Source organism: Somniosus microcephalus, chromosome 1, assembly GCF_052327205.1.
Source record: "Somniosus microcephalus isolate GS21.2 chromosome 1, FLI_Smic_1.0, whole genome shotgun sequence".
Taxonomy (NCBI): domain Eukaryota; kingdom Metazoa; phylum Chordata; class Chondrichthyes; order Squaliformes; family Somniosidae; genus Somniosus; species Somniosus microcephalus.
In genome coordinates, this window is record NC_140987.1 from 94,244,879 (window position 1) to 94,499,928 (window position 255,050).

The 255,050-nt window shown below is 44.7% G+C and overlaps 2 protein-coding genes across 5 annotated transcripts; one reads left to right on the forward strand and one right to left on the reverse strand.

Moving 5' to 3' along the window:
- Nucleotides 1–46,315: 46,315 nt before the first annotated feature.
- plaa (phospholipase A2-activating protein) lies at nucleotides 46,316–89,986 on the reverse strand. Of its 2 annotated transcripts, XM_085984147.1 has the most exons (15): nucleotides 89,852–89,985; nucleotides 88,982–89,169; nucleotides 83,003–83,196; nucleotides 80,304–80,404; nucleotides 80,091–80,211; nucleotides 76,246–76,413; nucleotides 73,233–73,368; nucleotides 69,727–69,896; nucleotides 66,402–66,559; nucleotides 65,247–65,466; nucleotides 59,911–59,979; nucleotides 54,593–54,664; nucleotides 53,877–53,993; nucleotides 51,431–51,598; nucleotides 46,316–47,073 (listed from the first exon to the last, which is right to left on the reverse strand). In XM_085984147.1, exons 2-15 carry the CDS (start codon nucleotides 89,122–89,124, stop codon nucleotides 46,505–46,507), a joined length of 2,406 nt encoding a protein of 801 aa, XP_085840273.1. In that variant the 5' UTR covers nucleotides 89,125–89,169; nucleotides 89,852–89,985; the 3' UTR covers nucleotides 46,316–46,504. The 2 variants fall into 2 exon arrangements, with proteins under 2 accessions (XP_085840273.1, XP_085840276.1); XM_085984150.1 differs by lacking the exon at nucleotides 59,911–59,979 and having other exon boundaries at nucleotides 89,852–89,986.
- Nucleotides 89,256–211,353, forward strand: LOC147124236 (spermatogenesis-associated protein 6-like). Of its 3 annotated transcripts, none has more exons than XM_085984167.1 (15): nucleotides 89,256–89,400; nucleotides 89,483–89,698; nucleotides 90,795–90,859; nucleotides 101,145–101,282; nucleotides 120,008–120,059; nucleotides 122,215–122,256; nucleotides 146,098–146,222; nucleotides 147,973–148,065; nucleotides 149,972–150,220; nucleotides 167,365–167,476; nucleotides 184,063–184,094; nucleotides 201,216–201,376; nucleotides 203,839–203,938; nucleotides 205,315–205,384; nucleotides 210,519–211,353. In XM_085984167.1, exons 3-14 carry the CDS (start codon nucleotides 90,812–90,814, stop codon nucleotides 205,348–205,350), a joined length of 1,188 nt encoding a protein of 395 aa, XP_085840293.1. In that variant the 5' UTR covers nucleotides 89,256–89,400; nucleotides 89,483–89,698; nucleotides 90,795–90,811; the 3' UTR covers nucleotides 205,351–205,384; nucleotides 210,519–211,353. The 3 variants fall into 3 exon arrangements, with proteins under 3 accessions (XP_085840293.1, XP_085840285.1, XP_085840289.1); XM_085984159.1 differs by having other exon boundaries at nucleotides 89,257–89,400; nucleotides 211,215–211,353; XM_085984163.1 differs by having other exon boundaries at nucleotides 89,257–89,400; nucleotides 89,483–89,590; nucleotides 211,215–211,353.
- The last annotated feature ends 43,697 nt before the right edge of the window (nucleotides 211,354–255,050 follow it).

Genomic DNA, 255,050 nt, shown 5'->3' on the forward strand with positions numbered 1-255,050 from the left:
GCTAGTATTGCCAACTCTGGTTGGAAATATTTCTGGAGGTTTCATGACATGTCTTAACTCCAACCACCCTGTAATGTTATCTTAATAACGTAATTACGAGTCTCACAAGCAGTTGTAGAGGAATGCCATTTATTCAGTCCTGACTGTGTCCTCAGTACAGTATCTGAAGCATGGCCAAGATGGCGTTGGATCCCGCCCCCGGCTTCTGCCATCAACCAGCTGTCAATCAAACCCCACTGTCTTTACGACAGCTACGGTTATCCGTACATCTTCCCCCTTCAATGAAGACATAACACAACAACAACATAACATAACATATAGAACACTTGTTAACATCATACAGAACCAGTCAGTGTAACTACACCGTTGAACTAATTGCAGGTAGGTATAAACCTTACCCACACCCAGGAGTCCATTAACTGTTTACAGTCTTATCAATCCCTGTCTACAGGTCAAGTTTAACTACAGGCTTTCTGGTGCGCTGTGACCTGCGTGGCTGAACGGGTGTTTGCTGAACCACCCCAGTTGTATCCCTTAAGTTCATGTCTGTACCACACAGGACCCTTGTCACATTATCACTATTGTTTCCTTCGTCACTTTGTGGCATTTCCCTCATCTTGTCTCTTTGTGGCATTTCCCTCATCTCGTCATCCTCTCTGTCCTCCTGAGGCTGAAAGGTCTCTGTGGTTTTCAGTAGGTGCCTCCTGTTTCTGCGAAACACATTGCCGTTCTCTGTCATGACACTGTATGACCTGGGGGCGACCTGTTGTAGAACTGTGGCTCTTGTAGGCCATGATTCAGGCCCTTCAATGCAAACTATATCCTTCTCCAGTAGAGGCACTAGTGTAGTGGCTGTGTGGTCATGAAGTGTTTTTTGTTTCTGTTGTAGTTTCCGAGCCTTGCCTGCCCACACCACATCTCTGTGGTCAGGTGTGACATAACTGGGAAGTCGTGTACGGATTTTCTGACCCAGTAAGAGCTCAGCTGGAGACTTGCCACTTGCTAGCGGGCCCGCCCTGTACGACATCAGGGCCAGATATGGGTCAGTGTTGCTGTGTGCTGCTTTCTTTAATAGTCTTTTCACAATCTGTACCCCCTTCTCCGCTTTTCCATTAGCCTGAGGATAGAGCGGACTGGAGGTTACATGATTAAACACATACTCTGAAGCAAATGACTGAAACTCATGACTGGCATAGGGAAGGCCATTATCAGAGACCAGGGTTAGAGGGATGCCCTGCCTGGCAAAGATTGACTTCAGGTGAGTTATCACAGCTCTTGATGTGGTACTGGACAAGAGAGCCATCTCCGGATAATTGGAGTAATAATCAATAACTAACAAATAGTCTCTTCCTTCATAGTGAAATATATCAGTTCTGACCTTTTCCCAAGGTTGTGATGGGAGCCCTGTGGTAATGAGGGGCTCTTTTGTTTGCTTGTAGTGATACTCCTGACATGTAGCACACTTGCTGATCAACTGGTCAATATCAGAGTTCATGTTTGGCCAGTAGCGTGCCTCACGTGCTCTCCTTTTTGACTTTTTTGCACCCAGGTGCCCTTCATGTATCCTGTTGAGCATTTCTTGTCACATAGAGGTGGGCACTACTATCCTGTCACATTTAAGCAGTAGTCCATTGACCACAGAGAGCTCAGACTGCATGTGATAATATTGTTTACATGACCCTTTCTTCCAGCCCTCTTGAAGATTTCTCATTACTTTACTCAGGATTGGGTCCTTTGATGTCTCTGTAACTATCACTGATAGTTGTTCCTGTGTGGCGGGCAATGCTGCGTAGACCATATCCACATGAAGAGCCACATCCTCTTCTGATTCACTGTTTTGTGTGGCGTAAGGCGCAGCCCTGGATAGTGTGTCCGCAATGAACATTTGTGTCCCTGGCACATATGTTAGCTCAAAATCGTAATGTTGAAGTCTCATCATTAGGCGTTGTATCCGTGGTGACATGTCACACAGATTCTTCTTTGCGATCCCTAGCAGTGGCTTATGGTCCATTTCTAGGATAACCTTGGGAAGACCATAGATGTAGGTATGAAATTTTTCACACCCAAATGCCAAGCCAAGGCACTCCTTCTCGATTTGCGCGTACCGGCACTCTGTAGCCGTCATGGAGCGTGACGCATACGTCACTGGTCGCCATTCTCCTTCATCTTCCTGTAGAAGGACAGCCCCAAATCCATTCTTAGAGGCATCTGTGGACACTTTTGTCCCCCTTTTAGGGCAGAAGAACTTCAGTAGGGGTTCACTTGTTAGAATGTGTAGCAGCCCCTTCCATTCTCTCTCATGTTCATGTCCCCATTGGAACTCTGTCTCTTGGTGCAGCAGTTTTCTCAGATGAACAGTTTTCACTGCTAGATTTGGAATGAATTTTCCTAGGTAGTTAACCATGCCAAGGGCCCACTGAACCCCTTTCTTGTCATTTGGTTTCTCCATGTCATGTATAGCCTTTACCTTTGACTTGTCTGGCTGAATCCCCTCTGAAGAGATCTTGTCTCCGAGGAATGTGATTTCATTAACACTGAACTGACATTTGTCTTTATTTAGTTTGAGTCCATACTGCTGTATTCTCTGAAGTGTTTTCTCCAGTCTGGTGTCGTGCTCCCCCTGAGTGGAGCCCCATACTACCAGATCATCCACGTACACCCGCACTCCCTCCAGGCCCTTGATGATTTGCTCCATTGCTCTGTGAAAGATTTCTGGGGCAGAGCTAATACCAAAGGGCAGACGCTGGTAGGAGTATCGACCAAACGGGGTGTTAAAAGTGCACAGCTTAGCACTTTCTTCATCAAGTTTCAACTGCCAGAAACCATGCGAGGCGTCCATCTTGGAGAAGACTTTTGCTTCTGTCATTTCGCTGACTATTTCCTCTCTCTTTGGAATTTGGTAATGCTCTCTTTTGATATTGGCGTTAAGGTCCTTGGGATCCATGCAGACACGCAATTTATCAGTTTTCTTTGAATTGACGCAGACCATGGAATTTACCCAGTCAGTTGGTTCCTCAATCGTCTTTATGACAGCTAGTCCCTCCATGCGGTCTAGCTCTTTCCTCAGTTTTTCACGGAGAGCCACTGGAACTCTCCTGGGTGCGTGAATCACAGGTTGTGCATCCTTTCTCAGTTTGATGGAGTATGTAAAGGGCAGTGCTCCGAAACCCTGAAAGACATCTGCATATTTGTGTGCTATAGTCTCATGAGTCAGATTTGTACTCTCTTGGGGGGGCACTCTGCACACAGTTCATTGATAGTATAGATTCGTTTTACCAAGCCCAAATCCACACAGGCCTTATCTCCCAACAGTCACTCATGTCCTTCAGGCACTATAACAAAGGTCAAATGGTGAATGTGATTTGTTACCTTAACATTCAGCCTACACGTTCCTTTTGTTTCAATGCTTTGTCCATTGTATGCCTTCAAAGACACTGTCTTGTTCAGTATTTTAGGTCGCACTTTGAGATTCCGTGCATCACTCCAACTTATGAGGTTTGCCTTAGCACCTGTATCTAGATTAAAGGGAACAATGGTGCCATTTACCAGCAAGGGAGCTATCCAAACTTCAGTCTTTAGTCCTACAGAGTGCACTTCATTAGCATTTTGCCCTGTTTTGACTCATTTTGCACCATTCCAACAAACAAAGTCTCTGCTCCTGTCTCTTCAGTCTCAATAGCATGCACTGTCTTTTTACCTTCAGTTTTCTCTTCCAAAAAACACATCTTGGCAAAGTGATTCCTGCCTTTACATTTTGCACAGTTCTTCCCATAAGCAGGACACTGTCTGGCTATGTGTTTATTACCGCACCGTCTGCATTCGTAAGTCGTCATCGTCTTGAACTCCATGGGCCCTCTTGTGTCCCTTTTGTGTACCACATCCACCGGCAGGTTTTTCAGCCCCAGGGCGCTCCCTTCTGCTGTGCTGCTCCCTTCGAAAGTTTTCGTGTGCATGGCTGAGAGTTCACTAGCATGACATATTTTCACTGCTGCATCCAAATTTAGGTCATTGTCTCTAAGCATTCTCTCCCTCACCTTCTTGTTGAGTATTCCAAAAATGACTTGATCACATATCATCGATTCCTTCAGGTCCCTAAAGTTGCATGTTTACGCTTTTATTTTCAAGTCCATCAAAAAAAATCAAAGGATTCTCCTTGCTTTAGCACGCGGGAGCGAAACACGAATCTCTCATACGTTTCATTCTTTTTTGGAGTGCAGTATTCGGCGAACCGTTCTATCACCTTGTCCAGATCATTTTTAACATCTTCGGCTGCAAACGTAAATGTATTAAACAGCTCGATTACCTGCGAGCCAGCCACTGTTAGCAACAAAGCTACTTTACTTGTTCCAGAGCAAGTCGAAGCGTCAATCACTGTGAGGTAGAGAAGAAAGCGTTGCTTGAAGACACGCCAATTTTCATCCACATTTCCTTCTAGTTGCAGGCTAGCCGGCGGTTTTATTCCTTCCATTGTTGTAGTATGTCCTTATCGTGAGTTCTATAAATCCTGGTACCATGTAATGTTATCTTAATACCTAATTACGAGACTCACAAGCAGTTGTAGAGGAGTGCCATTTATTCAGTCCTGACTCTGTGTCCTCAGTACAGTATCTAAAGCATGGCCAAGATGGCGTCGGATCCCACCCCCGGATATGACATCAGCCATCAACCAGCTGTCAATCAAACCCCGCTGTCTTTATGACAGCTACGGTTATCCGTACACACCCCTCCTCCACACTCCTGCCATTGGTCGTCAAGCGGGTCCATACCCTCTGTACACCGCCTTAGAATCATACAATGGTTACAGCACAGAAGTAGGCCATTCAGTCCGTTGAGCCCATGCTGGCTCTCTGCAAGACCACTTCAGCTAGTCCCACTTCCCTGCTCTCTCCCCATAGCCCTGCAAATTTTTTCCTTCAGGTACTTATCCAATTCCCTTTTGAAAGCCACAATTGAGTCTGCCACCACCAGTCTTTCAGGCATTTCATTCCAGATCTTAACCACTCGCTGCATAAAAGAGTTTTTCCTCATGTCACCTTTGGTTCTTTTACCAATCACCTTAAACCTGTGTCCTCTGGTTCTCGACCCTTCTGCCAATGGGAACAGTTTCTGTCTACTCTGTCTAGACCCCTCATGATTTTGAATACCTCTATCAAATCTCCTCTCAACTTTCTCTGCTCTAAGGAGAACAACGCCAGCTTCTCTAGTCTACCATCATAACTGAAACCCCTCATCCCTGGAATCATTCTCCTAAATCTTTTCTGCACCCTCTCTAAGGCCTTCACATCCTTCCTAAAAGGCGGTGCCCAGAATTGGATGCACAACTCCACTTGAGGCCGAAGCAGTGTTTTATAAAGGTTCATAATAACTTCCTTGCTTTTGTACTCTTATGTCTCTATTTATGAATCCCAGTATCCCATATGCTTTTTTAACTGCTTTCTCAACCTGCCCTGCCACCTTCAACGATTTGTGCATATATACCCCCACGTCTCTCTGTTCATGCACCTTTTAGGATTGTACCCTTTAGTTTATATTGTCTCCCCTCATTCTGCCTACCAAAATGTATCACTTTGCACTTTTCTGCGTAAAATTTCATCTGCCACATGTCCGCTCATTTCACCAGCCTGTTTATGTCCTCTTGAAGTCTATCACTATCCTCCTCACTGTTCACTATACTTCCAAGTTTTGTGTCATCTGCAAATTTTGAAATTGTGCCCTGTACTCCCAAGTCCAAGTCATTAATATACATCAAGAAAAGCAACGGTCCTAGTACCGACTCCTGGGGAACATCACTGTATACCTTCTTCCAGTCTGAAAAATAACGGTTCACAATTACTTTCTGTTTCCTGTCACTTAGCCAATTTTGTATCCCTGCTGCCACTGTCCCTTTTATTCCATGGGCTTTAACTTTGCTGGCAAGCCTATTATGTGGCACGTTATCAAACACCTTTTGGAAGTCCATATAAACCACATCAACTGCATTGCCCTCATCAACCCTCTCATGTAACCTCATCAAAAATCTCAATCAAGTTAGTTAAACACGATTTGCCTTTAACAAATCCATGCTGGCTTTCCCTAATTAATGCACACTTGTCCAAGTGACTGTTAACTTTGTCCCTGATTATCGTTTCTAAAAGCTTCCCCACTACAGAGGTTAAACTGACTGGCCTGTGGTTGCTGGATTTATCCTTACACCCTTTTTTGAACAAGGGTGTAACATTTGCAATTCTCCAGTCCTCTGGCACCACCCCCGGTAGGAGGATTGGAAGATTATGGCCAGTCCCTCCGTGATTTCCTCCTTAACCTCCCTCAGCATCCGAGGATGCATCCCATCCTGTCCTGGTGACTTATCAACTTTAAGTACAGCCAGCCTTTCTAGTACCTCCTCTTAATCAATTTTTATCTCATCCAGTATATCCACGACCTCCCCTTTCACTATGTCTATGGCAGCATCTTCTTCCTTGATAAAGACAGATGCAAAGTACTCATTTAGTACCTCAGCTATGCCCTCTGCCTCCATGCATAGGTCTCCTTTTTGGTCCCTAATCGGACCCACCTTTCTTCTTACTACCCGTTTATTATGTATATATGCCTATAGAAGACTTTTCAATTCCCTGTTATGTTAGCTGCCAATCTATTAAGAACATAAGAAATAGGAGCAGGAGTAGGCCAATCGGCCCCTCGAGCCTGCTCCGCCATTCAATAAGATCATGGCTGATCTGATCCTAACCGCCAATCTACTATCACAGAACCATCTCCTGAATCTAACAGAATTAGACACACGAAATAGCAGCAGGATCAGGCTACACGGCCCCTGGGCCCGCTCCGCTACCCACAGGGCCATGTCCGATCCGAAACTGGACTCATGCCCAAATTCCTGCCCGCTCCCCGTAACCCTTAATTCCCTTTACATCTAGGAAACTGTCTATTTCTGTTTTAAATTTATGTAATGATGTAGCTTCTACAGCTTTTTCGGGCAGCATATTCCATGGACCTACCACCCTCTGAGTGAAGTAGTTCCTCCTCATCTCAGTTTTGAAAGAGCAGCCCCTTATTCTAAGGCTATGCCCCCTAGTTCTAGTTTCACCCATCATCGGGAACATCCTCCCCGCATCCAGCCGATCCAACCCCTTCACAATCTTATATGTTTCAATAAGATCGCCTCTCATTCTTCTGAACTCCAATGAGTAGAGTCCCAATCTACTCAACCTCTCCTCATATGTCCATCCCCTCATCCCCGGGATTAACCGAGTGAACCTTCTTTGTACTGACTCGAGAGCAAGTGTGTCTTTTCTTAAGTATGGACACCAAAACTGTATGCAGTATTCCAGGTGTGGTTTCACCAATACCTTGTACAACTGAAGCAATACCTCCCTATTTTTATATTCTATCCCCCTAGCAATGAAAGCCAACATTCCATTGGCCTTCTTAATCACTTGCTGCACCTGCATACTAACCTTTTGAGTTTCGTGCACCAGGACCCCCAGATCCCTTTGTACTTCAGTACTTTCCAGTTTCTTGCCATTAAGATAATAACTTGCTCTACGATTTTTCCTGCCAAAGTGCATAACCTCACACTTTCCAGTATTGTATTCCATCTGCCAAATCTCTGCCCACTTACTTAGCCTGTCTATGTCCCTTTGCAGGTTTTTTATGTCCTCCTCACTCACTACTTTCCGTCCCATCTTTGTATCATCTGCAAACTTTGATATGTTACACTCGGTCCCCTCCTCCAAATCATTAATATAGATTGTAAAGAGTTGGGGACCCAGCGGAACACCACTAGTTACTGATTGCCAGTCTGAGAATGAACCATTTATCCCAACTCTCTGCCTTCTGTTAGATAGCCAATCCTCTATCCATGTCAGAATATTACCCCCAATCCCGTGATTTTTTATCTTAAGCAATAATCTTTTGTGTGGCACCTTGTCAAATGCCTTTTGGAAGTCTAAATACACTACGTCCACTGGTTCCCCTTTATCCACCCTATATGTTACTTCCTCAAAGAACTCCAGCAAATTTGTCAAACATGACTTCCCCTTCATAAAACCATGCTGACTTTGTCCTATTAAATTATGATTATCCAAATGTCCTGTTACTGTCTCCTTAATAATGGACTCCAAAATTTTACCTACCACAGATGTTAGGCTAACCGGTCTATAGTTTCCAGCCTTCTGTCTACTGCCCTTTTTAAATAAGGGTGTTACATTAGCAGTTTTCCAGTCTGCCGGGACCTTTGCCAAGTCCAGGGAGTTTTGGAAAATTATTACCAATGCATCCACAATCCCTACCGCCACTTCCCTCAAGACCCTAGGATGTAAGCCATCAGGTCCAGGTGATTTATCCACCTTGAGTCCCATTATTTTACCGAGTACCACTTCCTTAGTGATTTTGATCGTGTTTAGCTCCTCCCCCCCTATAGCCCCCTGTTTGTCCAGTGTTGGGATATTCTTAGTGTCCTCTACTGTAAAGACTGATACAAAATATTCATTCAGTGTTTTTGCCATCTCCATATTTCCCACCATTAATTTCCCGGTCCCATCCTCTAAGGGACCAACATTAACTTTAGCCACCCTTTTTCTTTTTATATAACTATAAAAACTCTTACTATCTGTTTTTATATTTTTTGCTAATTTACTTTCATAATGTATCTTCCCTTTCTTAATCAATCTTTTTGTTATTTTTTGCTGTCTTTTAAAGTTTTCCCAATCCTCTATCCTCCCACTAGATTTGGCTACCTTATATGCCCTCTGATATTGTCTCTTTGCCCCTCTTATTTTCTTTTTCACTTTCCCTCTGAACTTTCTATATTCAGCCGGATTCACACTTGTATTTTCAACTTGATATCTTTTTCTGCTTCATCTTACTCTCTATCTCTTTTGTCATCCAGGGAGCTATGGCTTTAGTCATACCTTTCCCGCTCATGAGAGTGTACCTTGACTGTACCCAAAAGATATTTCCTCTTTAAGGGCAGCCCATTGTTCGATTACAGTTTTGCCTGCCAATCTTTGATTTCAATTTACTCGGGCCAGATCTGTTCACAACCCAATGAAGTATTTTTACTCTAGATTGCTCCCTGTCCTTTTCCATAGCTAATCTAAACCTTATGATACTATGATCACTGTTCCCTAAATGTTCTCCTACTGACACTTGCTCCACTTGACCCAACTCATTCCCCAGAACCAGATCCAGCAATGTCTCCTTGTTGGGCTGGAAACATACTGATCAAGAAAGTTCTCCTGAACACACTTCAGAAATTCTTTCCCCTCTCTGCTCTTTACACTATTACTATCCCACTCTATATTAGGATAATTGACATCCCCCATTATTACTACTCTATAGTTCTTGCACCTCTCTGTAATTTCCCTGCAAATTTGCTCCTCTATATCTTTCCCTCTCGTTGGTGGCCTATAGAATACACCTCATAGTGTAATGGCACCTCGATTATTTCTTAACTCTAACCAAATAGATTCTGTCCTTGACCCCTCCAGGACATCCTCTCTCTGCAGCACTGTAACATTTTCCTTGACCAATACTGCCACCACACCTCCTGTCTTTCCTTCCCTATCTTTCCTGAACACCCTATATCCAGGAATATTTAAAACCCAATCCTGCCTTTATTTGAGCCAGGTCTCCGTTATTGCCACAACATCATATTCCCATGTGGCTATTTGCACCTGCAGCTCACCAACCTTATTTACCATGATTCGTGTGTTTACACACCTGCACTGTAAACCTGTCTTAGACCTTATTATTGTATTCTCTCTTAGTCTGACCCCAACTAATACCTTACTATTTCTTACTCTAGTGCTATCTATCTCTCCCCATCCTTTGTGCACCTTGCTTCTCCTTTCTAATTCTACATCCCGGTGCCCATTCAGTGGGGAAAGAGTTAAACTGACATCGCTGGCAGTTTCACTGAATGGTGTAATAAAGACAATAATCTAATAGGCCTGATAGCAAAATACTGCAGATGTTGGAAATCCAAAATAACAACAGAAAATGCTGGAAAAACTCAGCAGGTCAGGCAACATCCGTGGAGAGAAATTTGAGTTGACATTTCGGGTTGGACCCTTCTTCAAAACTGGAAAGAAAAGAAACTAGATCGGAGGCAGGGCTGCGATCGGACTAAAGAATAAAAGAAACAAAAGAAGTAAAAGAGATTAGAAGCTAGACGAGATGGTAATAGGCTGGGATTAGGTGTAAAGTGTACTGGCAGGGCAAAAGATAGCTGCCAGGTGTGAGAGAGAAACAAAAGGAAAGGGGGGGGGGGGAAAAGGAGTGGAACAATTACAAGAGAAAATGAAATGGGGGCCGAGCTTATGATCTGAAATTGTTGAACTCGATATTGAGTCCGGAAGGCTGCAGACTGCCTAATCGGAAGATGAGGTGCTGTTCCTCGAGTTTACGTTGAGCTTCCGTGGAACAGTACAAGAGGCCAAGGACAGTGAGGTCCGAGTGGGAATGGAGCGGTGAATTAAAATGACAGGCGACCGGAAGCTCAGGGTCACCCTTACGGACTGAACGGAGGTGTTCCGCAAAGCGGTCACCCAATCTGCGTTTGGTCTCCCCAATGTAGAGGAGACCGCATCGTGAGCAGCGAATACAGTATACTAGATTGCGAGAAGTACAAGTAAATCGCTGTTTCACCTGGAAGGGGTGTTTGGGGCCCTGGACAGTGGGAAGGGGGGAGGTATAGGGGCAGGTGTTACATCTCCTCCGCTTGCACGGGAAGGTGCCAGGTGAAGAGGAAGGGCTGTTTGGGGTGATAGAGGAGTGGACTAGGGTGTCTCGGAGGGAGCGGTCCCTGCGGAATGCTAAAAGGGGAGGGGAGGGGAAGATACATTTGGTGGTGGGATCACTTTGGAGGTAGCGGAAATGCCGGAGGATGATCCGTTGAATGTGGAGGCTGGTGGGGTGAAAGGTGAGGACAAGGGGAACCCTATCGTGGTTCCGGGAGGGAGGGGCAGGGGTGAAGGCAGAAGTACGGGAGATAGAACTGACACGGTCGAGGGCAGTGTCAACCACAGTAGAGGGGAATCCTCGGTTGCGGAAAAAGGAAGACATGTCTGAAGCACTGGTGTGGAAGGTGGCGTCGTCGGAGCAGATACAGCGGAGGCGGAGAAACTGGGAGAATGGAATAGAGTCCTTACAGGAAGCGGGGTGGGAGGAAGTGTAGTCCAGGTAGCTGTGGGAGTCAGTGGGCTTGTAGTAAATATTGGTCGATAACCTATCCCCAGAGATGGAGACGGAGAAGTCGAGGAAGGGAAGGGAAGAGTCCGAGATGGACCATGTGAAGGTGAGGGAAGGGTGGAAATTGGAGGCAAAGTGAATGAAATTGTCAAGTTCGGGGCGAGAGCAGGAAACGACACCGATACAGTCATCAATGTATCGGAAAAAGAGGTGAGTGAGGGGACCCGAGTAGGACTGGAACAAAGATTGTTCCACATAGCCCATGAAAAGGCAGGCATAGCTAGGACCCATGCGGGTACCCATGGCAACACCTTTGATTTGGAGGAAATGAGTGGAGTTAAAGGAGAAGTTGTTCAATGTGAGAACAAGTTCAGCCAGGCGGAGGAGGGTCGTGGTGGATGGGGACTGGTCGGGCCTCTGTTCAAGGAAGAAGCGGAGCGCCCTCAGACCATCCGGGTGGGGGATGGAGGTGTAGAGGGATTGTACGTCCATGGTGAAAAGGAAGCGGTTGGGGCCAGGAAACCGCTGCTCACGATGCGGTCTCCTCTACATTGGGGAGACCAAACGCAGATTGGGTGACCGCTTTGCGGAACACCTCCGTTCAGTCCGTAAGGGTGACCCCGAGCTTCCGGTCGCCTGTCATTTTAATTCACCGCTCCATTCCCACTCGGACCTCACCGTCCTTGGCCTCTTGTATTGTTCCACGGAAGCTCAACGTAAACTCGAGGAACAGCACCTCATCTTCCGATTAGGCAGTCTGCAGCCTTCCGGACTCAATATCGAGTTCAACAATTTCAGATCATAAGCTCGGCCCCCATTTCATTTTCTCTTGTAATTGTTCCACTCCTTTCCCCCCCCCCCTTTCCTTTTGTTTCTCTCTCACACCTGGCAGCTATCTTTTGCCCTGCCAGTACACTTTACACCTAATCCCAGCCTATTACCATCTCGTCTAGCTTCTAATCTCTTTTACTTCTTTTGTTTCTTTTATTCTTTTGTCCGATCGCAGCCCTGCCTCCGATCTAGTTTCTTTTCTTTCCAGTTTTGAAGAAGGGTCCAACCCGAAACGTCAACTCAAATTTCTCTCCACGGATGTTGCCTGACCTGCTGAGTTTTTCCAGCATTTTCTGTTGTTAATCTAATAGGCCTTTTGCAGTAGTAAGCTTTTTCTAAGTTGCTGAACTGGCAGTTGAGATAACCTAGCCGGATATGGAACCATAAGAGGCCTAAGAGGATGTAAGTTCTGTTCTGGCAGGAAAGTGAAACAATGAGTTGGAAGTAAAGAGATCTAGAGAGGCAGGAAAGGAGGACAATGAGTCAGAAGTACAATGTTGATGAGACCCCATTTGGCATAAACAAAGGTAATAGGTGCAACAACAGCTTGTGGTATAACGGACATATACTTTTCCAGTAATAAAGGTGGTACTTTAATGTAACGCGGCATAGGCAACCAATCAGTGAAGATGCATGTGGGCCAAGGTCCAATCAGGTGGCAGGAATGAATTTTGAATGAGCTGGACATGTGTATTGTAATGTATAAAAATGTAGTGTTTGCTGTACCAATTTGGAAAAGTCTGGCTAAGACAGAGCAGACTGTTTCCCCACCGGTGCAATAAAGACAATTTGACTATCGATCTAAAACCTTGTGTCGAGTGTTGGTTTAAAATACTCCACAACAATTGGCGTCACAAACAGGATTCACATGGACAGGAGGCACGGGCGAGTGAAGCTGAGCCAAAAACGTGAGTACTTTTAATTACCACGTACAGTTAGGGCAAGGCAACACCGTCTCGTGTCCACTGCCCCCTTTGGAATCAAAGAACTAAAAGGTTTGAATCGATAAGTCAAGCGGTCTTGGGGATAGGGTGAAACGCGCGGCATTATATGCGTGGTATGAGTTGCAAGTAGTACGTTAACTTTGGAGTAAAAGTCTAAAGCATACCTTTGACGACTCGAGTTGCAAGTAGTGCAGAAAGTTTAATCATACCTCTGACAACTCCAGTTGCAAGTAGTGCTAAGCATACCTCTGGCAACAAATTACCTGAACAAAATTGTTGCAAGTATGATCTCACTCTGCGAGAGTAAAGCAAGGGAGATACCTCTTACATCTGAGGTTGCAAGTACCATCTCACTTTGCGAGAGTAAAGCAAGGGAGGTACCTCTGACAACTGCGGTTGCAAGTACCGTCTCACTCTGTGAGAGTAAAGTAAGGGACGTACAGCTGACAACAATTAACCATGGGAAGTGAAAAACTCGAGTGGGGACCGGTGGGGTCTCTGACACGCTAGTTAGCGGACAAAAATAAAAGATTAATTGACAAAATGGTTAAAAACGATTGGCAACCGAACGACCCACCGGTAAAACAAAGAGAATGGTGGGCTAAAGAACCAAAATTAAAGGAAGCAAAGGCCATCATTTTAGTGGCTCGCGCATATTCTGAGTTGAGTAGACGTACTCGAATTTGGACCAAAAACGGGTGCCATAATTGTACCCGAGTACCAGTAATTTAAGAAAGGGAATAAGGAAAAAAATAAAGTTTTATCAACACAGATGCTATCAGTTTCTGTCCAAAGTAAGTAAAATACCTTAGTGAAAGGAATCTTAAAAGGAAAGCTGGAATCTCAGTTTGTGTGAAAGTGTGTGTTAAAAGTGTGGAAGTTTTCTGTCTTTGAAAGAAAATATCTGTTGTGTTTGTTTTAGCTCCACCCATTCTTTTGTACAGAGAGCTAAACATAGAAACATAGAAGATAGGAGCAGGCCATTCGGCCCCTCGAGCCTGCTCCGCCATTCAATGAGATCATGGCTGATCATCCAAATTCAGTACCCTGTTCCTGCCTTCTCTCCATATCCCTTGATCCCTTTAGCCTTAAGAAATATATCCAACTCCTTCTTGAATATATTTAATGAATTGGCCTCTACGGCCTTCTGTGGTAGAGAATTCCACAGGTTCACCACTCTCTGGGTGAAGAAATTCCTCATCTCTGTCCTAAATGGCTTACCCCTTATCCTTAGACTGTGACCCCTGGTTCTGGACTCCCTGACCATCGGGAACATCCTTCCCGCATTTAGTCTGTCTAGTCCCGTTAGAACTTTATAAGTTTCAATGCGATCCCCTCTCATTCTCCTAAACTCCAGCGAGTATAAGCCCAATCGACCCAATCTCTCCTCATATGTCATTCCTGCCATCCCAGGTATCAGCCTGGTGAATCTTCGTTGCACTCCCTCCATGGCAAGAACATCCTTCCTCAGATAAGGCGACAAAAACTGCACACAATACTCAAGATGTGGTCTCACCAAGGCCCTGTACAACTGCAGCAAGACATCCTTGTTCCTGTATTCAAACCCTCTTGCTACGAAGGCCAACATACCATTTGCCTTCTTAACCGCCTGCTGCATCTGCATGCTTTCCTTCAGCGACTGGTGCACAAGGACACCCAGGTCTCGTTGCACTTCCCCTTCTCCCAATCTATTGCCATTCAGATAATAATCTGCCTTCCTGTTTTTGACACCAAAGTGGATAACCTCGCATTTATCCACGTTATATTGCATCTGCCATGCTTCTGCCCAATCACCCAACCTGTCCAAATCATACTGGAATTTCTCGGCATCCTCCTCACAGCACACACGCCCACCCAGCTTTGTGTTGTCTGCAAACTTGGAGATATTACATCTAGTTCCCTTGTCCAGATCATTAATATATATTGTGAATAGCTGGGGTCCAAGGACCGATCCCTGCAGTACCCCACTAGTCACTGCCTGCCACTTGGAAAAAGAGCCGTTTATTCCAACTCTTTGCTTTCTGTCTGCCAACCAGTTCTCTATACAAGTCAATACCTTGCCCCCAATCCCATGTGCCTTAACTTTATACGCTAATCTCTTATGCAGGACCTTATCGAACGCCTTTTGAAAGTCCAAATAAACCACATCCACTGGTTCTCCCTTATCTATTTTACCAGTTACATCCTCAAAAAATTCCAGTAGATTAGTCAAGCACGATTTACCCTTTGTAAATCCATGTTGACTTTGTCCGATCCTGTCACTGCTATTACATCTTTTATAATAGACTCTAGCATTTTCCCCACTACCGATGTCAGGCTTACCGGTCTGTAATTCCCCATTTTCTCTCTACCACCTTTTTTGAATAGTGGGGTAACATTAGCTACCCTCCAATCCATGGGTACTGTTCCAGAGTCTATCGAATTTTGGAAGATGACCAGCAATGCATCTACTATTTCTGGGGCCACTTCCTTAAGTACCCTAGGATGTAGATTATCAGGCCCTGGGGATTTATCGGCCTTCAATCCAGTCAATTTTCCTAACACCAATTCCCTACAAATACTGATTTCCTTCAGTTCCTCCCTTTCATTAGACCCTATGTTCCCTGACATCTCTGGGAGGTTATTTGTGTCCTCCTTTGTGAAGACAGAACCAAAATATGTATTTAATTGGTCTGCCATTTCTTTGTTCCCCATTATAAATTCCCCTGATTCTGACTGCAAGGGACCTACGCTGTTTAACCCTTTGAAGACTTGTCTTGAATGATGGAGAAGCGTTTGTTGTTTTAAGTTTGCTAATTGTTTTACAAAAGATAAGCATCAGCCTTGAAGTCACAGTTGCCCAGAAGAAAATGAAGCTATGGTTTCTTTCTTTTTCAAGTGATACTGGTTAGTTAAAAAAAATGATCTGGATTGGATTGGAGTTATGAGGTTAATTAACCTATTAAAACCAGACTTTTATTGTGACCACGGTGAAATTCTGGTTGGTGTAAATTTGTGTAGACCACATTGAATAAGATATTTAATGATCTGAAACCAGACTTTAAAATATTTACAGTCTTGGATACAGTGAACAGGTTCTGGTCCATACCATTGGCGGAGGAATCACAAGGGAAATTCGCCTTTACTGTTGGGGATAGACAGTATACATGGACCAGGGTCCCGCAGGGGTTCCACAATAGTCCAAATATATTCCACCGTGTACTGAGTCAAGCCTTAGATGAGTTAGACCCATCAAAGTACCAGAGCGCCCTACTCCAATATGTTGATGACATAATGATTGCATCAGGGGATGCCAAAGGATACATGGGAGCATTACTAGCCACCCTCCAGACACTTAAGAAAGCTGGCTTTAAATTAAACCCAAAAAGGCACAGGTTGGACTGCCCAAAGTAAAGTATCTAGAGCACAAAATTAGCCAGGGGTATAAGGCACTCCCGCAGGAACAAAAGGCAGCCATAAAAGACATGCCAAGGCCAGTGACCGTCCGGGGAGTGAGGAAAGTGTTGGGACTATTTAACTACTGCAGGAATTTTATATCAGACTTTGCAGAGAAAGCAGAGCCAATTCAACGATTAGTTAAAGGGGGGAGACCCACCACTGATAAGATAGAATGGGAATCGGAGCAGGACGAGGCTTATGCAAAATTAAAAGCAGCCCTGGCATCCGCACCTGCACTAGGATTGCCAAATATCGTCAAACCATACAATATATACTATAGTATAGACAGGAACTTTCATAACACTGTAGTCACCCAAGAGTACGGGGGAGATATGAGGCCAATTGCCTATTACTCCACCCAACAAACCCCCGTGGCTAAAGAAATGGCGAGATGTGTGGCGGTGCTCTACCCGGCAAGTGGCAGGAGGTTCTCGCCACAATTCTTCCACACCATGTGGAGGGAGATGGAGCAGCATGTCTCGGGTAGCACGGTGGTCCCCAGGGCCCACACACGGTGCAGGAAGAAATTTAACAACCTCACTCGGGTGGTCAGGGTGAGTGAATGCTTCTACAAATGTTACATACCACCATCTGTACCACAATCTTCTCACACTGCCCAAAGCACCACACCCCCAGCACTCTCACACCGACAATCTCTACCTACCAACATTCACACCCACATCTCACACAATGACAGCTATTCAACTATGGCAGGCACAAAGGTCATTCGTTATTAGAATTCATGTTATAGAGTCGTAGGCCTAGATTTTCAGTATAGACAGTTTTGGGGCGCTAACCTTAGCGCCCGCCCGAAGTTAGCGCCCGCCCCAAAGTAGCGCCCCGTTGCCGGAAATTCAGTGGCTTCGCCCTAAGAGGTTGGTGGAGCGCTAAAAGAGGCGTTCCACTACTATCTTTAGGCGCTAAGCCGGCGGTGCAGAGCGCAACACCCGAGCTCGGGCGCAGCGCACGGCAGACACTCTGGTGCCAGTGAGCTCTTAAAGGGGAAGGGTGCATGTGTTTTTTTTCAAAGGCAGAGTCTGGGGGGGAAGAACAGCAGGAGGAGGAGGAGGAGGAGGAGGAGGAGGAGGAGGAGGAGGAGGCCGGAAACATAAATACACCATTCACTAACACACTGGTTCCTTCCATTCTAGTGCAGGAGGAGGGCCCTTTAATTTGCGCTCCCCAGGGTGTGTTGCGTTCCATTTTACAAACGCACTGGACGCCAGCCGCACAATCGGGCGGTCCGACTGAAGTTTGTATTCGGGGCGGCCAAAGGGCGTTGCACGAGGATGTGACGTCATGTTCTGCGCGCGCATCCGGACGGCCGCTAAACTTTGCGCCGGCGCTAACGGGCAACTTAATTTGGGGCGGGGCGCAAACTGCGCTGCGCCCGGGCGCTACACGCATAGCGCCCGAAAATCACTTCTCTTAAGGCGCTAACTGCTGGCGCAAGCAACTGAAAATCTAGCCCCACGAGTTATACAGCACGGATAGAGGCCCTTCGGCCCATCGTGTCCGCACCGGCCATCAAGCCCTGTCTGATCTAATCCCATATTCCAGCATTTGGTCCGTAGCCTTGTATGCTATGGCATTTCAAGTGCTCATCCAAATGCTTCTTAAATGTTGTGAGGGTTCCTGCCTCCACAACCCTTTCAGGCAGTGAGTTCCAGACTCCAACCACCCTCTGGGTGAAAAGTTCTTCCTCAAATCCCCTCTAAACCTCCCGCCCTTTACCTTGAATCTATGCCCCCTAGTTATTGACCCCTCTACTAAGGGAAAAAGCTCCTCAGCATCCATCCTATCTATGCCCCTCATAATTTTGTACACCTCAATCATGTCCCCCCTCAGCCTCCTCTGCTCCAAGGAAAACAAACCCAATCTGCCCAGTCTCTCTTCATAGCTGAAGCGCTCCAGCCCCGGTAACATCCTGGTGAACCTCCTCTGCACCCTCTCCAACGCGATCACATCCTTCCTGTAGTGTGGCGACCAGAACTGCACACAGTATTCCAGCTGTGGCCTAACCAGTGTTTTATACAGTTCCATCATAACCTCCTTGCTCTTATATTCAATGCCTCGGCTAATGAAGGCAAGTATCCCATATGCCTTTTTTACCACCTTATCCACCTGTTCCGCCGCCTTCAGGGATCTGTGTACTTGCACACCCAGGTCCCTCTGACCCTCCGTCTTGCCTAGGGTCTTACCATTCATTGTGTATTCCCTTGCCTTGTTAGTCCCCCCAAAGTGCATCACATCGCACTTTTCCGGGTTAAATTCCATTTGCCACTGTTCCGCCCATCTGACCAACCCATCTATATCGTCCTGCAGACTGAGGCTACCCTCCTCGCTATTTACCACCCAACCAATTTTTGTATCATCCGCGAACTTACTGATCATACCTTTTACATTCATATCCAAGTCATTAATGTAGACCACAAACAGCAAGGGACCCAGCACCGATCCCTGTGGTACCCCACTGGCCACAGGCTTCCAGTCACAAAAACAACCTTCGACCATCACCCTCTGCCTTCTGTCACTAAGCCAGTTTTCTATCCAATGTGCCAAGGCACCCTGGATTCCATGGGCTCTTACCTTCTTGATCAGTCTCCTGTGCGGGACTTTATCGAAGGCCTTACTGAAATCCATATATACCACATCCACAGCGTTACCCTCATCCACACACCTAGTCACCCGCTCAAAAAATTCAATCAAATTAGTCAGACATGATCTTCCCTTGACAAAGCCATGTTGACTATCCCTGATTAATCCTTGCCTCTCCAAGTGGAGACAAATTTTGTCCCTCAGAATTTTTTCCAATAATTTTCCTACCACTGATGTTAGGCTCACTGGCCTGTAGTTCCCCGGTTTTTCCCTACTTCCCTTCTTGAATAATGGTACTACATTAGCGGTTTTCCAGTCCTCTGGCACATCCCCTGTGGCCAGAGAGGTCCTGAATATATGTGTTAGAGCCCCCGCAATCTCTTCCTTTGCCTCACACAGCAGCCTGGGATACATTTCATCCGGGCCTGGGGATTTATCCATTTTTAGGCCAGCTAAAACCGCCAATACCTCCTCCCTCTCGATGTGAATATGTTCGAGCATATCACAGTCCCCCCGCCCTATTTCTATGTCTACATCGTCATTCTCCATAGTGAAAACAGATGCAAAAAATTCATTTAGAACCCCTCCTACATCTTCCGGCTCCACACACAGATTGCCACTTTTGTCCCTAATGGGCCCTATTTTTTCCCTAGTTATCCTCTTACCCTTAATATACTTATAAAACATCTTAGGATTTTCCTTTATTTTGCTCGCTAGTGTTATTTCATGGCCCCTCCTTGATCTCCTAATTTCTTTTTTAAGTATCCCCCTGCACTTTTTGTACTCCTCTAGGGCTTCCTCCATCTTTAGCCTTTTGTACCTGCCAAAAGCCCTCCTTTTTTTCCTAATCCATTCTCGTATATCCCCTGACATCCAAGGTTCCCTGTGGTTTTTGGAACCACCCTTGACCTTTACGGGAACATGTTGCCATTGTATGATCCCAATCTCCCTTCTGAAAGCCTCCCATTGCTCTGATGCGGATTTTCCTACAAGTAGCTGATCCCAGTCCATTTTGGCCAGATCCTGCCTTATCCTATTAAAATCGGCCTTCCCCCAATTTAGAACCTTTATTTCCGGCCCATCCCTGTCCTTTTCCATGACCACCTTAAATCTTACCATATTATGGTCACTGTCACCAAAGCGCTCACCTACTAGCACTTTTTCCACTTGGCCGGCCACATTCCCTAGAATTAGGTCCAGTACCGCCCCCTCTCTTGTAGGACTTTCTACATGCTGGCTCAAAAAGCTCTCCTGGATGCACTTTAAGAATTCTACACCCTCTGAGCCTTTCACACTCTGACTATCCCAGTTAATATTGGGGAAGTTGAAATCCCCCATTATTATTACCCTATTATTTGCACATTATATGTGAGATATGTTTCTAGATAAATTTATTAATGGTCTTTGGAATATTTTGTGGTCTCTCTCATTTCACCTTTGCGCCCAGGAGGATGCTGTGATACGCCATGAGCCAGGGATTGTATGATGGGGATGTGGTGAGCTACGGGGATCTGGGGTTTCATTCATGTGAATCGGAATCTGATGAGCCGATCACGGACAACCCATCCAGAAGGCCGATTATCTCGCTGCCTCCTCCCTCGCTCCTGTTCCTTCTCCTCCTCGACCTCTTCCTCATCCCCCTCCGGAGGTGGTCCCACAATCCCTGCTGGCAAGGACTGTGCCCTCATGATGGCCAAGTTGTGGAGCATGCAGCAGACCACCCCAAAAAGGGACACCCCCTCTGGCAAGTACTGGAGGGCTTCTCCCGAGAGGTCAAGGCAGTGGAACCATTGCTTCAATAAGCCGATGTTCTGCTCAATGATGTTCCTGGTGGCAGAATGGCTCTCATTATATGAGTGCTGGGCATGAGAGTTGGGGTTGCGGAGGGGAGTCATGAGCCAGGTGGAGAGCAGATAGCCCTTGTCTCCGACCAGTCAGCTGTGAGCTTGATGTGGTGGCTGGAAGAGTGCTGGCACACCAGTCTGGCACAGGATGAAAACATCATGGCTGCTGCCAGCTTAGTGGGCATTGACATTAAGGATTTGCTGTGTGTGGTCGCACACCAACTGCACATTGATAGCCTTTGTGGTTATGGAAGATCTCGGGATTGTTATTGTTAAGTCTGTGTGTTCCAGTTGTATTAAGATTAATTACTGACACAGACTACAAGAATAAAGTTTCAACAGGTCTTTACTAGTTGGAGGTCAGGACTATACTAAATACAATATCACTACACAGTACTTATATACCGGTGGTCACCACCGGTATTACGTATACAGCAGCCAGAGAAAGTAGTACATCTCTTAAGGTGGAACAGGTTACATACACCACAATCCTCCCTTTTTAGCTTAACAGTCATATCCCCATTTAACATAACATCATAACATATATACATATATAACTTCAGGTATAAACAGTTCAAAGGTTCAGTCTCTCAGGAGGCCTTCTGATTCGGTTTGGATAACGCCTTTCAGTGGTCTCTGATTCTTGTTGCTGAGGTGACTCTTCTTGTTGGTTTCCTATGTATTGGACGTCATCTTCAGGTACAGTCCCTGCCGAGGTAGATGCTTCAGGTTCATTAACGTCTTCCACAGTTGTCTCTGTCGCAACCATGGGTTCGACCCTTGCTCTTGATTCTACCAGTTGATCCGCATGACGCCTTATCACATTGTTACCAGTATCTACTGTGTACATCAGAGGTCCTTGTCTGGCCCGAATTGTTCCGGACTGCCATTTTTCGTTTCCATAGCCCCTTGCCAACACTGGTTGTCCTACGTCGAAACTTCGAGTGGACTTGTTATTAATATGCCGGAACTGTTTGTTTTCCACTTCCCTCCGCACATTTGGTTTTAACAAGTCCAACCTGGACCGCAACCTCCTGTTATAAAACATCATGGCAGGACTTTGGTTAGTCACTGCATGAGCGGCGTTTCGATATGCCATTAGGAAATTGTCCACCTTGTGTTGTAACGGAATCTGATCATCGTTCATGGCCTTTATTGCCTTTTTGAATGTTTGGACAAATCTCTCGGCCAACCCGTTTGTCGCCGGATGATATGGGGCAGAGGTATAATGTTTCACCCCATTCTTCTTTAAGAAGTTTTGGAATTCTTCCGACACGAACTGTGGTCCGTTGTCCGAACATATCTGTTCTGGCAATCCGTTCCTTGCGAATATTGTTCTTAACACCGCAATTGTCTTTTCTGAAGTAGTGGTATTCATCTTGATCACTTCTGGCCATTTGGAATGTGCGTCCACCGCAATTAGGAACATGGAGTCCATGAATGGACCAGCAAAGTCAATATGTATGCGTTGCCATGGGGCTGAAGGCCATTCCCATGGGTGTAGCGATGCGATCGGAGGTGCATTTTGCACTTTTTGGCACCCAGCGCAGCTTTTTGTCAACTCCTCTATCTGTTGGTCAATGCCCGACCACCATACATAAGCCCTCGCAAGACTTTTCATCTTAACTCCCCCTAGATGACCTTCATGCAGTTCCTTTAGAACTCTTTCCCGTAACTTGGGAGGAATAATCACTCTTGTCCCGTACATCAAAGTACCATGGCAGACGGACAGCTGGTCTCGCCTTGCCGAGAATGCCAGTAACAGAGGATCACCATGTGTTGGCCATCCCTTCACTGTCACCTCGTAAACTCGGGACAGTGTCGGGTCGTTCCTGGTTTCTCTTTCAATACTTGCATTGGTGACTGGTAAACACTCGATGATGGTCGAATGAAATAACTCAACAGGGTCAACTTTCGTCGTCTGTTCCGCTTCAGGTAGTGGCAGGCGCGACAGCCCATCAGCATTGCCATGCTGCTTTGTACCTTTGAATTCTATTTGATATTGATGTGCCCCTAGGAAAAGGGACCATCTCTGGAGTCGCTGTGCTGTCATCACCGAAACACCCTTCTTAGGGTTAAAAATGGATACCAACGGCTGATGGTCTGTCAGAAGTGTGAATTTTTGGCCCTGCAGGTAATGATTAAACTTCTTCACTCCCCATACAAGGCTGAGAGCCTCCCTATTGATCTGCGCATAGTTGCGCTCAGCGGAGGTCAATGATCTGGATGCAAACGCGACTGGCCTTTCCGTGCCATTTGGCAACTTGTGTGAGAGTACTGCCCCAATACCATATGGAGAAGCATCACAAGCCAACCGAATAGGCAGTGTCGGGTTGAAGTGAGCCAACACTTCCTCTGAGGTGATCAATTCTTTGCTTTTGCGAAATGCCTTCTTACAGTTTTCGCTCCATTCCCATGGTACCCCTTTCTGTAAAAGAGCGTTCAGCGGGTGCAGTACCGTGGATAGATTCGGTAGAAACTTATGGTAATAGTTAATCAATCCCAGAAACGACCTCAACTGAGAGACATTATCCGGAGCGGGAGTCTTTACAACTGCCTCTATCTTGTCAGGAGACTTATGAAGCCCCTCCCGGTCAATGACATGACCACAGTACGAGATCCGCTTCTGAAAGAACTCACATTTCTGCCGATTAACTCTAAGTCCATACTCTTTCAGTCTGTTGAGCACCAGTTCCAAGTTTGCGAGGTGTTCTTCATCACCATCACCTGTAATCAGAATATCGTCCAGGTAACATTGTGTGCCTGGAATTCCCTGTAATACCTGCTCCATGGCCCTCTGCCAAATTGCCGGAGCCGATGCCACTCCAAAAACCAGCCTATTATACCGGTACAAACCTCTATGCGTGTTGATTGTGAGGTACTGGCGTGACTCTTCTTCAACCTCCATCTGCAAGTACGCCTGCGCCAGGTCTATCTTGGTGAAGTGTTTCCCGCCAGACAACGAAGCAAAAATATCCTCAATCCGCGGAAACGGATACTGCACCGTGTGAAGCACCGGATTAACGGTGATCTTGAAATCTCCACAGATGCGAACCTTCCCTGGTTCTCCTGGCTTGTTGCTCGAAGGACGTTTCATAACGGGAACAATGGGCATAGCCCACTCACTCCAATCTACCTTAGACAGTACACCTGAACGTTCTAGCGCTTTCAGTTCCGCTTCTACAGTAGGTCGTATTACATAGGGTACCGGTCTGGCTTTGAAAAATTTTGGTTGTGCATGTTCATCAATCTTGATGTTTGCCGTAATTCCTTTCAGTGTTCCCAGTCCTTGCTGGAACACCTCTTTAGCATCATCCAATATTTTGGACAATCGTTTAGGTTTGACATCTGTTTCCCCGGAATCTACTGTTAGTGCTTTTAAGGAGTGCCAGTCCATATTCATTTTCCTAATCCACTCCCGTCCCAGTAGTGGTGGACCTCCTTCAGGTAGCACATATAAGTCCATTACTTGGCTTTCATCGCCCTTGTGGACCACTTTTACCTCTATCTTTCCGATGGGGTACACTCTTTGCCCCGTGTATGTTTTCAATATAATCTCTGTATCCCGTAGGGGAATATGTTGGAATAACCTTTTGTAATCTTTCTTATTCATGACCGTCAATGCCGATCCAGTGTCCAATTCCATCTTTACTTGGACTCCTGCTATCTGAAGAGTGACCCAAATTGTCTGGAGATCTGCATCCTTACCAACGTTGTGTACTCTTAAGCTACCCAGTTCATTACTGCTAGCGTCTGAATCTGACTTCTGTTCGTTCGAACTGGTCTTTGTCACATTGTGCACCTTTATGTATTTTCCTTGCGGTGACTTTTTGTTGCTGGTCTTCTTTCCTGACCGGCATACTTTAGCTATGTGGCCAAGCCTGCCACACGTTCTGCATTCTTGGTTTTTAAACCAACACTGGTTCTGATCGTGTGTTGTCTTTCCACAACGATAACATTTTACAGTACTCAAACCCAATTTATTTGTACTGAGTTCCGGTGACCGTAGCTGCATTACTGTCGTGCCTCTCGCTGCGGCTTCGTGTGCTGCTGCCATAGTGACCGCTTTCTCAAGCGTCAGCTCATTCTCCTCGAGCAGTCGCTTTTGTGTATCTTCTTTTAATGATCCACACACAAATTTATCTCTTAGCGCGTCTGTTAGTCCCGTTCCAAACTGACAGTACTTTGCTAGCTTACGCAATTCCATTAAATATTCAGCATTGCTTTCATCCTTCAGCTGCCTTCTGCTGTAAAATTTAAATCGTTCCGCTAGCATCAGCGGCGTGGGGTTTAGATGATTTTTCAGGACAGTAACAATCTCCTCGAACGTCTTATCCGCCGGTTCATCTGGTGATAAAAGGTGTTTCAATTGCCCGTATGTCTTCGCACCCATTAAGTTTAATAAAGTTAGTGCTTTCTCTGCATCTGGGATTTTATTTGCTTTACAATAATTTTGTATGCGTTCTACATACATGGTCCAATCTTCGATGTCGCTATCAAAGGTATTAATGTTCCCATGTTTAGGCATTGTTGCAATTTATTTTATTATTTTTTTTATTTTATTTTTTTTATCCCAAGATGGCGGCTTCCCGCTGTTGTCATCGTCCTCCGCCTACAAAATGGCGGTTTTCCCGCGCTTGGCGGTCTTCACCCACTGGCTGCAATGGCGTTTGGCGTGCCGCTGCTGCTCCCCTTTCCCAGCGGTTAGTAACTCCCCCAACGCTGTCTCCGCTTCACCGCGGCTCCCTCGGGCATTCGCGCTTCCCCGATGTCGTGCCTCGCAGCCCTTCTTGCAGCCCGGTTATTAGCACCGGCTGCGTTCGCCTTCACCGCGGCTCTCGCGCCTTCACCGCGGCTCTCGCGCCTTCACCGCGGCTCTCGCGCCTTCAGTCGCCCCAGACGCTGCGCCTTTTTGGCCCGAAAGCGGCCCGGCCCTTATCGCCAGCCGCGATCGATGTCCCTGCGCTGCGCCTTTCGGCCGAAATGTGGCCCGGCCCTTATCTCCGGTCGCGATCGATCTCAGCGCCCTTATTCCTCCATCTTCCTCCCCCCGTCTGTACAGCCAACGCGGCCGACTTTCTGCTCGCGTTGCTGACCGGCTTACCCACCACCGAGGTAGAAAGAAGATAGCTGACTGCCGCTGATGGAGGCTTCGAGTTCAGGATGTCTTCTGCACTCCGGGTTCTCGATGCCTGCTGCGCGATGTGTCTTCCAGCAGGGTGATGAGGGTGGATGCCTCTCTTCGACGCCCATTCTGTGGACGAAGCCGCCGTGGATATAAACTGCCGCAGGGTAAGAATCGGACTCGTCGCCACTGTTAAGTCTGTGTGTTCCAGTTGTATTAAGATTAATTACTGACACAGACTACAAGAATAAAGTTTCAACAGGTCTTTACTAGTTGGAGGTCAGAACTATACTAAATACAATATCACTACACAGTACTTATATACCGGTGGTCACCACCGGTATTACGTATACAGCAGCCAGAGAAAGTAGTACATCTCTTAAGGTGGAACAGGTTACATACACCACAGTTATGCGGTGCCCGTAAAGCCACGTGGGTGCAGTCGATGGCACCCTGCACCATGGGGAAACCTGCTATCCTGGCAAAGCCACATGGACGCTCGTCCTGCTTGTCTCTGGTGATTGGGAAGCCAATGTAGCCCCTTCTCCTGCTGTAGAGAGCTTCAGTTGCCTCTCGCATACAGCAATGGATGGCGCACTGTGAGATGTTAGCTGTGTCTCCTGTTGCAGACTGTGTAACGTCCGTGTGTAATTGAGACACGGACTGCAGGAGTTGGTTATAACAGGTGTTTACTGAATGGAGACAAAACTGGAACTACTATACAAAGTTACTACACAGGCTTATATACAGGGGTGGTCACTACTGGTACTGCAGTATACAGGGGCTGCAGAATATAGTTCCTTCTTCAAGGTACATACACTACAATTCCTCCCCTTTTAGCTAAACAGTACATAACATTCGATTAATAATTAAATAACATATTTACAATTACAGTTGCTATATACATTAGCTGAAGTTAATCAATTATAAATTCAGTCTTTGAGGAGGCTTCCTGATTCTGTCTGGATAACGCCTCTTTGGGGTATCAGGTTCTTCTAGCAAAGTTGATTCGGGATCAACATCGTTGTTTGGTTCGTCTGCTTCCAATATCACCGATTCTGAGGTAGATGCAATTGGTACTTCGGTTTCATCACCAGGTGTATAGGATCATGGTGTAGATTTAACGTTTTCCAGTGACTCTAGAATCTGGTCAGCATGGCATCTTACAATGCTCTCTCCAACGTCCACGGTATACATTAGAGGTCCTTGCCGTGTGCAGATCGTTCCTGGCTGCCATTTCTCTGTGCGGTAGTCCCGGGCCAAAACTGGTTGACCTATCTTGAAACTCCTGGTTGGCCTTTCATTCATATTCTGAAACTGCCTGTTCTCCACATCTCTTCTGATGTTTGGCTTAACCAAATCCAAGTGGCATCTTAGTCTTCGATTGAAGATCATGGCTGGAGTTTGGTTGGTAACCGCATGTGTCGCATTCCGGTAGGCAAACAAGAAGTTATCCACCTTGTGTTGTAAGGGTATGTCTTCATTACACATTGCCTTGATAGCCTTCTTGAATGTTTGAACGAACCTCTCAGCCAATCCATTGGTGGCTGGATGATATGGGGCGGATGTGTAATGCTTAACACCATTGTTCTTTAAGAACCTCCGGAACTCTTTAGACACAAACTGTGGTCCATTGTCGGAGCAAATCTGTTCAGGCAGCCCATTTCTGGCGAATATGGTTCGTAAGTCTGTGATAGTTTTTTCTGTGGTGGTTGAGGACATTTTTATTTTCTGTGGTGGTTGAGGACATTTTTATTACCTCTGGCCACTTTGAATGTGCATCCACCGCAATTAAAAACATCGAGTCCATAAATGGACCAGCAAAATCAATGTGTACCCTTTGCCATGGAGATGAGGGCCACTCCCATGGATGTAAAGGGGCTTGTGGTGGGGCGTTTTGGACCTTCTGGCATCCTGTACAGCTCTTGGTCATCTCTTCGATTTCTCTATCGATTCCCGGCCACCACACAAACGCTCTGGCTAAGTTCTTCATTTTTACCCCTCCCAGATGACCCTCATGAAGCTCATTGAAGGATAGAGTGCTCAATTTGGGTGGAATTACTACTCTGGATCCACACATCAAGGTTCCTCGGCACACTGACAGCTGTTCTCTTCTCGGCGAGAATGCTGGCAACAGTGGTTCGCCATGTGCTGGCCATCCCTTCACCATTAAATCATAGACCCTGGAGAGTGTCGTGTCATTTTGTGTTTCCTTTTCTATGTTTGCATTCGTCACAGGTAGACATTCGACGATGGTCGAGTGGAATATCTCCACAGGATCCACTGCAGGTGCTTCTTCCACCGTCGGCAACGGTAGGCGCGACAATCCATCAGCATTCCCATGCTGTTTAGTTCCTTTGTACTCGATATCATATTGGTGTGCCCCTAGGAAAAGGGACCACCTCTGTAGCCGTTGTGCTGTCATTATCGGGACGCCCTTCTTAGGGTTGAAAATGGAGACAAGAGGTTGATGATCAGTTAGTAGAATAAATTTCTGTCCGTGCAGGCAGTGATTGAACTTTTTCACCACCCACACCAGGCTGAGGGCCTCTCTGTCAACCTGGGCGTAGTTACGCTCGGCTGCAGTTAACGAGCGTGACGCAAAAGCTATCGGCCTCTCTGAACCATCAAGGGATTTATGTGATAGTACCGCTCCAATGCCGTAGGGAGACGCATCACACGCCAGTCTTATCGGTAGTGATGGGTTGTAGTGAGCCAATACTTCTCTTGAAGTGATCAGGCCTTTACACTTCTGAAAGGCCCGCTTACATTCATCGCTCCATTTCCATGCTACTCCAGTTTGTAGCAGGGCGTTCAGTGGGTGCAGAATTGTGGACAAATTCAGCAAAACTTATGGTAGTAATTCACCAATCTGAGGAATGACCTCAGTTGCGACACATTTTCAGGCGCTGGAGCCTTAACTACTGCTTCAATTTTATCAGGGGACTTATGTAACCCCTCTTCATCAATCACGTGGCCACAATACGATATTTGTTTCTTAAAAAACTCGCACTTGGGGCAATTGGCTCGTAGCCCATGTTCTCTTAGTCTCGTGAGCACCTGCTCTAGGTTGGCAAGGTGTTCACTGTCATCTTCACCTGTCACTAGGATGTCGTCCAAGTAACTCTGAGTCCCCGGAATCCCTTGCAGGACTTGTTCCATCGCTCTTTGCCATATAGCCGGAGCTGATGCAACTCCGAATACCAGTCGATTATACTGGTAAAGACCTTTGTGAGTGTTTATCGTGAGATATTTCCTAGAGGATTCTTCAACCTCCATCTGCAAATATGCTTGCGCTAGGTCAATTTTTGTAAAACGTTTCCCTCCAGATAGTGAGGTGAAAATATCTTCTATCCTCGGAAGAGGATACTGTACTGTGTGAAGGACTGGGTTCACAGTCACCTTGAAGTCCCCACAGATGCGAACCTTCCTTGGCTCCTCAGACTTGTTTAACGTTTTCTTCATGACAGGAACGATGGGTGTCGCCCACTCGCTCCAGTCTACCTTAGTTAACACGCCTGCATTCTCCAGATTCTCCAGCTCTGCCTCGACGGCTGGGCGAATTGCATACGGTATCGGTCTTGCTTTGACAAACTTGGGAATTGCATTCCCTTCTATTTTTATCGAGGCGGTTACGCCTTTAAGAGTTCCCAGTTCTTGTTGAAATACCTCTTTAGCGTTAGCCAAGATTTTTGACAATCGTCCAGGTGTGAAGTCGTCATCCTTTTTACCAGCCACCGTCAGTGCCTGAATGGAGTGCCAGTCTAAACTTATCTTTCTGATCCATTCACATCCCAATAACGGTGGTCCACCATCTTGCAGTATGTACAGATACAATTTCTGTATTTCCTTGCCGTTGTATTCGACAGGCACCCTTATTTTCCCTCTGGGGTATACTTTCTGCCCCGTATATCTCTTCAAGACAATGGATGTGTCTTTCAAGGGTATGTGTGAGAATAGCCGCTCGTAGTCTCGTCGATTCATGACGGTCAGGGCTGATCCTGTATCCAATTCCATTTTGACCTGGGACCCTGCTATCGTGAGGGTGACCCAAATGGTTCGGTGATCCTCTTTTGAGATTACGTTGTGTAGTTTGAGACAGCTTAGTCTCTTGTTCCCGGATTCACTATCACTCTTCTGGTCTTCGGAACTACTGTCCGTCATCTTTTGTACTTCCCTGTACTTTTCCTTAGTAGTCTTTTTGTTGTCGTTAGTCTTCTTCCCGGACCTGCAAACTCGTGCAATGTGTCCCATCTTTCCGCATTGCCTGCATGTTTTGTCCTTGGACCAGCAGTCCTTCTGGTCATGGGTTGTTCTGCCGCAGCGATAACATTTTTCAAATCCCCGTGTCATTTCATGGGTGCCGTATTCCTGTGGCTTTTGCTGTATTTCCGCAGCTCCCCTTGCTGCTGCTTCGTACGATACTGCCACGCTGAAAGCCTTATCTAGCATCAGCTCTTTCTCTGAGAGTAACCTCTTCTGGGTTCCTTCACTCAGGAGTCCACAGACAAATTTGTCCCGTAGGGTATCTGCCAGTCCTGCTCCGAACTGGCAGTGCTTTGATAGCTTGCGTAGTTCCATAAGGTAATCAGCATTGCTCTCATCTTTATGCTGATTTCTCTTGTGGAATTTAAATCTTTCTGCTATCAGCAGCGGTGTAGGATTTAGGTGTTCCTGTAGGATATCAACAATTTCGTTAAAACTCTTCTCCATCGGTTTGACTGGAGTGATCAGGTGCCGCAATAGGCCGTACATTCTTGCGCCCATTAAGTTTAGTAGTGCCGATGCCTTTTTCTCATCGGCTACTTCATTTGCCTTGCAATATACTTCGACTCTTTCCACATTCGTGGTCCAGTCTTCTATTTCATTATCGAAGGCAGTGATATTGCCAGTCTTCAGCATCTTGGAGATCTAAGATGGCGCCTCCCGCGCTTTGCCTTCTTCCCCGATTGAACAAAATGGTGCCTCCCGCGCTTTGCCTTCTTCCCCGATTGAACAAAATGGTGCCTCCCGCGCTTTGCCTTCTTCCCCGCTGGATTAAGATGGCGCCTCCCGCGCTTTCTATCTTTCCCGCTGCTGCTAGCGCTGTTGCTGGCGTTTTTATGCCTTGATGGCGATGCCCTATGGTCTTCGCGCACTTCCCCCCCATGCTGCTGCCAACGCCGCTCTCCGCGGTCCCCGTGGCAAACTGCAGCTCCTCGCGGCTTTCTGCACTTCTAATTTCTTTTATTTTAATTACTGTTCCCGTCGTCAGAGCAGACCCTATGGGACACTTTCCTCCCTCTTCTCGGGTCTGTACGCTGCCCGGCTTCGTAGCACCGGCCACGCCCTGTGTGCTCCACCCTCTCTCTCCTCTTCCCGCCAACGCTGCTCGGCCCCGTTGAAAAGCCACCCGATCGAGCTCTAGCCCGCCGCAGCCCAGGAAGGATCAGTGTACTACCTGCCACCAGCCAGATTAGCTGGAACACCATAGACTGGAGAACCAAGCCCAGCTCTCGACAGCCTCTCCTGCAAATCTTCGAATTCGATGAATCAGAGGGCGGTTGCCCACGGTCGACGCCCGTTTCTTCTGTTTGTTTTTTTTTTCTTTTTGAATTTCTTCCTTCTGGCCTCGACCGCTAACAACTTCGCTTCAGGGATGGATCCCCGTGAGGTGGTGCAGAACTGTAGGTAAGTTCGGATCTGTTCGTCGCCAGTGTAACGTCCGTGTGTAATTGAGACACGGACTGCAGGAGTTGGTTATAACAGGTGTTTACTGAATGGAGACAAAACTGGAACTACTATACAAAGTTACTACACAGGCTTATATACAGGGGTGGTCACTACTGGTACTGCAGTATACAGGGGCTGCAGAATATAGTTCCTTCTTCAAGGTACATACACTACAGACTGGAAGGATCCGCTGGTGAAGAAATTGAGGGCCAGTGACCTTGACTGCCACTGGGAGAGCTGTGGTCACCCTGGTCTGAGGCTAGAGGTCTGGTTGCAGAAGGTGGCAGATTTCTGTGACCACCTCCTTGGTGAAGCGAAGACTTCTAATACACTGCTCCTCGCTTAATTGAAGGTAGGAGCAGTGCCCCCAGAATACCTCGGAGGGCAAGGCCTCCTGGTGAGAGCCCTGCTGGTCCTCCTCCTCCCTCTGCACATGTTCCTGTATGTCTCGCTGCCTACGCTTCCTCCGCCATAGATCCTGGAGGGTGAGGTGGCATGCCAGTACAGCCCCCATTAATGTTACCACGTGCAGCAGTTTGAATCTTTGAAGAATAAATGTAACTACTTTTTAGTTGCCAGAAGACTCCCGATACAAAAGAACCTTGAAATTACTGAATGAAACTGTTGCAGTGGGTGAAACTAACAAAAAAAACACTGAAACTGCACTAACCGGACAGCTGCGAGTGATTACTGATGATCCCTTTAAATAATGTCCCTGGAGCCGGCTCCCTGGTGCTGCATGCTAGCTCTCCCCATCAGTCTTTACTCCAGGTGGTGAGGTAAGTGGCGAGAATCAATTTTGCAAATCGGGTGGTCAGTGAGCGTTCCACACTCACTGACGTCAAGATCTACCTTGTGTTAATGTTCGTAGTGATACCTCTAACTGGCGGCGCTCTGGGGGTGTGGTGCGGATTTGGTGTGCAGCGCTGGATTTGCCTTGCCCTGGCAATACTAGTCTTGCACTCCATTAGCGCCATCTACTGGCGCTAACGGGAGGTGCTAAGGGGGCAAATTTTTCCCCCTAAGAGTCTCGCCTACCTTTAACTAAGAGAGCGAGAGAAACAGCTGGAGATAAAGTCTTTATTCACACGATTATTTAGTTATATTAATTAGTTTATCTAGTTAAGTTAGAGAATAAAATGCTAATACTTACCCACCAATCACCTCCCTGCTGTCCTGTGACATCACTCCTTGATTTTGCTGTTCTTTTGTTTCTTTAATTGTTTCAAGCTTTTCACTAAATTAAGTATATAAGAAACTAAAGTATTCTACACAGATAGTTGTACTTTTTCTTCAACAGTGAGCTGCTGATAGTGGTGATGAAAGGTCATCGACCTGAAATATTAACCTTTTTCCTTTCTCCACAGATACTGCCTGACCTGCTGAGTATTTCCAGCATTTTATACCAAGGAATACTCTGTTGGCTTCTAATAGGCAGTTTGAGGTGCTGTTAAGTTCATACCATTTTAGAACAATTAGAATGTAGAGCTAGACCTAGAATACTCAATAAATCTGTATTCAGGGATTACACCACAAGCTGTGTTGATCTTGTCATAAATCTACTTAAACTTTGTCAATGACTAATCAGAAGTTTTCTTTTCAATTTTAGCCTGAGAAAACTCATAAAGCAAAATAAATCTGGCAAAACAAAGCAAGCTTCTAGTTTGATTAAGCTCATTTCTAGTATTAGGCTCACATTACAATTAGACAAAAAATAGACTTTTAAGTAAACCATTGGATGCTCCCACCCCACCCCCCCCACGGCCCCAAGCCACTGCTGTAAAAAAGGAATATTTTGACAATTCATGAAGTGATTAAAAAAAAATTATTCTGGATCAATGAAGAGCAGAAGGCAATGTTTGAGTCTTAAAGCACAGCTGTGTAAACAGACACAAATGACTTAAGTTTTTGCTATTGTTCTCCAGAGGTTTATTGAAGTTTTCATGAAAGCCTGGTGCTGCAATATTGGAGAGGCCCAGAAATTGCGGTCGACGGGGCAGCTAAGGAGTAGACTGTTGACCTCTGAAAGAAATCTGCACTTACCTGGTGCGAAAACTTGCGTTGTTTCGCTGCAGAGTCGAGCACAGCGTAGTGGCTCACGGATCCCGGGGTGCACCATGTGCATAAGCGTACCTGGGATCATGTGTGGCGGTGCTCCAATCAGGAAACAGAAATCTCCCATGCCCATTCATGATTTTTTTTAGTCGCACTCACCCCAGTTATATTAATTAATAAATCAGCCTCTCATTCACCCCAGTTATATTAATAACTAAATCAGTCTCCCATTCTTGGTAGGTTGTTTTCACCCTTTGCCTATTTGTCTCTGCAAGTTGTGTTGGGATCAGGGGATAGTTAGGTGGATATAGATATTTTATTTGAAGATTTTTTATCATGATGAGTGTATATTTCAAGCTGCTGCATATACCCCTCCCCTTACGCTGTGCAAACAGGCTCCTGTGCCTGTTTGCACCAGCTGTAAAATTTTCCTGCATAGTTGCTGGGCAGCTGGTTGACAATTAGCCCAACTCTGTGCCAGCAATAAGGATTTTGACAGATCGCAAGTTCGGGATTTAGTGCATTAGCAATCCCTAACTTGCGGTCAATTTCAAAGGCGGTATGACGCTGTACTCTAATAGTATGCCTTTATACTGACCGCAAATTCTGCCCCAATATGGTTGTAATTTGTCTTTGCACAGGTAAACTGCAAGCCTGGGTCTTAAAAAATAGTTGAGTTTGCTTTAACATGAAATTAACTGTGCCTCACTGGGCTGAACCACTAGACAAAATGGCCAATTGCTAATGGGTCTCAGTATAGCAAAGTAAAAATATGCTTACTGTACCTCACAGGTACTGTCAGATGATAGCTGCAGAGTTCGGCAAAAGCTTTCTGTCTACGTGAATGAAGTACAGAAAGATGAAATATGTTCACTGGTTCATTGAGCCATTCACATTTCCATTCTTCCTAGTTAACTATTTAATCTGCTGACCTGGGTTAACTTTTTTTTATCCTACTGGTATCAGTCACAAGTTAGAGAGGGAAAAATGTTTAAGGATGAGTATTTTTCTTCAAAGTACTGCCCCATTGTATTTGATATAAATATATGAATATTCATAAACTTAAAAAAAGTACAGTAATATTCTTATCTACAGAGACCTGTCTGTTGTGACCTCCTCTCTACTAAGCTGCTCCAGTAATATCACAAATGGGGAGGTTCTAGAGCAGCTCCATTGGAAGCAATGGAGACCCCAATGCCGGACGAGCCTGAGAACTAATCTGGAGTAACCGGATTCTAGGAAATCACACCATGTCAGGCACGCTACATATAAAAAATACTCTTCCCTTTCTTTCCCCAAGACTTCACGTGCCCTTTAAATAAATTGTGTGTGTATAACATTAAATGAAAGCGCATTTTAATAAGAATTGATTTATACTGGTTTAAGATAGCCTCAATATTTTGAGGCTGTCTTAAACCAGTATAAATCAATTCTTATTAAAATGCGCTTCCGACTTACTCCACGTGGATTCCAACTAAACTTCCACCCTTCGTGCTTCGGATCCACCCAGGATTACAAATATCTCCAAGATATTCATCGTTCCTCGAACTACTGCTCTCGCCGCATCCTGAGATCCACGCTCAACGCCATGCGGCGCCACATGAACACACTCGACTTCTCTCTTCAGCAACACTGGCGCACTCTATCTCAAAGCTGTCCGGGTCCACAGTTCCATTTCATCCTTCGACTCATCCGACGCTTCAACAAAAAACTTTTCTTCTTCCTTTCCGATGTCAAGGATCGCAAGCTTCATCAACTGTTGGACACCAACGTTCCTCCGGAACCTTCTTCCCCTTCACTTTCCTCTGACCCCCCTTCTCCCAATCCCACCCCCTGCCGCGTTTTCACTATCCCCTCTGACCTTCCACTCTCTGACCCTGAACGATCAGTCCTCAGCAAAGGCCTGAGCTTCATCCCCTTACGCCCCCACCTCAATGAATTTCGAGCTCGGCACGATGTTGAGCTCTTTTTCCGCCGCCTTCGTCTCCGTGCCCACTTCATTGGCCAGGAGTCTTCCCCCCGCACAACTGACCCTTTCTCCCGCTTGCAGAATTCCCGTTCTACCTGGACCCCTCCCCCTGGCCTCTTACCCTCTCTAGATCTTTTCATCGCTAACTGCCGCCGTGACATCGGCCGTCTCCATTTCTCTGCTCCCCTCACTCACTCCAACCTACCTCCCTCTGAACTTGCAGCACTCCATTCTCTTAGATCCAACCCTGACATTGTCATTAAACCCGCTGACAAGGGTGGTGCTGTTGTTGTTTGGCGTACTGACCTCTACCTAGCGGAAGCTGAACGCCAACTCTCCGACACCTCCTCCTACCTCCACCTGGACCATGACCCCACTACCGAACACCAAACCACCGTTTCCAAGACTGTCACTGACCTCATCTCCTCTGGAGATCTTCCCCCCGCTGCCACCAACCTCATAGTTCCCCAACCCCGCACAGCCCGCTTCTACCTCCTTCCCAAGATCCACAAACAGGACTGCCCTGGTAGACCCATCGTTTCAGCCTGTTCTTGCCCTACAGAACTTATCTCTTCCTATCTTGACTCTATCTTTTCTCCCCTTGTCCAGTCTCTTCCCACCTACATCCACGACTCTTCGGACGCCCTCCGCCACTTTAACAGTTTCCAGTTTCCTGGCCCCAACCGCTTCCTTTTCACCATGGACGTACAATCCCTCTACACCTCCATCCCCCACCCGGATGGCCTGAGGGCGCTCCGCTTCTTCCTTGAACAGAGGCCCGACCAGTCCCCATCCACCACGACCCTCCTCCGCCTGGCTGAACTTGTTCACACATTGAACAACTTCTCCTTTAACTCCACTCATTTCCTCCAAATCAAAGGTGTTGCCATGGGTACCCGCATGGGTCCTAGCTATGCCTGCCTTTTCGTGGGCTATGTGGAACAATCTTTGTTCCAGTCCTACTCGGGTCCCCTCCCTCACCTCTTTTTCCGATACATTGATGACTGTATCGGTGCCGTTTCCTGCTCTCGCCCCGAACTTGACAATTTCATTCACTTTACCTCCAATTTCCACCCTTCCCTCACCTTCACATGGTCCATCTCGGACTCTTCCCTTCCCTTCCTCGACTTCTCCGTCTCCATCTCTGGGGATAGGTTATCGACCAATATTTACTACAAGCCCACTGACTCCCACAGCTACCTGGACTACACTTCCTCCCACCCCGCTTCCTGTAAGGACTCTATTCCATTCTCCCAGTTTCTCCGCCTCCGCCGTATCTGCTCCGACGACGCCACCTTCCACACCAGTGCTTCAGACATGTCTTCCTTTTTCCGCAACCGAGGATTCCCCTCTACTGTGGTTGACACTGCCCTCGACCGTGTCAGTTCTATCTCCCGTACTTCTGCCCTCACCCCTGCCCCTCCCTCCCGGAACCACGATAGGGTTCCCCTTGTCCTCACCTTTCACCCCACCAGCCTCCACATTCAACGGATCATCCTCCGGCATTTCCGCTACCTCCAAAGTGATCCCACCACCAAACGTATCTTCCCCTCCCCTCCCCTTTCAGCATTCCGCAGGGACCGCTCCCTCCGAGACACCCTAGTCCACTCCTCTATCACCCCAAACAGCCCTTCCTCTTCGCCTGGCACCTTCCCGTGCAAGCGGAGGAGATGTAACACCTGCCCCTATACCTCCCCCCTTCCCACTGTCCAGGGCCCCAAACACCCCTTCCAGGTGAAACAGTGATTTACTTGTACTTCTCGCAATCTAGTATACTGTATTCGCTGCTCACGATGCGGTCTCCTCTACATTGGGGAGACCAAACGCAGATTGGGTGACCGCTTTGCGGAACATCTCCGTTCAGTCCGTAAGGGTGACCCCGAGCTTCCGGTCGCCTGTCATTTTAATTCACCGCTCCATTCCCACTCGGACCTCACCGTCCTTGGCCTCTTGTATTGTTCCACGGAAGCTCAACGTAAACTCGAGGAACAGCACCTCATCTTCCGATTAGGCAGTCTGCAGCCTTCCGGACTCAATATCGAGTTCAACAATTTCAGATCATAAGCTCGGCCCCCATTTCATTTTCTCTTGTAATTGTTCCACTCCTTTCCCCCCCCCCTTCCTTTTGTTTCTCTCTCACACCTGGCAGCTATCTTTTGCCCTGCCAGTACACTTTACACCTAATCCCAGCCTATTACTATCTCGTCTAGCTTCTAATCTCTTTTACTTCTTTTGTTTCTTTTATTCTTTTGTCCGATCGCAGCCCTGCCTCCGATCTACTTTCTTTTCTTTCCAGTTTTGAAGAAGGGTCCAACCCGAAACGTCAACTCAAATTTCTCTCCACAGATGTTGCCTGACCTGCTGAGTTTTTCCAGCATTTTCTGTTGTTACTTCAATATTTTGATATATTTGTACTTCTGTAGAATGTCCAATATCTAACTTCCTGATTTCGGGGATAAAACCGCAGTCCCACTCCACAGACAACAACGACAACAACTAGCATTTGTATAGCGCCTCTAACATGGTAAAACGTTCGAAGGCGCTACACAGGAGTGCTTTCAAACAAAATTTGGCACCGAGACACATGAGGTGATATTAGGGTAGAAAGCTTGTTCAAAGAAGTAGGTCTTAAGGAGCATCTTAAAAGGAGGAAAGAGAGGTAGAGAGCAATGATTACCATAACCTCTCATGACCCCTCCATTGTCTCTAAATTGTCAGACTGCTTGTCCAACATCCAGTACTGGATGAGCAGAAATTTCCTCCAACTAAATATTGGGAAGAACAAAGCCATTGTCTTCGGGCCTCGCCACAAACTCTGTTCCCTAGCCACCGACTCCATCCCTCTCCTTGGCAACTGTCTGAGGCTGAACCAGACTATTGGCAACCTTGGTGTCGTACTTGACCCTGAAGTGAGCTTCCGACCATATATCCGCTCCATTGCCAAAACCGCCTATTTTCACATCTGTATCACCACCCGACTCGGCCTCTGCCTCTGCTCACCTGCTGCTGAAACCCTCATCTATGCCTTTGCTACATCTAGACTTGATTATTCCAACGCACTCCTGGCCGGCCTCCCATCTTCCACCCTTCGTAAACTTGAGCTCATCCAAAATTTTGCTGCCCGTGTCCTAACTCACACCAAGTCCCATGCACCCATCACCCCTGTGCTTGCTGACCTACATTGGCTCCCGGTTAAGCCACGCCTCCATTTTAAAATTCTCATCCTTGTTTGCAAATCCTTCCATGGCCTCGCCCCTCCCCATCTCTGTAACCTCCTCCAGCCCTACAACCCTCAGGTATCTGCGCTTCTCCAATTCTGGCCTCTTGTGCATCCCCAATTTTAATCGCTCCACCATTGGTGGCTGTGCCTTCAGCTGCCAAGGCCCTAAGCTCTGGAATTCCCTCGCTAAACCTCTCTACCAATGTGGTCTTTAATTTTTTTTTGGGTGTGCGGCCCCTTTTAATGGGGCTGCGTGGCTCATTCAAAATACTGCACATGCGCGGTTTTTCCCATTTAAAAGTCAGTGAGCCGGCTGAACGGGAGCTCCAGAGCTTAAAAGGAACATTGGTGGTGAGGTAGAGCTAGGTGTTGTCAGCATACAAGTGGAAACTGACACTGTGTTTTCCAATTATGTCGCCGAGGGGCATCTTGTTGCTAAGAAATAGGAGGGGGTCTTGGGGGACACCGGAGGTAACTGGGTAGGATTGCGCTCACGGCAGTGGGAAGAGAAGCCATTGCAGGTGATTCTTTGGCTACGACTGGATAAATAAGAATGGAACCAGGCGAGTGCAGTCTCACCCAGCTCGACGACGTTGGAGAAGGATGGCGTGGTCAACAATATCAAAGGCTGCAGACAGGTCTAGAAGGACGAGGGATAGTTTACCACCGTCAGTCACATAGGATGTCATTTGTGACTTTGATAAGAGCCGTTTCAGTACTGTGGCCAGGGTGGAAACCTGATTGGAGGAATTCAAACATCAAATTCTGGGAAAGATGGGCAGGATTTGGGAAGCGACAGCATGTTGAAGGATTTTGGAGAGGAAAAGGAGGTTGGAGATGTGGCGGTAGTTTGCCAGGACAGAGGTGTCAAGGGTTGGTTTTTTGAGAGGGGTGATGATGGCTATCTTGAAGGAGAGGGGGACAGTATCTGAGGAGAGATAGCCATTAACAATATCAGCTAACATGGTGGCCAGGAAGGGAAGTTGGGTGGTCAGCAGTTTAGTGGGAATAGGGTCGCGGGAGCAGGAGGTGGGTCTCATGGACAAGATGAGCTCAGAGAGGGCATGAGGGGAGAGAGGAGAGAAACTAGAGAAAGATGTGAGGTCAGGGAGAAACCTCAGAGGAAGTTTGGCCTGGTGGGCTAAGGGAAGTGGCAGAGGCAGCTGAATGGATGGTCTGAATCTTAGTGACAAAGTTCATCAGCTCCTCGTACTTGTTGTTGGAGGTGAGGGTGGAGGAGACAGTGGAGAGGGGTTTAAGAAGATGGTTCGCAGTAGAGAAAAGATGGAGATTATCTTTGTATTCCAGGATGATCCTAGAATAGTGAGCAGTTTTGGCAGATGAGAGCAGGACCCAATAGTGCTTTATGCGGTCCAGTCAGGTCTGGCGGTGAATGGCTAAACCAGTTGTCTGCCATATACGTTCAAGTCTGTGTCCGTTAGATGCAAGGGAGTGGAGACAATGGCCGTACAGGGTGAGAGACCATTAAACATCAGGGTCCCTTTGTATGACCTCACACCCAAGATTAAATTCAATTTGGTACCTATCTTCACATCAAGACTAGTATTCTACTGTGTGCAAGACCAAAATTTGCAACTCTATTATCTACCAAACAGAAGGGGGGCTTGGGGGGTGAAAAAGGTGCAGGGTGAATGTTCCCTCCATTATGGAAGATTTAATGGCAGATGGTAGCGGTTCCATAGTGTAACAACATGTGCAGATGTTATACACAGAAGGAATTGAATTGGGCAACAAAAATTGTTGCAACATACTAGAGAAGACCTGAATCCTGTCAATAATCCTCCCCAAATGTCTGTGGAATAAAAGAGCAATTTAGTTTGGTAATTATTCAACGACCAGTAAAAGGAATTACAAACATACGAACAATGACGAACAGGTAAAGACCCTTATGTACCACAATATATACTCTCCACCCCAACCGAGAGCATGTGATCTCCTGGGAGAGGCGAAAAACCTGATAAAAAACAGGCCTATTTTGTGGGGGGGGGGGGGGAGAAACTGGACCCATCCAGGTTACACTGCTCTGAATTCATTGCCTACCTTCTGTAGGATGTGATCTCCACCCCAGCTCGAAACAGGTCCAGCTCTTGCTTGAAGGAATTCAGCAAATCATCACCCACCACACGAAACGCAGCCTGTTCCACAGGTCCACTATTCTCTGGGAAAAGAACTACCTCCTCACATCCAACCTAGATCTGGCCTTATTTAAACAACTTAAATTTGTGACCCCTGGTCCTCCCTAACCTATTTAATTGGAACAAACTGTCAACTGGAACACAATCTATTCCCTTATTTATCTTAATAAATCTCAATTCGATCCACCCTAAATCTACACTTCTCTAAAGTGTAGAGTCCCAAATCCTTTAGCCTATCTTGATAACTAAGATGCGTTAAACTAGGTATTAGTCTAGTGGCCTTCCACTGCACCCTTTCCAAAGCCTCCATATCATCCACCATAGAAACATAGAAGATAGGAGCAGGAGTAGGCCATTTGGCCTCTCGAGCCTGCTCAGCCATTCAACGCGATCATGGCTGATCATCCAAACTCAGTACCCTGTTCCTGTTTTCTCCCCATATCCCTTGATCCCTTTAGCCTTAAGAAATATATCAAACTCCTTCTTGAATATAATGAATTGGCCTCTACTGCTTTCTGTAGTAGAGAATTCCACAGGTTCACCACTCTCTGGGTGAAGAAATTCCTCCTCATTTCTGTCGTAAATGGCTTATCCCTTATCCTTAGACTGTGACCCCCTGGTTCTGGACTCCCTGACCATCGGGAGCATCCTTTCTGCATCTAGTCTATCCAGTCCTGTCAGAATTTTATAAGTTTCAATAAGATCCCCTCTCATTCTTCTAAACTCCAGCAAGTATAAGCCCAATCGACCCAATTTCTCCTCATACATCATTCCTACCATCCCAGGTATCAGCCTGGTGAATCTTCGCTGAACTCCTTCCATGGCAAGAACATCCTTCCTCAGATAAGGCGACAAAAACTGCACACAATACTCGAGATGTGGTCTTACCAAGGCCCTGTACAACTGTAGCAAGACATCCTTGTTCCTGTACTCAAACCCTCTCGCTATGAAGGCCAACATACCATTTGCCTTCTTAACCACCTGGTGCACCTGCATGCTTACTTTCAGCGACTGGTGCACAAGGACACCCAGGTCTCGTTGCACTTCCTTCTCCCAATCTATTGCCATTCAGATAATAATCTGCCTTCCTGTTTTTGACACCAAAGTGGATAACCTCGCATTTATCCACATTATATTGCATCTGCTATGCTTTTGCCCAATCACCCAACCTGTCCAAATCATCCTGGAGTTTCTCGGCATCCTTCTCATAGCACACACGCCCACCCAGCTTTGTGTCGTCTGCAAACTTGGAGATATTACATCTAGTTCCCTTGTCTAGATCATTAACATATATTGTGAATAGCTGGGGTCCAAAGACCGATCCCTGCAGTACCCCACTAGTCACTGCCTGCCACTTGGAAAAAGACCAGTTTATTCCAACTCTTTGCTTTCTGTCTGCCAGCCAGTTCTCTATCCAAGTCAATACCTTGCCCCCAATCCCATGTGCCTTAACTTTACACGCTAATCTCTTATGCGGGACCTTATCGAAAGCCTTTTGAAAGTCCAAATATACCACATCCACTGGTTCTCCCTTATCTATTTTACCAGTTACATCCTCAAAAAATTCCAGATTAGTCAAGCACGATTTACCTTTTGTAAATCCATGTTGACTTTGTCCGATCCTGTCACTGTTTTCCAAGTGCTCTGCCATTACATCTTTTATAATTTTCCCCACTACCGATGTCAGGCTTACCCATCTGTAATTCCCCGTTTTCTCTCTACCACCTTTTTTTGAATAGTGGGGTAACATTAGCTACCCTCCAATCCATGGGTACTGTTCCAGATTCCATCAAATGTTGGAAGATGATCAGCAATGCATCTACTATTTCTAGGGCCACTTCCTTAAGTACCCTAGGATGTAGATTATCAGGCCCTGGGGATTTATCGGCCTTCAATCCAGTCAATTTCCCTAACACCATTTCCCTACAAATACTGATTTCTTTCAGTTCCTCCCTTTCATCAGACCCTATGTTCCCTGACATCTCTGGGAGGTTATTTCTGTCCTCCTTTGTGAAGACAGAACCAAAATATGTATTTAATTGGTCTGCCATTTCTTTGTTCCCCATTATAAATTCCCCTGATTCTGACTGCAAGGGACCTACGCTTGACTTCACCAATCTTTTTCTCTTTACATATCTATAAAAGCTTTGAGTCAGTTTTTATGTTCCCTGCAAGCTTACTCTCATTCTATTTTCCCCTTCTTAATTAATCCCTTTGTCCTCCTTTGTTGAATCCTAAACTGCTCCCAATCCTCGGGTTTACTGCTTTTTCTGGACATTTTATATGTCCTCTCCTTGGATCTTATGTTATCCCTAATTTCCCGTTAGCCACGGTTGAGTCACCTTTTTTGTTTTATTTTTATGCCAAACTGGGTTGAACAAATTCTGTAGTTCATCCATGCGGTCTTTGAATGTTTGCCATTGCCTATCCACTACCAACCCTTTGAGTAACATTCCCCAATCAATCCTACCTAACTCGTGCCTCATACCATCGTAGTTTCCTTTATTTGAATTCAGGACCCTAGTCTCCGAGTCAACTACTTCACACTCCATCTTAATGAAGAATTCGATCATATTATGATCGCTCCGACCCAAGGGGCCTCGTACAACAAGATTGCTAATTAATCCTTTCTCATTACATAATACCCAGTCTAAGGTGGCCTGATCTCTAGTTGGTTCCTCAACATATTGGTCCAGGAAACCATCCCGTAAACACTCCAGGAATTCCTCCTCCACAGTACTGTTACTAATTTGGTTAGCCCAATCTGTATGTAGATTAAAGTCACCCATGATAACTGCTGTGCCCTTATTGCACGCATCTCTAATTTCCTGTTTAATGCCATCCCCAACCTCAGCATTACTGTTTGTGGGTCTGTATACAACTCCCACCAACGTTTACTGCCCCATGGTATTTCAGTTCTACCCATACAGATTCCACTTCATCAGAGCTAATATCCATGTGAGGAGACCATAACTGGACACAATATTCCAAGTGAGGTCTGATCAAGGTCTTGTACAAGGACAAAAATAGTATGCCTCGTCTTGTACTGAATTGTCTGATGGATAAACCCCCAACACCATATTTGCTCTAGCTATCGCTTCATGGCATTGTTTATTCACCTATTTTCATGCACTAGAATGCCCAAATCTCTATCTCCACCTTCTTTAATGCTTTTCCCTGAAGGGTGTATGAATGTTGCCCACATACATAACACTGCACTTATCCAAGTTATACACCGTTTGCCAGTGATGAGCTCAATCTCCCAACACATTAAGATCTGCCTGAAGCAGATGAGCATCATCTACAGTCCTAACATTCGCACAGATCTTAGTATATCTGCAAATTTGCACATCATGCCCGCAACACCCACATCCATATCATTAATAAAAATAAAGAACAGCAGTCCCAACGCCGATCCCTGTGGGACACCACTGGTGACTGGTCTCCAAACAGATCCAAGTCCATTTGTAACTACCTTTTGCCTATGTCCTGCCAGCCAGTTCTCAATCCAGCTCAATTTATTACCACTAATACCACAGGCTTCAATCTTATAGAGAAGCCTCTTGTGCGGTACCTTATTGAAAAATTTTGGAAGTCCAAGTAGACAATGGCCCAGAAATTCGGGTCTCCACGGGTGAGTACGCGCTGGGTACTCACCCGTAGGCCCAACGAAAGTGCCGGTTTCGTGCATGCACTGCGCATGCACGGGAAACCGGAACTTTCATTCCCTTAAAGGAAGGGGTTCAGAGGTCGAACGCGTACACCGGAGAGGCAGCGCATGTGCCTGGAACTTACGTTTTTTTTCCAGGTTTCTCTGGGAGGGTAAGTCTCCAGCAGTTACACTTTTAAAAAGCAGGCGCAAGGCCTGCTTTTAACAAGGTAAGTGGTGAATTCATTAAAATTAAAACATTTTTTCCCCCACAGGTTTAAATACTTTAAAGAAAGGTAAGTTTATTTTTAGCCCCGTTAGAAAATGTAATTAATTTTTTCAAAAATTTAAATTGTTTAGAATAGTTATTTATGTAATTTAGTTATTTTAAAAATGTGATTTAAAAAAAAATTATTTCAAGTTTTAGTTATGTTTTGGGGCTTATAATATTTATAGTTTTGACAGCTCTTCCTGTCAATTTTATAATGGGCATTTCCCTGCTACCATTCGCTCTCCATGGCCCACGTGATCCCAGGGGACGCTTCGAACTAACTGCGCCCCTGGGATACGCAAGCACTGCGCGCCGGCAGTTGGAGGAGGCCCAGGGTCGGAATCCCACGCGGGCCCACAGTACAACGGCCAGCACGCTAGGTAAGCACAGGTCGGAGGCTTGCACCCGTGGGAAGCCTCCGACCCGAATTTCTGGGCCATTAATGTCTATTGAGTTTCCCTCATCCACCAACTTAGTAACTTCTTCAAAAAATACAATTAGATTTGACCTTTTTATGAAGCCATGTAGGGCGTCCCCAATATGTCCCTCTCTATCCAAGCATTTATAGATTGGATCCCTGATGATTCCATCAAGCATCTTACTTTTTACTGATGTCAAACTAATGGGCCATTAGTTACCCAGGCCCATCTTGTCACCTTTTTTAAAGATGGGGACTACATTAGCCTCTTTCCAGTCTATGGAAACCATTCCAGAGTGCAGTGAGCCATTAAAAATACAGGCTAGGGGCTCGCACAGCACATGTCCCATCTCCCTGGGGCCCCTCGAGTGGATATCATCTGGCCCAGGTGCTCTATCTATTTTCAAGTTCTTAATTATTTCTAAAACAATATGTTAATATTACTAGTTTTGTTAGTAATGCTATTAAATTCTATTGGTTGAGCATCATCTTCAAGAGTGAAGACCGATGCAAAGCACTCATTTAATATTTCTGTTATACCCAGTGGGTCCTTTTTAAACCTGTCCTTGAACATCCTTCAATGGCCCAATACAGTCATTGACAGTTCTCTGCCTCTTTACATAACTAAACAAGCTTTTCCCATTGCTTCCACAAATGTCTAGGATCCTTTTTTCCATTAGACTTTAAGCTGACCTAATAGCAGCCTTTGTTCTTTAGTTGAGTATTGAGTGTCTTTAATTTATAGAAACATTTCTGCTTACATCTTATTTGTCTTTGTGGTGAGGGAATTTTGAATGTTATAAGTACAGTTTCACAAATAAAATGAAAGGTCAACTGTCTTAATTTACTGGAATCATCACAGAAGTACAGCGAGTAAAACATTCAAACAATCACATATTTTTGCAAATCATTTATTCTTAATATTTTATTTATATGTTGCAATTTTCTTCTGCAACAGTTTCATCACGAGAATCAAACACTTCAGAATTTCTTCCTACCATACATCTCATTTGTCAGTTTACGGAACAATGTAATCAAAATTGATACCACTTAGCCGTAACACATGAAAATCTACAATTGGCATTTAGAGCACCTTCAGAACAAATCTACAGCAGTCACCAACTTTAGCTGGATCTGAAACAGAAGAATACTTTCGGATCTGTGAATCAACTCCCAACGATTGAGCCAGTTGTAAGGCATTAGGATCATTACTTACAATTGTCCCGAGAGCCACCAAAAGTCTGAAAATAGCTTCATAATCTTGGAGGACTTCTATGGCTGCACTTATAATGGATAAACAATTTGCTTTACCTTCAATATCATTTCCTGCATGCAGATTTACTGCATAGTTTAATATCAAAGTGGACAGTGCTATGTGAACGTTCTTGTTGCTAGTTGATCTCATTTCAATTGCTTGGGAAAGTACTGCCTCCCTCAAGGACATCATGAGCTTTGAACCATATGATTGGCTAGCAAAACAGTTGCAGACTGTTCGGAGGATAAGCATTTGATTTGCTGGTTTTCCCTGCAGGTTGATTTTGTTTAAGAGGTAGTTGCTGAACTGTGTGCTATAGTTTTCACTGCAGAAGTGCTCATTTACTGCTGGGTGTCTGATAGCTAGACGAAAAATATCCAGCACAGGAAACACAATATCTAGATCAAGGAAAATAATTAACAAGTTAAATTTATATATCACTGACTATTGCACAATGATAAAATATTGAAAGCACAAAGCTAACAGAGTATCTGAATGGTTGCATACATTTAAGTTTAAAAAAAAAGTTGGTAACATTTTATAAAACCTTAAATGTCTGAATAGTGATTACTGGACTATTGCAAAACTTGTCATTTTAAAGAAGTAGTTATATTCATCAAAAGCAAATCAAATCTATATCCTAGCAAGTTGTTTCTGCTCATCCCCTCACCCCCCCCCCCCACACACATACAAAAATACATTAAAAAACCTCAACTCTCAGCTTGATAATGCCAAATTTTGCCACAACAAATCACTTTTGAGAATCTCAATACACTATCAAGTCCAGAAATAACAAGTGCTATGTGGTCATTTAATGATATTTTCACCAGAGTACACAACAGCTTCTCAGATAGTAAGTAGAATATACCCTTGATTTTGTCAATGAAGCAAAATGGAATTGTGCTGGCCCTGGCAGCTCAGGTAGCTGGCCATATCAAAGCTTATGAAGAGAATAGCCCCCCCCTACCCGAATTTGAACATGCTGACATGAAAAGCTTGCCCAGAGAGCGCAGCCTGTACCACAATTGACTGTGGTATGCAAAATCCAGCAAGGCAGCACTCTTGAGGTGCAGTTTGCCATTAAATGCTAACTTGTGATGGCAGAAAAATGGGCTACTTGTTCACAATGGCACAGCGGCAGTACGTGGGTAACACTGCTCCCTTTAATAGTGAAAATATGATGGTCTTACTGCAGGTGTACCAAAGGAGGGTGACTCTATTTGGGGCTAAAGGCCATTCTTCAATAAAAGCACAGGTACCAACTACACAGAGGGAGGTCATTGACAATCACCCAAGTTCCTCGTATCTGCCTGCAAACAAGGAAGATTTTTGCTAGTATCAGGAGCAATGCAAAGGCAAGCTTGTTCTTCACTTTTGTACACATTTCTTGTCCAGCCCCATCAACCATGATACAAACCTAAGTAAGGAATTCTTACACCCTCTGGGAGATACCGTCTGAAACATTTGCTGTCTAGTTCACATGTGGAGAGAGGTACCAGGGAGGAGTTAACCTCAGAAAGCATGGAGAAAATAATTAGCGAGGAGGAAAAAAGGGTTCCATACTAGATCTCATGACTGTGAGCAAGCCTCTACCCAAAGTGTTCTCTTCACCCATTAAAAACTGGGCACACGAGGTATCCCAGGACCTGACCTGCTCAATTAGACCTCTTAAAATGGGCAGTGGTTTCTGCTGGAGTTAACTTTTTTGCGTTTTTAATCATCTTGTGCTGTATTTTGCACAACATATTTGGTTTTGCTGGGTTGCCCATATTCTGCTTTGTTTGCCAATACTTTGGATTGCTGCTGGTTTTGAAATCATTCCACACAGAGGCAAGTCTAGATATTTGAATGGGCAATTGAGGTGAGGAAGAGAAGTTCGTGAGGGGCCAACAAATGTAAGTTTTAGAAGACCTGTAAATGTGAAGTGAACACTTTGGGTAGAGGCTTGCGCAGAGTCAGAGATTGAGTATGGACCTTATTCTAGGTATATTGACATATTAAAATAAGGCTGCACACACTGGCAGCAGAACCTCATCTTTTGGCTCCAAACTGCCCACCAGAAAATAGAATGCCCCACAAATTGGATGCAAGAGGTTAAGTGTCTCATTTTATGACCCAAATCACTGCTCACTGATAGCCCTGATTTTATGAGCCCCTTTCATAAACAATTTTTGTAAATTATTTTTGTTATTAGAACAGTGGCAGAATTCAAGACATTAAAAAGTCCAAAAGTTGTCAGAAAAAAAAGGAAGACCTGCAAATGTGATTGTAGACGGAGAAATCCTGTACTTACCAAATGCTTGGTCTTTCTTTGCAATGCACTTTATCCCACCTTGCTCATTTTTTTCCCCGTCCTTCCCGAGGTTAACTCCTCCCTGGTACCTCTGGTACCTCACCCAAGCAACTATTCACATGTGAACTCGACAGCAAATGTCAAGACTATTCAACCACAGGGGCATCACAACTGAATCTGATCCTTAACAACAACAACTTGTATTTATATAGCACCTTTAACATAGTAAAAACATCCCAAGGCGCTGCACAGGAGTATTTTCAGACAAAGAATTTGACACCGAGCCACATAAGGATAAATTAGGGCAGGTGACCAAAAGCTTGGTCAAAGAGGTAGGTTTTAAGGAGTGCCTTAAAGGAGGAGAGGCAGAGAGATTTAGGCACCCTCGCCCAGTGTACACATGTAGTTATAGTAAGCAACCAGGAGCAGAAACCCTAGCTAATTTCACTGAATATAAATGTCACTGGATACATGAGCTGAGCTATGAAAAGTGCAAAGATTTTGCTGCTCTAACAAATCTCTCAGAAATAGTTTATGACTCTGCTAATAAGATAAAGTGGAGAAAATTTACAGCAGCACTTGCATTTAAATACCATTTTAAATCCAGTCCTCAGTAAGAGTACTCTCTTCCCTACTTTATACTAATTAAATCCTGCAAAGGCCAGTTAATACAAACTGACGAGCAAAACTAACAAACCCACCATCATGTCATTAAAGAAAACAAAATTTGCTTCTTTCAGTCACAGAACATGTTGGTACTGACAAGAGAAAAATCAAATCAAAGCCCTGTATACTAAAATCATGAATTACATATTTCTGCTGTACATAAGGGGCTGTAATTTGAGGCCCCTACAGGTGCATACAAGGTGCGCACGCGCCCGTAGGGGCCGCGCAAGTTCTGGGTTTAGGCATGCGCTAAAACCCGGAACTTTAGCCATCCCCGGGAAAAGGGCCTCCGCGGGCAGAGGGTTGGGCTATTTGCCCAACATCTGCTCAGCGAATGTCGGTGAAATTCTTACGCCTGGTAAAAGCAGGCGTAAGGCCTGCTTTTACCAGTGTAAGAGTTTAAAAAAAATAAATATTTTTTCATTCATTTAAACACATGTATAATAAGGTAAGGTTATTTTTAGCCCCTTTAAAAAAAATTATATTTATTTTTCAAAAAATTAAATTGTTTTAAATCTTTAATTATGAAATTCGGGTCCCCACGGGTGAGTACGCGCTGGGTACTCACCCGTAGGCCCAACGAAAGTGCCGGTTTTGTGCATGCACTGCGCATGCGCGGGAAACTGGAACTTCCGTTCCCGTAAAGGAAGGGGTTCAGAGGTCGAACGCGTACACCGGAGAGGCAGCGCATGCGCCTGGAACTTGCGTTTTTTTTCCAGGTTCCTCCGGGAGGGTAAGTCTCCAGGAGTTACACTTTTAAAAAGCAGGCGCAAGGCCTGCTTTTAACAAGGTAAGTGGTGAATTAATTAAAATTAACACATTTTTTCCCCACAGGTTTATTATTTTTAAATACTTTAAAAGAAAGGCAAGTTTATTTTTAGCCCTGTTAGAAAATGTAATTAATTTTTTCAAAAATTGAAATTGTTTAAAATAGTTATTTTATGTAATTTATAGTTATTTTAAAAATGTGATTAAAAAAATGTATTTGAAATTTTAGTTGTTTTGGGGCTTATAGTATTTATAGTTTTGACAGCTCTTCTTGTCAATTTTATGAATGGGCATTTCCCTGCTACCATTGGCTCTCCATGGCCCACGTGATCCCAGGGGACGCTTCGAACTAACTGCGCCCCTGGGATACGCAAGCACTGCGTGCCGGCTGTTGGAGGCAGCCCAGGATCGGAATCCCACGTGGGCCCACAGCACAACGGCCGGCGCGCTAGGTATGTGCAGGTCGGAGGCTTGCACCCGCGGGAAGCCTCCGACCCGAATTTCTGGGCCAATTAACTTTAAATATGTAATTTAATTTTTTTTTTTAATTTGTAATGTTAAATGTATTTTTTAGGTCATCCCCATTCATGCTTATGGAGGTTCCATACATACGGGATCTCCATAAGCATGAATGGGGATTCCCTTCTTTCATTGGTTGGGCCAGCCCACGTGATCTCAAGGCGCTTGCGAACTGCATGCGCCCCTAGGATACGTTGGTCTCTGCGCAGGCTTACATGTAGAGGCCCAGGAGCGCAAGTCTCCGTGGAACCCGAGGCAGAAGATAAGTTCATAAATTTTTTGTTGGTCGGAGGCCTCTGACCACAAATTCAGCCCCAAGATGTTTTACTCTAGGCATCCTCAGTTGCAATATTGCCAAAATTTTAAACGATAATTGATTATGAACATCTATTCTAGAGATTTAGATTTTCCTTTTTACTTCTGGTTGCTCACAATGATCACGAGTTTCAAAAACACCTCTGGACAATTTTAAAAATGAATAAAGTCAATTTGTGTAATCATTTACCCACCTTCAGGCCACTGAGCAGCTTTCCATAAAATCTCCAATTGCTGTGCTGTTGGAGTTTCTAGTACAGAAGGACTAGATACAATAGAAAGAAACTTCTCAAGCATTTGCAGGTCATCTTCAGATAGCTTTTGTTCAGCAGATGTGCTCCCATTCAGTTCCTTTAGCTTCCCTGTAATACAAATTGTTTCTTTCTTTCAAAAACAATCATGTTTGCAAAAGTACCTTGGAAAATTTATTCTCAAAGTGTGGTAACATGAAAAACACTCCTCATTGATGTAATTTATACCTACACTTTCATAATGAGGAGGTGATATGCGCTTAGAGGCGCAGGGTAAGGCTAGAATACTCAATGAGTACTTTGTATCGATGTTTACTAAGGAGGTGGATGCTGACAAAATATCAGTAGAAGTGGAAAAGGTAGAAGCAATGGAAGGGGTGAAAATTGATGGACAGGATGTACTAGAAAGTGGATAAGTCGCCTGGTCCAGATGGCTTGCATCCCAGGTTGCTAAGGGAATTGGGGGAGGAGATAGCAGAAGGGCTTGTCATAATTTTCCAATCTTCCCTAGATGCGGGGGAGGTTCCTGAGGATTGGAAAGTGGTAAATATGACACCATTGTTCAAGAAAGGGTGCAAGGACAATCCTAGTAACTACAGGCCGGTCAGTTTAACATCAGTGGTGGGTAAAGGTTTAGAAAAAATAATCAAGGAAAAAATTAACAGGTACTTGGAGAGGTTTAAGCTAATTGAGAGCCAACACAGGTTTGTAAAAGGCAGATCGTGTTTGGCTAATCTAATTGAATTTTTTGAAGTAACAGGGAGGATTGATGAAGGGATTACAATGGATGTTGTCTACATGGATTTTAGGAAGGCGTTTGACAAAGCACCACATAGAAGGCTGGTTAAAGAAATTGAGGTTCATGGAATAGGTGGGTCAGTGGCAGCTTGGATAAGGAATTGGCTTAAGGACAGAAAACAGCAAGTTGAGGTAAATGGCTGTTTTTCAGACTGGAGGATGGTAGACAGTGGAGTTCCCCAAGGGTCAATGCTGGGGCCACTATACAGGAAACTTTGGTTTATCCGGAGGTTGTATGTCCGGAAACCTCGATCCACCAGCAGAAATCAGGAGCCGTTTTGTTAGGTTTTTTTTTCTTCTCGTGGCTTTTTTTTCCCCCAACAGTCAGGCTCTGCAAAGTCTCTCTGAAGCTGTTGCTAAGCTACAGAGACGCTTCCAAGGTACGGGCCGACTGTTTGGAAGCTGTTGCTAAGCAAGTGTTTGTTGCCAGATACGGAGCTGAAAACCTCCGTATGCTTCAGCATTAGCGCTGGTCTGTCCGGCAGTTTCGATAGATCGGCAACAGCTTGGTCCCGTCGGTGCCGGATATCACAAAGTTTCCTGTATATATAAATAAATAAATAAATACATAAAATAAATGACCGACCTGGATATCGGAATACAGGGTTAAATTTCTAAATTTGCCGATGACACCAAACTTGGTGAGGATGATACCAATCGACTGCAACAGGACATAGAAAGGCTAGCAGAATGGGCAGATGGAATTGAATACAGAAAAGTGTGAGGTGATGCATTTTGGCAGAAGGAACCGGGAGAGGCAATATACACTTAATGGCACAGTTTTAAAGAGTGTGCAGGGACAGAGGGACCTGGGAGTTAATGTGCGTAGGTCCCTGAACATGACAGGACATATTGAGAGAGTGGTTAGCAAAGCATATAGGATCTTGGGCTTCATAAATAGAGGTATTGAGTACAAAAGTAGAGGTTATGCTGAACCTTTATAAAGCGCTGGTTAGGCCACAACTGGAGTATTGTGTCCAGTTCTGGTCACCACAGTTTAAGAAGGATGTGAAAGCACTTGAGGGTGCAGAGATTTACCAGAATGGTTCCGGGGATGGGGGATCTTAGCTACAAGGACAGGTTGGAGAAGCTGGATTTGTTTTCATTAGAGCAAAGGAGATTGAGGGGTGATTTGATAGAGGTGTACAAGATTATGACGGGTTTGGATAGGCTAGACGGGGAAAGGCTGTTCCCACTAGTTGATGGTACAAGGACGAGGAGACACAGATTTCAGGTTTTGGCCAAGAGATACAGGGGGGATGTGAGTAAAAACTTTTTTTATGCAGTGAGTGGCGAGGACCTGGAACTCGCTGACGACGGAAGTGGTGGAAGCGGAGACACTCAATGTTTTCAAGAGGAGACTGGATAGGCACTTGAGGGAAATAAACTTGCAGGGCTACGGGGATAGAGCAGGGGAATGGGACTGACTGGATTGCTCTACAGAGAACCGGCACGGACTCGATGGGCCAAATGTCTTCCTTCAGTGCCGTTATGACTATGAGTAAAAAACTGATGAAAGCAAAACTGTATCTGCTGAAAAATTGAAAAAGCGACAGTTTTGTTTCTATAAAGACAGATTAATGACACTTACCTATTATCTGGGTAATATTTGCCTGGTCAAATGTGACCGGGTCTTTTTTGGGAAAGTAAGGGTTACTGATGAGTGTAGTGGGTGCATGTCCATCAGCAGAAACATAGGCATTTCCTCCTGTGAACAATAACAAGACACTATAATGTAAAAGTAGTGTTCATATTTTAAGAAAATTGTTGATTTACTCAATATGGGATACTATAGGCACTTTGGTCTCAAAATAACCCACACACCAGGTGAGTCCAAGCCTTTTAGTCTTCCTGGGCCGCTTAGGTGCGTACCATCGGCTACATATTAATAATCTCATTAATTTCCATCCATCTCAAACTACTAATACTAACAGATCTCAGATTTCTAATTTAGGGTTTATCCATCAATGAAGCCAAGAATAGTCCTTGCCAAACTTCCATATCTCCAAAATTCAAAGACACACCAGCGGGTAAGATATAGAAATGCAAATAAAATGTATTTGCCTTGGCTGGATTGCCAGGCCACATGCGGCCCAATGAATCCCTTTTCTCTGTAATTAAAATAGTTCTTGGGATGTATAAACTAGATCAGATGCAGCAGCAATTTCTTTAGGAAAAAAATTAACTAAGTTTTATGGCAAGTCGTTTACAATACAGTAGTCCCTGAATTGTGGAGGAAATGCAGCATTAAAGAACAGGAAACATATTGATCTAAAAAAAAAACTCTCTTTATTTCTCAAACTTCACCTGTAAAGGGATCACCTCCTGCAGAAGGAGCCAGGTTAGATGGTACAGTGCCAGGTACATAGCGACCAGAGCCTACAATAACAATGAACAGACTTCTCAACGTCAGAATGCATTAAAAAAGTTTACATAACCTTAAAAGCACATTACATACTCAGTTGTATTATATCAATAAAGGCTCCGCCCCAAATTTAAAGTTTATTTTTTGCATGGAAAAATCCTTCACATATTTACTAAGGAATACTGTATATCTATATTTCAATAAGCCTTACCAATAGTGCAAGAATCTTCCAAATTTATCCAGTTTGCTGCTCTGCAGATCAGAAATCAAGCACTATAAAAAGGTGCAATGTGAAAACTGCAAGCTGAAACCGGTACATCAATTCCAACTCTCCCTCACTCAGATTAGTTACCTCAAAATGGCCTGAAAAGCAGATGAGGATGGGAGTGCAAATTCCCCAAAATATCTAAGATTATGACCATTAGGAAGCCATAAGAGAATTAGAGAGCCACTCCAGGATCAAGCCATTAAAGTTGGGAGCATTACCAAGAGCTCAAGGATTGATTGGCGGGGCAGACAAAGGTCCTCATCAAAATTTGAGTTGAACAAGACCCCCCTTTCTCATTATGAGAACATAGGAACAGGAGTATGCCATTCACCCCCTCGAGCCTATTCCACTATTCAATTAGATCATGGCTGATTTGTACCTCAACTCCATATCTCTCGATACCCTTATCTAATAAAATATCTATCGATCTTAGTCTTGAAAATTTCAATTGACCCAGCATCAACAGCCTTTTGTGTCAGCTGTGGCTCAGTTGGTAGCATCCTTGCCTCTGAGCCAGAAGGTTGTGGGTTCAAGTCCCACTCCAGAGACTTGAGCACAAAAATTTAGGCTGACACTCTAGTACAGTACTGAGGGAGTGCTGCACTGTTGGAGGTGCCATCTTTCAGATGAGACGTTAAACAGAGTCTGCTTTCAGTTGAATGGAAAAGATCCATGGCACTATTTTGAAGTAGAGCAGGGGAGTTATTCCCAGTGTCCTGGCCAATATTTATCCCTCAATCAACATCACAAACAGATTAGCTGACCTTTCTTGAGACCTGAAACATTAACTCCGTTTCTCTCTCCACAGATGCTGCCCGACCTGCTAAGTATTTCCAGCATTTTCTGTTTTTATTTCAGATTTGCAGCATCTGCAGTATTTTGCATATGTAATTTTAGGACTTATAATAAATTCTTTACACAAGGTGCAATAGTTATTAACTAATATTTATATAGAAAAATACCCGTGTTGTGTTAGCGGTTCCGCAAAATTTTTATAACATGGGAGGGGGGGGGGCCTCAGAAGCAAAAAGGTTGAGAACCTCAGTCTCACAATTAAGAAAATATTCTGATTTGTCTTTCTGAAGAGAAAAGTCAAGGCTGCAAGAACAGAGTAGTGAGTTGGGTAAAATTAAGTAGATTGTGCCAGGAAGGAACAGAGGGCTAGAAATTTGCCTCCTTTGCGCCTCCAGGGGTGCGATAACGGGGCGCTACCAGCTTTGCGACCAGGTGCGGCGAGAATACCGAAGCCCGCAGAATTCCTGTCGAGGTTTGCGGCGGTGGTAACCCTTACACCACGATCTCCTGCGCCCGGAGATTGTGATGGCATCGTGCTGCGCATCGCCATGGTAAGGCCCTGGACCCGAAATTTGGTTCTGCCCCTACAGCATCACCGGGCGACAACACAGACAGCTGCAGGAGGCGTTGTCAGGGAAGCCGGCTGCTTGGGGAGCGGTATTTAAAGGTGATGATGGTTGCGTGAAAAAAAAATCTTCGTAATGCCGTATGTCCATTTTTCAGCATTTTCTTCAGCCACGATCGATCAGCCCTGCACTCTGCTAGAGTGCTTGGGGCTGATCGTGACGGATCGCGGCTGCCACCAGCTACGAGGGACCTCGTTTCAATGCAGAGCCTGCAGTGATGGCCGTTCCCTTTATGGGAGGGAAGGAGCCTCCATCCCCGGCAGCGCTGCACCGTTACCGCCCCTCTTGCCAGCTTTAGTGCTCCATGAGAAGTGGTAGCGCTTGATTTAGCGCTCCACTTCCCTCTTGGAGCGCTACAACTGAATTTAGCGGGAGCCTATCATTAGTGCCTGGCGCTAATTTTTCAGCTTTCGAAGTTTTAGTGCCCCAAACTGGGCTATAATGAATTTCTCCAAGAGTTTAACAATGGTAATAGGGCATTTGCGAATAAGGCCACATCAGGAAAAAAAAAGTAAAAAGTTCAAATTAAAGGCACGATGCACAAAGCATTCATAAGATAGATGAATTAACAGCAGAGAGAGATAAACGGGTTTGATCTAGTCGCCATTACTAAGACGTAGTTGCAGGGTGACCAAGGTTGGGAACTAAATATCCCCAGAGTACTTGACTTTTAGAAAAGATAGGCAAAATGGAAAAGGAGGTGGGGTAGCCCTGATAATAAAGGATGAGATAAAGGCAGTAATGAGAAAGGATCTTGGCCCAGAAAAATCAGGATGTAGAATTAGTATGGGTGGAGCGAAGAAATAACAAAGGGCAGAAAACACTGGTAGGAGTAGTTTATAGGCCCCCTAACAGTAATCATAGTGTTGGACAGAGTATAAATCAGGAAATTAGAGGAGCATGTAAGAAGGGTAATGCAATAATCGTGGGGAACCGGGCAAACCAATTGGCAAAAGTAGCTTGGAGGACAAGTTTATGGAATCCATTCAAGACAGTTTTCTAGAACAATATGTCCAGGAACCAACTAGGGAACAGGCTATTTTAGATCTAGTATTGTGTAATGAGACAGGGTTAATTAGTAATCTTGTAGTAAAGGATCCTCTGGGGAAGGAGGATCATAATATGACAGAATTTCATATCAAGTTTGAGACTGATGTGATAAAAGTCTGAAACTAGGGTCTTAAATTTTAACAAAGCCAATTACGGAGATATGAGGAGCGAGTTGGCTAAGGTAGATTGGGAAATTAGATTAAAAGATTGTGCTTATTAAATTGTGCGAAACCAAGGGTCTAATGACAGTGAGGAACTTATGTAATTATTAATAAAGAAAAATTACTGGAGAAATTAATGGGACTAAAAGCTGGCAAATCCCCTAGATCTGATGGCGTACATCCTAGGGGTTTAAAAGAGGCGGTTGCAGAGATAATGAATGCATTGGTTTTGAGCTTCCATAATTCCCTAGATTCTAGAATGGCCCCCATGGATTGGAAGGTAGCAAATGTAACCCTGCTGTTCAAAAAAGGAAGGAGAGAGAAAACAAGGAACTACAGACCAGTTAGCCTGACATCAGTAGTAGCGAAAATGCTAGAAACTCTTATTAAGGATGTGGTAACAAGACACTTGGAAAAATCACACTATAATCACATGGTTTTATAGAACGGAAATCGTGTTTGACAAATCCATTAGATTTTTTTGAGGGTGTAACTAGCAGGGTAGATAAGGGGGAAACCAGTGGATGTAGTATAGTTGGAATTTCAGAAAGCATTTGCAAAGGTGCCACGCGAGGTTGTTACAAGATTAGGGTTCATGGGATTGGGGGTAATATATTAGCATGGATCGAGGATTGCTTAACTGACCGTTAACTAATATTAATTACTTTAAGATCCTCATTGTCATTAGACCCTTTGTTTCGCACAATTTTAACGAAAACAGAGAAATAAATGGGTCACTTTCGGGATGGTACTGTGTAACTAGTGGGGTGCCGCACAGATCAGTGCCTGGGCCTCAGCTATTTACAATCTATATCAATGACTTAGATAAGGGAACCAAGTGTAATATATCCAAGTTTGCTGATGGTACAAAGCTAAGTGGGAAAGTAAGCTGTGAGGAGGATGCAAAGAGGCTGCAAAGGGATACAGACCAGTTAAGTGATTGGGCAAGAAGGTGGCAGATGGAGTATAATGTGGGAAGTGTGAAATTACCCACTTTGGTAGGAAGACTGGAAAAGCAGAATATTTTTCTAAAAGGCGAGAGACTAGTAAATGTTGGTATTCAGTGGGATTTGGGTGTCCCTGTACATGAATCACAGGAAGTTAACATGCAAGTACAGCAAGCAATTAAGGCGGCAAATGGTATGTTATACTGTACTCCAACTCCCTTGCAATAAAGTCTAAGAGTAAGGTAGTATTACTGCAATTATATTGGGCTTTGGTGAGGCCACACCTGGAGTACTGTGTACAGTTTTGATCTCTTTACCCAAGGAAGGATATACTTGCCTTAGAGGTGTAAAGAAGGTTCTCTAGATTGATTCCTGGAACGATAAGGCTGTCCTATGAGGAGAGATCGAGTCGAATGGGCCTATATTCTCTGGAGTTTAGAAGAACAAGAAGTGCTCTCATTGAAACCTGTAAAATTCTTACAGGGCTTGACAGGGTAGATGCTGAGAGGTTGTTTTCCCTGGCTGGAGAGTCTAGAACTAGGGGTCACAGTCTCAGGATAAGGGGTCAGCCATTTAGGACTAAGATAAGGAGAAATTTCTTCACTCAGATGTTTGTGAATCTTTGGAATTCTCTATCCCAGTGGGTTGTGGATGCCCAGTTGATGAGCATATTCAAGTCAGGGATTGATAGATTTTTGGTCACTAAGGGAATCAAGGAATATGGGGTTAGGGCAGGAAAAAGGAGTTGGTGGTGAAGTTGAGCCATGATCTAATTTAATTGTACAGCAGGCTTGAGCGACCTTATGACCGCCTGTTCCTATTATGTTCTCAGATCCAAAATGGATGACCTTGCACTCCCCCACAATGAACTCCATCTGCCATAGTGCAACAGCAATGCAAGCCCTTCCAACTCAACCATTAACTATGGCCTAGCAATTCCTCGGTAGCTAGAACCAACACAGCAACATTCTCCACCAGTTCCAAAATTAGAACTCATCTGTAGTTTAAAAAACCCCACAGAAGCAGCACCTTCCTGAAACGAAAACAAAGTTTTGCATGCAAAAGACCATCACCAGGGTGTGCCCAACTAAAGCACAAGTGCTGTGCTTTCTGGAGAAGAACTTTTATACAGTGCAAGAATGGAAAATTGTAGGTAATATAGTTCAAAACAGACTGCTCTTCAAGGTCTGCCCTTTCTTAATTGAGCTTACTCATGTATATGGAGGATGAAATGAAACAAAAGTCAGATTGAAGCTTCATAAACACACTGATTTTTGGGAATCTGTTAGGTCATCTCTCAATGGATATAGTTTAAGCACTTTTTAAAAATGTTTATCGAAACACTTTAATTGTACCATAAATTTGCTATCTGGTTAATTTTAAAAAGACTCTTTCCCCAAAGAGAAACATTACCTGTAAATGGATCGACTCCACTTGTGCCCCCAGGGCCCAATACAGTCCCTGGTATATAACGACCTGAACCTGCAAAGTATCAAATATGTTTGATTTAAAAAAAAAGAGAACTCTGTTTTGACCAAGATTGGCTGGGAGAGAAGAATGGGTTTTGGGCAGAAATTTGAGTTTGATTTAAGTTTCATTACATTAAAATGAGCATGGCTTTTTTCCAAGTCATAAAATCTGCCAATAATTATAAGGTAGATTCAGTCTACTTCAGCAGTCCACTAGCATGAATCCCAAACCAGTTGAAATCTAGTCTAAAACCTTGCCACCAACAAAGTGTAAAAAATTAATGTTATATTTATGACAATCAGAATACCAGGGTTGTACAAAGTATTTTTCCATGACAAAATATTATAGGACAGAGGTTTCCAATATATACCCCATATGAACTTCAGTTACATGGAAAGACTAGAAAAGCTGGGGTTGTCCTCCTTAAAGCAGAGAAGGTTAAGAGGATATTTAATAGGTGTTCAAAATCATAAAGGGTTTTGATCGAGTAAATAAGGAGAAACTGTTTCCAGTGGAATATTCAGGCCGAGACGTAGTTGTGGAGAAGCTGTAATTATTTTCCACAGACAGCCCTTGTACAGGAAACTGTGTGTTATCCGGAGGCTAACTGTCCGGAATGCTCGAGCCACCGGCAAAAATCAGGAGCCGTTTTCGTTAGGTTTTTTTTCTTCTCATTGCTTTTTTCTTCTTCTCATTGCTTTTTTCCTCAACAGTCAAGCTCTGCAAGGTCTGCTGAAGCTGTTGCTAAGCTACAGAGATGCTTGGACTGTTTAGAAGCTGTGGGTTTGTTGACAGATACAGAGCTCAAAAGCTTCCGTATCTTTCAACATTAGCGCTGGAGTGTCCGGCAGTTTTGAGGGAACGGCAACAGCTCGGTCCCGTCGGTGCCGGATAGCACAAAGTTTCCTGTATTCTGTGGGTCCTAACTTCAACTGATACTGAAGATTATTGATTTAACCCCCTGAAAATGCGTCTGAACCAGAGAACACAGATTTAAGGTAATTGGCAAAAGAATCAGAGGCAAGAGGAGAAAATTTTACACGCAGTGAGTTGTCATGATTAGAAATGCACTGCCTGAAAGGGTGGTAGAAACAGATTCAATAATAACTTTCAAAAAAGGGAATTGGATAAAAACCTGAACAGGAAAAAATTCCAGGGCTATGGGGAAAGGGCAGGGGAGTGGGACTAATTGGATAGCTCTTTCAAAGTACCGGCACAGGCATGATGGGCCAAATGGCCTCCTTCTGTATCATTCTATGATTCTAGAAGCCCTGGTTATCCAGACTATAAAGTCATACTGTTATTTCTGGCATGTCACCCTCCTTAAAGCATTGATGCTTATCGGTTTCTCTCCATTTCTGTAACCAAATCCACGCCATTGTTGTAGCAACACGTTACCTAAATCCAATCCATGACCCCACTCCTAAACTGCTGCACTCACTACAATTCACCCTACCATCAATATTCAATTACAATTTTTAATTTAACTTCTAATTTCTGTGACTTCTAAGCTTACAGTTGATCACCCAACAATAACTTTAAAAAATGAGTAAAAATTACATAGAATCAGAATAGTACAGCACAGGAGACCAAATTTTCTTATCTATGCGGATAAGTACTTCAAGTTGTGTAATTTTATCTAGTAATTAAAAATCTAAGAAACCAAAAGTGGCAGGGCATATTTTTAAAGGCCATTTCTGTTGTTAAGCCACAGCTCCTGGATTCACTCTCTCTACAGCAGAGGTGGTCAGTTGGTAGCAACTTCCAACATGAATCTCAAGATGGTGGTTGTGAAACGTGATGCTAGTTTTTCCAATAATCTTCAGTATCAGTTGAAGTTAGGACCCACAGAATACAAGGGCTGTCTGTGGCAAATAATTACAGCTTCTCTGCAACTAAAGCTCAGCCTGAATATTCCAACATGCTGCACCATGCAATGCTGGGACATAAGGGTGTGGCTATATCTCTCAGTGAAGTCCTGATTTTCATTACATAACTGTGGACAGTGGTGTTCCCTTGTTTTCTCTTTTTGGAGAGAAGGGGAGAGTTCTGAATCTTTGATATGGAAATATTCCACAGGCAAAACCCCCAGAGGCTCCTGAAGTAAGTTTGCCTGGAGCCATAGATGAAGGAAGGCCATAAGTGAACCATGGGGCATTTCATGAATATGATGATAAAATGAGGGCTTTCTATAACATTTTTATATGATTCTAGATAAATATGGTAGTGATTTAAAAATTGGTTTTAGTTAGCAATTTCTCTGGTCAGAACTCATTGTTTTGTTAGCAAGGGGTAGTTAATAAACATAACAGGCTATACAATCAAATTTTGGCAATGAGAGATGCCAATCTTGGATGAATCTTCTTTGTCTTAACACCACTGTTCAGAAATTTAGAAAAATGTTGCTTGAGCATTATGACTGGCTGTTTGAAACATTAACATGATGAATAGATCTGCAATTAGACTAATTCAATTACTTTGAATAATTAAACATTAAAGCAAGAGGTTTGCAGGAAGACCCCTTTCCACACAAGGTGAGAGATGTGTTATTCTCTCAAGTTGCTTATATACGTTAAAGGCATGGTCACAACTTGAAAGGGTCTCATGCAATGTTCCCCCTAATTTTTTTTAGGTGCACGGCCCCTTTAAGGGGCAGTGTGGACCATTCATAGTTTCGCACATTTGTGAAACAACTTTGGAAAAGCTGGTCCCAGGCTGCGCGGGACTGGCAGAGAGCAGTGTGGCTGCGCAGCTTAGTCCCATGGTATAATGTTGGTCCCATGGTATAACAATATAGCTCTGATTACTTAGCTTTTGTTTGCTCTGCAGATCTGAATTTGTAGATTTGAAATTTGCATCTTTTGCCTATAATGTCATATCATGAAAGCCTAAATAAGGCTGTTTCATCCAAAAATCCAGATGCTCAAACGGTGTAATTCAGAAAAGGGTATTTTAACCCTTGTGGACCGTTTCCATCTTTGTGTTTTCAGTAGTTTGCTGTGTCTTACAGCATTTATGTATTATTCTACCTGTAAATAAATCTACTGGCACTCGCTGTTATTACCCCTTTGAAACTGACCTCAACTTCAGAATTTAGCACACGTGCATCCTAATGCAGAAATCCTGAACTTGCAGTCAGTCATTCACTGCTCCGGCACTGGCTGCGCTGTGCACGCCCCCATCGCCGGCAATCAGTGAAAATGACAAAAACTTGGGCTTTTCCGCAGTAATATCGCTGTTAAATACCCCATTAAAAGTTAGACCTTGTTGGATTAGGTGTAACTGGGGCTTTAACATTGTATTGACTGCTAAGCAAATATTATGGCCTTGAAAAACACATTTTCATTTTGTGGAGTGTCAAATTTCTCCAATTACAATTTTTAAGAAACTTAAAAAAAAATTATATATTTTAAATGTTTGTTCATATTTATTTCAGCTTTACCTTTTCCACATGTGAGAGCCCCAATTATTGTTAAGCTCTCTATCACATTTTTAAAAAGTCAGAATAAAAGGAGCTTCTTCACTTCCTGGTTTCCCGTCTGAGAATTCTGCATTGTGATTGGCTGCTTAGACAGCTTGTTGACATCACAGCAGCTCACACTGTGGAATTCCCACACTACACTGATCGCAACTGCATGTCGAAAAGCCAAACTTCTCGCCACAGCGATGACAGCATTTTTGTGGGAAGCTTTCTTCAGGGCCAGCAGCGAATGCCTTTGCTTTGCTGCTGACTGCAAATTACAGGCCAGTACTTTTAGTCTTTGCATACTCATTTGCAAATAGCAAGATCATTTCCACCTTTAGAAAGGAGTAAGGACTACATGGTGGGCATCCCATGTGACAGTCAGTCCTTGATATCACAATAATAGGGTATTTGTTAATCCTGGAAATGCTATCCCAGATGTGGTATGTAACAGGGGCACAGCTATACAGGGGAGTCAATCAAAAGTGTTGGAAGAAATGCTGAACTGTAGAAAAAATATCACTGGCCTATGCAGTCACAAAAAAGCAACACAGCTAGAAATGCAGTAATGACAGGGACTCAATAGTTAAGAGGCTGACCATCTTTTGCAGCCCAGAAAATGAAATGAAATTAAGCAATTAGGAAACGAGTTTAGGAGCAGAACTTCATAGATGGTAATCTCAGGATTACTTCCCCAGCCAAGCACTAGAATAGGGAAGGACAGGAACATTATGAAAAAGTTTGCATGGCTAAACACAGAGTCAGAAAGAGGGATTCTACTTTATTGGGCAATGACACCAGTGCTAGGAGCTATGCCGTAAGAATGGGCTACATCTGAACAAGGGGGCTGTTAACAGACTGACCAATCTTCTAAATTCATCTTGCAGGACTTCAGGCCTTTCTTTACTTACATCAGTGGCTCCCACATGGACCACAGTAACTGGTTGTTCTCCCTCCCCTTGTACAACCTTTTCCAGTCTAGCACGTGGGAGGCAACAAAGACGGTCAGTCTGGACTGCAAAATAGGTTAAATAGGGAAGTGACGGTATTTAAACTAGGAAGGAGGGTTGGATAAGAAAGTAAAACCAATCAGGATCAGCTAATAGTTAAGGAAAATATAAATGTGGATAATATTTATGCAGAAAACAATTTAACAAGAGGGAAATAAAATCAAATGGACTAGCCACAACAATTGAAAAATTGGCACTAGTTCCCCCATTAGAACATAATGGGGTAATATGATAAAAGTGAATTATGAAAGAATTGGACAGGGTAGATAGAAGCAGACTGTTTCTAGTAGTTGCGGGGGGGGGGGGGGGGTGGTGGAGGTTACAGATACAAGATTAAATGTAAGAGATCAAGAGAAACTTCTCTGCACAGTTGAAGGCTGTGAAATTCACTTCCAGAGTTAGTGGTGGAAGTAAAAACTATTAACCTTCAAAACTAGATTGGATAGGTGAAGGAAAAGGGGATGAAGGGATAAAAGAGGGTAGGTAATGGTGATTAGGGCCATTTGCTCGCATGGAGGGTAAATGCTGTCACGGATTGGTTGGGCTGAATGGCCTGTTTCTGTGCAGTAAATTATATGCATTTCTATTTATTATTGCAGCATATATCTGGTTGAAACCAGATAATATCTTTGAAAAGGGCTTGGTACCAGAATATTGATTCAACTCTTTACTACGAGCTGTTTGAACATTATTGTTATTACTCTCAAGTTGTAAGAGTACAATACCTCAGAATAATATATGTATTCATTACATATTAAAAAACTATGAGATACAAACCACATTTTCAGTACATTAACCTCACTGACCTGTGAAAGGGTCTGAAAACCCTGTGCCTGTTGATCCTAGTGTATGTCCTTTTGTATTCTCAATAATAAAATTCGCAACCTGATCTAGGAACATTGGGTTCAGGTCATTCTTTTGTAAGAAGTTGTGGGCAACAAGCCATGGATCATCAGTGATATTGTAAGGCAGTTTCATTGAAGGTCCGCTCTCATTAATATCAATAGTAAATACATAATCAAACTCCTAAAAAATAATGAGAACAAGAAAACAGATTCTCAAACTCAGTATTTAACTTTTTTGTAAGTCTGAACTTAGCTTCAAACTGTAATTCAACTGCACATTCACAGATGGTGTGACAAAAAGAGATAAAGTCAAAACCAACTGCCCAGTTTGGTAGAGAACACACAAGATGACACATTTCATAGGATATTACAATAACTTTCCATTTGGTAAAAATTGAGTGGGCCTATTAAATATTAATTGTAATACAATATATTGGGATTTCCCACCGTGTTAATTGTGTGTGGAATAGGTTGGGCTGGTGAAATCAGGCAACTAGTCATGGGAATGCGCATCGGTGTGGATATGGAAAGTGCAATTGGAAGCAGGATAGGCTAAGGAACAGAGTGACTGGGTGGGAGGCCATGCCAGGCAGCAGGTTTTTATGGAAGTGCACAAGGAGTTGGTAGGCTTTCTCGTAATAAGCTCTTTTTAAATAGGTTTCTTATTTGGCTATATATACTGAAGGTGAAGTTGGCTTGGAACCCATGGCTGCTTTCTATTTTTGCAATCCGATTGGTTGCTGCTGTCACGTCACCAGAATAAAATATGGTTAGCAGAGAGCAATCGTGAATGCTCCAGGAACTAGTTGAATAGAGATGGCAGCAACCCATATGCATGACATTTTGATTTCAATTTACTTAGGGAAACATATTTTGATATCCTTTACAACACAAGTGAAACTACGCAACCGTTCATTTGTAAAATATTCATAGGAGTGGAATTTATATTATAGCCAATATACACACTAGAGAACAGTATCCTTTTTAGATAGAAGAACTAAATTAAATTTTCAAAACTGTAACAGATGTCATCCAATTTTCTATTTTGTGGAAACAAAGGTAAAAATACAAATAGTGCCTATGTAGATTACATTTTTTTCTCATTCTGAAACATACTTTGCCTTCATAAAGAACTTTGCCTGAGCTCTTCTGGGTTCCTCCCGATGAACCCACCACATCACCAATCTTTATCCATCGCCCATCAACAACACTCCACTGATAAGCCTGAACACCATCTCCAATTCTGATCAGCCGTGTTTGACCTTCCCTTGTGCCTGAAAAATCAGAAAAAAAACTAATAGTTCAAATATTGAACTAAAACATGACCTAGTACTTGGCTTAATATAATGGCACTAGATTGATCAGAAAACACAAGACAATTTTACAATAAGTTTGTGTTCAATCTCTGGCTTTGGGAACTAGAAGAGCAAGTCAACCAGAGATGTATCCCAGGCTGCTGTGTGAGGCAAGGGAGGAGATTGCAGGGGCTCTGACACAAATTTTCAGATCCTCTTTGGCCACAGGGGAGGTGCCAGAGGACTGGAGGATAGCTAACATAGTACCATTATTCAAGAAGGGTAGTAGGGATAAACCAGGGAATTACAGGCCAGTGAGTCTAACATCAGTGGTAGGGAAATTCTTGGAAAAAATTCTGAGGGACAGAATTAGTCTCCACTTGGAGAGGCAAGGATTAATCAAGGATAGTCAGCATGACTGTCAGGGGCAGATCATGTCTAACCAATTTGATTGAATTTTTCAAGGGGGTGACTAGGTGTGTGGATGAGGGTAGTGCAGTTGATGTAGTCTACATGGACTTCAGTAAGGCTTTTGACAAAGTCCCACATGGGAGACTGGTCAAGAAGGTAAGAGCCCATGGGATCCAGGGCAATTTGGCACATTGGATCCAAAATTGGCTTAGTGGCAGGAAGCAGAGGGTGATGGTCGAAGGTTGTTTTTGTGACTGGAAGCCGGTGTCCAGTGATGTACCGCAGGGATCAGTGCTGGGTCCTTTGCTGTTTGTAGTGTACATTAATGATTTAGATAGTAGGAGGTAGTTCACAGATGACATGAAAATTGGTGGAGTGGTAAATAGCGAGGAGGGAAGCCTCAGGCTACAGGACGATACAGACGGGTTGGTCAGAACAGTGGCAAATGGAATTTAACCCTGAAAAGTGAGGGGTGATGCATTTTGGGAGGACTAACAAGGCAAGGGTATACACAATGAATAGTAGGATCCTAGGGAGGACAGAGGATCAGAGGGACCTCGGTGTGCATGTACATAGATCCCTGAAGGTAGCAGGACAGGTAGATAAGGTGATTAAAAAGGCATATGGGATACTTATATTCTATGCCTTGGCTAATGGAGGCAAGAGCAGGGAGGTTATGATGGAGCTGTACAAAACGCTAGTTAGGCCACAGCTGGAATACTGTGTGCAGTTCTGGTTGCCACACTATAGGAAGGATGTGATTGCATTGGTGAGGTTGCAGAGGAGATTCACCAGGATGTTACCTGGGCTGGAGTGCTTCAGCTATGAAGAGAGACTGGACAGGCTGGGGTTGTTTTCCTTAGAGCAGAGAAGGCTGAGGGGGGACCTGATTGAGGTGTACAAAATTATGAGGGGCATAGATACAGTAGATAGAAAGGAACTTTTCCCCTTAGTAGAGGAGTCAATAACCAGGGGGCATAGTTTCAAGGTAAGAGGCAGGAGGTTTAGAGGGGATTTAAGGAAAAACTTTTTCACCCAGAGGGTGGTTGGAATCTGGAACTCACTGCCTGAAAGGGTGGTAGAGGCAGGAACCCTCAACATTCAAGAAGCATTTAGATGAGCACTTGAAGCGCCATAGCATACAAGGCTATGGACCAAGTGCTGGAAAATGGGATTAGAATAGACAGGGCTTGATGGCCGGCGCGGACACGATGGGCCTCTTTCTGTGCTGTATAAATCTATGACTAATATCCAGGCTCTAGGCAAAAGGTTAAGGCAATGTGAGGAAAACTTCTTGCAGTCATTTCTAACATCAAGAAACTAATTTTATGGGCTAGTTTTCAAAATATCATTTACAGTATATGCATTTTTATATCATCGTTGCTATCCCCAGCTATGTACACTAGATTTAGTGAAGAAGAACAGTTTGAAGAAATTATTTAAAGGATTTATTCATTAGAAGAGGAGGAGGGATTGCATAAAGCAGGTTTGTATTCTGTGGAATATAGAAGATTAGGGGATGATTTAATTAATGTTTTTACGATTTTGATAGGAATTGATATGGTAAATAGAAACATTTTCCATTGGTTAGGGAATCTAGAACAAGGGGTCTGTCAGGAGAGATTTAGGAAACACTTCCACATGCAAAGGGTGGTACAAGTGTGGAACTCTCTCCCACAAAAAGCAGTCGATGCTAACTCAATTAATCATTTTAAATCGGAGATCGATAGAGTTTACTAGCCAAGGATATCAAAAGATATAAATACAAGTTGTTGTTGATATGGAGCCAAGGCAGCTGGATGGAGTTAGGATACAGATCAGCCATGATTTCATTGAATAACAAAACAGGCTTGAGGGGCTGAATGGCTTACTCCTGTTCCTGTCAGTTTTATGGTACGTGTTGGTTTGTGAACAGTAGCTTTGGGAGAAAAAAATTGAAAGATTTTCATTGTTCATTTATTCTGCTTATTACTTGAGGATTACTTATTCCTCAGTGACTAAATGTGATTTTTTTTTTGAAAAAGGTATCTGAACAAATTACAATGTTTTACCTTACTGATGTGGAATATCTCGGATCATTTTCAGGTGCGACACTATAGATACATGCTAGACGCAAGACTTGTAAAAGGTACAGCTACCCTCCGTATAAAATGACAAATCTCCAAGTAAATCAATGCTATCACCTGATCATGTGATTACCCAACATACCCACCGACATTAAGGAAACATTTCTTATATTCTGCAGCATTCTAATTGCTATCAATACTGCACAACTCTATATAATTAGTTACATTGAAACTAACACTATGCATGTGTGTGTGCACGTGCTGCCACTTTATGAGGAGATTGTAAATTAAAAGGTATTTTGGCACATTTTTTGCTATTAAGTCATTCGCTGGTAATTAAGAGAGAGATAAATTCTCAGATAAAAAGAAAAAAAATGCAAATGTTGCAAATCAAACAGAAAATGCTAGAAATACGCAGATCAGTCAACATCTGTAAAAGGACAGGTTATAACATTTCCAGGTGTGTAACCTTTCATTAGAATGGGATAAACTCTCTGTTTCACCTCACAATATCCCAAATAGAAAAACTACTTGCATTTGACATAAACCAAGTGATAACCTTCACATTTTGTAAACAGCAATTTGGAGCGCTGCTAAATTTATACTTCAGCTCAGTATAAAACAGTTCTTAACTGACTGACTGTGTTAAAGAGGAATGACATCACATACCAGGCTCATCAAGATGCTCTCTTCCTGGAAGTTCATTGATATTTATATCTCCTAAATCTCCAGTCTTGGGGTCAATGGTTGTATTGGACAACTCGTTCTCAAAAGTTTGGATTTCCTCTGCAGTGGCTGTCCGCTCTTCAGCCTCTGTAAACACTCTTATTACACCATCACTGCAGCATAAGAAATTGCATCAGCATACCAAAGCAACACAAATAATCTGAATGCAAAAACCTGCATTTATATAGCAACTTTAACGTAGTACAGGAAACTTTCTGGTATCCGGCACCGACGGGACCGAGCTGGTGCCGTTAGATCAAGACTGCCATAGAAACCAGCGCTAATGTTAAAACATACGGAGCTCAGAGCTCCGTGTGAAGCAACAAACCCTGTTGCTTAGCAACAGATTCAAAACAGTCGGCGCAGCTTGCAAGCGTCTAGCTGAAGCTGTTGCTTAGCTACAGAGATGCTTGCAGAGCCAGGACTGGAGAAAAGAAAAAAAATGATCTGAACCGACTCCTGAATTTTGCCAGTAGATAGAGCTTTCCGGACATTTAACCTCCGGATAAACAAAAGTTTCCTGTAAAACGATGCACGGCACTTCACAGGAGCATTACCATACAAAATATGACAGAGCTACAAAAGGAGGTATTAGGACAGGTGACCAAAAGCTTGGTCAAAGAGATAGGTTTTAAGGAGGGTCTTAAAGGAGGAGAGAGAGGTAAAGAGGTGGAGAGGTTTAAGGATGGGATTCCAGTGTTTAAGGCCTAGGCAGCTGAAGGCATGGCTGCCAATGGTGGGAGCGAATGGAATCAGGAATGTGCGAGACCAGAATTTGAGGAGCCCAGTTATTTCCGAGGGTTGTAGGGCTGGAGGCGGTTAGAGAGGTAGGGAGGGGCGAGGCCATGGAGGGATTTGCAAACAAGGGTGAGAATTTTTTTTAAACTGAGACGTTGCTTAATCGGGAGCCAATGTAGGTCAGCGAGCACAGGGGTGATGGGTGAATGGGACTTGGTGCGAGTCAGGATACAGACAGCGGAGTTCATCCAAATTAACTCATCCAAACTCTGCTTGAAAGCATGTTAGGTAGAATTAGATAGCTCGTAAATTTTCCCAGATTTTGCAATCATTACACTTATAAAAGTTATTCGCACACAAATCTAATTGCTTAGTATTAGCAGTTTGCCTACAAAATGTAAATTGTCACCGTAAAATTTCAGTTAAATCATTCTTTTTGCGCTGATCAATTATAATTTTTCACAAAGCCGAGATTAAAAAAAACATTTCCTTTGAGCATGCAAAAGAAAACTGATTAATCACATGATCAGGTGATGTAATTGATATCTAATTTTTTGGTGAAGGAACACATTCATATAGTGTAACAGGTCAAGGAACTTCTGCTTTCCAAATATTTCAGTGATTATCTGTTTGCTATAACAAACAAGCAGCTCCGGTACTGCAATTTCTATCCAGTTTGGTTTAAAATTTTATGTTCAATATAATCTGCCGCTTTCTGATTTTAAAAGTTGATAATTTTTATAATTTCAGGGTGAAAGTCTATGATCATACACAATCAGATGTGTAAAATTTACAAGACATTACAGCAGGTGCAAGCCAATTACACTTAGCTTTGAGGATCTGATCTGTTTACATGAATTTCAGGGCTTTCCTCAACAGTAATTATTTTGAGAAAGTGTTCCTGACAAAAGCAGAAATTTCAGTCTTCTTCAGATTAGGAATATTTCTACTGTATATGGTATTTTTCTAAGGGACTTAAAATTGACAGTATATAACTGAAATAAAAATTGGCTCCTGATACCTGTAGCTGTGGGGGAAACTTGGGAATATTCAATATATTAAACTGTCTTAATTCATCCACATTTTCATAGAGAGATTAACCGTTTACATGTAAATTAGTCAGGATGCAGATTTGTGGTTCCTTAAAGGACAATGGGTATTCAATCTAAATTCCAATGGCTGTCCAACAGACACTGGGATACTTTTGATTATAGCTGCCCAGCAGAGGACACTTTTGGATGAAAGATAGTTAATGTCTCAAAATCAACACTTGTAACATGAAAGACTCTTTTGGCATAAAAACATTCCAATACACGCTTAACATTAGTTTAGTATACAAGCTCAGAGTTCAACTTCTGAAACAGGTCCTTGGACTCCATGGGTTAACTTAGGAATTGTGCTGCCTTCGTGCAAACTTTGCACCAAAACATTCTTCCCTCCAAAAGTCTTAAAGATAATGGGAACATGTCGGAAATACATTAGGAAGAAGATATTTTAAACTACTCACCGAATGATTTTATCTATTGTTTACTAAGCATTTGCAGTCATCAGTAATTTGTTGGGCCTTACTGCTTCCGTAGAATTATCTTACTTGTAAATAAATCTATTAGTTTTAGTCTGAACGTAATGGACTGCATTACCAGCATTAATCGCCTTCCAAAGTAGACAGGAGGGTGTGGTGGACATCCCACATCGTTTCTGGTGCATTACACCATAGATGAAGTGTAATTGTGATTCCTGCGGCATGCTATCCAATTCACTGCATGCATAAGATTCAGATTTTTGTTATTAGGACACTTGGTTTTCACTTATGGGAATGGCCTTTTTGCTGTAAACACAAGCTACAAGTGTTTGGAGAAAGTCCAATTCAGAACCAGTCACATCACAAGAAAGTGGTGTCCTGGACAGTATGGAAATGTGAAAGGTGCAAGCAGATCAGAAAATACCATACATTGGAAAAAAAACGATAGGGAATACAAAGAGGGTTAGGTCAAAAAACAGGTGTGAAGGATCAGAAAAGGTTTAACTTCCATGCTCTTGTTTCAGTTTAATCAACTATTTTGGACAGGTTTGTTACATGCTCGGAAATGTATCAGACTAGACAAATAGGGCCAAGTGTTTTAGTTAGTACTGGTTGAGATGCACCTCGTCTCAGCTAGGGAGTAAAAAGGCTCTTGTATGCATAAATCCATCACTTAATGGTAGTAGGCTCAGAATAAGTACAGAATATAAAAATATAATAATCTATATTGTAGTGGGGTGAAATCATAAATTCCTACGTTTGTTGTTCAATGTGGTACAAACACAACTGCAGTCTTTAAAGGGTTGAAATGGTTTTGGTTTAATTATCTGCTCAAGAACTTTCAGCAACAAATAATGTTCAGTTCAGCTTGGCTCATCTGCAACCATCTGAATATTCCAATATATTCAGCAAGAGATATAAAGCTGACATTTTCAACTCTGCAGCTTTGTTGTCTGAGGGTAGTGAAGTCTTAAAGCTCTGTTCACAATGGAAACCAGCAGAATAAGGACGGTGACTAGAGAAAGGGAGCGGGGCTGAAGAAAGAAGGTAGGTTCTAGGGCCCCAAAAGCACGAGCAGGGCAATTTGGAAGGATAATTTCAATGTTCCATTGAACAGAGCTTTGAAGAACTGAGTTTTATTGTACACTTATTATAAAAATGAGACTTTATAGCTGTACAGCAAAGTTACCTTGAACCCACAACAATATCACCATTATCCAGTACACAGCAGGACCAGATAGACTGAGCTGGAAGCCTGATGGTTTGAGTACATTCTCCATCCTTCCAAATTCTTATGGATCGATCCTCCCCTGTAGTAACAAAATCTGAAGGAAAAAGAGACCAATGCACAATCAAAATCAGAGAAAAGTATACCTAATAAACAAATATCAAAAGATTGTTGTCATTGCCCGAAGATCTAGAGAACATATTTTAAGCAGAATGTTTTCTACTTCATAATACAGGAAACTTTGGTTTATCCGGAGGTTGTATGTCCGGAAACCTCGATCTAACGGCAGCAATCAGCAGCCGTTTTGGTTAGGTTTTTTTTCTTCTCCTAGCATTTTTTAAAATTTTTTTTTATAAATAGTCAGGCTCTGGAAAGCGTCTCTGTAGCTTAGCAACAGCTTCAGAGACACTTCCAAGGTACGGGCCGAGTGTTTACAAGCTGTTGCTAAGCAACAGTGTTTGTTGTCAGATACAGAGATGAAAACCTCCATATCCTTCAACATTAGCGCTGGTCTATCCGAAGTTTTGATAGATCGGCAGCAGCTCGGTCCCGTCGATGCCGGATATCGCGAAGTTTCCTGTAAATGAAAATGACAAACCAATATAATACTTAATTTTGGTCTCGAAAATTCCACATTTTAGCTAGTCTGGTGTGGAATTAATTCCCAGTTTTGGCAAAATAAAAACAAGGCATTCCCAGTGCAGTTCATATTTATTTAACCCTCTGCTTTGTTTCAATGGTTCTCTGCCACACTGACTAGCTTTGTGAAAGAAAGAAAATCCTCTATTTTCTTTGAGTATTTAAAAGAAATACTCCAAACTAAGTATTACTAGGCTAACCGTAGATAGTCTTGCATATAGTGTACACCTACACACACTTCCTGTGACACATCTTGCACTCTTAATGATAGGCAACTTTATTCTAACCTAGACAAATTTATTCTACCTCATCTGACTGGGTCATTCTTCCGCTATGAGACAATCTACCCAAGTGATTGACTCCTAATCTTGACTTCCATTTTTTGTAATAGCTACAGCAGATCATTTTTCAATTTTTAAACAATGAGTCTTACAATTAGGATAATTTACAATTTCTGTCTCCTCTTATTGATGCAAAACAATCTTAAAATGCTGTCTGTTTTAGTTCCCCTACTACAAGAACACTAGTTCCAAACAGTCTCCAACTTGCTAATTGATCTGCAAATGAAAAAAACCCAGGTTCTCATCTGTAAGCTGATCGGCAAGTGAAGTTACCCTTCACATCAAGAATGCAGGGAAATTTCACATTGTATCCTTAAAATGAGACACACCTACATTTTATTTATTTTATACATGGTATAATGTTCTTGCAGTTATAAAGCAGTGCATAGACTTACTGTCAGCAGAGCATCCATATATATTGTACACACAATGGGGGTTATTTTAACTTTTATCATCGGGCAAAAGACAGGCAATAGCAAATCAGCAGTCTGTTTTGCAACTCGACCAAGATCCCAGAACTACCTCCGTTAAGTCAGTGTCCCATGTAATACAACTACAAATAGCTCCTCTCTTCTTGAACATCTTTGGATTGTGAGCAACACTACATAAGATATGCTCATAATATATGATTAAAGGTTTTATATATAGCATGCATTTCCTATTTTTACAGAACGGTCACATCACGCTCTCTCAATCATGCCTGGGTATTAGCTTAAAATTGATGAGGCTTAAATTTCTCTTATACTTCCATTGTACTTATCTTTCCACCCTTCCAGCTCCCAAGATTTGAGTCAATATAGGCAGCAGTATAATGCTATGTACCACGGTGCCACCCTTTTGACATTGCTTTGCTGCTCCAGTGACACTTAGTGGTCAGTGGCCTACCACTACAGCATATTGACATAGGTTTTACCCATTTTAATCAGGAACATAAAAAACACAACACAAAAAATGTGATACAGAAAGTAAGGTTATAATCTGGACAGGAAGTGCGTGTCATATACAAGACTTAGTTATAGATGCATTCAGTAAATGACAATTCCTATCAAACTAATTTGACAGATAACATCTGAAGAGAATATATTTCATACACTGTAGTTAATGATCAATTTGCTTTAACTAAAATTAAATATGCTCTTTTTAGATCTCTTGCTCAACCCTCATACACTATTCCCAAGTTAAGCTGCTTCTAAGAATTGGGTCACCCTGTACCTAAACCCCAGCTCACTCCTCACATCTGCAATATACCTATCATAAAGCCATATCCCATCTCAAATGTTATCATTTTATGCAGAAATTGATTGGATCATGAGAATAGAAACATTTTTAATTTTTATATCACAAACATAATAGTCTACTGCTAGTTTAAAGTTTATTTTTGTGCCAAAAAATGGTAGCATCCTGTATTTGGAATTAAACTACTTCAAGGTAATAGGACTTGACTGTTATGTAGTGTGTGTGCATTAATTTAATCCTGGATTGTGAGGAACTCAAACATTAAATATGCACTATTGTAACAGAATTTTACACAGTCAATATTCAAATAGGTTATTTACATTTAAAATAACCCACAAATAAATAGCATTCCTGGCTCTTTGGCAGCAGGATCTACTATCTGAAATTATTTGCTTGAACGCTTTTCCTGATGACATAAGCACTGCTTTATATTCAAGAGTCTGTCTCTCTGAAAGTACTGTCGCTTACATAATTGAACAGATCCAAGATAGATCCAAAAGTACATATTTGTATCAGAAAAATAGAAGCATTTTGCTAGTCTGAAGGTTACTTCTGAACTTTTAGGCTCTTAGAATAGGTAGCCCAAAGGACAAGAATCTTAACACAAATTCAACTGGTGAGGCTGAGCATTTAGTTGTCAGCAACTTAAATATATATTCCACGCGTGCAAATTCTTACAGTCTGACCAGTTAAATTTAAATGCATCAAATCTATCATAAATGAGGGCAGCTGTAGAGTTACTTTAAAAAAAAACTTACCTTCTCCATTTGGGAAGACTGATAAGCAGTAGATATAATTTGTATGTCCATAATAAATCTGCAAACACTGCCCAGTGATTTGCCATCGGCGAATAGTGGCATCATTACTGCAAGACAGGAACTCTAATTCATTCAAAATGGCCAGTCCTCTAACACAGTCGTTATGACCTAAAAAAGGTCAAAGTTAATATAAAAAACATAACTGAGAAATTTTTTTACATCAATTCTCACTGGAAAGCCATTTTTTTTTAAAAATTTTTTTTTAAAGAAACATACTTTGCTCTTTATCTGAACAGGAAGACAAAGTCAAAATAAAAAACCAATTATCACCCTGAATGAGTTTAGCAAGAGTGGGTTTAGCATGCAAGAATCACACAGAATGTACAGCACAGAAACAGCCATTCAGCCCAACCAGGCATTTATGTTCCACTTGAGCCTCCTCCCATCCTTCCTCATCTAACTATCAGCATAAACCTCTATTCCCTTCTCCCTCATGCACTTATCTAGCTTCCCCTTAAATGCATCTATACTATTCTCAACTATTCCCTGTGGTAGCGAGTTCCACATTCTCACTACTCTCTGGGTAAAGAAGATTCTTCTGAACTCCCTATTTGATTTCTTGGTGACTATCTTATATTGATGGCCTCTAGTTTTGCTCTTCCCCACAAGTGGAAACACTCGCTTTGTGTCTACTCTATCAAAACCTTTCATAATTTTAAAGATCTCTATTAGGTCACCCCTCAGCCTTCTCTTTTTAAAGGGAAAAGAGACCCAGCCCGTTCATCCTTTCCCGACAGGTATAATCTCAGTTCTGGTATCATCCTTGTAAATCTTTTTTGCACTTTCTCCATGCCTCGATATCCTTTTTATAATATGGCAACCAGAACTGTACACAGTATTCGAAGTGTGGTCTAACCGAGGTTCGGTACAAGTTTAGCATAACTTCTCTACTTTTCAATTCTATCCCTCTAGAAATAAACCCTAGTGTTTGGTTTGCTTTTGTTATGGCCTATTGACCTGTTAGTCACATTTAGTAAATTCTCTGATCTATGAACTATGCTAACCTATAATTCATCATACTGTCTAATTTGGATTCATTTTGTTCTGTCGTCCAGTTGGAACATCAACTGTTATTTGACATTTGTCTCTGATTTAATACTGAATTTCACATAAATGTAAATATTCCTTAAAAAAAAACCAAATCCAGTGTTAACAGAAAGAGACTGGTTAAATTAAAGTTGCATGTCTACTTAGGGACACAGTTAGTCATAGAGTAATACAGCACGGATAGAGGCCCTTCGGCCCATCGTGTCCATGCCGGCCATCAAGCCCTGTCTAATCTAATCCCATATTCCAGCATTTGGCCCGTAGCCTTGTATGCTATGGCATTTCAAATGCTCATCCAAATGCTTCTTAAATGTTGTGAGGGTTTCTGCCTCCACAACCCTTTCAGGCAGTGAGTTCCAGACTCCAACCACCCTCTGGGTGAAAAAGTTCTTTCTCAAATCCCCTCTAAACCTCCCGCCCTTTACCTTGAATCTATGCCCCCTAGTTATTGACCCCTCTACTAAGGGGAAAAGCTCCTCAGCATCCATCCTATCTATGCCCCTCACAATTTTGTACACCTCAATCATGTCCCCCCTCAGCCTCCTCTGCTCCAAGGAAAACAAACCCAATCTGCCCAGTCTCTCTTCATAGCTGAAGCGCTCCAGCCCTGGTAACATCCTGGTGAACCTCCTCTGCACCCTCTCTAACGCGATCACATCTTTCCTGTAGTGTGGCGACCAGAACTGCACACAGTATTCCAGCTGTGGCCTAACCAGTGTTTTATACAGCTCCATCATAACCTCCTTGCTCTTATATTCAATGCCTCGGCTAATGAAGGCAAGTATCCCATATGCCTTTTTTACCACCTTATCCACCTGTTCCGCCGCCTTCAGGGATCTGTGTACCTGCACACCCAGATCCCTCTGACCCTCCGTCTTGCCTAGGGTCTTTCCCTTCATTGTGTATTCCCTTGCCTTGTTAGACCCCCCAAAGTGCATCACCTCGCACTTTTCCGGGTTAAATTCCATTTGCCACTGTTCCGCCCATCTGACCAACCCATCTATATCGTTCTGCAGACTGAGGCTACCCTCCTCGCTATTTACCACCCTACCAATTTTAGTATCATCCGCGAATTTACTGATCATGCCCTTTACATTCATATCCAAGTCATTAATGTAGACCACAAACAGCAAGGGACCCAGCACCGATCCCTGTGGTACCCCACTGGCCACAGGTTTCCAGTCACAAAAACAACCTTCGACCATCACCCTCTGCCTTCTGCCACTAAGCCAGTTTTGTATCCAATGTGCCAAGGCACCCTGGATTCCATGGGCTCTTACCTTCTTGACCAGTCTCCTGTGCGGGACTTTATCGAAGGCCTTACTGAAATCCATGTATACCACATCCACTGCGTTACCCTCATCCACACACCTAGTCACCCCCTCAAAAAATTCAATCAAATTAGTCAGACATGATCTTCCCTTGACAAAGCCATGTTGACTATCCCTGATTAATCCTTGCCTCTCCAAGTGGAGACAAATTTTGTCCCTCAGGATTTTTTCCAGTAATTTTCCTACCACTGATGTTAGGCTCACTGGCCTGTAGTTCCCCGGTTTTTCCCTACTACCCTTCTTGAATAATGGTACTACATTAGCGGTTCTCCAGTCCTCTGGCACATCCCCTGTGGCCAGAGAGGTCCTGAATATATGTGTTAGAGCCCCCGCAATCTCCTCCTTTGCCTCACACAGCAGCCTGGGGTACATTTCATCCGGGCCTGGGGATTTATCCATTTTTAGGCCAGCTAAAACCGCCAATACCTCCTCCCTCTCGATGTTAATATGTTCGAGCATATCACAGTCCCCCCGCTCTATTTCTATGTCTACATCGTCCTTCTCCATAGTGAAAACAGATGCAAAAAATTCATTTAGAACCCCTCCTACATCTTCCGGCTCCACACACAGATTGCCACTTTTGTCCCTAATGGGCCCTATTTTTTCCCTAGTTATCCTTTTACCCTTAATATACTTATAAAACATCTTCGGATTTTCCTTTATTTTGTTCGCCAGTGTTATTTCATGGCCCCTCCTTGATCTCCTAATTTCTTTTTTAAGTATCCCCCTGCACTTTTTGTACTCCTCTAGGGCTTCCTCCGTCTTTAGCCTTTTGTATCTACCAAAAGCCCTCCTTTTTTTCCTAATCCATTCCCGTATATCCCCTGACATCCACGGTTCCCTGTGGTTTTTGGAACCACTCTTGACATTTATGGGAACATGTTGCCCTTGTATGATCTCAATCTCCCTTCTGAAAGCCTCCCATTGCTCCGATGCGGATTTTCCTACAGAAACATTGTTTTGCCAGGTTGTATTGGGGACTGCAGTACCCCCACTATTATCATGTCTGAGATCAGTTAACTTAGTAGAGAACCTATGAATTCCTTGTTTGTATGGCCCAAAATTACAGTACATTTATTCTATGTTCCTCCATATTTTTGTTAAAAAGAAAAAAAGGATCCAAGTCTCTGATTTACAGAAAGGCAACTATTATAAGATTGAGTTGAAGATCGAGGGTTTTCTTGCTGACATGATACGTTACTATTCCGAGACTAACAGTGCCATAATGAAGCCTAATTTTTTTTTTTTTTTTTTTTTTTAAGCAGAGACAAGTTATTTTAAAGATGGATAGTCTTTTTTTCATGACTTTAGAAGAATTCAGAGACAATGAGTGAAATTCACTTTCTTTGAACAGTAAACATGCACAGAACTATCAATTGCAACTGTCCAAAGAAAATACAGACATACCTGTAAAAGTATGCTCACATCGGCCAGCTTTCCACATCTTAATTGTTTTGTCAGCTGATCCAGTCAGCATGAAGCCTTGTTCAGGTAGTATCTTTACTGCCCATACTGCTGCCGTATGACCCTAAAAGCAAAATATACTTCAAGTAATATTACAGCAAGAGAGAAATAATATATAGTTTTCTTTAAAAAAAAAGGATGGGAAATAAGGTATACCTGTAAAGTCATCAAACATTTCTCATTTAGCCAGACTTTAGAGGTTGTATCCCAAGATCCACTGAGTAATGTACCGAATTTTCCAGCTGACAGACTGCAGACTAGAAAAGAAACAAATGCATGAAACACTGTATAGTGTGGAACCTGGATTAAAAAAAAAATCAGGAAAGTTGAGAGACAAGTGGGACTTTGGACTTGAACCACCTGTACATAATTGAGGATTTTAAATTGATTTTGCACTCTAGATCCAGCTGTAAGTTGCTACTTGGATGTCCTGTATCTGGTAGAATTCACTATCCATGCAGTTCCGATATTTAGCCACAAGTCAGTTCATTGCAGGTCAGAAAGAAAGCAGTGGAAACAGAATCCTAACATTTGTTTTCCAGAAAATATCTCATTTTTAAAATGGAAAAACTCTTACCAGCATTTGCTGTGAAACTGATTAAATAATCTAAATAAAACAATCAGGATCTAAAAACAAACCGTCAGATGAAGTTTAGGGGAACTTTTGATTCCCTACCAAGTCTCAGCTTGGCTCAGTGGTACCACTCCATCGGACTCTCAAGATTGTGGGTTCAAGTACTACTCCAAGACTTGAGCGCATAACGTAGGCTGTCACTTCAGTGAAGTACTGAGACAGCGCTACATTATCGGAGGTACTATCTTTTGGATTCAACGTTACATTGTGGTTCCATCTTCCTGTTCAGGTGGATATAAAAGATCCCATGACAATCTTTTGATGAAAAGCAGGGACATTGCTATGCGCAAATTGGCTGTCATCTAAGTGTACATAACAGTGACTACGTTTCAAAAATTAATTCGCTGTGAAGCGCTTTGGGATGTTCTGTAGATGTGAAAGTCAAAGTCTTCTCTCAATTTCCATTATCATCCCTCCATTATGGTGTATAATCAAGGTTCAACTGTATAAATTGCTAAGTGTATATAAAATTAAACAAAATGATACAGTATATTAAGTCTGTGCCACTTAAATCGAATCTTACGCTTCTGCTCACTCACCATACCCTTGAAGTTCCTCTATTTTTCAAGCAACTATCCAATTTCCTTTTAAAAGCATTTATTAGAAAAATGCGCTTTGACAACAGTTTGTGGTACAGAATCCCCATTCCAATTAACCTCTAAGAATTTGTTTCTAACCCACCCCCTCCAATCTTAAATCTGGTCTCTCATTAACATCTTGCTAACCAGTGGAAACAACCCATCGCTATTGACCTCACTGTAACTCTTTATAATCTTGATGATCTCTATAAAGTCACCCCCTTAATACTCCGCGCTAGAGAAAAAAATCTCTAACTTCTCAAGTCTACCTTGATAACTGTAAAACCACATCCCTGGTAACATTCTAATAAATTTCAACTGCACCTTTTCCATTACTTTTACATCCTTCTTATATTGGGGTGCCCAAAAATGCACAAAATACTCTAACTGTGGCCTAAAAATAGTCTTGTACAAGCTCACCATTACCTCTTTTTTTTGCATTCCAAGTCTCTGGATATAAAACCAACTTGCAATTTGTTAGAACCCCTCCCCCAGTTTACTGCTAATCTTGTACCTTTAAACACATTTCCTGGATTAATCCATTTTACTATATAAATAAATTTCTTCCCCCTCCCAAGCAATCCCTTACATTTGTAGAGCATTTATTTCTCAACAAGTGCTAAGAGTACACTTTCAGGATACAACTGAATTCTAACTGTATTGTGGTCAAGTTCCTGAAATCCAAACTGTCCATCTTTTTAAATTGACTTCTGTCCCTTGAAACTCCACTATAATAATCACTTTGGAATCAATTTTACATGGCTCTACGAAACATGTAGTTTCTTATAGACTCAAATTTAATACAAATGTTAAATGTTTCCTGTACAGGAGAAATTTTAAAAGCAGATTTCACTGCATCAGACTAGCACAATAGATCAGAGATAGAAGCAGCTACCCCATAGCTCAGAAGGAGCATTGCTCAAAGTAGTACTGAGTCATACGGACAAGGAAGGTCTCTGACAACTGGGACATGGTAGAAGCAGCATAAATGACTTCAGTACCCAAAACTAGAGAACCTAGGGGTGAAGAAGAAAAAAAAAGTCAGCCAGGGCTCCTGCTCCTGTTATCCATAGCCCCTGCCAGAAATTATGCGCGTGAACACAAAGCAAAAACAGGATACGATGTTAATCGCCATAGTTGAACAGCCTGCCAAAGTTCACTATTTACGCTTACAATGAATGACCACTGGGATAAGGTACTGGAACGGTGCCAGTGCTCATAGAAACATATATAAGAACCTTCTGGAAATAAGGGAATGAATCAGCTGAAAATTGAAAATCTATATAGATGCCGTAATCATCCACAATTCTAGAATCTCTCTTTACTAGTTAAGAAGCAACTAACCTGCCAAAGCAAGTATGCTTTCAATCTGCAGTCTTGTAATGCCTGTAAATGTTCTAGTTTGTACTGCTGTTGAACTTTATCACAAGCCCACAATGAAATTTCAAAAAATTCAATACATCAAAATCATATTCCATTGATCTACAAACTTTTCTATCATTAAGGCATCTCCAATTTGAACCATGAAACTATGACAGGTCAATTCTTTACCAGTAAAGTTTCTGCTATGTATTTTAAAGGATCATTGCAAGTAAGCATTATTCAAAATATGAAACCAAACATATACAAGGGTGACCTCTTACCTGTATTTTTATGTCCCTTTAGAATGTACAGTGGCGCTGGGCTATCCAATGTGAACACACAAATGTTATGATCGTTGCCTCCTGTTACAATCAGTCCACGAGGGTAAGTGTCATTGGGTACTATGATGCACACACAGGACACAAAATTGGAATGTCCATTCATACAGTGCATCTCTGTAAAACCCCTGTTTGGACTGAAATAGAAACAATCCAGTTACTTTTCTCACGAGAATGCATGAGATAATGCCTCAAACTGTAAAACATTATAAGTAGTTTTTCACCAAACAGAGCCTTCCAAAATGTTTTAATTGAATTCACTATGTATGTTAAGGTACTGCTAGTCTAGACAGTCATTCTCAAAGCAAGGTCATAGTATTAGTTGAATAAATAAATCCACATACACTTCATAATATGATTAATACTCTAAGTACCAAGAGACAGCTACAGTCCCTACAATGTGCAACTGGTTCCTTTTATGGTCATTGAAATGTGATGTATATCATCACTAGGCTATACAGAGGATAGGCAAAATCAGTGAACATAGAATTCCATGTTAGATCATATACTGGGTACCATTCCTCTAGAAACAGGGAAGCAGATTCTGTTGATTTGAAAATGCAATGACCAATAAGGATTACACAAAAATAGCAGCGTGAGAAATGATTTCATACCCTGAAGGTTGCCTGGCTGATTTTCCCCTCTCTAGCTTGAAGGTGATAAAGTTAACTGTAGTTCCTCACCTGTCATCTAGCTAAGACTAGCAAATTCAGACCAGATCAAGCATTGAATCTGGGATTTTCTGGTCTATATAGCTACTTTGCTGCGAGTAAAGTTCTATGCATTCATGCATCTGCTTGAATCTCTGTACAACCCCATATCTATTTTACTGTCCACATTATCCTAAAATCTATGTATAAAATCCCATATAATCTTTCATTACAATGCGGTAGAAAATTGGCCTATAAATTTCCAAGATCATGCCTTTATTTCATATTAATCATTACAGCATTAACTTAAATCCTATATTTCCTCAATGAGGTTTCAAGCGTATTTTTTTTTTTTTTTTTTTAAAACAAATCTCATCTAATGTGTTCTGTTCCAATTGTCAATACCTTACTTTGCCCAAGTATATCATTTCCCCACTGGTTGTTTCTGAAGTTTATTGTACGCTTCAACAAAATGCAATAGATTTACAATCTAATTTAGGCAAAAGATTAAATTTTTTGCAACCCAAATCCTCATTTTTAAGATACATAACTGCATTCTACAAAATGGTCTTTTTATTCAACATACAGGAAACTTTGGTTTATCCAGAGGTTGTATGTCCGGAAACCTCGATCTACCGGCAGAAATCAGGAGCCGTTTTGTTAGGTTTTTCTTCTTCTCGTGGCTTTGTTTTCAACAGTCGGGCTCTGGAAAGTCTCTCTGAAGCTGTTGCTAAGCTACAGAGATGCTTCCAAGGTACGGGCTGACTGTTTACAAGCTGTTGCTAAGCAAGTGTGTTTGTTGTCAGATACGGAGATGAAAACCTCCGTATGCTTCAACATTAACTTTGTATGTCCGGCAGTTTTGATAGATCGGCAACAGCTCGGTCCCGGATATAACAAAGTTTCCTGTAGTCAAATACAACTGAAGGTCACCATTTTAACTGCTCAAAGTTTTAAATTAATACATAGGTTGTCCGATGCCCGCGGCCCAGGCTCCCAGCGCTCGCCCCTCCCGGGGGCTCGGGATTCCGGATGGACTCGCCCGCCTTCCTCACTGAGCGGCGGACTGTGACCGAGGAGCCCGACACCCAGCAGCCGGCCGGAGCGCGGTGAGTGGCGGGGGCCAGGACCCAGGGGGAGTGGGCGGCTGTAATGTCAGACCCCAAGGACACCCGCTCAGGCCGTGGCCTGAGGGCCAGAGGTTCGGCCCCTGCAACAAGCACTGGTCCCCAGCTTGGCTGGGCTCACAGCGAACCCCGGCTTCAGGGACCGGAGCTCGGGGTTTGGGGTTAGTCTTTAGGGTTTAAGTTTATGAGTTAAACTAGCTTTAGGTTTAAGGGTAATGAGGGGTTTGGATTTACAGATTAAGGTTTAGGATTAGTGGTTCTAATGGCCGCTGTCACGGATGTGTCCTTTGGTTATCACTCTAATAATACCTATAATCCCAGCACTTGATGCATTCTGAGCCTGAATAAGCTCTGGAATTCCCTCTACACCTCCTCTAAATCTCTCCCATCTCTTTGACCTAATTTCTCCTTCCATGGCTCGGTGTCAAATTTTGTTTGATTTCGCTCCTGTGAAGTGCCTTGGGAACGTTTTACTATGTTCAAGGTGGGTGCTAACATTGCCCGTTTCCACCCTGGCCTCAGCTCAGAACATAACAGGAGCTGGAGTAGGCCATTTGGCCCCTCGAGCCTGGTCCGCCATTCAACAAGATCATGGCTGATTTTCTACCTCAACAAGTGGCAAGTTGGATCCAAAATTGGCTCAGAGGCAGAAAGTAAAGGGTAATGGTCGAAGGGTGTTTTTGTGACTGGATGGCTGTTTCCAGTGGGGTTCCGCAGGGCTCACTGCTGGGTCCCTTGCTTTTTGTGGTATACATCAATGATTTGGACTTGAATGTAGTAAGTATGGTTAAGAAGTTTGCAGATGATACAAAAATTGGCCGTGTGGTTGATAATGAAGAAGACAGCTGCAGACTGCAGGAAGATATCAATGGACTGGTCAGGTGGACAGAACAGTGGCAAATGGAATTCAATCTGGAGAAGTGTGAGGTAATGCATTTGGGGAGGGCTAACAAGGCAAAGGAATACACAATAAATGGTAGGACACTGAGAAGTGCCAAAGATCAGAGGGACCTTGGAGTGCATGTCCACAGATCCCTGAAGGTAGCAGAACAGGTAGATAAGGTGGTTAAGAAGGTATATGGGAAACTTGCCTTCATTAGCTGAGGCATAGAACATAAGAGCAGGGAGGCTATGTTTGAACTGAATAAAGCACTAGTTAGGCTGCAGCTAGAGTACTGTGTGAAGTTCTGGTCACCACATTACAGGAAGGATGTGATTGCACTAGAGAGGGTGCAGAGGCGATTTATGAGGATGTTGCCTGGGCTGGGGGATTTTAGCTATGAGGAAAGATTGGATAGGCTGGGGTTGTTTTCTTTGGAACAGAGGAGGATGAGGGGCAACCTAATTGAGGTGTATAAAATTATGAGGGGCCTAGATAGAGTGGATAGGAAGGACATATTTCCTTTAGCAGAAGGGAGCATAGATTTAAAGTAATTGGTCGGAAGTTTAGAGGAGGTTTGAGGAGAATTTTTTTTCCACCCAGAGGGTGGTCGGGGTCTGGAACTGACAGCCTGAAAGGGTGGTAGAGGCAGAGACCCTCATCACATTTAAAAAGTACTTGGATATGCACTTGAAGTGCCGTAACCTACAAGGCTACAGACCAAGTGCTGGAAAGTGGGATTAGGGTGGGTAGCTCTGTCAGCTGGCATGGACAAGATGGGCCAAATGGCCTCCTTTTGTGCTGTAAATTTCTATGATTCTACATCTGAAGATTTATTCTTCATAACCCGCTAAGACGATACATGACAGTTAACTAACTATGGTATGTTAGAGGCTTTTAAGACAGTGTTCTGTTTTGAACAGACCAATGACAGGTGGTATTAAGGACGTCAACAATCAGCACTTGTATCACTTTTTAGAGAGGGAATCACAAAAAACTTTAGGGAAGGCAAGGGAAAGACAATCCAGATTCATACATAAGTACGACAACAACAAAAATCAAGAGTTGTGAGGTCAGGCAAAATAATACAATGAATCTTCCACGGTCAAGTAAAGTTCCAGTGATCCAGTAGACAGTGCGCTCTGGTATCTAGGTCCCTGGGCATGTACCAAAAATCAACACATGGGCCAGCAATCAAAAATCCTAGCTACCTACGCCAAGCATTTGAGTTGTGGAGGCAAGTTTACCATAGCCCATGAACAGACCCATCCTGAGGGAGGGGGTCAGTAAGAGGAATGTGTTACAAAATTTTGAAACCCATTCTCCTCAAGCAATACAACTACAACCTTTCACTGCCTGTGAAAACAGACTCCTCCTCATTGCAAATCAGGTATATGGCAGAGTTCTCAGAAATGATGCAAATACTCATTAGATTGCATAATAAACATAGAAACATAGAAGATAGGAGCAGGAGTAGGCCATTCGGCCCTTCGAGCCTGCTCCGCCATTCAACGAGATCATGGCTGATCATCCAAACCCTAGCAGCCGGTCCCTACACTGACAGCCATCCTACCCAAGCCCTATCCCTGTAACCCCGTAACCCCACGTATTTAATCCCCCCTAACACTAAGGGCCAATTTTTATCATGGCCAATCAACCTAACCCGCACATCTTTGGACTGTGGGAGGAAACCGGAGCACCCGGAGAAAACCCACGCAAACACGGGGAGAATGTGCAAACTCCACACAGACAGTCACCCGAGGCCGGATTTGAACCCGGGTCCCTGGCGCTGTGAGGCAACAGTGCTAACCACTATGCCACCGTGCAACATATCATGCAACATCCTCCACTTCAAATGCTCAATGGAGCTGAAAAAAACACTTGAACACAAGGCCACCAGGCACTTGTCCTCAGCAGGTAATAGAACTTCCTAGATTGGCAAATCAGAAGATGGAAGAAAGGAATCAGAATAATTGCAGCACTAGACTGCATAAGAAAGCCCTCTACACACTGGGGAGTTACATGGAGGGCATTTCAGAAGCATGTAGTTCAAAGGATGACTGAGGAAAGAACGAGGCAGTTAGGAATACATTTGGACAAACAGACATAGTCTTCTCAAAGTACTGCACAAAAAGCAAATCTAATGTTATCAAGTGAGTCAGCAGTAGGATGGATGGACCAAAGAGATAATCAAGGGCCTAATGCCTTCAGCAGCATTCAATTTGACATATCAATACTCAACATAACCCATTTCAATTGTGTCTTGTCAGAGATTTTAAAAATAAATAAATACTGGAAATCTGAATACAGAAAATGCTGTTTTGGGTGAAGATGAATGTCTATCTGAAAATGTCAATCTTTTCTCTTCCACATTTTGACAGATGTGCTGCATTTTACTAGCACCATTTTTATTTCCTGCATCCAAATATCTAGGTAGGATTCAACAGCTACAATAATGAAAGAAACAGGCTAAGTGCAGCATTTGTAAGGAGCAACCTTCTTTGGAAACTCATCAATGCTAAAGGTTTCACAGAACTGCAGTGTGTAAATATGCAATGATGTCCAACAATACAATCTTTTTCAAAATCTCTTTATAGCCTTGAATTGTTTGACATCATTTCATATGTAAAAACTGTAACCCAAGGATCTTGATGTCTTTTTTAAAATAAAAGCACCAAACCTGAATAGCACCTGGTCAGGAAAGCAAATCTGCCAATGTGCGTTTATCCTGGTCTACATTTTCAAGCAGGGGTCGTGATTAGCAACAGGAATCCTTGCTATTTTTTCTCCCCCAGAAAGTACTCAAGCCAATTACAGCTCAGCAAGCATCTACCTTAACATAAACTTGGGATCAAACTAGACCCAAATGAATCATCGTAGTGGGTGGGGATGTTCATTTCCTGAGAACTTTTTCTGCTAAATTTCTGTCCAGGGTTCACATTTATGATCAAAACTAAAATTAAGGCTCCTAAAATGTAGCCGATCACTTTAAACCATAGTAATTATAAGAGAAAGGGCCCCAATTTAGAGTTTGCTTTTAAAACGTAATAAATCTACATACAATACACACGAAGACAGGAAGCTGCCCACTTCTATAGAAAGGCGTGAAATAGCACCCGAATATTAAATATGTAGGTTCATAAATCAATTAATTAAACCCCCACCCCTCCTTTCCCCTCGGCTGATTCTGGTGAAGTTGTCAAGTCATCAGAGGCGCCACTCTCAATGGCGGGGCCCAACCCCGAGTTCTTGACATGTCTTTTACCTGCTGGGCACCCACACTCGCGAAGTACGGTCTCTGGACACCGACACGAATGCTCCTACGGGAAATAAGGTAGCCGCCAGCCCCCTGACGTCCATTTCGTGGCCGGCTAACGAGCAGCTGAGCCTGAAGCCGGATGACGCCATGTCGGCCTCCCTGACTCTGCGGCCCGGGAGCCACGCCACTGCATTCTGGGAGAGGGAAACCCACACATTTAAAAAAATATATCTTATAAAATATACAACTCGAGTGAAAACCGTAAATTATTTGTACGCGTATATATTAAAAAAATTAAAAACATATATGCGTTAACCATTATTAACGTGCCGTGGATAGGTCAGAGGTGCGTCGCCATGGTAACCGGCATCAAAGGATGATGATTGCAATTACCAGGGCCGCACAAAGATCGTCATTTCATTCCGGTTAGAAAATAAATTAACGGGAGTTTTTTTAATCGGTTAAGGGAGAAATAAAACAAAAAGTTAATTTGTCTTGTGTCGGCAGGTTGAAAGAAACACTTCGACAACAAACTGACTCTGTCCGCTGGCGGAGGGAGAGAGTGAGACGGAAACGGGAACTGGGCGTCTTCAGACCCCACAACGACATCTAGAGGTGCGGATGAGCGAGAAGAGCGACTGGTCCCCGCAATTAAGTGAGACAGGTTAACAACAGGAGCCAGTGAGTGAGTGAGAGCGAGCAGAGCCGAGCCAGGGAAGCGAGGTCAGTGCTAGGCTGGCATTCACAAAACAAAATACACGAGAGTCCCACGCATCTCTCACATGCTCATTAAATGCATACATGCAACTTTGTTCCTGGATGAATAACTACCAACTGAACTGGTGTCAGCCGTGGCTCAGTTGGTAGCACCCTCACCTCTGAGTCAGAAGGTTGTGGGTTCAGTAGTCCCACTCCAGAGACTTGAGCACAAAAATCTAGGCTGACACTCCAGTGCAGTGCTGAGGGAGTATTGCACTGTGAGGTGCCATCTTTCAGGTGAGACGTTAAACCGATGCCCCGTCTGCTCTCTCGGGTGGACGTAAAAGATCACATGGCACTATTTTGAAGAAGAACAGGGGAGTTATCCTTGGTGTCCTGGCCAATATGTATTCCTCAATCAACAGAACAGAAACAGAATATCTGGTCATTATCACATTGCTGTTTGTGGGAGCTTGCTGTTGGCTGCCGTGTTTCCAATATTACAACAGTGACTACACTTCAAAAAAGTACTTAATTGGTTGTAAAGAGCTTTGGGATCTCCGGTGGTTGTGAAAGGCACTATATAAATGCAAGTCTTTATTTTCTTTAATCAAATAAATTGGTTTATGATATTCAAGTTTTTTAAAATATTCCTGATGGCTGAGCTACACATTCCTCTTTCTGTTGGAGCTCGCTGGATCGTGCAAGATTAGATTATCTGTGTTCATTTTCATAATCACACTCCCACGGGAGAGGTTATTTTTATGCATACATTATACATCCCCCAAATTAACTCTGTTTCTGCTGATTTTATTACACTAGTTTTTTATGAGATGGTAGTAATCTGGTAACAATATGAGAACCCTTGCCAGACGGTACATGCAGAGTCGTTTTTTAAAAACAGTTATTATTTTCACGGTTTGTTGAGCTGTGTTTCATTTTCTTCATGTTTAGACTGTATCAGGTGTGACTCACTCACTAAATCACCAAGGAAACGTGACGCTCCCCAGAGCGGTGGCGAGTGCAACAAGCATTAGTTATAACTTAGCAAGTAACGACTTTATTTTCATATCAATGGAGTATAATTTAAATTGTTTTTTTCTCCTTTTATTTCATCCAGACCGGTAAATCTGTAAAATGCCTCCGAAACTTCTCAAATGCGTCATTCAACTTGAAATCCACGCGGTAAGATAGTTAAGCATTTTGTCAAATCTTGTACCCTTGACTCAATACCTATTTAACATATTACAGCTGGACCGTAAATATATATTCTAGTGGACGATCTCTCCATTGCGTGCAACGTTTAATTATTAGCATGCACCAAAACAAGCCAGTATTAATGAACTGTGTACAACTGTGGACTCGATCCGTCGAAATGACACACTGTTGCAGTATCGCTAAGCGTCCGGACATCGGAAACAGTGATTATCCCGAAATTCCCTTTTTAACAAAACAAAATAGGAGGATGTCTGTTTTTCCTCCGTAATCTGTGTTTATGCGACAGTTTTTTATATACACCTTTTATAACTATAATTTTCCCTTCTGTGCATGTTTGTCTTGCGTTCCTACTTTACAATAATATTCATGCCTTACTTTTACGTTTTTCTTTAAGTCTTCCAGAAGTCCCCTAAGTGGAGTAGACAATATCGGTGCTGTCAGTGATGTAGTACCACACGTGGCAACTTATTTTATTGCAAGCTTGTGAAATTTGCATGTTTTCATCAAGTTCATGAAAAATACTAAGTTTGCAACAAAATAAAATCAATGTAAGATGTAACCCAATTTAAAAAAAAAAAAGACCAATATATTCTAAAAATGCGTTCGAGTAAATTCACTGTTTATGATGGTCGATTATGGCCGTGTAACAAGCAAAATGCACAGAGGCAGTTTTATAGTTTACGATCCAGTACAATTTTGTTGATTTATAACAAACAAAGATCGAGTCCCGAGTTACATGTACACTATGAAAACAATACGATCATTCTGAGCCAAGCATGATCCAAATCCAAAAGGTGGACCTACATAGTCAAGCTTATATATAGTAACTGTCATACCCATTCCCAAGTTCTAACTATTTATAAATATATCTAATGTTTGTATCCTTTATCTTAACTACAATACCACTACACATGTAGAAAGATGCCTTACCCGTGTGTGCGGTGCCCCAGGTAGTATCCATCTTGCACACGTGCAACAGTCTTTTCGTATCCCTTGCACACAATTCCTTCGTTTCTTTAGTAAAGGAATAGAAACATAGAAACATAGAAGATAGGAGCAGGAGTAGGCCATTCGGCCCCTCGAGCCTGTTCTGCCATTTAATGAGATGGCTGATCATCCAAATTCAGTACCCTGTCCCTGCTTTCTCCCCATATCCCATGATTCCTTTAGCCTTAAGAAATATATCTAACTCCTTCTTGAATATATTTAATGAATTGGCCTCAACTGCCTTGTGTGGTAGAGAATTCCACAGGTTCACCACTCTCTGGCTGAAAAATTCCTCCTCATCTCAGTCCTAAATGCCCTACCCTTTATCCTTAGACTGTGACCCCTGGTTCTGGACTCCCCCGCCGTCGGGAACATCCTTCCTGCATCTAGTCTGTCGAGTCCTGTTAGAATTTTATAAGTTTCAATGAGATCCCCTCATTCTTCTAAACTCTAGCGAGTATAAGCCTAATCGACCCAATCTCTCCTCATACGTCATTCCTGCCATCCCAGGTATCAGTCTGGTGAATCTTCGCTGAACTCTCTCCATGGCAAGAACATCCTTCCTCAGATAAGGTGACCAAAACTGCACACAATACTCAAGGTGTGGTCTCATCAAGGCCCTGTACAACTGCAGCAAGACATCCTTGCTCCTGTACTCGAATCCTCTCGCTATGAAGGCCAACATACCATTTGCCTTCTTAACCGCCTGCTGCACCTGCATGCTTACCTTCAGCGACTGGTGCACAAGGACACCCAGGTCTCATTGCACTTCCCCGTTTCCCAATCTATTGCCGTTCAGATAATAACCTGTCTTCCTATTTTTGCCACCGAAGTGGATAACCTCGCATTTATCCACATTATACTGCATTTGCCATGCATCTGCCCAATCACCCAACCTGTCCAAGTCATACTGGAGTTTCTCTGCATCCTCCTCACAGCACACATGCCCACCCAGCTTTGTGTCGTCTGCAAACTTGGAGATATTACATCTAGTTCCCTCGTCTAGATCATTTATATATATTGTGAATAGCTGGGGTCCTAGCACCGATCCCTGCGGTACACCACTAGTCACTGCCTGCCACTCGGAAATAGACCCGTTTATTCCAACTCTTTGCTTCCTGTCTGCCAACCAGTTCTCTATCCAACACAGTACCTTACCTCCAATCCCGTGTGCTTTAACTTTGCACGCTAATCTCGGAACATAAAAGCAACTGAACGCTGGTCAGTGAGCAGGGTAAATCGTTTTCCGGCCAGGTAGTGCCTCCAATGACGCACAGCCTCCACGATAGCCTGGGCCTCCTTCTCGACCGCGGAGTGTCTGGTCTCTGGGCCCTGGAGGGTTCGTGAGAAGAATGCCACAGGTCTCCCCGCCTGATTAAGGGTGGCGGCCAGAGCGAAGTCGGACGCATCGCTTTCCACCTGGAAGGGGATGGATTCGTCCACTGCGTGCATGGTGGCTTTGGCAATGTCTTCCTTGATACGGTGGAAGGCTAAGCGGGCCTCTGCCGTCACGGGAAAAGAGGTGGACTTGATCAGCGGACGGGCTTTGTCTGCATAGTAGGGGACCCACTGAGCGTAGTAGGAAAAAAACCCTAGGCACCTCTTCAGAGCTTTTAGGCAGTGGGGCAGTGGGAGTTCCATAAGGGGACGCATCCGGTCCGGGTCGGGACCGATGACCCCGTGTTCCACAACACAGCCAAGGATGGCGAGGCGGTCTGTGCGGAATATGCACTTCTCCTTGTTATATGTCAGGTTCAGGAGTTGGGCGGTGCGGAGGAATTTCTCGAGGTTTGCGTCATGGTCCTGCAAGTCATGGCCGCAGATGGTCACATTATCTAGGTAAGGGAAAGTGGCCTGCAGCTCGTTTTGATCGACCATCCGGTCCATCTCCCTTTGGAAGACGGAGACCCCGTTAGTAACGCCGAAGGGAACCCTAAGGAAGTGATAGAGGCGGCCGTTTGCCTCAAAAGCAGTATACTGGCGGTCTTCGGAGCTGGTGGTACGCTGATTTCAGGTCAATGGTCGAAAAGACGCGGTACTGCGCGATCTGGTTGACCATGTCAGCTATGCGGGGGAGTGGGTAGGCGTCCAGCAGGGTGTAGCGGTTTATTGTTTGGCTGTAGTCGATGACCAGGCGTTGTTTCTCGCCGGTCTTAACGACTACAACCTGGGCTCGCCAGGGGCTGGAGCTGCCCTCAATAATCCCCTCCTTCAGGAGCCGTTCCACTTCGGTTTTGATGAAAACCCTGTCCCCGGCACTGTATCGCCTGCTCTTTGTGGCGATGGGCTTACAATCGGGGGTGAGGTTAGCAAACAGTGGGGGGGGTGGGACTCTGAGTGTGGAGAGGTTGCATCTGGTGCGCGGTGGGCAATTTGGAGGCTGCTGGCTGCGGACTGCGAGTGGGGGGAGGGGGCCACCGTACGCCATCGTAACGCTTTTGAGGTGGCACTGGAAATCCAACCCCAGTAGAACGGCAGCGCAGAGGTCGGGCAGGACCAGGAGTTTAAAATTATTGAACACAGTCCCGTCTACTACTAGTGTCACCACGCAGTAGCCGCCAATGTCTGCTGACTGGGACTCGGAGGCCATAGAAATCCGCTGGTGCGCAGGCAGGACTGGGAGAGAGCAACGCCGCACCGTGTCGGGGTGGATGAAGCTCTCTGTGCTCCCGGAGTCAAAAAGGCAGTTTATTGCATGGCCGTTTACCTTAACGTCCATTTTGGACCGAGCTAGCTGGTGCGGTCTCGTTTGGTCCAGCGTCACAGAGGCCAGCGTAGGGGTCGGTGTGTCGCTGCGAGTATCAGATGGGGGGGGGTTGGCGATCTGCTGCGTCCCGGCTGGTGTCCAAGATGGCGGCGTTATGATTCCCATGTGGCTGGAGTCGTCCAAGATGGCTGCTGCTGCGGTGGTTCGCACATGGCTGGGGAGGCCCAAGATGGCGGCCCGCACGGCCCACACGCGGCGCTGCTGGCGTTCGGGGTGGCTTTGGCCTTGCAGACGCTGGCGTAGTGTCCCTTTTTCCCGCAGCCCGAGCAGGTCGCATTCTTCGCCGGGCAGCGTGCTCTGGGGTGTTTGGCCTGGCCACAGAAGTAGCATTTCTGGCCTTGGAATACTGCTGTCTGGCTTTGGGACACTGCTGCGGTAGTTGGGCCGTTGTTGGGCTGTGGCTGGGGTGGCACGGTGCTATGGGGCTGTCCTACCGTGTCCCAGGTTGTCGTTCCCCGCGGCGTCCACGGTGCAGAGGAGATGGCATCCATGCCCCGGAAGGCTGCGTCCAGCGTTAGTGCGATGTCGGAGGCTTTGTCGAGGGTGAGGTCACTCTGCTCCAGCAGTCGCTGTCGGGTGTAGTTGGACCTGTGGCCCGCTACGAAGGCATCCCGGATCAGTTCCTCCGTGTACTTAGTGGGCGTTACCGCCTTACACCCACAGGCCCGGCCAAGCACGGACAGTGATTGGAGGTATTCCTCAGTCGATTCCCCAGGTTGTTGCTTGCGACTCCCCAGAAGGTGCCTAGCGTATACTTCGTTCACAGGGCGTGTGTGCTGGGTCTTGAGGAGCTGGAGGGCGGCTGTGTACGAGGTCGCGTCCTGGATGACTGGGTACACTCGGTGGTTCACCTTGGAGAACAGGACAGACAGTTTGTCCGCATCCGTTTCGACTGCAGTGGAGGCAGTCAGGAATGTCTCGAAGCACGTGAGCCAGTGAGCAAACTTGGTGGAAGCGTCCGCTTCCTGACTGTCCAGGTCCAGGCATGCTGGTGTGAGGATCTTCTCCATTATAAAAAATTTAGTTAATAAAATTGATGCGCCATCAATTACTCAAAAGACTGAGGTTGAGCGAGTAACAATCAGGCTTTTATTAACTAAAGAATGAAGGTCTTGTCTTGAGTGGTCGACCCGTCCAGAATACTAAGGGACTGGGAGGTAGTCACTTATATACCTGGAATAGTGGGAGGAGTCAGCCGAGGCATGTCCAGACCTGTACCTAGTGGAATACACATACAGACACAGACAGGTTATAACAGTGGTTTACCACAGACCCGTTTATTCCAACTCTTTGCTTCCTGTCTGCCAACCAGTTCTCTATCCAACACAGTACCTTACCTCCAATCCCGTGTGCTTTAACTTTGCACGCTAATCTCTTATGCGGGACCTTATCAAAAGCCTTCTGAAAGTCCAAATACACCACATCCACTGGTTCTCCCTTATCTATTCTACCAGTTACATCCTCAAAAAATTCCAGTAGATTAGTCAAGCATGATTTACCTTTTGTAAATCCATGTTGACTTTGTCCAATCCTGTCACTGTTTTCCAAGTGCTCTGCTATTACATCTTTTATAATGGACTCTAGCATTTTCCCCACTACCGATGTCAGACTTACCGGTCTATAATTCCCTCTACCACCTTTTTCTCTCTACCATCTTTTTTGAATAGTGGGGTAACATTAGCTATCCTCCAATCCATGGGAACTGTTCCAGAGTCTATAGAATTTTGGAAGATGACCAGCAATGCATCTACTATTTCTAGGGCCACTTCCTTAAGTACCGTAGGATGTAGATTATCAGGCCCTGGGGATTTATCGGACTTCAATCCCGTCAATTTCCCTAACACTATTTCCCTACAAATACTGATTTCATTCAATTCCTCCCTCTCATTAGACCCTATGTTCCCCGACATCTCTGGGAGGTTATTTGTGTCCTCCTTTGTGAAGACAGAACCAAAATATGTATTTAATTGGTCTACCATTTCTTTGTTCCCCATTATAAATTCCCCTGATTCTGACTGCAAGGGACCTACGCTTGACTTCACCAATCTTTTTCTCTTCACATACCTATAGAAGCTTTTACAGTCAGTTTTTATGTCCCCTGAAAGCTTACTCTCATACTCTATTTTCCCCCTCTTAATTAATCCCTTTGTCCTCCTTTGCTGAATCCTAAACTGCTCCCAATCCTCAGGTTTGCTGCTTTTTGTGGCCAAATTATATGTCCGCTCCTTGGATCTTATGCTATCCCTAATTTCCCTTGTTAGCCACGGTTGAGTCACCTTTTTTGTTTTATTTTTATGCCAAACAGGGATGAACAAATTCTGTAATTCATCCATGCGATCTTTAAATGTTTGCCATTGCCTAACTACCGTCAACCCTTTAAGTAATGTTGCCCAATCCATCCCACCCAACTCGTGCCTCATACCATCGTAGTTTCCTTTATTTAAATTCAGGACCCTAGTCTCTGAGTCAACTACTTCATTCTCCATTTTAATGAAGAATTCTGTCATACTTTGATCGCTCCTCCCCAAGGGGCCTCACACAACAAGATTGCTAATTAATCCTTTCTCATTACATAATACCCATTCTAAGATGGCCTGATCTCTAGTTGGTTCCTCGACATATTGGTCTAGGAAACCATCACGTATACACTCTAGGAATTCCTCCTCCACAGTATTGTTACTAATTTGGTTAGCCCAATCTATATGTAGATTAAAGTCACCCATGATAACTGCTGTGCCCTTATTGCACGCGTCTCTAATTTCCCATTTAATGCCATGCCCAACCTCAGCATTACTGTTTGGGGGTCTGTATACAACTCCCACTAACGTTTTCTGCCCCTTGGTATTTCTCAGCTCTGCCCGTACAGATTCCACATCATCAGAGCTAATATCCTTCCTTACTATTGTGTTAATCTCCTCTTTAACCAGCAATGCTACCCCACCTCCTTTTCCTTTTTTCCTGTCCTTCCTGAATATTGAATATCCCTGGATGTTGAATTCCCAGACTTGGTCATCCTGGAGCCATGTCTTCGTAATCCCAATTATATCATATCCGTTTACATCTATTTGCGCAGCTAATTCATCCACCTTATTACGAATGCTCCTCGCATTAAGACCCAAAGCCTTCAGGCTTGATTTTTTAACACTCTTAGTCCTTTTAGAATTATTATTTACTGTGGTCCTGTTTGATTTACACCCTTGATTTCTCTGCCTTCCACTTTTGCATTTCTCCTACCTGTCTTTTGTTTCTATCCTTGCTTCCCTTTCCTCTGTCTCCCTGCACAGTTTCCCAACCCCCTGCCATTTTAGTTTAAACCCTCCCCAACAGCACTAGCAAACACTCCCCCTAGGACATCAGTTCTGGTCCAGCCCAGGTGCAAACCGTCCAATTTGTACTGGTCCCACCTCCCCCAGAACTGGTTCCAATGTCCCAGGAATTTGAATCCCTCCCCCTTGCACCATTCCTCTAGCCACGTATTCATCTGAAATATCCTTCTGTTTCTACTCTGACTAGCACGTGGCACTGGTAGCAATCCTGAGATTACTACCTTTTGAGGTCCTATTTTTTTATTTCCCTCCTAACTCCCTATATTCAGCTTTTAGGACCACATCCTGTTTTTTACCTATATCGTTGGTACCTATATGCACCACGACAACTGGCTGTTCACCCTCCCCCTCCAGAATGCCCTGCAGCCGCTCTGAGACATCCTTGACCCTTGCACCAGGGAAGCAACATACCATCCTGGAGTCTCGTTTGCGGCCGCAGAAACACCTAACTGTTCCCCTTACAATAGAATCCCCTATCACTATAGCTCTCCCGAATCATGACCCTTCAGCTGTCTGATATAAATAATCAAATAATCTTCTAATCAGCTACATCATAATTCCACAAGTATTTCTGTTTTTCAAAGGATATAATGGCAATTACTCAACTTCCCCTTAAATCTTTAGAAAGATAGAATTGGTGCTCATAGTCATCCAACCAAATATGATTTAGGTAATATTACAAAGTAGCACTTGCTCCCCTTAAATCGTCCAATTACTATTCCAGAACTGTGAGGTTAATTTCAATAAAAATTCGACCAACTGATCAGTTATCCAAATATATATATCAAACAGTTACAGTATCTTATTAACAGGTTGATGCTATTTAACATTATATTTGTACTCTATGGGGCAGCTTTATTTGAAAATAGATGAGGAAACTGATTTTATGAGGAGAGGCTAGTCTAGCCTTTTCAATTGTTTCCTTTACCTCTTCAGTCAAATCCGAATGTTTTATAACCCAGCAATCCTGAATAGATTTTGCCAGGGCGTTTTAAGGCTCGGGCCTACTGAGCCCGATTTGGGGGGCGCGGGGAGGTGGTTGTGCAGGGGTTGCAGAGAGGTCCTGACTGTTCCTGGTCCCAAAGCCTCAAGTTCTCAATCCGGCTCTGAGTTTTGCACACTATGGTCATTTATTTGCTTTAAGAAAAAAACAATTAAGAAATGTATTTAATTGCTTCCTTTTGTGGATTACATGTACCCACATTGCACTGCAGCATTTCTAGTAAACTTTCCAGAGAATATAGGTTGTAATTAGAAATGTAATAAGTTGCTAATCAATCTCTCACAGCATTGCACATGGGAAAACAAAACATGTTCATCTCTATCTGTTGTTGTAACTATCTCTCTGCTTGTTTCCACTCCCATTCTTTCCTTCTCTCTATCTTCCATACTCTTTCCTTTCTTTCACTTTTACTCTGTATGCCTCCCATTGATTTTTTGTTCTCTTCTGTGATGTTTTTAATCTTCAAGGTACTCTGGAAATCACACAGATACAGATTTCTACATGTCTTGATATAATTTTACTGTTTCTTTTCTTTTTTGGTTAATGGTATAGAATTCTAATACAGGTATGTTGGAAATGGCCAAGTTGTCATTCCTTTTGGAATATATATGAAATTAAACTTAAGTGTTTTTTCTAGGTCATTTACTTGTCCAGTATTGAAGTGAATAAATGTTTAAAGTACTGTGTTGCCAGTTGATTCTCTGTAATTATATTACTCTAATCAGGCAGAATTTATGAGATGTAATTCAGTGATGCAACCTACAGCTGTTGAAAACTAGGTAAAGACTTAATGTTCATTTTCTGAGAATCACTGCATCACTTACTGTTGGACATTAGCGCTGCAGAAACCAGTAATGTGCAGCGTTCAATTAGTCCGAGTCTGGAGGCTGAGCTTGAAGCAGCATTCCAGACTTGCTGACCTTGGAAAATGTGAAGAGTAGTACTGTAGACAGGAAAGGGACTCTTGGAGTAAGGGTTGGAGCAGTTTAGGCAGTGCATAATGGGGGAACTTTGGGATCACTAACTGGATGGATAGCAAGGAGAAAGTGCGAAGTGGAAAACCACAGGAGGGAGCAAGCAGGAGAGCATAGAATCAACATTGGAGGATGGAGATTGATGGAGTCATAGGCATTCATTTGTGTTTAGTTTTTTATTCATGCATATGTTTTCTTTATGTTGCGTCAGTACTTGGTTGGGTGAGCTCTGGATTACAGGGTGTGGGTGAGCTTGCTCCTGCTGGCCCTACAAAAAGACGTTTTTTTTTTTTACATACTTTTGAGGGCCTTCACATGGATGCTAGGTTAGGGTTGTCAACTCTGGTTGGGCATTTTTCTGGAGGGTTGATCACATGACATTTGCTCACAAACAGTTAACCACGTGACATCTGATCATGTGATACCTGATCACATGACGCTTGCCCGAAGTTTGAAAATATTTTTGCATTTATCTTATAAAGGCTGGGCCCCCTGCAATTGAGAGTCTTTGCTCACACTGTTATGTTAGCAGCTGTTGCGTGAGAAGTTCTGAGAACTGCGAGGCTGCCTGTGACCAGGAGCTGAAAGTACACCTCCACTTTTGTCCCACGTTGCCCGCAACAGTGCCCGGAAGATTCGTCTTCCATTCCAGGAACCAATCCAGAATTGAGCAATAAAGGCAGTATATCACTTCCCATGCGTTATCTGCTCAACCTACCTGCACAGCATTTGTGGATTCTAAACAATGGAAGAAAGGCTTTCAAGACCAGAAGAGGCAGCTGCACAAGGCAAGGACAGCTGACAGGAAGAAGGACTGGACTCACATTTGCAATACTACACTGTTTGTGGGCCCTCATTTGGTGGCAGACCTTAGTAACATTCAATCAGAATGATGGGCAGGAGTCAAGTGAGTCACTGAGAGCCACACATCAGTCAGAATTGACTACAACAATATCCAATATAAAAAGGATGTGAAAAGGGTAATAAATCCTGGGCCATCCTTAGCGAGCTCCCAGAATTAGTAGCATCATGACGCATGGCAATACGTTTATACATTCACAAAAATTTTTAATATATGTAGATAGATTTTCAGTATTCTTCATAAATTGACATGAAAAAGACAGTTTTAAAAATAAAATAATGGTAGCTTTTATATACTAATTGAGCTGTTACTGTGCTTTTTTCCCTCATTAAGGTAACATGTCCGGGTGTGATTTTACCAAGGAAAGAAAATGTCTACATCTGCATTAGTATGCTTGGTCAGTACTGGAAGACAGAGTATGTTATGCCAGTATTCCCGCTTCTTATTCATGAAAGACTGCAATTTGAAAAGGTGAGTACAAGTAACATTTGTTATTGTTGATGTTCTTCAAGTATTTTATCTACATGAATTGAAATTTATGGTGTACATTGTATTTAATGTATTTTATTGTACACAAGAAGTCAAGACCAAATGCAGTATTCAGGTTAAGCAGGGTTAGAGAATAAGGGGACAGTTGGACCAAGGCAGGAGAAGGGGTAGATGTGAATGGGGGAGGAGGGAATGGAAGTGTGCAAAAAAGGAGGGGACATGGAGGGGGAGAAGGATAGGGGAGGTGAAGGGGGAGACGGAAAGAGGAGATGAAGGGGGAAAGATGGAGCGGGTCGGAGAGGGATGTGGAGAGGCAGGAAGAGAAGATGGCATAGAGGAGGGAAGGCAAGAAAGGGAAGAAATTGAGGCAGGAATGCGGCAAGAGATGGGCAGGGAAAGCGCAAAGGGAAAAAGGAGGAGGAGAAAGGAACAGGAGGGAAGAGGGCAGAAGAAAGAGAGGATGTTGGGGATGGCACAGGGACATAGAAATAGTAACAGGCTGTCTCAGCAAGTCGTCATGGCAGATGGGAGACTACACTGAGGCGGGGGGTTAATTCTTTACAGCAGGGGGGCATGTAATGGAAATTTTCAGTGGTTGCGATGTTCAGTGGTGAGAGGAGATACTGGGAGCAGTGTAGTCTCAGTGGAGATGGGGAGTTGGTCTGTTGGGGTGGTGGTGGGGGGGTGGCCGGTGTCTCCGGTGTTAAACAGGCCTGCTAGGATCTCTGTTTAGTGGCGGAGGCGTGAAGACTGAAGTGAACGGGAGAAAGTGCACATACGCAATTGTTTTCCAATGGTTTTTATGCTAATTTGGTGGCATTTAATGCTGTTTATTTGACTGTGATAGAAATGGAACTTTGGTTAGTCTTCCCTTGATTTTTATGCCTTGTGCTTCATTGTTCTTGGTGTGACGTTCAAATGCTTGATCAGTTTGTGAGTGAAGTTTTAAAATGTTCCAACTGTTACCTTTCTTTTTACTGCCCAGTACTGTACTTCCATTTCTGTCAGCCATCCTTATTCATTGACTGCCGTTGAGAACAGTCCTTGTAGTTAAATTCAGCTTTCTATCACAATAATCGTTTCTGGCAGCTGTTTTACTTTCACTTCTAATGACTCCTTATATGCAAATAGATTCTGGTTGATAGGTGGGCGTACTTCAAACTTACGAGATATGCTTTTTAAGTTTGTTTTAATAGTATGTATTGGCAACTGCTTCCTGATCATCTTGCTATTTAAAACTTTGTTCTTTATCCTCATACATATCTTGAGCGTCCAGGACCTGAACAGGATATATTGGGATTTCTGGGGAAGAGTAAGGGACTGTCACCTAATGTTAGATGCTCATAGAATGGTTACAGCACGGAAGAAGGCCATTCGGCTCGTCGAGCCCGTGCCGACTCTCCATTAGTCCCACTCCCCTGCCCTTTCCCCGTAGTCCTGCAATTTATTTTCCTTCAGATACTTATCCAACTCCATTTTGAAAGATAAAATTGAGTCTGCCTCCACCACCCTTTCAGGCAGTGCATTCCAGATCTTAACCACTCACTGCGTAAAAAAAGCTTTTTCTTACATTGCCTTTGGTTCGCCTTTGGTTCTTTTGCCAATCACCTTAAATCTGTGTCCTCTGGTTCTCGACCCTCCTGCCAATGGGAACAGTTTCTCTCTATCCACTCTGTCCAGACCCCTCATGATTTTGAACACCTCTATCAAATTCACAATCTTCTCTGCTCCCAAGGAGAACAACCCCAACTTCTCCAGACTATCAACGTAACTGAAGTCCCTCATTCCTGGAATCATTCTCGTAAATCTTTTTTGCACCCTCTCTAAGTCCTTCACATCCTTCTTAAAGTGTTGTGCCCAGAATTGGACACAATACTCCAGTTGGGGCCGAACCAGTGTTTTATACAGGTTCATCATAATTTCCACACTTTTGTACTCTTATACCTCTATTTATGAAGCCCAGGATCCCGTAAGCCTTTTTAACTGCTTTCTCAACCTGCCCTGTCACCGTCAATGATTTGTACACACATACCCCCAGGTCGCTCTGTTCGTGCACCCCCTTCAGGATTGTACCATTTAGTTTATATATCCTCTCCTCATTCTACCAAAATGTATCACTTCACACTTTTCTGCATTAAATTTCATCTGCCACATGTCTGCCCATTTCACCAGCCTGTCTATGTCTTCTTGAAGTCTATCACTCTCCTCCTCACTGTTCACTATACTTCCAAGTTTTGTGTCATCTGCAAATTTTGAAATTGTGCCCTGTACACCCATGTCCAAGTCATTAATATATATCAAGAAAAGCTGTGGCCCTAGAACCGACCCCTGGGGAACATCACTGTGTACCTTCCTTCAGTCCTAAAAACAACCGTTCACCACTACTCTCTATTTCCTGTCACTTAGCCAATTTCATATCCAGGCTGCCACTGTCCCTTTTATTCCATGGGCTTCAATTTTGCTGGCAAGTTTATTATTTGGCAATTTGTCGAATGCCTCAACCGCATTACCCTCAACAACCCTCTCTGTTACCTCATCAAAAAACTCAATCAAGTTGGTTAAACACGTTTTGCCTTTAACAAATCCGTGCTGGCTTTCCTTAATTAATTCACACCTATCCAAGTGACTGTTGATTTTGTCCCTGATTACTGTTTCTAAATGCTTCCCCACTACCGAGGTTAAACTGACTGGCCTGTAGTTGCTGGGTTTATTTTTACACCCTTTTTTGAACACCTCCGGCACCACCCCCATATCTATGGAGGATTGGAATATTATGGCCAGTACCTCCGCGATTTCCGCCCTTAATTCCCTCAGCATCCTAGGATGCATCCCATCCACTCCTGGTGATTTATCTACTTTAAGTACAGTCAGCCTTTCTAATACCCCTTCTTTATCAATTTTATACTATCAAGTGTCTCCACTACCTCCTCCTTTACTATGTCTATGGCAGCATCCTCTTCCTGGGTGAAGACAGATGCAAAGTACTCATTTAGTACCTCAGCCATACCCTCTGCCTCCATGCCTAGGTCTCCTTTTTGGTCCCTAATTGGCCCCACCCCTCCTCTTACTACCCGTTTACTATTTATATGCATTATATGCTGCCCCATTATACTGAATTAGTCACGTAACATTACAATCACATCGCCACCAACAGAAGCAGTATATTTGGAATCTCGAGACCACTCACCATTTTTAATACATAATAGACATATGGATTATTATAGGACTTTAGTTTCAAGCTATTGATCTGAAGGTCTTGGTTGCACACTAAAGAACATCTCTATAAAACCATATTTTACCATGTCATTCTTGTCTCATTTTACTATGCTATGCTTATTGTTTAAGTGCTTTAATGTGCTTAATACTGTAAATACAAGATAAATGTAGGAGAGAGGTCATCAGGTCTATCTTAATTCATCCATCTGGGGACAAAACATACAGTCTCCTATTAAGTCATCTAACTGTATGCCAAATGAATTGCTTGCATTACCCTACGTGGAAGATCATTCCAAGTGTTTATCACTCATTGCATGAAAAACTTTTTTCTGACATCAGTCTGTACACGTCCTTTTATCAGTATTAGCCTATGCTTTTGATATGCCATCAATGACTCAAAGACAAGGATTCAACTGAAGGCTTTTAATCACTAAGAACATAGCAGCATTGCAGGTCTTCCCACATCGGGTTCGTCTGGTAGTGAATGACTCATACAGCTCCTGAGACCTTTATATGGCAAAAGACAGGGGCGTAGCCAATACACACAATAGGAACAAAAGGGTGCGGTTCACACAATACAAGCAGGTAAAATACAAGCAGGTCTGATGAAGGCATATTTCATCACATTCACCCCTTCTACAGATTTAGTCTGTCCGGGGGTGTGATAGTCCTTCCTGAACGTCGCAACAGTACCTCGGGTTCCGACCGGGAGTCCGTGGTGCCCTCCTGGGCATACCCATGTGCTGGGGGTGTTGCAGGTACTTCTGGGGGTGGTGAGGATACCTCTGGGGATGGTGGAGGTTCTTCTGGGGGTGCTGGTGATGGGTCGTCGTCGTCGCTTCCTGCCGAGGCGAGGTCCTTTATGGACACGGTGTCTTCACGCCCGTCGGCGTGCTTGACGTACGCGTACTGTGGGTTTGCATGGAGTAGGTGTACTGCCTCCACGAGGGGATCCGTTTTGTGGCCCCTCACATGCTTCCGTAACAGGACTGTCCCTGGGGTGGAGAGCCACGAGGGTAGGGATACTCCTGAGGTTGATTTGCGGGGAAAAACAAACATCTTCTCGTGGGGAGTGGCGTTAGTAGCAGTACACAGTAGCGACCTTATCGAGTGGAGTACGTCTGAGAGGACCTCCTGCCAGCGGGAGGTGGGGAGGCCTTTAGACCTTAGTGCTAAGGTGACCGCCTTCCACACTGTCGCGTTCTCCCTCTCCACTTGCCCATTACTCCGGGGGTTATAACTAGTGGTCCGACTCGTGGCTATCCCCTTCGACAGCAGGTATTGGCGCAGTTCATCGCTCATGAACGACGCCCCCCTGTCAGTGTGGATGTAGTTAGGCATGCCGAACGTGCAAAACAGGTTGCCGAGGCACTTGATGACCGTGGCACTGGTCATATCTGGGCAGGGGTAGGCGAATGGGAAGTGGGAGTACTCGTCCACAATGTTGAGAAAGTACACATTGCGGTCGGTGGAGGGGAGTGGTCCCTTGAAATCTAAGCTCAGGCGCTCGAATGGCCGTGTAGCTTTGATCAGGTGGGCTCGGTCGGGCCTGAAAAAACGGGGCTTGCATTCCGCACAGGTGCGGCAGTCCCTGGTCATAGACCGGACCTCCTCCATGGAATAGGGCAGGTTACGGGATTTTATAAAGTGGAATAGCCAGGTGACCCCCGGGTGGCAGAGGCCATTGTGGAGGCCCTGTAGCCTGTCCCCCTGGATGCTGGCACACATCCCTCGTGATAGGGCGTCGGGGGATTCGTTGAGGGCCCCCGGCCTATATATTATGTCGTACTCAAACGTGGAGAGTTCGATCCGCCACCTGAGAATTTTGTCGTTCTTGATCTTCCCCCTCTGTTTGTTGTTAAACATGAAGGCTACCGACCGCTGGTCGGTAAGCAGGGTGAAGCGTTTGCCGGCTAGGTAGTGCCTCCAGTGCCGCACTGCCTCCACTATGGCCTGGGCCTCCTTCTCTACCGAGGAGTGCCTGATCTCGGGCCCTTGGAGGGTTCTTGAGAAAAAGGCTACGGGCCGCCCATCCTGGTTGAGGGTGGCTGCTAAAGCGAAGTCGGACGCATCGCTTTCGACCTGGAAAGGGATGTTTTCGGCCACTGCCCGCAGCGCGGCCTTCTCAATGTCGTGTTTAATGCTGTTGAAGGCGGCGTGGGCCTCGGCTGTGAGCGGGAAGGACGTTGATTTCAGGAGGGGACGGGCCTTGTCGGAATAATTGGGGACCCATTGGGCGTAATAGGAGAAGAACCCCAGGCACCTTTTCAGGGCCTTGGGAGTGTTTGGTAGGGGTAGCTCCCGTAGGGGGCGCAATCGGTCGGGGTCCGGACCGATTTCCCCGTTTTCCACCATGCAGCCCAGGATACAGAGGCGCGTGGTGCTAAAGACACACTTATCCTCGTAGGTGAGATTGAGTCTGAGGGCGGTTTTCAAAAATCTCGCGAGGTTCGAGTCGTGGTCTTGCTGGTTGTGGCCGCAGATGGTGACATTGTCTAGGTATGGGTAGGTGGCTGTTAACTGGTTCTCATCGACCATGCGGTCCATCTCCCGCTGGAAGACCGAGACCCCGTTCGTTACCCCAAAGGGGACTCTGAGGAAGTGGTAGAGACGTCCGTTCGCCTCGAAGGCGGTGTATGGACGGTCCTCCGGTCTAATGGGGAGCTGGTGGTATGCCGATTTTAGGTCGATGGTGGAAAACACCCGGTATTGCGTGATTTGGTTAACCATATCCGCTATGCGGGGCAGAGGGTAGGCGTCTAGCTGGGTGTATAGATTAACCGTCTGGCTATAATCTATCACCATCCGCTTCTTTTCGCTACCCTTAACTACTACTACCTGGGCGTGCCACGGGCTGGTACTGCATTCGATGATACCCTCCCGCTTGAGTCTTTCTACTTCCGACGCAATGAACCGTCTATCCTCCCAGCTGCACCGCCTACTCTTGGTCGCTATGGGTCGACAGTTGGGTGCGAGGTTGGCGAACAGAGAGGGCGGCTTGACCTTCAGGGTAGCCAGACCGCACACTGAGGGGCGGCTGGGACCCACCGTAGGTAAGCGTGATACTTTGGTGGTGGCACTGGAAGTCCAGACCCAAGATCACGCTCACACACAGATCTGGCATTATCAATAGTTTAAAATCTCTGTAATCATTGCCTTTTACCACAACATAACCGCGCAGAAACCTGTAATTTTTGAGGTATGAGTATTATCGGCCATGGCGATTTTGCCCTGTGTGGGGACTATCGTTCGAGAAAGTCGTTTTACCAGGCTAGGATGAATAAAGCTTTCGGTGCTCCAGCAGTCAATCAAGCATTTAACCTTGTTCCCGTTTACCTCTATGTCCATCATTGATTTAGACAACGGATGTGGCCTGGATTGATCCACTGTGATCGAGGCCACTAGTGGGTCCTGGAGGTCCGTGTAGTCGGGGCAAGATGGTGGACTCCATGAGGGTGGACAAGATGGCTTCCAAGATGGCCGCTCCCACGGCGCGCACGCGGCGGTGGTGGAGTTGGAGGCGGGGTTCCCTCTGCAGACTTTGCTGAAATGTCCTTTCTTCCCGCATTTAAAACAGGTGGTGCCCTTCGCTGGGCACAGATGCCTGGAGTGTTTGTCCTGACCGCAGAAGTAGCATTTCGGGCCCCGATGCATCGCGGCAGTAGTGGGGCTCCTGGGTGGAGGCTGGGGCTCCGATGGTGCTGGGCTGGCCTGAGACCTGGGAGGTGAAGATGGCTTCCAAGATGGCGGCCCCCACAAGGCGGAGTGGGCCGCGTGGCCTGGGGAACAGGATTCAGAGTTCCTCTGGGCCATATCCAGCAATCGCGCTATATCTATAGCCTGTTTTAAGTCCAGTCCCTCCTTTTCAAACAGTTTCTGCCGAATATAATTTGAACTGAGGCCCGCAATAAGGGAGTCTCAAATCAGCTCCTCCGTGTACACGATGGCAGACACGGCCTTACAGTTACAGTCTCTGCCCAGTACTTTTAGGTTTAGTATGAAGTCCTCTAGTGACTCACCATGCCGCTGCGTGCGAGTAGTCAGAAGATGCCTGGCGTACACCACATTTATTGGCCGCGCGTAGTGGGCCTTCAGGATGGTGCAGGCATCCTTGTAGCTGGTGGCATCTTGGATGAGAGGGGAGACCCGATGGCTCACCCAGTTTCGCAGGATTCCCAGTTCCATGTCTCCTGGTAGCGGTTTCGGCTGCGGCTATGGCAGTGGATGAGTTTGCAATGAAAAATTCGAATCATTGGAACCAGTGTCCGAACTGTGTGGCTGCGTCTGAGGCATGGGGGTCCAGATCCAAGCGCTCTGGTTTCAGGAGTCGATCCATCTTGGTGTTTTAGTGATTAAAATTGATATGCCAACAATGACTCAAAGACAAGGATTCAACTGAAGGCTTTTAATCACTAAGAACATAGCAGCATAGCAGGTCTTCCCACATCGGGTTCGTCTGGTAGTGAATGACTCATACAGCTCCTGAGACCTTTATATGGCAAAAGACAGGGGCGTAGCCAATACACACAATAGGAACAAAAGGGTGCGGTTCACACAATACAAGCAGGTAAAATACAAGCAGGTCTGATGAAGGCATATTTCATCACAGCTTTTTCATGAGTTTTTCCAATCTTGGTGAGTTTGGCACTATGGTGTAAAAATACTGAAAAACAAAAATGGTTGATATAACCCTCATGCAGGAAATATTTCTAACCTAATGCTGCAAATGACAAGTTAAAGAGCAATTGGGTGAGCTGAGTTATGTTTGCCTCGTACTATTTATTGAAGAAGTAAGGCCTGATTCATTACCAATTTTAACTAGTAGTAAAAGATTCAATAATCGACCAGAAAGACTGTTTTGTTATGATGAAAGCATATTTAGCAAAAGAGACATTCTCCCAGTATTTAACCGTTGAATGCTGACTGTACTCTGTAATAAGCACCCTTCTGAACATGATCTGCATCCTTCCCTACTTTCACATATACAGATGCCTAACATATCATTGCACAGGATCAAAACCGTAGCCTCAATTCTACACTGAGAACAGATTGATCTCTTTTTGTACCTCAGTGGCCTGATATTTCAAATCATCCTTGCTGCCCTTTTTTGAATCGTTTACATTACTTATTTGCCTTTTCATAAGTACAGTGACCAAGGCTGGACATAATTCCCATACCAGTCTTGAAATTCTGGTAGAGTTGTAGTGGGGGGCTCAGAATTTTTGCTCGAACCTGGATTTGCTGGGTTCCTGCCCCATTTACACTGAGCTGCAAATTTTGATCCAGTGATATGCATACACTTCTTCTGCCTACCCTCACACCCCAAACGTCCAAGCAGCAGTTCGGGGACATGTCTAAAGCATTCCTGCGCCACCCTGGGAATCTTGCCAGATGCACCCTTAATAGATCTAGTGGGATATATGTGGGGTATAGGACCTGTTCTGGGTATAGTGGCCTAGAAATTTGGCTGCACAGCACCCGTTTCTCTTGGCGCTAATTGGCCTCCTAAGCCTCCAATATGTTGGGCCGGAAGTGCGCACTCATTACTAGCTGGAAGAGAGCCGCCCACCATACTGGCAAAGACCAAAAAATTTGTGTGTCGTGCCCACTGTTGAAACAGGTGTTAGACATTTGCATATGCAAATAACGGCCTAATACCTGTTTGAGGCCCCCACTGCAAGATTGGTTTGACCTGAGGCAGCCGACGCCAGCTGCACTCAGGAAAACCAAGTCTACTTGTGGCCTAACAAGCGGTCCAAAATGGGCTCCTCCTGACCCCACATTCAAAGGACATGGGCCGCTGCCGGCCACCGCTCTCCCACTTGCTGCTGCTACCTCCCTTCTGGCCAATGCCCGATCGCCCTCCTTCTTGCCCACCACTCTTCCCAGCTGCCCCCCTTTCTCATTTACCCGAGAGCCACTGCTGGCATCACAGCAGCTCGATCTTCAATGTTGATTCACCAACAAGCTGCTTGTTACTGTCCGCAGCTCAGCAGCTCGATGGAAATGAGGTCCGAGGCCCAATATCAGGTGCGCCTCGGGCCTTGCTATTCAGGCGCAGTGATTGCTCCCTGCGGCCTAAAAATTAGCTCTCCCGAATTTCTAGGCCAGTGAATATCCCAAGGCACAAGTAAGGAGTGTGATGGAATACTCTCCACTTACCTGGATGAGTGCAGCTCCAACAACACTCAAGAAGCTCAACACCATCCAGGACAAAGCAGCCCATTTGATTGGCACCCCATCCACCACCTTAAACAGTCACTCCCTCCACCACTGTGGCTACAGTGTGTACCACCTACAAGATGCACTGCAGCAACTCGCCAAGGCTTCTTCGGCAACACCTCCCAAACCCGCAACCTCTTCCACCTAGAAAGACAAGGGCAGCAGGCGCATGGGAACACCACTACCTCCAAGTTCCCCTCTAAGTCACGCACCATCCTGACTTAGAAGTATATCGCCGATCCTTCATTGTCGCTGGGTCAAAATCCTGGAACTCCCTACCTAACAGCACTGTGGGAGTACTTTCACTACATGGACTGCAGCGGTTCAAGAAGGCGGCTCACCACCACCTTCTCAAGGGCAACTAGGGATGAGCAATAAATGCTGGCTTTGCCAGCGACACCCACATCCCATAAGCGAATTAAAAAAAAAACTGAGCAGTACAATGTTAATTGATCCCAGTGGAATTGATTATCATTGCCGAGTAGCCATACTGTTCTGGGAGAAATTTTAAAAAAATGCAACAGATCTTTTTCTTCAGCCATTCCCAGGACTCTGGTTCCTCCTCTGCCACTCCAAGTACCGCTGCCTCAGTGGGTTGGGCACTTCTCTTATGCCGTTGTAAGTGTGGGAGCCTACCCTATTATTTAAATGATCCAGGTCTAGAATTTCCTTGAAGTGAGTTGCCTCTTTTGAAAAAAAATTTGCACTTGAGGGAGTTAACTGTGGGTCTGCTTATTTGCATTGATGCTGATATTGGTGCAAAACCCATGTAAAATGGGTGTAAGCAGCTGAATTACCTGAAACTTCTGTGCAGCCTTTAAAGACAATTCACTGCAGTTTTCAACAGCACACTAGCAGGGTAAGAGACTTACAGTACTTGGCTGTTTTGCTTCACTTTCTAAGAACTTTACTATATATCTCAGCAATATTTTTATTGTACTTGTACAGAACTATGGCCACTCAGGCACCATTGGTTCCCAGAAGAAGAACTCAAAACTTTACTGGTCCAGATCTCTAAACCTTTCTCGAGGAGGTTGAAGACAGAAGGCACAGACTACTGGGTTTGGATGTCATCAAGCCTGCCAGGAATGTAACTCATGCTGCCTGGAGTAAGGTGGCACTGGCACTAAGTGCCAACTCCATTGGGCACTTTTCTTCCTGGCCCACCCTGGGTACTAGCACATGCTTCACCCTCTTAAGGCAACACTTACACAACTAACCCTTCACACTGCTGTCTGGTTAAGGGCAGTTCTATCTCGGTATCCTGCACTATGGCTTCACAGCTACCCTTACATGAATAACTGGCATGTACAACCCAAAAAACCCTTCCTCCAGTTTAACAGCCTCATGCTCCAATTACTTCCCCTCTCCCATGCCACTTGGAATAAACTCCTTAAGTACTAGCCTTACCCTGTTTTCTTGCAGGACAAATTGTCACACAATACTTGATAAAGGCAGCCCATCAGAGGGGACATCCTCAGCTTTAAGTCCATCATCTCCTTTGAGAAGATGCCTTTGGAGATGGTGAGCACACATTCGGCTCTTGCCGTTGGAGAGGGCAAAGTTCATGGCATCTTGCCAGTGCCAGGTTACTTACTGACTGCGCACTTTCACTATCGTGGTATCATCTGTGTAAGCACCACACAGTCATAAACTTCCATCCCTGTTCTCTGTCTCCTTGATCTCAATGCTCACCCATTGGAGGAGGAAGATGGTGTTGATGATGAGGCAGAGGATGATGAGAAACAGGACACCTTCCTCTTGCAGTTACTTCATCCTGTCCCATCTTCCTCTGCCAACTCACTACTTGCAACACTTGCTTTCTCATTCTCAGGCACCAGCTCAGATTGTTTTACCTGAGGGGAATTAGATAGTGGTAGTGATGATGTGGCACCAGATGATTCAGAGAGCATGAATGCACAGGAGGAACCAGGAGTGAATGAGGATGTGCCACCTTTCCAGTGGAGGCTGAATAGAAGGTATCCAATGGCTTTGGAGTTATGGGTCCTAGAACTCATGGGTACTCGTCTGAAAAGATGGATGTTTCAGGAACATCATACCTATGTGCAGGTTCTGAGGTCAATCTCTGAGGATGTACAGCAACTGACACGTGTCACTCTAGAGTCTATAGCTGTCTTTTTAAGCCACATTGCGGAAGTTTTATCTTCCTTCCAGGTACCAATAGAGCGAGTGGCATTTTCAATGGAATCTGCAGCAGCCCCCACCTGAGGAGCGGGCAGGGACCAGTCAGTGCCTCCATCCCCACAGAAACACAGACTGCAGTTCTGGAGGCAATAGAGGACAGATTGGAGCACAGCAAGGATTGCAGCTTCCAGACCGTGGCTACTGCTGTGTCTCAAAGCTGTCAGGCACTGATAGCTGCCATTAGTTAGACCGGCCATGCCGCACTAATCTTTGGGCCCACAGGCCCAGGGCCTAGTGGATTGGTGATGGTTAGAGTTCACCTGCCTGATATGCTATAGCTCATGATAGCAACTCCCTTTAGAGCACCATGCCAGTCGAAATCAGGAAGTAAGATCAGGCTGCCTAGGAACACCCTCCAGAGATGAGCCAACTGCCATGAAATGAAGACCACCTCAGTTCCATAACCCTTCTGTACAGCATATGGAGCCAACCACCTCTCACAATCCAGGCCCTGAAGTGGCACTTAGAAGGTGCACTAGAATAAGTGATAGAAAGACACATGTAGGCACTCAGGGGAAGCATGGTGTTAGAAAATATTGGGGTGATTGTTCACACTTTGCAATTATTGAATTAAAATATACTATGCATTGACATGGCCCTTTTGTTATTCATGATCCTTTGTCACGCAAGAAAGGGTGCATTCATTTGGTGCTGACTATTCACTTAGGTGATGATTACCAGCATAGTTATGTTGGGGCAAAGAGGGATGATGTAACCTCATGTGGTAGGATGGATAGTAGAAATGTGGGGGAGTAGGAGCTTATGCTGTAGTGTCAAAGATAGACTGAGTTAGACAGGAGAAGATGTCTAAATGATCTAGCCTCTGATGCCCCTAATGGTAGTCAGCAATGTTGTGTATGTACCTTTAAGAGAATAACTGGTCTCAGACTGCAGTACCGGCAGTGACCACCCCTGTATGAAAGGCGCTAGAGAGCCTCTGTTGGTTAGTTTCGTTTATGCCTTTCACCAGTAAAGACTTGTTTGTTTCTCTCCTGCTAGTCCGTGTCTCAATCATTCACGGACTTAACAAGCAAGGTTTCCTATGAGTGTATGTCTTCCTGGTGGTCTGCTCTATGCAGTTCTGTATCTATCGGAGCCAGGGCCTACTCCTCAGCTATGACAAAACGCAGCCCTTCCTGAATGGCAAAGTTGTAAAGTGGACAGCAATCTATCACTATTTTGGACACCCGATCTGGCGCACAATTCAGACCCCTTCCCGACCTGGCCAAGCAGCAAAAACATGCTATCAACATCACGATGGTCCTCTTGATCACCAGCCTGGTCGCAACATGTGCTTTATTGTAATGCTCCTGTGCTGTTGTTTGAGACTCTCTGATTGGGGTCCTTGGCCATGAAGCAGGGGATTTGCTTTGTCATCTAGAAGCTATCTGTGGATCTAATTCTCTTCCCTGAAGAGTTCAGGGCGAAGCGAATGATGAAGGCATGATGGCAACTTGCTGCATTTTGGGGCTTGACATGGAGGATGCTTTCATAGTTGTCATACACTATCTTGACATAGAGGGAGCAGAATCTCTTCCTGTTGAGGTAATTAAGTGGGTTTTCTGTGGACACCGTTAATGCAATGTGGGTGCTATCAATTGCACTCTGGTCCTTGGGGAAGCCAGCAACCCCATAAACTGAATGACCCTATCCCTTTGCTAGCTTGCTGTGATACCAAAGCTTATGAGTTGGGCTGCTCTGCTGTAAAGTGCATCAGTGACCTGACAAATGCATGCCTGTGCTGTTCCCTAGCTGATGTTCTGATGTTGCAAATAACCCTGAGGCTGCTTGAAATGGCGCTATGCCATAGAGATTGAGGGCAGTGGTTACCTTCATAGCCATTAAGAGGGCATTGGAGAACAATCAGCAGAAACATAGACTAAATTTATGTGCAACCCATAGAAAGATGCAGTGTTAGCATATTGCACTGATGTGCAACATGTACAAACTTTATGGAACAACAACAGCAACAACTTAATATTTATATAGCCACTTTAATGCAGCAGAACATCCAAAGGTGTTTCACAGTAGTTTAATGACCCAAGCAGGTGCAGAAGAGAAAATTATGGGAAGTGCTCAAAAATGCAGTCAAAGAGATAGGAGGTGAAATTCGGCTGCTTTGTGCCACCCGTTAGCGCCGGTGGGGGGAGGGGGGAGAGAGGGGCACTAAGGGGTTAGCGACTGGACGCAGCAAATTCAGCGACGTCCGCGAACTTCCCTGCCTGTTTACTGCCTCGCCCTCTAGCGCCTCGCAGATTGTGATGTAATAAAGTGCGCAGCGCCCCGTTACCACCCCGGATGTGAAATTGCCTCCCGTCCCCTGCTGTATCGCCGTGCGTCAGCAATGGCAGGAAGAGGAGGCGTTGTCACCTCGGCTGACTGCTTGGGGAGCGCTAATAAAAGGCTGGTTTTCAGGTAGGCCAAACTTTATTCTTTGCACCAGGGCTTGCTGAAAGTTTTCAATGCTTTTTTGCTGCGAGATGTCCAAGCCCTCCACTCTCAGAGTATTTGGGGCTGTAATGGCAGTCATGCAGGTTGCCTGGCAACACAAAATTGAGCAGAAGTATGTTGTGCACCATCATTGGCCCTTCCCTTTAAGCAAGGGAAGCAGCCTCCGATGCCGGTATCTTTGCACTCCACATTGTTCAGCACTCTGCCACTACCGTCCCGCTCTCGGACTTTAGCACCCTAAGAGAAGTGGTTAGCGCTTGTTTAGCGCTCCACTTCCTTCTTGGAGTACCAAAGCTGAATTTCCCGGCAAGAGAGAATCATTAGCGCCTGGCGCTACTTTTTCTACTTTTCAGAAGTTAGCACCCTGAATTTCTAGCCCTTCCATTTTAAGGAGGCTTTTGATGGTGGGGAACAATGTAGTGAGGCAGAAGAATTTAGGGAGAAAATTGCAGCGTTTTCGTCTATGTTCCTAAACTAGGCCATCATACTCCATATTGGCCCATCTGAAGTTATATACTCAGATTTGGTTATGCACCAAGTCAGCTTGAAGCTTGTGGTCACTATTACCTAGCAGTTCAACTTTGTTTAATCCTTGAACAATCCCTGGATCACTTACAAGAATGAAGCCTAGAAAAGAGCATCCTCTCATGCGCTCCTTGATGCACAGCATCAGGAAGCAATCATATACTAGCCCAGATATTCTGATCGCAGGCCTCCTGCGGGCGGAGGACTGCGATCTGGAAAAATCTGCGCCCTTACCTGAGGGCTCCCGGGAGGCGCACAGTTCCGCTGATGGGCCTCTCCAAACTGCCGGTGCGCAGGGCCCACGTATCCCAGAGGCGCAGGTAGTTCACAGCGTCCCTGGGATCACGTGGGCCTTGGGGAGCCAATCAGAGAAGGGAATCTCCCTTCATACATTTGACAGGAAGAGCTGTCAAATATATGAATGGAAATCACCCCCAAAACATAGTAAAACTTCAAATAAATTTTTTAAAAAATCACATTTTTAAAATGACTTGAAATTACATAAATTAACAATTTAAACAAAATTTTTAATTTTTGAAAAAAATAATTGAAGTTTTTAACGAGGCTAAAAATAAACTTACCTTTCTTTAAAGTGTTTTTAAATGATAAATCAGTGGGAATTTTTTTTTTTTACTTTTTTCAACTCTTCAACACAAGAATTGTAAGTGTTTTCTGCGGGCGGAGGGTCCCCAAAAAGCGGAACTATCCGCCTGCAGAGGCCCTTCTCCAGGGCAGCCGGAGGATCTGTCAAGAGCATTCTTGACAGATCGGAAATGCCGGTTTCCAGCGCATGCACAGTGCATGCCTGAAACCGGCATTTCCAATGTCCCTACGAGTGGTACACAGCGCGTACCCACCCGTAGGGTTCGGAATATCTGGCCCACTATATTTCGGGATTCTGGCCCCAAAATTCCATACCACTTTCAACATTATTTTTCTTTTTTATGGCCTGCATGCACTCATTTGAGAACCGTGTTTGAAGCTCCATGTATGTCCGGTGACAGTGCACACTCAGAAGGAATGAGGTTCTCTGAGGAATCATGGATGTCCTGCGACACTTGCTGTACGCATGAAGGCCCTGGAATACAAAAGAAAGGGATATGATTTAGTCATGGCAAAAATCACAATCTTGACAATCATCATACTAAGTCTTCTCATCGTTCAGTTATTGATGAAATAAAGTCAGCATATGTGTGTCAGAGATATTTGTAATTCTGTCACCAGCTATCTGCGAGCTCTCTATCTCTCCATTTCTGACTGAGAGCTGAGAGGCATGCAGATGTGCCACTAAACTCTAGGACGTCCTTCTCTGCAGCTATGAGCTGGACTATTAGTGGCGGCCCACCTCCAGTCCTCTCCCTCTCCCTTGCGTTTTGTGCTCTCTTCCCCTACAAGGGGTGAATAAACAGACCTGTGAGTGAAGGTCAGGTATTCACTTGATGGATGCAGTGCATTCGATGAGGGTGACGATGAGACGGATGCATCGCATCGAATAAGGATTAGGGTGAGTGTCAACGATGGATGGATAAATGGGGAGGTGATGAAGAGCATAGAAAGTGAAAGCTGGATGCTGCTGAAAGTTGAGTGGGTTTGAGGAGTAATGTGATGGAGAACGCTTAACAAGACAGTGAAAGTGGGGGGGTGGTAAAGCACAGGATGTAGTTGAATCAGCAAATGTACCCACTTTTCCTGACCTGGTTAGGTCATTAAACTGTTTCCTACACTGCATCTAAGGCATGGCCACCAAGCTCCTGCTACTCGCCTCTTCAGCTACCTCCAACCATGCCTTCTTGGTGAGAGCCGCAGGTTTCTTCCTCTCATTGCTGGGGAAAAGTACGTTCCTCACTGTGCCCAACAGTAATTCCAGTGCTGCATCATTGAATCTGGGTATTGCCCACCATCCATCCTGAACAGCTCCAATTTCCGTTTGTGCATTGTCCCTTTAAATACAGCTGTGATTGCATCATCCGGGTGCATATCACGCCCGTTGCGCAGCTTGGAGACGCGAAACCCGGAAGTCAAAATTATTTGGTAAAATTGAGTTGAGATCGCAGATTCCAACCGGCTCGGTTGACTTTCAGGTTTCACGCACACAATCCCACCCCCCTGCTTAGAAGCTAATATCGGGACCAAGCTTATTATAATCGGAGTGACTGCTGCCAGTGAACCGGAAGCTGCGCAGAAGCATTCTGCGCATAAATGTCAGGTCCCAAATTTGAAAAAAGTAACATTCACCACCACAGAAGGAGGCGCTGAATTCGGTAAGCACACTCTGCGAGAATACAATAAAATTCTCACAATCTGACAACAACCTCGTTAAATTGTACTGGAAGTTTTAGCAGTTCATTCTGATAAATTAATCACACCGCTGCCACTCTCTCTGTCTTCTCACGTTCCTTCTCTGCCCTCCCTCTCGTTTGCCCCCCCAGTCTCTTTTGTCTAGCACTCCTCTCTCTCTCTCTCTCTACTGTCTCTACTCTTTTTCAATGATCCTGTTCCCAGCCGATTAAATCCTAACATCCTGCGCCTGCATTCTGTTCACCAGCTGTGTGTTCATACCGCAACAGACAGAGGACCTGATAGTGATAAACACACTCCGTGAGAATACAATATAACTCTCACAAGCTGACAACATCCTAATTTCACCTTCAAGTCACATCACAGACCTCACAATACCTGAAATTTCCACCCCTCACCTTTCTCACTAATCTGTGGGATGTCCGGCGAGAACAAGCAAAAAAACCACCGGTACTGCACATGTGCAACTACTTCCAGTTCGTTGGCAGCAGTCGTGTCCTATTGTAATGACCCAGAAATTCGGGTCGGGGGCTTCCCGCGGGTGCAAGCCCCCGACCTGCACTTACCTACCACGCCGGCCGTTGAGCTGTGGGCCCCCGTGGAATTCCAATCCTGGGCCTGCTCCAACTGCCGGCGCACAGTGCTTGCGTATCCCAGGGGTGCAGTTAGTTCGATGCGTCCCCTGGGATCACGTGGGCCATGGGGAGCCAATCGGAGCAGGGAAATGCCCATTCATAAGTTTGACAGGAAGAGCTGTCAAAACTTAGAAATACTACGGGCCCCAAAACATCACTAAATCTTCAAATACATTTTTTAAAAATCACATTTTTTAAATAAACTATAAATTACATGAAATAACTATTTTAAACAATAATTTAAATTTTTGAAAAAAATAATTATTTTCTAACGGGGCTAAAAATAAACTTACCTTTCTTTAAAGTATTTAAAAATAATAAACCTGTGGAAAAAATGTTTTAATTTTAATTAATTCACCACTTACCTTGTAAAAAGCAGGCCTTATGCCTGCTTTTTAAATGTGTAACTTCTGCAGACTTACCCTCCCGGAAAAACCTGGAGAAAAAAACGTAAGTTCGATGCGCATGCGCAGCCTCTCCCGCGCACGCGTTCAAACTCTGAACCCCTTCTTTCAGGGGAACGGAGGTGCCAGTTTCCCGCACATGCACAGTGCATGCAGGAAACCGGCACTTCCGTTGGGCCTACGGGTGAGTACCCCGTGCGTACTCACCCGTGGGGACCCGAATTTCTGGGCAATATATGAAAATGGCACCAGTGGCACGTCAGCTTCAAATTTCCTGGTTTTCTGCTCATTAAGCACAAAGAGTAAGTTAGAAAGAGAAATATAAGGCACAGCTATTTCCAGAATCAACTGAGACTGCTAGAAGTGAGGTGGTTTTGAGCCTGAAGGTTGCTGAAAGTTTGAGTAGCAATTAATGCAGCTGGTAAAAAATTTGGGCTTTTTTTGCATGCAGCCTACAGAAATTTGGATCTACTTCTGACTGCCTCTGGGAGTGTTATACCACCAGGAAACTTTCAAGTAAAATCGGGTGGGGTTAGGATAAAGTTACCCTCTTCATGTTTGTTTCGATCTACACAAGTTCTTGTTATCATATGTTTTTGCATAGAATGATATTTTTCTCTATGGTGTTACTATCTCTGCCGATTACACAATAATTGGTTCCTTTTTTTTGTTTCCACAGCATTGCTTTTTATTAGTTCTTCATTTATAGTCTCTTTGCCACTATTTCATATACCTGCATTCCCTTTAACAGGTGTTTGGGAAAGATATTATTGACCCTGCTGACGTTGCTGCGTTCATGGAATGTATGTACAAAAATCACTGATTCTTTAATAAATGCAGACATTGTATCAAAATATTAATAAAATAGATGGAAAATTTATAACTACTGTTGGTAGTAATTAGTACTTGCAAAAATAAAACATAATTATATTTTACTTAATACAAAAGCAAAATACTATGGGTGTTGGAACTCTGAAATAAAAACGGAACGTGCTGGAAATACTCAGCAGGTCAGGCAGCATCTGTTCTGATGAAAGGTCATCAACCTGAAAAGTTAACTCTGTTTCTCTCTATATTTGCTGCCTGACTCGCTGAGTATTTCCAGCATTTTCTGTTTTTATTTTATATTATATTTAACTTGCAAGATTAACTTCTAATATATTGAAATGTAATAAGTATTATGAAAAGTATTGGCTTGCATTAAGGTGAGCCATTTTCTTTCAAAAGAAAAAACAATTTAAATCTATCTGCAAAATAAGATTAGATAAATCTAAACTGATCACATCTCAATTTGATTTTATTGTTGGCACTCTTGACTTGCAACTCACTCAAAACCTGAGCTTAATTCATCCTCTGCCCCGCCCAAACTGCCAGGTTGACGGTGTGGCCCTATCACCAAATCACACCTTGGTCTCCTCCTACTCCTCTGGTACTTTGAGCACCTCACCTTGTCCAACCCCCCTCACCTCTTTTAAAATCCTCATTGACTACCGCGATTGACTACGAAGATTGAGAGCATCTGTTCAGCTGCCTTTGTTGCTTTCCCCCGGCTCCCTCAGCCCTAGCCCTGAACCCATTTTCCCCCCTAGTTTCTCTCTTATCTTCCCTCATGCCTTTTCCGTGTTTATCTTGACCATGAAACTCACCTTGATCCCATTTCCTGTAAACTGCTGACCATCCAATTTTCCTTCCTGGCCCCCTTGCTAGCTGACATTGTAAAGGTTCCCTCACCTCAGGTATTGTCTCTCCCTTTCATCACAACATAATCTAGAGAAGCAATAGAAAATGTTGTGAAATAACAAAAAGGAGTATTGCAGTTGTCATATTAAGATCTTTATAATAATGTGTAGTTATGGGAGAACATATTGAATAAATAATGGCTACCTAATTAAACGGTCTACTTTTATATTTTTAAAGTGACAATTGTTAAATCTATTGAGTCATTCTAATATTAAGCTGCCCCAACACACAAAACTTACACTATGAACATACGAACAATGATGGATAGGTAAAGACCCTCTGATCCATCAACCCTATTTGACAAAGCCAGTTTTTCCTGTAGTTAGGACTGGTGTACAATTTTTGTACCATTGCACCAATTTAGAAGACGACGACATGGCACAAATCTCCATCAAAGCAGAGCATAATTTTGGATGTCATATCAGTAACTTACATATGTGCCTAATTGGTTGCACACACATCTGGCATGAATTAGTATTGAATCGTACGTAAAGCTACATTACATAATAGTTTTTATTTACACCAAAACTGCACAGCACCATGAAGTTGTACTAAATCATACACATTGTGATAGAGATGTCTGATCATTTGTTATATTAATAGCAGTATTTTAACATGTAAGTGAAGTCAGCTGGCGACATGTTAATGAGGCCTAGGGGTTAAAATTGTCATTGCCTCATTCTGTGCAAGCGGGTGGGAAGTTAGCTTGTCAGCAGTGGAAACCTGCTGCGAGTTAAACTTCACCACGATGTGTTAAACTTGAGAATTAAATCATTAGAAGCTGCAAAGGGCCACACGGTGATATCACGTGAAGCAACCCAAAATCAATTAAAAATAGCGAGGAATATTAATTTTAAACCTACTGCTTAACTGTTTTAAAATATAGATGACACTTCAGTAGGTGGTTTACAGAACAGAATGGGGAGAGCAATGTCATCAATGAAAACATTTTTGTTTGGTTTAGAAAGAAAATCTGCATCATTTTCATCATGATAATTTCATGCATATGTGATGAAATTACGAGTTTTGATATAGCAATAATCTATTGAACTATGCCAACCATGAGATGTATAAACATATAAGGTACAGCACAAATAGGGCAATTGACTATGTTTTGCATTGCTGAAGACAAAAAGGCAATGGTCCTGCAATTTTGAATTAAGTCTGTTTATTTGAATACTAAAACTTTGCTGATGAGGTTTTATTCTTTTCTTTCAGGTGACACTACTAGGTTTGAACTGATCCAATTCAGTCCTTCAGGTATCACCATTTTAAAAAAATACTTCAGCATTTCTTGGTTTTCTGCAAAAGCAATTATAGTTTGTTCACATTTCAAATCTTTTTAGTCCCTGTATATATGCTGACAAAAGTAGGGCAATCACTTTACCATGCTGTACATTTATGACTTGTATTTGTTACTTGTTCTAGCATAATTGTATATTATGTTAGTGTGTGGTTATACCCCTGTCATTTTTTAAATTATTCTTTTTTGCACAAGTGGCATTGTCTATTTCTACAACACCTATGCATACAAAGATCACAAAAGTAAGTACTCCAGTGTGACCATTTCAAGTAATGATCACACTTTGCTTGAAGTGCTTCCTGACATCACTCCTGAACTTGCCTTTTACTAGATTGTATGTAAGTGCCCTTGTGTTATAGTTATGGCTTTAAGTTCAAATAACGATCCAAATTGATGCTTAAAGTCTACTTAGTATTTTATATATCTGAATAGGTTCGCTCTCATTCGCCTCTTTTCTGGGCTGAAGAGTGTGACAGTGTGTGTGTTACAAATTTGGGTCCTGCCTTAGATGTTCTCTTGGGTACAGCAGTGCTGGTCATTCCTGTAAGCACTATGAGTGTCTTATGTTTAGGGTTGAGCCTGTATTGCCCAATATCTAACTATACGATGGCATAATCCATGGAGTATAAAAATAGTAGCCCCTTGTGATCTGAAGTAGATTTTGGGTCTGAGTACCCCTCCCAAGATTTTTGAGGGCAGACCAAGAAAATATTGCTAAGATAAGGCGAGATGTGAACATAGTGCGCCAGTAATGATCGGACTCACTTAGTTAAATCAGTTCAACTCACCTTAGTGTAATAATGCAAAACAATGAACACACTACGCTTTCCCAAATCATAGAATCATAGAATGATACAGCACAGAAGGAAGCTATTCAGTCCATTTGGTAGAGCTATCCAATGAATCCCACTCCCCCGCTCTTTCCCCATAGCCCTGTAATTTTTCCCTTCAAGTATTTATCAAATTCTCTTTTGAATGTTATGATTGAATCTGCTTTCACCGCTCTTTCAGGCACTGCATTCCAGGTCACAAAAACTTGCAGTGTAAAAAACATTTCTTCATGTCGCCTCTGGTTCTTTTGCCAATCACTTTAATCTGTGTCCTCTGGTTACTAACCCTTCGGCCACTGGAAACAATTTGTCCTTATTTACTCTTATCAAAACCATTCATGATTTTTGATCAACTCTAGCAAATCTCCTCTTAGCCGTCTCTGCTCTAAGGAGAACAACCCCAGTTTCTTCGGTCTCTCCACATAACTGAAGTCCCTCATCCCTGGTACTATTCTAGTAAATCTCTTCTGCATCCTCTCCAAGGCCATGACATCCTTCCTAAAGTGTGGTGCCCAGAAATTGAACACAATACTCCAGCTGAGGCCTAACCAGTGTTTTATAAAGGTTTAGCATAACTTCCTTGCTTTTATACTCTATTCCTCGATTAATGAACCCAAGGATCCCATATGCTTTTTTAACAGCCTTCTCAACTTGTCCTGCCACCTTCAAAGATTTGTGTATGTACACCCCCACATCTCTCTGTTCCTGAACCCCCTTTTAGTTCATATTGCCTCTCCTCATTATTCCTACCAAAATGTATTACTTCACACTTCTCTGCATTAAATTTTATCTGCCCTTTTCACCAGTCTGTCTATGTCCTCCTGAAGTCTGTTACTATCTGCCTCGTTGTTTACTGCATTTCCGAGTTTCATATCAGCTGTAAACTTTGAAATTATGCCCTGTATACCTAAGACCATGTCATTAATATATATCAAAAAGAGCAGTGGTCCCAACACCAACCCCTGGGGAACACCACTATATACTTCCTTCCAGTCTGAAAAACAACCATTCACCACTACTCTCTGCTTTCTGTCCCTTAGACAATTTTGTATCCATGCTGCCACTGCCCCTTTAATCCCATGGGCTTTAATGTTGCTAACAAGTCTGTGGTACTTTGTTAAACACCTTTTTGAAAGTCCATTTACACAGCATCAACTGCACTACCCTCATCAACCTTCTCCGTTACTTCATAAAAGAACTCGATCAAGTTAATCAAACACAATTTTCCTTTAACAAGTCCACGCTGACTTTTATTTATTAGCCCATACTTTTCTAAATGCGAATTAATTTTGTCCCGGATTATTGTCTCTAAAAGTTTCCCCACCACCGACATTCGGCTGACTGGCCTGTATTTGTCAGATTTATCCCTCTCCCCTTTTTTAAACGGGTGTAACATTTGCCATCCTCCAGTTCTCTGGCACCACCCCCAAATCCAAGGAGGATTGAAAGATTGTGGCCAGAGCTTCAGCAATCAGTGGGTCCTCTTACTTTCTAAACTACTAAGTCAGATATTGACATTTGATTTGCTTTGCTACTGCCATACAGAAGAAAGAAAGAAGACCTACAGTACTAAGTCAGGCAAAAGTTTGTCCTCGCAGTTTTCTCTTTAAAAACCTGACTAATAGTGTGTGTTTCTGTCTTTGTTTTCATCTCTGTGCTCACAACCTGAAGGGTGGGCCAATGCCAGACAACCTCTGCTGAGTGCCTGGGACCAGACAATGCATGTGAGGTGTTTCATGATTACTGAGACAGGCTAATGAATTGCTTTTTGTTTACAGTCTTTCTTGATATTTGTTCTCGGGATATGCAATACTGGCAAGGCTCCATTTATTGCCTATTCCTAATTTCCCAATTTTCCTGAGAAGGTGGTGGTGGACCTTCTTCTTGAATTGTTGCAGTCCTTGTGGTGATGGTCCTTCCATAATGATGTTTGGTAGGGAATTCCAGGATATTAACCCAGTGTCAATGAAGGAATGGTGATATATATCCGATTCAGGATGGAATGTGAGTTGGAGGGGAATTTGGAGATGATGCTGTTCTCATGATCTTGTTGCTCCTGTTCTCATAAGAACATAAGAAGCAGGAGTAGGCCAATCGGCCCCTCGAGCCTGCTCCGCCACTCAATAAGATTGTGGCTGATCCAATCTTGGCCTCAACACCACTTTCCCGCTCTCTCCCCATACCCCTTGACTCCCTTGTAGTTCAAATGTCTGTCAATCTCCGCCTTGAATATATTCAATAACTCCGCCTCCACAGCTCTCTGGGGGAGAGAATTCCAAAGATTCACGATCCTCTGAGAGAAGAAATTCCTCCTCATCTCTGTCTTAAATGGGCGGCCCCTTATTCTGAAACTATGCCCCTTAGATCTAGATACCCCTCAGTAGGGGAAACATCCTCTCGGCATCCACCCTGTCACTCCCCCTCAGAATCTTATATGTTTCAATAAGATCACCTCTCATTCTTCTAAACTCCAATGAGTATAGGCCCAACCTGCTCAACCTTTCCTCATATGTCAACCCCTTCATCCCAGGAATCAACCTAGTGAACCTCCTCTGTACTGCATCCAATGCAAGTATTTCCTTCCTTAAATATGGAGACGACAACTGTACGCAGTACTCCAGGTGCGGTCTCGCCAGCGCCCTGTAAAGTTGCATCAAAACTTCCCTACTTTTATACTCCATGCCCCTTGCAATAAAGGCCAACATTCCATTAGCCTTCCTAATTACTTGCTGTACCTGCATGCTAACTTTTTGTGTTTCATGTACTAGGACCCCCAGATCCCTTTGTACCGCAGCATTTTGTAGTCTCACTCCATTTAAATAATAATTTGCTTTTTCATTTTTCCTTCCAAAGTGGATAACTTCACATTTTCCCACATTATACTCTATCTGCCAAATTTTTGCCCACTCACTTAGCCTATCTATATCCCTTTGCAGACTCTTTGGGCTGGATTTTCATTCAGGAGTCGGGTTGGAGGCGGGACTACAACTTTCGGGGTTGTAGTCCTGCCTCCATCAAGATGTAGCCAGTCCACGCGATTTTAACTTGATTGACCTTGTTGAACCCGCCCAGCGGGCTCAGCAGGCCAATTAAGGGCCACCTGGCAACAGGTGACGTCACAGACTGACATTTCATCTGTCAAGACGTTTTGACAGATGAAATATCAGTGTTTCACAGCTGTTTGAAGCTGTCAAACACTGACGGTCTTGCTTCTAACATGAGTCCTTCCCCACAGACTCAGTTAGAAATCTCTCCTGCACAGAAAGCTGCAGGCTGTCACTTTTGACAGTTCGCGGCCATTCTGCTTTCTGTGCCGGTGAGATGAGGGACTCCCCGAACCTAAAGGAAGGAAGGCTGAAAAGGTAAGAAAAGGTAATTTACACTTCTTTAATCACTTTAGACACACCAAACACACTTACCTTTCCACTCATGCACACATCACTCACCTGAACACCGACATCTCGACCCCTTCAACCCGACGGCCCGACTCCTCCAACTTGGCGTGGTTTGGAGCTGTTGGGAATCCCACAGTTCAAGCTTCAAAATAGGGATTAGGCTAAAAACTGCCTGTTAACTACCTGTTAACAGGCAGTTAGTTGGTACTAATCCCTTCCTGCCTCGGGGAGGCGGGTCCCAGTGCGGGGCGGGTACCCGACTCCTTTGAAGGGTTGGGGGCGGGATGGTGTCGGGACCCCTGATTTCGGGAATTTAACCCCCCGCACGCCTCCAATCCCGACTCCACGGCACACTGAAAATCGAGCCCTTTGTGTCCTCCTCACAACTTGCTAACCCACCTATCTTTGTATCATCAGCAAATTTGGCTAAAGAACACTCGGTCCCTTCATCCAAGTCATTAATATAGATTGTAAATAGTTGAGGCCCCATCACTGATCCCTGTGGCACCCCACTAGTTACTGATTGCCAACTGGAAAATGACCCATTTATCCCGACTCTGTTTTCTGTTAGTTAGCCAATCCCCTATCCATGCCAATATATTACCCCCAACCCCGTGCACTCTTATCTTGTGCAGTAACCTTTTATGTGGCACCTTATCGAATGCCTTCTGGAAATCCAAGTACACTACATCTACTGGTTCCCCTTTATCCACCCTGTTTGTTACATCCTCAAAGAACTCTAGCAAATTTGTCAAACACGACTTGACAAATCTCAGTGCTAGAGGTCACAGGGGAAGGAGGTGTTGTTGAAGTAAACCTGGTGAGTTGCTGCAATCATGTAGATCATACTCACCATTCCCACAATGCGCTAGTGATGAAGGGAGTGGATATTGTGGCTAATCACAGGGGCACCAATCAAGTAAACTGCTGTATCCTGGATGGTGTCCAACTTTCTCAATGCTTTTGCAGCTGTATCTATCCAGGCGAGTGGTGAGCATTTCATCACATCCCTGACTTGAGCCTTGTAAATAGTGGCAAGGCTTTGAGGAATCAGGAAGTGTGCCACCCATCACGGAATATTCAGCTTCTGCACTGCTCTTGTAGTCACGGTGTTATTATGGCTGGGCCAGTTACCTCTGGTCAATGGCAATCCCCAAGATGATGTTGATGGTAGACTAGGTGTTGGTGCTGTCACTGTAGGTGAGGAAGAGATGGCTGGGCTTTCTCTTGTTCAAAATAGTCATTACCTGGCACTTATGTGAAGTAAATGTTACTTGTTACTTTTCAGCCATCGTCTGGATGTTAACCTGATCTTGCTGAATGTTGGCATGGACTACTTTATTATCAGAAGAGCTATGAATGGAGCGGAACAATGTGGAGTTGTCAGTGAGCATCCTCACTCTTGACCTTATGTTGGAGGAAAGATTTTTGTTGTAGCAGCTAAAGTTGGCTGGGCTGAAGACGCTTTTTGAAGGAATTCATGCAGTGATGTTTTGGGGCTGCAGTGATTGGTCCCTGGAAATCACAACCATCTTCCTCTGTCAGTATGACTCCAGCCGCTGAAGGATCTCCCCTTTCACCCCCATTGACCTGAGTTTTGTTAGGACTCATTCCAATGCTGTCCAGGGCAGATTACTTCTATCTATCTTCCGGCGTTCAGCTCTTGCATCCATGTCTAGATCTTGGCTGTGATGAAGTTAGGAGTCAAGCGGTTCTGGCAGAGCCCAAACTGAGCAGGTAATTGATGAGTAGGTGTCATATGGCACTATTGATGACTCTATCAATTTACTGCTAGAACTTGAACTAATGACTTCTAAAACAACAACAACTTGCATTTATATAGCACCTTTAACGTAGTAAAACGTCCCTAGGCGCTTCACAGGAGCGTTATCAAACAAAATTTGAAACCAAGCCACATAAGGACAGGTAACCAAAAGCTTGGTCAAAGAGGTAGGTTTTAGCGAGTGTCTTAAAAGCAGAGTGAGGTAGAGAGGTGAAGGGGTTTACGGAGGGAATTTCAGATCTTAGGGCCGAGGCAGCTAAAGGCACGGCTACCAATGGTGGAGTGATTAAAATCGGGGATGAATAATGTAGAGATCTCGGAGGGTTGTAGGACTGGAGGAGGTTACAGAATTGGAGGGGTGAGGGGGCGAGGCCATGGAGGGATTTATAAACAAGGATGAGAATTTTGAAATTAAAGCGTTGCTGGACCAGGAGCCAATGTAGGTCAGTGATGGGTGAACGGGACTTGGTACGAGTTAGGATGTAGGGCAGCAGGGTTTTGGATGAGTTCAAGTTTATGGAGAATGGAAGATGGGACGCTGGCCAGGAGAGCATTGGAATAGTCATGTCTGGAGGTAACAAAGGCATGGATGAGGGTTTCAGTGCAGATGAGCTGCAGTAGGTGTGGAGACTGACGATGTTATAGAGGTGGAAGTAGGCAGTTTTGGTGATGGAGCAGATATATGGCTGTAAGCTCATCTCGGGGTCAAATAGGTTGTGGATGGTCTTGTTCAGCCTCAGGCAGTGGCCAGGGAGAAAGATGGAGTCGGCGGCTAGGGAACGGAGTTTGTGGCGGGGACTGAAGACAATGGCCTAGAAATTCAGTATCGCCACGTTTGGGGCGCTATAGTTGAGCGTGCGCTAAATTTAGCGCCTGGCGCAAATTATCGCCACCTTCAGCGAAATTGACTTGCTTCGCCCCAAGAGGTTTTGGTGCGCTAAATCAGGAGCTGCATGACTATCCTAAGGCGCTAAGCCGGAGAGGCGAGGCGCTACCACCAAGGGCGGGCGTAGCGCAGGTGCGGCCAGTTAGTGATTGCTGGCAGACACGCTGGCGCCGGTCACCTCTTAAAAGGGGAGGGTCGATTTGGCTTGCAGCCACGCCCTGCACATTGGAGCCCTGATTCTCGGCCTGGACAGACCTGCTGCGACATTGTTACGCCTACGACCATGGAGAAGGCCAGGGAGCGAGCGCAGTGGTTCAGTGAGGGGGCGCTGAAGGTTCTGGTTGGCGCAGTGGAGCGCAGGCGAGCTATCCTCTTTCCGGACAATGGCAGGAGGCCGCTGCCCAACGAATACTGAAAAGCTTGGAGGGAGGTGGCACACACAGTGACCTCCAGCAGCATGGTATCTAGGACCCTGACGCAATGCAGGAAGAAGTTCAACGACCTCACTCGGGTTGTCAGGGTGAGTACCCTTTCCAGTATCCTCTTCATCCCTGCATGTGCACCTCACTTTATGGCCAAAGGGTCCTGAAAGCCCCAATGCCCAGCCCTCATCCAACACCTATGGGCCTCTCATGAAACTCACATGCACATTCACCACTTTACACACTGTAAGGGCTATTCGACCATGGGAGGCAGTGCAGCCAAGATCAGGGCTTCACACTGTACTGAGAGCCCGTCCTTTCTCTTGCAGGGCAAGCTGGCGCACAATAGGAGGCAGCAGCAACGGACCGGGGGAGGCCGTCCTGAACTTAAAGACCTCAGCGATCTGGAGCAGTGAGTGGAACGGATTATGGCAGGCCGGCTGATTGGCCCCGTCGCCACTGGAGATGCCAACCCCGTTCTGGACAGCAATGGTAAGGTCATCACCTTTTTGACCTCTCTTTTTCCACTTGTGCCTCACACCAGCATCCTTTGCCACTATCGAACCAATGCAGTGCATTGCAGCACTCGTGCCTCCCTCACTGCCGCCCTGTCCTCACGCTAAAGCAACTCTTGTACCTCCTTGCTTTCAGATGCTGGCCCTCAAGCTGCCACTGTGAGTGATTCGGAAGGCGAGGAGGAGGAAGAGGAAGCCGGAACATCAGTGCCACCCTCAGCCGAGGCAGCCCATGGCCATAATGGGGACATGTCTTCCCTGGAGGGGAGCAGGGGGGAGGGGTCTGAGGAGGGTGAAGCTCCGGGGCCCAGCGGGCTGCAGCAACATGGGGGGGAGGGTAGGGAAGCTCGGTGGCCTTCTCCCCAGAGGGAGAGTGTGGCCTCCAGTCTGTAATGATCAGTAACATGTCATTCCAGAATGGTACACTAGGTGGAGCTGTATGTTTAGTAGTGGGCTACCCACAAGGCAGTAGTCAAGATGGATGCCGGTACACTAGTCCACATGGCTGAATAAATGACTAGCTCAAGCTAGCTGTTCATAATGAAAACGTCTATTTATTTATGAACATAACGTGGTACCAGGATTGGTAATATCTGCTGAATATTGTGAAACGCGACATGGAGAATTTGAAGCCACCGGAGGGTTTGAAACTCACGGGGAATGTCGACTGCAATTGGCGGACTTTCAAACAACAATGTAGCCTGATCCTGCTCCTATTTCGTGTGTCTAATTCTGTTAGATTCAGGAGATGGTTCAATGATAGTAGATTGGCGGTTAGGATCAGATCAGCCATGATCTTATTGAATGGCGGAGCAGGCTCGAGGGGCCGATTGGCCTACTCCTGCTCCTATTTCTTATGTTCTTATGTTCTAACAATTCGAACTCTACATTGCTGCCATCGGGTTCGGTACGAAGCCAGACGCAAGGAAAATAGCATTACTGCTCACGGTTGCAGGCCCGCAGGCGATAAAGGTATTTAATACGTTTGTATTTGATCAAGACGAGGACAGAGAGAAAATGGACGATGTGCTAAAGAAGTTTGATACACATTGTTCTCCCAAAAAGAACGAGACCTATGAGAGGTACGTGTTCCATTCACGGACACAGCAGCAAAATGAGACTTTTGATAGCTTTGTGACCGATCTGAAACTGAAAGCACAGACATGTAATTTCTCTGAACTGAAATCATCCATGATTCGTGACCAGATTGTGTTTGGTATTCATGATAAGAAAGTCAGGGAACGTTTGTTGAGAGAAACCGAACTAACATTGGAGGATTCTGTGAAAATATGCCATGCCAGTGAGCTAGCTCAACAGCACGCAAAGACTTTCAGTGAAATTAATAATAATGCGACTGTAGTAAGTGATAGTGCTGCTGTCGCTGCTGTGTCCTACAAGGGGAAGAAACGTGGGCAGAACAGAAATGCAAAGCAATCGGAGGATGGAATTTTTAATTGTAAACGCTGTGGTTACCAGCACCAGTCAAGACAATGCCCAGCGTTTGGAAAAATGTGCACAAAATGTAATGGAAAGAATCACTTTGCCAAATAATGCTTCTCAAAAGTAAAAACAAAGAAAGGGCAACAAGTCAATGTGATTGAGGACACTGATTTAAATGAGGCATTTTTTGTAGGAATGGTGTCATGTGACAATATAGAAAAGGATACAGAAAATGTGCAGCCCTCAGGAATGGACAATGCTGAACATAAAGTTAATGCAGTAAAAGAGGACAAATGGATGATGCCACTGCAGTTAAATGGAGCATTAGTTACATTGAAACTAGACACTGGGGCAAAAGCAAACTTAATCAGTATGAGTGACATTAAAAATATGAAAGAAAAGCCCAAAATACAGAAAAAGTCAGTACTACTGAAGAACTATAATGGACAGAAAATAGATAGCTTAGGTGTATGCACACTTAAAGTGACAGTCAAAGACAAAGTGCATCATCTCATATTTTCTGTTGTGGCTGAAGGACTTGATTCACTACTAGGTGACAAAGCTTGTGAGGACTTAGAACTGGTCAAGAGAGTCTACCGTATAAACTGTGCCATAAGCAAACCAGATGACTCAGTGGATTCTGTAGTGAGTAATTTCCAGGATGTGTTTAAAGGATTTGGAGTTCTACCATTCACTTACAAGATCCAGCTAAAGGAGGATGCTCAGCCAGTGGTACATGCTCCATGGAGAGTTCCAGCACCCCTGCGTGACTGGCTGAAGAAAGAACTGGACAGAATGACCACACTAGGAGTCATCAGGAAAGTTGAAGAGCCAACAGACTGGGTTAACTCCATGGTATGTGTAAAGAAAAATAACAATGATCTAAGAGTATGCATGGATCCCAAGGACTTAAATGCAAACATAAAACGTGAACACTACCAGATTCTCAAGCGAGAAGAAATCACCAGTGAAATGTCAGGTGCCAGATACTTCACAAAGCTCGATGCCTCACAAGGATTTTGGCAACTAAAACTGGATGAAGAGAGCACCAAATACTGTACCTTCAACACACCATTTGGCAGGTATTGTTTCCTCAGAATGCCTTTCGGGATAATATCTGCATCTGAAATCTTTCATAGAGCGATGGAACACATAATTGAAGGTCTGGAAGGAGTTCGGGTCTATGTTGATGACATCATCATCTGGGGCTCCACACTGAAAGAACACAATGAGAGACTGACTAAAGTGCTACAGAGCATACGCCGGAATGGACAGAAGCTCAACGAAGCCAAGTGTCAGTTTGGCGTCCAGGAAGTCACTTCCCTAGGAGATAATCTATCTGGTAAAGGAATAGAGCCAGATATGGAAAAAGTAAACGCCATACTCAAAATGCCCCGACCCACTGACAAAAAAGGAGTGCTATGCATCATGGAGATGATAAACTTCATTGGAAAGTTCATTCCTAACTTGTCAGCCAAGACAGCCTGTCTGCGAGACCTGCTACATAAAACAAATGAGTTCGCATGGACAGAAAGACATGAACAAGAGTGGATGAACCTCAAAACAGTGCTGACAACCACACCTGTACTCACCTTCTTTGACCCAACAAAGAGAATCAAAGTGTCAACGGATGCATCAAAAGATGGCCTAGGCGCGGTCTTGTTACAAGCAGAGGGTGAAGATTGGAATCCTGTTGCCTATGCCTCCAGGTCTATGACTGATTCTGAGTGTCGATACCCCCAGATTGAAAAGGAATGTCTAGGCTTGGTAGTTGGACTAGAAAAGTTCCATGGCTACATATATGGACTTCCCACCTTCACAGTTGAGACAGACCACTGCCCACTGGTTGCCATCATAAAAAAAAACCTGAATGAGATGTCTCCAAGGATTCAACGACTCATGATGAAGCTGCAAAGATATGACTTTGAACTGATCTACACACCAGGCAAACACATATTGTGGGTGCTTGGGATAGTGCATCTGCTAACACCGAGTCATGTGAGCTCTACTGAGGAAGACGTGGATGTTCATGTGAGTATGGTCACTGCTGCGCTGCCCGTGTCAGACACAAAATCAAAGCAAATAGCAGAAGAAACAGTAAAAGATAGTGTTACAAACATTAATAGAGAACATTCATCATGGTTGGCCAAAAGGTTCCTGTCCAAAGTACTATCACATAAGGTCAGAGTTGAGTGTCGCAAGTGGACTATTACTAAAACAGAACAGAATAGTCATTCCACAGGCTCTACATCAAGACATGCTCAAAAGGATTCATGAGGGACACCTCGGAATTGAAAAATGCAAAAGGAGAGCAAGAGACACTGTTTATTGGCCTGGCATAAATAAGGACATTGCGAACATGATAGGCGAATGTGAGACATGTCAGAAACACCAAACAAACAAGCAAAGGAACCAATGATAATAGCTGACTTACCAACAGCACCATGGCAAAAGGTTGGTATGGACCTCTTTCATTTGAATGGTAAAGACTATCTAATAGCGATTGACCACTATTCTAACTATCCTGAGATGGCGCTGCTCTCAAGCACATCAGCAAGCAGTGTCATAATGCATGTTAAATCCATCTTCGCCAGACATGGAATTCCCAGGATTGCCGTTAGCGACAATGGTCTGTGCTTCAACTGTAAGGAGTGGCAACAGTTTGCAGCACATTATGACTTTCAACACATCACATCCAGTCCTCTGTATGCTCAGTCGAATGGTAAGGCAGAGAAAGGTGTTCAAGTTCTCAAACAGCTACTGAAGAAAGCAACAGAAAGCAAGTCTGATCCTTATCTCGCCCTGCTGAGCTACCGAGCCTCCCCTTTAGACTCTGGTTCTTCACCTGCTGAACTCCTAATGGGTCGCAAGTTGCGCACCATGCTACCCTGCTGTGCAAAAGAAAAGCAGAGTAAGGAACTGAGACAGAGACTTCAACTGCTGAAACAGAAATCACACTATGACAAGTCATCCAAAACTCTGAAACCATTGACAAGGGATGATGTTGTCAGGATTGAGGATCTAAATGCATGGAACAGGAAAGCTACAGTTCTTGATGAAGTCGGACCAAGGTCATACACTGTTAGAACTGAGGAAGGACAGATTCTCAGGTGGAATCGCCGTTCCCTCCTGAAAACACAAGAAACTATCCAAGAGCAAATCGATGACAATGCCGCAACTGAATCTTGTCACTCACCACCAGAACAATCTAACACAAACACACATACAGGCTCTCATGAAAACACATCAGACTTACCTGTGCTGAGAAGATCCACACGTGAAGTAAAAAAGCCTGATAGACTTAATCTTTGAGTACAAAGAAAACTATAATAAAAGAATGAAAAGCTTAGAGTTCATAAAGTAAAGCTTTGAAAATGTGTTGACTGTTGTGAAGATGTTTATGTCGTTATGATTGATTGATATGATTTTGTTTAACCTCTAAGGAAGGGGGATGTAATGATCAGTAACATGTCATTCTAGAATGGTACACTAGGTGGAGCTGTATGTTTAGTAGTGGGCTACCCACAAGGCAGTAGTCAAGATGGATGCCGGTACACTAGTCCACATGGCTGAATAAATGACTAGCTCAAGCTAGCTGTTCATAATGAAAACGTCTATTTATTTATGAACATAACACAGTCCTGCTACAGCGAGCGCAGAGGAGGTGCGGCTCCTTGCTGAAATGGGCGCCCAGGCGGAGCACAGGCACACTGAGCTCATGGCTGCAGTGGCAAGGATGCCTGACTCCATAGAGTCACTGGCGAGTGTACAGGAATTCGGGACAGCACAGGCAAGGAGTCTGCAGGACTTCGGTGCAGCACAGGCGGCTTCCAGCCAAGTGCTTAGTCGTGCCATGCAGTCACTGGCTGGTCTGATGCAGACACAGATCAGGGCCACACGAGCACTAACTGCTGCCACCCTTGCTGGATCGGGCAGGATTCGCTGGGGCCCTCGCCGCGCTGCAGCAGGCCAGCAGTCTGTGCTTCAGCAGATTGCTGCGCATGCTTTAGTGCTGCCCCGTGCGAGTGCCAGTGTCTCGTCCGACCAGGGAGTGCCTGTACTCTGTCAGGTTGGCAGCATTCATGCTGCCAACACTGTCACTCCTCCACTGCAGCTGCCACCACCCGTAGGACAGACTGCTGCCGCCAAGCAGAGTTGGAGCAGTCAGCAGCCGGGCCCTCCAGGCCCAGAGCTGGTCCAGGCTGTCCCCCCAAGGGCATCTGCTGACTCACTATCTGACACTCAGCAGCCTTCCCCCAGCCTTGCTGCAGCCACTGGGGTCCCATTGCGGAGGAGCTGCAGGGTGGGAAGGGGCCAATCTCGCAAGCGAGGCAGATCACCCTCGCAGGCCAAAAAGTAGGAGGTGTGGCAAAATGCTGTTTTTTTTTGTGAAGGCCGAGGATCATGGTCATTTTTGGTTAACTCTTTTGTTCATTGTCTCCAGGTTGTGAGAGCCAGTTATGTGTCTGACTTTTTTGGGGGGTTTCTCTGTATTTGTTTGTCATGCGGGAAGGGCACAGAGTTTGCTAAATAAATAATTGTCTTTATTCAGATTGTGCATGTTTGCACTTTGAACTATTTGTTGCCTTGACCGGCTCAGGGTTTGCGGACCGGTTCCATTCATGTTCTTTCAATAGCACAAGCCATTCCCTCAGAGGGGGCCTAGAACCGACTTGCAGTAAGTCACTGATGGACGGCCCTTGCACTTTGTGCCTCCCTCCCGTCTTGATGCTCCTCCTCCTCCTCTGGTGGTCCTCCAATGTCTGCTGGCAGTGGCTGAGTCCTGAGGCTAGCCAGGTTGTGCAGCATGCAGCACACTACAACGAAATGGGAGACTCGCTCAGGCAAGTACTGAAGGGCTCCCCGGAATGGTCCAGACAGCGGAACCGTTGCTTTAGCACGCCGATTGTGTGCTCAATGATGTTCCTGGTCGCTTGATGGCTGTCATTGTATCGCTCTTCAGCAGGGGTGCTGGGCGTACGGAGCGGGGTCATCAGCCAGGTGCACAGAGGATAGCCCTTGTCCCCGAGAAGCCAGCCTCCTGGGTGAGCCGGGGCTTCGCTAAGGTCTGCCACAGAAGTCTGGCGCAGGATGAAGGCATCGTGGCTGCTGCCTGGAAAGCGGGCATTGACAGCTAGTATCAGCTGTCTGTGGTCACACACCAACTGCACGTTCAACGAATGGAACCCCTTCCGGTTGCGGTAATCTTCGGCATTCTCTAGAGGCGCCCGCAAAGCCACATGCGTGCAGTCAATGGCGCCCTGGACCATGGGGAAGCCCGCTATTCTTGCAAATCCCATTGCGCGCTCCTGCTGCCTGTCCAGGGTCATGGGGTAGGAAATGTACTGACGTCTCCTTTTGAAGAGGGCATTCGTGACTTGGTGGATGCAGCAATGCACCGCGAACTGGGAGAGATTGGCAATGTCCCCAGTAGCGGATTGGAAGGAGCCGGTGGCATAAAAGTTGAGAGCCACTGTCACCTTCACTGCCACCGACAGAGACGTCCTGCTCCTCAGCTGAGGCTGCAGATCTGTCTGAAGCAGGTGGCAGATCTCAGTGACCACCTCCCTTCTGAATCGAAGCCTCCGAATACACTGCCCCTCAGACATGTTGAGGTATGAAAACTGCTGGCGGCATACCCTGGGAGGGTAAGGCCCCCTGTGCCGACGCCTGTTGGCCCTCCTCCGTCTGGCCATGATTGGCACTCTCAGCGTCTCTGAGCCCTCTCAATGCAATGGAGAAACCCAACGTTTCCACCCATTGCAGCCTCCATTATATGTGGCCACTCAAGGCTATGGCACTGAAAAATCAATCCAACTGCAAAGCTCTGGCCTGAAGCCAGAAGTACCTGTGTGAGCGCTGAGTCAATGCAGAAAGCTCTCTCCCTTTGTCTCTCTGCAAATCTCTCTCTCTCTCACACAGAAGGAGTGGTATCCCCCTGTGGTAAACCACTGTTTGTATTCCACTGTGTACATGCCTGGACATGCCTCGGCTGACTCCTCCCACAAGTCCTAGTATAAAGGTGACTGCTCCCCAGCCCCTTTGTATTCTGGACCGGTCGACCACTCGAGGCAGACCTTCATTCTTTTGTTAATAAAAGCCTTTAGTTACTCTCTTAACTCTCAGTCTTTTATGAGTAATTGATAGCGCATCACCCCCCCAGCCCCACAGCGACTGGGAACCATTTCACTCAACCAGTCGCTGGGAGCGCCAGGCGGAAAGAAGGGGGGCGCCACTGAAGTTCTGGTTCGGGGCACACCAAGGGCGTTGCACCATGAAATGACGTCAGGATCTGCGCGCGCAGCTGAGCGGGCATTGCGGTTTTGCGCCGCCGCTAAATGTCCGCGCAATTCCGCGAGAGGCGCAGTTCGTGCTGCGCCTGGGCGCTAGCCGCTTCGCGCCGCACTTATCGCCCTCTTAAGGCGCTAGCGGCTGGCGCTAACAACTGAATTTCTCCCCTAATGGCTTTAGCTTTCCCAATATTTGATTGCTAACCCAGTACCATAACCACTAAAGTATCATACCCCTCAATGCCTCGCCAAATCACATTTTAAGCATCTTCTCACCAGTTTTTTTAAATTAAACTTTTGCGACTACATTTCGCTTTAAAAGCACAACAATCTTTAAAAGAATGCTTGTTATTGTCAGTCGCCAACTGGTTCATTGACAAATCTTTGAGAATTGTCACCACTTCGTAATGGAATTCTAACAGTGATAGTGAGGCTTCAATGGTAACGCATGCATTGTAGGATGCTGGGGGAGAAACTGGTCCTTGTTGCACCCATTTTTTGGGTTAAAAATTTGCAATCATGGACCAATTTCAGGCTGCGATTTCTCAAGCTCGATCTCCTCCGCAAGTACATTGGCTGCCAAATTGGAAGCTGAGATTTGTGAATGCATTTTTAAGTCAAATACAGGTCTGCTGTCTGAAATGTATAAAATATATATATTAACAACAGCTTGCAGCCATAACACTTATCTTTGATGCCCTTATTGGGTGATTAAACCTCATTCTGTATTGGACAGAGATCCTGGAAGTTAAGAGAGTTGTCATTCACTACCTGCGCTACTTCCTTTCACACGGTCTTGGCTGCTGCATTGGAATATGCTTAGAATGGAGAATTAAGTGCTATTTGTACTTGAGATTCAGTGCAAACCCAAATAAGAAGTGATTTACATCTGAAGACAAAAATCAGCCACCATAAATTAATAAAATAGTTATTTTCACTAATCACTATTTTACTGTTACATTGTGCTCCCATAATGTGGTGCACAGAATATTTTGCTTTGTGTCGCAGTATTTTTTTGCTTATTTATGAGGGTAAATTTTCCAAGCTCCACATTGATGGGAACTCATACACAGTCATCACATATCAGCAACTATCAGGTGCAATGGCCATGATTTTCCATCCATTGATACCAGTGAATGGAAAAATGATTCTGATTTGTGCTGGCTGTGTGCAAGATCCCACTTCTAGTTCATACCTTAGGCCAGTGGTTCTCAAACTTTTCCTAGGTTTTTCCTCTTTAGATCTACAAAAAACTTATCTAATGGCAGGCAAGTTGGAATTTCAGCCAACCCATGGTCAGTAATTCTATAGACAGTTAACATGGTTTAATATGCATAATTTTGCATCAGTGGCTGCTGTAGGGTCACCAATTATTTTTCAATCAATTCTCTTGCACAAGTATATATTATCAGTAAGTTGCTTGCAGCGTTGAATACAAGTTTTCTTTTACATTTACACAAGATGGCGATAGAGTGGAGAGAGATGCTACAGAAACTCATGCCACAGAGCCATCTACTGGCAAGAGCCTATAATTACACCTTGACAATTACCATAACAAAATTGAATGAAAAGTTGACATAGCAATTTACAATGTTAACACAAGCCCATTATAAAAAATCGTAAGAACAAGGTTCATGGGCAGGAAGTCCACATCACACACAAGGTTTTTGATAGAGATAGAACCTGCAGACTGGCCACGTGTGGGTTTCTAAACCTGCATTATAATTTTTACATTATTAAATGTGAATAGTATAAAGTAGTTTATTCACATGCCATCAGCGTATATAACGAGACCAGATGGTAAAAGGAACTCGAAAGCAAATTGTGTCTGCTGCAACAAATAAAGTGAATAAAAAGCAAAATACTGTAGATGCTGGAAATCTGAAATTAGAAACATGTCAGGCAGCATCTATAGAGAGAATAGACAAGACTTTACGGGTATAAATTGGTTGAGGAAAGGGCCAATACCCGAAACGGCTTGTTTGTTCTTCTGTAGATGCATCCCGACCTGCTGAGTATTTGCAATGTTTTTGTTGCAGCAATTAAGGAGTGTCGGGATTCGATTTTCCATTGACATTTTCTTATGATGGACGGATCTATGGGTCAGTAGCCTTTCGCATATTGCTTTGAGCTTACCGATGGGGTTTATAGCTTCAGCACGTGTGCTCTGCTCCTGCAAGGAGCATTTACAACACACAATCGCTACGTTTCTATTCAATAGATGTGATCGGTAAGCACTTTCACCGTGGCCCAGAATTTGCGGTTCTGATTGTATTGATTTGTATGTGGGTTCAATGACGACACATTCATGAAAGAGAATGACTTTTTATCTAAAGTATGTTCAACTCAGTTAACAGCATTACAGGAGACACCATCTTAGAGATCCATCTAAAACGAAACTAAAACTAAACTCTGCCTCTGTCACATGCCCTCTGCTGGTCAGGCATAAATAATCAATCAGGCAAATATGCTGGTAAGGCATCATAATCAAACAGGCAAATACCATCACTATTTGCTGATATCATTACACTGATGACAGCGAACTGGCAGCGTTTACCACCATTTCGCCTTTGAAACTGACCACAACTTCAGGATTTAGTGCATGCGCAGCCTAATGCGGAAATCTTGAAGTTGAGGTCTGTCATTCACTGCTCCTCCACTGGCTGCGCTGTGCCTCACCCCCACCCCCCGACCCACAGAGCCGGAAATCCGTGTAATCTCTCAAATCATGGAAACTGATGAAAACTTCGGCTCTTCTGCAGTAATTATGCTGTTAAATTCCCCACTAAAAGTTAGATCCAAAAGGATTAGGTGCAACTGCGGGTTTAACATCGTATTGACTGCTAAACAAAGATTATGAGCCTGAAAAACTAATTTAAATTTTGTGCAGTGTGAAATTGATCCATTTTAATAAAAATTAAAAATTTTAAGAAACTTAATTAAACATTAAATTTTTTAAGAAACTTTTTAAAAATGAATTTTTAATTATTTTTAAAAGTTGTTCATCTTTATTTCAGATTTGCCTTCTCCTCATGTGAAAGCCCAAATCTTTGTTTTGCTCTCTTTAACATTTTTAAAAAGTTAGGCGTAGAAATTCGAGAGCGCTGGCAGCACCGGTATATTGGTGCTGCTTGCTAATTAACATTAGCACAGTGCAAAACTTACTGTGCAAGGCTGGTTCTCATGCCAGTAGTCTCAGCAGGAGGCCCAATGTAGCATGACCGTAACGTTATTGCAACAAAAACAGCCTTCTCTTAAAGCAAGGCTGGCATTTTAGTTAGTAAACTTCCTTTCTAAAATGAAAAAAATAAAAATAATTTAAAAATCAGCAGTTTTTAGCCCTTACAGCTCGACTGCCTTCAGAAAAAAAAATTGACATTACAGTAAAAAGAATTTCCAAATGGCAGTCTTCAGCTCTTAAAGCTGAATTTTCTTCCGCACCGACAAAAATGGGAAAAGTGCTTCAGCACTAACACAAATGACTCAGCAAGCCAGGGAAGGGGCACCCAGGGTCTCACAAACAGCACTCCAGTTTTGCAGGAGGTCAACACTGCAAGATTGGTCCTCTACCCACAGGGACCAGGAGGCTCTCCAAAAAGAATGATGTTGGACCAGATCACTGAGGCATTGTTGCCCCCACGACCTGGCTCCAGTGCCCAAAGAAAGTTCATGACCTCAGACCAGTGGTCAAGGTCAGTGAATGCATCTTCAAAAGCCATCTCCTACCAACTGCACCACGAGCATCACACACTGCTCAAAGCATAGCCCTTCTCCCCCGTCACTCACCTACCAACAATCTGCACCAAACACAAGGCACACCTCCCATTCCTAGCTTCACCTCACCCCCTTGGAGGAGACGGTGCTGGCCATTTTTGGCAGGGGCATGGCTGAGCCCCTGGCCAGCGGTGGGGCTGAAAGGCTACAAGATGCTGGTAGCCTCAAACGTTATTCTCCATCTTGCATGCACCTCTTGCTTTCCCGCCTGCCCCTCATCACAACTCCACCCTTGTGCCTTCCTCATTTCACACACCCAAGAAATGCAGCCTGCCCAGCCAGTGGTTGACCAAGAAGAGGGAGAGGAGAGTGAAGAACAAGAAGAAACACCATTACTCGATTTCGCACTCCCAGCCACCAGCTCCTCAAGGTTGACCAGCAAGGCCATTTGCAGTGTCCCCCACTGAAAGTCAGCAGCCGTCCACCAGCCATGCTGTAGCCACTGGGGTAGCACTGTGGCATCAGTCGGATAGGCAAAGGCACACACAAGACAGTCACTAAGGGAATGCATAAGGGTAATTCGTTGATTTATTGATATATTGGATGGATAGATGTATAAAGTTGGATTGGAAAGTTTGCTTTGTGGTGGTTTTTATTTCAGCATTGTGGCCACGAGGATGCTGTGATGGCCCCCAGTTTGAGAACCACTGCCTTAAGCTGCAGCAGAGGTGGCTGCAATCGTGTTACCAGTTTTTGGTTCTGGTTATTTTTCCATTGTATTTCTGCCATTCGTGCCCATTTTTCCATTTCTGTTCAACTATGGATTGGACTCTTCAGCTTTTTATTTATCCTTGTGAATATGCTTTCCTGGAGTGTCCAATCCAGGCGCTCATTTATTTGCTGTTAGTATATTCAAGTGGAGAGTTAATTGCATTTGACCCCTCATAATTTGTTTAATTGATGGTTTCAGTTGGCTGGCTTAAAAGGTTTACAGCCATGTTAAGCCTACATTGGAATTTGTGAACCAGCATTAATACCATCAATGCACCTTAATGCTTAGTCAAATAGTTTAACTTGGCGTAAAATTGCCAACTGTTAGAATATCAACCCTGAGCTTTCATTTACAAATCTAGACTTTTTAAATTGAACATAAACAGTTGACAAATATGTGATAGCAAACAGCAACGAGAGAGGCTATGTAAGACAGAACTTCGGGAAGAGAGTACAGTTCCGAATCAAAGTACCCAACGACAAACTATAACTTCTGAACGTACAGTTACATTGCATCAGTTAAACTTTTATATCAGTAGGGCAGATATTTACATCTTTAAATAAGAGAGAAAACAGGGAATTACAGGCCAGTTAGCTTGACATCAGTTGTCGGGAAAATGCTGGCATCCATTATTAAGGAAGTGGTAACAGGGCATTTAGAAAATCATAATTTGATTAGGCAGAGTCAACATGGTTTTATGAAAGGGAAATCATGTTTAACAAATTTATTAGAGTTTTTTAGCAGGGTAGATCAAGGAGTGGATGTATATTTGGATTTCCAAAAGGCATTTGAAAAGGTGCCACATAAAAGGTTGTTACGCAAGATAAGGGTGTATGGGGTTGGGGGTAATATAGTAGCATGGATAGAGGATTGGTTAACGGACAGAAAACAGAGAGTAGGGATAAACGGGTAATTTTCTGGTTGGTAGGCTGTAACTAGTGGGGTGCCACAAGGATCAGTGCTTGGGCCTCAGCTATTTATAATCTACTAGCTGGAGTACCCGGCGTTGCCGAGGGAAATGAAGAAACCTCTGCAACTCCAAGTGTGGTTAGGAGAGAGAGAGAGAGAGGGAGGGGGTAAGGAGAGAGAGGGGGAAGGAGAGAGAGAGAGAGAGAGGGGGAAGGAGAGAGAGAGAGAACCCTCTGCCATGTTTGCAGATTTGAGATGCCACTTTCTCTTGCTGGGCAGATTTGAGATGCCACTCTCTGTTGCTGGGCAGATTTGAGATGCCACTCTGTTGCTGGGCAGATTTGAGATGTCACTCCCTGTTGCTGGGCAGACGGCAGGCGGCAGGATTAGGCCCCGCCCAGACACGCCATGAAACACCCCCCGTGACGCACCGCGCTTCCCCCGTAGGACTGGTCAACAATCACGTCACTCAACGCTAATGAGCGGAATTTGTCCATTTTTTGAAAGTTTTCTGTATATTGTCTGAGCAATTTTTGTCTGACCAAAAAGTAAAAATGCCTATGGCACTCCCCTAATCATAAGCTTTCTTTTGCTATAACATATGTGTAGGTACGCTCTATAACTTTTGAGTTTACCGTGGACATACACACAGACAGAAATTGTCCGTTTTTTGAACGCTTTCTGTATACTGTCCGAGTATTTTTTGTCTGACCAAAAAGTAAATACACCTATGACAGTCCCCTAATAAGCTTTCTTTTGATATAACATATGTGCAGGTACGCTCTATAACTTTTGAGTTTACCGCGGACAAACTCACTCAACGCTAATGAGCCAAATTCCGTTTTTTGAACGTTTTCTGTATACTGTCCGAGCAATTTTTGTCTAACCAAAAAGTAAATATGCCTATGACACTCCCCTAATCATAAGCTTTCTTTTGATATAACATATGTGTAGGTACGCTCTATAACTTTTAAGTTACGCACAGACAGACACACGGACCCATTTATATATATAGATATTAATAACTTGTATGAAGGGACCGAGTGTAATGTATCCAAGTTTGCTGACAATACAAAGCTAGGTGGGAAAGTAAGCTGTGAGGAGGACACAAAGGGGCCGATTTTGTGACTGGGGGCACATTGGAGGCGGGACTGCTGCTTGTTGGGTCAATGTCCCGCCTCTGTCGATTTGTGGCCAACCCACGCTATTTTCCCTTGATTGACCTTGTTAAGCCCGCCCAGCCAAACAGTGACATTCTCTGCAGTTTGATGAGGTCTTGAATACAAGACCCCATCAAACTTCTTTCTTTAACAGAATTGAGATGGTTGTTGCATCTGAGAATGCAACGGCCACCTGTCAATCCCAACGCGGAGGCCTGAGACTCTCTGCATACAAACCGACTGAAGCCTGCAGGAAGAAACAAAGGTAAGTACACTTTTAAAAACACTTTGCACTTACCTCAGATACTCACCTCTCCACTCTTGCACCCATCACTTACCTTCACACCACACTTTTGCACCCCCCCCAACCCCCACAGACCCAGTACTCGCCTCACTGAGATGGCGTGTTTTGGAGCCTTTGGGAAGCCCGCACTTGTAAGGGCAAAAAGGGGATAATCCTATTTTCTGCCAGTTAATAGGCTTTAATCCCTTCCCGCCTCCAAGGAGACAGGACCCGGCGCGGGACGGCTACCCGCCTCCTGGGAAGATGGCATGGAAGCAGGGCGGGGGGGGCGGGGTGGGCACCCGCCCCCAAATTCTGCCATTTTCCCGGCAGTCCCGCCTCTATACCCGCCTCCCCAGGGCTGGCAAAATCGCCCCAAAGAGCCTGCAAAGGGATATAAACAGGTTAAATGAGTGGGCAATAAAGTGGCAGATGGAGTATAATGTGGGGAAATGTGAGGTTAATCACTTTGGTAGGAAGAATAGAAAAACAATATTTTTTAAATGGTGAGAAATAATTACATGTTGGTGTTCAGAGAGATTTAAGTGTCCTTGTATAGGAAACACAAAGTTAACCTACAGGTACAGCAAGTAATTAGGAAGGCAAATTGCATGTTGGCCTTTATTGCAAGGGGGTTGGAGTACAAGAGTAAGGAAGTCTTGCTAAAATTGTACAGGGCTTTGGCAAGACCACACATGGTGTATAGTGCACAGTTTTGGTCTCCTTCTCTGAGGAAGGATATACTTGCCTCCGAGGCGGTGCAATGAAGGTTCACTAGGTTGATTCCTGGGATGAGAGGGTTGTCCTGTGAGGAGAGATTGAGTAGATTGGTCCTATACTCTCTGGAGTTTAGAAGAATAAGAGGTGATCTCATTGAAACATATAAGATTCTGAGGGGTAGATGATGAGAGGTTGTTTCCCCTGGCTGGAACTAGGGGGCATAGTCTCAGGATAAGGGGTTGGCCATTTCAGACTGAAATGAGGATGAATTTCTTCACTCAGGCTTGTGAATCTTTGGAATTCTCTATCCCAAAAGGGCTGTGGATGCTGAATCATTGAGTATATTCAAGGCTGAGATATATAGATGTTTGCACTCTAGGGGAATCAAGGGAAATGGAGATCAGGTGGGAAAGTGGAGTTGAGGTCGAAGTTCAGCCATGATCTTATTGAATGGCGGAGTAGGCTCGAGGGGCCATGTGGCCTACTCCTGCTTCTAATTCTTATGTTTAAAAGTAAGTTCCTGTAATTCAACACTGTTCTTGCATATTTTAATAAAGGCAAGCATTATTGGTGAATTTTATGTTTGTGAAGAATTTGGACACTTGATGGCAAAAGACGCTAAAAGTTGTCTGTGGCATGCTGTCAAAAGACTGATGGTATTTTCATTTTCTGTTTGTAGTGGATGAAACATTAGCCAACTATGAAGACAATACTAGAAATTTCTTGTTCCCCGAGCCAAAGTTAACTCCCTCATACCCTGGAGTGGATAGAGAAGTGCTGATGAAAAGATGTTCACCAGTTTTTGTAAGACACCATTTTCATTTGATAATCAGCATTTAGTGATTAGTTTATAATTTTTTTGTATCTTGTGCTTTATAAAGTTAAATGATTTTAATACATAAGAATTTACACTTGTATAGCTGCGATCTAGGCTTATACTTCGACTTTCCACCATTACTCTGGATCCATTTAACAATATCCAAATTACAAAAAATAAACAGCATTACAAGACTAAAGCCAAGAAACTGGAGTAGTACCAGAAACCGGCGTGACATGGGCATCACAGTTTCAAGAGGGGCATGGGAGCCTTTGAAAAAGCTCTGCACCAGCTTCATTAGATGCATAAATCCTAAGTTAATTAGGCAGCTGCCCTAATGTGGCTGGAAAGTCTAAGCAGCATCCCAGCTGTGTAACACCCAGTTGGAGTGGGTGCTGAATGAGAGGCTGCATTAAAATTAAAACAATTTTGGGTACCTTTGCTCTTTGTCCCCTGGCACCTTTGGCACCAATTCCCCAGTGCTCAGTGCCTTGTTCCCCTGTCCCCCGCATGCTAGGAAAATGCCATGGTCACTGACACTGGTAATGTGGCCCTGGCAATTCCAGCACATCATGTGTTAGAGTTCCTCCAGTATATTTCACTGGATGTAGAATCATCAAAATTATAGCTGAGAAGGAGGCAATTCAATCCACTGTGCCATACTGGATATATAAGATATAGGGGGCAGTAGTGGGACCAAAATAGTGCAACTGGTTGAAACGCTGACTTCCAGCTTGGTTCACATCTGTTCCGATTTTCAGGACCCTGAGTTGGAGCGCCCCCCAGAAATAGGTGGGAGCCTTATGAACATATGATAATAGCAGTCAGATGACCTAGTTTACGACAGCTGATGCCATATGCATCTCAACCAGCCGGATTACCTCCAGTTCCTGCACCCAACCCACCAAGCACGGGTGGTAGAAGTTGCGATGTGGCTATTTTGAGCATCCATTAAAGGGATCCACAGCTGCAGTCAGGGAAAGATGGATGCAGCTTTGGCACACTTTTTTTAATGCCAGTTGCTGTCGGTTTAGAAGCTTAAAGGCTTCCACATTTATTGTCCTTGCTGCTCTAGGTGCTGTAAAAATTTTGCTGGCTCCTGAAAACTAGTGCTTCCTTTCACTCTAAACACATTCACCCCTTCCCTTCAACTTTCCACTGCAGACCCTTCAAAATTGACTGCCCTGGTGGATTCCCCGCCCCAGATTTCCTATAGGAAGCACATTTAACCCTGGCAGCTCGCTGAATTAATATAAATGAGGCCCAGCCATGAAAATGGCACAAGCTCCACACTAACTCCTTCAGATGGGCACAGTGCCCTCCCAATATGCGCTCAAACAAACCGTCCCAATAATTTGCTAAATGCTGCATATTCTGTAAAATTGTTGCTATCAGCCCCAGCATTTACTGCAATATATGTTTTACATATAGCAACAATAATAAAATGTATTATAAATATGAGATAATTTGATGAGTCCACACTACCAGCAGGGAGCCTCGCCCATTGGCAACATCTTATCAGAAATTCATGTTCTGCCCATGAGTTTCCAATCATTTTGGTCAGAAAATTGTGAGCACTGCATAAATTTCTGGTGTGCACTCCCGGCGGCTGAGGCTCCCACCTGCTGCACAGGTGATTTTACAATAATAGATATTAAAACATATTTCCATTTTGAGATAAGAAAAAATAGTTCAGTACATTAAACTGGTAATTCAACATTTCATTCGTCGTTTCAGTTAATTTCACCTAAGTTGGAGTTTTCCACAACAACAACTATTACAGAGTGTTCTCCTAGATGTGCAAAGAAAATTTCCTCTAGTTTATGCCTGGTAAGTCTTTAATATAAATGCTCCAATTTTTGGAGAACCTATATTGTACAAACTGTGTTTATCATCAAAGCTTTAGAAACATAGAAGATAGGAGCAGGAGTAGGCCATTCGGCCCCTCGAGCCTGCTCCGCCATTCAATGAGATCATGGCTGATAATCCAAATTCAGTACCCTGTCCCTGCTTTCTCCCCATATCTCTTGATCCCTTTAGCCTTAAGAAATATATCCAACTCCTTCTTGAATATATTTAATGAATTGGCCTCTACTGCCTTCTGTGGTAGAGAATTCCACAGGTTCACCACTCTCTGGGTGAAGAAATTCCTCCTCATCTCTGTCCTAAATGGCTTACCCCTTATCCTTAGACTGTGACCCCTGGTTCTGGACTCCCCGACCATCGGGAACATCCTTCCTGCATCTAGTCTGTCCAGTCCTGTCAGAATTTTATAAGATTCAATGAGATTCCCTCTCATTCTTCTAAACTCCAACGAGTATAAGCCCAATCGACCCAATCTTTCCTCTTACGTCATTCCTGCCATCCCAGGTATCAGCCTGGTGAATCTTCGTTGCACTCCTTCCATGGCAAGAACATCCTTCCTCAGATAAGGTGACCAAAACTGCACACAATACTCAAGATGTGGTCTCACCAAGGCCCTGTACAACTGCAGCAAGACATCCTTGTTCCTGTACTCAAACCCTCTCGCTACGAAGGCCAACATACCATTTGCCTTCTTAACCGCCTGCTGCACCTGCATGCTTACCTTCAGCGACTGGTGCACAAGGACACCCAGGTCTCGTTGCACTTCCCCTTCTCCCAATCTATTGCCATTCAGATAATAATCTGCCTTCCTGTTTTTGACACCAAAGTGGATAACCTCACATTTATCCACGTTATATTGCATCTGCCATGCTTCTGCCCAATCACCCAACCTGTCGAAATCATACTGGAGTTTCTCGGCATCCTCCTCACAGCACACACACCCACCCAGCTTTGTGTCGTCTGCAAATTTGGAGATATTACATCTAGTTCCCTCGTCTAGATCATTAATATATATTGTGAATAGCTGGGGTCCAAGGACCGATCCCTGCAGTACCCCACTAGTCACTGCCTGCCACTCAGAAAAAGACCCGTTTATTCCAACTCTTTGCTTTCTGTCTGCCAACCAGTTCTCTATCCAAGTCAATACCTTGCCCCCAATCCCATGTGCCTTAACTTTACACGCTAATCTCTTATGCGGGACCTTATCGAAAGCCTTCTGAAAGTCCAAATACACCACATCCACTGGTTCTCCCTTATCTATTTTACCAGTTACATCCCAAAAAAATTCCAGTAGATTAGTCAAGCACGATTTACCTTTTGTAAATCCATGTTGACTTTGTCCGACCCTGTCACTGTTTTCCAAGTGCTCTGCTATTACATCTTTTATAATGGACTCTAGCATTATCCCCACTACCGATGTCAGGCTTACCGGCCTGTAATTCCCCGTTTTCTCTCTACCACCTTTTTTGAATAGTAGAGTAACATTAGCTACCCTCCAATCCATTCACAAATAAAAAAAATAATTTTAAACTGAAAAAAATGGTATATTTAATAACGTGTTTTTCATGATTTGTGGTAACTGTAGTGCGTTGGTTTTATAATGCAGCAAATTCATAACCAAATTATCCATGTAAGCCAACATTATTTCATTGGATTTGTTGCCGCTGCGCCACTGTAACTTTGCCAGATGTGTGGTGTAAACCCCCATTATGCACGTAAACAGGGTTTCTGCCGCACCTCCGATGCAGTTACGGCATTGCAGCGGCAGAAAGTCCAAGGATATTCAAGGCCTAAGAAGAAAAGATATATAAAAAGTCTATTTTGTAAAGCCACAGCTTTGGTTTTGTCAAACCTTATTTGTTTAACACAGTCAGAAAGTGTAAGAAAAGAGAATCAATTTAGAAGACCAAGGTGCGCAAAATCATTTAACTTGATAGGAAAATCGTGCACTGAAAGGAGATCTGAAAAGGAACATAAGAAGCCAGTAATACCGACCAGGTCAAGATCGCTTTCTCCCTACTGCAGGAGGTGTTTACTCGAGCTTTGTTTGGATGATATGCAACATCCATCCCCACGCAAGTCAGATCCTATTTGCAAGACTTCTTTTGTGACACAACCTGTAAGTATTTTTGAATTGATTTAAACACTATAGAAATATATTTATCGAATTTAATAAAAGATGAGTTGCTTCTCACTTTAACAATCTCTCATTTATCACTAACAGTACTTAGCTTTATCTTAACAGAGAAACCATGTTCCATGAAATTACACTGTGGAATACTCGCTCTAGGGACAGTAACCTATTTTTTAAAAACTGATTAATGCCTTCCTTAAAATAGCAGGAAGATTAATTTCAAAAAGCCTGCTAAGTGCTCATGCGCTAGTATCCACAGCATAATTTCACCCATGCTTTTTATATTGCTCACATTCAGGGTATAGAATGCATTACTATAATTGAAAGCTAAGAAAAAAAGAACCAACATACAAAAAGAAGTTTGCTTTTCATTAAGCACTGAAAGAAGGATTTGCACTTATACACAGCTATTATCACGTCTTTTTAAAAAGTCTCAAAAAGCTTTGCATACATTGAATTACTTTGAAATGCAATGATTGTTCTTATGGAGGCAATTTCAACAATTATTTTCCACAGACAGCAAGACAATGTTAACTCCCAAAAACAGGTGGGTTGTGGTCGTGTCAGGTTAAAATACAAAAAATCTGAACCAGGAACCCAATCCGCTTTGAACCTGCCCACTTCTGGTTTTAACGGAGATGGGACTAGGAGCGGGCGACCAATCCGCTCGTGGGAAGAGGTTGGTCATTTAAATATTATAATGAGGCTGCCTGCCTTCATTTTAATAGTCATTCTATTTTTAACTAATTTTGGCCAGGTTTCCCAGGCCTCGGGAAACCCAACAGCTGCAAGGAGGTAAGAAGGGCTGAATCCACGAGGTAAGTGCCTTTACAGCACTGCTTGTAGGCCAGGAGGAGCAGGAGTGTTTCTTCCAGGCCCAGCAAGCTACCCAGTAACCGCACCTCACGATCTGTCTGCTTCCCCTGACCACCATCTGCTCCCCCTGACCACCATATGTCCCCCCTCCCGATTACCATCTGCTCCTCCCCCATCACCATCTGCTACGCCCCCCCCGACCACCATCTGTTCCACCCAACCACCATCTGCCAACACCCCCAACCACCATCGCCTCCCCCCTGCCCTTCCCTACGATCTGTCTGCTTCCCCCTCAATCACCATCTGCACCTCCCCCCCGCAACCACCATTGGTCCCCCCCCGACCACCCTCAGAACCCCTGACCACCATTTGCCAACACCCCCGACCACTATTGAAAAAGATAGCTAGATAGAGGGATCTAGGAAGAGTGTTCCAAATTGTGGAGCTTAAACAATTGTAGGTTCTGCCACAGAAGGTGGGAGAGGTATAAAAGAGTCCAGAGTTGGAGGGGCAAAGGGCGCATGCTGGCACAAAGTGGGATGCGGATGCAAAGATAGGTTGAGGACAAGATTTTTGAATTCATATGTTGGAGGATGGGGAACTAATGGAGTTTGTTGGTGAAATGGGTGACAAAACAAGACTTACTGGGGAATAGAATGGTTACAGACTATGTAAGAGAGAACTCAGAAGCCAACAAAGGCATAGTAGAAGGTTTCAGCAGCAATAGAGGTAAGGTAAGGGTGGAGATGGGCAATGTTGTGGAGGTGGAAATAGGCAGTCTTGGCAGTTGATAGAATATGGAGTTTGAAGCTGAGCTCAGGGTCAAACAGGGCTTGGACACAGTGGGTTCAACCTGAACAAGCAGCTAGGGAGGGAGGCAAACAGAAAAGCTGCAGTCTTGCCAGTATTAAATTGGAGAAAGGTTTCATTCATCGATGTCTGAATGTCCGACAGCAGAAACAGTGGTGGAGCAATAGAGCAAGATGCTATCCCCATGCATACATCTATGTCATTAAAGAGAAGTATATAAGAGGAGGAAAAGGAAGAGGCAATGCACCAAAAATGTCTTTTTACTATTAATCCCTTTGGTGCCTTATTTACATTTAAATCATTTTAATGTCAGTAGCAGTGTTATATTGCTGTTAAAAGAATGACACAAATGTAATAAACTATAAAGACCTGAAGGAAGCTCTCCAATGGTTCAGCTGGTTCCCGCAGTGAGATTAGCAAGATCCCAGGTTCAATCTGTAGTTTGTGTCTTGTTAGCTGTTCCCAACTGCGCCTACAATTGGCCTCGTGCCTCTTGTTTTAGGGAGGAGAAAGTCTTCCAAGACCCCCCCCTGCTGATCTAGTAACACCCTGCTGAAAGCATACATTTGTGAATGTTGGGTGAGGACAGGGTCGGGATTAGCTGTTATGCCTCCCATGACTAAATAGCCCATCAACACTGTGTCAAGACAAGTTCAGAACAACTACTCACGTAGAAACATAGAAGATAGGAGCAGGAGTAGGCCATTCAGCCCCTCGAGCCTGCTCCGCCATCAATGAGATCATGGCTGATCATCCAAATTCAGTACCCTGTCCCTGCCTTCTCCCCATATCCCTTGATCCCTTTAGCCTTAAGAAATATATCCAATTCCTTCTTGAATATATTTAATGAATTGGCCTCAACTGCCTTCTGTGGTAGAGAATTCCACAGGTTCACCACTCTCTGGGTGAAGAAATTCCTCCTCATCTCTGTCCTAAATGGCTTACCCCTTATTCTTAGACTGTGACCCCTGGTTCTGGATTCCCCGGCCATTGGGAAGATCCTTCCTGCATCCAGTCTGTCCAGTTCTGTTAGAATTCTATAAGTTTCAATGAGATCGAATTTTGGAAGATGACCAGCAATGCATCTACTATTTCTAGGGCCACTTCCTTAAGTACCCTAGGATGTAGATTATCAGGCCCTGGGGATTTATCGGCCTTCAATCCCGTCAATTTCCCTAACACCATTTCCCTATAAATACTGATTTCTTTCAGTTCCTCCCTCTCATTAGACCCTATGTTCCCCGACATCTCTGGGAGGTTATTTGTGTCCTCCTTTGTGAAGACAGATCCAAAGTATGTATTTAATTGGTCTGCCATTTCTTTGTTCCCTATTATAAATTCCCCTGATTCTGACTGCAAGGGACCTACGCTTGACTTCACCAATCTTTTTCTTTTCACATATCTATAAAAGCTTTTACAGTCAGTTTTTATGTTTCATGCAAGCTTACTGTCATATTCTATTTCCCCCCTCTTAATTAATCCCTTTGTCCTCCTTTGCTGAATCCTAAACTGCTCCAAATCCTCAGGTTTACTGCTTTTTCTGGCCAATTTATATGTCTTCTCCTTGGATCTTATGCTATCCCTAATTTCCCTTGTTAGCCACAGTTGAGTCACCTTTTTTGTTTTATTTTTATGCCAAACAGGGATGAACAAATTCTGTAGTTCATCCATGCGATCTTTGAATGTTTGCCATTGCCTATCCACCGTCAACCCTTTGAGTAACATTCCCCAATCCATCCTAGCCAACTTGTGCCTCATACTATCGTAGTTTCCTTTATTTAAATTCAGGACCCTAGTCTCTGAGTCAACTACTTCACTCTCTCCATCTTAATGAAGAATTCTATGATATTATGACTGCTCCGACCCAAGGGGCCTCGTACAAGATTGCGAATTAATCCTTTCTCATTACATAATACCCATTCTAAGATGGCCTGATCTCTAGTTGGTTCCTCGACATATTGGTCCAGGAAACCATCTCGTATACATTCCAGGAATTCCTCTTCCACAGTATTGTTACTAATTTGGTTAGCCCAATCTATATGTAGATTAAAGTCACCCATGATAACTGCTGTGCCCTTATTGCACGCGTCTCTAATTTCCCGTTTAATGCCATCCCCAACCATTTTCTTCTTCCCTTGCTTCAGTTCCCAACCTTTTTATGTTTTAAGTAAATAATTCATGAAACTTGCTAAGTGTTTTTCTCATTTTGAGATCGAAGAAGAGCAACTTGGGTGAGGCACTGGAGGAGTGAGGACTGGGATTCATACAAAAGTCAGTTGAGGTTAACAAAAAGGAGTATTAAAAGTGTAGAGAGGTCAATTGAAAGACAAAGGGGAAGAAATTCCGTGCCTCCCGTTGGCACCTCCCGTTGACGCTAATGGGGCGCTACCGGCTTTGCAACCAGGTGCAGCGATACTACCGACGCCCGCAAAATTGACGTTGAGGTTTGCGGCGGCGGTAACCACTAGCACCATGATCTCCTGCGCCCGGAGATCGTGACATCATCTGGCTGCGTACCGCCCCAGTAGCGCCCTGGCTCGGAAATTCACTCTTGCCCCCTGCCTGAGCGCCTGCCATTAGCAACAACAGGCAGAGGAGGCGGTATGCGGCCGGATGAACGCTGGAGGAACAGTATAGAGAGGCATCACCATCTGATTTATTTTTAGTCAGTAAAGAATGCTGTCTTGTCAGTTTTGAAGTCATTATTAAGCGATTTCAGCGTTTTTCTCTTTGAGTCTTCTGCCTCAGAAAAATTATTCATTTCATTTAGGTGAGATTTTAAAGTGAAATATTTCCATACTTTAATGGGGGCTGTACTGGCACTGGACCTCGCCCTCTAGCGCCCGCAGCGGAGGCAGAGAGAAAGATTGCAAAATGTGGCCAGAGGGAGGATGGCCAACAGGGCTCTCAACAGGAGGCCTTACACTTCCACGGTATTCCGGCAGCATTTCTCCTACATCAATTTCACTGAGGAACAGTGTCTTAGAAGGCTTCGCTTCACCAAGGACGTGGTCACAGAGTTCTGGCACCTCCTGTAGCCAGACCTCAAGCCTCACATCAGGAGCACCACGGCTCTCTCAGTGGCAGTCAAGGTCACCGTCGCCCTCAATTTCTTCGCCAGCGGATCCTTCCAGTGTGCAACAGGAGAGATAGAAACATAGAAGATAGGAGCAGGAGTAGGCCATTCGGCCCCTCGAGCCTGCTCCGCCATTCAATGTGATCATGGCTGATCATCCAAATTCAGTACCCGGTCCCTGCTTTCTCCCCATACTCCTTGATCCCTTTAGCCTTAAGAAATATATCCAACTCCTTCTTGAATATATTTAATGAATTGGCCTCTACTGCCTTCTGTGGTAGAGAATTCCACAGGTTCACCACTCTCTGGGTGAAGAAATTCCTCATTTCTGTCCTAAATGGCATACCCTTTATCCTTAGACTGTGACCCCTGGTTCTGGACTCCCCGACCATCGGGAACATCCTTCCTGCATCTAGTCTGTCCAGTCCTGTCAGAATTTTATAAGTTTCAATGAGATCCCCTCTCATTCTTCTAAACTCCAGCGAGTATAAGCCCAATCGACCCAATCTCTCTTCATACGTCATTCCTGCCATCCCAGGTATCAGCCTGGTGAATCTTCGCTGAGCTCCTTCCATGGCAAGAACATCCTTCCTCAGATAAGGCGACCAAAACTGCACACAATACTCAAGATGTGATCTCACCAAGGCCCTGTACAACTGCAGCAAGACATCCTTGTTCCTGTACTCAAAGCCTCTCGCTACGAAGGCCAACATACCATTTGCCTCCTTAACTGCCTGCTGCACCTGCATGCTTACCTTCAGTGACTGGTGCACAAGGACACCCAGGTCTCGTTGCACTTCCCCTTCGCCCAATCTATTGCCATTCAGATAATAATCTGCCTTCCTGTTTTTGCCACCAAAGTGGATAACTGCACATTTATCCACGTTATATTGCATCTGCCATGCTTCTGCCCAATCACCCAACTTATCCAAATCATCCTGGAGTTTCTCGGCATCCACCTCACAGCATACACGCCCACCTAGCTTTGTGTCGTCTGCAAATTTGGAGATATTACATCCAGTTCCCTCGTCTAGATCATTAATATATATTGTGAATAGCTGGGGTCCAAGGACCGATCCCTGCGGTACCCCACTAGTCACTGCCTGCCACTCGGAAAACGACCCGTTTATTCCAACTCTTTGCTTTCTGTCTGCCAACCAATTTTCTATCCAAGTCAATACCTTGCCCCCAATCCCATGTGCCTTAACTTTACACGCTAACCTCTTATGCGGGACCTTATCGAAAGCCTTCTGAAAGTCCAAATATACCACATCCACTGGTTCTCCCTTATCTATTTTACCAGTGACATCCTCAAAAAATTCCAGTAGATTAGTCAAGCACGATTTACCTTTTGTAAATCCATGTTGACTTTGGCCGATCCTGTCACTGTTTTCCAAGTGCTCTGCTATTACATCTTTTATAATGGACTCTAGCATTATCCCCACTACCGATGTCAGGCTTACCGGTCTGTAATTCCCCGTTTTCTCCCTACCACCTTTTTTGAATAGTGGGGTAACATTAGCTACCCTCCAATCCATGGGTATCTAACATATCACATGTCGCCGTCCATTGATGCATCCGTGAGGTCACAGATGCTCTCTACAGAAGGAGAAGGGACTACATTTCCTTCCTCATGACCAGAGAGAACCAGCGCAAGTGTGCATGTGGCTTTGCCAGGTTAGCGGGCTTCCCCATCATGCAGGGCACCATTGACTGCACCCATGTCGCTTTGCAGGCACCGCATAACAATCCTGAGGTATTCCGTAATTGCAAAGGCTACCACTCACTTAATGTGTAGTTGGTGTGCGACCACACACAGCGAATCCTCACTGTCAATGCCCGCTATCCTGGCAGCAGCCACGATGCCTTCATCCTGTGCCAGACCGGTGTGCCAGCTCTGTTCCAGCCACCACATCAAGCTCGTGGCTGGCTGCTGGGAGACGAGGGCTATCCGCTCTCCACCTGGCTCATGACTCCCCTCTGAAACCCCAACACTCGTGCCCAGCACTCATCCAATGAGAGCCATGCTTCCACCAGGAACATCATTGAGCAGGCTGTCAGAGTGCTCAAGCAATGGTTCCGCTGCCTTGACCGCTCGGGAGGAGCCCTCCAGTACTCGGCTGAGCGGGTGTCCCTTTTCGTCGTTGTCTGCTGCATGCTGCACAACTTGGCCATCATGAGGGCGCAGCCATTGCCACCAGGTATTGCCGCACATCCTCCGGAGGTGGAAGATGCGGAGAAGGAGGATGAATAGGAGCGCGAACAGCAGCGACGGAGGAGCCAGCCACTCAATCAGCCTTGTGGAAGAGTGGTCCGTGACCGCCTCATCAGACTTCGGTTCCAGTGAATTCAAGGCCACTTCCCGGTTGCTCAGCATGTCCCCATCATTCCATCAGTTTCTCATTCCATACCACACCCCAAAGCTGAAATGAGACACAGCACCATATCTGCAACATTCCAAAAGTAAATTTATCCAAATTCAGCAACCACATATATTCAACAACAGTATTAACTAATCACCCTTGTGCAAACCCTTACTTCCCCTCTTTACAGTGCCTTTTCCTAATCTACTGCTCCTACGTAGTGTCTCCCCAGTGGCTGCAGCAGGGCTGGTGGAAGGTTGCTAAGTGTCGCTGCCAGAGACTACAGATGGCCTTACAGGATGCCCTCGACCAGCTCTGAGCCTGGAAGGCCTTGGCTGTACACTGCGCCACCTCAGGATGGGTGGCGGCAGTCTGGGCTGGCTGGATGACAGGAAGCAACAAGTGCAATGGCAGAGTGGCAGTGGTGGGATCAGGAATGCTGTCATCCTGAGAGAGGACAGCAGGTTCCTGCTCCACTGACCCACTACCACTCTCCCGGGGCAGCACCTCAGCATTCCTACCAATCTGCTGAAGCACAGATTGGTGGCCTGCTGCGACACCGTGAGATCCCCGGTGGACTGTGGTGGACCCAGCAACGATGGCAGCAGTCAGAGCTTGCATGGCATCAAGCTGAGGCTGCATGAGAGCAGTCTGAGACTCGATGCCACCAACCATTGTCTGCATTACAGCACTAAGACATTGTGGCTTCCGCCTGTGCTGCAATGGAAGCTGCCGCATCGCCCATGACACGCGTCATAAGGTCTGGATCCACACGCTCTCTCTGGGAGTCCACCATCCTCTGCAGAGTGGAAATGATGGACTCCATGGTGTGCACAAAGCTCTGTGCAATATTGGAAGTGTAGTGTATGTAACCTGTACTACCTTAAGAGGATACCTTAAGGTGAAGGACTACTTTTTAACAGCTCCTGTACATTGTAGTACCGGTAGTGACCACACCGGTATATAAACCCTGTGGAGTAATATGTATCTCAGTTCCCGCTCTGACCCTCAATCACTAAAGACCTGTCTAGTTACTCTCTGTTGTCTGTGTCGTGTTATTCATAATAACTGCACTTGTAAACACAGACTCAACAGTGGCGATGAGTCTGATCGAACCTAGCAGCAGTTTTGCATCACCTCCCCCAGTACTGAATCTGGGGTACATTGGAAGGAGGCTGCGTCCTGGAACACGGGCGCCAACCAAGGGCATCTGCCCTCAGCATCCTGCAGAGCGGTGCATCGCAAGGGAGGCCATCGAGAACCGGGCTTGGTTTCCTGGCCACGAAGTCCAGCATAAGGGCTGGCTACAGGTAGTGCGCAACCCTTCTAAGGCAGTGGCGGGTAAGCCCGATCGAGCGGCGCGGGGGCAGACGGCCGAGCTTGTCGGAGGGAGAAGGGGAGGAAAGCATAGAGGGCGGAGAACAAGTCCGCAGCCGGTGTCAGGGGCCGGACTGCAATCGTGGGGCAGAGACGCGCAGCAGCCAGAAAGGCGCTCCATTGCCACGAGGACCGCAGGAAGCGGCGTGGCAACAACAACAACAACAACAGCTCAAGGAAGCGCACATACAGGGAAAAACAAGTGCAGGAAGGACTGCTGTGAGGCGTGGGCAGCAGCAGCAGCACGGGAAAAGACGCCATCTTGAGCCAGCGGAGAAGAAGATGAGCGCGGGAGCCGCCATCTTAAATTTAAAAAAATAAAATAATAATATCCGAAGGGAAAGAAGAAACTCAGCTAGGATGCCGAAAACAGGCAACATTACTGCATTCGACAACGATGTGGAAGATTGGTCCACTTATGTGGAACGCATCGAAGTTTATTGTAGAGCGAATGAAGTGCCGGATGAGAAGAAAGCACTAACCCTATTAAACTTGATGGGTGCGAAGACGTATGGGTTATTGAGGAACCTGATAACCGCAGATAAACCGGTAGAAAAAAGTTTCACGGATATTGTTGCTATCCTGCAGGAACACCTAAACCCTACACCGCTGCTGATAGCAGAACGATTTAAATTCTACAAGAGGAATCAGCATAAAGATGAGAGTAACGCTGATTACCTTACGGAATTACGCAAGCTATCAAAGCACTGTCAGTTCGGAGCAGGACTGGCAGATTCCCTACGTGACAAATTCGTCTGCGGTCTCCTGAGCGAAGGAACCCAGAAAAGGCTACTCTCAGAGAAAGAGTTGACACTGGACAAGGCTTTCAGCGTGGCCGTATCGTACGAAGCAGCAGCACGGGGAGCTGCGGAAATACAGCAAAAGCCACCTGAATTCAGCACCAATGAAATGGCATTGGGTGCAGTAAAGTGCTTTGGTTGCGGTAGGACAACGCATGACCAGAACCAGTGCTGGTTCAAAGACAAAGAATGCAGGCAATGTGGCAAACTTGGTCACATAGCGAGAGTCTGCCGGTCAGGAAAGAAGACCAACAGCAAAAAGTCACCGCAGGAGAAGTACAAAAAAGTACATAAAGTGAGAGAACAGTTCGGATGAACAGAAGACTGATTCAGACTCCAGCAGCAAGGAACTGGGTTGTCTGAAGATACATAATGTGGGCAACACAGCAGACCACCAAACTATCTGGGTCATGCTCAAGATAGCAGGAGTCCAAGTGAAGATGGAATTGGACACAGGATCGGCCTTAATGGTCATAAATAAGCGAGACTACAAAAGGTTATTCTCGCACATTCCCCTGAGGGATACGAAGATTGTATTGAAAACATACAAGGGGCAAAATGTATACCCCAAAGGAAAAATAAAAGTAAACGTGGTCTACAATGGTAAAGAAAGTCAAGAAATGGACTTATATGTGTTACCTGATGGAGGTCCGCCACTACTAGGACGTGAATGGATCCGGAAAATACAACTGGATTGGCATTCCATACGAGCACTGACTGTGGATGCCAGTAAGGAGGACGACGTCAAACCTGGACGACTGTCCAAAATCTTAGACGATGCTAAGGAGGTGTTCCAACAGGGACTTGGGACACTGAAAGGAATTACTGCAACCATCAAGGTTGAAGAAAATGCAAGCCCAAAATTTTTCAAAGCCAGACCGGTGCCTTATGCGATACGACCTGCTGTGGAAGCAGAGCTGGAAGGGTTACAACGTTCAGGAGTACTGTCCAAAGTGGACTGGAGCGAGTGGGCTACACCCATTGTTCCTGTCATGAAGCGATCGTTGAGCAACACGCCTGGTGAACCTAGGAAGGTTCGCATCTGTGGTGATTTCAAAGTCACTGTTAATCCAGTTCTTCACACAGTGCAATATCCGCTTCCGCGGATTGAAGATATCTTCGTTTCGCTATCTGGCGGCAAGCACTTCACCAAGATAGACCTGGCGCAGGCGTACCTGCAGATGGAAGTTGATGAAGTGTCGAGACAGTATCTCACGATCAACACGCATAAGGGCTTATATCAGTATAATAGGCTGGTTTTTGGAGTGGCATCGGCTCCGGCTATTTGGCAACGGGCCATGGAACAGGTCTTGCAGGGAATTCTAGGGACACAGTGTTACTTGGATGACATCCTGGTTACAGGAGATAACGATAGTGATCACCTCGCGAATTTGGAACAGGTGCTCATCAGATTGAAAGAATATGGGCTAAGAGCTAATCGCCAGAAATGCGAGTTTTTTCAGAAGCAAATTTTGTACTGCGGCCATGTTATTGACAAGGAGGGGTTACATAAGTCCCCTGACAAGATTGAGGCAGTAGTCAAGGCTTCAGCACCAGAAAATGTGTCACAGTTGAGGTCGTTCCTCGGGCTGGTTAACTACTCCCACAAGTTTTTACCAAATTTATCTACGGTGTTACACCCACTAAACACCCTCTTGCAAACGGGAATACCGTGGAAGTGGAGCGATGACTGTAAGCGGGCTTTTCAGAAGAGCAAGGCGTTGATCACATCTAAGGAAGTGTTGGCTCACTTTAACCCAACGCTACCTATTCGGTTGGCTTGTGATGCATCTCCCTATGGTATCGGGGCGGTGCTCTCACATAGGTTTCCAGATGGCTTGGAAAGGCCAGTTGCTTTTGCATCCAGATCATTGACCTCCGCTGAGCGCAACTATGCTCAGATAGATAGGGAGGCCCTCAGCCTCGTGTGGGGAGTGAAGAAATTTAACCACTACCTGCACAGACAACAGTTTACACTGCTGACAGATCATCAACCATTGGTTTCCATATTCAATCCTAAGAAGGGTGTTCCGGTAATGACGGCGCAGAGGCTTCAGAGATGGTCCCTTTTCCTAGGGGCACATCAATACGATATTGAGTTCAAAGGTACAAAGCAACATGGTAATGCTGATGGGCTGTCGCGCCTGCCACTACCTACAGCGGAAGAGGCACCGGCAGTTGATCCTGTCGAGATATTCCACTCGACCATCATCGAATGCTTGCCAGTCACCAATGCGGGTATTGAGAGAGAGACCCGAAATGACCCGACACTGTCTCGGGTCTACAATTTGACGGTGAAGGGATGGCCAGCACATGGCGAACCACTGTTACCAGCATTCTTAGCCAGACGAGAACAGCTGTCCGTATGTCAAGGAACACTGATGTATGGAACAAGGGTGGTTATTCCTCCTAAATTACAGGAGAGAGTCTTAAAAGAATTGCATGAAGGTCATCTGGGGGGAGCCAAGATGAAAAGCCTTGCTAGGGCTTATGTGTGGTGGCCAGGTATAGACAAACAAATAGAGGACCTGACAAAAAGCTGCTCAGGGTGTCAAAAAGTTCAAAATGCACCTCCAATTGCACCGCCTTCAGCTCCATGGCAACGCATGCATATTGACTTTGCAGGTCCATTCATGGATTCCATGTTTTTGATAGCAGTAGATGCACACTCTCTAAATGGCCAGAAGTGATCAAGATGTCGACCACTACCACTGAGAAGACGATTGCAGTCTTGAGAACTATATTTACGAGGAATGGATTGCCCGAGCAAATTTGTTCAGACAACGGACCACAGTTCGTGTCAGAAGAATTCCAGAAATTCATGAAAAAGAATGGGGTGAAACACTATACATCTGCCCCATACCATCCGGCTACAAATGGGTTGGCCGAGAGATTTGTACAAACATTCAAAAAGGCAATAAAGGCCATGTGTGAAGATCATATTCCACTACAACACAAGATGGACAATTTCCTAATGGCATATCGAAACACCACGCATGCAGTGACAAATCAAAGCCCTGCCATCATGTTCTATAATAGAAGGTTGTGGTCCCGGTTGAATTTGTTAAAACCCAATGTGAGACGGGAAGTTGAACACAAGCAATTCCAACACATAAATGAAAAGGCCACTCGGAGTTTTGAAATATGACAACCAGTGTTGGCCAGGGACTATAGAAATGATAAATGGCAACCTGGAACAATTTGTGCACGGCAGGGGCCTTTGATGTACACGGTAGACACTGGGGAAAACGTAATACGACGTCATGCTGACCAACTTGTGGGATCAAGAACAAGGGTCAACCCCATGTCTCCGGCAGAGACACCAGTTGAAGAATTTATTGAGCCTGTAGCATCTACCTCGGACTCGGTTGTATTAGATGATGTTGAATCCATAGAAGATCAATTGAATGAGTCACCCCAGCAACGGGAACAAGAGATCCCTGAAAGGCGTTATCCGGCACGGATCCGGAAGCCTCCTCAGAGACTGAACCTTTGAATATTCATTGTGTGTAAATTGTATATATGTATATATATTCATGTACTGTATTAATGGGGTGTCCACTGTTAAGCTAAAAGGGGAGGAATTGTAGTGTATGTAACCTGTACTACCTTAAGAGGATACCTTAAGGTGAAGGACTACTTTTTAACAGCTCCTGTACATTGTAGTACCGGTAGTGACCACACCGGTATATAAACCCTGTGGAGTAATATGTATCTCAGTTCCCGCTCTGACCCTCAATCACTAAAGACCTGTTTAGTTACTCTCTCTTGTCTGTGTCGTGTTATTCATAATAACTGCACTTGTAAACACAGACTCAACAGGAAGCAGACTCCTCCACACTCCTTACCATTGCCGAGAGGCTCTTGGGCACCCTTGCCATTGCTCTTATCATCTCGGAGTGCATGCCCATCATCCTTCTTGTGAACGCCTCCCCATTGAGGTCCTCATCTGAGTCCTGTGCTGCAGAACTCTCCCTCCGGGGAGCTGGCTCCCGAGCTACCCTTTCCCCCTGGCCTTGCTGCAGCTCGCTCGTCCCCAGTGCATCCTCCAGTGCAGACCCCTCCACTAAACTTGCCTCTAAAGATCGCGTAGTGCCAGTATATGAGGTGGTGCCTGCGGGTGAGAGATGCAGTGACGTGGTGCTTTGCTCCTCCTCCTCATCTTGCTCACTCTCAGTGGGAGGCTGGGGGAAAGGCTGCTCACCTGGTTGCTGATTCTCTGAAAGCATAAAGGCACAAGACTCATGTTAAGTTGAGGGCAGGGGGGCAGGAAGCAAGCAAGGAATGCAGACAGTATCAGGAGCTGGAAAGTGGGAAAGGCTTGTGGTGTGAGGGGGAAGTGGGATGAGAGAAGGAGGGGATGAACATACCGTTGTTGCCCCCAAGGGGGTTGACGTTACCGACGGCCACAGCACCCACCACCTGCTGCCCAATGAGTCGCAGCACTCGCTCCTCCAGTTGTGAGAGATGATGCAACCTCCCCTTTAAGAGCTGGAAGGGGCCAGTGTGAAGGATCATTCCCAATTGCATTGCACCTAAAATTCATTATCGCTCTCCTGGTACCGCCCCTGCAGCGCCCTGCTTAGGTCATTAGCGCTTGATTTAGCGCTCCAGTTTTCCAGGAGCACTAACAGCCAATTTAGGGGAAGTTCAGAAGCATTAGCGCCTGGCGCTAACTTTTCACGATTTCAAAAATTAGCACCCCCAAACAGGGCAATACCGAATTTCTCCCCCAAAGTATATGGACTATGAAAGACCAAATAAGTTCATTAAAAAGCTTATGTTTGGAAGAAAGACTGTAGAAGATCAGAATGCAGCAAATATGTTAGATAGATTCTTCAAAGCAGTCTTCACACATTCCACACCTAGTCATTTTCACTCAATAATTTATAACATAAGGCTGGTGGATCTCCCATGGCGTTGGCCACAATCAGGATAAAACAAATTCCCCTGAGTACATTCAAAAGCAAAGAAACGAAAGAGATGCATCCCCTCCCCCAAAAGTAGTGCATGTTGGAAACTACATGTTATTAAGCTAATAAATGCCAACTGCATACTAAAAGATTAACACAGGAGTAGTGGAACTCACACAGGTACTAAAAAACCCCGTAGGTAAGCGGCACACAAAACTGAGAAACAGAAACCAGAGCTTCTGCTAAAGAAAGCATTCAGATAAGAACTATTTAGGCACTGACACAGAGGCTGAAGGAGTCCCTGGATGAAGAAACTCCGGTGCTGTGGGGCAAGGGGAGGTAGCAGAAAGAGCCTGCAAAATTGATCTTGAAATGAGAAAAACACTCAGAAAAATTTAATGACTCATTTATTTAAACATAAAAAGGTGGGAAACTGAAGCATATACTTACTATCATCCAGGAGGAAGATTAATAAGGTGACTTAGAGCTGTAAGGCTGCCAAAATAGTACTGCTGTAGGTAAAAGTACGAGCATCTTCAGCTTTCGGAGTTTATGTCCATCTCGTGGTACAAATGCGCAGCTCTAGGCATAACTGTGTGAAACATATCTTTATAAGAAGAAAATCCGATTGAGGTATGAGCTCCAGCCTTCACTCAGCAGTAGTACTTTCAGTTCTGAATCAGGCAGTTATGGGTTCCACATTTCACAATCTTAAAATAAATAATCTAGGCCAAAAATCTACACATCTGGAACACAATCAGTATAAGTGCACAATATTACTGCTCAGAGTAATAGATTACAGGAAACTTTCGTTTAACCGGTCCAGAAAGCTCTATCTACCGGCAAAATTCAGGAGCTGTTTTCTATAAGTTTTTTTACTTCTCGTTGCTTTTTTTTTCCCAGTCAGGCTCTGCAAGGTCTGTAGCTAAGCAACAGCTTCAGCTAGAGACACTTGCAGCTGCAACCGACTGTTTTGAAGCTGTTGCTAAGCAACAGGGTTTGTTGATTCACACGGAGCTGAAAAGCTCTGTATGTTTCAACATTGGAGTTGTTTTATACGGCAGTTTTGATCTAATGGCACCAGCTCGGTCCCGTCAGTGCCGGATACCAGAAAGTTTCCTGTATTTTGCATTGGGATTGGGAGTTAACCACACTTCACATGAGTATATTTTCACGGTACATAGAATCATAGAATCTTACAGAATAGAAGATGGCCATTTGTCCCATTGTGCCTGTGCTGGCTCTTTGAACGAGCTATCAATTAGTCCCATGCCCCTGCTCTTTCCCCATAGCCCTGCAATTTTCTTCATTTTCAAAATGGAATTGATAAATACTTAAAGTTACTATTGAATCTACTTGCACAACCCTTTTAGGCAGTGCATTCTGACGTAATAAAGCTCACTATGCACTTGGTTTGAGCGTAAAGCAAGGCTTTAATCAACTTATTTCGGAACATGGAAGTCTAGTTGTATCCACTAGCTCCCTTGTCTTTACAAAATGTCCCTGGCAAACTGGGGCCAATGCCTGAGTATTTATACTCCTTGGACGGCGCCACCAGCTGGCCGTCCAGTGTTATTTCATAGGTAGTTTCTCGATGATGAGATTTATGACACATTCCATATAATAACTCGCTGCGTCACCTCTGGCTCTTTTGCCAATTACTTTAAATCTGTGTCCTTTGGTTACTGACCATTTTGCCACTGGAAACAGTTTCTTCCTTATTTACTGTATCAAAATGCTTCATGATTTTGAACATCTCTATTAAATCTCCCTTAACCTTCTCTGCTCTAAAGACAACAATCCCAGTTTCTCTAGTCTCTGCACATAACTGAAGTCCCTCATCCCTGGTACCATTCTAATAAATCTCCTCTGCACCCTCTCCAAGGCCTTGACATCCTTCCTAAAGTATGGTGCCCAGAATTTGTTAGGAAAATAACAGAAAATGGGTACCAAAAGAAATTCTTACTTTTCAAGGTTAATTGGAAGAGAAATGGAAGCATTATTGTGCATGGGGAAAATGTACTGGCCAGAGCAACATATTTTCTGATGACCCTTTTGATGCTGCTGTTGTTTTGAGAGACAATACTATAATAATACAAATATTGTGATGCTGGAAGATGTACTTGTTTGGTACAAGTGAGATTGCACCTATCTGATAGGATATTATCCTTTTTCAAACATTTAGGGGGGAAAATTGGGTTGCTTTGCGCCTCCCGTTAGCGCCCTAGGAGGGCGCTAACAGGGCACAAAGCAACTAGCGCCCGGGCGCGGCGCTGCCCACGCCTCCCGCAAAATTCAGCGGGAGGTTAGCAGCGGCGATCTTCGGGAGCGCCCCCTGACTTACCACCGGACGCTATGTCCAACGGGGTCAAGGGGGCCTACCTGAGGCCGGGGAGGCGCAATTTATGGTGCGAGGTGCGGGATGGCCATTTTTGTTGCGGCTGCCTGCCAGCACCTGCCTGTGCTCCCGTCCCAGCCTCCTGAACGGCCCCCCTGCGGAGTGCCGGCACTCCCGATCCCCGCGGGCCCAACTGGGCCCCGGATCGCACTGCACAAGGCCCCTCCACTGGCGCTGCGGCACATAGCGCCGCGATATTGACTCGCAGCACCCCAAGAGGGATGCGGGGTGCTTCCAGTAGCGCCCCACTTCCCTTTTGGGGCACAACCACTCAATTTCCGGTGCGGGGGCACTAATTTTTCCGGGAGTAGTGCCCCGGCGAAGTTAGCGCCCCAACTCAATTTTTAGCCCTTAACCCTTATTGCACTACCAGTATGTTATCTCAGCAGGCCACAATCTTGTTGCTCAGGTCACCAACAAGATAATTCATTACACAGTAGAGTTCTTTAGATTGAGGTATGAAAATTGAATCAGAGATTGACTTAATTGCATCATAGATATTTTGTTTGTCAAAATTTAGAAAATAATATAAAAATGTCAGCATTATAATTACAAAGCACTTTTTGTTTTTATTAGTGTGACAGAAGTCAGTTAGAGAAAAAGCATACATCATCGGTATCATGCTCATCTTTTGATAAAAGCACAGGGGCCAGGCCAAGAACTGCTTCTCCGTCATGCTACAGTCATGGTAAGATTTTACCTGTGCACATTATGATTATAATTAATTGGGAAATGAATTGTGTAGGTGTATCAAAAACTAGTTTGAATGAACAATTAACCAATTATGAAGATGGTTAAAAAAAGTTGTGTTGAATGCATAAGTTTGGTGTATTTTATTTTACCTTTGTCTGGTTTTATATTAATTTGCGGGATATGGGCGTCACTAGCAAGGCCAGCATTTATTGCCTATCCCTAGTTGCTCTTGAGAAGATGGTGGTGGGCAATGTTCCCTGTAAGCTACGCTTTATTCTGCACTGTCTGTTTCTTTTAGTGTGCGGTCCCTTTAAATTTCTGCGTATGCTCGGTATTTACAATGGAGAAGCCAGTGAGTGGCCTGTGCAGGACCGCGGCTGCGCAGCTTAGATGGTACATTGGTGGTGGGCCGCCTTCTTGAACCGCTGCAGTCCATGTGTTGAAAGTGCTTGCATAGTGCTGTTAGGTAGGGAGTTTTCTGGATTTTGACCCAGCAACGATGAAGGAATGAGACCTGGCATATCCAGGTCTGCACCTAGCCGTTCCACTGAACTACAGCAGTATGCCAGAACGGCTGTGTAGAAGGACATGGTGATGCTCGGTATCAGAGCTGGGTGGTGGAGCAATCCAAGTGATGCAGTTTGAGCATTTCCAGGGATAGACTTTATCTTTGGTTTAAATTAAATAATATTCAATATTTATATATTTGAACAAAGCACAAATTAATAGAGTGTTGCGCTGTTCAGAGTTTTGTTCCAATTATCAAAAAGATATCTGAAGCATTAACAACATTTTCTTTAAAAATTAAGGTATATGTAATCTAGGTCTTGTTAATGCCAGTCAACTGACAATGCCAGATTTAATGTGAATCAAAATGGTCAGAGACAGGAGTTAGTTACTGTTAAATAGTAAATTTAACTACTGTATTGATTTATTTAGACCTGGTGGCTGTCAAATGGTCCTTTTCGCCCTTTTGGTATGTTCATAGTCTGGAGACCCGGGGAAGCCAAAAACTTGCTTTGCTCTCCCACTATTGGTTTGGGTTCATGATAAACATGATATGCCTTTATGCTGGTCAATAAAGGGTGTCTGTTTGCAAACTCAACTTTTATGGCTCAAGCTCCTTTCAGGCAGCCATAAGGAAGCTCTGCATAAACCAGGGAGCAGTGAAGGCATGCATACACAAGGGTCACTAACACCCAGTACAGAAGTGCAGCCCACTTCATAAGCTTTGACATCACAGCCAGCCACCAGTGAGAAAAGGTCACACATTTCTAGAAGGTTGATGGCTTTCCCAAGGTACAAGGTGCCATTGATGGCACCCACATCGCATTGAAGGCACCCAAAGAGCACTCCCTCACCTATGTGAACAGGAAGGCATTCCACTTTATGAATGTGCAGATAGTTTGTGACACCATTCAGAAGATTATTCATGTCAACACCTGATATGCCATGATACTTTCATCCTCCGGCATTCGGCACTCCCCGATCTTTTCTAGGGAGAGGGTTAAACCTGGCAACTATAGGCCAGCCAGCCTAACATCGGCGGTGGTAGACTTTTAGAGACATTAATCCGGGTCAAAATTAATTGGCACTTGTAAAAGTATGGGTTAATAAATGAATGTCAGAATGGATTTGTTAAAGGCAAATTGTGTTTGATTAACTTGATTGAGTTCTTTGATGAAGTAACAGAGAATGTTGATAAGGGTAGTGCAGTTGATGTTGTGTACAAAATGCATTTGATAAAGTACCACTTGTTAGCAAAATTGAAACCCATGAGATTAAAGGGGCAGTGGCTGCGTGGATACGAAATTGGCTAAGGGTCAGAAAGTATTGGTGAACGGTTGTTTTTCAGACTGGAGTGAAGTGTGCAGTGGTGTCCCCCAGGGGTTGGTGTTGGGACCACTGTTCTTTTTGATATATATTAACCACCTGGATTTGGGTATACAGGGCATAATTTCAATGTTTGCAGATGACCTGAAACTCGGAAATGTAGTGAACAGTGAGGAGGATAGTAACGGACTTCAGGAGGACAGAGACAGATAGGTGAAATGGTGAGACACATGGCAGATTAAATTTAATGCAGAGAAGTGTGAAGTAGGGATAGGGCCACCAAAGGATGAGCAAGATAAACGCACAGGTAATGACAGAGAAATGGTGGAAGCATTGAATAACTACTTCACCTCAGTTTTTACTAAAGAAGATAAAGAAATAGACCCATCACTAGAGGATGAGCTTAAAAAGAATATTAATACAGTTGGGATAGAAAGGGAGAAAATAATTGCCATACTGGCAAAACTAAAAGAGGATAAAACCCCAGGTCTGCACCCATACAATCCTAGTACAGGAAACTTTCGTTTATCCGGAGGTTAAATGTCCGGAAAGCTCTATCTACCGGCAAAATTCAGGAGTCGGTTCAGATAATTTTTTTTCTTTTCGTTGCTTCTTTTCTCCAGTCCTGGCTCTGCAAGCATCCCTGTAGCTAAGCAACAGCTTCAGCTAGACGCTTGCAAGCTGCGCCGACTGTTTTGAAGCAGGGTTTGTTGCTTCACACGGAGCTCTGAGCTCCGTATGTTTTAACATTAGCGCTGGTTTCTACGGCAGTTTTGATCTAACGGCACCAGCTCGGTCCCGTCGGTGCCGGATACCAGAAAGTTTCCTGTAACTACAGGCCGGTCAGTTTAACATCAGTGGTGGGTAAGGTTTTAGAAACAATAATCGGGGGAAAAATTAACAGGCACTTGGAGAGCTTTAAGTTAATTAAGGAGAGCCTGCACAGATTCGTAAAAGGCAGATCGTGTTTGACTAATTGAATTTTTTGGCGAAGTAACAGAGAAGGTTGATGAAGGGAATGCAGTGGATGTTGTCTATATGGATTTTAAGGAAGCATTTGACAAAGTACCACATAAAAGGCTGGTTAACAAAATTAAGGCTCATGGAATAGGAGGGTCAGTGTCTGCTTGGATAAGAAATTGGCTTAAGGGCAGAAAACAGTGAGTCATGGTAAATGGTTGTTTTTCAGACTAGAGGATGGTAGACAGTGGTGTTCCCCAAGGGTCAGTGCTAGGACCACTGCTTTTTTTGATATATATAAATGACTTGGATATTGGAATACAGAGTAAAATTTCAAAATTTGCCTATGATACCAAACTTGGATGTGTGGCAAACAGTGAGGATGATACCAATTGACTGCAACAGGACATAGAAAGACTAGCAGAATGGGCAGACAAGTGGCAGATGGAATTTAATACAGAGAAGTGTGAGGTGATGCATTTTGGCAGAAGGAATGGGGAGAGGCAATATAGACGTAATGGCACAGTTCTAAAGAGTGTGTAGGGACAGAGGGACCTGGGGGTTCATGTGCATAAATCTTTGAAGGTGGCAGGACATATTGAGAGAGTAGTTAGCAAAGCGTATGGGATCTTGGGCTTCATAAATAGAGGTATTGAGTACAAAAGCAGGGAAGTTATGCTGAACCTTTATAAAACTCTGGTTAGGCCATAACTAGAGTATTGCATCCAGTTCTGGTCACCACACTTTAGGAAGGATGTGAAGATCCTTGAGAGGGTGCAGAGGAGAATTACCAGAATGGTTCCAGGGATGAGGGATTTTAGCTTAGGTTGGAGCAAAGGAGGTTGAGGGGAGATTTGATCGAGGTGTACAAGATTATGACGGGTTTGGATAAGGTAGACAGAGAAAGGCTGTTCCCATTAGCTGATGGTACAAGGACATGGTGACACAGATTTAAGGTTTTGGGCAAGAGATACAGGGGGGATGTGAGAGAGAACATTTTTACGCAGTGAGTGGTAATGACCTGGAACTCGCTGCCGACGAGGGTGGTGGAAGCAGAAATTGGATAGGCACTTGAGGGAAGTAAACTTGCAGGGCTACGGGGATAGAGCGGGGGAATGGGACTGACAGGATTGCTATATAGAGAGCTGGCATGGACTCGGTGGGCCGAATGGCCTCCTTCTGTGCCGTTATGACTCCATGACTATGACATACTCAAGGAAAGTAGGGAGGAGATAGCAGAGGCACTAGTTTATATATATATATATATATATAAAAATTTCATAGATGAGGGGATAGTGCCAGAGAACTGTCAGACAGCTGATGTTCCTATATACAAAAAAGGGAGATTGAACAAAATCTGCAAACTACAGCCCTTTCCGCTTAACATCAGTGACAGAAAAGATACTGGAATCTATACTAAAAGAAGTGATAGAAGAGCATCTAGAGACAGAAAAAATAATAAAAATAGTTAGCATGGATTCCGAAAGGCTAAGTCATGCTTAACTAACCTGATAGAATTCTTTGAAGAGGTAATGGAAAGCGTAGACAAAAGTAATGCAGTAGATGGCATATACTTGGACTTTCAAAAGACCTTTGATAAGGTACCGCATGGTAGGTTCATGACAAAGGTTAGGGCATGTGGAGTCAGGGGACAAATAGCTGAATGGATAGCAAATTGGCTAAAAAATAGAAAGCAGAAATTAGGGTAAAGGCTAATTATTCAGATTGGAGGAAGGTAGAAAACGGTGTTCTACAAGGATCAGTGCTGGGACCACTATTACATTAATGTTTGGACTTAGGAACAAGTAACTCAGTATCAAAATGTGAAGGTGATAATAAACTGGGGGGTATAGCTAACACTGAGGAAGAATGCAACATAATACAAGAAGACATTAGAAAACTTGCAGACTTGGCAGTTAAATGGCAAATGATCTTTAATAGATAAATGTAAGGTGATGCACTTTGGTTGGAAAAATAGAAACATAACTTACACCTTAGAAATAAAAAACTGAATGAGGTAGAAGAGGGATCTAGGGATACTGATGAACAAATCATTAAAACCAGCATTGCAGGTCAGCAAAGCAATTAAAAATACTAACCAAGCACTGGTATTTATTTCTAGGGGTATAGAATTCAAAAGAAGTGAAGTTATGTTGAACTTGTATAGGATCCTGGTCAGGCCGCACTTAGAGTACTGTGTACAATTCTGATCTCCAAAGCATAAAAATGATATAGAAACATGGAGAAAGTGCAAAAAAAGATTTACAAGGATGGTACCAGAACTGAGAGATTACTGCTATTGGGAAAGATAGAACAGGTTGGGGCTTTTTTCTTTAGAAAAGTGCAGACTTACAGGTGACCTGATAGAGGTCTTTCAAATTATGAATGGGTTGGACAGGTTAGATGTGGGAAAATCCAAATCTAGGGGCTATAAATACAAGATAGTTTATAATAAATCCAATAGGGAAATATGGAGAAATTTCTTTAATCAGAGAGCTGTTAGAATGTGGAACTCGCTACCACAGGAAGTGGTTGAAACAAATAGCTTAACTGCTTTCAAAAGGAAACTAGATGAGCACTTGAGAGAAAAGGGAATAGAAAGATATGCTGAAAGGCTGAGATGAGGTAGATGGAATGGGAGGAGACCGTGTGGGGTATAAATGCCAGCACAGCCAAGTTGGGTCAAATGGCCTGTTTCTGTGCTGTACATTCTATGTAATTCTATGATTCATTTTGGTAGGAAGAATGAGGAGAAACAACATAATCTAAATGGTACAATTATAAAGGGGTTGCAGGAAAAAAGAGACATACTTTGAAGGTGGCAAGCTTGTGAATGCTATTAAAAAGGCATACAGGATCTTTGGCTTTCTAAGTAGAGGCATAGGGGTCGATTTTCATTGACCCGTGGAGTCGGGATTGGAGGCGTGCGGGGGGTTAAAGTCCCGAATTCGGGGGTCCCGACACCACCCTGCCCCCAACCCGCCTCCATGTAAGTTTCAAAGGAGGCGGGTACCCGCCCCGCACTGGGACCCACCTACCTAAGGCAGGAAGGGATTAGTGCCAATTAACTGCCTGTTAACAGGTAGTTAACAGGCAGTTTTTAGCCTAATCCCTATTTTAAAGCTTGAAGTGTGGAATTCCCGACGGCTACAAACCACGCCAAGTTAGAGGAGTCGGGCCGTCGGGTTGAAGGACTTGGAGGGGTCGAGATGTCGGTGTTCAGGTGAGTGATGGGTGCATGAGTGCAAAGGTAAGTGTGTTTGGTGTGTGTAAAGAGTGTAAAGAAGTTTAAATTACCTGTACTTACCTTTTCAGCCTTCCTTCCTCTAGGCTTCGGGAGTCCATCATCTAACCGACACAGAAAGCAGAATGGCTGCGATCTGTCAAAAGTGACAGCCTGCAGCTTTCTGTGCCAGTGAGATTTCTAACTGAGTCTGTGTAGAAGGACTCAGGTTAGAAGTAAGACTGTCAGTGTTTGACAGCTTCAAACAGCTGTGAAACACTGATATTTCATCTGTCAACGCATCTTGACAGATGAAATTTCAGTCTGTGACGTCACCTGTTGCCGGGTGGCCCTTAATTGGCCTGCTGAGCCCGCTGGGCGGGCTCAACAAGGTCAATCAAGTTAAAATCGCGTGGATTGGCCGGACGTCGATGTAGGCGGGACTACAACCCCGAAAGTTGTAGTCCCGCCTCCTTCCCGACTTCTGAATGAAAATCACCCCCATAGAGTACAAAAGCAAGAAAGTAATGCTAAACCTTTATAAAACACTGGTTAGGCCCCAGCTGGAGTATTGTGTCCAATTCTGGGCATCAAACTTTAGGAAGAATGTCAAGGCCTTACAGAGGTTGCAGAAGGGATTTACTAGAATGGTACCAGGGATGAAAGACTTCAGTTATGTGGATAGACTGGAGAAACTGGAGTTGTTCTCCTTAGAGCGGAGAAGGTTAAGGGGAGATTTGATAGCGGTGTTCAAAATCATGAAGGGTTTTGAAAGAATAAATAAGGAAAAACTGTTTGCAGTGGCAGGAGGGTCGGTAACCAAAGGACACAGATTTAAGGTAATTGGCAAAAGAACCAGAGGCGACATGAGGAAAAGAAATTTACGCAGCAAGTTGTTATGATCTGGAGTGCACTGCTTGAAAGGGTGCTAGAAGCAAATTCAATAATAATTTTCAAAAGGGAATTGGTTAAATACTTGAAGTGGAAAAATTTGCAGAGCTGTAGGGAAAGAGCAGGGGAGTGGGACGAATTGGATAGCTCTTTCAAAGAGCCAGCACAGGCACGATGGGCCGTATAGACTCCTTCTGTGCTGTATCATTTTATGGTTTTATAGTTCTATGATATCACCAAATGGCTACTGGGCGACAAGGCATAGCTGTTGCCATGGCTGATGACCCCATTCCGAGTAATCAGAACACAGAAGAGGAGTGGAATAATGTAGCCCATGCAGCACTGCTCAGGCTGGTGATTGAGAGGTCCATTGGAGTGCTGAAAGCACGCTATCGATACATAAGTCAGATGGAGCGCTATGGTATGTGCCACATAGCGTTTCCAGAATTGTCATCACCTGCTGTACCTATCAGGAAGGGCTGGGGTTTGATCTGGCTAAAGAGGAGATGCTGGCTCCAGAAGATCCTGAACGGCAGGGGCCAGAACATATAGACAACATCCACTCAGAGGAGGCCTTGCTGACAGCTGCAAAGGGCATTAGAGAGCAGAAAATCTCAAAGTCTTCACTACGACATTTAGTCTACCGGGACATCACATCCTGATCTCCTTCTCAGAGTGACTCCTTCTCGTCCATTGGTCAATAAAGACATTCCCTCAAACCTCTACAGACTGTCCCACATGACAACGCATCAGCTCTTGTTGCCCCAACATAACTTTGCCAATAATCATCACCTGAGTGAATAAATCAGCACCAAATGAATGCTCCCTTTCGTGTCTGACTGTAATCTCCATGAATAACAAAGGTGTTCTGTTCTGTTTTGGAGTGGGAAAGCAAGTGCCACATGATAAGTTGGAAGGAGTTCGGGCAGAGGAAGATGGGAAAAAGCAACTGGATATGATGAATGAACTGGTTCCCCCCTCCTCCTCCTCAGCACCATTATCTCTATACTTGACAAAGGAGAAAAAACTCCCCAGGTCCTTCTCCTCCTCCTCCTCCTCCTTAATGCTATCATCATCATAATAATCTTCCTCCAGCTGTGCGTCCCGCTACCATAGTGGATCTGCAGGAAAAGATGGTAGAAGGTAAGAATGGGTGAGCATTATTCCATCGGAATTGAGGAGACCGAGAAAGGGGGCTGGAGTTTGGGTGTGTGTGATGCTTTACAGTGCAGTCAGGACGACAGTGTAGGTGCTCAGTTACGAACCTAGTGCTGGCAAGATACCACCTACTTCACCATCTGCCACAGCAATAGCCGAGTGAGTGCCCATGAACTTTATGGCCTAATCCTTGAAGGAGATGAGGGGTTTAATGGTGGAGATGACCTTCCGATGGTCTGCTTTTGGCGGGTATTGTGCACCAATTTCTTCTGCAAACAGACAAGTAAATGAGGATAGTGCTGGCAGTTCAGGAGCGTGTGGCAAGTAGCATGGAAAGCTTCTCTGAGAGCCGCTGCGGGCGAGGCAGCTGATCCAAATTGGTTCCGTGGCAATCGGCAAGCTGCCTCTGGAGGCCCGAAGACCAATCAGTGTCCTCATGCTGACATCTAATAACTGCTAAACTTTTATACTTTTAGCTAATTTAGTCCGTTAGTACAATGGCCGTGATTACATTCATGCTCATTCTCAAGTCATGCAACTTCTTCCGGACCTTTTTCCAGTCCATAGGGAGGGCCAAATTCTAAAGGATGAACACATCTAGGCAACTTTTACAAATCTCACACAAAAGCAAAATACTGCGAATGCTGGAAGTCTGAAATAAAAACAGAAAGTGCTGGAAATACTCAGCAGGTCAGGCAGCATCTGTGGAGAGCGAAACGGAGTCAGGTCAATGACCTTTCGTCAGAACTGGAAAAAATTAGAGATGTAACAGATTTTAAGCAAGTGCAGGGGCGGGGAAAGGAAGAAGGGGAGGAAAGAACATCTGTGATAGGATGAGGTGCTGTTCCTCGAGCTTATGTTGAGCTTCGTTGGAACAGTGTAAGAGGCCGAGGACAGAGAGGTCAGAGTGGGAGTGGAGCGGAAAATTAAAGTGACAGGCAACAGGAAACTCAGGGTCACGCTTACGAACTGAACAGAGGTGTTCCGCAAAGTGGTCACCCAATCTGCGTTTGGCGTCCCCAATGTAGAGCAGTGAATACAGTATACTAAATTGCAAGAAGTACAAGTAAATCGCTGTTTCACCTGGAAGAAGTGTTTGGGGCCCTGGACAGTGGGATGGGAGGAGGTAAAAGGGCAGGTGTTGCATCTCCTGCGCTTGCATGGGAAGGTGCCGTGGGAAGAGGAAGGGGTGTTGAGGGTGATTGAGGAGTGGACCAGAGTGTCATGGAGGGAGCGGTCCCTTCGGAATGCTGAAAGGGAAGGGGAGAGGAAGATGTGTTTTGTGTGGTGAGATCACACTGGAGATGGCGGAGGATGATCCATTGAATGTGGCGGCTGGTGGGGTGAAAGGGGAACCCTGTTGTGGTTCTGGGAGGGAGGGGAAGGGGTGAGAGCAGAAGTGCGGGAAATGGAATGGACATGGTCGAGGGCCATGTCAACCACGGCAAAGGGAAATCCTCGGTTGAGGATAAAGGAAGACATATCGGACAATGCACGCTCTCGACCTCTCTCTTCAGCAACACCGACACACTCTATCTCAAAGCTGTCCTGGTCCGCAGTTCCATTTCACCCTTCGCCTCATCCAGCGCTTTAACAAAACTTTTTTTCTTCCTTTCAGGTGTCAAGGATCTCAAGCTTCAACAACTCCTGGACACCAACGCCCCTCTGGAACCTTCTTCCCCTTCACTTTCCTCTGACCCCCATCCCTTCTTCCCATCTCACCCCCTGTTGTGTTTTCACTATCCCCTCTGACCTTCCCTTCTCTGACCCCGAACGATCAGTCCTCAGCAAAGGCCTTAGCTTCATCCCCTTACGCCCTCTCCTCAATGAATTTTGAGCTCAGCACAGCACTGAGCTCTTTTTCCGTCACCTTCGTCTCTGTGCCCACTTCTTTGGCCAGAAGTCTTCCCCCCGCACAGCTGACCCTTTCTCCCATTTTCAGAATTCTCATTCTACCTGGACCCCTCCCTCTGGCCTCTTACCCTCTCTAGATCTTTTCATTGCGAACTGCTGGCGTGACAGCGACCATCTCAATTTCTCTGCTCCCTCACTCACTCCATCCTACCTCCCTCTGAACTTGCAGCACTCCGTTCTCTCAGATCCAACCTGCTGATAAGGGTGGCCCTATTGTTGTTTGGTGAACCAATCTCTACCTTGCGGAGGCTGAATGCCAACTCTCTGACACCTCCTCCTACCTCTTCCTGGACCGTAACCCCACTACTGAACATCAAGCCATCATTTCCAACACTGTCACTGACCTCATCTCCTCTGGAGATCTTCCCTCCACGGTCGCCAACCTCATAGTTTCCGAACCCCACACAGCCTGCTTCTTCCTCCTTCCCAAGACCCACAAACAAGACTGCCCTAGTAGACCCATCGTTTCAGCCTGTTCTTGCCCCACGGAACTGATTTCTTCCTATCTCAACTCTATTTTCTCTCCCCTTGTCCAGTCTCTTCCCACCTACATCCGCGACTCTTCCAATGCCCTCCGCCACTTTAACAGTTTCCAGTTTCCTGACCCCAACCGTCTCCTTTTCACTATGGACGTCCAATCACTCTACACCGCCATCCCCCACCAGGACGGCCTGAGGGCGCTCCGCTTCTTCCTTGAACAGAGGCCCAACCAGTCCCCTTCCAGTACCACCCTCCTTCGCCTGGCTGAACTTGTTCTCACATTGAACAACTTCGCCTTTGACTCCACTCACTTCCTCCAAATTAAAGGTGTTGCTATGGGATCCCGCATGGGTCCCAGCTATGATAGCAAAATACTGCAGATGCTGGAAATCCGAAATAGCAACAGAAAATGCTGGAAAAACTCAGCAGGCCAGGCAACATCCGTGGAGAGAAGTTAGAGTCGACGTTTCGGGTGAACCCTTTTTCAAAACTTTTTCAAAACCAGTTTTGAAAAAGGGTTCACCCGAAACGTCGACTCTAACTTCTCTCCACTGATGTTGCCTGGCCTGCTGAGTTTTTCCAGCATTTTCTGTTGTTATTTTGGGTCCCAGCTATGCCTGCCTTTTCGTGGGATATGTGGAATATTCTTTGTTCCAGTCCTATTCGGGTCCCCTCCCTCACCTCTTTTTGATGACTATATCGGTGCCGTTTCCTGCTCTCGCCATGAACTAGAAAATGTCATTCACTTTGCTTCCATTCTCCCAGTTTCTCCGTCTCTGTCACATCTGTTGTAACGATGCCACCTTCCATATTAGTGCTTCCAATATGTCTTCCTTTTTCCTCAACCAAGGATTCCCCTCTACCGTGATTGACATGGCCCTCGACCGTGTTCATTCCATTTCCTGCACTTCTGCTCTCCACCCCTTCCCCTCTCTCCCAGAACCACGATAGGGTTCCCCACCAGCTTCCATTTTCAACAGATCATCCTCTGCCATTTCCGCCACCTCCAGCGTGATCCCACCACCAAACACATCTTCCCATCCCCTCCCCTTTCAGCATTTCGAAGGGATTGCTCCCTCCACGACACCCTGGTCCACTCCTCAATCACCCGCAACACCCGTTCCCCTTCCCACGGCACCTTCCCGTGCAAGCACAGGAGATGCAACACCTGCCCTTTTACCTCCTCCCTTCCTGCTCTCCAGGGCCCTAAACATGAAGGGATAATTACAGACCTAGCCCTTTTGGGCTATTCCAGATCAGGCGTATTCCCCAGACGTCCACTTTCAACTTAAGTTAGAGATAGCCGAATTCCATAAGATGCTTAAATGGGTCTAAATGTTCAGGCTATCTCTCCCTAAAGGAAAGGAACGACTAAAGATGTTACCATCCTCCGTATAGTACTTTTAATAAGTTGAACTAGACTGTAACCTTTCTGTATATTATAAGGGTCCGGAATACCCCCCAGAATTCTGCAACTCCTTACAAAAGAGTGTACAGAATTTGTGGGTTCTTTCGAATGCTTTCTATTTACTATCTATTCTACTATTGCATGCATAATTATTTCTCTACCTTTAGGTGTTCCAAAAACCATCATAAAAACAATGACAGCTATGGTTTTTGTTTGATGTCTTTCTTATCGAAGATTCTTCATTAATTTCTTAATATTGGCTTAACTGCTTTTTAGCAGACATTGTGTCTTTCCTTATTCTCCACGTTCAATACAAACACAATGCAATTGCTTGGTGTCCCTATTGAAGTTATACCTTCAAAGTCTTGTTGTTGGTATGGTTTTTACTATATCTAAATTAAAGACACTTTGACTGAATGTTTCATGCATTTCTAGCTATCTCAATTGGTTGCATATTTAATCTTATGGTTCCTGTTTTACAAGTTTAACATAAAACTATTTGACCAGCAGATGTTTTCAAAGGGATATGCCTCTTTTAATGTTTGTGTTTCTGTTCCAACGTGTTAGTTTGTAACACCTTAAACTGGGCCTTCTCATTGTGTTCGTTGTAAACCGTAGACCTTTCGGAAGCACCAATGGTTTGCATCAATCTTTCATTGTTTTAGTATATTTAACTAATTCTCATTTCAAAGCTTGTTTACAACTTTGTTATCAACTGATCTTTATCTCAGAAGTCTGTATTTCTGTTTACAGCCTGTGTCTGCTGAGACTTGTCTCTTTGAGGCTTTCCAGACTTTTAAACCCAGTATGTCTTTTATTAATAATATCAGAATTCTGTTCATAGTATTGTGTATTTCTCTGAATCATGGCTATTCCTTCACAAACACTCCTTCCAGATGAAACCGCAATTTACTTGTACTTCTTGCAATTTAGTAAACTGTATTCGCTGCTCATGATGCGGTCTCCTCTACATTGGGGAGACCAAACGCAGATTGGGTAACCGCTTTGCGGAACACCTCCATTCAGTCCATAAGCATGACCCTGAGCTTCCAGTCGCCTGTCACTTTAATTCTCCGCTCCACTCCCACTCTGACCTTTCTGTCCTCGGCCTCTTACACTGTTCCAACGAAGCTCAACGTAAGCTCGAGGAACAGCACCTCATTAGGCACTTTACAGCCTTCTGGACTCAACATCGAGTTCAACAATTTCAGACCATAACCTCTGCTCCTATTTTTTCACATGGCAGCTGTTGATTTTGCCATTCCCATTTACACCTCTTCTAGATTTTTGTTTCTTTACTTGTCCCATTACCATCTCCTTTTACTTTGTACTATCATACCTTTTGTCATTTAATCATTCCTGCCTTTCATCCTATCACAGACCTTCCATTTTGTTCTTTCCTCCCTTCTCCCCTTTCCCTGCCCCTACACTTGCTTAAAATCTGTTACATTTCTAACTTTTTCCAGTTCTGACCAAAGGTCATCGACCTGAAACGTTAACTCTGTTTCTCTCTCCACAGATGCTGCCTGACCTGCGCAGTATGTCCAGCATTTTGTTTTTTTTTACAAATCTCATGTTTACATGCAGTATCCTTTGTTCAGATTGTGTGTGACAACATGCAATCAGTGAGTGAGGTGAAGGGGTTAACTGTAGGAGCACACAAAGCAATATAGGTGCCATCTATTGCACCCTAGGCCCCAGGGATGCCAGCAACCCCCTAAAACTAGATGGCTCTATCTTGCTGCTGATTTGCTCTGATGCTAAACTGAATGAATTCCCCAGCTCTCCTGAAAGGTGCATCAGTCACCTGATGAATACATGGTTGTGCAGCCGTATATGTGCATCCAAGAACGGGCTTTTTTCCCATCAGTGCACCCATAACAACTGAGACTCGTTTAATTAATTAAACAGAAGGCACCGGGCTAGAAATTGGCCTCCTTAGCGACTCCCGTTATCGCCTCCGGGGGGCGCGGCGAGAAAATTGACTCACGCTATATTCGGCGGGAGGTTTGTGGCGGCGGTATGGCGTTGCACCCCGATCTCCTTCGTCCGGAGATCGTGACGTCACCGCCGTGCATAGCGCCCCAGACCCGAACTTCAGTCCCACCCCCTGCAGCATCGCTGGGTGACAACACCGGCAGCTGCAGGAGGCGTTCATCGGGAGACCGGGCGCTTCGAGGGCGATACTTAAAGGTGAGGTGGCCGAGGTAAGTGAAAAAAATTGTGAAATGCTCTTTATCTTTTTTTCATTTCTCTTCGCCAGTGATTGATCAGCCCAGCATTCTGCTGCAGTGCATCGGGCTGATCGGGCCGGATCACGGCTGCTATCGGGGACCAGTTAAGTTTTTCTCTTGCAGAGCCTGCAGCTATGGCCCTTCCCTTTAAGCGAGTGAAGGAGCCTTCCAACACGGCAGCGCTGCACGGCCCATTGTGCAGCGCCGCACACCTACCGCCCCGCCTGCTGCCTGGAGCGCAAACCCCGAATTTTTTAAAAGTTGAAAAGCATTAGCGCCTGGCTAATATCAACTTTTAAAAGTTAGCGCCCCAAACGGGGCGATCGCGAGTTTCTCCTCCACCATCACTTGCCTGGATGGCACCCTGGGTGGTAATTCAGAGATCCCCTTGGTTGCCTGGAATAACCCAGTGCCATAATAGTGGAGTGCGATTGTCACCTTCATAGCCACAGACAGCACTATTTGGGCAGTTCCACATGCAGAGGCTGGCAAAGCACCCCGATTATTTCTTTGATGAAGCTCATTATCCTAATATACATCTGCTCATTAATGTCTTCATAGGACCTGCGTTACCTGTAGATATTTGGGAGGGTAATATCTTCTGGGGCACATCCTCAAATGCTACTTCACTCTCCTCTTCTGCTGCTCTTCCTGCTCTATGATAATTGCATATAAAAGTATATCCTTATGGAATGCTATACCTGTTCCTGAGAAGCTTTAATTGTGAATGGAGGGGGAGGTCAAAATCTTTCGGTGATCTCACACTCCCACAGGCAGTCAGAAGCAAGTCCAAGGCTGTTTACGCTGAATGCCAAAAAAATGCCCAAAAAGTTGTTCCCAGCTCAAACTTTCAATAATCTGCAGGCTTGTAACAGCTACGCCTTCTATTTTCATTCTAACTTACCAGTAATGTATTATGAGCATAAATCCAGGAGCTGCAGCTCTGCTGGTCCTCATTTCAATATTTGGTCATTAATTGCATGGCAACTCAGCAGCCGGATCGCAGAAAGAGCCAAATCATATTTGGAAATTCAGGTGCTTTGTTTTTGTAATGAAAACTGGTATCATTGGCTTCCTTGCCAATTTGCTTGTGGGTCAATTTGAAGCCCCTGAAATTTGGGTGGAATTTCAAGGCCAAAGCATATTGGCCCAGTAATTCCTGTCACAACGCGTGAGTACGGACGGGGTACTCACGCGTGTGACCGGAGGAATTGCCGGTTTTCAGCATGCACAGCGCATGCGCTGAAAACCAGCATTTCCTGTCCTCTGACCCAAGGGGTTAAGAGGCAGAACGTGTGCGACTGCACAGGCAGCGCGTGCGCAGTGAAATTCCTTTTTTTTTTCCAGAGTTGCCCGAGTCTAAAGGCCTCCGGTTTTTATGCGTGGAAAAACCAGACGTAAGTACTTAGTTTTACAGGTAAGTGGGCTTTTAGTACAATTTAGAATTTTTTTTTCCACAGGTTTATTCTTTTTAAAGAATTTACAGTAAGGTAAGTTTAGTTTTAGACCCTATTTTAAAAAAAATTATTTTTTTCAAAAAATTGATTAATTGTTTAAAACATTTTTTAAACTTATTTATAGTTAATATAATCAGTGGGATGTTTTTAAAAATTTTATTTAAAGTTTAAGTAGTGTTTTGGCAGCCCATACTTTTCATGAGTTTGACAGTTCTTACTGTCAAACTCATGAATGAGTTTCCCCTCCCCTGATTGGCTACACAGTGCTCACCTGATCCCAGCTGGCACATCGCACTAACTACGCCACTGGATCAGGTAAGCACATCGCGTCGACATCTGAACCGGGCCAGTGACAGGAAATGCAAGCAGGCCCGGGCTTCAGATGTCGGCGCGCAGGGTGAGTGCACATCGGGGGCTTGCACGCGCGGCAAACTCCCGATCCTAATTTCAGGGCCAATGAGTTAAAATTGAAACTGAGAGATAGAAATACAGGTAAGACTCCTTAATTTAATCACAGCATCATTTAAAAGTCACCTAACAATATCCTAACTTCTCATATGCAGAAAGAAAAGAATGAACCATAGGCAGAAAAAGGAGGTGGACAGCTGAGTGCTAATATCAAATGCTAAGATATCTATTTGTATGCTCTGAATTGTATTACCACCTTATTAATTTGTTAATCATTCCAATTGCTGTATAATATGAGAGAAACAATTGTGTATTACACACTTATGAAAGTTGGAAACATTATAAGTAAAGCAATTGTATAAGAATTAAACTGTTTGATTATATAAAGAAGTTGTAGGAAATGTGTTAGGCTCTTCACTGAATATTAAGATGACCGAGGAGTGATCTTTTTGATATTTCTGTTATCAATTAGAAGGTAGGCAAGTGAAAGAGAACTTTATAGATACAATTGGGATTGAGGACCAAAACGCAGAATTTTCTCAGTCATGGGCAGTGATTGATAAAGGAATATATATTAGCTTTTTGTGCTTTTCATATTTTTGTTTCTTTATTTAGATATTTGCGAACCAAAATATGTTGCAGACAAGGTGAGAAGAACTTAAACTTATGTTATAATTTCCAGTGTGCATGCATAACAGGATTAAATCAAGCGTATTGCCATATGTTACTTTATAGTTACTTTATAATGAACCAGAGCAGATAAGAGCAGTAAGTGTAGGGGAACATCTAGGCAATAGCGATCACAGCATAACAAGGTTTAAGATCATGATTGAGAAAGCTATAAATAAGACAAAGACCAAAGTAATAGTTTGGGGAAAAAGCTAATTTTGAGGGGATAAGAATGAAAATAAAGAAGATAAGCTTGAAAAAATTATTGACAAAAAGATAGAACAGCAGTAGGAAATATTGAAAATGGTGATCAATAGAGTTCAGGAGAAATATATTCAGCTAAAAAAAATAAGAACAAACTAGCCAATAATGAAACACTGTAGGTGAATAAAGAGATAATGGCAAAATAGAGGCTAAAGAAAAAGATACCTATGTAGATAGACAATAAAGGAAAGGGTGGCAAAGAGGAATACGAAGAGGTTAGGAAAGAAATTTAAAAAAAATTAGGAATGCAAAAAGAAACTATGAAATTAACTTATCAAGGAATAGAAATAGTAAAGAATTCCACAGACACATCAATAACAAAAGAAAAATCAGGATAGGGATAGGGCCACTAAGGGATACACACGATAAACTCACAGATAATGACAGCACAGTGGCAGAAATATTAAATAATTATTTTGCCTCAGTATTTACGAGGGAGACTAACAGGGTGGAAGTGACATTAGCAGGAGATCAAAAATGATATCAAGACATTTAAGATAGAAAGCGGGAAGTTAATTGATAAACTAGCCAAACTTCAAGAGGATAAAAAAAACAATGTTCCCTCTAATTTTCTTTTGGGTGCGCGGCCCATTATAATTTCCGCGCATGCGTGGTTTTTCCATTATGAAGCTGGCAAGTGGCCTGCATGGGACCTAAAAGAAGCAAGGGAAGAGATAGCAAAGGCACTATTTTATTCTTTTTTAGTGCCAGAGAACTGGCAGACAGATAATGTGATTCCTATATTTAAAAAGGGAAATAGAACAAGTCCAGGGAGCTATAGACCAGTTAGTTTAACGTAGGTGGTAGGAAAGATAATGGCATCTTTAGTCAAAATATAATTTAAAAAATCTAGAAACTGAAAATATAACAAAGAATAGTCAGCACGGATTCCAAAAGGGAAGGTAATACTTGACCAGCCTTATTGAATTATTTGAAGAAATAACAGAGAGTAGATAAGGGTAATGAATTAGATGGGATATACTTGGATTTCCAAAAGGCTTTTGATAAGGTACCACATAGTAGACTCATGACTAAGATCAGAGCATGTGGAGTCAGGGGGCAAGTAGCAGAATGGATTGCAAGCTGGCTACAAAACAAGAAACAGAGAGTAGGTTTTAAAGGTATTTAGTCAGTGTGGTGGAAGGTGAGAAGTGGTGTTCCACAGGGATCGGTGCTGGGATTAATCTTGTTCACCATTTACATATATGATTTGAACTCTGGAATCAGAAGTACCATTTCAATATTTGCTGATGGCTCCAAATTGGTGGATATAGTTAATATGAGGAAGACAGCCACAAAATACTAGAAGATATTAATAAACTTAAAGAATGGGTAGGTAAATGGTAAATTAATTTCAATATAGATAAGTGTGAGGTGGTGCATTTTGGTAGAAGGCATAAGGAGGAAAATAAGGGGGAGAAATTCGTGCTCGCCAGCAAAGTTGCCGGTGACACCGGCAACTGGAGTTAACAGCCAGTGAAAATGGCCGCAGCACTAATGGGGCAAAATTGGTCTGGGGAGCATGGAGATTGCTGGCGCAGCGCTCACCTTCCATGCAATGCCATGCTGGTGGCATTGCTGGAGGCATCCGAGACGAAGTTCCTGTCCAGATGTGCTGTTGGAGCTTCCCACAGCCTCTGGAAGTGAGGCTGTGGAGCTCGCAAGAAATTGTGGGTAATGAAGAGATCTGAGAATTAAAGAGGCCATGCGCATTGAAGCAATAGAAATTAAAATGAAGTGAAACAATGCAGTTTTCAGCCCTTACTGCCTTTTAAAAAATATTTTACATTGAAAAAAAGTTCCAAATGTGAATATTCAGCTCTTAAATCTGAATTATCTTCCTAACCTCAAAAAATGGGAAAACTGCCTCAGCACTAACACATGGCTCAACAAGCCACGGACGGGGCACCCAGGGTCTCGCACGCAACACTCCAGTTTTGTGCAGGGGGTCAACACTGCAAGACAGGCCCCCTACCCACAAGGGCCAGGAGGCCCTTCAGAAAGAAGGATGTGAGAGTACATCATGGAGGCTGTCACTGCCAGCAGTGTCACCCCTCCATCTGGCTCCAGTGCCCAAAGAAGCTTCATGACCTCAGACCAGTGGTCAAGGTCAGTGAATGAATCTTCAAAAGACGTCTCCTACCAACTGCACCACTAGAGTCACACACTGCTCAATGCATGACCCCCAATCACTCACCTACCAACAATCTGCACCAATCACTCAGCACATCTCCCATTCCTAGCCTCACCTCACCCCCTTGGAGGAGATGGTGCAGGCCATTCTTGACAGGGGCGTGGCTGAGCCCTTGGCCAGTGGTGGGGCTGAAAGGATACAAGATGCTGGTATCCTCATACGTTATCCTCCTTCTGGCAGGCACCTCATGCTTTCCCACCCTCCCCTCACCACAACTCCACCCTTGTGCCTTCCTCATTTCACACAAGAAATGCAGCCTGCCCAGCCAGTGGGTGACCAAGAAGAGGGAGAGGAAAGTGAAGAAGAACAAGAACAGAAGAAGATTGATTTGACACTCCCAGCCACCAGCTCCTCAAGGTCAACCAGCAAGGCCATTTGCAGTGCCCCCCACTGAAAGTCAGCAGCCTTCCACCAGCCATGCTGCAGTCACTGGGGTAGCACTGCATGACATCAGCAGGGTAGGCAAAGGCACACACAAGATAGTCACGAAAAGAATGCATACAGATGATGAGTTGATTTCTTGATGTCACATTGGATGGCTAGAAGTATAATAGGTGGATTGGAAAGTTTGCTTTGTAGTGGCTTTTATTTCAGCATCATGGCCAAGAGGATGCTGTCTTGGTCAATAACAGATGGAAGCTAAGGTGTGGGACTAATGTTGAAAGGGGAATTGGGTTGTAGTCACTGGGACCGCAGGCGGATAATTCCATCCCAAATATCTCAGCCACAAAGGGTTGTCTAGGATGCATCCTTCCGTCTGCTTTCTCCTCTTCTGTGCCTTTTCCCTCTGCAAGCGGATGCTGTAAATGTGAAATGACAGCATAAAATGCTGGAAATACTCAGCTGGCCAGGCAGCATCTTGACCTGAGACGTAAACTCTGTTTTTCTCTCCGTGGCTGTTTTGTGACCTGCTGAGTATTTGCACCTTGTTCTGTCTCTCAAAGGCCTTCTTTTACCATCTGAGCCCTTGTAAGCATCCAGCAGCACTCCCTACACACTTAAAAATTTTTTCACATCTATTGCAGCAAGCCACCACTTCAATAAAAAAATTTTAGAAGTCCAAAACCTTTAATCCAAACTTACCTGAACGATGTATGTGCCCCTTTAAGAGGTGCAGACACTGCCACTGTCCGCCTGCTTGCACGCCAGGTTAACCTGGTGTGCTTAGGACCCCTAGGGTCAAAGTTTGCATTGGTGACATTATGTTGGCGTTGCACGCCGATTGACGTCATCATGCCGCCATTTTTTCTTTCAGGGCGCTACCAGTTTCCGGAAGTGCAAAGGGGGACACGAATATGGCAGGACCTGCCACCAGCTGGTGAAAGAGCGGAGGTTGCCATTTTATCACCAATTCATGGCACTACAGAGTGGCGCTCAACAGATGAATTTCTAGCCCTAAGAGTCTAAATGAGGTAGAGGAGAAAAGGGATCTAGAGGTACAGATTCACAAATCATTCAAAGTAGCACCACAGGATAACAAAGCACAAGGGTTCATTTCTAGAGGAATAGAATTGAAAAGCAGAGAAGTTATGTTGAACTTGTATAGAACCTTGGTTAGACCACACTTAGCGTACTGGTCTCCATATTACCAAAAGGATATAGAGGCACTGGAGATGATGCAAAAAAGATTTACAAGGATAATACCAGAATTGAAATGTTATAACTATCAGGAAAGACTGGATAGACTAGGGCTCTTTTCTCCAGGAAAAAGAAGGCTGAGGGGTGACCTAGTAGAAGTCTTTAAAATTATGAAGGGGTTTTGATGTGGTAGGTGTAGAGAAAATATTTCCACTTGTGGGGGAGTCCAAAACTAGGGGCCATAATTATAAGATAGTCACTAATAAATCCAATAGGGAATTCAGGAGAAACTTCTTTACCCAGAGAGTGGTTAGAATGTGGAGCGTGCTACGACATGGAGTAGTTGAGGCAAGTAGCATAGATGTATTTAAGGGGAAGCTAGATAAGTACATGAGGGAGAAAGGAATAGAAGGATATGCTGATAGGGTTAGATGAAGGCCGAATGGCCTGTTTCTTTGTTGTAAATTCTATGTAATAGTTCTTAATGTGTTTTACTATAAATATGAATTATCAACAGAGTAAATACATCACATTATTGGGTTTTTAGATGTGCCAATTTCTGAAAAAATATTAATAACCTGTTTTTAAAAATCATTTTGATTTTAATACTTCTGTCTTTTTTCATTCTGAATGCATCAGAATTATTAGTCACACACTTGATGACTCAGTAAGTATCCGTGTAATATTGAGCCATGTAGACCAGGGAGGTCCCAAGTTCAATCTCTGATCTATGTTTAGTTAGCTAATCTCAGCCGGGGCTGAGGTCCTAATATTGATCTCCGTGTCCCTGGGCTAGGCAGAAGAAAAATCAGGCCGTTTTCACTTTACTGAACCTTATACCGTGAACCGCTGTATACATCAAGTGAGGACAGAATGAACTGTGATGCAGCTCCATAGCCAAAAGCTCACCAACACTCATTCTTGGCACACACATGAAGAAATGCTACTTAGACAATATAGCAGAGATTGCAGATACCAAAAGCACCATACCCAGCTCATGTCAGCACCGTCGCGAGAGGAAACGGAACAGAAAATTAAATAGAAATGACTAAAGTTAATTGTACTGAAATTTATCCTAACTTTCTACGTAATTTTGCTACCAACTTAAGCCACCAGCATTTTTATGACGTTCAAATGGTTTTTCTTAGTATAATATGTAAGATTACACAAAAAAGATTGGGAAAATTAACTTCCTGCCCTCTTCACACTGGAAACTCATTGACCGTCAATTTTACGTTGCAGCTGATTGAGTTGTCAAACTCAACCTGTTGCAGCAGGAACTGCTGCCTGCTGGGCCAGGGGGCCACCCTTAAATTTTTTGCCCCAGGCCCCTTCCAGCTGCAGTGTGCAGCTGCATCAAACAGGTCACCAATGCCCTCCTTGCCAGGCCAGGACATTACCTTCACGATGGACACCGACAGCCAGAATGAGAGAGCTCTGTGATTTGCAGCAGTAGCCCACTTCCCTCATGTCCAGGACATGTTAGACTGAACTCATGTAGTTATCAGGGCACCAAAAAGATGTGCCAGCAGCTTATGTGAACAGAAAGAGCTTCCACTCCATCAATGTTCAACTGGTGTGTGGTCAACGCAGGTTACTGCAAGTCTGCATCAGTTTCGTTGGCAGCTGCCATGACTCCTTCAGTCTACGGCACTCATCCATCCCCCCCGACTTTTTCACCCATCCAGGAATACACAGGTTGGCTGCAGGGGGAAAAATGATACCCTCTTCACACATGGCTTATGACATCCCTCCTCAACCCCACCATGCCTGAGCAATACAGGTATAGTGAAAGCCATGGGATGAGCAGGAACATCATAGAGCTTTTTTTGTTACTCGTTTATGGGATCAGGGCGTTGTTGGCAATGCCAACATTTATTGCCCATCCCTAGTTGCCCTTGAGAAGGTGGTGGTGAGCCGACTTCTTGAACCGCTGCAGTCCCTGAGGTGATGGTACTCCCACAGTGCTGTTAGGTAGGGAGTGCCAGGATTTTGACCTAGCGATGATGAAGGATCGGCAATATACTTCTAAGTCAGGATTTTGTGTGACTTAGAGGGGAACTTGGAGGTGGTGGTGTTCCCATGTGCCTGCTGCCCTTGTCCTTCTAGGTGGAAGAGGTCATGGGTTTGGGAGGTGCTGCCGAAGAAGCCTTGGCGAATTGCTGCAGTGCATCTTGTAGATGGTACACACTGCAGCCACGGTACACCGGTGGTGGAGGGAGTGAATGTTTAAGGTGGTGGATGGAGTGCCAATCAAGCGGGCTGCTTTGTCCTGGGTGGTGTCGAGCTTCTTGAGTGTTGTTGCAGCTGCACTCATCCAGGCAAGTGGAGAGTATTCCATCACACTCCTTACTTGTGCCTTGTAGATAGTGGAAAGGCTTTGGGGAGTCAGGAGGTGAGACACTTGCCGCAGAATACTTAGCCTCTGACCTGCTTTTGTTGCCACAGTATTTATGTGGCTGGTCCAGTTAAGTTTCTGGTTAATGGTGACCCCCAGGATGTTGATAGTGGGGGATTCGGCGATGGTAATGCCATTGAATGTCAAGGGGAGGTGGTTAGACTCTCACTTGTTGGAGATAGTCATTGCCTGGCACTTCTGTGGTGTGAATGTTACCTGCCATTTATCAGCCCAAGCCTGAACGTCGCCCAGGTCTTGTTGCATGTGGGCATGGTCTGCTTCATTATCTGTGGAGTTGCGAATGGCGCTGAACACTGTGCAGTCTGTGATGAAATATTCCATTCACCACTGCCTGTGACTGAGATCGGTTTCAGTGTCATTTCCCTTCCCCCAGACCTCACTGTATTGTGTACTGGAATGTGCTGTATTGTATACTGGAATGTGCTGGAATGTGCTGTGTGTAGGGCTCCGCCCATACCTGGCCCCGTTTGTAAGCTAGCTTCAGTCTGGCCTCAGTCTCCAGAAGGAAGACATCTCTCTCTCTTACGTGTTACTTTCTAAGTTAATAAAAGCCTTGTTTTTGTTCTGCTAACTTCGAGTCTCGGAATTATTGAGGCACATCACAGTCATCAGCGAACATCCCCATTTCTGACCTTATGTTGGAGGGAAGGTCATTGATGAAGCAGCTGAAGATGGTTGGGCCAAGGACACTAGCTTACCATTGACATTTTGATGCAAATATTCAGGTGCCTTGATTACTCTGGGGGCTTCCTACAATATGGCCCAGGCATAGTGGGCTGCATCATTGTAGTATGCTGCACTCTGCACAACTTGGCAATGCAAGGAGGATTGAAGTTGGAGGAGGTGCAGCAACAAAAGGGGGCATCATCAGATGAGGAAAAATTTAACGAGCGTGAGAAAGAAGCAAAAGAAGGAGCACTGCAGCTAGACAGTGCGGAGAGCAGTTGATAGAGCAATGCTTTCAGTGACTTCCTCAATCCTCTTACCTGAAAAGCCAGTAAAAGGCCCTCAGCATTAACAGTCTTTGTTACTTTTTCACCACTCCCTTGATTCTGCACTGAAGGACACCAAAACCTTCCAACCAACCTCTATGTCTAAGACTAAGAAGTTGTAATGCGAAGAAACTATAGACCGAAGTTGCAAATGTAGTAAAGGTGTTGATTTTAATTCTAAACACAATATTGTGGTGAATTCATTCTTTCGTCACTCAAGTGATCAACTCCAGTGCTTTTCGTAAAAGGTTTATTAACTCTACTAATCCTATGAGGTGTTCACCAGTGGTTTAAGCAGAGCTGGTTAAAGGCTACTGTTGCTCATGTAGGAACCATTGAGATCCTCGTGGCTGGCGACTTCTGGGAGTTTGAGCCTCTAAAGACCTGGCTGCAGACTGCAGCATTTCAGCTGTTGCTTGGGAAGTCTGGCTTTCTGGCACTGTGGTTGGTATTTGTTGAGCGGGTAGCGAGAAAGCAGAGGTGCTGACATCCTCAGAGAGGGTAACATGTGCCTATCCTGCTGCGCCACTGCCCCTTCCATGCAGAAGATGAATGACGCCTTGAAAGCTCCTTTCCTCCACCAATCTGTCCAAGGTTGACACCTGCCTGTCCAAGGCAGAGCACAGGTTTGATGCCAGAATCTTTTCTGCAAGCATCCTTCTTTTAAAAGCAGATCCCCAAGTTCTTCATGCTAGGGCAATGCATCCTGTCCTCAGTCAAAACTGTACCACCACCAGCTTCTTCTGTCAGTGGTTCTGTTTATGTCACCCAGTGTATTGCCCTCTGACTTACTTTATAATTTCTTCATGGTGGATACCTCTGGGTAGGTGTTTGTGAACTGTTGCTTGGTTCTTCTTCTTCTTCCACTAGCAAATCTAGATGAGGCGAAGAGCAAGAAAGTCTAGAATTGGTCATTGAGCAGAGTTGGCATGTCACTTTCATGAGAGGACACGCAGCATTGGAGTGAGGCAGGCTGGAGGCCATGCCTAGCAGGGTATTTTGGCATCTTCCATTCCTTTTCTCTTTCTACTTAAATTTTTCACACACACCCACACTCAGCATGGCAATCTGATGCTGCATTGTGCTGCCACTCGTCTAATATTGCTTACCTTTGCCACTACATGCTAACCCTTGACACTTTGCCCTATTTCTTGGTCCTTCAGATCAGTCAGGCCATGCAGCCACACAGACTGGGGGCGAGAACCCTCCTGAAGATGTACAGTCACTCCTTCTTACCCTTCCAAGCACCAGCACAAAAATTGGCACCCTGCATGGTATAGATAGTGAGTTAGAGGGGTCTGCATTGGTTGATTCACTGAACACAAGTATGCAGGTGCAGGTGGAAAGGACAGCCTAGGAAATAGCACATTGGAGGACATGGTCATGTCCTAGCTCTGCTAAAGAGGACTAAGATGCACACTTTAGGGGCCCAGCCTTTAAAAGAAAAATGTTTTCTGTGCATCAACAATTGCTCAGTGCATTGGACTGCCTGCCAGAGAACTTCCACAACATGTCCAAGAGTGTGGAGGAGTCCACTACCAACTTGCGTGTGATTGTGGTGCATGGCATCGACACTCTTCAGTCAATCATGGAGCATGTGGTCACCTCGATGGGTGCTAGAGTCTGTGGCACCAGTAGTAGCATCTCACAGGGATGCTTATACTGGAGGCATGTAGGCTCTGGGCTTCACCATCTTCAGTCTGATCATGGACTTCACATCTGGCCATGGATATACTACAGTCTGCTCTCCCACAGTGGGAGTGTTGAGCCACAGCCTGACAGCAGGGGCAATCATGAATTGGGAATGCAACGTTACCCTCTTCCAGGATGATCGTATCAAATCAAAATCAAATCAACTTTTATTGTCATTGTTAGTGCACAAGTGCAGTACAACGAAATGTAGGCTTGCGGCTCCCGAGAGTGTACATTTGGATTAAGACATTTAAACATTGTCTGCACCACTGCTATCCCTCAACCAATGCCCACTCCAGTGCCGGAAAGCCCTGACTATTGAGTTCCTGCAGTGTGCAGCCGGGCCATTAGGCCCAAACTCCTATAACTCGTCGATCACGAACATCTCAAACAACTTTGATTGAGTCACAGCAGCCTTCAAACTCTCATGCTGAAGTGGAGAATTCACAGGAAAACTAGAGTAGGTAAAAGAGCACTTCAGGTAGACACTCGGGGCTTACACCCGAGTGATAATTACCACGTGGGAATTTTTGTGAAAAACGTAAGAACATAAGAAATAGGAGCAGGAGTAGGCCATTCGGCCCTTTGAGTCTGCTCTGCCATTCAATAAGATTATGGCTGATCTACCTCATTTCCACTTTCCTGCACTGTCCCCATAGCCCTTGATTCCCTAACAGTAAAATTATAAACCTTTTTGAAATCATTGTATGCAGAGAATTTGCTTTAGTGGTTGGTGACCCCACAATGTTAGTTGACATGATTATCAATGTTGGGTCTTTATGCACATGCAGTTTATTCGACGATGGAAGAACTGGGACAGATGCTGGACATAACTGTTAATTCAGCAGAGCAGAGAATGTTCAGATGAAATCTTCTTTTTCTTAGGCAGTCCCTCGGAACCGAGGATGACTTGCTTCCACATTAAAAATGAGTTCTCAGGTGACTGATGAGTCCAATGCGGGACCTACAGTCTCTGTCACAGGTGGGGCAGACGGTGGTTGAAGGGGCTTGGGTTGACGTGCGCTCCTTGCGCTGTTTGCGCTTGGCTTCTGCTTGCTCCCGGCGAAGAGAATCAAGGTGTTTGGTGCCTTCCGGGATGCTTCTCCTCCAGTTTGTGTGGTCTTGGGCCAGGGATTCCCAGGTGTCGGTGGGGATGTTGCATTTTTCAAGGAGGCTTTGTGGGTGTCCTTGAAGCGTTTCCTCTGCCCACCTGGGGCTCTCTTGCCGTGTCGGAGCTCCAAGTAGAGCGCTTGTTTTGGGAATCTCGTATCGGGCATGTGGACGATGTGGCCCGTCCATCAGAGCTGATCGAGCGTGGTCAAAGCTTCGATGCTGGGGATGTTGGCCTGAGCGACAACACTGAGGTTGGTGCGCCTATCCTGCCAATGGATTTGCAGGATCTTGTGGAGGCAGTGTTGGTGGTACCCCTCCAGTGCTTTGAGGTGCCTGCTATACATGGTCCATGTCTGAAGCATACAGGAGGGCGGGTATCACTACTGCTCTGTAGACTATGAGCTTGGTGCTGGGTTCGAGGTCCTCGTCTTCAAACACTCTCTTCCTCAGGCGACCGAAGGCTACACTGGCACACTGAAGGCGGTGTTGGACTTCGTCATCGATGTCTGCCCTTGTTGACAGTAGGCTCCCGAGGTATAGAAAGTGGTCCACGTTGTCCAAGGCCTCGTCATGGATTTTGATAATCAGGGAGCGGTACTGTGTGGCGGGGGCAGGTTGGTAGAGGACCTTTGTCTTACGGGTGTTTAATGTAAGGCCCATGCTCTCGTACGCTTCGGTGAAGGTGTTGACGATGGTTTGGAGTTCGACCTCAGAATGTGCGCAGAAGCAAGTGTTGTCTGCATACTGTAATTCGATGACAGAGGATGGGATGACCTTGGATCTGGACTGGAGGCGACGGAGGTTGAACAGTTTCCCATTTGTTCTGTATATTAGCTCCACTCCTGCGGGGAGCTTACCGAGGGTAAGATGGAGCATTGCAGCCAGGAAGATCGAGAAGAGCGTTGGTGTGATGACACAGCCTCGCTTGACCGTGATTTGGGACTGTGGTGGATCCGTTGGTCAGGATCACAGCTTGCATGTCGTCGTGAAGCAGGTGGAGGATGGTGACAAACTTTTGAGGACAGCTGAATTTGAGGAGGACACTCCATAATCCTTCACGGTTGACAGTGTCGAAGGCCTTTGATGCGGTTGATGCTGTTCTCTGCATTTCTCTTATAATTGACGCACGGTGAAGATCATGTCCATTGTGCCCCTTAGTGGGCGGAATCCACATTGCAACTCTGGGAGGAGCTCTTCAGCCACTGGGAGAAGGCGACTAAGGAGGATTCTTGCGATGACTTTCCCTGTGGCAGACAACAGGGAGACTCCTGTAATTACCGCAATTGGACTTGCCACCTTTCTTGAAGTTGGTCACGATTACGGTGTCTCTGAGATCCCCTGGCATGCTCTCCTCCTTCCAAATAAGAGAAATGAGTTCATGTATTCGCGTCCATAGTGCTTCTCCGCCATGTTTTAATGCCTCGGCGGGGATTCCATCTGCTCCTGAGGCCTTGTTGTTCTTCAGTTGTCGGATGGCCTTTTCAACCTCATGCCGGGCTGGAGTTGTGCTGAGGTGGTGGCGGGTAGCATGCTGCGGGATGGAGTTGAGGACACTCGCGTCGAAGACAGAGTCTCGGTTAAGGAGATCTTCAAAGTGCTCCTTCCAGCGGGCACTGATTGCCTCTCTGTTCTTGATGAGTACCTCTCCATTCTTGGCCCGCAGTGGGGTTGGGCCTTGGGTGCTTGGGCCATAGGTGGTCTTGACTGCGCTAAAGAATCCACGCACGTTGTGGTTGTCGGCTAACTGCTGGATCTCCTGCGCTTTCTCCACCCACCATCTGTTCTTTAGGTTGTGAGTTTTTTGTTGGACCTCGGCCTTCAGGCGTCTGTGGAGCTACTTTCTTGCTCTTGAGTTCTGTTGCTGTTTCCAGATTAGGAATGCCTTGCGCTTATGGCTTATTAGCTCCTGGATCTCCTGGTCATTCTCGTTGAACCAGTCTTGGTGTTTCCTGGTCGAGTGACCGAGCGTCTCTTCACAGGTGCTGATTATGGAGGCCTTGAGTGCAGACCAGGCGCTGTGGACACTCTGTGTCTCTGAATCACTGGGAGTCGTCAGGTTGGTTGTGAGGCATAAGCTCAATAGGGCTTTCTTAGCAGGGTCTTTGAGTGCTCCAGCATTGATTTTCAGGAGCGAGGACGGGACCCAGGAACGAGGATGGTACCCAGGAGCGAGGACGAGGCCCAGGAGCAAGGTCGGGATCCAGGAGCGAGGATGAGCCCAGCAGCGAGGTCGAGGCCTAGGAGTGGCGCAGCATGGATGAGCAGCAAGGTCGGGAGGACCACACTGCAGCCTATGAAACCCAGGCAGAGAATACCTGTGGGAAGGAGGGAGGAGGACAGTGGGTGTATGTTTGTGTGTGTGTGGTAGGCCGATGTAGCAGAGCCTGGTCTCCAATCGTCTTGGATCCCCTTGCCATTGGACCAAGACCTTGCTCTGTCAAGCCCGTGTGGTAGCTGTTGTGCAACGGCCACCCCACGTTAAAAGAATTCATGCAGAGGCATCTTCCACCCTTTAAAATGAAGTTCGGGACCTGGAACGTCAGGACCCTCATGGACAACCCCAACAGCGACAGACCGGAACGCCGTACTGCTATTGTTGCCCGGGAGCTCAGACATTTCGACATAGACATTGGCGCCCTAAGCGAGACCCGGCGGGCATGGGAGAGCCAGCTCAAAGAGCTGGAAAGGCAAACCTGAAGAAGAACGCCACCTCCATGGGGTAGGCTTCGCCATAAAAAATGAGCTAGTTGAACGTCTCAGAGACTCCCCTTGTGGAATAAACGAACGCCTCATGACGCAACGGCTCACCTTAGCCCTGAACCAGTGCGCTACGGTCATCAGTGCGTACGCCCCAACACTGGAAGCCACAGACGAGACCAAAGAGGAATTCTACTCCAGCCTCGAACAATCCCTGTCCCGAGTCCCAATGGGCGACAAACTGATCCTCCTTGGTGACTTTAACGCCAGAGTTGGAAAGGACACAGACCTCTGGGGAGGTGTGATCGGCAGAGAGGGGTAGGGAAAGCCAACTCCAGCAGTACCCTCCTCCTGACGAAATGCTTAGAACATGGCCTTGTCATAACCAACACTCGTTCCGTCAGATGAAATGCTGCTCAATGAGCTGCTGCCGAAGACCTCTAGCTCCAGTCCTCCTTTTTTCTATGTCATCAGTGTCCTCTCCCTCACTATGCTGAAGGTCCTCGCCAATCATGTATTGTCGTTGTTGCAGAGCAAAGTTGTGCAACAAACAGCAAACCTGTATACCCTTTGTGGGCTGTATTACAGGACACCATAAGGCCCGTCCAGGCATCAAAATCGTTGAGGACTCTGCTCCTTTTTCTTGTTGCTGCTCCTTCTCCTCGTTCTCATCTAGCCAGAGTGGAATTGCTAAAATGACCCCTCCACCAGGAAGAAAAAAGTGCATTGCCAGAAGTATCTTCTGAGTTCAGAACGTTGTACAGCCACGACCATCACCTTGGCATAGTATAAGTAGCAAAAAAACATAATGCAATATAAGCAGAAGGTCTCCCAAAAGTTCCAATGTTTTATCTGAGAGCGATGTAATAAGTCGGCTCCCACTTTGTTCAGCCCATGATTTGTGGACAGGTTGTGGAACTGGTAGTAGCACTATTGGTGGAGGCAAAAATGGCATTGGGATGAAAACGGTGTCATTTGACCTCAATTTACGCATATTAATGAGCCCCCTGCCTGTTTCCAGCAGGAGCTCTGGCCACCTAAATCGAGGTCTGCTTGAAAATTGGAATGGGCAGACGACCAGTGGTAAGTTAGCGGGTCAATCCCCCAGACATTTTCGTCTTGCTACCACCCTATTTTTAGGTGTAAACAGGGAGGTAGTGAGACAAAATCCCCTCCACACATGTCTGCATGCAGCCCATAATTGGTATAGTGATAGGTGCATGCACCAAGCAATTGTACGGCTTTTAGTAAGGTGATTACATGTAAAATTGTGAGTGAATAAACATTTCCAGGTGGAACTTGGGAATAGAAATGGCACTATGATGCCTCCTGGGCATTTATGGTAAGCAGAGATAATTATTCCAATTCCATGGATCTCTGGTAATTGTTTCAGGGACATTTATTAGCCTAGAGCTTTTCAACAATTTTTAAGTTTGACCTGGATCTGTGAATAGAGGTGGCCTGAATAGGACCTCTGTCGAGAATCAGCTAACCAAACACTTCTCTACCTAGTGAGAACATAAGAGAACAGCTACATGTATAAAAGTTAATTATAAAATATAGTTCAGTGTAGAGTTTGCAAATCATTTATCATTTTTATATATATGAGAAGTTAGCATAATGTAATAACTACTGCATACATATATATAAAATTATACATTCTTTACAATATTTATGTTATTACTGTTATTTATTTGCTTGTTCAGTTATCAAGAAATTCAATTGGCAATAAAAGCAAACAAAATCAAGGTCTTAGTGTGTCATTCTGATGCTTCTCAAAGATGCAAGGAGGTTTCTGTGAAAGCATGAGACAGAATCAGTCACTAAAATAAATCTGAGCAAGGAGTTTATGTTTGTTACCCTGGGCACAATATCAATGTACCTAGCCATCAGAGCAAGTTTGAACAGTCTTGAGAATGTAAGGAGCAGGGGCTCACTTGCAAGAGTAGACTGAGAGACAGAAGCTAAAAGTGTATCTAGAGTAAAAAAGGGAAAGAAAACTCAAAAAACATAACGGGAAGGTCATTGTAAGTAACAGACATGCTTAGGATAGAAACATAGAAACATAGAAGATAGGAGCAGGAGTAGGCCATTCGCCCCCTCGAGCCTGCTCCGCCATTCAATGCGATCATGGCTGATCATCCAAATTCAGTACCCGGTCCCTGCTTTCTCCCCATACCCCTTGATCCCTTTAGCCTTAAGAAATATATCCAACTCCTTCTTGAATATATTTAATGAATTGGCCTCTACTGCCTTCTGTGGTAGAGAATTCCACAGGTTCACCACTCTCTGGGTGAAGAAATTCCTCCTCATTTCTGTCCTAAATGGCTTACCCCTTATCCTTAGACTGTGACCCCTGGTTCTAGACTCCCTGACCATCGGGAACATCCTTCCTGCATCTAGTCTGTCCAGTCCTGTCAGAATTTTATAAGTTTCAATGAGACCCCCTCTCATTCTTCTAAACTCCAGCGAGTATAAGCCCAATCGACCCAATCTCTCCTCATACGTCATTCCTGCCATCCCAGGTATCAGCCTGGTGAATCTTCGCTGAACTCCTTCCATGGCAAGAACATCCTTCCTCAGATAAGGCGACCAAAACTGCACACAATACTCAAAATGTGGTCTCACCAAGGCCCTGTACAACTGCAGCAAGACATCCTTGTTCCTGTACTCAAACCCTCTCGCTACGAAGGCCAACATACCATTTGCCTTCTTAACCGCCTGCTGCACCTGCATGCTTCAGCGACTCGTGCACAAGGACACCCAGGTCTCATTGCACTTCCCCTTCTCCCAATCTATTACCATTCAGATAATCTGCCTTCCTGTTTTTGCCACCAAAGTGGATAACCTCACATTTATCCAAGTTATATTGCATCTGCCATGCTTCTGCCCAATCACCCAACCTGTCCAAATCATCCTGGAGTTTCTCAGCATCCTCCTCACAGCACACACGCCCACCCAGCTTTGTGTCGTCTGCAAATTTGGAGATATTACATCTAGTTCCCTTGTCTAGATCACTAATATATATTGTGAATAGCTGGGGTCCACGGACCGATCCCTGCGGTACCCCAATAGTCACTGCCTGCCACTCGGAAAAAGACCCATTTATTCCAACTCTTTGCTTCCTGTCTGCCAACCAGTTCTCTATCCAAGTTAATATCTTGCCCCCAATTCCATGTGCCTTAACTTTACACGCTAATCTCTTATGTGGGACCTTATCGAAAGCCTTCTGAAAGTCCAAATACACCACATCCACTGGTTCTCCCTTATCTATTTTACCAGTTACATGCATTCCTGGAAAGTGTTGCTGGTTCTTCTTATCTTGCCTGACTTGAAAAGGTTGTTACATTTTTCCAGCAATGAGTTGCTGTGTATGGGATATTGGCATTGACTGACCTAGCCAATCCTTCTACTGTCCCATGCAGCTCTTCTTGGGACCTGTGTATCTCTGCTTCAAACAGGGCTTTTCTCCTCACCCTAACTTTATTCAGCTCTTTGATAACTTAATTTGTGAATCTCATGGCTCTCTGCCCTCCCTGCAGACCTCATAGGCATTATTGTTAACCAACTTTTTTACTCTTTCCCAATCAGTTCGCCTCAATGTCTCTTTTTAAGCTGCTGGAGGCCATTAAATCCTGTAGCAAGACACTAGTTCCCATCCGCCAACGGTTGAGCTGTCAGTCAATGGTGTTTTTGAATGCCTGGAGCTTGCTCCAAATAGTTAAATTTGGCTGACCCTGGACAATATGACCAGGAAAGCTCTCATTGGGTTGGCTGGGCAAAATTGGACTCTGCCCTACATCCACTTCAAATTTCACTACAATAGAATTTCTCAGTTCTAGTTTTCATTGGGTTTCTCACTTAGAGCTAAGATAAAAAAAACTTCAGAGACATGCACAGTGGACAGCTGCATTTGCTGATTTCACCTCTTTACCTACACTAAAGAATGGAGAGAATATTAACTCTACTCTCTACGTTTGGTAGATTAAAAGTAATCTTTCCTCCTTAATGTAGGAAATAAATTCTGCAACAATCTAATCTAAATAAGCCAAATGGTAGGGGAAAACCATTATCTGAGAAGTGTTTGGTTAGCTGATTTTATTTTTCATTTTCAAATGAAATAATACTTATATCTTTTTGAATCCTAAAGAGTCCATGTCCCAGAGAACCTATTAGTTGGGATGAACTGTCGAGTGACACAGAGGAGCTTATTAGCTATCCATTGAATTCCACTGTTAGAGATAATCCAAGCAACCAGTGCTCATCTTCTTTCTGTTCACAAAGAAAATCATCCAATCATCAGATCAACAGGTAATAATTGCAGTGATAACTGCATAATTATTTTTGTAGATAAAAGAACAGTTCTTTGGGTTAAAATTTTAAAATATAATATCCTAGCACAAATTGTTCACATCTTTGTTGAGAAACTATTTCTCCTTCTTTACTCTATCAAAACCCTTCATGATTTTGAACACGTCTATTAAATCTCCCCTTAACCCCTCTGTTCTAAAGAGAACAACCCCAGCTTCACTAGTCTCTCCACATAACTGAAGCCCCACATCTCTGGTACCATTCTAGTAAATCTCCTCTGCATCTTCTCAAGATCTTGACGCCCTTCCTAAAGTGTGGTTCCTAGAATTGGACACAATAATCCTGCATTTACGCACATGCACTCGAAACCCATCCTAGTCTGCCTAACATTTCCCCCCTGTCTGACCCTTCCTATTTCGGAACAACTCTTTATTGTAATGCTGTTTGTCTCTCCCAGTCCTCTGTACATCTTGTATCTCCTCTCTAAAGCTTTATCCTGGTGACCCTCCCCTGCCAAATTAGTTTAAACCCTACCCCACAGCACTTGTTAACCTCCCCGCAAGGACATTGGTCCCAGCCCTGTTGAGGTGCAACCCAGCCATCATGTACAGTGTCCTAATGCCCTAGAAATCTGAAGCCCTCCCTTCTACACCATTTCTTAGGCCACACATTAACCAGCCTTCTCTTACTGCTCCTATATTCATTAGCATTGGCACTGGGTGTAATCCAGAGATTACTACCTTTGTGGTCCTGCTCTTTAATTTCCTCCCTAGCTGCTGAAACTCTGACTGCAGGACCTCAACCCTTTTTTTCCTATGCCATTGGTTCCAACGTGGATCATGACTTCTGGCTGTTCCCCTTTCCACCGCAGAATGTTCTGCACCCGTTCCATGGTATCTTTTAAATTGGGTGCCCGAGTCAAACCCACCAGTTCCCACCAGGGGTTAGATTAAAATCAGGGCTCTGGAGTGGGGCTTAAACCCACAACCTTCTGACATAATGGGCAGAATTTTGCAGGGGTCAGCAGGTGCAATCAGTGGCAGGTCGGGTGGAAAAATGTTTTTTCTTGACAGCGGGTCGGGACCCTGCTGTCAACCTACCACCACGCGCCTTTCCCAAATTTCCCACATATCCGCGGCATAACTAAGACCGCCTATTTCCACCTCTGTAACATCGCCCATCTCCGCCCTTGCCTCAGCTCATCCACTGCTGAAACCCTCATCTATGCCTTTGCTACCTCTAGACTTGACTATTCCAACACACCTCAATGCTGTAGAACGCTGACGGCACAAATGTCAAAATCAATTTGCGCATTGTCCCTTTAAGGAAACCAGCTGAATGACGCGTCATTAAATAACGTCATCACACCCGGTTCCTTCAATTGGCCGGCAATTGCGCTGGGCGGGCTTAACAAGCCCAATCAGGGGAAAATCATTTTGGACAGCGGGCTGGAGCGAGGCCGGGACCCATCACTGACGTCGCCCGCCATGGATCTGCCGAGGTTGGTAAAATCCAGCCCAATATATTACCACTGAGCCAAAGCTGGCATTGGGCCAATAGCCTTTTCCTGTTCCTAAAACTTGTTGGGGTCAATCTCCTTTCCCCTCTCTCAAGTAATTGAGTGTCAACCTGAATTCCAAATCTGGAATAATTCAAATTGGATCAGTTAATGTGATATGGTATAATTCAGACATATTGGATTCCATTTGATAGTTTCTCTTACAGCTTTAATTAAGCCCCAGATTTCCTTGGTATTTGGAGTCTTATTGGGGCAAAATGATGGCAAGAAAATTAAGATGAGAGAAATTGGAATGGGACCCGTTTTTGTTGAGTTTCCACTCTGATTTGTGCCTAATGTAATTTTTGCTTGAAGTAGGGGTAATGGGAGTGACAGGATGATGACATACATCAATAATCCCATTATTACCACTCCCAATAAATTCTCTGCAACATATATGATGGGATAAAAGAGGCCTTGTGGCTTGCCAGGATCAGCTGAACCTGGCATAAATGCTTAATTTAAAGGAACTCTGACTCTGGAGAGGGTGTGCTCATATTTCAGGTATGCTTACACAGTTTAAAAAAAAATTCCGTAGGGAGCTGCTGCAATAGCTTTCATGAGTGAGGGATTCTCTGGTCACCTACAATTGTTTGAGTCCCAGCAACAATAAATAATGCAACTTGATGCAGTTGGATTCCCTATATTTCTGACAGACATGATAAAGCGCTATTTAAATGCAAATCTGTAGTCTCATTTCTGAATCATGCTGTCTTTGTGCAGAGCTCCCCACTGGGAGCATGAGCGGGGTGACATGAATTTACCCTACAATGTAATTCTGAAGTAAACATTCCAAAGAAAATCTATTCTATATTCTGTAAGGTACTTCCACTCATTTAATGATCATGAAGATGAGGTTCACTAAAAATGTCACTGTTCTAAAAGTCTTTTGTTTGTTAAATAGGTTTTATTTTGATCCAGTGAGACACCCTGCCTGGGATAGAATTCATGAGAGAGTGCAAAACCTTCTGGCAAGTATTGATGCACAGGAAAAGGCCTCAGCGGTAAGTATCTGTAGTTGATTATGAAAGTTAGAAATGCTGAATTTAACTGTATATTCACATCCTATAACAGAGAATATGGTCTTATTAATCTTAGAGTAGCATTTATATCAAAGTATACAAATATAGATATACGGTAAATGAAAGTTATAGTAAATGGATTGAAGGTGGACAGTTTCAGTTAATTTCTTAATAGACGTAAGTCCACAGCACAATATCTCTTTTACTTCTGATTTAATTCTCAAACTCATTAAGAATCAGTATAGGGAATCTTAGTGACGCTGTAAGAGGTTTTGCAGCAGTGTACAGGCAAATTCTACCTTGATATTCCTGACTTCGGAGTATTTGATACACTGAAGTGAACAATTGTCCAGTCTCCTATCCTTTACCTTAATGAACACATGAGCACCAAAAATGAAAAAAGGAGATGCAATGAATGGGCCAAGGGTTTTGTTTATTCTTAATATATTGACCTGAAGCACCAGATATACAACCTAAAGAAATATCGAAACACTGGTTACCATTTAGTAGCAGCTGCATGGAATAAACAGTCCCTAATATTACAGCAATAAACAATCCCTAATTTACAGTAACAAAACTATTTAGATATGAGGAGTAACTTGATTATGTAATGTGAACCCTATACTACAAAAAAAGCATAGGAACAACGGAGAAGGAGGGTGAATCAGAGTGGATAAATTAGAGTCAAATCAGGTACAGAAAGAGAAGTAAAGAGAGGGAAAGAAAGATTGGATTAAGAAAGAGAGAAAAAAAGAGATGGAAAGGAACAGTATGAATTTAAAAAAAAATAAGATTTGACATTTTTAAAATCTCGAACAACAATTTACAACACACAGGAATGAGATTGAACAGTTTAAATTGTTCCCTTTCTGTGACAGAGAGGTTGATTGGCATCACATTAACAATTATCATGTTGTTATAAAGGTACTTACCTTGTTAAGTTCCAACCCTAACTTTTGGCGGCGAGTTGAATGGACAATTACAGCAAGCTCTTAAAAATAAAGGGAAGCTAAGAGTGAGAGGCTGTCTGTGCGAAGCCGACCAGGCCGTTAAATTGTTCATACACCCATTATTTTTCCAGCAAGATTCGGCTCATTAGTAATTCAAACCATGGCCAACATCACTCTTGTTAACCAAAGTACACAAAATATTCTCACCCAATTCAAATAGGATCTTGCCTGAGAAAAATAAAAATGTTTATACTTATTATGAACATTGATAAGGACACAATAATGAAATCTGTAACATTAGGAAGTAATTGTTTGATTGTCACATAAAGTAATTATAAGGAATCTGTAGCAAGCAAGATCTTTTTTGCTGCGGGGTGCTAATGATTGTGAAATTGTTCTGACCCTTAGAGGAATGTCAACTTTGCCTGCTCACCATGCACGTAACAGGCCACGTGAGAGAAAAAACGTTTGCTAACAGGTATGCTTCTTATAAAATTTCTAATTCAGTGTATGATTTAATTATGAAAGCAGAAGTAAACGCAATGATTAAAATTGACAAGTGCAATATCCCAGCTCATAGCATTAAGGCATTATAGTTATGTGGCTGTAACTGCCTTCACATATTGCCCAGCTACAAATCTTAAACTGCAGCATTTTAATGACGGCAATAAGTTAAGACACCCAGTCAACACAGAACTGAAATATTTACAGCTTCGTACCGAAGCAAGCAGGAAATAAGGACGTCACAGCTGATTAGGAAAATGCAGATAAGGGTCACAGAAAACCATTGAGAAGTCCTGCTTCAGGGAACAGTTGAGAGTCCTTATTGTGGACAAGACCATTGTCCAGAAGGTGGCAATATTTGGCACAAGATAAAGGATATGACAAGAAATTCAAAAAAAATTCAGTGAAATAAAGAGGACAACATAGATTTTTGCATTCTAATGCAAGGCCAGAAACTCTTACAGAAGAGGATAATCTGGCAAAATCAATGGAATGAAAATTGAGCAGGTTCTATAAAGGGTGGGTGATCCACTCTGCCAGATTACTGCCCAGGTAGTGAAGATGTAAATCTCCCCCAATACTTCACAAGTTAGTTCACTCTTGGCGGAGTTGACAGTTGCCACTGTTGGGATCTCTACCCCACTGTAAGGATCTTCACTAGCATTATTGAATCAACATTTTTGGTATCTATTAATACTGCAGGATAATAGTACCAGTGCTGGTCCATGCCTTTGTCACCTCCCAATGCGACTATTCCAATAGTTTCCTGGCCGGTCTCCTATCCTCCACTCTCCATAAATGGCAGCTCATCTGTCATCATAAAACTCTGATGTTCATATCCTATCCCACACCAAATCCTGCTTGCCCATCACTTCTGTCCTCGCTGACCTACATTGGCTCCTGGTCCCCCAAAGCATCAAATTTAAGATTCTTATCCTTGTGTTTAATTCTCTCCATGGCCATGTTTTCCCAATCTCTGTGACCTCCTGCAGTTCTGCAATCCCCCTCCAAAATTTCACTTTTTCTGACTACAGGAAATTCTCGATTTACCGGCACCTAAATAACCGGAAATCTCTGTTAACCGGCAAAATTCAGGAGTAAGTTCAGGTAAGTTTTACTTCATATTAATTGCAGTTCCTGGATCTGTGGCTGTGTAATTGGGGTTCCTGCACTTGTCGCTAAGCAACAGGGATGCTTGGTCTGTGGCCGGAGTTCCTGCACATGTTGCTAAGCAACAGGGAAGCCTGGATTTGTTGCTGTGTACGGAGCTCTCGTACCTTTTAACTATACCTCTCTGTAATCCGGACTTTTTGATAAACCGGCACCACGCCGGTCCCATCGGTGCCGGATAATAAAGAGTTTCCTGTACAGCCTTTTGTGTATCCCTCCTTCCTTCGCCATTGGTGACCGTGCCTTCAGCTGGCTTTGTTCCATGCTCTGGAATTCACTCCTTAAACCTCTCCACCTCCCTTTCCTCCTTTATGATTCTCCTTAAAGCCCACCTCTTTGACTAAGCTTTTGGTCATCCTTCTTAATCTCTCCTTTGCCTCAGTGTCCATTTTCTTTGATTATGCCTCTGTGAAACACCTTGGGGTGTTTTTCTATGTTAAATATATAAAAACAAGTTGTTGCTGATATGCATTAGATCATATGGTATCTGGCTGTCAAATATAGACACATGATAATTATCACAGAGCATTGATAATACATAAGAAGAAAAACTTGCATTTATATAGCAACTTTCAGAACCTCAGGATTTCCCAAAGTGCTTCACAGCCAATGAAGTACAGTCACTGTTCTAATGTAGGGAAACATAGCCACCAATTTGTGTACAGCAAGGTCCCACAAATGGCAGTGAGATAAATGACCAGGTAATCTGTTTTAGTGATGTTAGTTGAGGGATAACTATTGTTCACCACACTAGAAGTCTCTTACTGTTCTTTGAATAGTGTCACGGGATCTTTTATGTCCACCTAAGAGAGCATTGTGGTTTAACATCTCATCCGAAAGATGGTGGAGGGCTGGACATGGGCCACCTGCCTGCCTTCACAGCTGTAGTTGATGGAGGACTGGGCACCGGTCATCTACCCACCCTCTCAGCTGTAGCTGGTGACAGTATGGTTCTTCACCATCTGACCAATGGGCTTCTTCTCTATCTTGACTATTATAACAAATTTTTTACGGACATCAATCAGCCAATGCACAGGGCTCCCACTAAATTATCTGACCTGTTCTATGTAAATCTTTTCTTTTAAATGAACACACGCACTGCTGCTCAACTCCTGAAAATCATCTACAGGGAATAATGGCCTAGAAATTTGTTTGCAAAGTTTTTCGGGTGCGAAGCAAGCAGTGGTAATGACCTAAACTGATAAATGAGAGGACCACATGATATTGGTCCTCTTGCATCATCAGAAGGGGACTGGCTAACTGCAAACAACAGTCATGCCCGAGAGGCAGTTCCCTGTCACAAGGATGAACAAAATTGGCCAGCTGGGTTACCAGCTGAAGGCCTATGATAAGTTCAGGAGATAAATGAGATAAGGAGGAGGATATTCTAAGGGTGGTGAGCAGTGGCTGGTGCTGTCCACAGTTTTAATGTGGAGCCAGGAGGAGTAGTCCTGCTCCTCCTGGCTCCACATTCAGGTAGATTTTAAAATCTTACCTTTGTGTTTCTTCTGTGACCTCCAGCGGTCCCTTTAAGGACCATTGATTAGGCTGCTTTAGAAACGGAGGGGGCGAAATTCGGTTACCCTGGATTATCGTTGGAGATTTAGCGCCCGGCGCAGAAGCACCGCACCAGCCGCTAAATTCGGCTTACCGCCCTGGTGCTAGCTCAGGCACTCTACTTCCTCTTGGGGCGGTGTCGGGAGTGCAAAGTGCGGTAGATCCAAGCACTACGTGGCCACTCCACATAGCGCTGACATGTTTCAGCGCCCCCTCCCCTTCCGTTAAAGGGGAGGGACGCTACGAGTTCTGCAGGGCCTCTGATGGCCCACACTAGCCCACCAGGGCGACTTGGTGCCGTGGCTGCCACCCGGCACCGAGACATGGTGCAGGGCTATGCGGTGACGGGCCAGGGCTGCCACGAGGGCCGACATGGAGGTCGGCCCAAAAAAATAAACTGGTGGCACGGGTTGCGGCTGCACCTCCCTTTAACTACCGCCCCGTGAGTGGCGGTCGGCCTGGCTCGCTTTCCACGAGGCTGGTGCTGACACCGTCTGTGGCAGCCTCGTAGGGCACAGCCAAATTTCTGACACGGGGCGGTAAGGGGTCGCATCGGGGCACAGCACACGGTGATGATGTCATCGCCGGCAGCGCCTCAGCAGTGCCCTGCCAAATGGCTCGGGGGAGCGCCCCATTCCTGGGCGATAAGTCCTTTGCACCCCGTTAGCGCGAACGGCAGGTGCAAAGGAGCCGAATTTCGCGGCCAACAGCTTTTGTCAGCGCTTCGCAGTGCAGGGCTCGCACTAAATGGCAGAAGGGTTCCTGCAACTGGACCCTTCCTAGCACATTAAATTGGGCTAACGAGGCTTTCAAGTGACCAGCAAGGACTGATAGACCATTCACAGTTTTTCATCTGCAGTCTCTATTTTATTCCTAAAATAACCTATTAATCAATCTTGCCAGCTCTGCCTAGGGGCAAACACCTCCACTTTATGCTCATCTGCTCTTGCATTCTGCTATTCAGTTGCGGAATATTGCGCTCCCGTCTGGGCTGCTACCCTCACACTAAAGCTGATGGATTTCATCTGCATTCTATGATGTGGAGATGCCGGTATTGGACTGGGGTGGACAAATGTGAGAAGTCACACAACACCAGGTTATAGTCCAACAGCTTTATTTGAAATCACAAGCTTTCGGAGCGCTGCTCCTTCGTCAGGTGAAGTGAAGAGATGCATATAGGCACAGCATATATAGTCAGAGAACACTGCCAGATGATTACAGGTAATCTTTCTAACTGCCCTTTATCCCACCTCGGCAGAGAGATAATCACAGCAATCAAAGGTGTGGATGGTGTCCTCACGTGTGATGATGGTATCTGTGTTGATGATCTGGCATGTCTTGCAGAGGTTGCCGTGGCAGGGTTGTGTGGTGTCATGGTCGCTGTTCTCCTGAAAGCTGGGTAATTGTAACCAGGTACATGGTACATACTCATGTGACTCGGCCAACGTTGTCTACCTCATACGTTGCAAGAAAGGATGCCCTGGAGCATGGTACATCGGCGAGACCATGCAGACACTGCAACAACGGATGAACGGACACCGCACAACAATCGCCAGGCAGGAGTGTTCCCTCCCAGTCGGGGAACACTTCAGCAGCCAAAGACATTCAGCCTCCGATCTTCGGGTAAGCATTCTCCAAGGCGGCCTTCGAGACACACGACAACGCAAAATCGTCGAGCAGAAACTGATAGCCAAGTTCCGCACTCATGAGGACAGCCTCAACCGGGATCTTGGGTTCATGTCACGCTACATGTAACCCCACCTGACGTAGAGTCATCCAGACTCGAGTCGTCGTTGGCTTGTTCTTTCTACACAGATGCGGCCGGACCTGCTGTGATTTCCAGCAAAATAAAAATCCTTTTTTTTTATTGTTCTTTGTTTTTTGTTTTTCATACAGACCCCAGCATCTGCAACATTTGACCCCTGGTGACCCCACCTCATTGTTCTTTGATGTAATGTTTTCCTGACTGACCTGTTTGGACACCATTCACACCTTTGATTGCTGTGATTATCTCTCTGCCGAGGTGGGATAAAGGGCAGTTAGAAAGATTACCTGTAATCATCTGGCAGTGTTCTCTGACTATATATGCTGCGCCTATATGCCTCTCTTCACTTCACCTGACGAAGGAGCAGCGCTCCGAAAGCTTGTGATTTCAAATAAAGCTGTTGGACTATAACCTGGTGTTGTGTGACTTCTCACATCTGCATTCTACTATGCACCTTGTGTCAGGCACATTATGCCCTACTCACCTCCATGGATAGCAGTCCTCTGCAACATAGCTCCTCCACATCATCATTCAGATGTGGTAGCAAAATTGGTGAATAGACTTTGTGACTAAATCATGTTGCCAATTCACTCTAATTTGTTCTATCCACCAACAGTGCGGCTCTCTTTGAGACATCCAGTATGGTCAACCTTTCCTGATTCCTTTTACTTTTTCTTATCAACTTGTTGGCATGAAGAATGGACAGCAGATGCTCCTAAAATCACCAAATCATCTCCGAACTTACAGTCCATCAACCAGGATTCAACTGGTCATGGCATAGTTGGGCACTTTTCAACTGCTTTCGACCTGGACAGGGACAGTACGTCTCAAATCTTCAGCAATGGGGCCTTTGTGATGACAACAAATGTCTTTATGGACAATTACAATGTTTATGAATCATGCCCATTAACTAAACTATCCCTACACACTTTGTATGCTGACGATGACAATGCTCTACATTGGCTAGAATTGTATGTTGAGTCTGCATACGCGAAATAATAAATAAATAATTCAAACCCAGAAATAAACTGGCATTTATCATACAAGATTAGCTATTTGTTGTGTAAGATATTTCTAGGATCATTACTTTAATTATAGAATTTTAAGGAAAGCTCTTTGCTGCTTGGGTGTTCTTTAGATCTTTAATTGATTTTTTTATATAACTATAATGAATGTTTAATGTATCAAACGTTACAGATACGCAGACTGACTTTTTAATGTAAGTGAAATAGTTGTGTGCAAGTGATTTTTTTCCTTGAGACAAAAAGCATCATCATTTGATATAAAATTTACTATTTAATTGTTTTAACAGCATGCCATAGACAAACTACTGTCAACAAGAGATCTTCCTAGATTCTTCTGGTGCTACAAAACTTGGACAAATAAAACAAGCATAAATTTGTCAACAATGTGTAATGTAACTCTCTTATCTGCTGCTATTTAACATAACCATTCATATGTGGCTGGTGTTAGTAATGTAAAGACCATTGCAGTACACTGGTGCACTAGTGCACCAGATTGTGAGTGACTGGCTTGCTTTTTTATCAAATAGATACTTCAACTGATTTTTAGTTTGCTCAATTAATTACTTTGGATTAAAGCATTAACTGTATCAATGTGCAGTTTCAGGAAGTGCAGTTTAATTGCTGCACCAACAGAGGAGAAAATTGCAGACGGTTTCATGTCCTCAAAAGGCCCAATTGCTGATTAATGTCAGTTGGTGAAAGACAACAGACTAAACTAGCAGTAGATTGTCAGCTCAGCATTGTTCAAGGGGCCACTCAATACAAAGTCCTTTCCAACTAAATGATTTGCTGATTTAATGTGCCAACTTTAATGCATAGTTTTTATTTTAGGCAGTTCTCCTTAACACAAGGGCATGCATTCCATGCTTATTTATGGACTGTCAGACAAGGAATGGTATGGATAGCTCATTTAATTCACATCAGTATCAATAACTAAGAATATCTCTTCCCTGGTCCTTAAATAATTTACAGCATCTGCAGTTAGCTGAAAAGCTGACTCCAGTTTCTGTTATCTCAGTCCTAGTTTCGCTATGAGTATTGTAATTCAAGGCAGAATGTTGGGATTATAAACAATAATATTTTAAATTTGCATTACTGGTTGGATTAATTTAGTTGGGCCACAATATCAAGGGTCTACCGCCTCCCTTTTCACCCATTGAAGAAAAGTACCATTTATAGGGGACCACATTTTATTCTCCAAATATTTCATTGAAATTAATAATTTTTTATATCCTGTAAATGAAACATCTTCTATGTCCTTCCACATTTGAGATAATACAAGTCACATTTGGAGTCAAGTGCAATAATTAGAATACTGTGTTTAGTATTGAGATGCTACAGGCTGAAATATAAGACCAACCTCAAGGTGGGGCACAGAGAAAAGGCGATACAGATGGATGTTGACCCGGAGCCGCTAATGCGCTCCTTAGTTCCAGTAATGATGCAGTGCTGCAAGCCCTGGCTCGTCGCATTATCTGGGACATTAACCTGAGTCCTGCTGTGCACACAGCAGAACCTGTGAAGCTGAGTTCTTGTGCACAAGTCATGAGAAAGCCTCATGAAGGCCTTAGATATCATTCAAAACTAGTTTAAAAGAGCACATAGCTCCATAATCCACTATTTGTGCTGGCTTTGTTCTTGTTTACTTCAATACCTATTTGGAATGCAAGCAAGAGAATCCCCATGAGTACAGGAGTCCTTAAAATAACCAAATCTTGTTTTTTAAATATTTTTCAATGTTTTTAGTGCAATATTGCAGTTGACTGATATTCCCAGGCGAGGACGTGGCCTCATGTGCGGCGGTCCCGTTCAGGAGCAGCAGCAGGGAGGCCCGCCTGAAGTTAACAGCTGGGCCTCATTAACATGCCACTTACCAAACAGGTCAGCAACAAGCCTGTTGCTAAATTTTGCAACTTGCAGGCAAATACCAATGCACTTTCCTGAATTCTTATGTTTGTGGCTTCTGTTAACAATAATGTGCTGCTAACAGACCTGCATTTTCTTTCCTTTCCCACTAAATAGCATGGCAAGGTGCCCAATGTCACCATGCTGCTGCAATTTCTCAAACTACCAGAGGTCAATTATGTGAAGAGGCTTGATGTGTGAAGCCCTTAGAAGATTTGAGTGTTGGCACGGCCTTCCATTGTAAGTTGCAGCTGAAATGTGTACCCTGCTGAAGTATATTGGTATACATGAGATGCAACAAATGAGCTGTAAGTCTGTTTGAGGGCTTGACTTGGACAAGTGGCACATGTGAAACAGGTTGAAAGGCAACATTTTGTTACATTTTGCACCATCAACCTGGTACATGATACTATTGGGTAATCTAATATTGCTAGGCTTCTTATACTATTCCATCTTCTTCTGCATCTGTTCCAGCATCTTGAAGACACTGCACATTATTAAGCCTGTCTGCCGCCCTCTATCCAGCATGGTGCTCTGCCATCTCGTGGAGAAAGTGCTCTTGCGTACCCTCCTCGCATTCATCCTTTACAGCAACATGTTTACTTTATCAAACAGGAGCTCAAGGTCTGCACTGCTCCACCATTTGGATACAGACTTTCTTTCAAGCTTTAACGTTAGGTTGTTTTGGGCCTGTCACTTTTTTTGGCTCTCAATTTTTTTTGGCCCCCCTTCCACTTTATTCCTTCATCCCAAATGGAAGCCATGATTTTAACCTAATCCACCTGCCGAGAACAGGTCGGGTTAGAGTCAGTGCTCGATTTACATCCCACATGATTTTCAGTTCCATTAACGTCAATGGTGCATAAAATCTAGCAGAATGTAAGTCAGGCGCTTGACCCGAACATGCCCCATTCTCACCGGGTGGGTAAGGTTAAAATCAAAGCTATAGGCTTTGGAAAAGCTACAAATATATTTTTAAAAATCTATTAAAATGTTTTAAGTATATATATAAATATAATATTATATAAGATAATTAAAAAAATATATCCTGTACCTGCAGTGAGCTCACGTTATCTTTAAGTGATCATATCCCTATAATTTTTCCCAATAGCTGGGCTGCAAGATCACACTCCATCATCTGGCCTGCTCTACAATGTATGTAAAGGGCTAGGCGTGAATAGCGCATAAAATCTTTTAAAATTAGCTGACCTTGCATTATACTGCAAAGTTGGCTGTTTGCCCTGCAGGCCTGCCAGCACCCGATCCACAGATATCCTAGTGCTGTGCAGCCAGAACCACATTGTCAGTTCTAGAAAGCCATGGCCTAACAAACCTGACCAACTATTAAAATGTTTATTTAAAAAAATTGTTTTGGAGATATGTACGGTCAAACACTGTACAAAACAAAACATTTGTATTGAAGAAAAAATGGCACATCAGCAGAAATTGAAAAAAAAAAATTTGCTTCACAAATAAACTTGCAATTTTCCATTATATTTTAATCCTTACAGCCCAAGTTTCTCCATAAAATACTGTATTCTTTGGCCCATGTATTTATGTCACTGAAATGTTGGGAGTAACTTTTTGTTTCTGTAATGAGAAGCTATTCCAAAATGACAAAGAAAAATGTTGAATGAAATGTTAAAATACAATATTTTTGTTTTTTGTCTCTTTTTGTGCTGGCTCCAAATAGTAAAAAGCAGGGTGCAAGATAACTAATCAGTGGCTGAGGTAGAAGGACCAAAATAAATTAGCTTGACAGCAGGCATGTATCAGGGTAGGTGCTGCTGAAGTGCCCTTACAGGCATTGACATCCAAAATCACGCAAGTTAATGTCCCCAATAGGCTCCATGGGTGGCTGGGAATTCTGTTCTGTCACACTTCTGTTGGAAGAGCAGAGCTCCCAGAATTTTGGGGTCATTGTCAATAAATGTTCTTGTTCCCATTATACTTGGCCATTAACTTGTATGTAAATGTAACATTGGAAGTCAAAGTTTGGATGGCAAATGTTTTGTTTTTCTTTTTTAATAATAAAGTTTGACTATTTATACTTACAATAAGCAATACAGGTTGATACCACAGTTTAATATGATTAAAACGATAAACAAAGAGTGCAGATTTGACCTTTCCAGCTTTTGTATCTTTTTAACAGCTTGCCTTATTTTCTCAAATAGTGGTACCCTGTATTCTATAGTGTTTTTCATATTTCCTGTTTATTATGTAAGAATTATAATAGTGTACCCTTCTGACTCTCAAAATGTTACTATTTTGGGGAAGTAGCATGCATTTTTGAAGGGTAGGAGAGATCATAAAGGTATTTAACAAACATTCGCTTTACAATCATGTTTAACATAGCCAGTCCAGAATAGCATAAAGTTAAAAATGTTCACCTACAGAACAACCCAATGTGACAAGCTTTAAAAAAGCATTACTCATTTGTTTTATTAATTATTTGTCATTTCAGTTTTTATTTACTCTGTTGAATTATTTGAATGTTATATTTAAAATAGAATCAAAATATTCATATCAGTCAATATGGATTTGTATACGGTTACAATTATTTGTATATATTTATAAAATAAATTTTAACATGCAAAGTGCCACTGATACAAAGATTTTGGTTGGTATTCTTTTTTCAGAGGTTTCTATCTTTTCCTTTTTTGGTTTTAAAATTATTTCAATCGTTGATTTAAATGGATTTTGTGGTCAAAACAGAATCCCTTTGGATTAAGGTGAGGAACAACAAGGAATCCGTCACATTACTGGGAGCAAATTATAGACTGGTGAACAGTGGAAAGGAAATCAAGGATGAAATTTGTAGACAAATTAAAGAATCCTGTATTAACAATAGAGTTATAATTGTAGAAGATTTGAATTATCCAAAAATAGACTGGGATAGAGAAAAGTGATGTGGTGAGAGATGGAAGGGAATTTCCTTCTTGTACTGTGTTCAGAACTGTTTTCTCAGTCAATATGTTGCTACTCCAACAAGGAAGGAAGCACCAATTGATCTAATTCTGGGTAATGAGGCAGAGCAAGTAGGTAACATAATGGTAAAGGAACATTTTGAAAGCAGTGACCACAGTATTATTTGGTTCACCATAAGGACAGAAAAGTTGTGGACAAGAATACCTGACTGAAAGAAGTCAATTCATGGCAAGATTAAAACAGACCTTGTGCAGATTAAGTGGATGGAAAAGCTGGCAAATAGAACTGTAGATCAGCAATGGGAAATATGTAAACAAGAGATGGAAAGGTTGCCCATCAAGTATGGTCCAGTAAGAAAAAGGGGAGTGTACGAAAGGGCAGGGTTCCATGGATAAATAGGGAAATTAGATCAAATTGAACGAAATAAATTTAACATTTTTAGAGCAGATAAAAATCAGAAAACCAAGACAAATATAAATAAGAAAGTTACAAAAAGGAAGATTAGAAAGGCTAAGAGAGAAAATTAGCACAAAATATAAAGAACAGTAAATAAAAGCTTTCTATGGACATAGTAGTAACAGGATGATAGTCAGGGTAGGGCCACTAAATGTTGAAGGAGACAATCATATTGGAGAGTAAGCAAATGGCAACTCAAAGTATTTTGCCTCAATTTTCAAAGAGGAGATGATAAATTGTAGAACGACCAAAGCTGGGCTAATAGGGATAATTGGCCGCAAAATTTGGCCCTGTAGCGCTCGTTGGTTTTGGCGTTACGGGTACCGATTCGGGTTCAAAATGGCGTCTGCAGCGTGCGCGCATACTTCTGGTGTAGGCCACACTGGACACCATCTTGGGTAGGGTGTTAGCGCGGGCGCAGGGAGCGTGCGCTGAAAGTATGCAGAGTAAGCAGATCGTGACGTCGGTCAGCATTCAACGCTGATTTGAAGCCAGCACATGCCATTTTGGAGCTCAACACTCCAGCCAACGCTCTCTCTTAAACATGCACAGCTGAACACATGTTCAGCAGCAGGAAGGATCCCCTACCAGTGCTTTTTAAAGGGTTCATCAACTACTTACAGTTTAGTTGTGAATTGATTCTTACTGGCTGTTGCTAAGTTTGTCAAAGTTTGGTGCATGGTACAGTTCTTTAAATTTGCTAAAGTCTACAGGGAGTGGTGTGGCAGGTGCTGAAGGACTTTGTCCTGACTTTAAAGATGCTGCACAGACCACTTGCCCCAAGACGGATGTGTAGTGGTAGGCATTCCACTTGTTGAAGCAATGCTTCCGCTGCCTGGATCGCTCTGGATGAGCCTTGCAGTACTTGGCAGAGCGGGTGTCGAGATTCGTGGTGATCTGCACAACCTCGCCATCATGACGGCACAGCCTTGCCACCAGCCATACGGCGACTAACTGAGGAGCAGAAGGAGGAAGAGGAAGGAAGGAGGCAACCCTGAGCCCCTTTGTGGCCGGGCAGTCCGTGACCAACTCATCCAGCTGCGATACCAGTAAACGCAACCCCAATTCCACATTCACCAACAGTCCCACACTTTACATTCCCTCTGTTACTGACCATCACAGTGTCTGTTTGGCCATAATGCAAAAATAAAAGCCAACACAAAATAAACATTCCAAGGCAAATTTATAAATGAAATCATGCCATATTACATACCAACGTAAACTTGTGCATTCCCTTAGTGCCTGTCTTCTGTGTGCCTTTGCCTGTCCTAGTGCTCACCCTAATGCTCCTACATAGTGCTAGCCCAGTGGCTGCAGCACGGCTAGTGGAAGGCTGCTGACTTTCAGTGAGGGAGACCTTGTAGGACGATCGCGAGCAGCTCTGGGCCTAGAAGGGCCGGGTTCAGACTGCACCATCTTGGCATAAGCAGCAGTAGTCTAGGCTGGTTGACAGGCAACAGCAAGGGCACTGGCAGAGTGGCAGGGGTGGGAGGATGAGTACTCATCCTGAGAGACAAAGCAGGTTCGTGCTCCACGGAGCTGCTGCCACTTCCCCGGGGCGGCGCCTCAGCAATCCTAGTAATCTGTTGGAGGACAGATTGCTGGACTGCAGTGACACCCTGCAAGTCACTTTGAACACTGGTAAGCGCAGCCACGATGGCAGCAGTCTGAGCTTGCGTGGCAGCAAGCTGAGCCTGCATGTCGGAAGTCTAAACTTCCACTGCAGCTCCCAGATGTTGGGTGGGTTCTTCTTGTGCTGCAATGGAAGCTGAGACATTGGCCATTAGACACTGCATCATGGTTGGGTCCACAAGAATGACAGCATTCGTCCTCCCACCCCTGCCACCATTGACCAGAAACTTAACTGGACCAGCCACATAAATACTGTGGCAACAAGAGCAGGTCAGAGGATAGGTATTCTGCGGCGAGTGACTCACCTCCTGACTCCCTGAAGCCTTTCCACCATCTACAAGGCACAAGTCAGGAGTGTGATGGAATATTCTCCACTTGCCTGGATGAGTGAAGCTCAACACCATCCAGGACAAAGCAACCTGCTTGAGTGACACCCCATTCACCACCTTAAACATTCACTCTCTCCACCACTGGCGCACTGTGGCTGCAGTGTGCATCATCTACAAGATGCACTGCAGCAACTCGCCAAGATTTCTTTGACAGCACCTCCCAAACCCGCGGCCTCTACCACCTAGAAGGACAAGGGCAGCAGGAGCATGGTAGCACCACCACCTCAAAGTTCCCCTCTAAGTCACAAACCATCCCAGCTTGGAAATATATCGTCATTAATTCGTCGTCGCTGGGTCAAAATCCTGGAACTCCCTCCCTAACAGTACTTCACCATATGGACTGGAGTGGTTCAAGAAGGCGGCTTACCACCACCTTCTCAAGGGCAATTAGGGATGGGCAATAAATGCTGGTCTTGCCAGCGATGTCCACATCCCATGAATGAATTTTTTTTTAAATTGGAAAGGCATTCCAACTGTTGGGCATAATGGCACCTTATATTGTGGAGCTACTCTCAACCTGTACAAAACCAGAAAATACTGGAAACACTCAGCAGGTCAGGCAGCATCTGTGCAGAGAACAGATAACTTGACATTTCAGGTGTGGCGCTTTAACAGAACTGCTGAAGCTACTCCCAGTACATGTTAATTTATATTCTTTATCATCAGGCTGAGAAAGTTTCCAAGCTTTGGTTACTTAATCAGCAATCACTATTTAAATGAAAATTTTCATCAATTCGACAATGTAATGCAAAAGAATGCTGAAGTTAATCACAGATTTTTGTAACCGTCTGATATTTGATTCAGATCCTGGTGCTGAACTTCCTTCTTTAAGCTTCAGTATTCTTAATAAGTGTAGTAAAAAAAACCCAGCAGATTAGTTTTATACTAACCAAATGTAAAAATAATTCTCTTTGAAATTGAATATAACTAAAAACAGAGGTTAAGGAATATATCAGATATGAATTTGTAATGCACTCAGTGAACTGAAATTCTAATCAGCAAGTTTTATCTTCATGACCAAAGCCCTTTGTGTTCACTATTTTTCATAATTCTAGGCACATTTCTCAAAATACATTGGCCTAGAAATTGATTGACACCATGCCATTTTTAATTGTAAATTGGGCACCAATGCATCCAATATGGTGGGTGGTGTGTGTGCGCACATTCTGCACCGGAAGTGTGCCGTCCACCGTATTGGTATAGGCAGAAAGAAAGGCGTCCTGGGCTCATACCTGAACTATGGTAATTCACAATCTAGATATGTGATAGGTTTGAATAAAGATATTCAACACCAGCTTTGAAACTGTATGTCGATAGAATGTACCCACTGTAAGATTGTTAGTGCAACCTGCCCATGGGAGCATATTGATTCATTGATAAATGTAGACACAGGTGATGTTTGTAGTGCCCTTGAGGATGACGTGACACCTAATTTAATCTAAAGATAAAATAGAACTTCCTACTCAGCAATTACCAGGCAATGTCCTTCTGAACAGTATCAAATCTATTACTTACCCCACCAAATTAAAAATGATATCCAGCTTTTATCATTTCATGACTGTTAATGCTAGCCATTACCAAAAGAGAGGTATAATTGATCAGATCAACATAGTTCTACCATATAATGCATTTCTGGATTTCTGGGCAAAGACTACTACAATAACAATCAAAACAACAATAAGAATAAAAGAATTTCCTTGCCGATTCCACGCAGTAGCAGAGCTGGAACAGCATAGGACATTTTTCCAGCAAGGAACTCGTGGGGAATCTGATACTGGCTATTTTGTGCCTAAAAATTAGCTTGCCCCAAGTCTCCTCACGTTTCTGGAGCCGTTTGGCAATGCACCACCCACTCTATTGCCACTAACCTCAATTACATGCAACCTGTGGCGATGTGCTCGAGAGTTTCCTGGTCTTACCCTGCTATTGCACTCAGAGTAAGTTGCACCTGTTTGTAATAAGTGTAGAGGCTGTTAGTATCAGCAGTTAAAGGAATAAGTGTGGAGCTCCTGACGGAGAAGAATCTGCAGATCTTTTATTGAAGATTTCTGAAGCTAGGAAAAGATTTTTAATTTTTTGTTGCATTCTACCTGCAGACACCTGCACTTGCTTCTGACTGCTTCTCACAGGGTCAGCGTGCGGCAGATTTTCAAACCCCTCACAACCTGCCCACCACCCCCCCCCCCACACTTCATCATATCCAACATTAGGAGTTTGCAGGAGGTGATATGGCATTCCCTATTGTTAAGTCTGTGTGTTATAGTGATAATTACTACACAGACTAAGAGAGTAAATTCAACAGGTCTTTACTGGTTGGAGGTCGGGACTATATTGAATACAATATTACTACACAGTGCTTATATACCGGTGTGGTCACCACCGGTATTGCGTATACAGCAGCCAGAGAAAGTAGTACATCTCTTAAGGTGGAACAGGCTTAAGTTCTCTTAAGGTGGAACAGGTTACATACACCACAATCCTCCCTTTTTAGCTTAACAGTCATATCCCCATTTAACATAACATAATAACATATATACATATATAACTTCAGGTATAACAGCTCAAAGGTTCAGTCTCTCAGGAGGCTTTCTGATGCGGCTTGGATAACGCCTCTCAGTAGTCTCTGATTCTTGTTGTTGAGGTGCCTCCTCTATTTGGTTTCCAATGTATTGGGTGTCATCATCATCAAGTACATTCCCTGCCGAGGTAGATGCTTCAGGTTCATTAACGTCTTCCACAGTTGTCTCTGTCACAACCATGGGTTCGACCCTTGCTCTCGACTCTACCAGTTGATCCGCATGACGCCTTATCACATTATGACCAATATCTACTGTGTACATCAGAGGTCCTTGTCTGGCCCGAATTGTTCCGGACTGCCATTTTTCATTTCCATAGCCCCTTGCCAACACTGGTTGTCCTACGTCGAAAGTTCGAGTGGTCTTGTTGTTAATATGCCGAAACTGTTTGTTTTCCACTTCCCTCCGCACATTTGGTTTTAACAAGTCCAACTTGGACCGCAACCTCCTGTTATAAAACATCATGGCAGGACTTTGGTTAGTCACTGCATGATCGGCGTTTCGATATGACATCAGGAACTTGTCGACCTTGTGTTGCAGCGGAATCTGATCATCGTTCATGGCCTTAATTGCCTTTTTGAATGTCTGGACAAATCTTTCAGCCAACCCGTTTGTCGCCGGATGATATGGGGCAGAGATATAATGTTTTACTCCATTCTTCTTTAAGAATTGTCGGAATTCTTCCGATACAAACTGTGGTCCGTTGTCCGAACATATCTGTTCTGGCAATCCGTTCCTTGCGAATATTGTTCTTAACACCGCAATTGTCTTTTCTGAAGTAGTGGTATTCATCTTGATCACTTCTGGCCATTTGGAATGTGCGTCCACCGCAATTAGGAACATGGAGTCCATGAATGGACCAGCAAAGTCAATGTGTACGCGTTGCCATGGGGCTGAAGGCCATTCCCATGGGTGTAGCGGTGCTATCGGAGGTGCATTTTGCACTTTTTGGCACCCAGCGCAGCTTTTCGTTAACTCCTCAATCTGTTGGTCAATGCCCGGCCACCACACATAAGCCCTAGCAAGACTTTTCATTTTAACTCCCCCCAGATGACCTTCATGCAGTTCGTTTAAAACTCTTTCCCTTAACTTGGGAGGAATAATCACTCTTGTCCCATACATCAAGGTACCATGGCAGACGGACAGCTGGTCTCGCCTTGCCGAAAATGCCGGTAACAGAGGATCACCCCGTGTTGGCCATCCTTTCACTGTCACCTCGTAGACTCTGGACAGTGTCGGGTCGTTCCTGGTTTCTCTTTCAATGCTTGCATTGGTGACTGGTAAACACTCGATGATGGTCGAATGAAATAACTCAACAGGGTCAACTTTTGTCGTGTCTTCTTCTTCAGGTAGTGGCAGGCGCGACAGCCCATCAGCATTGCCATGCTGTTTCGTACCTTTGAATTCTATTTGATATTGATGTGCCCCTAGGAAAAGAGACCATCTCTGGAGACGCTGCGCTGTCATCACCGAAACACCCTTCTTAGGGTTAAAAATGGATACCAACGGTTGATGGTCTGTCAGAAGTGTGAATTTTTGGCCCTGCAGGTAATGATTAAACTTCTTCACTCCCCATACAAGGGTAAGAGCCTCCCTATCGATCTGCGCATAGTTGCGCTCAGCGGAGGTCAATGATCTGGATGCAAACGCGACTGGCCTTTCCGTGCCATTTGGCAACTTGTGTGAGAGTACTGCCCCAATACCATATGGGGAAGCATCACAAGCCAACCGAATAGGCAGTGTCGGGTTGAAGTGAGCCAACACTTCCTCTGAGGTGATCAATTCTTTGCTTTTGCGAAATGCCTTCTTACAGTTTTCGCCCCATTCCCATGGTACCCCTTTCTGTAAAAGAGCGTTTAACGGGTGCAGTACCGTGGATAGATTTGACAGAAATTTATGGTAATAGTTAATTAATCCTAGAAACGACCTCAACTGAGAGACATTCTCCGGAGCGGGAGCCTTTACAACTGCCTCAATCTTGTCAGGAGACTTATGAAGCCCCTCCCGGTCAATGACATGGCCACAGTACGAGATCCGCTTCTGGAAGAACTCACATTTCTGCCGATTTACTCTAAGTCCATACTCTTTCAGTCTGTTGAGCACCAGTTCCAAGTTTGCGAGATGTTGTTCATCACCATCACCTGTGATCAGAATATCGTCCAGGTAACATTGTGTGCCTGGAATTCCCTGTAATACCTGCTCCATGGCCCTCTGCCAAATTGCTGGAGCCGATGCCACTCCAAAAACCAGCCTATTGTACCGGTACAACCCTCGATGCGTGTTGATCGTGAGGTATTGGCGTGACTCTTCCTCAACCTCCATCTGCAAGTACGCCTGCGTCAGGTCTATCTTGGTGAAGTGTTTTCCGCCAGACAATGAAGCGAAAATATCCTCAATCCGTGGAAGCGGATACTGCACCGTGTGAAGCACCGGATTAACGGTGATTTTGAAATCTCCACAGATGCGAACCTTCCCTGGATCTCCTGGCTTGTTGCTCGCAGGACGTTTCATAACGGGAACAATGGGCGTAGCCCACTCACTCCAATCTACCTTAGACAGTACACCTGAACGTTCTAGTGCTTCCAGTTCCGCTTCAACAGTAGGTCGCATTGCATAGGGTACCGGTCTGGCTTTAAAAAATTTTGGTTGTGCATGTTCATCAATCTTGATGTTTGCCGTAATTCCTCTCAGTGTTCCCAGTCCCTGCTGGAACACCTCTTTAGCATCATCCAATATTCTGGACAATCGTTTAGGTTTGACATCTGTTTCCCCGGAATCTACCGTTAGTGCCTTCAAGGAGTGCCAGTCCATATTCATTTTCCTAATCCACTCCCGTCCTAGTAGTGGTGGACCTCCTTCAGGTAGCACATATAAGTCCATTACTTGGCTTTCTTCGCCCTTGTGGACCACTTCTACCTCCATTTTTCCGATGGGGTACACTCTTTGCCCCGTGTATGTTTTCAATATAATCTCCGTATCCTGTAGGGGAATATGTTGGAATAACCTTCTGTAATCTTTCTTATTCATGACCGTCAATGCCGATCCAGTGTCCAATTCCATTTTTACTTGGACTCCTGCTATCTGAAGAGTGACCCAAATTGTCTGGAGATCTGCATCCTTACCAACGTTGTGTACTCTTAAGCTATCCAGTTCATTACTGCTAGCGTCTGAATCTGACTTCTGTTCGGTCAAACTGTTCTTTGTCACCTTGTGTACTTTTGCGTATTTTCCTTGCGGTGACGTTTTGTTGCTGGTCTTCTTTCCTGACCGGCATACTTTAGCTATGTGGCCAAGCCTGCCACACGTTCTGCATTCTTGGCTTTTAAACCAACACTGGTTCTGATCGTGCGTTGTCTTTCCACAACGATAACATTTGACAGAACTCAAACCCAATTTGTTTGTACCGAGTTCCGGTGACCGTAGCTGCATTACTGCCGTGCCTCTCGCTGCGGCTTTGTGTGCTGCTGCCATAGTGACCACCTTCTCAAGCGTCAGCTCATTCTCTTCGAGCAGTCGCTTTTGTGTATCCTGGTTAAATAAACCACACACAAATTTATCTCGTAGTGCCTCTGTCAGTCCCGTTCCAAACTGACAATATTTTGCTAGCTTACGTAATTCCATCAAATATTCAGCATTGCTTTCATTCTGCAGCTGCCTTCTGTCGTAAAATTTAAATCGTTCCGCTAGCATCAGCGGCGTGGGGTTTAGATGATTTTTCAGGACAGTAACAATCTCATCGAACGTCTTATCCGCCGGTTCATCTGGTGATAACAGGTGTTTCAATTGCCCGTATGTCTTCGCACCCATTAAATTTAATAATGTTAGTGCTTTATCTGCATCAGGAATTTTATTTGCCTTACAATAATTTTGTATGCGTTCTACATACATGGCCCAATCTTCGATGTCACTATCAAAGGTATTAATGTTCCCATGTTTAGGCATCGTTGCAATTTATTGTATTTTTATGTTATCCAAGATGGCGGCTTCCCGCTCTTTGTCGTCGTCCTCCGCCCACAAAATGGCGGTTTTCCCGCGCTTGGCGGTCTTCAACCGTCCCCCGACGCTGTCTCCGCTTCACCGCGGCTCTCGCGCCTTCAGTTTCCCCAGACGCTGCGCCTTTTAGCCCGAATGCAGCCCTTATCTCCGGTCGCGATCGATGTCTCCACGCTGCGCCTCTCGCTCGAAAGCGGCCCGGCCCTTATCTCCGGTCGCGATCGATCTCACCGCCCTTATTCCTCCGTCTTCCCAGCCCCGTCTGTACAGCCAACGCGGTTGACTTTCTGTTGCGTCGCTGCCCGGCTTACCCACCACCGAGGTAGAAGAAGAAAGCTGACAGCCGCTGATGGAGGCTTCGAGGTCAGGATGTCTTCTGCACTCCGGTTTCTCGATGCCTGCCGCTCGACGTGTCTTCCAGTAGGGTGATGAGGGTGGAAACCTCTCTTCGACGTCCTGTCTGTGGACGAAGCCGCCGTGGAAATAACTGCCGCAGGGTAAGAATCGGACTCGTCGCCACTGTTAAGTCTGTGTGTTATAGTGATAATTACTACACAGACTAAGAGAGTAAATTCAACAGGTCTTTACTGGTTGGAGGTCGGGACTATATTGAATACAATATTACTACACAGTGCTTATATACCGGTGGTCACCACCGGTATTATGTATACAGCAGCCAGAGAAAGTAGTACATCTCTTAAGGTGGAACAGGCTTAAGTTCTCTTAAGGTGGAACAGGTTACATACACCACACCTATGAGCATCTAGGCCTAGAAATTCGAGTAGGCCAGAAGCCTGCCCATTAACAGCACTGGCCAAGGCTAACGGCCGCCCACAGAAAGAGCGCAGGCAGCACCGGTATTTTGGTGCTACCTGCTAATTTATATCAGTGGAGCATAGAATCTGGTGCAATGCTAGATATATTTCTTAAGGCTAAAGGGATCAAGGAATATGGGGAGAAAGCAGGGACAGGGTACTGAATTTGGATGATCAGCCATGATCTCATTAAATGACGGAGCAGGCTCGAGGGGCTGAATGGCCTACTCCTGCTCCTGTCTTCTATGTTTCTATGTTCCGCCGCTAACCTTAGCAGGAGGCCGAAGGTCGCATCTGAAGGCTCGGTGTGGCGTTCTCAGGCAATGTGCTGTGTCGGAGCATTTGCTGACATCTCCTGGGTTTTGCTATCGAGTCCGCTGATGGCCCTTGTAGCGTTGGAGCATTGTGCACTGTGGCGCATCACGAGGCATTTGTTTGTCCACGGCTCCCCTCTTGCTTACGCGGACATTTCTCTGGGTCTTGCGTGGGGGCCACAAATAGGTGCCAGACTGCCTGGTAGTACCACCTTCGCTGGCTGCTATAGGCCCATAGATCTTTCACCTAGATGGTTGCTGTGTGGAGGTTTGTGCTGCACCATGGTGCTGGAGGGGGAGGGGGATGAGGATGCACCGTCTTGCAGCTAGCAGTGACAGTGCACTAGCCTGCAGATCACATAGGGGATTAACTCCCTGGTGAGGGGCTCTTAAAGCACAGGCTCAGATCTGGATGGACTCCTGGAAACACCACATAAAGACTGTGGCACAGATGTCCTAAAACCGTTGCATGAAACATCGATGGAAAGAATTTTTTTTAAAGTGGAACATGAACTCTTGGTGATTTTATTGGTGTAAATGGTGCGGAAGAAAGTTCAATGACATTTATAAGAACAGCAGACTTTTGAAGAACTCCTGGTTTCACTCTACGTGATATCAAGAAATGGCTGAGCGCACTGGATACAGCAAAGGCTATGGGCCCCGACAACATCCCGGCTATCGTGTTGAAGACTTGTGCTCCAGAACTAGCCGCGCCTCTAGCCAAGCTGTTCCAGTACAGCTACAACACTGGCATCTATCCGACAATGTGAAAAACTGCCCAGATATGTCTTTTCCACAAAAAGCAGGACAAATCCAACCCGGACAATTATCGCTCCATCAGTCTACTCTTAATCATCAGCAAAGTGATGGAAGGTGTCAGTCACAGTGCCATCAAGCGGCACGTACCAATAATCTGCTCACTGATGCCCAGTTTGGGTTCCACCAAGACCACTCAGTTCCCAACCTCATTACAGCCTTGGTCCAAATATGGACAAAGGAACTGAATTCCAGAGGTGAGGTGAGAGTGACTGCCCTTGACATCAAGGCAGCATTTGACCGAGTGTGGCATCAAGGAGCCCTAGTAAAACTGAAGTCAATGGGAATCGGGGGGAAAACGCTCCACTGGCTGGAGTCATACCTAGCACAAAGGAAGATGGTTGTGGTGGTTGAAGGTCAATCGTCACAGCCCCAGGACCTCGCTGCAGGAGTTCCTCAGGGCAGTGTCCTAGGCCCAACCATCTTCAGCTGCTTCATCAATGACCTTCCCTCCAACATAAGGTCAGAAATGGGGATGTTCGCTGATGACTGCACAGTGTTCAGCACCATTCACAACTCCTCAGATAATGAAGCAGTCCATGCCCGCATGCAACAAGACCTGGACGATGTTCAAGCCTGGGCTGATAAGTGGCAGGTAACATTCGCACCACAGATGTGCCAGGCAATGACTATCTCCAACAAGCAAGAGTCTAACCACCTCCCCTTGACATTCAATGGTATTACCATCGCCAAATCCCCCACCATCAATATCCTGAGGGTCACCATTGACCAGAAACTTAACTGGACCAGCCACATAAATACTGTGGCAACAAGAGCAGGTCAGAGGCAAGGTATTCTGCAATGAGTGTCTCATCTCCTGACTCCCCAAAGCCTTTCCACCATCTACAAGGCACAAATCAGGAGTGTGATGGAATACTCTCCACTTACCTGGATGAGTGCAGCTCCAACAACACTCGAAGCTCGACTCCATCCAGGACAAAGCAGCCCACTTGATTGGCACCCCATCCAGCACCTTAAACATTCACTCCCTCCACCACCAGCGTAACGTGGCTGCAGTGTGTACCATCTACAAGATGGACTGCAGCAACTCGCCACGGCTTCGGCAGCACCTCACAAACCGGCGACCTCTTCCACCTAGAAGGACAAGGGCAGCTGGCGCATGGGAACACCACACCTCCAAGTTCCCCTTCAAGTCACACACCATCCTGACTTAGAATTATATCACCAATCCTTCATTGTCGCTGGGTCAAAATCCTGAAACTCCCTCCCTAACAGCACTGTTTCAAGAGAGCGAAAAATAAAAATGACAGCGGAGAAGGCAATAGAGCAAGGTAGCAGTGGGGGAATTAAAAACCAGAGCGTGTCAGGAAGGGACAGAATGTATAATGATAAAGGTAAAGTAGTAAAAGGGATAAAAGCAGGAATAAATTGTCAGAAAACATATTTGAAAGTTCTTTATCTGAATGCATGCAGCATTCGTAACACAATTGACGAGTTGACGGTGCAAATAACTACACATGGGTATGATCTGGTGGCCATTACGGAAACATGGCTGCAAGTTAATCATGAATGGGAACTAAACATACAAGGGTATTTGACAATTAGGAAGTGTTAAGTCTGTGTGTTCCAGTTGTATTAAGATTAATTACTGACACAGACTACAAGAATAAAGTTCAACAGGTCTTTACTAGTTGGAGGTCAGGACCATACTAAATACAATATTACTACACAGTGCTTATATACCGGTGTGGTCACCACCGGTATTACGTATACAGCAGTCAGAGAAAGTAGTACATCTCTTAAGGTGGAACAGGCTTAAGTTCTCTTAAGGTGGAACAGGTTACATACACTGCAATCCTCCCTTTTTAGCTTAATAGTCATATCCCCATTTAACATAACATCATAACATATATACATATATAACTTCAGGTATAAACAGTTCAAAGGTTCAGTCTCTCAGGAGGCCTTCTGATTCGGTTTGGATAACGCCTTTCAGTGGTCTCTGATTCTTGTTGCTGAGGTGACTCTTCTTGTTGGTTTCCTATGTATTGGCCGTCATCATCAGGTACAGTCCCTGCCGAGGTAGATGCTTCAGGTTCATTAACGTCTTCCACAGTTGTCTCTGTCGCAACCATGGGTTCGACCCTTGCTCTTGATTCTACCAGTTGATCCGCATGACGCCTTATCACATTGTTACCAATATCTACTGTGTACATCAGAGGTCCTTGTCTGGCCCGAATTGTTCCGGATTGCCATTTTTCGTTTCCATAGCCCCTTGCCAACACTGGTTGTCCTACGTCGAAACTTCGAGTGGACTTGTTATTAATATGCCGGAACTGTTTGTTTTCCACTTCCCTCCACACATTTGGTTTTAACAAGTCCAACCTGGACCGCAACCTCCTGTTATAAAACATCATGGCAGGACTTTGGTTAGTCACTGCATGAGCGGCGTTTCGATATGCCATTAGGAAATTGTCCACCTTGTGTTGTAACGGAATCTGATCATCGTTCATGGCCTTTATTGCCTTTTTGAATGTTTGGACAAATCTCTCGGCCAACCCGTTTGTCGCCAGATGATATGGGGCAGAGGTATAATGTTTCACACCATTCTTCTTTAAGAAGTTTTGGAATTCTTCCGACACGAACTGTGGTCCGTTGTCCGAACATATCTGTTCTGGCAATCCGTTCCTTGCGAATATTGTTCTTAACACCGCAATTGTCTTTTCTGAAGTAGTGGTATTCATCTTGATCACTTCTGGCCATTTGGAATGTGCGTCCACCGCAATTAGGAACATGGAGCCCATGAATGGACCAGCAAAGTCAATATGTACGCGTTGCCATGGGGCTGAAGGCCATTCCCATGGGTGTAGCGGTGCGATCGGAGGTGCATTTTGCACTTTTTGGCACCCATCGCAGCTTTTTGTCAACTCCTCTATCTGTTGGTCAATGCCCGGCCACCATACATAAGCCTTAGCAAGACTTTTCATCTTAACTCCCCCCAGATGACCTTCATGCAGTTCCTTTAGAACTCTTTCCCGTAACTTGGGAGGAATAATCACTCTTGTCCCGTACATCAAAGTACCATGGCAGATGGACAGCTGGTCTCGCCTTGCCGAGAATGCCGGTAACAGAGGGTCACCATGTGTTGGCCATCCCTTCACTGTCACCTCGTAAACTCGGGACAGTGTCGGGTCGTTCCTGGTTTCTCTTTCAATACTTGCATTGGTGACTGGTAAACACTCGATGATGGTCGAATGAAATAACTCAACAGGGTCAACTTTCGTCGTCTCTTCTGCTTCAGGTAGTGGCAGGCGCGACAGCCCATCAGCATTGCCATGCTGCTTTGTACCTTTGAATTCTATTTGATATTGATGTGCCCCTAGGAAAAGGGACCATCTCTGGAGTCGCTGTGCTGTCATCACCGAAACACCCTTCTTAGGGTTAAAAATGGATACCAACGGCTGATGGTCTGTCAGAAGTGTGAATTTTTGGCCCTGCAGGTAATGATTAAACTTCTTCACTCCCCATACAAGGCTGAGAGCCTCCCTATCGATCTGCGCATAGTTGCGCTCAGCGGAGGTCAATGATCTGGATGCAAACGCGACTGGCCTTTCCGTGCCATTTGGCAACTTGTGTGAGAGTACTGCCCCAATACCATATGGAGAAGCATCACAAGCCAACCGAATAGGCAGTGTCGGGTTGAAGTGAGCCAACACTTCCTCTGAGGTGATCAATTCTTTGCTTTTGCGAAATGCCTTCTTACAGTTTTCGCTCCATTCCCATGGTACCCCCTTCTGTAAAAGAGCATTCAGCGGGCGCAGTACCGTGGATAGATTCGGTAGAAACTTAAGGTAATAGTTAATCAATCCCAGAAACGACCTCAACTGAGAGACATTATCCGGAGCGGGAGCCTTTACAACTGCCTCTATCTTGTCAGGAGACTCATGAAGCCCCTCCCGGTCAATGACATGACCACAGTACGAGATCCGCTTCTGAAAGAACTCACATTTCTGCCGATTAACTCTAAGTCCATACTCTTTCAGTCTGTTGAGCACCAGTTCCAAGTTTGCGAGGTGTTCTTCATCACCATCACCTGTAATCAGAATATCGTCCAGGTAACATTGTGTGCCTGGAATTCCCTGTAATACCTGCTCCATGGCCCTCTGCCAAATTGCCGGAGCCGATGCCACTCCAAAAACCAGCCTATTATACCGGTACAAACCTCTATGCGTGTTGATTGTGAGGTACTGGCGTGACTCTTCATCAACCTCCATCTGCAAGTACGCCTGCGCCAGGTCTATCTTGGTGAAGTGTTTCCTGCCAGACAACGAAGCAAAAATATCCTCAATCCGCGGAAGCGGATACTGCACCGTGTGAAGCACCGGATTAACGGTGATCTTGAAATCTCCACAGATGCGAAGCTTCCCTGGTTCTCCTGGCTTGTTGCTCGAAGGACGTTTCATAACGGGAACAATGGGCGTAGCCCACTCACTCCAATCTATCTTAGACAGTACACCTGAACGTTCTAGCGCTTCCAGTTCCGCTTCAACAGTAGGTCGTATTGCATAGGGTACCGGTCTGGCTTTGAAAAATTTTGGGTGTGCATGTTCACCAATCTTGATGTTTGCCGTAATTCCTTTCAGTGTTCCCAGTCCTTGCTGGAACACCTCTTTAGCATCATCCAATATTTTGGACAATCGTTTAGGTTTGACATCTGTTTCCCCGGAATCTACCGTTAGTGCTTTTAAGGAGTGCCAGTCCATATTCATTTTCCTAATCCACTCCCATCCCAGTAGTGGTGGACCTCCTTCAGGTAGCACATATAAGTCCATTACTTGGCTTTCTTCGCGCTTGTGGACCACTTTTACCTCTATCTTTCCGATGGGGTACACTCTTTGCCCCGTGTATGTTTTCAATATAATCTCCGTATCCCGTAGGGGAGTATGTTGGAATAACCTTTTGTAATCTTTCTTATTCATGACCGTCAATGCCGATCCAGTGTCCAATTCCATCTTTGCTTGGACTCCTGCTATCTGAAGAGTGACCCAAATTGTCTGGAGATCTGCATCCTTACCAACGTTGTGTACTCTTAAGCTACCCAGTTCATTACTGCTAGCGTCTGAATCTGATTTCTGTTCGTTCGAACTGGTCTTTGTCACCTTGTGCACCTTTATGTATTTTCCTTGCGGTGACTTTTTGTTGCTGGTCTTCTTTCCTGACCGGCATACTTTAGCTATGTGGCCAAGCCTGCCACACGTTCTGCATTCTTGGTTTTTAAACCAACACTGGTTCTGATCGTGTGTTGTCTTTGCACAACGATAACATTTTACAGTACTCAAACCCAATTTATTTGTACTGTGTTCCGGTGACCGTAGCTGCATTACTGCCGTGCCTCTCGCTGCGGCTTCGTGTGCTGCTGCCATAATGACCGCTTTCTCAAGCGTCAGCTCATTCTCCTTGAACAGTCGCTTTTGTGTATCTTCTTTTAATAATCCACACACAAATTTATCCCTTAGCGCGTCTGTCAGTCCCGTTCCAAACTGACAGTACTTTGCCAGCTTATGCAATTCCATTAAATATTCAGCATTGCTTTCATCCTTCAGCTGCCTTCTGCTGTAAAATTCAAATCGTTCCGCTAGCATCAGCGGCGTGGGGTTTAGATGATTTTTCAGGACAGTAACAATCTCCTCGAACATCTTATCCGCCGGTTCATCTAGTGATCAAAGGTGTTTCAATTGCCCGTATGTCTTCGCATCCATTAAGTTCAATAACGTTAGTGCTTTCTCTGCATCTGGGATTTTATTTGCTTTACAATAATTTTGTATGCGTTCTACATACATGGCCCAATCTTCGATGTCGCCATCAAAGGTATCAATGTTCCCATGTTTAGGCATCGTTGCAATTTATTTTATCCCAAGATGGCGGCTTCCCGCTCTTGTCTTTGTCCTCCGCCTACAAAATGGCGGTTTTCCCGCGCTTGGCAGTCTTCACCCACTGGCTGCCATGGCGTTTGGCGTGCCGCTGCTGCTCCCCTTTCCCAGCGGTTAGTAACTCCCCCGACGCTGTCTCCGCTTCACCGCGGCTCCCTCGGGCATTCGCGCTTCCCCGATGTCGCGCCTCGCAGCCCTTCTTGCAGCCCGGTTATTAGCACCGGCTGCATTCGCTTTCACCGCGGCTCTCGCGCCTTCAGTCGCCCCAGACGCTGCGCCTTTTTGGCCTGAAAGCGGCCCAGCCCTTATCACCAGCCGCGATCGATGTCCCCGCGCTGCGCCTTTCGGCCCGAATGTGGCCCGGCCCTTATCTCCGGTCGCGATCGATCTCAGCGCCCTTATTCCTCCATCTTCCTCCCCCCGTCTGTACAGCCAACGCGGCCGACTTTCTGCTCGCGTTGCTGACCGGCTTACCCACCACCGAGGTAGAAAGAAGATAGCTGACTGCCGCTGATGGAGGCTTCGAGTTCAGGATGTCTTCTGCACTCCGGGTTCTCGATGCCTGCCGCGCGACGTGTCTTCCAGCAGGGTGATGAGGGTGGATGCCTCTCTTCGACGCCCATTCTGTGGACGAAGCCGCCGTGGATATAAACTGCTGCAGGGTAAGAATCGGACTCGTCGCCACTGTTAAGTCTGTGTGTTCCAGTTGTATTAAGATTAATTACTGACACAGACTACAAGAATAAAGTTCAACAGGTCTTTACTAGTTGGAGGTCAGGACTATACTAAATACAATATCACTACACAGTACTTATATACCGGTGGTCACCACCGGTATTACGTATACAGCAGCCAGAGAAAGTAGTACATCTCTTAAGGTGGAACAGGCTTAAGTTCTCTTAAGGTGGAACAGGTTACATACACCACAGGAAGGACAGAGAGGAAGGAAAGGGAGGTGGGGTTGCTATGTTAATCAAGGATGGAATCACTGCAATAGTCAGAAATGATATTGGGTCAAAGGATCAGGATAGTGAAACAGTTTGGGTGGAGATAAGGAATAATAAGGGGAAAAAGTCACTAGTGGGCATAGTCTATAGGCCTCCTAACAGTTGCAACTCTGTTGGTCGGAGTATAAATCAGGAAATAGTTGGGGCTTGTAATAAGGGAACAGATATAATCATGGGGGATTTTAACTTTCATATTGACTGGACTAATCAAATTGGGCATGGCAGCATTGAGGAAGAGTTCATAGAGTGTATTAGGGATGGGTTCCTTGAGCAGTATGTAACTGAACCAACCAGGGGGCAGGCAATCTTAGATCTGGTCCTGTGTAATGAGACAGGATTAATAAAAAATGTCCTAGTAAAGGATCCCCTTGGAATGAGTGACCATAATATGGTTGAATTCCAAATTCAGTTTGAGGGTGAGAGAGTTGGATCTCAAACCAGCATACTAAGCTTAAATAAAGGAGACTATGAAGGTATGAGAGTAGAATTGACTAAAGTGGACTGGGAAAACAGATTAAAGTGTAAGATGGTACAAGAGCAGTGGTCTACATTCAAGGAGATATTTCACATCTTTCAAGATAAATATATTCCACTGAGGAAAAAGGGGAGTAAAAGAAAAGACAGCCATCCATGGCTTAGTAAAGTAATAAAGGATAGTATTCGACTGAAAACAAGGGCATATAAATTAGCCAAATCTAGTGGGAGGATAGAAGATTGGGAAGCATTTAAAAGCCAGCAAACAATAACTAAAAGATTAATTAAGAAAGGGAAGGTAGATTATGAAAGTAAACTAGCAAAACATATAAAAACAGATAGCAAGAGTTTCTACAGCTATATAAAAAGAAAAAGTGTGGCTAAAGTGAACGTTGGTCCCTTAGAGGATGGGACTGGGAAACTAGTGGTGGGGAACATGGTGATGGCAAAGACGCTGAACAAATATTTTGTATCAGTCTTTACAGTAGAGGACACTAAAAATATCCCAACACTGTACAAACAGGGGGCAATGGGGGGGGGGGGGAGGAGCTAAACATGATTAAAATCACTAAGGAGATGGTACTCAGTAAAATAATGGGACTTAAGGCGGATAAATCCCCCGGACCTGATGGCCTACATCCTAGGGTCTTGAGAGAAGTGGCGGTAGGGATTGTGGATGCATTGGTGATCATTTTCCAGAACTCCCTGGACTTAGGTAAGGTCCCGGCCAATTGGAAAACTGCTAATGTAACACCCTTATTTAAGAAGGGAAGTAGACAAAAAGCTGGAAACTATAGACCACTTAGCCTAACATCTGTGGTTGGCAAAATGTTGGAGTCCATTATTAAGGATACAGTAACAGAGCATTTGGATAAACATAATTTAATAGGACAGAGTCAGCATGGTTTTACAAAGGGGAAGTCATGTTTGACAAATTTGCTCGAATTCTTTGAGGATGTAACATACAGGGTGGATAAAGGGGAACCAGTGGATGTAGTGTATTTGGACTTCCAAAAGGCATTTGACAAGGTTCCACACAAAAGATTACTGATCAAGATAAAAAATCACGGGATTGGGGGTAATATACTGGCATGGGTGGAAGATTGGCTATCTAACAGAAAACAAAGAGTTGGGATAAATGGTTCGTTCTCGGGCTGGCAATCAGTAACTAGTGGTGTTTTGCAGGGGTCAGTGCTGGGACCCCAACTCTTTACAATCTATATTAACGATTTGGAGGAAGGGACCGAGTGCAACATATCCAAGTTTGCCGACGATACAAAGATGGGAGGGAAAGCAGTGAGTGAGGAGGACATTAAAAACCTGCAAAAGGACATAGACAGGCTAAGTGAGTGGGCAGAGATTTGGCAGATGCAATATAATGTTGGAAAGTGTGAGGTTATGCACTTTGGCAGAAAAAAATCAAAGAGCAAGTTATTATCTAAATGGAGAGAAACGGCAAAGTGCTACAGTACAAAGGGATCTGGGGGTCCTGGTGCATGAAACACAAAAAGTTAGTATGCAGGTGCAGCAGGTGATCAGGAAGGCCAATGGAATCTTGGCTTTTATTGCAAGGGGGATGGAGTATAAAAACAGGGAAGTCTTGCTGCAGTTATACAGGGTATTGGTGAGGCCACACCTGGAATACTGCATGCAGTTTTGGTTTCCATATTTAAGAAAAGATATACTTGCTCTCGAGACGGTTCAGAGAAGGTTCACTCGGTTGATTCCGGAGATGAGGGGTTTGACATATGAGGAAAGGTTGAGTAGGTTGGGACTCTACTCATTGGAGTTCAGAAGAATGAGAGGCGATCTTATCGAAACATATAAGATTGTGAGGGGGCTTGATCGGGTGGATGCGGTGAGGATGTTTCCACTGATGGGTGAGATTAGAACTAGGGGGCATAATCTTAGAATAAGGGGCTGCCCTTTCAAAACTGAGAAGAGGAGAAACTTCTTCACTTAGAGGGTAGTAAATCTATGGAATTTGCTACCCCAGAGAGCTGTGGAAGCTGCAACATTAAATAAATTTAAAATGGAGATAGACATTTTCCTAGCAGATAAGGGAATTAGGGGTTACGGGGAGAGGGCAGGGAAGTGGACGTGAGTCTAGGTTCAGATCAGCCATGATCCTATTGAATGGCGGAGCAGGCCCGAGGGGCCGTATGGCCTACTCCTGCTCCTATTTCTTATGTTCTTATTAATACCTTCACCACACAGACTGCAGCGGTTCAAGAAGGTGGCTCACCACCACCTTCTCAAGGGCAACTAGGGATGGGCAATAAATGCTGGCCTTGCCAGCGACGCCCACATCCCATATACGAATAAAAAAAATGCTGTCAAGCATTTTAAAAGCAGACTTCCAAACTTTGCATATCAATTTATCAGTTCCTCAACTAGAAAACCCCAATGTATAAAATTTAAGGAAATGCAACTTTGATTTTTTTCCTGAGGTTATCACAACTGTAGTACAGTATAGTTTATTTTAAAAGTACCTCATATACCGTTTGACTGACCATCTCAGTGGAGGCAGTTTTCACTCCAATAGCTCTCCATAGTTAACAGTTATCCCAGCAATTGTTTACTGTACGGGTTCTAGCTCACCACCACTTTCTACTGCCTCTTCGTGCTGTCAACGGCAACATGCATGGGTGTAATGGAGAGGACGGTAAGAGGAGTGGCAAACTCCAAAATGGATGAGGGTGCATCAATTTGGCGTTGCACACTGATTGACGTCATGCTCCTACTAATTAAAATACCTTCCACAAGCACAGGCAAAGGCAGCGCTGCCGGCCTGCTGAAAATGGCGGCCGCTGCAGGACCTGCCGGAAGCGAGTGGAAGTGAGGCGGCCGCCATTTTTTTCAACACTACGGGCCTTAACAGCCAGGGTTAAGACCTTAAATTTCTGGGCCCCAGCCTCTTGCTTCTTCCTGGTGCCACCTGAGGGCCAGGATCGCAGGAGATGTTTGGCTCCTCATTCCGCATAGAAGGGTTATGAGACTGAAGTGGCCCTCACCCCATGGCAGCTGGCTTCTGGGATGGAGCTGCTGCTGGCTGCATCTCTGGAAGGTGTTCCTGGGCAGCCTGGTTTTACCTCCCGTGTTCCACTGGCATGGTGCTGTGAAGGTATGCCTTGAGGCCAGATACGTGCTCCTGTCCTGATGGCAGTATCATGTACATAAGAACATAAGAACATAAGAAATAGGAGCAGGAGTAGGCCAATCGGCCCCTCGAGCCTGCTCCGCCATTCAATAAGATCATGGCTGATCTGATCCTAACCGTCAATCCACTATCACAGAACCATCTCCTGAATCTAACAGAATTAGACACACGAAATAGTAGCAGGATCAGGCTACACGGCCCCTGGGCCCGCTCCGCTACCCACAGGGCCATGACCGATCCGAACCTAGACTCATGTCCAAATTCCTGCCCGCTCCCCGTAACCTTTAATTCCCTTTACTTCTAGGAAACTGTCTATTTCTGTTTTAAATTTATGTAATGATGTAGCTTCTACAGCTTTTTGGGGTAGCATATTCCATGGACCTACCACCCTCTGAGTGAAGTAGTTCCTCCTCATCTCAGTTTTGAAAGAGCAGCCCCTTATTCTAAGACTATGCCCCCTAGTTCTAGTTTCACCCATCATCGGGAACATCTTCCCCGCATCCACCCGATCCAACCCCTTCGCAATCTTATATGTTTCAATAAGATCGCCTCTCATTCTTCTGAACTCCAATGAGTAGAGTCCCAATCTACTCAACCTCTCCTCATATGTCCATCCCCTCATCCCCGGGATTAACCGAGTGAACCTTCTTTGTACTGACTCGAGAGCAAGTATGTCCTTTCTTAAGTATGGACACCAAAACTGTAGCTGCAACTCCTGTATGGCTTGGTCCTCATTATCCTCTTCATCAGCGTTATTATTCCTCCTCCTATGCTACCGGTTGCTGTGGTGGATCTGCCGGAACGAAGGGTAGAAGGCAAGAAACGGTGAGTATCACCTTACAAAGTATTACAATGTATTTACAGCACAGAAACAGACCATTTGGCCCAACTAGTCTATGCTGGTGTTTATACTCCACACGAGCCTCTTCCCACTCCTCTTCATCTAACCCCATTAAGAAATCTTTCTATTCCTTTCTTCCTCATGTGCTTATCTAGCTTCCCCTTGGATGCATCTATACTATTCATCTCAACTACTCCTTGTGGAAGCGAGTTTCGCATTCTAACCACTCTCTGGGTAATGAAGCTTCTCCTGAATTCCCTATTGGATTTATTAGTGACTATCTTATATTTATGGCACCAAGTTCTGGTCTCACCCACAAGTGGAAATGTCTTCTCTATGTCTACCCTATCAAACACTTTTATAATTTTGAAGACCTCTATCAGGTCTTTTCTTTTCTAGAGAAAGGAGCCCCAACCTGTTCAATCTTTCCTGATGGGTAAAACCTGTCAGTTCTGGTATCATTTTAGTAAATCTTTTTTGCACCTTCTCCAGTGCCTCTATATCTTTTTTACAATATGGAGAACAGAACTATTCACAGTACTGTAAGTGTGGTCTAACCAAGGTTCTATACAAGATTAACTCGGTTTCTCTCTCCACAGATGCTGCCTGACCTGCTGAGTATTTCCAGCATTTTCTGTTTTTATTTCAGATTTCCAGCATCCGCAGTATTTTGCTTTTGTATTAACATAACTTCTCTGCTTTTCAATTTTATCCTTCTAGAAATGAACCCCAGTGCTTTGTTTGCTTTTATTATGCCTTTATTAACCTGTGTTGCTGCTTTTAGTGATAAGAACATAAGAAATAGGAGCAGGAGTAGGCCTCGAGCCTGTTCCGCCATTCAATAAGAACATGGCTGATCTGATCTTGGCCTCAACTCCACTTTCCTGCCTGTTCCCCATAACCCTTGACTCCCCTGTAGCTCAAATATCTGTCTGTGTATCTGTCCCTACAGATCCCTCTGTTCCTCTGTCCCATTTAGACACTTAGGCCGCGAAATGCAACCCCGTAGTGCCGGTAGTTTAGGCCATTTTAAAATAATTTGGCGTCCACCTCGCTTCTGCCAAGTTCTGGCACGGCCCGCGCTGTTCACTAACTTGGTGCGTGCGCCAGCAGTTTGCAGAGTAGGCAGCGTGTAACGCTGATTTGATGCACAACCTGCCATTTTAGACGTTGCCTCTCCATTCAATGCCCTTTCCAAAACACGCACAGCTGAACGTGTGTTCAGCTGCACGAGGGAGCCCCCACAAGTGCTACTTAAAGGGATATATCCAATTTGAAGGTAAGTTGCTTACTGCTTTTGTACTGGCTCTTGCAGAGTTTGTAGGAGTACCGGGTTGCTGTAAGAGATTTAAAAATTGAGAGGGAGGAGGTACTAGTGGTTTTAGTGGGCTTAAAAGTGAATAAATCCCCAGGCCCAGACGAGATGTATCCCAGGCTGCTGTGTGAGGCAAGGGGGGAGATTGCAGGGGCTCTTACACAAATTTTCAGAACCTCTCTGGTCACAGAGGACTGGAGGACAGCTAATGTAGTACCATTATTCCAGTGACTGAAGAGCTCCTCCCAGTGTCGCAATGTGGATTCCGTCCACTAAGGGGCACAATGGACATGATCTTCACCACGCGCCAATTACAAGAGAAATGCAGGGAACAGCAAAAACCGCTGTACATGGCCTTCTTTGACCTCACAAAGGCCTTTGAGACTGTCAACCGTGAGGGATTATGGAGTGTCCTCCTCAAACTCAGCTGCCCTCAAAAGTTTGTCACCATCCTCCGCCTGCTTCACGACAACATGCAAGCCGTGATCCTGACCAATGGTTCCACCACAGACCCAATTCATGTACGGACCGGGGTCAAACAAGGCTGTGTCATCGCACCAACGCTCTTCTCGATCTTCCTTGCGGCAATGCTCCATCTCACCCTCAGTAAGCTCTCCGCTGGAGTGGAGCTAATTTAAAGAACAAACGGGAAACTGTTCAAACTCCGTCGCCTCCAGTCCAGATCCAAGGTCGTCCCTTCCTCTGTCGTCGAATTAAAGTATGCAGACGACACTTGCGTCTGCGCACACTCCAAACCATCGTTAATACCTTCACCAAAGCATATGAGAACATGGGCCTTACACTAAACATCCGTAAGACAAAGGTCCTCTATCAACCTGCCCCCACCACACAGTGCTGCCCCCCGATTATCAAAATCCATGACCAGGCTTTGGACAACGTGGACCACTTTCCATACCTCGGGAGCCTACTGTCAACAAGGGCAGACGTCGATGACGAAGTCCAATACCGCCTTCAGTGAGCCAGTGCAGCCTTCGGTCGCTTGAGGAAGAGAGTGTTTGAAAACCAGGACCTCAAACCCAACACCAAGCTCCTGGTCTACAGAGCAATAGTAATACCCGCCCTCCTGTATGCCTCAGAGACATGGACAATGTACAGCAGGCACCTCAAAGCACTGGAGAGGTACCACCAATGCTGCTTCTGCAAGACCCTGCAAGTCCATTGCCAGGATAGGCGCACCAACGTCAGTGTTCTCGCTCAGTCCAACTTCCACAGCATCGAAGCTTTGACCACGCTCGATCAGCTCCGATGGATGGGTCACATTGTCCGCATGCCCGATATGAGACTCCCAAAACAAGCGCTCTACTCGGAGCTCCGACACGGTGAGAGAGCCCCAGGTGGGCAGAGGAAATGCTTCAAGGATAACCTCAAAGCCTCCTTGAAAAAGTGCAACATCCCCACCGACACCTGGGAATCCCTGGCACAAGACCGTAAAAAGTGGAGGAGAAGCATCTGGGAAGGCGCCAAATAACTCGAGTCTCTTCGCCGGGAGCAAGCGGAAGCCAAGTGCAAACAATGGACGGAGCGCATGTCAACCCAAGCACCCCACCCACCCGTCTCTTCAACCACTGTCTGCCCCACCTGTGACAGAGACTGTAGGTCCTGCATTGGACTCAGTCACCTGAGAACTCATTTCTAATGTGGAAGCAAGTCATCCTCAGTTCCGAGGGACTGCCTAAGAAGAAGAAGTTTCAAGAAGGGTAGTAGGGATAAACCAGGGAAGTTGATGTAGTCTACATGGACTTCAGTAAGGCTTTTGACAAAGTCCCGCATGGGAGACTGGTCAAGAAGGTAAGAGCCCATGGGATCCAGGGCAATTTGGCACATTGGATCCAAAATTGGCTTAGTGGAAGGAGGCAGAGGGTGATGGTCGAAGGTTGTTTTTCTGACTGGAAGCCTGTGTCCATTGGTGTACCACAGGGATCGGTGCAGGGTCCTTTGCTGTTTGTAGTGTACATTAATGATTGAGATATGAATGTAGGAGGTATGATCAGTAAGTTTGCAGATGACACGAAAATTGGTGGAGTGGTAAATAGCGAGGAGGGAAGCCTCAGGCTACAGGACGATATAGATGGGTTGGTCAGATGGGCAGAACAGTGGCAAATGGAATTTAACCCTGAAAAGTGTGAGGTGATGCATTTTGGGAGGACTAACAAGGCAAGGGAATACACAATGAATGGTAGGACTCTAGGAAGGACAGAGGATCAGAGGGACCTTGGTGTGCATGTACATAGATCCCTGAAGGCAGCAGGACAGGTAGATAAGGTGGTTAAAAAGGCATATGGGATACTTGCCTTCATTAGCCGAGGCATAGAATATAAGAGCAGGGAGATTATGATGGAGCTGTACAAAATGCTAGTTAGGCCACAGCTGGAATACTGTGTGCAGTTCTGGTCCCCACACTATAGGAAGGATGTGATTGCATTAGAGAGGGTACAGAGGAGATTCACCAGGATGTTACCTGGGCTGGAGCGTTTCAGCTACGAAGAGAGACTGGACAGGCTGGGATTGTTTTCCTTAGAGCAGAGAAGGCTGAGGAGGGACCTGATTGAGGTGTACAAAATTATGAGGGGCATAGATAGGGTAGATAGAAAGGAACTTTTCCCCTTAGTAGAGGAGTCAATAACCAGGGGGCATAGTTTTAAGGTAAGGGGCAGGAGGTTTAGAGGGGATTTGAGGAAAAACTTTTTCACCCAGAGGGTGGTTCGAATCTGCAGCTCACTGCCTGAAAGGGTGGTAGAGGCAGGAACCCTCATAACATTCAAGAAGCATTTAGATGAGCACTTGAAGCGCCATAGCATACAAGGCTACGGACCAAGTGCTGGAAAATGGGATTAGAATAGATAGGGCTTGATGGCCGGCGCAGACACGATGGGCCAAAGGGCCTCTTTCTGTGCTGTCTAACTCCATGACTCTATGACTCTAAGTTTTAGCGTGTGCAGGAAGTGCTGCTGCACATTGGGAGGGCGTTGGCTCCTACTGGAAGGCCTCTGAGAACACCACTTGCTCCCAGTCATGGGGGCTCCAGTTGCAGTCCCCTTCTCGCTGCAGCATGACAGGGAGATGGAGCAGAGGCAGCAAAGAAGACAAGCTGCTCGCAGAGGGAGGAGGGGAAGGAGGGCTCTCAGCAGGAGGCCTTATCCATCTAGGGGCTTCAGGGAGCACTTCTACCTGCCAGGAGCAGTGTCTTCGGCGGCTCCGCTTCACCAAGGAGATGGTCACCTCTGGGAACCAGACCTTCAGCCTCAGAGCAGGGCGACAAAGGCCCTGCCAGTGGCGCTCAAGGTAACCATGGCCCTTAATTCTTTTGCCAGCGGAAACTTCCAGGCTGGAACAGGCATGCCCATCATCCTTCTTCTGCAGGCCACCCCATCAAAGTCCTCATCTAAGTCCTCTGCAGCAGAACACGTGTGAGGCCTCGTCCTCCAGGGAGCTGGCATCTGCACTATCCTTTCTCTCAGCCCTGGCTGCAGGCCACTCATGCCCAGTGAATCACCACGTGCAGATCCCCCATCTCTATACTACCCTCTAAAGTATGCGCAGTGCCAGTTTCTGAACTGGTGCCTGCGAGTGTGAGATCGAGTGACAGTGTATCTTCCTCTCCATCAATCTCCTCCTGCTCTTCCTGCACTGGCTGGCCAGCTTGGAGTTCTTGGGTATCTGAAAGGACAAGGGTAGAGTTGTGGTAAGGGGAGGGGGGTGGGGGGAAAGCAAGATGTGCATGCTTACACCATCAGCAGCTTGTAAGTGAGAAGAGATTGTGGGATGAGGGGACGTGGGATGTGATAAGGAGGATTAGGTATGAGCATACTGTCATCTTCAATGGTTTCAGCCTCATCGATCGCCAGTGATGGCTCCTCCAATAATGTTGACCATGGTCTCCTCCAGCTGGGTCAGGATACAGGCTTGCCCATCCCCCAATGGTTAACTGCTGCTGCCTGCGGTTATGAGTCACCTTGCCCTGCAAGAGAGAGGGAAGTGTGTCAGTGAGTGTGGTGCAATGTGTTTGGGTGATGTGCCTGTCATGGTTGAATATCTCAAGGTGTGAGATGTGGTTGTCAGGCTTGAAGTAGTGGTAAGTGTGTGAGGGTGAGGTGAAGCTATGAATGTGAGGTATGAGTCGTGATTGATAGATTGTTGGTAGGTCAGTGATGGGGGTGTGTTGCATTAAGCAGTGTGAGGCTAGTGGTGCAGTTGGTGGGGGATGGCTTTTTAAGATGCATTCACTGACCTTGACCACTCGTGAGGTCATTGAACTTCTTTCGGCACTGCTTCCAGGTCATTTCGGCCCATCGTGTCCGCACCGGCCAACAAAGAGCTATCCAGCCTAATCCCACTTCCCAGCTCTTGATCCGTAGCCCTGCAGGTTAGAGCATCCCAAGTGCACATCCAAGTATTTTTAAAATGTGGTTAGGGTTCCTGCCTCTACCAGCCTTTCAGGCAGTGAGTTCCAGACCCCCACAACCCTCTGGGTGAAGAAATTTCCCCTCAAATCCCCTCTAAACCTTCCACCAATTACTTTAAATCTGTGCCCCCTGGTTTTTGACCCCTCTGCTAAGGGAAATAGGTCCTTTCTATCCACTTTATCTATGGCCCATATAATTTAATACATCTCAATAAGGTCTCCCCTCAGCCTCCTCTGTTCCAAGGAAAACAGATCCAGCCTATCCAGTCTTTCCTCATAGCGAAGATTCTCTACTCCCGGCAACATCCTTGTAAATCTCCTCTGTACCCTCTCTAGTGCAATCACATCTTTCCTGTAATGTGGTGACCAGAACTGCACGCAGTACTCTAGCTGAGGCCTAACTAGTATTTTATACAGTTGAAGCATAACCCCCCTGCTCTTGTATTCTATGCCACGGCTAATAAAGGCAAGCATTCCGTATGCCTTCTTAACCACCTTATCTACCTGGCCTGCTACCTTCAGGGATCTGTGGATATGCACTCTAAGGTCCCTTTGTTCCTCTACACTACTCAGTGTCCTACTGTTTAATGTGTACTCCCTTTCCTTGTTAGCCCTCCCCAAATGCATTACCTCACACTTCTCTGGATTGAATTCCATTTGCCACTGTTCTGCCCACCTGACCAATTTATTGATATCTTCCTGCAGTCTACAGCTTCCTTCTTCAGTATCAACCACACAGACGATTTTAGTATCATCTGCAAACTTCTTAATCATACCCTCTATATTCAAATCTAGATCATTGATATATACCACAAAAAGCAAGGGACCTAGTACTGAGCCCCGCTGGAAACAGCCCTCCAGTCACAAAAACACCCACCAACCATTACCCTCTGCTTCCTGTCTCCGAGCCAGTTTTGGATCCAACTTGACACTTTGCCCTAGATCCGATGGGCTTTTAACTTCGTGACCAGTCTGCCATGTGGAACCTTATCAAAAGCCTTGCTAAAGTCCATATACACTATATCAAACACACTACCCTCATCTACCCTCCTTGTTACCTCCTCAAAAAATTCAACCAAGTTTGTCGGACCGGTCCTCAGGACAAGACTGCTGGCAGTGACCGCTTCGGCTCTCTGCTCCTACTGCCTTCTCACTGTATGTCTAGAGGACCTCCTGGCCCCCTGCGGGTAGATGACCTGTCTCCTCCTTTCTACCCCCTGCACTAAGGCCTCTAGTGTAGCATCCAAGAACCTTGGTGCCCTTTCTCTGCACTGTTGAGCCTTTCTTTACTCACAGTTGCCTTCACAAGCAGTTCCAGCAGCTGTTGAATGCAGAATGCACCTCACCTTTAAGAGGTGCAGACTGCTTTTAAAACTGGAGTCTAGCTTTAAATAGAGCTAGCCTCGGAAAAACTTTGGCTCCCCTGCTGGCCACTCAGCCACTCAGCAGCACATTCAGCGCTGGGCTGCATGCATCAATCATGGTAATTAGCTGGCAACACGAAGATCGCGTGCTGCCTGCATTACTTTTAATGGGCACGGGCCGATCGCGCATCGCGATCCCCACAACCATTTTCAGGTCTAATAGAATTTTTAGCCCTTACTTTCCAAGGAGTGTGTGGCCTCCTTGTTCTTCCTACCAAAATATATTACCTCGCACTTATCTATATTGAACTTCATTTGCCAACCTCCTTGGGATTAAGGAGACAGAGAAGTTGCTGGAAGGTTATGACTCTGTGGCACCACCGAAGAGTGCCAGGGCTACAGTACAAGTGCTCAGTCCGTAGCCTAGTGCTGGTAAAATGCCATTGACTTCATCATTTCTGACAGCAAGAGCTGAGTACTTCTCCAGGAGCTGCCTGGCCTGGTCCTCAAAGTGGATGAGCGGTTCAAAGGTGGGGAAGCCCTCTCTAGTGGTCTGTTTTTTTCAGGCATTGTGCACTAACTTTTCCTGAAAACAGATAAGTAAATGAGGGTAAGGCTGGCATTTGAGCAGTGTGTGTGTGCCAAGTGACATGGGAGATGTGAAGTAAGAGATGTGTTTGTTAAAGTTGAGGAAGGGGTTTTGGAGTTGTGCAATGCACTTGCTGTGGCCTAGAAATTGGTCTGCACAGCACAGGACAAACAAGAGATGTCCTTTACCAATGCCTGGAGCAGGTGTTAGCCCCTAGAGATCGCCTGCAAAAAAGGTAAATAACTTATGATGTAAGAAAAAGGAGTCTTACCATCAAGTAACTTTAAAGTAAGCTTTAAGTAACTTATAAACACACTATATACAAGAGAGGTCTTTACCATGCCTCTGGTAGAAGCCTCTTACAATACTGAACAGTCCAGTATTTATACCAGTCCAACAGGAAGTGACATATGACAGGAAGTGAGGTATGTACACAGTTCATAGTTCATAGTTCACAGGAAGTGATGACATAACTTCCCGGAAGTTATTATTATTATCACATTCTTCCCTCCTGCAGGATTAGGAGGCTGTGGTCTACCTTTTGTTCCGCAGCCGCCGAACAAGGAAGAGTCGCACCCGTTTGGATTCCCGTCGTAGAGGGTCGCTGGTCCGCTTACATGCGGTTGGCCATTGGTCAGAGTCTGTGTGGCCTGGATTGCCCTGTGAAGGGTCGGAGAGATCATGGCTTCGTGTACGAGCCCCAATAGGTTCAAAGTCGGACTGCCTCTGTTCAGAGGGAGGTGCAGAGCTGGTCTGTGGCGGATCAGTACTTTCATGCGCGGTACCGGGAGAGTCGCAACCTTGAGTACGGGGTTCTACCGGCACCAAGCTAGTTGGTGTCCGATCAGGATCCTGGAGAGGGGTATCCGATAGGTCCCAAGAGTTTCCTGGTGAAATGCCATCAGCCGATGTCCCACTAGGTCCTGGTGGGCAGGGAGCCAGATCCCGTAATGATATGGTAGATTCTCGGCCGTCGGAATATCGTATGTTTGCATAGGTGGGGTTGGCATCGGTTAGTTCGACCTCGTCTACGAGAGGGTCATTTTTAGACGTCTGAACGTATCTTTGGAGTAATACAGGTCCAGGAGTAGTTAGCCATGACGGGAGTGATGTCCCATGAGATGAGCGACGCTGGAATCCAAAGAACCGCTCATGAGGTGTAGTATTTGTGGCTGTAGAAAGCAGGGACCGTATAGCATGCAATGCATCCGGAAGCACTGTTTCCCATTGCTGGTCTGGTAGGCCCCGAGATCTTAAAGCGAGACGTACGGAATTCCAGATGATACCGTTATACCTCTCTACCTGCCCATTTCCGATGGGATGGTATGGTGTTGTTTTGCTTGTAGCAATTCCCCGTTCTGAGAGGTAGTCCTTGAGTTCCCTTGACATAAAGGACGGACCCCAATCTGAGTGAATATAAGCCGGCATGCCACAGAGAGAAAATACCTGCTCAAGGCAGCAGATTACTGTGGACGCCAGCATATTGGAGCAGGGGAAGGCAAACGGAAAACGTGAATATTCATCGATCATGGTGAGCAAATATGTGTTCCGAGTTGAAGAGGGCACTGGGCCCTTAAAATCGATGCTAAGTCGTTGCATCGGTTGGGTTGCTTGTATGAGTATACCATCTGAGGGGCGGAAGAACTGAGGTTTTAATTCCACACAAAGCCGGCATTCTGAGCATATTTTCTTTACATCTCCAGTGGAAAAAGGGAGATTCCGTGATCGTACGAAATGTAGCATGCGCGTAACGCCAGGATGACACAATCCATTGTGGACATCCATGAGGGTAGAGGATGACATAGTGGAGCAGAATGCCCGTGTGAGGGTGTCCGGGGCCACATTCTCCTTGCCAGGCCGATAGAGAATGGTATAACCAAAAGAGGCCAGTTCCATCCTCCAAAGTTGTATTTTATTATTCTTAATTTTGGTTCGTTTTCGATTATCGAGCATGAAGGCGACTGATCGTTGGTCCGTGATCAATGTAAAGTGCTGGCGAGCTAGAAAATGGTTCCACTTCCGTACTGCCTCTATGATGGCTGTGGCTTCTTTCTCAACCGGAGGATAATGTAGCTCGGCACCTTGTAAGGTCCTGGACATAAATGCTACAGGACGACCTTCCTGATTCAGAGTAGCCGAGATCGCCACCTCCGAGGCATCACATTCAACCAGGAAAGGGAGATTCTCATCGATGGAGTGAAGAGCCGCTTTCTCCAACTGTTTTTTGAGAAGGTTAAAGGCTGCAACAGCCGCTGTTCCCAGTGGAAATGATCTAGCATGCAGCAAGGGTTGGATTTTGTCCGAAAAATGAGGAATCCATTTAGCGTAGTATGCAAACAGACCGAGAGCCCGACGTAAAGAAGCCGGATTCTTAGGTGACGGGAGCTCTTGGAGCGGGCGAAGTCTTTCTGGGTCTGGCTTAATGATACCATTGCCTACGCAGTAGCCAAGGATGTTGATGGTCGGTTGCGACTCAACAGATTTGGATTCATTCAGGGTCAAATTACGGCGATGGAGGGCATCCCGAAATTTTTGGAGGTTGGCGTCGTGTTCCTGTTGATCGTGACCTGCAATGGTAATGTTATCAAGATAAGGAAAAGTGTCCCTTAGGTTTTCCTGCTTAACCAGGCCATCCATTGCCCGTTGGAAAACAGCCACTCCATTAGTAACCCCGAATGGGAGGCGACGAAATTGGTACAGCCGTCCATTAGCCTCAAAGGCCGTGTACTGCTTATCTGAGACCTTCAAGGGTACCTGATGATAGGCACTTTTTAAATCGTAAGTTGAGAACACTTTGTATTCGGCCAGTTTATTAACCATATCATCAATGCGTGGCAATGGGTAGGCGTCCAAGTCGGTATATTGATTGATGGTTTGCGAATAATCGATGCATAGTCGCTGTTTGTGAGGTTTTAGAGGGTTCTTGACAATGACGACTTGAGCCTGCCAGGGCGACGAACATGGTTCGATGATATCCTCTGCTAGAAGTCGAGAGATTTCAGCCGCAATAAAAGATTGGTCTTCCTGATTAAAGCGCCGCGATTTCGTTATTATTGGTTTGCATCGAGGCGGAATACTGGCAAATAATGAGGGTTCATCAAGTGAAGCTGCTGACAATGCACAAAACAGTAATTTAGATGGTATATTAGAAATAGTAAGTCCGGGTTTGGATCCACCGAACTCAATGGTGAGTTTCTTATGCTGTTTTTGGAAGTCCAGCCCTAAGAGGAGATCACTACATAAGTCCTTGAGCACCGAAAGTCGGGTGGAGGGATACATACGACCATGAAGTGTCATATCAACAACACAAAAGCCGGAGATTCTGGTATTAAGTGATGATTGAGCCATCGCAATTGCCTGGTCCGATGGGAAGACATGTAGTTTCAATTTCGCAACACTCTGTTCCTTAATGAAACTATCAGTACTTCCTGAGTCAATTAAGGCATCTAAGGTATGCCCTTTAATTGAAATTTTTTGGCTGCATGAGACAGGTTCTGTGGGCAAGCAGCTGTAATTGGTGTTGTTGCACAGAGAGTGGCTAAAACTCTCGGTGTGCTTCTTCGGGAGAGAGCGCGAGAGGAAGCTTGATAGGTCCTAGCTGGAGCATCTTGATAGGCCCTAATTGGGGCAGTTCGGTAGGCCTTAGCTGGATTGGCCCTCGTAGAGGCCCTTGATAGGCAAACCTTAGCAAAGTGTCCTTTTTTTTTGCAATAACTGCAGATTGCATTGCGAGCAGGGCAGGTTTTCCTAGGGTGAAAAGCATCTCCACAAAAGAAGCATTCCTTCCTAGATTGCCAAGAGGCTGCTAAAGTGGGGTCATCCTCCTCTTCTTCTTCTTCACCAGAATTATCAGAATTAGATTCCCCCATGATAGGGTTCACCTGAGACCGCTTGAATTGTCTGGTTGCAGTTACAGCAGCAGATCGAGATCTGGGCAGCTGATAGAGGTCTGCATTTCTCTTTGCCAAATCCAGAGAACAAGCTAGGTCAAAAGCTTTTTGTAGCTCAAGTGTTTTACTTTCTAGTAGACGCTGGCGTATAAATGGAGAGGCAATCCCGCAGATGAAAGCATCACGAATCATTTCTTCGCGGTACAGCTCAGCTGAGGCTGCCTGAAAGTTACAATCTATGCTGAGCCTGCGAAGTTCTTGCAGGGATTTGTTAATTGATTCCCCTGGCCCTTGTTGGGCTGTGGCCAGTAGATGTCTAGCATAGACCTCATTTGGGGTCTTGGCATACAGTTTCTTAAGTGCCCGAATCACCTCATCGTAATTATCCCATTCATCAACATATTCGAACACTTTTGGGGTCACATAATTGATAAGTATCCTTAATCTAGTAGGAGCATCCGCTTTACATTCATCCAGAAAATTCTCAAAAGTACGGTACCAATGTTTCCATACCCTGCCAGCTGCTGGTGTATTCGGGTCCAAGTCCAGACGAATAGGTCTAAGGATTCTCTCCATGATGGGTGGTTCCCTGGATCCTTAACTCCGAGTTTGTCCGAAGGTCTAGTATTTGTGAGTGTAAATACTAAGTTACTTAAATTGATGTAAGAAAAAGGAGTCTTACCATCAAGTAACTTTAAAGTAAGCTTTAAGTAACTTATAAACACACTATATACAAGAGAGGTCTTTACCATGCCTCTGGTAGAAGCCTCTTACAATACTGAACAGTCCAGTATTTATACCAGTCCAACAGGAAGTGACATATGACAGGAAGTGAGGTATGTACACAGTTCATAGTTCACAGTTCACAGTTCACAGTTCATAGTTCACAGGAAGTGATGACATAACTTCCCGGAAGTTATTATTATTATCACAACTTACGTGAATGTGGAGCCGGGAAGAACAGGAGTGCTCCTCCACACCTCACATTAAAGAACTCGAGCGCTGCTCACAATCCTCCCATCACCGTCGCCCCGACCTGATCCCCAGCCCCGATCTCACCTCTGCTCACAATCCCTGAAAACAACCCCCGCAGTCAGTCACTAAAGCTTACCTCTCTGTGTGTCTTAAATTATTTATTGCACAGAAGCAGATTACCTCCATTGAGAAAGGTCAAAGATATCTTTTCAATGTTGTTGTTTTCATGCATTTATTTTCCACTTGTGGTTGGTTGTATTTAATGACCTTCAAAATGTTGTCAAATCAAACCAAGCTGAGTATTTTGAAGGTTAACAAAGGGAATGTTGGGGCTGCTCCAAAGAAAAAGGATCCTTTAACCCATACGGTTAATTGCCTTCTTTGTTCAAAGTAAATAACAAAAAAACACTTTGCCAGGAAAACATGGTCAAAATAGGTAAATTGTTAATAAAATAAAACTGAAAAGTGCTAGTGGATCTTCTCAATCTTCGAAACAGATTTCCAAGGGAGATGTATGCACTAATGCTGTGCAAGCAAATGCATTTTGAAACTATATCACAGATGTCGCAGGTGCGCTTTCTGTGATCATTTTAATCATGAAGATGAATGGCTAACCAAATGAAATATGTTACATTTCTGGGTTTCCAAGTCAGCTGACTGCTCTGACAATTGTCCAGACATTGCTGATAATTTTCCAGATCATCAAGCCAGATCCACGGTCTCTTTCAGGTGATACTGTGTATTACAATGGATACCGCCTTTCCACAGACTGACTGATAGTCTAATAAAAACCTGCCTCGTAGCCTCTTCTTGGAGGAACCATTAGTGCTGTGGTTCTGCTCCCAAGTACCAGGAATCATGATGAGGTAAAACACAACAACAACAACAATGTTGCTTGCATTTAGATAGTGTTTCTCGTATCAGAAAGATGTCCGAGAGCATTTTATAGACTGGAGAATTAAATCGATGTGGAGTAGGGGGAAAGAAAAATAGAGTAGATTTAAAGGGGCAAGGCCAAAAGAACAGTTGAAGAGAGATATCTTTAGTAGACTTTTGAAAGCAGCGATGGAGGAGTACAATGGCCCTGAAAATCCATGGGCTTACGATCCTGGCAATTAGGCTGGGATCTTGCCAGTGGAAGCCTCCACTGCTGACCCTGACTGAATTTCTAGGGCCGGGGAAGGTTCCCTATTTTGTATTCTAATGGCGGGATACCCTGCATCTATGCATACATCTTGGGTGCCTGCCTACTCCGAAAGCTGTAATATGAGGTGTACTGCATAAAAAGGGAAATTAGAGAAGCGTGCGATAAGAGCACAGCTGTCATCATGGGTGACTTTAATTTACATATTGATTGGACTACCCAAATTAGTAAAAATTCTGAGGAGGAGGAATTCCTGGAATGTTTTCGGGACGGTTATCTGGACCAATATGTCGAGGAGCCGACTCGAGATCAGGCCATTTTAGACTGGGTATTGTGCAATGAGAAGGGACTTATCAACAATCTTCTTGTACGAGGCCCCTTGGGTCAGAGCGATCATAATATGATCGAGCTCTCAGTCGAGATGGAGAGTGAGGAAATTGAATCAGAGACTAAGGTCCAGAACTTAAATAAAGGGAATTACGAGGGTATGAGACGGGAATTGGGTAAGATTGATTGGGTGGTGTTTCTGGGGGGATTGACAGTGGATAGACAATGGCAAGCATTCAAAGATAGAATGGAAGAATTCCAGAACATGTTTATACCGGTTTGGCATAAAAATAAACCTAAAAAGGTGGCTCAACCGTGGATAACGAGGGAAATTAGGGACAGCATAAAATAAAAAAAAAGGGCATATCAACTGGCAAAAAAAAGCACCAGACCGGAAGACTGGGGGCAGTACAGGATACAGCAAAAGAGGACAAAGGGATTAATCAGGAAGGGGAAAATAGAATACGAAAGTAAACTTGCAGCAAACATAAAGACAGACTGCAAAAGCTTTTATCGGTATATCAGGAGGAAAAGACTGGTAAAATCCCAAGTCGGTCCCTTGCAGTCCGATTCGGGAGAATATATAATGGAGAATAAGGAAATGGCAGACCAATTAAACTCATACTTTGGTTCTGTATTCACAAAGGAGGACACAAATAACCTCCCAGGAATATCGGCAAACATAGGGACTAATGAGAGGGAGGAGCTGACAGAAATTAGTATCTCTAGGGATATGGTGTTGGGTAAGTTGAGGGGACTGAAGGCCGACAAATCCCCGGGGCCTGATAAACTACATCCTAGGGTACTTAAGGAGGTGGCCCTGGAGATAGCAGATGCTCTAAGGATCATCTTCCGGAACTCCATTGACTCGGGAACAGTACCCGTGGATTGGAGGGTAGCTAATGTTACCCCAATATTTAAAAAGGGGGGTAGAGAGAAAGCAGGGAATTATAGACCAGTAAGCCTTACATCGGTTGTGGGCAAAATGCTAGAGTCCATTATTAAGGATAAAATAGCGGAGCACTTGACAAATGGGGAAAGGATCGGACAGAGTCAACATGGATTTACAAAGGGTAAATCGTGTTTGACTAATCTGCTGGAATTTTTTGAGGAAGTAACTGGTAAAATAGATGGGGGAGAGCCAGTGGATGTGGTGTACCTTGACTTCCAGAAAGCCTTCGATAAGGTTCCACACAAAAGATTATCATGCAAAATTAAGGCTCATGGGATTGGGGGCAAAGTATTAACGTGGATAGAGAACTGGCTGGCGGATAGAAAACAGAGAGTTGGAATAAACGGCTCGTTTTCGGAGTGGCAGGCAGTGACCAGCGGGGTGCCGCAAGGATCTGTCCTGGGACCCCAGCTGTTCACAATATATATAAATGATCTGGATCAGGGAATTGGATGCAATATTTCCAAATTCGCTGACGACACTAAACTAGGAGGAGGGGTGGGCTCTGATGAAGATGTCAGGAGGCTACAGTGCGATTTGGACAGGTTGGGGGAATGGGCGGATACGTGGCAGATGCACTATAATGTGGATAAATGCGAGGTTATCCACTTTGGGGGTAAAAACAGGAGGGTAGATTATTATCTAAATGGCAATAGATTGGGAGATGGGGAAGTGCAGAGGGACCTGGGTGTTCTTGTGCACCAGTCACTGAAGGAGAGCATGCAGGTGCAACAGGCGATTAAGAAGGCAAATGGTATGTTGGCCTTCATATCAAGGGGGTTCGAGTATAGGAATAGGGATACCTTACTACAGCTGTACAAGGTGCTGGTGAGACCGCATCTGGAGTATTGTGTACAGTTTTGGTCGCCCCATCTGCGGAAGGATGTTCTTGCCATGGAAAGAGTGCAGCGGCGATTCACCAGGCTGATACCTGGAATGGCGGGAATGACCTACGAGGAGAGATTGAATAGTTTGGGCTTGTACTCACTGGAGTTTAGAAGATTGAGAGGGGATCTCATCGAAACATATAAAATTATGGCAGGCCTGGACAGGCTGAATTCAGAGAGAATGTTTCCAATGGCAGGGGAGCACAGAACCAGGGGCCACAGTCTAAAAATAGCGGGCAAATCATTTAAAACAGAGATGAGGAAGAATTTCTTCACTCAAAGAGTGGTGAGCCTGTGGAATTCCCTGCCACAGAGGGCTGTGAAGGCTAATTCAATAAATATTTTCAAGAGAGAATTGGATATATTTCTGAAGGCTAAGGGGATTAAGGGTTACGGAGAAAAGGCGGGGACGGGGTACTGAACTGGTAAGATCAGCTAAGATCTCAGATGAAGATCAGCCATGATCTCATTGAATGGCGGAGCAGGCTCGAAGGGCCGAATGGCCTACTCCTGTTCCTATCTCTATGTTTCTATGTTTCAATCTACAGGAGGTGTTGCTACTCTGATACAATGAGGAAAACCATGCTCCCATAGACCACATTGTAATGGAGCTGCTTTAAAAAAAATCCAAATCTCAAATATTCAGAGTTTCAGGCCACAATCCCGGCCTGGACCTGCATGTAGGTCTCTCACACATCTCTCAGAGGGCTGGATTCCTTCTTATTGGCTGTACCAGCCATTGATTCCTTCCTGATCTGCCCCTAGACTGGGGATATGTGAATTCCCAATGTGGGGTGTTCCTGGCCCTGCTGCATCAATAGTCTTGTGAGGGGCATGGGGTAGTTACACCCTCTAATGTTCCCTCTAACCTGCGCAGCCCAGGACTGGCTTTCTTAATGTTAAATTTCACGCATGCGAGAAACTGTGAATGGGCCACGCAGCCACTTAAAGGAGACGTGCACCCAAAAAAAGTTAGAGTGAACATTGGGCTCCACCCCTTAGAACATAAGAACATAAGAAATAAGAACAGGAGTAGGCCATTCTGCCCTTCGAGCTTGCT

What these genes read in the sequence shown, in the direction of transcription:
- plaa (XM_085984147.1), bottom strand. Translation starts at nt 89,124, where the DNA reads ATGGCGTCATCCGGCTTCAGGCTCAGCTGCTCGTTAGCCGGCCACGAA. An exon ending in ATGTGAGCATACTTTTACAG is followed by an intron (nt 76,414 to 80,090) that starts GTATGTCTGTAT and finishes GACCTTTTTTAG; the next exon opens with GTCATAACGACTGTGTTAGA. An exon ending in AGAGCATCTTGATGAGCCTG is followed by an intron (nt 66,560 to 69,726) that starts GTATGTGATGTC and finishes CTGATTTTTCAG; the next exon opens with GCACAAGGGAAGGTCAAACA.
- LOC147124236 (XM_085984167.1), top strand. Translation starts at nt 90,812, where the DNA reads ATGCCTCCGAAACTTCTCAAATGCGTCATTCAACTTGAAATCCACGCG. An exon ending in CGTTGCTGCGTTCATGGAAT is followed by an intron (nt 120,060 to 122,214) that starts GTATGTACAAAA and finishes CTTTTCTTTCAG; the next exon opens with GTGACACTACTAGGTTTGAA. An exon ending in TTTCCTCTAGTTTATGCCTG is followed by an intron (nt 148,066 to 149,971) that starts GTAAGTCTTTAA and finishes TGTTTAACACAG; the next exon opens with TCAGAAAGTGTAAGAAAAGA.